General features: G+C 34.5%; 1 protein-coding gene across 1 annotated transcript; it reads left to right on the top strand.

The window, feature by feature from the left end:
- Positions 1 to 48381: 48381 nt before the first annotated feature.
- Positions 48382 to 286907, top strand: LOC149568697 (immune-associated nucleotide-binding protein 1-like). The gene is made up of 6 exons (XM_089817604.1): positions 48382 to 48413; positions 48495 to 48704; positions 102776 to 103050; positions 286091 to 286258; positions 286358 to 286435; positions 286508 to 286907. The coding sequence occupies exons 2-6, from the start codon at positions 48515 to 48517 to the stop codon at positions 286835 to 286837; spliced, it is 1041 nt and encodes a 346-aa protein (XP_089673730.1). The 5' UTR covers positions 48382 to 48413; positions 48495 to 48514; the 3' UTR covers positions 286838 to 286907.
- Positions 286908 to 288358: the final 1451 nt, after the last annotated feature.

Genomic DNA, 288358 nt, shown 5'->3' with positions numbered 1-288358 from the left:
TACTTACAATTAAATGTTGATAAGATCCTTTATGCACTAATCACCTTATGTGATAGATATGAGTTTTCTACTTTTGTATTAACCTCGCTACATTCCTTAAACTACTGCTGATAATTCTTCACATGCACTTCTCAAAATTATATAATAATACTTCAATACAATATGATATCTTACAATACATCTTACATATATACCTTTCCAATTTACAAAATTACAAGGTCAACCAAAACACAAGTGAACAACGCATTACAAAGTTGGCCCAATAGTAAATAACTCAAATTCACTAAATTGACACAGTGACCTTTCGATACTCGACATCCACTGCATTACATGGTATCATCATGCACTCGGTAGAAGTCAAGGGTCAGTCCATACTAATCACTCAATGTAGTTCTAAACTTAGTGACCACTGGTGACTCAGTAGATGTAGTGTCACTTGGTAGATATTGCATGTTGAGTTTACCTTGCTTCACTCCGTAAACACTACTTCTTCCAATGCTTGATTTACACTAAATCTCCATGACACAAAATTACTACTTGGTAGACACTATGAGGCTTGGTAGACATTATTGATCTTCATATTGTCTGTATTCACTTAGTAGCCACTATTTTGCTCGGTGTAAACTATTGAATACTTCAAATCTTGGTTAACACTAGAATGCTTGGTGAGCATAGGAAACTAAGTGTTGAGCTCGGTAGAAATACTGATATAGATAAGTGTTGTCACTAATGGAAATACTAACTTAATGCCAACAATCTCCCCCTCTGGCATTAGTGACAAAACACTTATAAGCCAAAATATATGTACATAATCTATCTCACTGAATTTTGATTTTTAAAAATTGATCTTTGTAAAGTTGTTGCATATATATTTTTACATATATCTCCTTGATGACACATAATTTATATACAAAGATACTTATGTATATATCTATACACATATACATACTGACTCTATTGAGTGCTATCTCCCCCTTTCACTTATATTGATATCTTTCCTTATATACAAAGTTTCTCCCTTTTTCTTTATACTAATATCTCTCCCCCTTTTTGATAGTAATGCCAAAGGGCTACATATACTATCTATATAGTTACACCAAAATGAGATAGAAATTCTTGATGTACCTTTAGGATGAGGGTGAATGAGTTATCCCAATTCTCTTACAAAATTTGGCAGGTGGAGAGAGCAATCTAAACTTTTGCTGATAATTTGATCATGTGATCAGCCACTGAGAAATTTTGATCCTAGACCAATGTCTTGCAATGACCAATATGTTTCGACATTGTATCCATTATTGGCAAGGCCATGTTTTAAATATCAATAAAGTTTTATCTTATTCTTGCTTCTTCTCTTAGGAGTTTTGCTTGAATGTCTGCCAAATATTTCACCTTGGTGTGATGAGAGGAGCTGGAGGAGGGTTGGTCTGCCACTTTGATGCACTTGATTGCATGTCAACATCAATCTTATTTAGCTTCTCATTTATTCTTTTGGTAAAACTAGAGGCATCACAAAGTTTGGAAAAAAGTGATGCTGCATTATTAAAATAATTTTCAAAATTACCCAAATATGTGGACAACTCAATTGTTTGATTGCAATCTGCTGAGCAACATGCTCTAGCACCATGTGATAAAACTTCCTTTTAGCCTTTTGAATTATTTTCTCTTGTCAAGAAGAGTCCTCATTAAATTTCTATACAACCTCTTCTAATTGAACCAAAATGAGTTGAGTGGAATCCACTTCAATACCTATAGCATCTATAATTATATTCTTGGCATTCTCAATTATTCTATGATCCTTGTCCTTTTCAGACCTTAACTACTTCTGTGTAGCTTTCTTCTCTATAAGTTGACTTGCTAATCTCATCTCTTCAATGGCAGCATTTTCAAAGTCAATCTTAGGTATTACTATCTCTATGTCTAAGTCAATGTCTTCTTCAATTTCCTTTCCAATCATCAAAAGTTTCAATGATTGCCTTTGTTCTACTTATATGATTACTAGTTTAACCTTTGGAACAGACACAATAGTGGAGATAGAAGGGCTAGCAATGAAAAATGAGATAGGGATTAATGAGATAGGGCTTAAGGATTGAATGCCAGTAGGAGTACTAACTAAACTGAAAACTGAAACACTTCCCAAAAATGGTGCCACACTTGGTAGAATACCCATAGAAATATCTGAGATAACTAGGATCGAAGTGGATGCAGACGATGCTGATGAAAACAAAAATATAGATCTAACTGTAATTAATGAAGAAAAAATTATAGAACTAATTGTTGTACGTACTAATGATACAAGAGCAAAGGGAGCTAACTCAATAGCTGAAGAAGTAATAGGTAGCTCGGTGGATGAAGTGCTTGACACTTCCATTGCAAATACATGGAGCTGGGAGGTGTGTAGTGAAGATTGAGCAACTTCAAAGTATTCAATAGTTTACAATGAGTAGAATAGTAGCTACTGAGTGAATATAGACAATATGAAGATTGGGGGTATCTATCGAGCTTCTCAGTGTCTACTGAGCCTCACAATGTCTGTTGAGCAATAAGTTTGTGTCATGGAAATTTAGTGTAAATCGAGCATTGGAAGAAGTAGTGTTTACCAAGTGAAGTAAGGTAAACTCAACATGCAGTATCGACCGAGTGACACTACATCTACCAAGTCACCAATGGTCACCAAGTTTAGAACTACATTGAGTGATTAGTATGGATTGAGCCTTCACTTCTATCAAGTGCATGATGATGCCATGTAATGTAGTGGACATTGAGTATCAAATGGTCATCGAGTCAGTTTAGTGAACTCAAGTTATTTACTATTGGGCTACCTTTGTAATGTGATGTTCACTTGTGGAAATACTAACTTAATGCCAATACAAGGATCAAAACCTCAGCCTCAAGATGTTGATTATACACAATGAGATTGGAATGGTAGTGAGTGAAGCTTGTAGAAATAAGAAATGAGTCTATTTTCTCATACCAAGCCCAAGGGGCTTGTTTGAGACCATGCACCAAAGTCCAAAAACCAAGGAGGAATTCTACAAAAATGCCTAAGGTTGCTCCATGTAAATCTCCTTAGTAAGATCACCATGGAAGAAGGAACTCTTCACATCCATCTAAAAAATGGGCTATCCCTATGAAGCTGCAAGGGATAAGACAAGGTGAATAGAGTTCATCTTGGTGATAGGGGAAAATGTCTTAGTGTAGTCAGTACCCTCAACCTACAAAAAATCATTTTCAACAAGATGAGCCTTATACTTATCAATCAAACCATCAATAACATACTTAGTACGATATAACCATTTGCATCACACTAACTTTCTTCCCTTAGGAAAAGTATAAAAATCCCAAGTATGATTCTTCATCAAAGTAGAATACTCCTCCTCCATAGCATTGTCCCACTTAGAGTGTCCTATCATAGCTACAAATGTTCGAGGATCATTGTAAATAGCATGACTCTGAAGATTGGAACCCACAATATGAGATCGAGTGCGACATGAAGTGGAAGGTTCACCAGCTAGAGATTTGACAACTTCAACTATAAAATGGGCCTATTTAGGCATCTTTGGGGGATCCTATGGTAAAGTTAAATGAGGATCACCAAGATAATCATCCAGAAAAGAAATTGCAAGAGATGAGGGAGTAGTGGTAAGGGAAGTGGACTTTGGAGGTACGGTATCTATTGCAGGAAGGCTCTCATCAAACTAAAGGTCCCATCAAAATAGGACTTCTCTAGAGTTAAGATCAAACAACCTATAAGCCTTATCATCCTTGTAGTAGCCAAGAAAAATAAGGTGTCTATTCTTCCACTCCATTTATCTCCTCTAAGCATTAGGTAAAAATGCCCATGTTGCACTACCAAAAACTCAAAATGAAGATATATTAGGCTTGACATGAGACCAAGCCTCCTTAGTAATCATATGTCAAACTTCCTTGTGAGGCGTCTAATTCTAAATATAATTGGTAAAAATTGACTACCTCTATCAAAAAAGATGAATCCATGGACCTAGATTGAATCATACAATTAGCCATCTCCCCAAGTGTTCTATTTTATCTCTTGGCCACTCCATTCTACTGAGGGGTGTAGGGCACTAAAAAATGATGTTGAAGACCATGTTTAGAGAAAATTTTCCTAAAAGCTTGGATCACATAGTCCCCCCATTATCTATGTGTATTTGTCGAATAGAAAGACAAGACTACTTCTCCATAAATGTCTTCGAGACTTTAAATGAATTAGACATCTAACTTGTACTTTAAAATGTATACCCATGTGCATCTCAAGAAATCATCATTGAAACTAAGCACATATTTGGCACTGAAAAAAGGAGTGGAAAATTACATGAAGTCACTATGAATCAACTACAAGGGTGCTAAAGCACGATTAGCTCTCGCATGTAGAACACGATCACTATGTTGTTGGCCAAGAGCACAACCTTGACAAACACCATCTAGGCAAGAAATCTAGGGAAGCCCAAGAACAAGTGCCTATGTGCTCATCTACTAAAGATCTCTATAATTGACATGGCCCAAATGCTTAGGCCAAAGTCTTCTTACTGAATCTACATGTGCTACAAGATAGGAACTTGTGTCATTAGAACATTCAAATCCATCAAATCTATAGAGGTGAGATGTAGAATCAACACTCCCAATAGCAACAATCATCTCATAATCATGTAAGTCCCAAATAACCACATAATTTTGTGAGAAATCAACTATCCTACCAGAGCTAAAGTGAAAAATGTAATAAATAGACTATGGAATCATCAAGATGTTAATGACAAAAAGAACATCTTGAAGAGAACCCCTAGCTAATGGAACAAAACCAGAACCTAGGATGGAAAGATGTGATAAGTTCTCAATAGAAATCTATGAAGTAGCCCAAGGAGCAAGTGAGGTGACTAAATTCTTAGTGTTTTTCATATGGTGAGAGGCATTAGAATCAAGAATCCAGGTAGGTCCAAAAGTCATTGCTTATTTAGTAAGAGTTTTCCTATCCATGCAAGGAGGATGATGGCTTAGGAGATGAAATGTGATGCTCCTGTGTGGCTTCCTTGAAAGCCTCCAAATGTTTCTAGCACCTAGAAATGGGATGTCCATCCTTTCCACAAAAATTGCAGGTCTCAACTAATTTCTTCTTAGTCTTAGAGGTACACTCAGTAGACTTCGAAGAAGATTTATCCTTGAAAGGGTTAGCCAAAGGTTCAGAATCAGTTTTTAGTGTATCTTTCTTCAATTTGACTTTCTATTTTGGTTCCCCTTGAGAAGATTGAGCAATCAATGCTCAGCTGGAAGAGCTAGAGGCATCCATCTATTCGAGATTTTCCTATTCCTATGTTTACCAATCACAAAATGTCTCAAAAGAAGGCATCTAATGTTTGTTACCCAAGGCATCCATAGTGGAATCGAAAGTGGAAGAAAAGATCTAATACTATCCTCACAACTTATAGAGTATCAAAAAAATACACTCATCATTTGTTTTATATTTCCCACATCCCTGCAAAATAGTACACAAAGACATGAACTTCGTCAAGAAGTCCTCAATGGTGGGGATGCTAGTAGGAGTCAAAGAAGTGAACTCTACATCAAGTTGATGTTCTTGGAACTCATTCACTATGGAAAAAAAGTAGTACAACTTGTTCCAAATAGCTCAAGTAGTGGTCAAACCATCCAATGAAATAGGCGACTATCTAAAATATTGAGTGCAATCAAGCCAATGGCTTCACCCATTTTGTTCTAATGTTGAAGAACCTCAAAATGGCACTATAGGATAGGTTGATTCTCATTCAAACATGACCATAAGCCATGTGACATAATAAGCTAAGTCATGTGTTCTTTCCAATTATGGTGGTTGTGTGGCATTATCTAGGGCATAGAGGAGTCCGACATTGATAAAAGAAGACATAAGTAGAAGGGTTGATTCTAAAGTAAATTATAGAAAAGAAAACCCTCCGCCCACAATGTATAAATGTATCCCTCAAAAACAAAAGAAACAACTATTGGAAGCACAAAAATTGAAAAAAAAGCCTTGGCACTAGATGTAGAGAGGGAGGAAATTGAAGCCTCTACTTCAATGCCAAAATAGGACAACAAAAATACTTGGAATAGAATGAAACTTATCTTACTATCTTTGTCTCAGAGCCATCTTTTCAATGCATCTTTCAAATAAAATAAAGACCTTTGTATGCTCAAGTTATGGGCATGAAATGAATTGCTCCTCCAAAATTGAGCTCACTGGAGAAATATAGACATGAGGAGAAATTTGACCATTGTATGGCCATCAACATCCCAACACCAAAAAGAGAATTTGATAGCTCATTAGAAAATGATGTTAGTAGGAGAGAAAAATGATAGTTACAATGATGATGTCAGCTACCTAAATGCTGATGTTAGCAATCAAAATGATAACATCACATGGCAAAAACCTACATCAGAAAAACATGGCAGCCAGTACTGGTAGTGGTAGTCATAGGGTAGTGTTACATTGATGGAGGTGGCCAGAGGGAAGCCCGCTAGTGGTGGCACGATGCAAGCCATGCCACTGGCATTGCACCTACCGCGACTGAGCACTAGTTAGGCGTAGGTGACGCTTGGGTAGTGGTGGGGTGGCACCTAGCTGGCCACTTGGTGGAACAACCAAAAAGGTCATATTTTTTATTTTCTTTTATTATTTTTTTAAAAATCATGTCTGTACAACCTTCAGTGAGGCCAATTTTTTTTGCTAGCAGCTATAGTGTCCAAAAATAGAAAAAATTATATGGTTTTTAACTGTACTAGGCCTTTTGAGTGTGATGGAAATGTCTATTTTTGCCCAAAGTGAACCAAAAAAATGCAACTCCTCCTAATTGAAGAAAAAAAGTTTTGAAAGTGGGGGTTTCTATCTCCAAATAGGGGCTTCAAAATCTTCAAACCAAGAAGTAGAAGGGAAGCTTTAATATGATGTCGAAGTTGAGAAATCCAACTTCATACATTGCGAAGAACACTTACATGCAAATAACTTGTGCTAAAGAGAAGCCAGAGAAGGAGAACGAAGAGCTTGGAAAATCTCAATGGTGTGAGAGAAATTTTTTATTCCAAGTTATAAAAACAAAAAGTACAAAAGTTCAACCTTAAAGTTGAATAAAACCCTAAATGGAAATAAAACTAGTTTGCACATTATAATTAGTATAAAATATTAATTATATGTACCTAAGAGAAATCTTAAGAAACTATAGTAATAAATCACTTAATTAACTAAATCAACATGATTTAACTAATAATCATAACAAATAATTACTCTAATAGCTAGGACCCAAAAATATTACCTAAAGGAAGTATGTTCCTATGGGTAGCTTCACAAAATTGAATCAGAGCTACAGATAGATTTGACAAAATGGAATTTGAAGGCCCATCTAGATGCACTCTATGTAAAGAAAATTTTGAAACTATAGAGAATCTCTTATATCAATGTAACTATACCAAGAAGTGTTGTGAGTGGCTTAAAGTGAAACTTAACTAGACTACCCCAATCTAGGGGCTTGGCAAGACCACTTGACAAGGTATCCTAAAAAACCTAAGTACAAAGTGTTGTGTAAACTATGGAATATCAGTCCTAATATTCTAGTATGAGAGATCTAGAAAGAAAGAAATAGAAAACTTTTAATAACATAGAACTTAATAATTCATTTTTTCTCAACAAAATTGAAGCAAGTGTTATGGAAGCTATGAACTATTATCTTAGAAAGAATGTAAAAGAAGAAAGTTCATTCTTAGAATGGGATGCAAAAATTAAAAGAAACTAGCAACTTTTAGTCAATCCACCTCTCACTTATAAAAAAAGAACAACACGGCCATAAGTGAATGTAAGCGGAAATCTACACACAAAGTATGGAAGAAATTTGATTTTGATGGAGCCTCAAGGGGTAAGGATTACAAGAATGAGATGTATAGTTAGGGAAGATTGCAAAAACTAGATTATGAAGAGTTATAAACCCCTAGGCATAGCTACTAACAACATCACAGAATTAGAAACCTTACATGAAGGGTAAAAAAATAGTATTAAATTAAAAATCAATAAGATCATTTATAGAAGGAGACTCTAAAATTATATTTTATGCACTAAGGAAAAGGAAAACTCTGAATTAGGTCTTGCATTCTAAACTAGAGAATATCCTCAAACTAATGGATGAATTTCAAGAAGTAAGATTTAACCATATTTATAGAGAAGGAAACTCAAAAGTTGACAAATTGGCTAACAAAGGAATGGATGGAGAGAATATTTTTCTATTAGCCAATGACTTAGATTATTTAGTTTCTCATCAATCCTATCTCTCCTTTTACCTCCTCCCCCTTTGGCATTTGAACATTTGTTTTACACATTTTATGAAATTTTAATAATATTTTGTACTGATCACTTTGAGTACCTATTACAAATAGACAACACATTGTAATCATAAAACTTATACATTTATTTTTTCTTCACCCATAATAATTTTTAGATGTCATCATTGCTCACTTCACTCTAGATCTTTCTTGAGCATCGAGATAGTATTTATAACTCAACTTTGTATCATTTTATCTATGTGCATATTTTGGGTAGTTAAGACATTGGTTAGGTTATGAGTGAGTATGGATACAAACATTAGCTTATGCCATGCTCTAGAGGTTCATACTTTTCCCTTTTAGAGGTGATGTGAAGCTTAAGAGATGGAATGAGTTACTCAATCCTATGGATGAAATGTCTAGGTGAGACATTAGTTAGATGTTAGGTGAAAGAGTCTTTAATTATGAATTCTCCTAGAGAAAAAATAGTGATATTCTAGGATCTTTTGTTCGGTGCTTAGCTTTTGTTGGGCGCTTAGCTAGGGCTAAAATTAGGAAATGGGAGATCATCTGGCTCTGTTACGACATGTCCGACCTAGTATGGATAGAAGGCTTAGAGAAAGTCATTTTAAGTATAGATGACAATCTCAAGATCTCTCTACCAAAATGTACATGTCTCATCCACATGGGAGATTTGAATTAGTGATTGTGCCAAGATGTCCATCCCTAGTCATCTGGGAAAGTATCCTATCTTTCCAAGAGTTTCCAAAAATGAAGTATGGAATTCAATTACTTCTTTGGTAGAGAGGAATCATGGAGGACCCTTCCAAGGATGGGAAATTCCATTTCCTCCTAGTCTTCAACCCATAAATTGAGTCAAGGGTTTAATTTGTAGACATCGAAGCCCTAGAGTTTTTCCTTCTAAATTTAGAAAAATCTAGCAAGGCAAGGAACACTTTTGGGTTCCCTCTAAGCTCCAAGCCCAAAGATTTGAAGAAAGCTAAAGAATTTATTATGGTATATTTGAAGAATGAAGGATACAACTAGTTTTGGAGAGGTCTAGTAGTGATGGATATTTTGGGATACATGGTTTAGCCTCTGTCTCTATGCTCTCAAGTCAAATTGGATTTGTTGTTTGATATCTACTTTCTAGTTATTCATGCTTTTTCTTGGTTTAGATTTTTTAATCTCAGGGCTTTCTTTCCTTATGTTGTTTGCCATTTTTATACTTTTTGATTGAGTCTCTATTCAGTGGAAATTCTAGGCTTTTGTTCCTCATACTAAGTTTAAGCTTTAAACACTAATGAAAAGAAAAATTGTTAATAAGTTTCAACTTATGTGTCAGACACTTCAAGAGTGGAGGAAAATGGTAGCATTTGGATTTTCATTTCAAGCATGATTTTGTTTTGTTGCAATTTTCCTTTCTTCCAGTATTATTAGCCCACCTTAGCATTAAGGCTAGGGTGTTAACAAGGAATGACTAGAATTAGACTAAGTTTTAACCATTAAATCTACTAGTCACAAAAAAAATATTAAGACAAGGTGAATCATATAGAAAATTATATTGATTATATTGATACTAACAACTTTCAATATGTCTATAAAATGGAAACATAAAGCTACATGTATTAGTTGTTAGGAAATCCAATCAGGAAAATGAGTTCCACTAATTAGATATTATTATTATTTTGGAACTAACATTATATTTGAGTTTCATTATTTATCAAAAGGTAAGGAAGTTGGTACCCAATTGTTCAAAACTATAATTTATCAAGTCTACAAGAAAATGAAGATTAGATCATTTTTGGCATCCTCACTGGTGTTCCTATATTACAAGGTATCCTTCATAAAGATTAAGATTCAACAATATTGAGATGTAAATTGTATCTATTCACTTGTAAATAAAAATTAACATAGTGATAAATTTTTTGAGACTACGGTATGCCCCTTTTAATCATGTAATAATAAAGGACCATAATTCTAGGCAAGACTAGAGATTTTCTTGTATGTTCTTTCCTACCAATGCCCATTTAAATGGAGATAATGTATTATACCCTTTTTTAATTAATATAATATAAAAGTCTTAGTTTGTTTACTGATAAAAAAAATATATACTAAAATATATTGAATATAATGGTAATTAAATAATGTATATTTTAATAAAAATGGCTAATTATTACAAAACACTCATGTGATTGTTAACAATTATATTTCAAAATTATAAAATACTTTTTTAATAATTAATCTTTTTGATATGTAGGAATAGAGTTGGAATTTTTTTTTGAGTGCATGGAGGGTTTTAAATTTCTTTAGGATTTCATAGATATATTTGAGGAGTTTGAGTGCAGATTGGGGTGATTTTAAGTTTGTTTCATGTTCAATATGAGTTGAGGGGACATTCAAGGAAGTTAACTTATAATGATGTATTTATAGGACAAAAACTCAGTTACTAAGTAATAAAATCTAACATGATAAAAAATTCATTGCTCATTCATTTAGTCATTTGTTTGGGTGAATAACTATTAGTGAGCAATTGTTTAGTCACTAATTTGATCAATTATTTAGTCATTTATATTTGTCTAACCTAGTAATTCTAATTGATGACCAAATTAGTCATTTATTTAGTTACTTATACCTTAAAATTGCAAAATTTTATTATAATGCTATCACTTTTAAGTCATGTGACAATAAAAATAGTCTTGTGACTAAACATTCTAATCACATAATTGGTTGCCAAAATTTTCCTAGTGGACTAGCATCCTAGTCTGCTTGAACACCTTATTAAAATATGTCAATTCTAACATATGTTGTTCTGTAACTTTTTGTTTCAACAGATTAAAACTCTTATATTCTCCTAGACTCAACGCAATGTTTTCCTATCCACTCTCAATGTTTTAGTCAAAGGCTCAAAACTATTTCTAAAATGTCTTACAAACCTTCTAATAAAACTAACTAGTCTATGGAATGAACTTACCTTAATCACGTTCCTTTGATTAGGCCATTCAAGGAGAGCCTTCACTTTCTTAGGGTTCATTACTAGACCTTCTACTGATACTAAAAATCACAAGTACAACAACTCCTTTTTGACAAAACTACTTCTTTAGGTTTATCAACAATTTTTCTTCACTTAACTTATCAAGCACTTTACAAGTGTGCACCAATATCTCCTCCAATGTCTTACTAAAGAATAATATATCATCTAGGTGAATAATTAGAAACATACCCATAAATTCCTTCAATATCTCATCTATAAGCCTCATTAAAGTGCTTGGTACATTTGCCAGCCCAAAAGGGATGACTAACCAACTATGAAATCCTTCCCTTGTCTTGAACATAGTCTTCCACTTGTCTCCTTCTCTAATCTGAATTCTATGGTACCCACTATTTAGATCTATGTTTTTGAAATATACAACTCCACTCAACTAGTCCATAATATCATCCACCCTTGGCAATGGAAGTATGTTCTTGATTGTGATCTTGTTGATAGCTTATGAATCTATGCATATCTTCCATTCTCCATTTATCTTTGGTGATAATACTACTAGTATAGTACATGGACTAAAACTTTACTAAATCAATCCCTTCTATAATAATTCATGCACTTGTCTATTCAAATCCTCACTTTTTGTGGATTCATTCTATGTTCTTCCTTATTTTAAAAGTAGCTTCTAGAATCAATTCCATCTAGTTATTGATCTTCCTCACTAGGGGTAATCCATTAGGTACATTAATTGATATAGTATCAAGAAGCTCTCCCACAAAATCTGAAACTTTTTTCATTACCTCCTCTACTTCTTCTTTACCATCCTTTGTGATTACAAAGAAATACATATGCTGATTATTAATACCTTTGGGAAACTTGTTTCCATCAATAAAAAATATTCTACTAGCACTACATACCTTTTATTATTTCTTCTTCAATGACATCAACTTATGTTTCCTTCCATCCTTTTTTAGAGTGTAGGTATTTTCTCACCCATCATGTATAACATACTTCTCAAACTGCTATGGTCTTCCTAGAAATATATGACATATGTCAATAGGTATTATACCACAAAGAACCTCATCTTGGTAATTTACTATCTTGAGTTTTACTAGAAACTACTCATTCACCATGTCCTTGTGGTCATCATGTACCCAAGAAATACGATATAAACATAGGTATTTCTGCCTCTTGAGACTTAATTTTGTGACCATCTTTTACATCACCATATTTTCAATGCTTTCACCATCAATGATCACATCACAACACTTATCCTCATATTTACACCTTTTGCAAAAAAAAACTCCTCATTTTATCAAGTTTATTCTCACCACTCATAACAGGTCTTTGATTGCCTAAGACTTCTCCTCTTTCAACATCATCAAGATGTGATGATTTGGAATCTTCATCAATGGAAAAAAATATTTCCTAGCCTTTAGTTCTTCTATCTATCATTTCTTGGCACTAGAAAAATTCAAATTCTTTATGCCCTTCTTCTCCATAGTGAAGAAAATTTCCACGAAAGCCTCCTCTTCTAGATCCTTTACCTCCACTTTATCTTTGATCTCTATTGTTTTTATCATGGAAAAAATTTAAATTATTTTCCCTCTACTTCTCATTTCTACTACCAACCTCATCCTTATTCTTTTGATCATCATTTCAGCCTTGATAATAAAACTTCTAGATCTTCCATCATGACCTCTTCTACTCCTCTTGTTATAAAACCTCTTCTTTAGTTTTTCCTTCATGTTTTGGAAAAATTATTATGCCTCTTTAATTATGTGGGTAAAAGTACAAAGTTGTGTTACCTTTTCGGCTAAGTTATCAGAACGACTAAATTTGAGTATTTATATCTAAAAATATTTTTGTTCAAATAGATGACCTTTGATAAAATTATTCTAGGTAAGTTGTATATGGTCTAACACGTTTCTAATTGGAAATGTCTATTAAATGCATGTTTTATACTAGTTAGTATACAATTATTAAGAAAATATAGTTATTTTAGAAAACTAGTATTTCAGTAACTCTTACTATCTATTATGATATTATTTTTTATAACATATAAGCACCATTGTATAGAGCTCAAAGTCAAGAACATTCTCATATAGAGTTCACAATGTTTTAATTAGATATATTATATTGTAATTAAAAATTCTACAAATATGTATTCTAACACTCGTGAAGATGTTGATTTTGAGAAAGAAAAATAATATTAAATAATATCAAAAAATAAATAAAATTATATAACATTCTAGAGGAGAGTCATTTTCTAAAATCTTTAATTTTTCTTTTAGTTGGAATAGATTTATTTTGAAAAATGTGGTGGGAGATAAAAACTATTGATTTGAATAAGTTGAAATTTGAATCATTATAAGAGAGAAAATATAGGTCCAAAGCCCATTTTTTATTTTTTATTTTCCTAACTACATATATTATTGATAGCATAATCTATGATCAAAGGGAAATAAGTTTATGCCCATATAGTTTTGTGGTGGGAAGTAGAACCCAATTTCTAGCATTTTTCAACAGCTAAAATTTTTCATTAAAAAATAAGAGAATATATAATTTATTATTCTAAATAATTATTAAAACTTATAATCCTAAAATTCATCCATTTCTACAAATTTCATTAGTTTACTTCATTTTAAAATTTTAAATAATAATAGCAATTTTATGTCATGGAATGTGAACAGCTACACTTTTGTTAGCCTTTTACTTTGTAAAATGGTGACATAGGTATGTGCTTTTACCCATGTTCATTCAGACCAGACTTGACTCCTCATAAATTCTCTACCTCAACCCATTAAGGTAACATGCATCTTTCTCCTTATCATATTCTACATTGTCATTTTGGATGAGAACTCAATAGAATTTCTTTGTATACTCCTGGACAAATATTTTTGCTTGCTTATTGCATTTTCTTTAGTAGGTCAAGTTCCTAATCCATAGGAATTAATTCTTGCTTCAATTAATATATTTTTTAATACCATCTGGGTTTTTTTTCATTCATGTTTCTATTTTAATCCAATTAAATCTCTCACCACAAGATCTTCACATGTTCCATTAGTTTTTCTTTTTCAAACTTGACCCTATAATAATCCTCAATATCTTCATACTCAAAGTAGTTGTCCAATTTATTGGTCTAATCAATTAACTCCTCTAGGTTAATATTTCCTAAACTATGGGAACCTCAAGCTTGGGTCATTTTCCAATTTTGGTGATGGCCTTGAAAATTCTTTCTTCTTCAAGATTTAAAATTACATCTACTTCAATGTTTTCTTCTTCTTCACCTTCATCATTGATTTCATCTCTTACAAACATTTATTCCTCTACAAGTTTATTCATCCAATACTTAAATCTATCTTTAGAGGGCTCAAAAACCCTCAAGTGCAACACCTACAACTCTTCCTTTATAGTCTCTTTGTGGAAACATTTTTTGGACCTCTGCTAAAACCCTTGTACAAACTTTTTGGTCCTAGTGCAACTATCACACAATTGGAAACCTATTTATACAATCATGAACTTGTGTACTAATACCATGTTATAAAGGGTTCTCCCCTCAACACCAAAAATAGATAATATAAACAAAGAAATAATAGAAATTTGGTGAACAAAATATTGGCATCTTATTATTGTGGAAAATGTAGAACTTCAAAATTTTGATACAATATGAAAACCCATATGTGTGCCTTCCTTACAATAATTTTCAACATAGACTTGTGAACTATCACCTAGAGTTGTCCTAAACAATATATGGGTATTCCTTAAATAGACATTTTTACACCACCCTAGAATTTTCTAGACATTAAAACCTAACCCTTAACACCAAGTAACTCTAAAATTATATACAGAGTTCATTTGATATAATTTCTCATCCCAACTTCAAAAGGTCATAACTTTTGAACCATTTCTCTATTTGGATAATATTACCACTACTAGGAATCCTCATCCTCTCACCTATAGGGTCTTATTGGCCAACCTCTAGTCAACACCATTTTAGAGCCAATCTAGAGCATTGAAGGTCTTCATCTGTGAGCTTAACTTTTTTATACCAAATTTACACACCAACAATCCATAATAAATCCATGAATACTCATGATATGACATTAAGCCTCAATTAGAAGTTTGATTTGAGCAAGATAAACATCTACCTTTAAATTAGGACAATCAAAGCTCGTGTGAATTACTTACCAACTATAAATCCTCCAAAAACAACAACTCTACATTTAGAGAACCCTTATTAAGGAAACAATAAAGGTAATACTACCTTTTGTGATGCAAGATTACTCTTCCACCTAGGATGCTCATGTATTAATCTTATATGGTAACATCAGTTCATGATATTTGTAAGTCCTTTAGAGAAGGCCACTCTTTAGAAAAAATCACGGAGTGATAAGGTCTAGAAGATACTTCGGTTAAATCATCATTCAAGGTCACATCAACAATGTGCAAGTAACCAATGACAAGGTTGTCTCTTTGTTGAAATCACTTAAAATTAGTCAAAATTTTGGGTTGTTAGTTAAAATTGGTTTATCCCTTCATAGGTTTTCACATTAAAAATCCTGGTGTTAGTTATATGTGAATGTTGATATGTTGCCTAGTTAATTTTCATGTTATTTTAATTTTACCACAACTTAGTAAAAAGTAAGTGAATGGTTTTTAATAACTAAGTTTTATTATTTTCATCTAATTAAAGTAGAATAATGAATGAATAATATGGAGATAGGTGTTAATTGGTACACTGAGTGATTCCCAATGAAACTTTTGAAGTATCTTATATATTAAAATAGTTTGAATGGAGGCTAGGACAACCTAACCCAATTTATTCATGATGTTCTCTCAATTATTGAACATATAGATCCACATATAGACACACATAAACACAAATATCAATAAAATGTAGTTTTGTGGATTGTTTAGCACTTATCCTAGTCCATCATATATAGTAGGACCTTATCTAAGATGTAGAGGACACCTAAATTGACATATAGATCTTGTATCATTTCTAGCAGATTTAAAATCCAGATATGTTATTGTTTAAATAAAATGCACCTCTATATTTGTCATAGTGAGGTAGGAAAATTAAGCACTATAAGCTCAACTTAAGCTTACAAAAAATCATGCTCAAAGTTACAAAGGGAATAAAAATACAAAGAAATTTACATAAGACACAATTCTAGACTTTTAGTTGAGTGTAATTAATAAGAAACATAGTTGAAAATAAGGCTCGATAATTGGTAGTCACACTGATATAATATTTAAAAGAAGTTTGCCAATATGCCCAAATGAGGGGCCTTCTCGGTTTTGGCCATATATAATGAAATTATAAAATTAGAATTCAAATTTTCATCTTATCCTTGTTCTCAACATCTCATATAATTTGGTATGTTTTCACTACCCCTAACCACCTCTAACTAAGCTTCTTATATAGCCAACTAAGCCACCAATTACCTAGTCAAGCATTTAACTACACTATAGGTCCAACCTTGGAAGAGTAAACTAAAAAGAATTTGAATTAAACACAAGGTATTACACACTGAAAGGTGGATATACACATTTCCTAGAAGCTAGATTCTCACTTCGCAACATGTCACATTAACATACAAAAATACACCAAGATATTCAACATGCCTCACTAGAAGAAAACATGCCAAAATAGAGACCACAAAGAATAGATCAAAACTCAAGAAATAAAAATGATGAAAACTCTTAAGTGTACACAACATGACATCAAAAACATAAATGACTATTTCACAAACAATATACTATTATAGAAAACATGATATATGCTTGGTTGATTCAAGATTTCTTAAAGACCCAAGATGATCCTACATTAGTAACGTGGGGTTAATAAAGAACTGATGTGCAAATGATTCTCTACTCATGTTCTAACCTGAATCATAACTATCTGAGTCAACTTTTTTAACTTGTGAACTATCTTCAACTTGTTTGTCTTTCCACTCAATGAGGTATCCCATGTAATCCTTTTCTTGGTTGCTCTTCCTTACACTACTATTGAGAATCTTTTCAATGTTTTATTTCTTCTTTCTAGCATAATCTAGGTTAATGTCATTCTCATGTTCCAATTTGTAATACTCAAATTCATTTGCAATTTTGAACATAGGTGATATCCAAGTCTTTCAACAATTCAACTTTATAGGTATTTCCACGATCAAACTTCTTCAAAATCTTACAAGGTCCAACCTTCCTCATTTTCAACTTATTGTAGGTACCAATTAGAAATCTATTCTTCTTCAAATTAATAATAACCTCATCATGAAATTCAAAATATTTGTTTCTATTTATTTTATCATCTCTCTATTTATACTTATGATTCCTGCCTTCCAAAGTTATTTTAACTTCCTCATGTAAAGTCTTCATGAAAGTTGTGAAGTCCTAAACTTCAACACTCTTTGTTTACATAGAAAATCCCTCACTTCTATGGTTATTTTAGGATGAAATATAATAAGGTGTCCTTTTATTGTTTCTATTCATAGAATTATTCTATGCAAACTCTGCTTGTGCCAAAACTAAATCCTAATTAGGAGGCTTATCTCCAACCATCTTATCAAGTTACTAAATCTATTTGAGGGTGAAATGTATTAATCTCATATTGGTTTTGATATTTGAGTGACAATAAACTTTAGTCATTTTCTTAGCTCATGCCAAGCATAAGTTGTCATATCGTATATGTGGAGCAAGATAGATATAGTATGTGTCAAGTAACTAGTAACTACCAAGTCACTCAAGTTATGAGCAGATAGTAAGTGTCGAGTTATTTAGAAGCCGAGTCATTTAGAGGCTGAGTTACAACATTGAAGTTGTATTTTATTTCGATCCTCAAGGACTTCAAGTGTCAAGTAATACATTTTTAACAAGGTTGTTTGTAATGGCACAAACTACTATGTAAATTGTTATGGAGATGACTCTAAGGGTTTTTTTGTGACCTTAGATGATAAAGATGAATCTTTATTGAGAATCCCTATGTAGTACATTAAGCTAATTAAAAAAAAAGGAAGGAATAAGTGGCAATAGGCTGAATCACAATTGTTGATTCATACCTAACCCTAAGTCAGTTGGCTCTTCTTAAGGAGGACAAATCATAAAAAATTTATGTGTGTTGATGGATAAAAGAGAGAAGTGTGCATGCACAAATAGATTATTCATGGTGACCAAGGAATTGTGAATTGAGATACATTGCAAAATCAATTAGAGGAGAATATAGGAAAGGAATTAGAACACAAAAAAGATACATTTGATTAGTAAGGATACACTACACATTAGGAAAGTGGTGATCTATTATCTAGTAGTAGAGTGCTAACCACATGATCATTGCTAAGACATTCTAATGGGTGAATTAGTTAAATCTCTAAATAGAGTAGTTTTAATGTGCTATTGTAAATCCTTTAACATGGTGCTTACTTCACTGCAAGTTAAAGTCCTTTTACCAAGCATACTTCTAATAGGGTGTTGAAATCATTTAACAAGGTAAGATCTAACAATCTTGTAAGCCTTTAGCAGGTACACATTTCATAGGATAGAACATGTTTCATGATCAAACATCACAACCTCCATTAGATACACTTTGTTACTACGGTAGTGGAGATTTGTGGCTTTTATCCCCACCCCAATTTTACCTTCTCCTTGGAGAGTCTCTAGGTAACCAAATATCTTGTGTCATATTTGTGTTGAATGTTTATTTAATTTCATACTATGGATGTAAACACTTAATTTTTAATTTTAGCTTACATGCATAAATTGTGAGATGGATGTGTGGTGAATGATTTTAAGGTTGAAGTTTTAAGTGCTAATTCACACTCCCCCCTCCCCCCCTCCTTGCTCTAAGTGTTTATTTTTCCCATTCTATTTCAAAAAAAATTTATCAGATACTTGTTCTCTAGAAAAGGAAAGCTTTCCAACTTTGAGGAAACATCTTGAAGATGGAAGTCTACAAGTTGGGAGAGACTATTAAGAAACAGATGATAGGAATACAACTTTTCATACATCAACTGAATGAAGTAAGAGATGTGTTAAAGAGATAATGAACATAAGAAAAGAGATAGATATTGAAGAAAATAACACATATTATTTAGAGATTGACACTATTACATTATTTGAAGATGGAAACATAGGTAAATTTAATGCAGCACTTGTAGATATGATGGAAAAGAATGAAGCTCTAACTAAAGAGGTTAGAAATCTCAAGATAGAATAAGAAGTCAAATCAGTATTGTTATGTGAGGTGACCAATAAAAAGAAGAAATACAAAGAAGAGAAAGTCATGATTGAAGATGAAAAAACAATACTAACCAACAAACTTGAAGAGAAAATATCAAAGTTGAATAGAACTGCTCACATGCAATTGCAAACATTGAATCAAATGATGATTTCAAATTATGAATTGAATGGTAGAGATATTTAAAGCACAACACTAAATTTGTACAATGAACAACTAAGAAATGATTTGAAAAGAGAAAAAGAATTTGCAAAAAGTTTCAACAAAGCTAGTAAAGCCATCAAGTATTTTGAGTAATTAATGAGATCTCCTAGATCTAATAGTGATACTATTGGATTGGGTTATACTAGTACAAAATAAGGAGAATCATCTAAAAGTGGCAAACAAAGGAATGCTAATGGTAAGAACTCAAAACCTACTTGTTATAATTACATGTTAAGATAGGTCATACTGCTAATGTTTGTAGGAGCAAGACTACAAATTAAAATCATAAGAAGAAGTTCATGGGTCACTACTTCAAATGCAACAAATATGGACATCAGGCACAAGAATATAGAACCAAGATCATAAGCACACAAAAATTTGAAGGTTACTACTATAACTGTCAGAATTATGGATATAGAGCATATGAATGTAGATCCAAGCTCAAATGGTCATCAAATAAGTAGATAAAGGTAAAGTACAATGGAAAGTATTATAATTGCAATTTTAATACTAGGTATAGTTGTTACTATTGTTAAGAGTATGGACATGTAGCTGAAAATTGCATAAGAACACATTTCAGAAGTGAATACAAAAGATGGTTGAGCCAAACTACATGTTATAGTTGTTTGAAGATTGGTCACATAAGTAGGAATTGTCCAATAAGGTCGACAACACCTAGTAGTGAGTTCAACAAAGGGAAATGAAAGGTAGATGCTGAGAATGTTAGAGATGAGATGAAAATGACATGGAAGAGAAAGGAAGATTGCAACACATCAAGTTCGGATGGGATCACTTTACCCAATGGGTCAAGTGATGACACCACCTCCAATTAAGAAATCAAAACATATGTGTGGGACTAATATTTAAAAGATATACTATACATCAATTTTAAGGATTTAGTTCTAAAAATATTATATTTGATGAAGAAAGATGCAAAGTTTTGTTTAGAATTTGGAAGAAATCTTTAAATTTTGTCAGTTTTCATGTTACTGACGAGCATGAAAAGTTTCTTTATGGTTTTCAAGTGAAATATAGTTAATGTCAAGCTAGCGTAAGTGATAATGGTGACCAAGGTTGTAGTAGTTGTTGAACATAAAATAAACTACAGGGAAGATGAGTGAGTTAATTTTTTTATTAAAGCCAAGCTTACAACTGTGTAAGCACTGACCATTAAATGTGAAGTTTTAAGGTCTATATGATCAATTTTTGACACATTTGACATCATCTGAGACTTGAGAGGGAAAAAAAAAGTAAAGGTGAATTGAAGAGATCATTCCAAGCATTCATAGAGTAACTATAAACACCATTCAACACCATTGATTAGATTTAATAAGGTATTTATTATGTGTCGAGTTATGCTATTTTCAATCTGTAAAAATCCTAGGTATTAAATATGATGTCTAGTTCTTCTACTACTAAGGTCAAATAGGGAAATAAAGTTTTAAATTTTCAATTAATCAACAATGAAATTAAACAACCAAATTTCAAGGAAATTCTCAACATTTCTTATAAACAAGACCCTTCTAGTACATTATCCATGATACCACCACAGGTCTTAACGATTCTAGATGTGAGATGTTGTTAAACATGCAAGGTGGGTAGCATAGGAGACATGGAAATCAAAAACCCATATGGAAATTTGCATAAGAATGGTGTACTAAAAGAGGAATACAATATTGTAGAAAGAAAAGGGTTAACTCGTTCCCTAGATTTTCCAAACATTTTTAAGATAGCATGGATTAAGATTGTTTTGAGTAGAATTCACAAAAATTTTGTATGGTTAGAAAATGGACCAATCAAGGTTACTATGAAAATTGAGTAGAGGGTAACAGGGTATCCAACCCCAAAAAACCCAAAACCATGAGAAGTGAAGCAAAAAAAGTCATTGAGAAAAACACATGGGCATTGTGGGATAAGAGATGAATGAAAATTGATACCATCATGTATCCCCTAACTTATTTTATAGTAAGGATTATCTCACACAAATTATTTCAATCAATTAGGCTGAATAGTGTACCTTGTATTGATGTTGATGTAGGATACAAGATAGAAAAGAAGGATCATACTTGTGACCTTGTTAAGCTAAAGTTGCAACAATCATCAAAAAACTTGGGAGCCATAAGGAAAATCATGAGTGCATAGTGCAATTTTGGATCAATACTTGTATGTATGTTTTTCTATGTGCAGAACACATTTCCTTCCTTTGAAGAAATAGCTTGAAAGAAAAACAAGTCTATTGTAGTACGAATAGGTGAATTCATTGAGCAAATGGGAGATAATTTTGAGTATATTATGACTAGTTACTTTGAGTACTTTAAGAAGTCAATGAAACAAAGACACAAGATTCTAGTGTCACTAGTTGAGAAATATTTTAAGGATGTTTGCTTTCTAGTTGATACTAATTTTACATATACATAGAGGCTTCAACTCCAAGGGTAAGATGGTTAAGACCTCTAGGATATGAGATTAATGTGGATGAGGAATCTACATCAATTGTAGTTGTACTTGTCAAAGAAGTAGATAATAAGGCTACTGGCTTTGGAAATTATGATGTTGCAAAGTCAAAGATAACTATGGACTAAAAGACAAAAATAGTATTAAGAAAAAAGAAAAAAATGGTTAAGAAACTTAAAGAAAAATTTGGTGAAGGAGCAGAGGAAGATGAAGAAGAGGAAGACAATGAAGATGATGAAGAAGAAGATATTCTTGCTCAAACACCACTGACCCTAACCCAAGAATAATGGGAAGATCAAGCTGAAGAGGAAGTCAAGCTTGAAGAGGGGACCAAGGGAGAAGAAGCCAGTAATTACCTATAGCCATAGAGAAGAAGAAGAGGAAATCTAAAGCTCTAGCAATCAACAAACCAAAGAAGGTTGCAAAACCTAATCCTACAGTTCCAACTACAAGAACCAATACAAGAGCTACTATTAAGAAATCTCAAGAAGTGACAAAGCCAAAATATATAAAGTCTCAAAAATCTATACAAGCTAATGATCCTAAGAAGAGACAATGGAAAAAGTACACTACTCTAGCCAAATCAAATTAGGAAAAGATAGAATCTAATGATAATAGATAATTTATAGTGGTAAGTCATAATCCTTCTTCTAATTTGTATAATCTATCTAAAAATATAGTGAATAATGCAGATTTGAGTAGATTTTCACATATTGAATTTGATAATCTTGGAAAGTTATGTATGGATAAGGTAGAAGAGTCGGTATATGCCATGATGGCCACATTTGAGATGACTCCAACTGATATTCCCAACTCTCTACCAAAAGAATTATATTATAGAATTGAGAAAAGGTGGAAATACAATCTCATAATAGAGAGAAATATAAGAGAAACTATAATTGCAAGAGTGATGCTAGATTTAGATAAACCTGAGATGAAGAAGGCCATTAAAAAGTACATGGGAAAATTTTATCCATGATATCAAGCTTTTAATATTTTGTAGAATAAAAGTGAAGATATTGTTCAATAGAGTACTCAATTATGGAAGGTAATTTATGGGCTGATAAAACCAAAGGAAATTGAGCTAACATCTATTGAGGTAGGTGATGAAAAAGGTGAACAAGAAGTAACTAAGGTTACTAAAGTTAACATTGAGAAATATGCTCATGTGGAAGGCACTAACAAAAATGCAGATACCCTAACAATAGCTAAAGATGAGTAGTAAATAGAATGGATTATACAAAATATAGAGATGCCAAGTGTTAGTTAGCAACATGTGGCACAAGAAGACATTGAAATTATATATATTGAGTATGTTTCTGATAATGTGCCTCAGAACATCAACCCCCTAACAAAGGAGGACATGAAGAAGGTATTGCTAGACACCACCACCAAGGAACAACTATGTAGTTATCCTAGATTGGTCAGTGTAGATGAACATAAGAAGGTAGAGAAGACATCTATAGATGTGGAAACAAAAAACATATCAAACACCCCTCAATTTACTATGATAGACCTATATTACCCATTATAGTATATCAAAAAAAAAGAAGTCATCCATGACCAACATCGACAAATTGCTGCACACCATGTTAGTGCTAGAATTTTCCACAAATGCATAGATTCAAACACAAGTTCAAGGTGAAATTGAAGTTGAAAGGGAAAAAGAAAGGAGAGGATAGAAGAGTTAGACTTGACCATAAATCATGAGGAGGAATTAGCAATAAAAACACTAGTTACTTTTCTAGGAACTGCTACTCGTCTAAGTCAAGCACTTTATAGGCCAAGTATAGAACCTACACCATTACAATCATCATGATGTAGTCCTAGTACATCCAAGGTAGATGAGGTTACAAAACTTGGTGATGTAAACTTAGATGAAGTGAGTGTTTTACCAAAGTTTGACCTTGCAACAATCACCATTGAACAAATGAGCATACTACAGGATGCAATTGCAAAGAAAAAGAACTAAGAATTGTTGGGATTATAGATGGGGTAAATGAGAGGGGGGGTAAATCAATTACCACCAAAAAAAATCCATAGATCTCTTAGATGTCTTAAATAACTAGTTACTATTGATACTCAATAATCACTATAAAAATGTAGTAACTCAGTAGATTAACTTGTTATTGATCTTCAAGCATTCATAATTATTAACATGCATGCAAAAGTAAATAACATGAGCACAAGAGACGCTAGATTTAATGTGGAAACCCAATATGGGAAAAACCACCAAGTAACTAGCTACCAATTTTCACTCTTCTGAAGTGAGCCCTGTTAGGAGCCAACCCTATTAAAGGTTACAATACACACTATTATATGTGACTCTATTAGAGGATTTAATCACTCTTTTAAGAGTGGCCTTACTAGAGGTCTTTAGAACAATTCAACTAAACTATCACCTTGTTAGAGGATTTACAAAATGGCTATTAAACCAGCTCTATTAAGAGGTTTTGAAATCACTACTACAATGGTTAGAAAGTAATAATGAATTGACTTGAATAAAATGCAACTGAATTTGCTGATTACAAATCTCTATTCTACACTATTAGATCCTTCTTGATCAAATATATCTTTGATGCTCCTCAATGATCTCTGATCATCCTTCAAAATTCACTTTCACAATAATCAATCATCCTTCTCATTCACATTACATCAAATACATCAATTGCACGTAGAATTCACAACTTGACCTCTTATATATACCATTCAAATTATCAAGTTAGCTCAGTCACAAGTTACATTTACCAATAAACCATACATCAGTCGGCTACAAATATTATTTTAAACCAATAAAATTTATTTCACAAAACAATGAAATCCTTCACTAGTTGACCCTACTCGGTAAATATTGCTTCCAGAAATAATTTCTTGAGTTAACCATCTTAACTTGGTTAACACTACAAACTCTACAAAATACTATGGCTACCAAGTTAGCTCGATAAGAACTAAATTTCCTTCATTTTTCATGAAAGCTTGGTTAGAACAGTTTCCTACACTATTTTCTCTTGATGACCGAGTGAGCTCCGTAACAACTAAATTTCCTTTGCTAACCTTGAAAGCTCAGTAACAATTGAATACATAAGGTAAAGCCTGAGAACACTTGGTAGACACTATAAACCTTCTTTTCTAATCTTCTGAGCTTGGTAGACTCTATCTGATGACTAATATGACATTTGTGTAACATTAAAGACAAATCACATTTAAACAATTGTATCCAATAATCTCCCTCTTTTGCATTGATGGCAACACAACATGTCATAGAGAAAAAAAAATTGAAAACAAGTCTTTAATGACAGAATGCTTTACCTTTTTACATTTCATACAGTAATCTCCCTCTTTCATAGCAATCTCTCCCTCTTACATAAATTCTCTTTTTCTTGTAAATTACAGAAAGATATGATAGTATACTCTCCCTCTTTGACAACACATGTCAAAGATAACTTAAACCTAATGTATAGTAGTGTACCATATGTACTGATTCATATGCAATGTCTTCATTACTTTGCTACATCAACTGACAGATCTTCAATTCTATTCCTATTGATGCATCACTAAAACTATATTTCAGTGAGCTTCAAATAGGGGAATGACCCCTAACTTACCTCTTAGATACAAGAATGCATCCTTAGGTAAAGGCTTTGTGAATATGTTAGCAATTTGTTCCTTTGTATGGACATATTCCAATCTAATTTCCTTTTCCTATACCAATTCTCTAACAAAGTGATACTTTATAGCAATATGCTTGGTTTTTTAATGCATCACTAGATTCTTGGATATGTTAATTGCACTTGTGTTGTCACAAAACATAACATTAGGCTCCCTGATTTCTTGCTTCATACCTTCCAATAACTATTTAAACCACACAATGTTTGAGTTTTTTACTATTTTTGCAACATATTAAGCCTCTACTATGGACTAGGATGTACAATTCTATTTTTCACTTGTCCAAGAAACTAACCTCTTTCCAAGAAATAAAGCTCCTCCACTTGTACTCCTTCTATCATCAACATTCCCTTCCCAATCTGCATTAGTGAACACTTTTAAATCCAAATTTCTTCCAAGTTTATACCATAATCCATAATCTTCAGTTCCTTTTAAATATCTCATGATCCTTTTGATTGCCATCATGTGATTTTCTTTTGATTTTGCTGAGAATCTTGCTACAATTCCTAATGCAAGGGCAATGTCTACTCTTGTGTGCACTACATACTACTACTTTCCAATCATAGATCTATACAATGTCTAATCCACTTCCTTTGATTCATCATCCTTGATAAGTTTCAATCTAGTACGCATAGGAGTTCCAACTAGTTTGCAGTCTTCCATACCAAACTTTTTTAGTATCTCCTTGATGTATTTAGATTGAGTGATATAGATGTTATTATTACTCTCATGAATTTGAAGACCAACAAACAATTTGATTTCTCTAAACATTGACATTTCAAATTCCTTGTTCATTTGTTCTAAAAATTCTTTGCAAAGATCATCATTTCTAGTGAACGAAGTATCATCTACAAATATCTCTGCCAAAACAATCTTATTATCTGGTCCTTCCTTTATGTACAAGCTACTATTATCATTAGTTCTTTGAAAATTGGTCTAAATAAGATAGTTATTTAGTCTTTCATACTATGCTCTAGGGGCTTGTTTTAGACCATATAATTCTTTATGTAATCTACAGACAATATCCTTTTTGTCTAGATCAATAAAACCTTCAGGTTGTTCAATGTAAACCTCTTCATCCAGTATGCCATTAAGAAATGCTAACTTAACATCTATCTGATAAACTTTGAATCCTTTGTATGTACCATATGCAAGTAAGGTTCTGACACCTTCTAATCTTGCAACAAGAGAAAAAGTCTCTCGATAGTCTATACCCTCTTCTTGAGAGTATCCTTGGAATACTAGTCTAGCTTTGTTCCTTGACACCTTATCATCTTCATTTAACTTGTTTCTAAATACCCACTTATTTCCAATCACATTTTAGTCTTTAGGTCTAGGTACAAGAGTTCATGTTTTGTTTTCCTCTATCTATTCTATCTCTTCATTCATAGCTTCAATCCAACTTTCATTTTCTAATGCATCTTTGAAATTTCTAGGCTCAAAATTAGCAAGTAAACAAGTGCCTTTCAACGTACTTCTTCTCATTGTTCCTTCTCATTTAACTCCAATGATCTAGTTTGGTGCATGATGCTTCCTGACATACTTGGCTAACATAGGCTCCTTGCCTTTTGAATGACTTGCATTGTTATTCTTCTGTGCTTCAACTTTTGGTTCTGGTTCTAGTTGCTCGAGCTTAGCAGCTATTGATTCAGTAGCTTTTGTTTGTAACTCAAGTTCTTGCAACTCAGTAGGTATTAGCTTGGTTTGAACTTCTTGCGACTCGATTACTGAAGACTTAGGAGTTGAAGATTCCTTATTAACAAGTGTATTTGGCACTATATCAAGTTCAATGTAAACAAATCTCCTATAATCTTCAGGTTTCCTTTTTCTTTCTTCTTCAATTCTTTCTACAAACTCATCAACTTTCACATGTGCACTTTCTATGACTTTGTCAGTAGACAAATTCAAACATCTATATGCTTTACATTTGCAAGAATATCCCAAAAATATTCCTTAATCAACCTTTACATCAAATTTACCTTTTTTAGATTCTTTCATAATGTAACATTTTCTTCCAAATAGTTTTAGGTAACTTACATTGGGTTTGTAGCCATGCCATAACTCATAGGGGGTTTTGAATGAGTCCTTTTTCAACTATACTTAGTTCAAGGTATGAACTATAGTGCTAATAGCTTCCTTCTAGTATTTGATAGCAATGCTCTTCTCAATCATTAAGGTTCTTGCATAGTCCACGATAGATCTATTCCTTCTTTTAGCTATTCCATTTTGTTCAAGAGTTCCAGGTGCTAAAACCTGTCTTTTGATTCCCTTTTCAATGCAAAAGTTATTGAACTCATGTGAAATGAATTCACCACCTCTGTCTAACCTTAAACATTTCAGTCTTTTTCTTGTTTCCTTTTCTACTCTAGCCAAATACCATTTGAACTTTTTAAATGCTTATAGATGGAGTAAGTAAGAGGGGGCTGAATCAGTTACCACAAAAACAAATCCACAGATCCCTTAAATGTCTTAAATAACTAGTTACTACTAATACTCGGTAATCACTATAAAAATGATGTAACTTGGTAGATTAACTTGTTACTTATCTTCAAGTATTCATACTTATTAACATGCATGCTAAATAAAATAACATGAGATCAAAAGACACTACATTTAACGTGGAAACCCAATATTGGAAAAACCACCAAGTAACTAGCTACCAATTTTCACTCTTTTAAAGTGAGCCCTATTAGGAGCCAACCCTATTAAAATTTACAATACACACTATTAGGTGTGACCCTGTTAGAGGATTTAATTACCCTATTAAGAGTGGCCTTGATATATGATGCAGGAGCATCCAGAGGTATAAGGGCAATCTTGTGTCACCCAAAAAAATGTATTTAGACTTAGTTTTTGTTTCATGTGTTTTCATTTTTGGATACCCATTTGGGTCAAATAAAGGTTCTAATTCTCACAGTTCCACTATTAGTGATCTGGGTTAAAGCTTTTAATTACCTTGGGATACGTGTAAATGCCAAAAAAATAAGAGTATGTAATTGAGCCATCATTTTGGTGAACTAGAAGGTGTAAATTGGTTGGATGATTTTCATTGTAATTTAGAGCATTCTAGAAAAAGAATCAGGTTGAAAGGCCCCATGGTTTGAAAGTTATCATAGTTTTTCAATTTCTGGAGACCTCCTAAGAATGCTTCAAAGTCAGGTTTGGGGCATTAAATGACCTCAAATAGGGAAAAAAAAATAATGGATGAACAAAGCTAGTCTATAGGGCTATAGAGCACTTTGAGAGCTTTCCAAAAATATAAATAGTTCATCAATCAGAGCTACGGTTCAAAAGTTATGCCTCCCGGAAGTTTAGTTACCATTTCTAGATTCTTCTAATTTTTTGCCAACTTCTAATGTGACTTCTGGAGCCTTCTATTTGGTTAGTGGATGCCAATTAGCACTTTCTAGAATGTATTCCTAATCTTTAACCCTTTGGGGTCTATTTAAGAACATTTCTGGCATTATAAAAGGCAGTTTAGAGTGGAGTTTGAGAGAAGGTACTGGGAGAAGAATTTATCTCCAAATTTATGCTATTATGAGCCCATAGGGCATTTTTTGGAGTCTATTTCTCTGCACTAAGTGTACTAGCATATTTTCAAAGTTAATAAAATTTTTTCTTTGTTGTTGTGTCCATTCTATGCTTGGGTTGTGTCCCCATCACTATAGGTCTTTAGAACAATTCAACTGAACTATCATCTTGTTAGAGGATTTACAAAATGGCTATCAAACTAACTCAATTAAGAGATTTTTAAATCATTGCTACAATGGTTAGAAAGTAACAATGAATTGACTTGAATAAGATGCAACTGAATTTGCTGATTATAGATCTCTATTTTGCACTATTAGATCCTTTTCAATCAAATATAGCTTCGCTAATCCTCAATGATCTCTGATCATCCTTCAAAATTCACTTTCACAATAATCAATCCTCCTCATCATTCACATTACATCAAATCCATCACTTGCACTTAGAATTTGCAACTTGACCTCTTATATATACCATTTAGATTATCAAGTCAGCTCATTCACAAGTTACATTTACCAATAAACCATACATTAGTCGGCTACAAATATTACTTTAAACAAAGAAAATTTATTTCACAAAATAATGAAATCCTTTAGTGGCTGACCCTGCTTGGTAAATACTGCTTCCAAAAATAATTTCTTGAGTTAACCATCTTAACTCAGTTAACACTACAAAATTTGCAAAATCATTTGGCTGCCGAGTTAACTTGGTAAGAACTAAATTTTCTTCATTTTTTATGAAAAATCGGTTAGAACTTTTTCCTGTACTATTTACTCTTGATGATCAAGTGAGCTCGGTAACAACTAAATTTCCTTTGCTAACCTTGAAATCTTAGTAACAACTGAATACACAAAGTAAAGCCTAAGAACACTCAGTATAAAGTTCTGTAAACTTTGTTTGTTAACCTTCTGAGCTTGGTAGACTCTATCTTTTGCCTTGCTGACCAACTGAGCTCGATCGACTCTATCTAATGACTAATATGACATTTGTGTAACATCAAAGACAACACACAATTGAACATTTGTATCCAACAAGAACTTCTTAGAAGGGAGCATAGGTAGAATAAAGCATTGTAATAGATGAACGATATATTTCTTCATACATTCATCTTGCCAACACTTGAAGAAGACATGCCTATAATGGAGCATTTGGTAAACATTGTAGAATAGATTAATGATGCAAGTTACCTAGATTACAATGTAAAATTACTTGAATGGTCTAAGGAGATTTCATACTAAAGTGCTATTGCACTTAGTTAGGTTGAGAAAGCAACAAAGTTTGATAGTGTAAAGATAGTCCTAGAGAATATTTTCTCACTTTCCACCAAGTTTTGTGATACAGATCTATTCACACATGTTGTGCAACACCGTATTGCAAATCTAGAGGGAGATATGAATAAAATAGATACTTCTCTACCTCATTTTTTGGCTTAGAGTTAGAAGCACTTCAGATAATTTGATGAATTACCAATGTTGGTTGGCAGTTCTACATGCTCCAGCTGCAAACAATAAAGATTCACTGGTCAACATCCAATCCAATCTGAACCCTTATATAGATATACTTCACAAGGAGATAGCTTTTGTAGAGACATTAATACAAAAAGATCTCCATCTTTCTACATTTGAAGGCTTAGTTTATCGTGCTACCGAGTTAGCCATCCAAATCAAATTATTGGAAGTAGCTTGTGATAACTGGGATGCAGCTCTAAAATTAATACTTGAGGTCCATAAAATTTTTTTAGATAGACACACTATACATGTCTAGCCCATGAAATAAGTGTCAAAAGTTGGAGAATGAATGATAAGGAGGAATGCATGATACAAATAGATAAGTTTGGAGATCAAATAAAGATAGAGTCAATATATGCAAAATCTAATTAGAAGGAGTATTTAGTTTTTAGTTTAGAATGGAATAATCAACTGAATGAGTGTTGTGAAATTTTGAGGTATAGTGTTGCAAAATTCTGAACATTTGAAATTTTGCATGTAAGTAGATATTATCTTTAAAGTTATGCTTGAAAAGCTAAGGTTATTCATGCATGAGCATTTTCCACTCATGTCAAAGGGGTAGATTGTTAATTTCATATTGGTTTTCACATATGAGTGACAATATACGTAACTTATTTAGTTTTTTCAAGACAAACAAGTATTACATGTTGAGCATAAGTTGTCAGATACAATATGCCAAGTGATGGATATAACATATGTATCGAGTAACTAATAAGTGTTGAGTCACTCAAGTGCCAAGTAGATAGTAGGTGCTGACTTATTTAGATATCAAGTGATCAATGGATGTTGAGTCATTAAGAGGTCAAGTTACAATGTTGAAGTTGTTGTTTATGTCGAGCATCGGGGACTTCAAATACCAAGTAATACAGTTTTTACATGGTTGTTTGTAATGGCATAAACTACTATGTAAACCATTTTGGAGCTGACTTAAGCACAACTTTTTATTGATAATCCCTATGCAGTACATGTAGCCAATCAGAAAAAGGGAAGGATTAAGCGGCAATATAGATGAATCACATAATTTATTCATATCTAAACCTAAGTGACCTAGGTCATCTTAAGGAGGAAAACCCTAAACTTTTTATGTGTGTAGAAGTAGAAAAGAGAGAAGTTTTCATGTACAAAAAAATCATTCATGGTGACTTAGGAGTTGTGAATTGAGATACATTGCAGAATTAGTTAGACGAGAACAGAGGAAAGGAATTAGAAGACAATAGAGATGTAACTGATCAACAATGATCAAGAACACATCAGGAAAGAGTTGATCTATTATTTAGTAGTAGAGTGCTAACAATAGGATCATTACTGAGACATTCTAATATGTGAATTGCTTAAATCTCTTAACAGTATAGTCTTAATAGGCTATTGTAAATCCTTTAACATAATAGTTACTTTAGTGTTACTTAAATACCTTTTACTGGGCACACTTCTAACACGGTGTTGAAATCCTTTAATAGGCTAAGATCTAACAATATTGTAAGCCTTTAATAGGGAAGACCTTGCACATGATAGATCATGTTTCTTGATCAAACATTGTAACCTTTATTGGGTAAACTTTATTACTATAGTAGTGGATATTTGTGGGTATCATCCCCACCGCAATTTTACCTTCTCCTTCACAAGTTTCTAGGTGACCAAATATCTTGTGTCATACATGTGATGAATTTTTATTTACTTTCATACTATGGATGTATATTCTTAATTTGGCATTTCAATTTACATGCATATATTGTGAGATGGATGTGGGGTGAATGAATTTAAGGTTGAATTTTTATGTGCTAATTTACTCCCCCACCCCCACGCCCCCTCTCATAGTTTACTTTTCCCATTGTATTTTCAATAGAAATGTATGATTAAACTTCAACTCTACATTCATCTTCTTCCAAAGTGTTCTCCAGAAATAACTAGCAAACTTACTATCTCTATATGAAACAATAGAATTAGGAAAACAATACAATGTCACTATTTCCTTGAAAAATAAATTAGCTACATGAAATGCATCGGAGGTCTTATTTCAGTATAGAAAATGTATCATCTATGAAAATATGTGAACCTTTACCATAATAGAATTGAATGTTACCTCTTTGAATTATAAGCAAACCAAGAACAAAATTGATGTACAACCTCACCTTGGAAAACTTAGGAGGAAATGAATCACTCAACCATGTTTCATCAAGGGGCACTTACACCTTTAGGTTCGATGTTCAACTTACTTCTAATTGTTATTCGACTAACTCACTTAATACCATTTTTAAAACTACATAAGATAGGGACTTTCTTGACCCCCTGTAGCAACATTTATTTTCTGCACTAACATAACATATATCAAACAAACCCTTCCATATTTGAATTGAGATACATGAATAGGTTTGATCACTTTTGAAAATAAAAATTGAATACTGAAATTAGATAGAACTGCCTACCTAATGACATAAATTTATACCACCTTTTGACATATATAGATTCATAAATTGAATACAAGGCAACTATAGGACATAGGATACTTGACCATTAACCAAATCTAAGGTTTCATGATTTGGATTGGTTCTTTACATTTATCACATATCAGTTAAGTGATTCTAATCCTTTCATGAATACATGAAGATATTCACTATATTCAATAGTTTTATCTCGCATGGTTACAATAAAATCCAAAAAGAAGAGTAAAAACTAATATAAGAAAAAGCATATGCTACATTAATCCTCTACTACTATAGAAATAGATTGCTGGGAGTTTACAAAACTCCCATCAACTGATGCGACTCTAAAAGAAATGCTTATATTGATGGTTCAGAAAATCAAATATTTTGTAATGAATTTCAAAGTTGAAACTATGAATTTGAATTTAGAAACAAAAGGATGTCTTTTTATTCAATAACTAAATCATCAACATGCTTTTAGGTTTCAAAATATTGATCTGGAAAAGAAAGGAAGGAAACAAACATATATTCAAATTGAAGAGTCCCCAAAAATTAAAAAAGCTCCAAAACTTTATATTCCTTCTACTCAATCCAATTATTTCAAATTATATCAAATCTACCTTTTTAATCCTTTCCTTTCTCTCCTATTAGTATTTTTGACCAACTTCTTCTAGTAATTGATTACATAGCTGGCCTAATTACTAAACACACACAAAACAAACTTAAAGAAAATTTACTTTTCATAAAATGAGAACTCACTTTTTCCTAAGTGGATATACTTAGAGATTTTATTGACTCACTACTCCATTTATGCCACCACATCATAGGACATTATTACAAACATTAAAATTTAAAATATTGTGTTAACTTTCTTCATTACTATTAGTTCCTGTAGCAAAATCAGTCTATTGTGCTCCTAAGAAAAAAGCCATTCTCACATCTTGCCACGGTCTATCACGTAGATGTAAAGGTGAATAAAGTCCCACATTCTAACTAGATCCTTTTGTTACTTAACAAATTATGCAACTTATAACCATTCCCTATACATCCCTATAAATATGTGGCTAATAGTATCTCTCAAAAATAAGATTAACCATCTTACCATTCCCAAAATGTCCATCAAGTTGACCAATATGTTTCTCCTTTATATGTTCTCTCTGATAGATTCTCTAATTCTCTTTAATGAAATAATCAATCCACTTATCACGTATTTTGTGTTCCTTAAAAACTTACCAAAGTTCTATAAAATCTCGATCAATCTCATACAAATACTTCAAGTCATCAAAGACAAGTACCTATACTCTTTTCTCTATCAGTAAATTTCATATGAAAAGGAAAAAGAAAAATCATAATCAGACCACTCTTGTATTTAGATGAAAAGGAAATTTTTTACAAGAAATCAACCCATTTCATATGTCTCTAATTTTCTTATTCTAAATTCTTGGATACTACAAATCTTCATGCCCACTATATAATAAAAAATCCTTGGGCTTCATATAATGTCTCGATTTCTTCAAAGCTTGAACAATAGCATAGAATTCATGATCATAAACTAAATATTTTCTATAAGAATTATTCAACTTCTCACTAATGAAATCTATAGTCCTTCCCTCTTGACTCAAAACATCTCCAATTGCACTTCCACTAGCATCACATTCAACTTGAAAACACCAATTGAAATTAAGCAAAGAAAGTGTATAAAATTTTGCAATCTTTTGCTTCAATGTTTCAAAACTATTTTGTGCTCCATTTGTCCATTTGAAATCCTTTCTATCTCCTCTCAAAGTCTCTGTCATGGCATTACAAATATAACTAAAATTTCTAATAAACTTCCTATATAAAATTTTTAATCCACAAAATGATCTTACCTCGCCAATATTCTCAAGTGTAGGCTAATCAAGAATTAATCTCACCTTTTTAGGGTTCATCTTCAAACCATCAGCTGAAATAAAAAAACCAAGGTACACAATCTCTTCTTTCATAAATTAACATTTCTTCAAGTTAATAAAAAAAAATTCCTCTTTCAATCTATTCAATACTTGTATAATATGTTCAAAGTGCTCTTTCTCACTTATAAGGAATATCAAAATGTCATTGAGGTATACAGTTACAAATTTTCCCAACAAACTTTTCAAAACTTCATTCATCAGTCTCATGAAAGTACTAGGTGCATTATCTATACCAAAGGGAATAACCAACCATTCATACAAACCATCAATACTCTTAAAAGTAGACTTACATTCATCTCATTGCCTTATTATAATATGATGATATCAACTTTTCAAATTAATCTTTGTAAAATATTTTTCTCCACTCAAACCATCCATTATGTCATCTATTCTAGGAAAAGGAAATCAATGTTTCACTTTTATCTTGTTTATAAGTCTAGCTACAATGCACATTCTCCATTCCCCATTCTTCTAAGGTGTCAATGCTATAGGTACAACACAAGGACTCAAACTTTCTATAATCAATCATTTCTCTAGCAATTCATGTACTTGTCTATTTAGCTTAGACTTCTCATCAGGTTATAACATATATGGTGTGTTACTAAGAAAGTTATCTCGAGACATCAAATCAATACAATGACTTATACTTCTGATAGGATGCAAACCATTAGGTACAATGTCTGAAATTATGTCATGAAATTATGTCAGCAAAGGTTCAATCTCAGTTGCATGTTATAATTCATCTTGTTTCTCAATTTTCCTTTGAATCAAATCATAGAATAAATAAATAAATCTCATCTCCCTTACAAAATTATTACCCTCAACTAAACATAATCTAATTGTAGTACAAAGATTTTCACTAAATGTTTCCACCAAATGTAACAATATGTTTCTTTCTATTGACACAAATAGTTTATTGATTCAATCTACCACTACGCAAATATTTCATATCATATTGCCAAGGTCATCACAAAATAATATGAAAATAATCCATAGGCATAATATCACACATGTAATTTATTTTCCTTATGGATCCAAGAATCATGGTAAGGCTTGGGATGTCTTAAGCTTTGAAACTACAATTTGTTAACCAGATCTTTAGATGCCAAATTATCAAAACTCCCACTTTCAATGATATGTTGCAACATTTTTTAGCTATTTTACATTAGTTCTTGAATAAAATTATTCTTAGGATAGATTCTTCATCAGTTTCTTCATCCTACAAGACTCTTCTCAACATCAAGTTCTCACACTGCTTAGGTTCATTAGATGTTTCATCAAATTATTCACAAGCTAAAGTATTTCTGCTACTACCTCCAACTTTCTTTCCAAAATTAGTACATTTAAAAGCCATGTGACCTTCTTCTCCACATTTGTAAAAAGTACCCTTAAACCAAGATCTTTTTCCCTTTTTCCCATTATTGCTATAAATACAGTAATCAATATAGTTTCCTCTAAATTATTTACCTATTTTACCAATAGGTTTATCATTACATCCATTATCTTGCATAGTATTTTCAGATCTACTACTATCTCCATAAGTTCTACCTCTACTTCTCTAAAATTTACCACCTCTTCCTCTTTGTCTTTGATCATGTTTCTTTTTCAATATTTATACTAAATTTGATGAATGATCAAACCCATAGCTCCAAAGAATAACCTACATGCAAACACCTCTCACAAAAGATAGAAGCAAAAAGCTATGGAGCCAGGAATTCCTAGATCCATAGATGAGGCATTCATAATGAGGGAAAAAAGAAATTTCTATAATCAAAAGTGAATTAATAAATTACAAAGAGTCTAACATAAGGTTGTATCATAATAATCCTAAAAAGGTCTAACATAGGTTGTATCATAATAATTAATAAAAGAATTAATTATTAAAAGCCTAAAGATTAGCTTAAGTAAACTAGAAATAATAAGTGACTTAATAATTAAATCAATATAATTTAATTAATATGAAAATACTTAATTACTCTAACACACCACTCTACCCCCCATCCCACCAACTTAAGATAAACTTAGGGAGTAGCTAGAAACATAGAAATTACTACTAAAAGTAAATTTAGATCCAAGCAACAAGACCTGATGAGGTACCAAGCACAACAAAATCTTAATGAAATGAAGAAACAAAAAAAAACCCAGTGGGAAGAAGCCCACCCCAAAAAGAGATAGAAAAGGATCCACAAATGAAACTTCTCTTGAGAATCTCTCATGACCATAAGTATAATGAAATCCCCCATTATAGAAGCTTGAGACTCCATTGCCCCATTAGAATGGTATAACTCTTATATCATTGAATATACCAATGTTGCTCCAATATAATAGAATTAAATGTAGTGGACAAGGCTGATAAAACCCATATATGTAAGGCACAACTAAAAATCCTAGATTATGCTCAAAGGAGATATCATGAAAATCCTGAAATAGAATCTCCAATGGAGGTGAGATAATAGGTGAGATGAATCTATCATCTAAGAGGAGATGAATTTCCTCTAATATATGTTATAGATGGCTCAATGATTGGAGCTACAATAGTAGGAAATTGTAAAGAGTTATCTTGTGTAAGAGATGGAATCTAAACAGGAAGTATCAACACTAGTATTAGGAAAAATACATAAGTTCAAGCAACCTAACTTCATCTTAGTAGTCTCTCATGAAGAAGGGTAGTGAGTCTCTGATAGTGGAGATGGTGGACCAAAATATGTGAAGGAATATAGGTGGGAAGAGTGATCAAAAATCCTTGTAGCAACAATACTTCATCTCTCTCTATCTCTGATGTGCACTAACTCTTGTGCAAAAACATTTGTCTTCCCTATCCTAATATGTGTAATCTAATAGATAGAGGGAATGTTAGAGGATAGAGATGGAACACAATGTACATCATGAAATTTACCATCATTGATGTCAATAGAGCCTTTCCCACATACAATCATAACATTTTTGTTCCCCATTAAAATGTGTGCAGTAGGAGAAGCCTCAAAAAAGGAGAACAAATCTTGAGAAGATGCCATAAGGTGTGAAGAACCTGAATCTAGTAACCATATAGAAGAGGTGGGATAGAAGTTTCACATAATGCATGACCCTTTTCTATATCTTTACCATCTGACTGAAATGATGAAGATGAAGATGATCTATCAGAGGTGGAAGGAATATCAATATTGCTCATTTGAAGGATAGAAGTCAAACCTGGAGCTTGTTTGGTATAGGAGTCTAACTTCTTCTCATATCAATGTGACTTATCATGATTAGGCTTATTACAATAAGTACACTATTCTTTCTAGCTTTGGTTTACCCCCCTTAGGAGGAGGTGGCCTTGATGAATTGTGACTACAAGAATCAGTCTGAGAATCTATAGAATGATATTTTTGTTTCTTCTCCTTTGTTCTTGAAGATGGTTGAGCTACCAATGCATAAGTCTGTAAGCCTATGTGAGAATCCAATTAAGAGAGCTTATCCCACTCTCAAGTCAAATGATCACAAAAGAATTTAAATGATGGAAGGGTAAATCTATTAGCCAAAGTACCTTTGCTTGAGTAGAAGGTAAAAGAAAAAATATAGAAGTTTCCAGAAAGCATAGAATGAATCAGATAGATGCACTCAATGGCAGTCTTGGTTTTCCCATAGCCCTACAATAAAGATCTATGTTGATTGAACATCATCAAGAAGTCTTAAATGGAAGAAAAATAATCATGTATGCGAGAGATAAACTCTACCTTAATCTGAAGTTCCTTGAACTCATTCATTGTACCAAATAAGCCTTCAAGGTTGGTCCACATAGCTAGAGGGGTATTGCCCCCATCAAGATGAAACTACAGGTTGTCAGATACCCATAAAGAAATCAACCCCCTTGCCCCATCCATCCTTTTCCTATGCTACAAACTCTAATATTGACTGAAAAATAATGGTTCCATCTTACCTAAACAAGATGACAAGCCTTTTGATTAGAGAAGTTGTGTCATTAAGGACTTCCATGTGTGATAGTTATGAGGGGTCAGAAGTTCTAGATAAGAAGAGGTCTCGACTATTGTTTTGGAAGTTGTTAGATTTTTTTTTGAATATTTTCTAGTTCACTAATGTAAATAATAAAAACAATAATAAAAAATACACCCCAGAATACAAAAAATGAACCCTGATTGCTAAAAGGAATGCCTAAACAAGAAGAGAGAAAAAAGAATTTAGTTTGAGAATCCTATGTACCTTTTAGAAATGCTAATTAAAATAGTAGAGGATCTTGATAGTGCTTGAGAAGTAGTTTCCAACACTTTTTTTGGATCAAAAAATGGAGCTATAACAAGCAAGTAATGCCCCTTGGAAGATAAAAAGCATCATTTGAATTTGAGCAAGAAAATAGGCTCCAAATTGAAAAAAATAAATCTTAAAAATACCTTCATCATCATCTCTCTCTTTGAATCTTATTTTTGGCACTTCTTTTGGATTCAAAAAATGCCTCTATATCCTCAAGATATCACCAAAAAACCAGTAGAGACTCCATAAGACAAAGAAAACCAAATGCTTGACGATTGAATGGTTGTCAAATTTTAGCTTGTAAAAGTGTGATATCAACATTGCACATCACAGGCCTATGTCAATACTTTTTGTTAGACATGTCAGGCTAAGATGATCATGTTGTCCTTTACCATGCATTTAAAAAAACTATCCCTTGAAACCAAATGTTTATATAAAGAAAACTTTATTAGATTTTTTTTTAAGAAGGCAACGTTTTAAACCTTTTTAATTTTTTTTTTTTTGCAAATTTTTTTCTTTGTAAAGCATGTAGAGGTCATACAACCTAGTATGTCAAAGATAAGGCCAATAATTTTTGTTTGCAAAATTGAAGTTCCTTATATGGGTTTAGGGGTTTTTGGATGTTTTGAGCACAATAGTGAGGTTTGTTTTTGTTCAAAGTGATCCAAAAATCAAAGACACCCCTATATTCACACAAAAAACTAAAAAATCTAAGATTTCTTCTCTCAAACCATTGTTCATCTTTTTCTTCAAACAAGAACATGCATCGATAGGTAATGCTTTGATACCAAGTTGAAGTTGGTGAAAGATTAACACTACAGCTCCTAAGAATCACCTGCATACAAATACTTGTCACAGAAGAGAGAAGAAAAAAGCTACGAATGCTTGAATTCCCAATTCCATAGATGAGATATTCTTGATGAGAAAAAAGAGAAATTTCTATATTCCAAAGTGAATTAATAAATTACATATAGAGATCATCCTTATAAAGGAGATAGGAACCCTAAAAAGCTCTAACCTAGGTTGCATCATAAGATGCCTAAAGCTTAGGTTAAGTAAACTACAAATAATAAGTGACTTAATAATTAAATCAATATGATTTAATTAATAGGAAAATACTTTATTACTTTAACAATTCCATCAACCTTTAAAGAAAATTGATATTCTTCTTCTACACTACCCATCTTAAAATAGTTGATCTCATCTTGAATTGATGCTCTCAGGTCATTCAAGTATTTTCCACCACTTCCACTTCATCATCCACATGTCTAGATTTGATATTTAGTTTGTAGAATTCCTTAGTATATTCCTTCACACTCATGTCTTTTCGCCTCATATTTTGTTTCTTTTTCAGAAAACTAACCTAGTAATCTACATGGAGAAACTATGTATTCATATTTCCAAGCATTTTCATCCATCTCTTGATCTTTTCTTTCCCTCTCTTCTAACTACTAGCCTACAAATGATCCCACCATGGAGATGCATGACCTTTTATCTTTGTAATAGCTATGTTGACCTTCCTTTTATAAGGATTTTCTTCATTACTCAAAATACTTTTCCATTTTAGAGATCCAATCCAATACAACATTAGTCTCAATTTTTCCATCAAATCAAGAAAATTCAACAACAAGTCTAGCATTCTCTCTACAAAAAACTCTTAGAAGCCTTTCTTCATCTTTTTTAACTTCAAGTTCAAGATTAGGGTTAGGCATTATTACTTCTTCATCACTAACATCTTCAACATGTAATCATCTTCTCTATACTACCTCCATAGCTTCAAGTTTGGCTGCAATTTTCCTCATATAATATCCATTATAGCATTATCAATATTTACTCTACCATGAACTATCTCAAGACAATAGTTCTTGCAAGATCATAACCTTCTGTAAGTTATAGTTCAGATATTAGATCTTCCACCCTACAACCAATCCAAAAGGTTCCCCACATTACAATTCCCAAAAAAGAAGGGCTTGGATACCACTTGATGTAGGGAGGTAGGAAATTTAAGAAGAATTAGCTTAACATAAGCTTACAAAAAGACTTGTTTATAGTTACACATAGAAGTAACATACAAAGAAATGTACATAAGGTACGGTTCAGGACTTTTACTCATGTCTAATTAATAAGAAACAAATTTGAATAAACAAAGTAATTGGTAGCCACATTGGTGTAATAATTTAAAAAAGTTTTTCAACATGCCCATCTATGAGGTCTTTTGAGTTTTTTCCATCTACAATAAAATTATGAAGTTAGAATCCTAGTTTTCAATATCTCTTATCATCATGTATCTTTTAACTTCCTATGACTACGTCTAATTGACCTTCTTACATATCCAACTAAGCCACAAGTTGGATAGTTGAGCATTTAATTACATTATAGGTCCAACCTTGGAAGAGTAAAATAAAACTAATACTAAATGAAACATAAGCTATTGCACAAATGAAGACATATCGACATGTTTCCTTGCAGTCATCTTCTAATTTTGTAATATTTTATGTAACATAAGAAATTGCACCAAGAGAATCAATAGGGCTCGCTACAAGATAACATGCCAAAATAGAAACCGCAAAGAATAGTTCACAAGTCAAAAAATAAAAATGGTCAAATCCTATATTCTTAGGAAGAGAATAATGGATAGGTCCTCATCAAAATGATAACAATACACAACATGACATCAACAAAAAAAATCTATATTTTACGAACAACAAACTGTTATAGAAAATAAGATATATTTTTGGTTGATACAAGATTTCTTAATGTTCTAAATTGCTCCTACATCAATATTTCATCTTATCCAATACTTCCTTTCATCATAGAAGGCCTATAGTACCATTTGTGGCCTTTGGAATTTATCTTGACCTTTTTTTTTTTTGGAATATTGTAGGCACAATTTTTTTGGAACCCATGGTCCATACTTTCACTCTTACTAGGGTGAATATAAATTCTCTAATGCTATGTTCCTAGGTACACCATGTCAAAAATGAACTAGGTTTCCAAAAGGGTTCAGCTCAAATTTAAATTAGAACACTATCTATCCATTTTAGTCTACGATAAGGATTTTTAGCCACCATACTTGAGTACGTAACCTTTATGTTTTGTTAAATGAATGTGAACAACCTAATTCTTATTTTAGTATCTATTAAATTATCCATTATTATATATCAATGATTTTAAGGCATGCATTCAAGGTAATATATTAGCAAGTAATCAGGCAACAAAGTCCAAGTATATAGGATAAGAAAGTCTTCTCGAGAATTCAAGGTGTTCTCCATCAATCTACCTTCTTTCTCTCATTGAAGGCATAATAAAGAATTTTTTTATCAAGTGAAGAAGAGTTTACTTCTTCAATAAATTCTTATTTTTTCTTTCAAAATAATTATATTGAAGTGCAACATCCATTACATGATTTTGTTCCATTAATGATATTATATTTTATTATTTTATCAAGTGAGATCTATTTCATCAACATACATTGTCTAACTCAAAAGGAAGTTAAATATTTAAATATTTAAGGAATTTAAATATTCTATATTTCTTTGTCATTTCATTTCAAGGTTGATTCTTGAATAGAGCTTTTTGTAAGGAAAACTTATCTATGCCACCTTCTTCTTCATTTTACTATGGCTATAAATATGTCATATAGATATCTTACCATTTGTGTAGAGGTTTAGGTTTGATAGAAAAACCTTGAAATTTTCAAAGAAACATTAAAAAACATAAAATCTAAGACATCCTATTCCAAGGAAAAAAATGTTTCTAATGATATGTATCTCAAATAATAAACTCAAATTCATTATATTTAAAAAATTTAGAATTCAAAGGTTACAAATTAGCAATTGTACGTAATTTTATGTTTCTATCTCTTGCAAAATTTAAATGTGAATCACTACAGTCCCTATCATTATTTTAGGTACAAAAGTCTTTCTAATATCTATGTATAGAATTCATTTATTGTGAATGATCATTTACCCATTTACTTCTTAGGACCAACCTCAACCTATTGAGACGTGTTAGTTTAATTTGTACAATTAGAAATAGAGGAATCTACCGCTTATGTATTGCTTTCTATTTTTTATTGTACACTTAAAATGATTAGGATTTCATATAACAATTATTGAGGCATGAAACTTTTATGAAAGAAGACATGTCAACCAAGATTCACTCAAAATAGAATTAAGATAATTGCTAAGGCCAACAACTTTGTCCCATTAAGAGAATTAGAGCATGGATAACAAGGAATTACTATAACAAAAAAATTCAATATAATGTCAACATTATTTATAACTACAAAGATCATTCCATCTAGATACACTTAGAAAGATTGAGCATTCTTCAAGAACCTACCCTTATCTTCAACTTGAAATATTTATCCATAATAAGTAGTTTTACAAAAGCATCTATATTTAAAAGAACACAAAAATATCTTCTACATCAAAACTAAACTAGTTACACACATGATACAATCATCCTTTGTTTTACAAGAAAGGATCTGCAAAGAATATGCCTAAACACATTTCAGAATACAAAATATCAGCAATACACACCTCATACATTCATTATTAGTTTTCTTACTAAGCATCTTCTTATAAAATATATCTAAAAGTTGTCACAGTAAAAATCATTAGTCATACTTAGCTCATAGAGTCTTGTATGCACATTTTATTATGTCCTGTATGGACCACCAAGACAGATGACTACTATTCTAAATATTGATATCTATCTAGAAACCATGTTTAACATAAATCACTACCAAACATATAAGTTCAATACCTACATGTTAGTGTAATAATTCATGTTAATTATGTTAGGAAAACTATAGCCTAAACACTTTCCATATGTCGATTTACTAGGGAAATTATATAAAGATCAAATCTACTAAGATGCATAGGAAAAATAAGAATAGAGAAAATAAAGGCACACACAAGATAAAAGACATGAGACAAGATTTATGTGGGAAACCCTTTCAGGAAAAACCCTCTAGCCATGAACCAGAGTGTCACCCTGTGTATTATAGTAACAAATACATTACATACAAATAATAGACTCAGGCTCATATTGCATTTACAATCAACTCCACTTCTACCTCTACAAAACTATTCTTTAGGCTCATAGCCTCAGCCCTCATAATCTCTATAGCAATACAATCATCACTATCAACTGCAAACTTAGCACCCTTTATCAATGAATCTCACATACATTTATACACTATGCAATTTTCTATGGAGTTTGGTATGTCAACCATCACATAACATAATCAGTCAACCAACTTTGTTTCACACTGTAACTGTCATTGTACTAGAAATATCCATGTACCCATGCCCATTGTATTTATGTTTGTTCTATAGATTTGTGCTTTTAGGCTCATAGCCTCAGCCCTCATAATCTCTATAGTGATACAATCATCACTGTCAACTTCAGACTTAGCACCCTCTATCAATGAATCTCGCATACATTTATACACTATGCAATTCGTTATGGATTTCGGTATGTCAACCATCACATAACATAACTAGTCAACCAAATTTACTGTACACCATAACTGTCACCATACTAGAAACATCCATGTACACATGCCCATTGTACTTGTGTTTTTCATATAGATTCATGCTCATACTCTGTACCCTATAGAACCATCCTTGTACTTTGTACCCTATAGCACCATGCTCATACTTGACACTATTCTCTTGTTCTCTCATACTTGGCATCCACTCCAGCTATACGACATCACTCCACTTACTTCTAGTCTTCCCCTTATGCAACATCACCATACCGTTCTTGCATCGTATTGCAACATACTCCACTCCATATGGTATGAGTGAGTTCATTTTATGAGAGAGTTCACCGTATGAAAGGCACCATACTTCGTCAACTCAACAATTTCTCACTTGACAAAGTACAAAGTTACTCAACATGGCTAACATGAAAGTAGAATATGCACCTTTATGAAGGACCCCATTAAGTCCTTAAGATGTCAACGTCTTCAATCACATGAAGATAACATCTCCAAATAGTACTTCAAAAAATGTTAAAAGAACCTTCTGCAACATCAAAATCTTAGACCTTCAAAATTGTAATACCAATGAAGATCATTCACTGCGTCATTGCCAACAACTCCCACTAAATTGTGCTATTGAGTTACACATGGCATCATGAAAAACATCTTTCACACAAAGATTGAATCACTCTAACCAATCATCATCAAATGATCAATTAGTCAAAGCAACACTACTTGCATCTTCATCATCACTCTAAAAAGACTTAGAATTAGAAGAACTCTCCATTTTCTTCTTCTTATTCTTCTTCACTCTACCTTGGGCAATGAGAGCCTCCTTAGCCACCTCAGAGGATTTCCTCCACATCTCCTCTGACAAAAGTGCAACAACCACCTCATCTATTTTTAATTGGGTGGTAGTACTTCCAATGGCCATCACAAGATGATCCCATGAATTAGGCAATGAGCACAATAATAGCATGGAATGCTCTTGTTCACTAACGAACACACCAACGGATGTTAGTTGTGCAATCACCATATTGAACACATTTAAATGATCCTCCACAATTGTTCCTTCATCCATCTCCAAGGAGTACAACTTCTTTCTCAGGATGAGCTTGTTTACCAAGGATTTTTCCTAATAAATATTTTCCAACTTCTTCCACAAAGAATCTACAATTTTATCCTCATGAACATTCAATAGAACAGAATCTACAAGACGTAGCCTTATCAGCCTTTTTCCATTTCGATCTATCAAAACCCAATCTTCTTGCTTCATGCTTGAAGGCTTGTTTTCACACACAGTAGTCCATAGATCTTTGTCTACCAACATATCCTCCACTTAAAGTTTCTATAACTCAACGCTTGTGCCATCAATTTTTTCAATCTCTATTCTCCCCAATGTACTCACCATCTCAATTTCTAGATGAACACTTTATAAACTCCCACTGGAACCAAATTGACACCAAACAATCAACCCTATCCAATACAACCAACTCTACCAAAAACATAATGGTAATGGGTAATGGCTCTGATACGACTTGTTAGAAAAACTACTAATGGAAATAGCTTCCAAATGTCAATTTACCAGGGAAATTATATAAAGATCAAATCTACTAAGATGCATAGGAAAAATAAGAATAGAGAAAATAAAGGCACACAAGATAAAACTTATGAGATAGAAATTTACATGGGAAACCCTTTTAGGAAAAATCCACCAGCCATGAACCAAAGTGTCACCCTGTGTATTACAATAAACATTACATTACATACAAATAATAGACTTAGGCTTAGATTGCCTTTACAATCAACCCCACTTCTACCTCTACAGCACCGTTCTTTAGGCTCACAGCCTCAGCCCTCATAATCTCTATAGCAATACAATCATCATTGTCAACTACAAACTTAGCACCCTGTATCAAATAATCTTGCATACATTTATACACTATCCAATTCGTTATGGAGTTTGGTATGTCAACCATCACATAACATAAGTGATCAACCAACTTTGCTTCACACCATAACTGTCACCGTATTGGAAACATCCATGTACCCATCCCCACTATACTTGTGCCTTTCGTATAGATCCAAGCTCGTACTTGGCACCCTACAGCACTATCCTAGTACGCCACACCCTACAACCCCATGCTCATACTCAACACAGTTCTCTCGTGCTCCCATACTCAACATTCACTCTGGCCATATGACATCACTCCACTTACCTCCAATCTTCCCCATACGTAACATCACCATACTATGCTTGCATTGTACTGCACCATACTCCACTCCATATGGTATGGGAGAGTTCACCGCATGGGAGAGTTCACCATATGGGAGGCACTATACGGAGTACTCCATCAACTCAACAAACTTGATTTCCCTTTGTTGGCTCGAATAATGTGTGAGAGACTAAGAGTTTTGTAGGCTAATCTAGGAGGGGAGATTTCTATAAATTTTTTAGTGGTTGTGCCTCTATGATGCTTTTTTCTCACCCATCAATCTCAAGACATATCTACCTCTATTTATGCATCGAGCCCTCCATCACTCTACCCTTCTCCATCCTTTTATATTTATATTTACTTTCCCCGTTGTTTGTATGTATCACTTTTTGCTTCACTTTCTCTATTCCACCACCCATCACCCCCCCTCTCTCTATGTGTGTGTATATATAATCACCCACTTACACTCATTCCCCCGCCTCTATCACACACTTGTCTTATTTTAAACATAGTATGAGCTTTCTCTAAAACTGGAATATAATTTATTTCAAGCTATCACTCGTTGCATATCAGGCCTATCAAGTAACCTATATAATACACAAATTAATGTAGAGATACACCAAATAATTCCCTAATTGACCTTACTCACCTTTCCTCTCCTTTTTCTTTTTAAAGTTTTTCCGTATCCATCATGTCAACTTTCACGCTACCAGTTCTAAGTTTAATTTTTTTCTGGAACATTTGCGAGTGTGATCGTTCACTTTGGAATATAGATATTTCATTTATAAATAGTTAAATAGTTGAGAGTATATGTTCTTCTCCATCTTCTTGCAGCCAGGTGTCCAACCATGGGAACCGAAGTAGAGATAAGAATAAGAAACTAACGGAGTTTATTCTCTTTGTTTTCGAATGAAATATACTGATTTGTGGGAGGGCATTTAAAACTTATTTTAAAAATTTGATTCAATTGCCTCACCCATTTTTTTATGCTTATTAACCTTATCTTGATTCCTATATTTTCTCTTGCCTACATCATCCGAGAACAATTATTTCGGTGTTTTCATCACAGAATACATTCTCCATCCGAATATTCAAAGCAAACAATTTACATCCACTCAAATTTGGCCAATTCATTCGTTTCAGGCAACTCTCCCTTATTTCTAACGCACACCAACTTGGCTTTCAAGCGTGGCACGATTTAGGGATTTACCCAATTCGGTATGCTTAAAATAGTTTTCCTTTTTAACTCTGATTTGAATACTTGAGGCAGCTGCTGAGCATTTTGTGTTTGACTGGCAGTCCGCTTCGGCAGACTAAGAATGGCAGCGAAACCGACGACTTTAGTTTTGATGGGGCGAACCGGCAATGGCAAGAGTGCAACTGGCAATTCCATCCTTGGCCGTGTTGCCTTTAAGGAGTCTGCGAGTTTAGTGTCGGTCACAAAAGAGTGTAGGATGGAACACACCACAGGGAAAGATGGCCGAATAATAAATGTAATTGACACTCCTGGTACGGAGTTTATAACCTCTTCCTCCATATATTATTTTTTCAATTTGGAACTTTGAAGTTTTTCCAAATAACATTATCTTATTTCAACTGTTAAAATTATATTAGTGTACTAGAATGGTATTAATATAGATTATGTTCCTTGAAAAATATTAATGCCTCATGTAAAACTTTGAAATTTACAAAGAAAAGAAAAGATAAATTTAAAACTTTTTGTTGTTGATAAATTTTATATTGATTTGTTTTGTTATATTACTAATATATATATATATATATAGTTTTTCTGTTTTATTAATATTAATATGTGTTTGTGTATATCAGTAGTAATTGATAATATATAAAATATATGAATTTTAAAAAGTTGTATAATTAATTTGGTATTTATATGAGTTTATAAATTTTGTTATATAGAAAAACTTCTATGTTATTAAAATTTAGTATTGATTTAAAAACATCCATGCTTTTTTAATATAGAACTAATTTGTATTGATTTTTAATTATTATTTTTCAAATTATTTGAAAAAAAATTAAAATTTAAAAAATTGTTGTAAATATGATTTTTTTCATTTATTATTAATTTAGACTTATTTTAGTTTGTATCTATATAAAATAATCATATAGAGATAAAGATGATGTTGTTGTCACCCTTGCCAATGGTTGGGTTCCCTCTTAGTCATCTACCAACTCTAAGGACTTTTGGGGTTCTAATGATAAAGACCCTCCCTCAGCTAACACTATACTTGCAGCCTAACAATTTTCTTTTTCTTCTTTAATTTTCATTTTTACAAATATTATTTTTATCTACTTGTAAAATTTAACAGTTGTTAGTAAATTTTATATTGATTTGTTTTGTTATATTATTATTTTTTATTAATTAATTAATTAATATATTTAAATGCTACTAGTAAACTATATGTTTGAATATATATATATATATATATATATATATATATATATATATATATATATATATATATATATATATACATATATATGGGTATATATGTACATATATATGTGCACACACACACACACACACACACACACACACACACACACATATATATATATAGACAGTTTTCTTTCTTCTTCTTTAATGTATTTTTTTGTGAATAGTATTTTTATCCGGTTGCAAAATTTAGAATTTTTTTGTTGTTGGTAAATTTTATATTGATTTGTTTTGTTACATTATTATTTTTTATTTATTTATTAAATAATATATTTAAATGCTACTAGTAAACTATATGTTTGAATACACACACACACATGTATATATGTATATGTATGTATATATGTACATATGTATGTATACATATATACATATATAAGTATATATGTATATCTACACTCATATATATATATATATATATATACACACACACACACATATATACATATGTATATATGTGTATATATATATATACAATATGTATATATGTATATATATAGACACACATATACGTGTGTGTGTGTGTGTGTGTGTAGTTTTTTCTATTTTATTAATATTAATATGTGTTTGTGTATATCAGTACTAATTTATAATATATAAAATATATGAATTTTAGAAAGTTGTATAACAAATTTGGTATTTAATGAGTTTATAATTTTTTTAATATAGAAAAACTTATATGTTATTAAAATTTTCTTATAGTATTGATTTAAAAATATCTATATTTTCTTAATATAGAACTAATTTGTACTTATTTATTATTATTATTTTTAGAATTATTTTCAAAAAAAATTAAAAAATTAAAAATTGATGTAAATATGATTTTTTTCACTTATTATTAATTTAGACTTATTTCAATTTGTACCTATATAAAATAATCATATCACCAAAAGAATTCTTGTCAAACAACTGCTTATATATATGATTTTATATTATAAATTATTTAAATTATTTTTTAAAAATCTTAAATTATTCATTTATAAAAATAATAATTGATAATCAATATTTTCCTTTAGATGTAAAATGAAATGCACAAAAATAACCCAAGCATATTAAAAAAGTGATTTGACAGGCAGGGTGATCGTCAAATTTGAGGCTACACATTTCTTTTATTAATAGACCTTTTCTTTTAATTTAAATTTTAAAGATACATATCCACAAAAAAGGTGTAGGGGGATACAAGATCATGCCGCAAGTTCACTTTGTTAGAGTAAATAATTAATTATTTATTCTATTTACTTAAGCTTACTTAGGTAAATGCATTTATTTAATATTTTGTATTTAATGCATGTAGTGGTTAGTTGTTGACAACATGGGAGTCTATTCCCTTCTAGCATGTTCCACCTTTTGTGGCTATGTGTTGAGTTGTCATCCTTATCTTCTACCACCTTCCAACTTGTTCTACAAGCTTCCATGAGCTCTTTATAAGCGAGCTCCCTCATTGTATTTTCACATCACAATAAGACATTTTGCATATTGTAAATACATTTTCTCTTGTCTTTGCATACTTGTGGTCTCTCATGTCCGTTTAGGGTTTTTCCCTTGCTCCATGCTCTTCCTCTTCTTGGCTTCTCTTTGACAGGTTCTCACATGCAGGTGATCTTGGGCATCTTTGGAGTTGGCTTTCATCAACTCCAACATAGTATCAGAGCCTTCTTGCTACTGCTTCGTTGAAGAATTTTGAAGCCGTGATTTAGAGTCACAAACTCTAGTTTGTTTGTGCATTTTTTTTTCAAATTAGGGGATCAGTGATTTTTCAGAGCACATTGAGTCCAAATGGACATCACCATTGGATCCGAAAAGTCATTTACAGTTAGGATTCATATAAAGATTTTCATTTTTGGAGATAGAGCTCTGGGAGGTGAAATTTTTTTAGCCCTACACGCTGCCGTACAGATGTATGAACGATCGACATTTAAAAAAATTTAAAAAAATTAAACAAGGGGGGTCGCAGGCTGTGCCACTGCGGCACCGCCCAACAGCCACCGAAGGGCCACCCAACCGCAACCTGCGCTCCACCAATCGCCAGTTCCTCAGCCCCTCGACCTCCACCACAGCCCGTGAGCCACTCGGCCGCCTTCCCAGCACCTCAGCTAGCGAAACCCTCCTATGCCACCCCACCAATTTCTACACTCAGCGCCATCTGGTTCGAAGTCAGTGCTCTATCAGCAACCCAGTCAGAGTTTTTTGCACTGTCAGCTTGGTAACTCAGTCGGACTGCAACTAATTTGTGTGTGACGTGTGGCACGGGTGCCACGTGGCAATTTGCCACATGGCATCCATGTGGCACTGCCATGTGTCTGCCACGTGGCCTTTTTTTACTGCGATGGCCTTGAAATTGTCAAATTTAATCGCATGACTTGCTGATGTCAGTGCTTGTGTCATCAACCTTGCTTGCACATCTCCTTCAGGGTCATTTTTGACCTACCTTCATTTTTTTGGCCATAACTTGAGCATACGGATGTATTTTTCTGATCTGAAAGAAGTTTCGGAAAGCTGGTTCTGAGATGGAGACTTTGGTATAGGTATTTTTAGGTTTTGACACAATTTTATTACTTTTATTTTCAGTCAAAGTCCAAAGTTCTTTTTTTGACTCCGGCAAGCATATCTTTTGTGTCTCATGCCTATTTTTTGAAAACTTTATATTTTTGGAAAGTTGCTTCTGTCACCATTTCAAAAATGTGGTCCTTTTTCTTAGTTTTTGACCCATTCTCTTTCTATCATAGTTTTGGCATTTTTTCTATATGGTGGATATCTTGAGTGTTTTAGGCTCGAGGATCATTTTTCTGGCATGGTTTCCTTTGTTTTTAGCTTTACTTTGTTTTGTATCAGGTTGTTTTAAGTTTTGTTCATTGTAGCTATCATTTTGAAGCACTTTTATGTATCGCACTCAGATAAAGTGCCACTTTTTCATTCGGGGGGTCATGAACATTGTTTTGAGTTAGTTGTAGATGCACTATTTTAATAAAGCACCATGGGGAGATAGTTGTTTGTTGTTTTAGGCATTCTCCCTTTGTCAAGTGAGTGTCCCTTCCACAACATTAGCCCCATGCAGAGTCAGTTTGACCGTGTCTTTACATGTGTCTGTAGCTCTTTCCCTCTCTCGTCGTACTTTGGACCACCTTCTCTATTGCTTGTCATCTCACCCCATCTACATTAAGGAGGGCTTATGCTATTGTTCTAATACATCCATGGTTCGATGGTTTGATAGTGTGAACTATGTATTTAGTGGTTGATCCTATATACAAGGCAATTGCAGTGGCTGGCTACCTATGCATTTCGGTGAGATGGATCACCTACCATATAGACATGCTCAATTCGTGCCTTCTTCTTCCATGGAAGTTCTTTAGATCAGCAGTTTGATAGATTTGGGACTTCTACATGCTTCAATGATGCTTCTTCATGATCACTCTCTATTCCCATTTTAGGGGACTTTTCCCTAGTTGGAGGCTTCTTCAGTTCTTCACTAGGTTCTTACCTCTTTTTGGTGGAAGGTTTTTCCAACGTGGTTTTCTCTCTTTCCCCATTTTTGAGAGGTTGCATTTTTCTTGCATTGTACTTGGGTACCTAACATGGCCTCGTTGCTAGGACACATTCTACATTCATCTTAGTTTTGTGAGATTAAGGCATTTCCCTAAGTTTCACTTAAGGGGGCGTGTTAGAGTAAATAATTAATTATTTAATATTTATTCTATTTACTTAAGCTTACTTAGGTAAATGCATTTATTTAATATTTTTTATTTAATGTATGTAATAGTTAGTTGTTGACAACACGGGAGTCTGTTCCCTTCTAGCATGTTCCACCTTTTGTGGATATGTGCTAAGTTGTCATCCTTATCTTCTACCACCTTCTAGCTTTTTCTACAAGCTTCCATGAGCTCTTTATAAGCGGGCTCCCTCATTGTATTTTCACATCACAATAAGGCATTGTGCATATTGTAAATACATTTTCTATTGTGTTTGCATACTTGTGGTCTCTCATGTCCATTTAAGATTTTTCCCTTGCTCCATGCTCTTCCTCTTCTTGGCTTCTCTTTGATAGGTTCTTACATGTAGGTGATCTCGGGCGCCTTCGTAGTTGGCTTTCATCAACTCCAACACACTTGACATGCAACCAAATAAAATTACTATTCATAAAAAAATAGAAAAAACATTAAGGAAGAAGAAAGAAAATTGTCAGATCGCTAGCTGAGGTGAAGAAAAAGGTGAGAGGTGCGATGGAGTCTCTGAGAAGCGTTGGCTACCGACTGGGCTAGGGTTTTTCCCCTAGCCTGTTCTTGGTGTTTGATCTTTACTATTTTTTTGTTCTATTTGGATTGTTAGCTACTGGACATAATTTGTGTCGGTGTTTTTGGAGATCTTCTGCAGTGAATTTTGGATTGGGGGTTTTATTGTTTGCATGGCAGGGCCTGGGATTTCTTTTCCATTGGTGAGAATAGATGGTTCTTCTCCAACTATGCATGCAATGTGATCTGAATCGTTTTATTCTTGGGAGAGCTCCAAGCTAAAAAAAGTTAATGGTTTTCTTCCGTGTAGCCATGATCGCCCTGTTCTGGTTATTCCTCCAACGGCTATAATGGAGGACATTGATTATTGGACCAAGCATGCTTTGATATGCAAATTTCTTGGAATCCGGATTTCCCTATCCGCTCTTGAGGCATGGATTCGCCGCTCTTGGCAGGTGGAAGGTGATATGAAGATTATGTTGGCAGGGAATAGTTATTTTTTTGTTGTATTCTCTTGCATGTCTGATCGTGATCGTGTTTTTGAAGGAGGCCCTTATTTCTACAACAATGTGGGGTTATTTGTCAAACCTTGGCATTCAAGTTTTAATTCTGCTGAGGATCTCCTTTCAACAGTGCCAGTTTGGGTTCGCTTGCCTCGTCTTCCCTTGGAATTTTGGCGTGAAGACATCCTTCGACAAATTGCTGCTTTGGTGGGAAAGCCAACTGCGATCGCACATCAAACCCTCGATAAAAAGGTTATTTCTTTTGCTAGAATTTGTGTTGAAATTAATTTGATTAACCCATTACCAGATTCTTTGGAAATTTGTCTGGGGGATTCTTCTTGGGTGCAGCAGTTAGATTATGAATCCCTGCCTTTTCGTTGCCGAATTTGTCATGAGTATGGTCATTTACTGTGGCAGTGCCCCCGTAACTCGAGTTTCAAAGGAGTGGATCAGTCTACAGCTAGAAATGCTGGTGGTTTGGCAGATACTACAAGGAAAGGACAATCTCAAATGGTTAATACTACCAAGGGGATGAATCCACAAGATGCTACAGGTAAGGGTAAGGCTTCAATGCAGGATAAGGATGGATTTACCCCTGTTCGTCCTCGAGCTGAGGGACGTGGTCAAAAGAGGCCTTTGTAAGAAAGATTATCTGATTTAGGTTTTAACCATTTTGAGGTGCTGGATAGTATGGTTCTAGAGGAGGGTATTCCTCCTCCTATCTCTTCTGATCCAGCTTGCCCAGATGAGAGATCTGTTCCTAATGATGCTTGTGGGGCATCTCAAGTTGTAGTATATCAAAATTGTGAGGTTCCTGTAGCTCCTGTGACAGCGACTCTGGTGACTCCTGCAGTGTTGGAAGATGATGATGTTGTTTTGGCTGACTTGGTTAAGGATGTACTACCATCAGGTAAGGGCAAGGGATCTCCTCTCCCCTTGGGGTTACTGCCTCGACCCTTTAAGCGGGCTTCTTCTTCTCCCCCTCTAAGGAGTGGGCGCAAAATAGACCAAGAGAAGATTAAACTCACAGGAGATATATTGATTGAGTCTGGTTCAGTGAAACCTTTGGATTCTCATTTTCCCAAATCTACCCAATGATGATTATTCTCTCATGGAATGTAAGGGGATTGAATAGCATCCCTAGACAAAAGGCTATTCATAACTTGGTGGTTGATCATAGTCCTGATGTTTTTTGTATCCAAGAGACTAAGCTCTCTGTGGAGTCTATGGTCCAACATGCCTCTAGTATTTGGTCTCGTGGCCAATGTCAGTGTGTTGGGGCAACAGGTAGTGCTAGTGGTTTAGCTATATTTTGGGATCCTCAAAAAATTTCTCCTCTTGCCTGGATGTCTTCTCGCTCAGCTCTCTCTATGGTAGCTTCTACTCTAGACTCAGGAGAGGTAATCATGGTTACTAATGTGTATGCACCTATTGATCTTGTGGGAAAGGAGGAACTTTGGGAACATATTCAATATGTTAGAAATTGTCATCCTTATCATCCTTGGGTGTTAGCAGGGGACTTCAATTCAGTTTTAAGTCTGGAAGAGAAGCATGGTGGTTTGGCTAGATTGGGGCCTTCTTCTGGTCTTCTTCGGCAACACATATCTCTTTTGCATCTCTCTGATGTTAAGCCTTCTAATGGCCTCTATACCTGAAATAATCGCAGGACTGGTGCTGCTGCTATCTCAGAACGCCTGGATAGATTTCTTGTTTCTTGCTTCTGGCTTAGTGGCACCCTTACTATCTCTTCAGAAATCCTTGATTGGAGGGGTTCAGATCACTGGCCAATCAAATTTTCCACTATAGGGGCTTATGTTCTGAAGCATCCTCCTTTTAAGTTCCAGTTGATGTGGCTTCGTGACTCCTCTCTTCATGATTTTGTTTTTTGTTGGTGGAAAGATGGTGACCCTGCATATGGTACTACAATGTTCTCATTTTCTAAAAGGCTTCAATATGTTAAAAGGTAGCTCAAGATATGGAATAGGGAATGCTTTGGGAATCTTCACTTTTTGAAGAGGCTTGCTCAAGAAAATCTTGATGTCATCACAAGGGAGATTAGAGATTGAGGTTTCTCGGAGGATCTTGGCCAGGCTGAATCCCTTGCTTCTAGAGCTCTAGAAGAATGGGAACTTCGAGAGGAAATTTTTTGGAAGCAAAAGGCTCGAGTTGATTGGCTCTAGGAAGGTGATTGAAACACTGCCTTTTTCCATAAAACAGTGCAATCTCGCCGAAATCATAGCACTATCTCTTCTTTGGTTAATTCTCAAGGTATCTAACTGAATTCCTTGCTAGCTTTGTTCTAGGAGGCTATTTCGTACTTCTCTACCCTCTTATCTAAGGACTCTAATGAAGAAAATATTATTTTGTCCTGTATTCCTTCCCTTATCACTCAGGAAATGAACGATTATCTCATGCGTCCCATCTCTTTGGAAAAGCTGGAGGTGGTGGTCTTTGGCATGCCTAAGGGGAAGGCTCCTGGTCCTGATGGTTTTCTAGTTGAATTCTTTCAGGAATTTTGGGACATCATTAATCATGATTTGTTGGAAGTGGTTAAAGAATCCTATGCTAGCAAGCAGATGCTTTGAGCTTTGAACTCTACATTCTTGACTCTTATTCCTAAGATAGAGGGTGCTAATCAATTGGAGTTTTTTAGACCAATTGCCTTATGTAATGTGGTCTACAAAGTTATTACTAAGCTGATTGCTGAGAGACTGAAAAGGTGGCTTCCCATTATTATCTCAGAAGAAGAAGGTGGTTTTGTTGCTGGAAGACAAATTTTGGATGGGGTGGTTATTGCTACTGAGGCTATTCACTCTATGGCTACTTCAAGGGAGAGAGCCATGTTTTTTAAGCTGGATATGGCTAAGGCCTATGATAGAGTTAAATGGAGCTTCCTAAGGAGTATTCTTCTTTCTTTTGGATTTAGCTCTGACTGGGTGAGTTGGATTATGAGTTGCGTTACTTCTGCCTCTTTTTCTATTCTTATTAATGGTCAACCTTCACAACTATTTGGTGATTCTAGAGGCCTCCCCCAGGGTGACCCTCTCTCCCCATATCTATTCATCATCATGGCTGAAGGCTTGGGCAGATTCATTAAGCATCAGGTGTCCCAGAATTCTATTCAAGGCTGGCAGTGGGGTAATGGCTTACCTTCTCTTTCCCATCTTCAATTTGTTGATGATTCTGCTCTTGCTGGTCTTGCTAGGATCAAGGAAGCTGAAGCCTTTCAACATGCTTTGGACGTTTATTTGGCAGCTTCAGGCCAGAAAGTTAATGAGCACAAATCTTTCATTTACTTTTTTAACACTCCTGATTCTATTCAGCACAGGATTGTTGGTATCCTACGGTTTCAGATAGGTTCACTTCCTCTGACTTATACTGGCATTCCTATTGCTGTTTCTAGGCAGTCACGTCTCTTCTGGCAAAATTTGATTACCAAGCTTCAAGATAAGGTAAATCATTGGACTCATAGATGGCTTTGTACTGCTGCCCGGGTTACTCTTCTTCAAGCTGTTATCCAAGCTCTTCCTACTTATAGAAGCATGGTTCATGCTGCACCTATTTACTTTCTCAAGGAGTTTGATGCTCTTTCTCGACAATTCCTTTGGAGTGGTAATTTGCGTAGTACTAAATGGAGCTTGGTTAATTGGGCAACTATTTGTAGGCCTAAAAAGGAGGGTGGTATTGGTCTTCGTTCTGCTCTATTGAGTAGACAAGCTTTGGCTGCTAAACTTTATTGGTGATGGTGCTTTGGACAGCATCAACTTTGGGCTCGTATTATCACTCATAAATATTTTCATGGTGCTGATCCTTGCTCTGTTTCTGCACTTCCTCTTGAAGGTCGTGGCTCAATGATTTGGCATACTTTGAAGACAGGTGCGATGTTGGTGAAGAGGGGTCTGTTCTGGATATGTAAAGGAGGTTCTCAGGCTTTGTTTTGGTCTGATGCTTGGGATGGATTCCCTTCCATTTTATCCATATACCGTCATCTTCAGCCTCTTTGTGATTCTTTTCTTGCCATTGGATGGGATAAAGTCGCTCATTACAAGACTCCTTATCAATTGGGACCTGTTGTTGGTTATAGATGGAAGCATTCCTCTGATTGGCTTCCTGGAGGTATAGACATGGATCGTCAGGAGCTTTCTCAAATTCTGGCCTCTAGAGAGTGTTCCTCTTTGCTTGGTCTAGATGTATTGGCTTGGGGCGGTACCTTGTCTAGTAAATATCATGTCTCTGCTGGGTATCAGGAGATAACTAGACAATTATTTGGGGATGCTGAGGTCCCTTGGTGGAAGCAAGTCTGGAATAAAGTTTCTTGGTCCAAGTGCAATTTTTTCATGTGGCTAGTGGCTCACAACCATTGTCTTACCTGGGATAATCTTTGTAAACGTGGATTTCAGGGCCCCTCTTATTGTGTTTTGTGTGGTAATGGAGAGGAGTTTGTCTCCCATCTTTTCTTCCATTTCTCCTATTCTACTCAGATATGGCACCTTTGGTGGTGCACTTGGGATTGCTCTTGTCGGCATGCTTCCTCTTTGCCTGAGTTCTGGGCTCGCTTGGGTAGTGCTCCCTCCAAGTCTTCTTCTCTCCATGCTGCTTGGATTGCTAGCCCATCTTTCATGCTTTGGCATATCTGGTTGGAGAGGAATCGTCACATATTCCAAGATGTCTGGCTTGGTGTTTTGCATCTTTGGTGGAAAATATCACATTCTCTCTAGGAAAATATTCTTGTGAAGTGTGAGCTTGATGGGGGTATGGATCCGATTGATCTTGCTATCTGTAATCGCCTCAATTTTCATCTGCAGGATGGGGTTGCGGCTCATAGGTTTCCTTCTATGTCCAGGCAGCTTCACCATTAGAAGAAGGGTTGGGTTAACCGAGATGGGCACTGGACTCCTCCTCCCTGTGGAGTTCTGAAAATTAACACTGATGTTTCTTCTCATGGGAATCCTGGTCCGGCTGGTATTGGCAGAGTGGCTCATTGTAGTTATGGGAATGTTAAATTTTTCTTCTCAATTCATAAGGGTGATTATACTAACAATCTCATGGAAGCTCTGGCTATTTTATATGCTGTGGAACAGTGTTGCTTGTGGGGTTGGAGTAAGCTTATTTGTGAGTCTGATTCCCAGGTGGTGGTGAACATGCTTTCTTCGCAAAAGCTTGAGGATGTTAGTTGGCAGCTGGCCACTGTTGTTAAGCAGATTCTTTTCTTCTCTTCCTCTTTTCAGTTCATTAGGTTCAAGTATATTCTGCGAGAATGGAATAGACCTGCTGATTTTTTAGCCAAATGGGCTTCTAGTCATGATCCGGGTTGGAATGTTAGGGATAGGGGGCAACTGTCCTTTGAGATGGTGCAAGAATTTGATGATCTTGTTGCTCAGGATCAAGCTCCTTGTTGAGCTCTCCTTGTTGTATTCCTTTATGTCTTAATAAATTTTTACCCCTCTTTTTGCAAAAAAGAAAGAAAGAAAATTGTCAGGCTACAAGTATAGTGTCAGCTAAGGGAGGGTGTTTATCGTCAAAACCCCAAAAGTGCTTAAGGTTGGTAGATGGCTCAGGTGGAGCCCAACCATTGACAAGGGTGACAACAACATCATCTTTATCTTTTTCTCCCTTTAGCCTAGGCAAAGAGATGGCTAAGTCCAACCAAGGGAGTGCCCATTTAGGTTCTCTATGCACAAAGGGCTAGCCTGCATCTGAAGTAGGAAAAGGAGAAAAGAGCGACCAACATGAGCTTGTCCTCAATGCAAGGTTGGCCAAGCAAAATTGACCACCAAAACTATCACTAGAAGAGTGGAAAGAGGGTTGTGTCCTAGGATTATATGAGTAGTGCGTTGAACTACTCTAGCCTTTTTAATGACCACAAGGAGTATGATCATCGAAAAGAGTATCCAGTGACACATAAGGGACTATACAAGGGACACTACCCCAATGAGCTAAAATCTCCTATAGGTTTGAGACCTCCAATTCCACCTTACATGTTTGCACTTGAATCTACATTATGACATTATTACCAATACATGCCTTAACATACATAGCGACATGTATATCAGGAAGAAGTGAGAGAATAACACAACATTGTTGTCGTTTTGTATAGTAAACAAAATATCCAATAAGAAACTATTACATATTTGGGAATACTTAAAAGGAAGCCTAGTTGCATCTCCTATCACAACCATATGCCAGGAAAAAGCCTCTTGATGGTAAGGCATAAACAAAAAATGAATCTAATACCAGTAATTTTGAGCTCACCTACAAAACCAAAAAATATGTAGGAATTTTTTTGATTGGCCACAAAAAAGACATCTAGGGTCTGGGACATCCATATGTCAAAGTAGAGGTCCCAATAATGTTCCATGGAAGAGGAGACATCGTGAAAAGTGAGTTATCTTTAGGTCTATGATATCTTGCCAAACAATGGCAAATTTGGGACTCCAAGTCATGTGAGAGGATTGCAAATGCTAATGCTAGTTGAGAGCGTCAACCATTGGAAGGTGGGGAATATCCCAATGATAGAATAACTTGGGTTTATAACTAGTAAAAGGAGTGGAAGTTACCACTTCCACTCCTTCCACCATGGGTGAGATGACTAAATATCAAGCTTGTAAAACATATGGGTGACACCGCAAAAACTAGTAAATCTATTAGAGTAAAAGGTTAATTTAATTTCATATATTAAATAACCTTTACTCCCTTCTTAAGATTTTACTTTATGCACCTTGCATTTCCATTTAATAATTAATTAGTAATTATTAAATGTCATTTACTATTTAGGGTTTCAATCTCTAAATTTATTCATTCTATTTTGCATAGTAAAATATAATTTTCTTGTTTGTTTATAAAACCTCTCTCTCTCTCTCTCTCACACACACACACACACACACACACATTTTCTTTCTTCCTTGTTTAGGGCACTTTAGATTGAGGCAGAGCTTACCTCTCTTGTACTAAATTCTATTCCTTTCATTAAGGACTTCTTGATGAAGTTTAAATAATAGAGGTCTTTATTACAAGGTTTCGGGAAAACTAAGACTAATAGTGAGTGCATCTACTTGATTCTTCCTAACCTTTGTGGAAAATTTCAGATTTTTGCTTCTATCTTCTATTCCATCAAAGATTCTTTGGGTAATTGATTTTTAATGCAATTCTTTGAGGTTTTCTGTGATCATTTGACTCTAGAGAAAGCTAAGATTTGTTAGTTGGATTCTCTGATAAGATCATAAACTTTTCTTTGGTAATTCAACCATCTTCTAAGATGAAGGAGAAGACATAAAAATCACATTCTACCAAGTCTCAGATTGATCCTATCCCTCATAGTTCATCAAAGCCACCTCCTCCTAAGGGGGTTAAACCAAAGCTAGAAAGATCGAAGTGGACTTATTATAATAAGCCTAATCATGATGAGGCACACTGCTATGAGAAGAAGTTAGATGGCTATTCTAGACATGTTTCACATTTGACAGTTCTCCTTTAAAAGAGAAATATTTATATTCCTTCACTATTCATAGATCTTCTTCACCATCATTATTTCAGTTAGATGGTAAAGATATAGGAAAGGGTATGTGCAATATGTGCAACTATTACTCCTCCATCTTCTAGATGGTTACTAGATTTAGGTGCTCCACACCATATGAAATCTTCTTAGGATTTATTCTCATCATTTGATGCTTCTCCTACTCCACACATTTTTATGGGGAACGACATTGTTATGACTATATGTGGGAAATATTATATTGACAATGATTATAGTAAATTTCATGATGTACTTTGTGTTCCATCTTTGTCCTCTAACCTTCTCTCTATCTATCAGATTACAAAAAGTTGGATAGGGAAGACATTTGAGTTTACATAAGATTTAGTGTACATTGCAGATAGTAAGATAGGTAGTATGATTACTATGGGGACTATTGATCATGCTTCCCCCTTACATTCCTTCTCACATTTTGGTCCACCATATCAACTATCAAAGACTCACTGACCTTCTTCATGAGAGACTATTGAGGTGAAGTTAGTTTGCTTGAACTTATGTGTTGTTCCTAAGATCACTGATGTGACTTCTATACCTACACCTCCTATTCAAACTCTATTTCTTGCATAAGATTACTCTTCAATATTGCCCACTATTATAGCTACAATCAATGATCTACCTACTGTAGTTGTTGAGGATATATTAGAGGGCACACATCTCCTCTTAGATGATAGATTCAACACACCTATTATCCCACCTCCATTATAGATTCCATTTAAAGATTCTCATGCTTTCTCCTTAGAGCATCAACTAGGACTTCCAAATGTACCTTATATACATGTGTATTATCATCCTTGTCCACTAACTTTGTTTCCTTCCGATTGGAGCCACATTGATATGTTCATCGAAACAAGATTTCTTCCATGTTTGTGGGACTATGGAGTCTAAAGGTTCTAGGGATCTTTCATTGTACTAATGGTCTTGAGAGGGTCTCTTCAGATATTTCATTTACGCATCATTTTCTATCTCTTTTTGGAGTAGGTTTTTTCCCTCAGGTTTTCTATATTTTTCTATTTCATGGAGATTTGATTGTGATTGGGTACCTCATTAGGCCTTGTTGCCAGGACCCAAGTCTACTTTCAACATTTTAGTTTCCATGCATTATTTTTTTCTACACTGTTGCTCATCTTAAGGGGGGATCTTGGAGTAAGAGATTAATTTGGTTTTAATTATGATCATGATTTCTTAAATAACCTTTACTCCCTTCTTAAGGTTTCACTTTATGCACCTTGCATTTCTATTTAACAAGTAATTAGTAATTATTAAATGTTATTTACCATTTAGGGTTTCGTTTTGAGGGTTTTGACCTCCTCTCCTTCATAAGGATTGATAAATTCTAAATAATGAATACTATTTTTCACAAGAAAATACAATTTTCTTGTTTATTGAGAAAACACTTCTCTCTTTTCTTTTCTTTCTTCCTTATAATAGGTTATTTGCATGCAAGATATCCAAGTTCTATGGATTTGTTCATCATCAAATCCTATAATATCAACTGTTTACCTATCTTGCTATAAAAATTTGAACTTAACCTACATGTCCACCCATGAGGGAAACACCCTAGAAACTCAGGAAAAATATCTTTAGGGGTCTTGATTCCCCTTCTAAATAAGTGCAATGTGCTAGGTCCATAAATTTTACCTAGAGGAACACATTGAATAGAAAATAGAGAAGACCATTATAAGTTTTGATGATTCACTAAGAGACCATCTCTTAACTCATTTCTTGCCCATCAAAGCCAAGGTTTGATGTCTTCTATGGATTTCAAAAACCTTTTGCAACAAGGGTGCCCTAAATTTTTACAAGTTCAGTTGTCACAATAAGAGTTGCAAAGCCAATCCCCTTCTAGGCGAGCTAAATAACTAGAAAGCATGAAGAAATGCAATACCCAAACAAAATTTTCTAGGCCTCATCGCTAGTGAAAGCTTGAATGGCCCATTTGATGCAAAGGGAAATTCCCTTGTTGTGAGTAGGGCATAGTATAAGACTAGTAGAAATCCTTTAAGAGTTGTTCAATCTTGAGATATGCAGCTTTAGAAGGGTACCAACATGAGTACTAGACATGCATGGAAGCCAAGACTTTAGTGCAAATCTGAAATTTTCTTGCAAGGTTGAGAGGTTTGGTAACCCAATATTCCATCTTCTTCTCAACCCTAGCTAGGACAACTTTCCAAAGATCCACTAAGAAAGCTTGGAAGGCAAAGGGAATGCTTGATAAATGAACATTTTTACCATGTTGTACCCATTTCCACTCTTAGTGCTACAACCATTTAGGGCTTGACAAAAATGATTTTCTATAGTAGAGGGTCTTGTGCCATTGAACAAAAGACCCAAAAGAAAGGTAGAAAGCATCAAAGTATTGTAGGAAATCAGCAATATTTCCCTCATCTTCTTGAATGGTGGGAAAGGAGTTATTGGAACAATGTCCGTTGACAAGCTACACAATTGAATTAAGGAGAGCTATGTCCCACATAAGGCCTTGAGAGATCACTTCAACAAGTAGATAACCAAATTCTTCAGTAGCCAAAACATAAAGGGAAAGCACTAAAGGACAACCTTGCTGAATAGATCTATAGAGCCCAAAGGTTGCATATTGTCAACCATTTCTAGTAATACAAGCTGAGGCATCTCAAAAAAACATCTGAACTAATTGTAGAAAAGTAGGGCCAACCCCCAAGGCTTGAAACATGGCCAAAATAAAAGGCCATTCAATACAGTCATATGCTTTAGCAAAGTAAATCTTAAGAAAGAATACCTATTGTTTGGATTGATGAGACCACTCCACACCTTCCCACACAACAATAATATTATCTAGAATACATCTAGATTTAATGAAATTAGTTTTTTCAGGATGAACAATCTAAGGGAGAAAATGTTGGAGTTTAAGGGAGAGAAACTTGTTAGTTATCTTGCTCAAAATATTCAATAAAGTGATGGTCCTCTAATTACATATGCCTTCAAGATCATTAGCTTTAGGTATGAGTTTGATATTACCATTATTAATTTTGTTGCGTAAGGAATGAGAAGAACAATCAAATGCAAATCAAAGCCAATGTCTTCCCAAAGGGCTTTGTAAAATTCACAAGGGAAGCCATTAAAGCTAGGGGCTTTCTCATTAACCATGAAGAAGAAAACTTCCTTGATATTAAAAAGTGTAAGCTTCTACTCACGAAATGCATATTTCTTTAGAACAAGCCTATTGGTAGTGATAGCGTTGAAGGACTGTAGGGCATTGTCATGCACAACAATGGCTCCCTATGTAGTGAAAACCTTCTCATAATCACACCCAAAACTGTGGAGGATGCTAGGAACATTAGAAAGGATGTACTATTCCTCCCTAATATGGTTGACACCCACTATAGAATGGTGGGTTTGTACAACATTGAAAAATTACTTAGAAGCTTGATCACCAACCTCAAGCTAGTGGATATGGGCTTTCATCTAAGCTCCCCTAGTAGCATAATTCTCTGTAACTTGTTTCTAGCATGGAAGGTTGACAAGATAAACTTGCAATTTGGTGTCAAATAGATTCATGGAAACAGCCTCTGAGGTCATACAAAGATCTTTAGTGGTGGTTTCATAAGATCTATGACCAACTATCTCCTAAGTCCTATAGATGCAATGAAATTGTGTAGTACAAAGGATGGCATAAATTCCACCATTAAATCCACCTAGTAGAGGTGTGGGGCTTAGGCTTAAGGTTCCAGACATAAAGAATGTGGGAAACAGTGGTTATGTAGGATAGAAAGGAAGTATCAAGAAAGAACTAGGTTTTACAAGGATGAGGTTGTGCTACATGCCAACTGATGAAAAAGAGGATTGGGTAATGATCTGACAAGGTCACATGTGGAAAATGGGTGACAAGGAAAGCATGCTTGTATAAAAAGGAAAAAAAGGACTAAACCAAAAGCATGAACTTGTGTTATTGCTTTAGGATTCTGTCAGACCCAACTCAAAAATTGGACCAAGTATACCAAAACACACCAGATCAGTGGTTATTAGGAATGGGATAAAAAAGTACCAACTTGTTCTGCATGTAAATATAGGCTTCTATTTCACCAACTATCAATTAAAAAACAAAAATCCCTTCCTATTTAGAATACAACTCAACCATATTGATGTCCCCACAAATGACCCAAGTAGTAGGTAGCAAATGATCCTCCAACTAGTGCCACATGTGTGAGTTCTCAACAAGATCATTAGGGCCATAGATGTTGACAATACCAAAAGAATGACTCTGAAAAAAAAGAATCCAAATAACCCTCTACATTGGGTCAGAATCATGCAAAATAACTGAAGAAAGTAAGACTAAACCAAATTTTCTAGCCTCGTGTTGAGAAAAAAAAAAGGCACTATCCAACCAAATAACATGGTAGAATGAGTTGAGAAGAAACCCAACAACTTTAACATCTTGAAGACATAAAACATCAAGATTACTAAGTTGACACTTGGTATCATGAACATAATACTTTTTAGGAAGGTCTATTGGTGCCTACACATTCCATGAGAGACATTCATGATAACATATCTTGCATATCTTCATTGTCCCCAAGAGAGGACAATTTGCTATGTAGAGATGTAGAGGCATCAAAGGAAGGGTCCCTAAGAGAGATTACCCACTCTATCTTCTCCCCATTATTAGAAACCTTGTCATGATCTTCTAGGCTATGAGAATGATGAAGGAATTGAGACAAAAATATATAATGATAATTTGAAATTAAATTGTTTTTTTTTTTTTAATAATGAATTTCAATTTTTATTTTACCAAGAGATTTTATTTTATTTTAAAAAGTTAAATAATAGAAAAGTGACTAAAAAATTGTTGCCTTAAAATGAAATATAATGGACCACCATGACAAAAGAATTGAAATTATCATTAAGATATATTTAGGTAGTATAAAGTAGGATACAGATTGTTTCATTTAGATTTAAATAATAAATAATTATTAGTTTTGTCCCTATATAAAACATAGCCACCATGTGTATTATTTCAAAGACTTTATATTTTATTCTATTATAAATATTATTAATTTTATGTCAATATTATTAATATTATTTAATTTAATATTTTTCTTTATTTAAATGAATGATTAAGCATATTACAAACAATAAAGTTTTTGTTATCTTTTTTTAAAAATATTTGAGTTTTTATGTTTACATGGGATTTTATATTTTATTGTATTATTAATATTTATTATTTGTATTAAATTATTTAAAAGATTATTTCTTAAAGTTTTAATTGATAAAGTTTACCAATCGTTTTTAAATATCTATGTAATATTATAAAATAGTAGAGAGGGCAATATTCATGAAAACTATGCAATTGTTAATGTTGAAAAAATAATTTTAGTGATTTTAAGTAATTAATATTGTATTTTAAATGTCGATAGGCATTCTACAATGACAGAATGGGGGAGTGAGATTGTGTAACTATGTTAATGTTAACTTTTATTCTTCTAGGTTGAATTTGACAACCATCTACATGTCAAGAGTTTAAATTTTATTATAAATAAAATATACTTTTAAAAATAATTTAATAATTACCACATAAAATATCTATATAAATTATTATAATTGAAAATATAAAACATCCATTTTTAAAGAAATAAAAATAAAAATCTTAAGTTAGCAAAAATATAAATAAATGGAGATAAAAGAAATATAAATAACTTTAGATGTAGTAGATTAAATTATAATTATTTTGTAGTGGATATCTATCGACATTTATTTAGATGGATTTATTTAAGATATCTATATTAGTAATTAAATAATATTATTAAAGTAGTATATAATTTCTTTTTATTGAATAAACTGCAAATAAAGTTAAGTTATTTATTTTGTATCATTAAAAACCCTAATAAATATAGTAGATATTGGAACTAAATTGGTCCCTCCTCTACCACAACCCATGCAAATTGTCTCCTTTCCCTAATTTGTCATCCCTTTTCCCTCAAAAAATTTATTAAATTTTATCCTAAGAAACATGTTGATTTTATTTTATGAATATTTTTTATTTATCATGTCTAAAAAATACTGCCATAGGATATATTTAACTAATATAAAGTAGGATATAATTTTTTTATTAAATATAATAGTTATTTGATTTGTATGTCTACTTTAAATATACATAAACTATACTTATTATTTTAAGCATATTATAATTTATTCTATTATTAATTTAATATTATCTATTACTTCTATTAATTAATTTAAACAAATATTTTAGAATACTTATTTGATAATATTTTCTTTATATACTTGAAGTGATCTCATATTCCATATTTTCTTCATTAAATAGTTATTTAATACTATAAATTAATGGAAAGGGCTCGGTTCATTTTTTAAAAATTGTAAATGTTAACGAATAAGGCTATGTGCTTTAATTAAAAGAAAAAACAATTCAATCTTACTTACTATCAAAATTTAGTGACACTAAGTAATTTATAGTGTATTTTGATTAACTAAATTTTTCTATTTCTATATTTATTAAATTATAGTTGTTACATAAGATAATGTGCTTTGTTATTTATTCTTGTATTATTAAAAAGTAAATTAAATATAATAGATATTCTAACTAAATTGGATACTCCTAAAACAAAAACTTGTGAAAATTTTTGCCTTTTTTTTTCATTTTTTATTCACTTTTCTCTCAAAGGATTATTAACCCTTTTTTACAAGAAAACAGTTAGGATAATGTATCTTTTAAAGTTCTTGGCACAAATTAAGCCTCTATTAAGATATAAAGTCTCTAGATGGACAAAACCATTCTTGGCTTCTTGCTTCCACACCATCTTGGCTCCCAAACCTTAGAGAATAGGGTAAACCAAGGAAATCACGACCATTATCCATGTGTCAATACAAAAAACCTTCCTATAAAATTTCACTTCATAGTTTCATTCAAACTTACCCTTCACAACGGAACATAAAAGTGTTCCAATACTTATGTTTTTACATAATCAATCTTTTCAAACAATGTACTCATTCCCTAGTAATGCCTAAGTAATATTAGGAAATAAATGATTGACTAGTAAAAAGGCAGACTTTCCTCTATCAAAATCTCTTTATATTAAATATTTTATTTTATGGCATGAAAGGAAAAAATCACTTTTATATATCACCTACTCACTCACCAATCTTATTTCACCACTACTAAATTTTTCACCATCGTATACATTGCAAAAGTTGTCTTTCATCATCCTCCAAGATGTTTTCCAACTTGAAAACATCACATCACTTTATATCAAACTAGTTTTTATCACGTCATTCATATCTATTGTTATGTCATTGCAATACTAATTTCAAAATTGGATAAGGATCCCATTAGTGCATTTCTCTCTTGAGAAATAAGGTTAATTTATTTTTACTTTTCTAAGAATTACAAGATTTTCTTGATATTTGACTATCATTTCTCTTCACCATGTAAATTAGATTCATATCAAAATGGTATACATAATTGTTTGGGATTCACCCTCCAAGTGTATGTTGATGACTTGTAGTTTGTGTGCCATTTCTACCCCTCAAAAATCTTCCTTTTCCTAAACATCATTACATGTTTTGACTTCAAAGTTACTATGTTCAACAAAAATTGTATAGATGTTAGAGTCCTTGCCCACACACCTTATATTTGAGCCAATGAACTCTTAAATTATTTCTCTATATTATATAAAAATAAATACTACACATATACTGATTCAACTATTTAAAAAAATAGAACATTTATTAATAGTTTCAATTTTATTTTTCTAAGACCTCATCAATATTTCAATATTTGTTATTTTAATATCTACCCATATAAATTAATATATAAATATAAAATTAGCTCTTGAGATTAGAGTTCAGAAATATGTATGTTTTTTGAAAGACATTACTAGATAAGGAGTTCAAAATAATTATAGAGCTTGTTTTTCTCTAATTTCTTGATGTGTTTAGACTTTAGAAAATATTTGTCACATCCTTTGAGTTCATATTTATTATTTAGGTATCATAACTTGTTTTTCATGCATAGATCTTGAGACATGATACATTTTTTTTTATAGTTCGTTGACATGAGAAAATGTTTATTTCTTATATTGACTTTTCAATATTATAAATGCACTAAATATTATTATGTTACATTTAATCATCTGCAAAATTATAAATTTAAATTATTAAAAAAAAATCATTTTGCAATGATGGTGTTATATATATTTTTGATGGTAAATTTATATGTAAGTTGCATTTCTTTATATCAAAAATTCATTTCCTACAAAAGTCATTGAGATTTACTTTCGTTTGAATTAAATTGAATTTATGATCCTTCAAATATAGATTAAAATTTATGATGAATTTTTTGGACTTGTTGGATCCACAAGAATTTGTAATGAGCATTGACTTACTTTTGATTTAATTCATTTAGTAAGGTTTGAATATTTTCTTTTAGAGGTGATAAATTATTGCTTGTACAATTCACTATCATGGGAGTATGACTCTAATTGCTAATCTTTTTTTGAGATGGAAAACTCATGAAATACACATATTCATAATTTTTTCATTATTTTCATAGGATTTGGTAAACATGATTTTAAAGAATCAAAATATTAGATAATATATCAAATTATAGCTTTGGAGAAATTATTTTATGTGAATTCCAAGTTTATAAATAAAAATTACTCAATTACTTAATCCCCTCCACTATGAGGCTTGCGGTGGTAATTTCTCATCCATAGTGACTACCTTCAAAATACTGAGAAATATATTATATTTTCTTGGAACATTTATTGATGCATATAAGTAGGTTGGGAAGTGTGAGAAGTGTAAACTATTTCCTAGAAAGCCCGTATTGGCCACACTTCATCTGAAGCACATGGTTATCAAAGAACCATTTAAATAGTGGGCATTAGACTTTATATGACTTCTAAACCTAGCCTCAAGTGCAAGGCATGCCCATATTTTGATGACCAATAATTACTTCACCAAGTAGGCTAAAGAAATAACCATAAAAAAATCTACCTCTTAAGTGGTGAGTAAATTCTTAATGGAGAATATTCTAGTTAGATTTGGTGTCTCTAAGAAACTAGTGATTAATAATGCCCAACACTTCTCTCGAGAGAACTATAGTTTGTCTAGTATGATAATGGAGTCCACTTGTCTAATTCCTTTGATTAGTTTCTATGGGGTAATGGTCAACTAGAATCTTCAAACAAGAATTTGATTTCAATTATGTGGAAACTGATGAGTGATAATACAAAATATTTAGACAAAAGGTTGTTTGAAGCACTATGAGCTGATCAAACTACTCTAAAGGAAGCAATTAGGATGACAACATTTGAATTGCTATATTGGGTCGAAGCACCACTATATCTACTATTGGAATTGGCCATAGTCAACATACAAAAAGTAATTGAGGATGATGTGTTTTAGAATTTATTAGAGACAGGGATCTATTATCTTGTGAAGATTGAAGAAGAGAGGGAAAAAGAAGTGGACCATATAACTATTCAGCTAGCATGAGCTAAGAATATTTTTGATAGAAAATCCAAGCTCAGGAATTTCATGGAAAATGATAAGGTATTTCTTTGGGATAAAAGAAGAGAACCAAGGATTGCACACAAAAAATTTGAATCACTTTGGAAGGGACCTGTTAGTGTAAATAATTAATTATTATTACACTTTACTTAAGTTTACTTAGGAATATGCATAGACGTATGAGTTTTACTATTTACAACACAAGAGTTAGTAACTTATTAGAGCACATGGTATCTAAAACATCTCTATATGAGATACACCTATGTAAACTTATCCTCACATTGCACAAACTCATGTGCTCGATGGAGGATAATCTACCTTTTGTGGACATGTGTTGAGTTGTAATCCTTATCTCTTGTGTGACTTCTAGATATATAGGTTTCCCTTATATATAGGCACCCTCTATGATGTATTTATCAAATTATCTAGTTATCCAATTATCTAATATCCATTATCATTTGATCATCATTAGTGTCTCTTGTGCTATCTCTTGAGCTTCTTGATCTTGGCATCATTTTTCCCCATGGAAAATTCTTACATGGTATTAGAGTTATACAAAATTTATAAGTGGTATCAGAGATATACCAAATTCTTACATGGTATTAGAGCCATAGGAGTTTCATTGTATAACTATTGGAGAGATTTTATTTCCAGGAGAAGATTAGAGCTTGTTTGTGTAAATCAGATCTTGGCATCACATTTAGAAGGTCAAAAAAACCCAGAATTGACTTTTATTTCATGAAAATCAGATATCTGATGTGAAATCTAGAGTCATTTGATTTTTGGAGGTTTGACATTAGCAATTTAGGAAAAAAATTATAGAGGTGATTTTCAAACAACGATATCTCCCTCATATAGACTCCTTTTCGAGCAAGTTTTTTTTTTAAGGTAGAATTTCATGATCTACACATTGGCTCAAGATGTTTGAGATCTCTATTCCTAAATTTTTTGCAAATTTCAAATAACAATTTTTGCAAATTCAAAGGCTTAGTTCGGGCTCATCTCGACACATATTCAGATGCTATTTTTTTGACAGTGCATGATTTTTTGTCTACTTTCTAGATCTAGTATAAGTTTGGAGTAATTTTGAGTAGACATAGTACTTTAGAATTTTGGTCTCATTTTGGCATATTAGCACTTGTCATTAATGAGATCCTTGAGAGATCTTGTGTCTTATCTTTTTGAGTCCAATATAGCTTCATATTTGTTTTTGTAACCATCAAAATCAAAAGTCCACTTATGCCCTAAATTGACAACTGGCCATTGTAATCACACTAAATATAAAGTGCCAAATCATGCATTAGTGGTGGTTTCTTTGATTTATTTTTTTGCATTTTAGGGGTTTATACATTATTTGATCTCATGGATTCATGTCACAAGTGTCAGTTTGGTTTAAGATTCAAGTTGACAAAAAGGAACTATCTGAAATGGACTGCTTCAATGATTGATCATCTAAGAGAACATAAGGATGTATTTCCTTATCTATGTTCCAAAGAACTATCTTCTTCTACTGAAAAGATGGTTCTTAGAATGATTTTTCAAGCTATTTTTCTAAATATCAGTATGGATTGGTTTTATATCCTTAGAAAGGCAAGTAATCCTTATGAACTTTGGAGATCCAAAAGTCCCTCCATTCCCAAAGGACATTCTCCCTCCAGTCACTCTAGTTATGGTACCTATAACTCGATTTAAGATCATACCTCTTGATGCTCCTATTACTTATACTAATCTAGTAGAGATGCTTGTGATTTAGTATAGCTAGAAATACCGTGTCTTTCTATTTCAGCTTCATGGGATGACTTCCTTCTAGACATTGCAGTGTTGTTTGTGAAGTGTTACATTCAAGATGTGGGAGACATTATTGATGAAATTAATCTTCTCTTTGTTGAGGAGAATTATTCTTCACTTGTTGTGAGTGAACACTCTGACCCTCAACCACTTTATTTTTCTTTTGAGACTGACATGACTGTGGACGCTTATTTTTAGCAATTGGAGGAGGACTCTTTTACTTCAAAGGAGACATATCAGTCTTTGGATATTGTATTCTAGTTTCCTCATACATCATATCTTTTGAGAATTATTCCTACTAGTTGGGGGTCATTCTCTACTACACTTATGGAACCACTTCTTCCTACAAGGAGGAACATCATTTAGTTTTCAAGGTGCAGATTCTTCAGTCATCAAGGAGCTTCTTTCATGGGTGTGCATTCATCACCGAGGGGAGGCTACATTGTTTCTCTTCCCATATCTTCCTATAACAATGATTCTTTGTCTTTGGAGGTTGATTCAATTTCATACATGGACAAGTTACCTTGTTTGCCACCTTATTTTTGGCATCCACTAGATTGCCTTGTGGCATCTACATTCATCAAGGACTTGTCAGCATATGAGTAGACTTCAAAGCAAGCACCCATAGTATACTACCTATGGATTCCTCATCCATCTTCCTATCCACAATGGGAGGTATACTTGCACCTATTCTTGGTGTATCTTCTTCGCAAAAGGGACAAATGTTATTTGTAAGTATTGGACACTTTTTTGTCATCATGACATCTCTGCAAGAGATTATTCAATATGGGGGGATACCATCATGTATTTTCTTATGGGGGATATATGCTTGTAAATCTATGGTGTACGCCATACTAGGGGGTCTTGATTACTTCATCCATTCATGCATCATATATTTCTTCATCTCTCTTTTTGGAGGAGGTTTTTCCCATTAGGTTTTCCCTCTTTCTCCATTTTCAAAGAGATTGCATTGCATTGCATAGCATTGTATGTAGAGTATTGAATTTGTACATGGGTTCCTAACATGACCTAGTAGTTGAGACCCACATTGCATCTTGCATTTAGCTTTGTGAGCTTAAGTTGATTCGCCTAAGTTGTACTTAAAAGGGGTGTTAACATAATTAATTTATTATTATTACACTTTACTTAAGTTTACTTAGGAATATGCATAGACATATGACTTGTTGACAACAAACAAGTTAACTAGTTATTAGAGCACATGGTTTCTACAACATCATGTTATGAGATACACCTATGTAAATTAATCCTCTCATCATCACAGAAACTCATGTGCTCAATGGACAATGGTGGACATGTGCTAAGTTGTAAGAGTTATCTCTTGTCTAACTTCTAGACATATTGTTTTCCCTTATATATAGGCACCCTCTATAATGTATTTATCAAATTATCCAATTATCCAACTATTTGATATCCATTATCATTTGATAATCATTAGTATCTCTTGTGCTATCTCTTGAGCTTCTTGATCTTGGCATCATTTTTCCCCAACAAAAGTTCTTACATGGTATCTAAGTTATACAAAATTTTTACATGGTATTAGAGCTATACCAAATTCTTATAGGGTCATTCAAAATTAGGAAAGTTCTTGGGCCAAATTCATTCAGGCTTAGGTAATTAGATGGCACGAATTTACCTTTGTCCTATAATGGAGAAGACTTAAAACTTTTTTAGCTTTTCTTTTTCTATTTGTCAATTTTGTTGTGTCTTAGTTTAGGTTCCTTTCTATTTTTCTTGTTTCTTAGTTTAGGTTCCTTTCTATTTTATTTTTGTCTTAGCTTAGCTTATGTTCCTTATAGTTAACCTTAGTGTAAAACTAGATATGTTTGAATTTGGTTTCTATCCCTAATAGTATGAATCCCTAGTCAAAGCTAGTTGTTACCCATAAATGGTCAACATGTATTTTTGTACATAAATATTGTAACACTTAACCTTTTGTAAAGAAATAGGGTCCCCTTTTGAAGTCTCATTGTGAATCTTAACCTTTTCAATATTTTTATCTCCTGGTTGAAAAAATTGTGAACTTGAACATGGAACACTCATTAATTATTCAAGGTACATCAGTTCATCAAACCATTTGCATGAGTCAAAAAATAGTTAACCGCTTTCTAGATATTGTCTCTCATTGTTGATGTTGAACTTGAACATTGAACACTTTGTTCAAGGTTCAAGTTTATGGATTCACCTTTGTGTCTAGTCTCTTGTTATGAGTGTAGAACTTCCAATATACCATGACTATTGTACTTGAACATTGAATTGTTTTGTAGTATAGCTCTTCATATTCACTTGGTCATACAGATGAATTCTTTTGGTGCCATGTGTGTAGGTTGATAGATCAACAGAAGCCCAATATTACTAAATCTACATAAAATATTTGTCTTAATGAAGAGTTAAGGGTAAAAGTGGTAAGGAATGTCGCGATAGGTACAAAACTCAGGTGAATTTTTAATTATCATTAATCTTATCATCAGTCTTGTCATCCATCCATAAACTTTGGGTCTAGGTCTTATGTCTTAAATGGAGGCTAACTTGTTTTCATTCTCTTGCTATTTTTTCTTTTGGCAAAGATTGTTTTTTCTAGTTTGAATGTACATGGTGATAGACTAAGATTTCTATTCTAAAAGTCTACATGAGCTTAGCTCTATGTGTCTCTAGCCTATATTTTTTTCAAGTATCATTTCCTTCTACATTTCTTTAGAGTTTTGGGTTCTTCAAAATCACTTTTCTTTGGTTAAGTTTTCATCATGACCACTCATTTCCACCAAAATCAACCTAACAAGGTTAGATAGTTTTTTGTTAGTGGTATCTTTCTTGACATGGAAGACACCTTCCTTGCTAAGGAAGACATGTGAAAATGGCTAGCTAGATTCATGAATCAAAAACATAGTTACATATCCTAGAAACTCTCATATAGTGGTATTATTCTAGAGTACGCCTTCCCAAAAGCCTTTCCCTACACTGAGTTAGTCTTAAAATTCAAAGATAGGCATGATATAGCTGAGAAATGCATTTTTGCTTTCAATGACAAAGTCTTGTTATATATGCACCTAGTTGCTGTCATGGATGCTCTAAGAATTCCCCTACATGAAATATATGAATACTAGACTATGAGTTTCTCGTATAGCTAATTTTCCATAGATGTCACAACATTGAACAACATCATTGCTAAAAGATGTCTTTTCAAGTCTAAGAGAGTCAGTTTTATCCTTGCACACCCATTAACTAGACAACACACAATCCCTTAAATTAAGGATGTCATTACACTACTGCATAGGGTAAAGGTTAACTCACATGTCTTTCATTGGGATAACTAGATGTAAGTTTTCATTTAGACTAGTCCAAGGGAAGATAAATTTATTGATTGGGCAGACATAATATCTACTAGGGTGTAGGAAGAGCTCTCTAAAGCTTTTGGGACATCTAGTTTCTATATGACTTCCTACATGTTTTACATTCTAGTTTACGACAAGGAATGGGAAGGATTACCAAACATAGAATGCAATGCAAGTATTTCCATCGATTACCCTCTCTAGTAGAGCAGTAAAAACCTTGAAGGTTTTTAAATAGTCCAAGACACCTTCCTATCCAAAATGGTATTTAAATTTCAAGGAAAAGAGAGTATGGGATTGATAGGGGAAGCCATCTAGTCAATTGATATTTATGGTAGTTTCTTTACCCAATTTCCAAAATTCACTTATCTTAGGATTGGGGAATACGAAGGCAAGCCAATATAGATACATCACCATTTCCTTGACTATTTTGTATTGATGGAAATATATAAATAGTTGGTAGAGGTTGAAAAGAGTTGTAAGACAAGGAATGGTTTAGCTTGCACATTCCCTATTGAGCTTGGACATTAAAAATGAAAAACCATTCAAGATGCCTCTCAAACTCAAAGTTGAGATCAAATCCATGAGTTTAGTGACTTACTCTACTAGACCCAATTTTGGCAACTAAGAATTCACCCTAAAGTACACTAGAGTAGGTTCCTCTGCTCTGCATGTTCCCCACTTAGAAGACTTCTTGATCAATTGTTAGGATGGTTTCAAATTTAGAAAAAGGCTATGTCCTAGACTAACATTAACACAAATTAAAGAGTTTAGTGCTACTTTTGAAGCCACTAATATGAAGATATGGAAGGTAGGGAACATCAAAATTTCCCAGCAGATATGCAAAGATTAGAGAGATAAAAAATAATTAAAATAATAAATGCAAAAAGTGGTTGAGTACATTCATGAGCTTCAGAGTCCATGTGCATAAGCCTTGCCAAATGCCACTATAGTTATTGATGTCAAGTCTCCCTTGAACAAGAGCTTCATCAAGTCAAAAGAGATCAATGCATTGTTGAATATTATGGTGAGTGGTTGAAGCTTGTGCATGCTTAGGCAACTATTTGTTTTTCCCATTTTACCAATACTAGTGCAAGAGCTTATATCTTAATGGTGGCTTTAGAATTATAAATTACTGCCTATGATTCTAAGAAAATGAAATGGGATGAATACATCAATGAAATATTTTGAAGTTCAAGTAAATGGAGTAGAAACAATTATGAATGAAGTCCCTCTAGCTAAGATCAATGTCAATTTTTTGTTCATCACCCAAATTAATTTGGATAGGAGGAATATAGTGATGGAGCAGGGGTTAGAAAAGTGCTATGAATTTCTTAAGGAGGTAGGATGCTTGAAGGAGATCCTGATTGTTGATATAAAGTTTAATGGTGTTAAGAACATGGGAAATAGGGATCAAAGTGAAAAATCCCCATAAGAAGGTGCAAATGACCATTTTCTACAAAATTAAGTTACTGAAAGAAACAAGAGAAGTATTAGTTCATGATCTAACCATCACCAATAGGGAATACTCTATGACGATTAATTGTACTGGTTACCTAGGTGTACAAGACAAAAATTGGATCATATCTGCCAAATCATGAAAATTTGGAAGCTCTGATTGGAACAACTAGGTGTCCCATAGTGAAAGGAGCTAGTTGGTTTTCTTGTAGCACATAAGGTTTGTAAAGAAAGTTGCGGCAATTGTTCTAATGCCTAGGAATCTCATACCAATATTGATAGTATAGTTGGAGCTTAAAGTAGAAGTGAAGGGTCACATGTATCATTCTTTTTTTGTTATTTATGTTTTAACAACTCTGTTGGTGGAAACATTTGAAATTCTAGAAGGGAGTTACTTTTTGAAGGAATTTAGAAAGGCCTTTGTGGCTATATATATAATATTTTAAGTGATCTTAAGGGTCACTCTCTAGACTTTGTAATGTTTTTTATTTTGCTAGTCGATTTTAGTTGTTTCTTTTAGTTTTTATTGGATGGTGAAGTTAATGATAATAGAAGTGATCGTTTGGTTATTTCTAGAGTATCTATTTGATAATCATGTGCTTATCTTGTTGGTGTTGAAATTCCTATTAAATTCATTTCCATATGGATTTTGTCTCATTAATGTTGTTGTAGCTATTTTCCTTTGTTGGTTTGGTGAGCTTAATCATAGTTCTAAATTTCTAAAGATTGTATGTCATGTGGCATATGGGCATATGCACCGAGTTGTGGTGCCAAAAAGGTGACAAGCCTTTTTTTTTTTTCATTTTTCAATAGCGCACACATGCTATTGTGCATACGCAATATAGCGCATATGCACTATGGTTCGGGTTACCCAAACCATAGTGCGTACACGCTATTAAAAAGAAAATGTTTTTAATAAATGATGGGCTGCACACCCGCGGCCCATCATATTAACAGTGATTTTTATTGTTTATAAGGGCAGCGTGCACGCGAGTTGGAAAACAATTCATTTTCAACATCCCTTGCCAATATGCCTCCTAGCCGACAAAATCCAAGATCACCAGCACGCCGACGCCGACGCCGTATGTAATCTAAACTTGACTTTGCATTATTTTATATGTTTTTCATATTGTTTTATAGGGTTTTTACAATTTTTATTTAGATTTGTTTATTCATTTGGATTTCAATTGATTCTTTATCTGGAAATGTCCATAATCAACTGGCAAATCCACAAAACCCTGAAGAACCTCAAAACCAAAATCCACAAAGCCCTCCTGAAGAACAATGAATTCCACAACCCAAACCAATTCCAAGACTTCCACTAGGCACACAAGAAAATATATTAAATGAAATTGAGATAGGCAAAATTGAATTAGAAGGACTCATTGGTCGTTGGAAACAAGCTGGACAAACCAATCCAATGAGGGCTCAATTGGCATCATCCCTCGAATCCATTAAGACCTAGATAGCCTCAGTTACTAGTCAGTTAGATGTTTGGCGGGTTAAGAGGGAAGAACCATTTGCAAATAAATTGTCATATGAAGATGTTAAAAAAAAAGAAATACCAAAAGGTTCAATATGTGCATTATTTAGAAAACCCGGTGAGCAAAATACTGTTAGAGAGGGTACTAAATGGTTCCCCATCCGTTGGTGTATACATGATGCTATGAGAAATCATTTTTGGAATAGATGGTGGATGGTTTTTGATGCCCCTCCTTGCAACAATCATGAGGTCCCAATGTATTTTTTGAAGAAATTGTATTGTGAGTTTGTCCTCGGGGAGATCCCCAATTATTTTGATCTATTAGACTCCTAGGGTAGAGGTGGCGGGTCATCATTCGACAGGCCAGGAGCATGTCATGACCCTAAAGTAGTTAGGGCACCTGTGGTCAAGCCACAGCGTGAGCATGTGACTATTCCTTCAGTTGTGAAGGAACATGTAGAGGCCAGCACTCTAGGGACCATTAATGCTTTGACGCAGACCCTCATCCATTCCACGGGCCCATTAGTTGAGGGGGAGCCTTCTGTGCGTCGTGGTCACATGTGCACTTCATACGGATCCCTATGCACATTTTGCACTCATGCTGGAGATGCTGCAGATGATGGGCTCGTCACTAATCAGTTCTTGAACGAAACATTTGGCATTGACACACAGGTAAATTACAATTATAATTTACTAATTTGATCACATTTCATATGTATAGTGAATGATTAATTAATTAGCATCTATTGACATTGTTCAAAATTCAAGGTCAGAGTGTTGCCGAGCCTAGCAGCGATGCTCCGGCCCCATTTTTTGTCCCCTCCACGAGTCCAGAGGTATGTATCAATTTAATCATTTAAATTAATACATATATTTATTAAGTTATCGTATTAAGGATTGACAAAAAAAATTATGCATGTGCATCAGTTCTCCACAGGACCCTCAACCTTTAGTATGGACTCAGAGCATAGACATCGTATGAGCTTCGTACAGGTACAGTTGTTTCATGTTAATTTAATTCATTTGATTATATTTTTTTCATGTTTCATGTTACATGTAACATGTATTGTATGACATGCAGCTCATGACATTGGACACACCTCCTCATCTCCGACAGTCTGTTGATCATGGAGTGGCCACAGCTATGGCTAGCTCACAGCCATTGACTGAGGTATGAAAGAATTTTCTCTGTTTTAGTTTTTGTTTATAATAGCTAGTCTCAAAATTTCTAATGTTATTTATAAGTGATTATATTTATTGAATTTTTGTAGGGTCTCGTCACGCTTGATCGTCCACGAGCCTTCGAGGTGGATGTACATAGTGACTATTTGATGGCGGTAAGAAAATAATTGATTTTTTGTGTACATATATTTGATTTCAACGTATAATAAATATTGATTCATATCTACTTTGTTTGTATCAGCTCGAGTTGGAGAAGAGCCTCAACAAGAGGACGAGCGAGCGTGTCAGGAGGACCCTATCATCTCCACCATCTCCCTCGACACGACGACAAAAGACGTCGAGAGATTTGTTTCCTTCCCCTCATGGGAAGGAAAAGATATAGTTGATCTAGACATATATATATATATAGGCATCAATGGACATATTCGATACACATTTGATGTATATGACATTTTATATTTGATGTATGACATTTATTTGATGTATGACATTATTCGACTTATGACATTATTGGTTAATATATGATATGTTTGTTCATATGCGATATTATTGGTTATCATAATATATTATGTGTTTGTTAATGTACATGACATTATTGGTTATCATTTTATATTATATGTTTGTTCATGTATGACATTAAATAAGATATGTTCGTGTATGACATTAAATTAGATATGTGCATGTATGACATTAAATTAGATATGTTTATGTATGATATTAAATTCAATACCTAATATGTTCGAAACTTTGATAGAATATTGAGTAACAATAAAATTTATCACTGTTTAAGCATAAGTTAATCATTTGCAATATGTCATCATCATATGATTTATGATCTTGTTCATGCTTAAAGTCTTCCTTCTCTATCAATTGTTTATCAAGTTTAATTCAATACCTAATTAGTTTGAATTTTTGATACAATATTGCAATAAAATTTATCAGTCAAGATCGATTAGGACCTCCTGGCAATAAACTTTATCAGGCAATATTCGTGGACCTCCAGGCAATTGGTCACCTAAATGAGAACCTTGAGATTTATTAGGAACTCCATGAAAGAAATCAGTAGCTTGAGAAGCTCTCCATTTGTTAAGCTTCAATACATAACCACCATTCTTTATCATCAATTAAAAAATGTCAGAGATAGTAGAGAAAAGATGGATTATTTGCAAAAAAAGGCATTTTAAATATCATAAATGTAACATAATCACTGATAGTTTTCTATGTTTTCATACATTAATGATTGTAACATAATCACTAGTTGATTGGAATGCGTTGTTATTATTCTATAGTAACTAGATTAAGGTAAAAATAAAAGTTTAATAAACAGTTTTTATTATTCTTACATTGTTGGAAACAGGGGCAGCGTGAAGGATCTCTGATATTTTCCAAAATGGTGTTCCCAAATGCACACAATGCCACCAAAGACTCCAAACTTGGATTTACCTTCACCAATTGTTTCCTCCACCTCTACACACCTTAAACAACTTCAACCAATATGTTTCTAAGGTTTCCAAACCCACAAATCTTCAGTAGATAGAAAAAAAGAGGAAGAGGGATTCTTTTTTTAGTTTTGTAATAATGGTAGAGGGAAAATTATAAACATTTTTTTCATTTTTAGATTGGGCTTTCTGCGTGAATAAGAATGATAGTTTGTGAATTGTTATCTTTTATCAGAGAGGAGATGCAATATATTTCAAATCTTTGTATTTAAATATATTCATTTGAGATGTGTTGTTCTTTCTACCAGTTTGGTTATCTCTGATAAACTTTATAGAGTAAATTGTGTTTGTGCATATAAGGAAAACTTTGAGTTTCGCGTATCACACAATCTAAAATAAATCATTTTGATCTTTCCCCTTGATTTGCTGATTGTGAATATTTAATTTAGAATCTTTGAGTTCTTAGTTTTTATTTTCTTATTTGTAAATTCTCTCATCTACCTCATGTCTATGGATAGATGATAGCTTGCCTTCTGTGCCTTCCGATTAAAGGCATACCATCAATGTTATTCATTGAAACTCCTTTGAGGGAGCTGTAAATTTATATGCAAGATATATCATTATTGGAAATCATAAGAAAAGACTCAATAACAACACATTGCTTAAGTTTCTTAAAAAATATACCAAGCCCAAAGAGCCATTTTGCATTATAAACTTATGGTTGCAACATTTTGGCATCATTTGGAATGAGCTAGTTCGTATTGCCAACACCAAGATCCACCATCTCAAAAAAATTAGTTACGCCTTTGACAAGAGAATGGTTGGGGAAAGACGTGTTTAGAGTGTTATCTTTGTAGTCTAAATATAGGCTCACTAAAATTTCATCTACAATGAATACACTTCCAAGTTCTTCTTCAAAGATAAATATCTCCAACACCAAATAAGTACTAAGCACTTCATCCTCGTATTCCACTTGGAATAATTCCATTAATCCTGTTATGGGATGGCATAAAAATGTATAAACCTTCTTCATATTTCTTTTGAATGTCTTCATGATCCTCCAATGCTTCTAGTAGCAACCTTTCTTCTTGATGTGGTGTATAATCAAATGAGAAAGCCTCATATTCTATCTGTCTGTTAGGGTGAGGAATATCTTTTATCTTCTCTCCATCAATCCCTTCTTGCTTGTGTTGATCTATCAAGTATCTTGGATTAACATCAATGGTTGGAATGATATTAGAAGCTTCAAATATAAAAGAATCAAATTATAGAAAAGGGGCATCCATTGAAAAACTTTCATTAATTTTATTATCAACAAGTTCATTCTCAATAGGAGGAACAGCTAAGAAAGTCACCAAATTAGTTGGCTAAGAGATGTGTTCATTGTCATATTCAACATGCAAATGATAAGCTCATGCACTGTTAGAAAATCTCCCTTCAACAACATGAGGTGTTTGAAAGTCTCTTTGATTGAAAATCATTAAATTTTTATAATGAAAAAGAAAGGGGGATGAAGGTTTTTCTTCTTTCTTTTCAACCTTATTCTGTAAAGGCATCTTTTTGGGATAAAGATTATGATAATTTTCAGATTGTGTTGCCTTCACATAGCTTGAATTTTTATATTTCATTCTACTAATCAGCATAGCATCATCTATCTTTGCAACTTCTTTTTTAGCATCTTCCAAATTATGCATTTCTTGGAGCTTTAACTAGAATTTAATTTCAATTTCTAAAGATACACAATTGCTTATCTTCAGTTGGTTAATAGGATGGAGGAATTTTTCTAGTACATCTATTGAATCTATATACAAAATCTCTCATAATTTCACTCTTCCTCATTTGAATTTGAAAGAAATCTATTAATAACTTGCCAAAATCAGCTGTAGGCTTAAATATCTAAATAAATCTTACCTTGAGATCATTCGAACAAGTGACACAACCATCCTAAAAAATTCTAAAACCATTTAGCAACACTCTCAATAAAGCCACGAGAAAATAATCTGATGAAGACATCCTCTTCTTGCGCGCCAAGAATTCCACAAGCAATTGTAACCTCTTTGATGTGGTCATCTAGATCTTGTCTTTTTCCTCCATCAAGTGTTGGGATGATTTCTCTTGACCCTTGGGTAAAGATGAATACTAGACAAAGCAAAGGGCCTAATATGAGCTTCCCATGGTTCTCTCGCAACCAAATCCATTGTATATAATGAAACCCTCTATTCAAATATTATACAAGATAAAATATAGAGTCACTAATTTCGCATGAATAAAGGATAGCTAAGGATATCTAATCCTACACCGATCTTTGTTTTTGAATCCCCAAAAAAGCTGCCAAAAATTTCTTACTGAACATATTTGTCTCCTTCACAAATGCTCACGAGCTTAACTCCATTAACCTCTCATGGATACAAATAAGCCACAACATTTGGATAAGTGTAAGATGGTCACTTCCCTCTGAATTGGCATGCCTGAGATATGCCCCGTCAAAGATTGCAACCCTATGGCATTTAGTGACCCTTAGGGACATTTTGGATTGGCGTGCCTGAGAAGATTCAAGCATTGAAGGGGATAGGATGATGTTGGGGATAGGGTTTACCCTACCACTCGGAGCTAACGGAGTAGACAATTCGATCCCATGATGAAAGGTGAGAGAGATTTGGCAGTTGGCAACTTTGTACTGGCCGACACTGCAAGTTTCAGCATCACCCGAGATGGCATTGTAAAACAAAAATGGAGTGTGATCTCCAAAAAGTGAGAGATGTTATTGTAGGTCTCCACAACACGGTCCTGTAGGAACTAGAATTGCATCCATACCTCGCAAGAGCTCCGAGATATGCCCCGTCAAAGATCGTAGTCCTATGGCATTTAGTGACCCTTAGGGACATTCCAGATTGGCGTGCCTGAGAATGTTCTAGCACTGAAGGGGATAGGGTTTACCCAGCCACCCAGAGCTAATGGAGCAGACAATTCAATCCCACGATGAAAGGTGAGAGAGATTTGGCAGTTGGCAACTTTGTACCAGCTGACACTGCAAGTTTCAACATCACCCGAGATGGTGTTGTAAAACAAAAATGGAGTGTGATATCCAAAAAGTGATAGAGGTTATTGTAGGTCTCCACATCATGGTCATGTAGGAACTAGAATTGCATCCATACCTCACACGAGCTCTGAGATATGCCTCGTCAAAGATCGCAGCCCTATGGCATTTACTAACCCTTAGGGACATTCTGGATTGGTGTGCTTGAGAACATTCAAGCACTGAAGGGGATAGGAAAAGGTTGGGGATAGGGTTTACTCGGCTACCTGGAGCTAACGGAGTAGATAGTTTGATCCCATGATGAAAGGTGAGAGAGATTTGGCAGTTGGCAACTTTGTACTAGCTGACACTGCAAGTTTCAGCATCACCCGAGATGGCGTTGTAAAACAAAAATGGAGTGTGATCTCAAAAAAGTGAGAGAGGTTATTTTAGGTCTCCACAACATGGTCCTATAGGAACTAGAATCGCATCCATACCTTGCATGAGCTCCGAGATATGCCCTGTCAAAGATCACAGCCCTATGGCATTTAGTGACCCTTACGGACATTCCGGATTGGCGTGCCTAAGAATGTTCGAGCACTGAAGGGGATAGGATGAGGTTGGGGATAAGGTTTACCTGGCCACCTGGACCTAACGGAGAAGAAAGTTCGATCCCATGACGAAAGGTGAGAGAGATTTGGCAGTTGGCAACTTTGTACTAGCCGACATTGCAAGTTTCAGCATCACCCGAGATGGCATCGTAAAATGAAAACGGAGTGTGATCTCCAAAAAGTGAGAGAGGTTATTGTAGGTCTCCAAAAAGAGTGTTTAAAAATGCAAAAACAGTGGGGGGTCCTTTGTATGGTTTGGGAGTTTGACCATTAAAACGAGAAATTGTCCTAGTAGTAAGTGCTGGTAACAGTTTTGAAATTTGATTGTTGAGTGTTGAGAAACCTCAAGTTTGGGATTTTTCTTGTTGGTTTGAGTCTATAATAACCATTTCCATCTGAAAATTTGAGTGTTGAAACCATTTAAGAAGTGTTTGCATAGTTTTCCCTAAAATTTGAGTGCATAAAAAGGGGTATGTGATTGCTCCCAAGGTGGATTTAGTGTTTTCTCCAAACAAGAGTTGCATTTTATGTTTGAAGTCATCTAATATAACCAAAGTGAAGGTGTTTGAACCATTTTGGGGTTCTAGAGATGTTGCAAAGTAAGAGTTCGAGAAAACCCTAGGGTAAAGGGGCTAGAAAGGAGGGTTTTGTAAAAACCATTGTAAAGTTGATCATGAGACCAAAAAAATAGAAGAATCCTTGCATTTGAGTCATTTCTTAAGACTTTTTTGGGTCATGGGAGTTCCAAAAGTCAAGGGATTGTGAGTTGCTTTGTAAATGGCCTCAAACTAGGCCTAGTTGGCAGACTGAAATAGCCAGTTTTGAGTGATATTTTACAAAACAAGTGTAGTTGGTTTTGGAGTATATTTTAGAGTGAGGAAAAGGGTATTTTAATCACCCATTAGTTTAGGAAGTTCTGTGGAAATGTTTGGAGAAAACAGAAAATTAGTGACTGGATGTTAGGAACCTGTGTGTTCCTTCTGTTTATTTTGTTAGAGTAGTGTTGTTGGACGCATATGCTTTGTAAGTCATCCCGTGAGTGTATTTTATTATCCCACATGCATAGGTAGTATTACTTTTCTAGATCGTACCCAGTATATGAGAATAGGTTGAGGCCCTTGATGGGCACGGACGAATTTATTGTATTGAGCTTGCTCAAAGGAGGTTACCCCCTCGAAGTGGCCTGTGATCAGTAGATTCATTCTGAGTTCTGCTATCACTTTGTATTCTGTTATTTCGAGCATTCTCACGATATTGCTATAAGGAGGTTCTTCACATCTGGTATCAGAGCACTCTCTTGGGCTCGCTGGGTGGAAATTACATCAATTTTTTTTTTCTGTCGTGGCCTTCAGATTCCTCTCACTTCTAATATCTCTTGTTATTGTAATAACTCTTTTCAGTTGTTCTGTCTGTGAGTAAATTTTTCTAAGTCGACTGTTCAAAAAAAAAAAAAAAAAAAAAGAGTAAAAATTTTTCTGTTTTTTAGTCATAGCTTCCTTGTTTGCTTTCTGTTTCTGCTCATACTTCCGCAGAACGTCTGCAATATCATTTCGCCTACTTCCTTCCTTGGCGACCCAACCCCAAATTTTACATATCAAAGCCCTAAATCCCTCATTTATCTAATTTTAGGGTTTGCCCTATCTTTTTCACCTCTCATCCAATCGCCACCAAACTGAGCCACAAGATTCAATTCCTCATTTTGCTCCCTTATCCCTCTTGGACTGTTCGCCTCATTTCGCCTCCCTACCCTTGAAACCCTCATTTTTCTTTTTCCCTTGTCCCCAGATAGTCTCCCACCACCCGTCGAACACCCATTTCCTATATGAGTTTTACCCAAATCCAAGTTTGCCGTAACAAAAAAAGTTTTTGTTTCTCATCTTCTACCCATTCCAAAAAAAAAAAAAAAAAAAAAAAAAAAAAAAAAACCCTTGTTTTATGGTTGTTACGCGTACAGGAGCAAAAATCATGGAAGAGGAACTTGCATCCCTCAAAACCAAACTTCAAGATCTGGATGACAAAATTCTGGGTCTTAACTTTCAGCAGTCAGCCATGAGCCGAAACCATTCAGGAGATACTGGGTCCTCTTCTGGCAATTTTTGTGGACCAAAGCTTGATTTTCCACGATTCGATGGTTCTGATCCGACTGGATGGATCTATAGGGCAGAGCAGTATTTCAGCTTGCATAATACTTTGGATAACCACAAAGTCCCCCTTGCCTCTTTTCATTTGGAACATGAAGCTCTTCAATGGTTCCGTTGGTACATCAAGGCTAATGTAGGCCCAACGTGGAGAGAATTGTGCACCCTCATTTTGGAGCGCTTTGGCCCTAGTTCCTTTGATGATTTCACAGGAGCACTAACTAAACTGCGTCAAACAGGCACTGTAAGAGAATACCAGACAGAGTTTGAAAAATTAGCTAATTACACAGAGGGCTTGTCTGATGAATTCTTCCGTAGTTGTTTTGTCAGTGGTCTGAAGGATGCACTTCGCTCAGAAGTCAAAATGTTTCGACCTACTACAATGATGGAAGCCCTTGGGTTGGCTAAGTTAGCGGAAGACAAGATTAGTGCTCTACAATGCTCCAGATCTAATTTTGTTCCATTCAGAAATACAGGTTCTCACAACCCTCCAGTCATACCAGCTCCCAGAACTACTCCGATCAAGCACTTGTCTGAAACAGAGATGCGAGTCAGGCGAGACAAAGGGCTTTGTTATAATTGTGATGAGAAATGGTCTCGGGGCCATAGATGTGTTCAGCAAAAGCTCTATCTCTTGGATGTGGATTCTCCATCGGAACTGGAAGAATATGTAGATGCTCAGGAAACAGTGGATGATGAGGTTGAGCCTCACCAACCTGAACCTCCTTCACCAGAAGCTCCACCAGAGATATCTGTCCATGCTTTGGCAGGAGTCACTACTCCACAAACCATGCGGGTCCAGGGTTTCTTCAAGAAGATCCCTCTTACTATACTCATTGATTCTGGTAGCACTCATAACTTCATTGATCCACGAATAGCCAAACAGGCTGATTGCTTTATCCATCCCTGCTCTAGCTTTGAAGTTATGATTGCCAATGGGGGCACTTTACCTTGTAAAGGGAAATGTCGCAATGTGCGTCTCTCTATTGGAGATTATAACATGCGCTCTGACATGTTTGCCTTACCCTTAGGTGGCTGTGATGTGGTTTTGGGTGCCCAATGGTTACGCACTCTTGGCCCCATTCTCTGGGATTTTGCTGAACTTTGGATGCAGTTTTCAGCCGAGGGGCACCAACACACTTTGAAAGGCTTACAACCAGGGTCTCTCAGCATCATCAGTTCACACCGTATGGAAAAACTTCTTAAGAAGAATTCACATGGTGTCATCGCTCAGCTCCATTCCATTCAGATGCAGCCATCATCAGTCTCTAGCACTCCTGCCGATCTCCAACACATTTTGGACAAGTATTCTGGTATATTTGCTGAACCTGTGGGATTACCTCCTTCTCGTCTAGAGGACCACCGTATTCAGCTCCTTCCTGGCAGTGTTCCGCCCAACATCAGGCCCTACCGCTACCCATTTCATCAGAAGACCAAAATCGAGATACTTGTCCGTGACTTACTGAAGCAAGGTATTATTCGCCCTAGTACCAGTTCCTTTTCTTCTCCAGTTCTGCTTGTTCGCAAAAAAGATGGGTCATGGCGACTCTGCATTGATTTTCGAGCACTTAATCATCTCACTATAAAGGACAAGTTTCCCATTCCAGTTGTTGATGAACTTCTTGATGAACTTCATGGGGCTCATTTTTTCTCCAAGTTAGATCTTTGTTCTGGGTATCATCAAATTCGGGTTAATGAGGAGGATATACCTAAAACTGCCTTCCACACACATGATGGTCACTATGAATTTTTAGTCATGCCCTTTGGCCTCACGAATGCTCCTTCAACATTTCAGGTAGTGATGAATAACATATTTCGACCATACCTCCGTAAATTCATTCTGGTCTTCTTTGATGATATCCTCATATATAGCAAAACTTGGGCTGAGCATCTCCATCATCTGGAGCTTGTCTTGCAACTTCTCTCTGATCATCAACTCTGTGCAAAACTCTCTAAATGTGTGTTTGGCCAGGAGGAAGTGGAGTATCTCGGGCATATTGTTGCACACCATGGAGTGCGGGTGGATCCTACAAAAATAGATGCCATGAAAACTCGGCCGCATCCTAAAACTCTCAAGAGCCTTCGAGGTTTTTTGGGGTTGACTGGCTACTATCGCAAGTTTGTCAAAGATTACGGGAAAATTGTAGCACCATTGACAGCTCTGTTAAAAAAGGATGCCTTCTCCTGGACCCCTGTTGCTGAGACTGCATTTGAACAACTAAAACAGGCTATGTGCAGTACACCTGTTCTCGCGATGCCAGATTTTTCCAAACCCTTCACTATTGAGAGTGATGCTTGCGGCAATGGATTGGGTGCTGTTCTCCTGCAAGATGACCATCCTATTGCGTTCACTAGCAAAGCCCTCTCTGGTAAGAATCTAGCCCTCTCTACTTATGAAAAAGAAATGATGGCTATTTTGCATGCTGTACAGAAGTGGCGGCCATACCTCTTAGGGAGTCATTTTTGCATCAGAATCGATCACCAAAGTCTGAAATACTTCCTGGAACAACGGGTATCCTCTCCTACACAACAGAAATGGGTCAGCAAACTCATGGGGTATGATTATGAGATCACCTACAAGAAGGGTAAGGAGAATATTGTGGCAGATGCTCTTTCTCGCACATTTGATAATCAAGCTTCCCTTTCCGCTCTTTCTATGCCCATTCCCAATTGGTTAGCGTCTGTTCAGCAGGGCTATGATAGTGACTCTTCTTTATCTCAAATCATTCACCAGCTAGCCAATAATCCTTCTGCTATACCACATTACTCTTGGGATGGTGCTTCTCTTCGATACAAGGGTCGGCTAGTGCTTCCTCAGAACCCAGCTCTACATCAGGCTATTTTTTATGAACTCCATGCTTCTCCTTCAGCAGGGCACTCAGGCTTCCTCAAAACTTATGAGCGAGCAAGGAGAAACTTCTTTTGGAAAGGGATGAAACAGACGATTCAACAGATGGTGGCTGAATGTGATACTTGCCAACGCCACAAGGGTGAAACGACCCTCCTTCCTGGCTTGCTCGAACCATTGCCCATCCCTACACGGATTTGGACTGATATTTCTATGGATTTCATTGAAGGGCTTCCTACATCCGGTGGCAAGACAGTGATCTTGGTTGTGGTTGATTGTCTCTCGAAATATAGTCATTTTTGTGCCCTCAGCCACCCCTATACTGCCTCCTCTGTTGCACAAATCTTCATGGACCAGATATTTCGTCTTCATGGACTCCCTTCTTCCATTGTCTCTGATTGTGATGCAACTTTTACCAGTCATTTTTGGACTAAACTGTTTCAGAAAACTGGCACCAAACTGACGATGAGTCCGGGCTATCACCCACAAACTGATGGTCAAACTGAAATTGTCAATAAATTCTTGGAAACTTATCTTCGTTGCTTCACTTCCGAACAGCAATATCAGTGGGCCAAGTGGCTCCCTTTAGCTGAATGGTGGTACAATACCTCTTACCACACTGCCTCTAAAATGACTCCATATGAAGCAGTCTATGGTCAGGCACCTCCAGTGCTCCTTCCCTACACTCCCAACAGCTCACCAGTCCAGGCAGTTGACATAGTTCTCCGCAGCAGGGATCAGATTCTTCGTACCTTACAGGATAATCTTCACATGGCCCGTAATCGGATGAAACAGCAAGCAGATCAACACCGTTCTGAGCGCTCATTTCAAGTTGGGGATATGGTTTTTCTTCGTCTACAGCCATACAAACAATCCTCCCTAAAGCTGAAAGGGCGTCATAAGCTGGCCCCAAAATTTTATGGGCCTTATAAGGTTCTGCAGAAGATTGGTTCAGTTGCTTATAAACTGGAACTTCCTCCTTCCCGCATTCATCCAGTCTTTCATGTTTCTTGTCTAAAGAAAGTTCTGGGTACCACTGTCAGAGCACAAACTAATCTCCCTGAAATGGATACGGAAGGATCCATTATCCTGGAGCCGGTGGCAATCATTGACCAGCGCACTCACCAGCTTCGCTCTCGCTCCATCTCTGAGGTCTTGATTCAGTGGCATGGCATGCAACCAGAGGATGCTACCTGGGAACCCCTTCTTCAGATTCAACAACAATTTCCACACCTTAAGCTTTGAGGACAAAGCTTTTTTCTAAGGGAGAGGGGATGTTAGGAACCTGTGTGTTCCTTCTGTTTATTTTGTTAGAGTAGTGTTGTTGGACGCATATGCTTTGTAAGTCGTCCCGTGAGTATATTTTATTATCCCACATGCATAGGTAGTATTACTTTTCTAGATCGTACCCAGTATATGAGAATAGGTTGAGGCCCTTGATGGGCACGGACGAATTTATTGTATTGAGCTTGCTCAAAGGAGGTTACCCCCTCGAAGTGGCCTGCAATCAGTAGATTCATTCTGAGTTCTACTATCACTTTGTATTCTGTTATTTCGAGCATTCTCATGATATTGCTATAAGGAGGTTCTTCACATCGGCAAGGGCTAGTTGGAACAAGCCTAGAAGAGGCAAAATTGAGAAAGTGTAAGAGATGAGTTGCTGAGAGTGTGCAAGGAGTTGGAACATGTTAGATGAGATGTTTTGAGATGATCCAAGGTGTTGAGGCCATGGTATGATGCGAAGGATGAGTTTTGGTACTTGCATAGGGTGTTCCAACCAAGCTACAAATGCATAGGATAGGACCTTGTAAGGTACTTGCAAATTATGGTTCTAATGCCGACAAAATAGAACTCCCACCAAACTTGGAAATTTACCTTATCTTTAATGTCAAGGACCAAGTTCAATATAAAGGGCCTACATTCATAGAAGGACAAACAAAATCAAAGGTTGAAGAAGTCACTATCCCATTATAATCTCAGCCAAAAGCTGAAAAGGTTACGGATTCAAGAATCAAGAAGAAGACTTGTCATGGCACCTATATGGAGCATCTTATCAAATGGAAGGATCAACCAGAATCTAAAGTAACATGGATAGATGAGAGTGATTTTGGAAAGAAAGGTATTCCTACGAAATTCCTTCAGATTTATCCACCATGAGTTCTTTGTCACATGGGGAGAATGGTGCAAGAGCACCTAGTGAGTTTGAAAATGATGATGCAACTACTGTAGATGATGCAAATATTGATGAGTCGTAAAGTGAGGGGGAGGAAATCACTATTGAATCCTTCCTAAAAATCAATGGCTTATTAGATGAACCAATTAACACTTTGTTGAGGAGTTATGGACAAAATATGTTCAATGCTCTAATCCCTAGATTAGGAAATATTCTTACTTAATAAGTGTAACCCCAAGCATTGTCACCATAGTTGGCAACAAATGGTGAGAGTCCCAATCAACTAGTGAAAAAAATGACTAAGTTGATGGAGCTGAATCCTACATTACACACATCTCCTAGTAGTGGACAGGAGGATGTTGGGATTGGGAGCATAACACCTATTCCCTTTCCCAGTTTTATGGACAATTGATGGGAACTCAAGTAGATGGGAGAAATTCCAATTTTTTTGAAGCGATAAAGTTTTGTGATGTATTTAGAATATCTAAGATAGACTTATTTTTTATGTGAACTAAACCATTCTTACATTACTATTTAAATGTATGTGTATTGTTTTTGTGATGTATTTGTGAACTAAACCTTGAATCGAAGATGATGCGCCTTGGAAATAAGATGCAAAAGATGGAATATCACCTACTTGATGTGTTGATGTTGTGCCTTCAACATGACATGATGGAGTGTGTATATCGTCGGATCTACAAATCGGTGTCTCTTCAACATGAGAGGACGATATGACTTCAACATTGGAAGATGGTGTAGCGGACGATATGACTCCAACATTAGAAGATGGTGTAGCTTCACAATTCAATTGTCTTCTTGAGCGTAACAGTCTCATTCGTTCTCTTTGTCTTTCCAATTCTTCCTCTTTGTTTCTTGGTACCGGTGGTTCTTGATCCTCTTCGAAAGTCAATTCTTCATTATTGCTTTGCAATTTTCTTTGCTCACGTAGTAATTTCATTTTATCTCTTTTAATAGCCAAATCTCTCTCCCTATCTTCATTTGTTTGATTTTTTGATTTCTCTTTGGCATGATGATGATTTCTACATGTCAAATTATTCAAACATTTGAATTACTTAAAATGTGTAAATTACAAATTATTCAAATACATATAAAAATTATAATTATTTGAATGAATACACAATATATATATTAAACGACTTGTCAAATTTCTAACCATTTCAAAATAACATTTCATTGAAACATACAAATTTCAATGAATTCACTATATATTAAACAACATGTCAAATTATAATCAAATTTGTATCTATATATCAACAAACAATATTTAAAATAGATTGCACTAACCTTTTCTATACAAGGAATATTCAAAAGGTCTTCAAATCGTGTATCCAATGATTGAATTTGGTTTTTGCTAGCTTCCAAAAGTGTTTGCCACCTTTAAATAGTGTTTGTTAGCTTGAAATAGTGTTTGCCACCTTGAAAGACTGTTTGCTGTGTTGAAACCCGTGATTTCTATCGAGATAACAGAGTGCAGAACAGACCAAAAGTAGAGAATGAATGAAATGGGCCCCAAAGTTTCTTTTTGACCATTTTTAGGTGATTTCACATAGTGTGTATGCGCTATAGTGCATACGCACTATAGTGTGTATGCGCTATAGTGCATACGCACTATAGTGCGTATGCACTATAGTGCGTACGCACTATGTGAGAACACATCACTCTCCACCCACCCTACTCTCTCTCTCTCCCTACTCTCTCTCTCTTCCTACTCTCTCTCCCCTCTCCCATCCCCTACACTCTCTCTCTCCCCTCTCCCATCCTTTACTCTCTCTTGCTCTCCCTCTCCCACCGTCTACTCTCTCTATCTCTCTCACCCTCTCTCCTCTCCCATCCCCTACTCTTTAGATCTCTCACACACACTCCCATCCTCCCTCTCCCACTTCTTACTCTCTCTCTCTCTCTCCCCCATCCCCCTACTCTCTCTCACACTCTCACATCTGCTACTCTCTCTCTCCCATCCCCTAAACTCTCTCTTTTACAGATACACACTCCCATCCCTCTCTCTCTCTCCTCTCCCATCCCCTACTCTCTACTCTCTCTCTCTCTCTCCCATCCCCTACTCTCACACACTCTCTCCCATCCCCTACTCTCACTCTCTCTCTCCCATCCCATTCTCTCTCTGCCACCTCCTACTCTCTCTTACACTCTCTCCCATCCCCTACTCTTTGTTACACACACTCCCATCCGCCCCTCTCTCCCATTCGCTACTCTCTCTCTCTCTCCCCTCTCCCACCACCTACTATCTCTCTCTCTCTCTCTCAATTTCTCTCTCTCCCTCTCTACTCTCTCTCTCCCATCCCCTACTCTTACTCTCTCTCTCCAATCCCCAACTCTCTCTCACACTCTCTCCCATCCCCAACTCTCTCTCACACTCTCTCTCATCCTTTCACTCTGTCTCTCTCATCTCGTACTCTCTCTCTCTCTCTGCCACCTCCTACTCTCTCTCACACTCTTTCCCATCCTTTCACTCTGTCTCTCCCATCTCGTACTCTCTCTTTGCCACCCCCTACCCTCTCTCACACTCTCACACTCTCTCCCATCCCCTACTCTCTCTCTTTCATAGACACACACACACACACACACACACACACACACTCCCATCCCCCCCCTCTCTTCTCTCCCATCCACTACTCTCTAGATTTGTCACACGCACTCCTATCCCCCTCTCTCTATCTCCCTCTCCCTACTCTCTCACACTCTCTCCCATCCCATACTCTCTCTCTCACACTCTCTCCCATCCCCTACTCTCACTCTCTCTCTCTCCCCCATCCCATTCTCTCTCTCTACCACCTCCTACTCTCTCTCACACTCTCTCCCATCCCCTACTCTCTGTTACACACACTCCCATCCGCCCCTCTCTCCCATCCGTTACTCTCTCTCTCTCTCGGGCTACTCTCTATCTCCCCTCTCCCATCCCCTAAACTCTCTCTTTTGCAGATACACACTCCCATCCCCCTCTCTCTCTCCCCTTTCCCATCCCTTACTCTCTAGATCACTCACACACACTCCCATCCCTCTCTCTCCTCCTCTCCCACTCCCTCTCCCACCACCTACTATCTCTCTGTCAAGTTCTCTCTCTCCCTCTCTACTCTCTCTCTCTCTCCCATCCCCTACTCTTACTCTCTCTCTCTCTCTCTCTCTCTCTCTCCAATCCCCAACTCTCTCTCACACTCTCTCCCATCCCCTACTCTCTCTGACACTCTCTCTCATCCTTTCACTCTGTCTTTCTCATCCCCTACTCTCTCTCTCCGCCACCTCCTACTCTCTCTCACACTCTTTCCCATCCTTTCACTCTGTCTCTCCCATCTCATACTCTCTCTTAACCACCCCCTACTCTCTCTCACACTCTCTCCTATCCCCTACTCTCTCTCTTTCACAGACACACACACACACTCCCATCCCCCCTCTCTCTTCTCTCCCATCCCCTACTCTCTAGATTTGTCACACGCACTCCCATCCCCCTCTCTCTATCTCCCTCTCCCTACTCTCTCACACTCTCTCCTATCCCCTACTCTCTCTCTCTCACTCTCTCCCATCCCCTACTCTCTCTCTCTCTCTCTCTCTCTCTCTCTCTCTCTCTCTCTCTCTTTCTCCCATCCCATTCTCTCTCTCTGCCACCTCCTACTCTCTCTAACACTCTCTCCCATCCCCTACTCTCTCTTACACACACTCCCATCCACCCCTCTCTCCCATCTGCTACTCTCTCTCTCTCTTGGGCTACTCTCTCTCTCTCCCCTCTCCCATCCCCTAAACTCTCTCTTTTGTAGATACACACTCCCACCCCTCTTTCTCTCTCCCCTCTCCCATCCCTTACTCTCTAGATCTCTCACACACACTCTCATCCCTCTCCCAGGTCACCTACTATCTCTCTCTCTCAAGTTCTCTCTCTCCCTCTCTACTCTCTCTCTCCCATCCCCTACTCTTACTCTCTCTCCCATTCCCAACTCTCTCTCACACTCTCTCCCATCCCCTACTCTCTCACACACTCTCTCCCATCCTTTCACTCTGTCTCTCCCATCCCGCACTCTCTCTCTCTGCCACCCCCTACTCTCTCTCACACTCTCATACTCTCTCCCGTCCCCTACTCTCTCTCTTTCACAGACACACACACTCTTATCCCCCCACTCTCTTCTCTGCCATCCCCTACTCTCTACATCTGTCATGCACACTCCCATCCCCCTATCTCTCTCCCTCTCCCTCTCCTACTGCCTACTAGATCTCTCTCTCTCTCAAGTTCTCTCTCTCCCTCTCTACTCTCTCTCTCTCTCTCCCATCCCATCCCTTACTCTCACTCTCTCTCTCTCCCATCCCCTACTCTCTCTCACACTCCCATCCTCTAATCTCACACTCTCTCTCTCCCATCCCGTATGAGCACTCTCCGCCACCACCTACTCTCTCTCACACTCTCACATTCTCTCCCATCCCCTACTCTGTCTCTCTTACACACATTCCCATTCCCCCTCTCTCCCTCTCCCTCTCCCACTCCCTCTCCCACTGCCTACTTTCTCTCCCCCATCCCCTATTCTCTCTCTCCCCTCTCCCATCCCCTACTCTCTCTCTTTCATAGACACACACTCCCATCCCCCCTCTCTCTCTCTCCTCTCCCATCCCCTACTCTCTAGATTTGTCACACACACTCCCATCCCCCCTCTCTCTCCCTCTCCCACTCCCTCTTGCACCACCTACTATCTCTCTCTCTCAAGTACTCTCTTTCCCTCTTTACTTTCTCTCTCCCATCCCCTACTCTCACTCTCTCTCTTCCATCCCCTACGCTCTCTCACACTCTCTCCCATCCCCTACTCTCTCTCTCTCTCTCTCACCTCCATCCTGTACAAGCTCTCTCTACCACCCCCTACTCTCTCTCAAACTCTCACACTCTCTCCCATCCCCTACTCTATCTCTCTTATACACATTCCCATTCCCCCCCCCCTCTCTCTCTCTCTCTCACACTCCCTCTCCCATTGCCTACTCTCTCCCATCCCCAACTCTATCTCTCTTACACACTTCCATTCCCCCCCTCTCTCTCTCCCTCCCACTCCCTCTCCTATCGCCTACTATCTCTCTCTCTCTCTCTCCCTCTCTCTCCCATCCCCTACTCTCACCCTCTCTCTCTACCACCCCTACTCTCTCTCACACTCTCTCCCATCCCCTACTTTCTCTCTTACACACACTTCAATCCCCCCTCTCTCTCCATCTCCCACTCCCTCTGCCATTGCCTAATCTCTTTCTCTTCCATCCACCCTCTCTCTCCCTCTCCCACTCCCTCTGCCATTTCCTACTCTCTTTCTATCCCATCCCCTACTCTCTCTATCTCTCTCTCCCCTCTCTCATTCCCTACTCTCTCTCTTTCACACACACCCATCCCCCCTCTCTCCTCTCCCATCCTCTACTTTTTCTCTCACTCGCTCTCCCTGTCCCACTGCCTACTCTCACTCTCTCTCTCTCTCACTCTCACTCTCTCCCTCTCTACTCTCTCTCTGCTACCCCCTACCCTCTCTCACTTTTCACACTCTCTCTCTTTCTCTATTACACACATTTCCATCCCCCCTCTCTCTCTCCCTCTCCCAGTCCCTCTCCCATTGCCTACTCTCTCTTCCATCCCCTACTCTCTCTCAACCTACTCTATCTTCCCCCTCTCCCATTCCCTACTCTCTCTCTTTCACACACATGCACTCCCATCCTCCTCTCTCTCGCTCTTCCTCTCCCACTCCGTCTCCCACCACCTACTCTCTCTCTCCCCCATCCCCTACTCTCAATCTCTCTCTCCCAACTTGTACTCTCTCTCACACTTCCTCTCTCTCCCATCCCCTACTTTCAATCTCTCTCCCCCATCCCATACTCTCTCTCACACTTCCTCTCTCTTGCATCCTGTATTCTCTTTGCCACCCCTACTCTCTCACATTTCCTCTATCTCCCATCCTATACTCTCTTTGCCACCCCTACTCTTTCTCACTTCCTCTCTCCCCTCTCCCATCCCCTACTTTCTCTCTATCTCACACACACACACACAAATATCCATTTCCTCGCCCCACCCCCCTACCTCTCTCTTGGTTTTGGTTTGCAATTTAGGTCTCAATAGTGCATGCGCACTATAGCGCGTGCGCACTACTTTGAATTCAAAAGCATTTTAATAGCGCGTGCGCGCTATAGGGCGCACACGCTATTCAAAGCTTTGCATTAAAACCAAGCCTAAGGCTTGGTTTTGCCTTGGAGATCCAACCCAAAGGTTTGGAGTTTATAAATAGGTCTGAGACGTGTTTTCCAGCAAACATACAAAAAATGATTGATTTTTCTTGTGTGCTCCCCTTCAAGATTCCTCGTGGTTGGGTATTGATAAGATCAGGTTACATAACATTATAGGTCTTTGTGTTAGCTATCCAACCATATAATTTATTTTTAATTTGAACTATTTTAAGTCTTTCATCTATAATTTCTTTTGAATGTATGCTCTTTTTTTGTCAAAAACCACCATGTACTAATTGGGCTATAGATTTTAGCTCATTCATCAAATTTTGTAACAAATTAGTTTTTTAGAAACTAGACTCCATTCTACACACTTTGAGAAAAAGAAGTTTTGATTTTAGATTAGTTTTCAATCATTTCTAGGGGGAGCACACAGATATTTCACGTTTTTGGGATGGGTCTAATTAAAAAATTCATTAAAAAAAAAATACACATTATAAAATTACTCGAAAAATCTGGGATAAACTTCATAGTGTTAGGTAAATTTTGACTGGAGCGATTAAAGAATTTCAAAAAAAAAGTTAAAATTTTAGGGGGGCCACACTTTGTACTATGTTATGTTTTTTCGGAATAAACAGTACCACTTTTTTGTGGCCCCCTTTTTTGAGGACCTAAAACTAAACCATTTTGAAAATAAATTAGTAGTTTAGAAACTAGATTCAAAGGACTACGACTTTTGTTTTTGTCATATCTTAAAATTTTGAGCGTAACTATCTTCAAATTATTGTTGAAGTCCAGAATTTGCTGATTTCAGGAAAAAGGTGTCCACTTATACCCACCTTTTGGCACCACAACTTGGTGCACTTACCCATATATCTAATAGTGTGATTAATTAAATCTACAACATTCTTTTATGGTTATGAAGAGATGTTTACATCTTTTCTTAAGTTCTTTTGGGTCAAAAGAATGACAATTATAATTCATTTATAATAAGAGTTGTATTGCAAATTATTATAAAAGGGAGTTTTTCCTTTGAAACATCGAGAGTCTTTATAGTTCATCAAGGCTCATTTGTGGTTAAAGTATGGTTTTCTTGTTAACATAAACTTGAGCAACTGGAGGAAAAACCATTCTTTAAAAAAGTACAATCATTGCATTGAATGATGAACCTTTAGATTGAATAATAATGGGAGCATATTTTGTCCAAAATACTTCTGAATATAACTCAACCATGGTTCAATGAAAGGGTACAAAGGATTCAAGTTTTGAAGCTCTGAACTTAACCATCAAAAATTGAGAAGAATTTTTTTTCATTCTTATTTTTACAATGAATCTCTATAGGTTAATATACATCTTATAGATCCTATAGTCAGGCTTTGCACCTTCTGCATATAGGTACATTGTCTATAGGATAGGAAAGAATAAAAAATCAACATAGGAAAGAGTGCATCCAATATCACAACATGCACAAGCTAAAGGAAGAAGGGGAAGAAGACAAAGAAAAGGAACATGCTATCAAGGCTATTAATGACTTGTAAGGAGAGCTATCCTAGCTCATCAAAGACTAGAATGACTTTTGAAAAATCTCAGAGTTCCTTTGCTTACCTTGATTAGAGGTGTTAAATTTTTTTTTTAAACTTCAATGTTTAGCATTATTACAAATTCTCCAAACTTATGTTACTTTCAGTTTAGAAACTTTTTGATTGATGAGAACTTAAGTTTCCTTATGTTTATAAATTATTATAGCTATGTTTATGGAAACAAATTTTATTGATTCCTATTATATGGATTGATCTCTGTGTTTGGATGTTGTTTAGTGTATTTACTTTGATGCCTTCTCTGATTAGTTGTATCTCTTCTTTTAGGATGAGTGATCATAGTTCAATTAGGATTAAGAATAGTCTTTTAGATAATTTTGTTGGAGTTTGTTAGATTTTTCTTCAGCTTCGCGATAAAACACTTGCTCACTCGATTCTGATAAACACTTCATCAAATTCTTTTTGCTTTCTCCGAAATACTCAGAGATTTACTTGATGTTGCTCAATAAAAAATAACCTGTAATGAAAACAAGTGGTTTTGGCTTACCACAAACCCTTCAAACTTTATAAAAATATTGTTCAAATAACGGAGAAGCCAAGTCTAAACTTTTCTCATGAACAATAATATTTCTGAAAAATATGTTAAACATTTCTCACATGATACAAAACTAGTGAGTTCAGTCTTCATTTCCTTTGGTGAAAGCTTTTCTATCTTAAACTGGCTTCTCTCAACACTAGAAGCTTAGATTGTATCTTCATTAGGTTGTCTTCATTCTAGACATTGACTTCAATGATTACCCTTTCTTTTCATTTTGCAGCAGCATATCTTCTATGTCACATAATAGAAAATAGTTGGGAGATAGTATGTTAAAGTTTTATTTTCTATCACATAATGAAGATTGTCTAAAATGTATTTCTGATGTGGGATGAAGACTCTAGAGTGTACATGTCGATGGTGTAATGTGACAGCACTAACACTTAACAACCCTGCCATGCCATGTGTTTGAAGACATATTCAATCATGCGCACACATGGTAGAGTTAACTATAGTTTCAGTTACAATAGGAAAAAGGCATGGACTTGGTCTATTCCAACAGAATTGCTATTACTTTGGTCATTCATGTTCTTGTGGCAAGCCACTTTGTTGTAATGGCCCAGAACTTTGCGTTCTTCTTGTATGTGTAACCTCAAATTCAGAACCTCTCCCTATCTCCTTTATCAAATAGCAAGTCATTAGAAAACGAAAACGCTAAATCCCTAACCTGATCTTGTGATAGATTCAGCAAATAGACCATTGCTTCAAATACAAAAAATATCTGATTACGAAGTAGTCGCTCCATCTTACACCTTGCAGTTGTAATCCCTTCCAAGAAGTCTCCTTTTGCCACCGCACACAACCAACATAGAATTCCTGCGTCAAATAGTCGTGAGTGACCATTTTTTGTTTTTGCTTGGAAGGAAGTACAACATTTGACTGGTCGATCATTTTATCAAAGTGTCGCAAACCCTATGACTCAAATCCTTTGAATCCTTCGAAGCACCAATTCAAATCCTTCAAATCACAAATATGATACGATCACATTACTTCCCTAACATATGATAATAATTATTCGTTATACGGAACGCTTCAATAACATGAAGCATTTGTAAGAGAATCTTAAACGCGCCCTTAAAGCCACTCCCTAAATTAATGGACAGAATTTAAATTCGAACTTAAAAGTTTCAACAAAAATTCAAAATTTGCAATGCAAGAAATAGATTTATTTGTTTTGAGAGAAAATGAATTGTGAGATATTGAATAGTCGTGATTGAATTAACTTGGACTTTCTTTCTGAAATTGTTTTGTTTTGAAACGGACAAGAGATATCTTTGTTGCAAGTATTTAATCTAAAATGTCTTAAAATAGACTGATCCAAAAATTCTTTCTCACATATTACACAATTTGATCAGTTGTAGTTAAGTGCATCTTGCATAAAATTATTTAAATTCAGATCTATTCTTTTAAACAATAGATAAATTTCAAATAGTATTTATTATTATTCAAATTAAGTAACTCAAAAAAAAAAAATTCTAATTGCAAATAGAATTTTATTATTGTTCAATATCTTCTGTAATTCCTTTTGAAAACAATTCATGCAGGACTATTTGATACGAATGTACCAAAAGAGCTTGTTGAGAGGGAAATTGTCAAGTGTATAGAACTTGCCAAGGATGGGATGCATGCAGTTCTTTTCGTATTTTCTATTAAAAATCGATTTACTGACGAAGAAGCAGAAGCTATGGATGAATTGGAAATGCTGTTTGGGCCAACAATTGTAAACTATACTGTGATAGTTTTCACCGGCGGGGACGAGCTGGTTGCAATGGGTAAGACATTAGAACAGTACTTGGAATACTGTCCAACAAAACTCAAGGTTAGTTTTCCCTTGGTAAAATATGTAAATATTTTATGTATCCGTCATCAATTTTTATGCTTCGTTGATATGCACAAAACTCGAAATGAAAAGTTTGTTTTATATCTGTTATCAATTTATATGTTTTCGTTGGTATGCACAAATCTCAAACTCAAATGTTTTTTTATTTCCCTGATTAGCAGCTATAATACTTTACAATATTTGTTGTCAAATGTGTATCTTTATTTGTTATTTAGAGATCCAATTTCCTCCCTCACCTCCATAGAGATATAAATACAAACTGTATCTTATTGTGAGTTACTTTATGGAATGAAATCTAATTTTTATGGATTCTGGATATATATATATATATATTTCACAATCTATAACATTAATTATTAATTAAATATATATGAATTATTTAATAGAATTAATGTTATGGATTATGGAAATACGGGTGCGTGCACACACACACACACACACACATGAATATTGATTTAAAATATTGTTAGTTTAAAATGTTTACCTGAAATATAATATGACAAACTATAGATTATATTTAAAATTGAGAACATCCTTCAATGCAATTATGATAATATTTTAAATCTTATTTTATGATCTATTAATATTTTAAAAATAATTCAATATAAATTTAGCTTTGTATCAATACTTTATATTACATAAACAAAAAGATGACAATGTTAATATGATCAAATAAGGAAATGACAACAATGAACAACTATGATCAGATTATATTTTAGTAGTTATCTATGGACAACAAACTGAAAGAGAACACAAAACACCGAAGTTATTTGAAAAAACAATCAACCATCAAAGACAAACCTTACAAAAAGAGTTAAAATACTTTGTATATGGGAGAAAAAACTAATTCTTCACAAAAACTTTTGATTGCTTAAATATGTCCTTGCATAAAATCTATTACTAGAAGGTAAAATTACAACAAAATGAGGCACATGACAAAGAAAATATGATTTCCTTAATGGGTTGAAAATAGGTTTACACTGAGACTACCAATGTTCAACTTATTACAACCATCCATTATGCCTTATATTGTTTTGAGACCTAGCATATAATGAATAAACATAGAATCAATTTGAAAGAGATAGAGTTGAAGATGAAGAAATATCCTTAAGAGAACACCGCTTAAGCATTATACACCTCATATATTTATGAGAAGAAAATACTTAGATAATTTTCCACTATAGACTATGTTAACTTTTATTTTTCAAAAAATTGTAATATGATTCTTACATCTAATTTATCATAGTGCCAAGGGTCTTCATAAGATAAATACTATATACATGCCATTATAAATGTATAATTGAACATGACATCTTCTAAAAATGTCTACATAATTAAAAGTAATAAGAAATCAAAAAATAAGTTACATTTTGTTGAATTGGTTTTTAAATATAGGAGAATTGGTTTTATAGGGATCCAAAAACCCAAGTTATATAGACAAACATAAGTTTTTTCTATATCAAAACTAACAACCAAGCGTCAACAAAATAGTACTAAAAAAGTAAAAGATAGGGAAATACAATGTTAGGGTTTGACAGATCTAGAACAATATAAGAATAAATAGTTATATGTAGAAACAAAAGAATAATTTTCAAAGAACATAGATTTAACGTGGTTCACCCAAAACATGGGCTACACCCACTTACACAACCTTCAACCTTTCTATTATTCAACAAAAATGTACACCAACATTACAATGCATTATGCATCTTAGCCACTTATAGCATCATTTTAGGACAACCTCTAAAACTGAAATATTTAGGAATACTAGAGAAGTCGCCACAACATCAACACCAACAACATAATTAGTCACCACAATATTAACAATCTCCCACTTGGAGATTTTGACTAGATGACAATGTAATATGTGCAACTTCTAGTAGATAAAAGAATTTGTTATGTATTACCTCCCTGATCATCAATCAAGAAGCCCAATAGAAGCTAAGCAAGAAACTGACTTCTCCTTGGGGACTGACTTCATGAACATGTCTATAGGATTTTCATTTGTGTGAATCTTTCAAGCCGCATTTGGTCATCCTCCAAAACACACCTTATAAAATGATATCTAAGTTGTATGTGTTTTATCCTTGAATGAAAAGTGTAAGTTGTCACAAGATGTATGGCACTCTGGCTTTTACTATATAATGTGCAATCTTCATGTTTCTAACTCAATTCATCTAGAAAATAGTGTAACCAAATTATCTCCTTGGTAGCTTCCATAGCAACTACACACTCAACTTCAGTTGTTGAAAGTGCATTAACCTTCTATAATCTAGAATCCAACTGACAGTAATGCCTCCTACAATGAAAACATAACCTATAGTACTCCTTGTATCAATATCTCTTGCTAGATCAGAGTCAAAAAATCCATTCAAAGAAGAACTAGATCCTATGAAACATAATGCCTATCTAGTAGTACCGTTCAGATATTGAAGAATTCATTTGACAACATTCCAATGTTTCATACCTAGATTTCTCATATACTTGCTGGCAACTCTCACTGCATCAACAATATCTAGTCATGTGTATACCATTGCATACATTAGACTAGTAGTAACTGATGAATACAAGATGTTAGACATTTTATCTACTTCCTTATATGAATTGGGCATATTTCATTACTCAATTTGAAATGACTAGCCAAAGGTGTATTGACTTCTCTTGCATCGTGCATATTAAATCTCTTCAACACCTTCTTTATATAATCACTTTTGAAAAAATTCAAGGTTCTATTTTTCCTGTACCATGTAATCCTCATACTAAAGATTTTCTTTGTAGCACCCAAATCCATCATAGAAAATGACCTTGCCAATTTATGTTTAAGTTCATTTATTTTTTGCATATTAGACCAAGCAACAATCATGTCATCAACATAGAGTAACAAGATAATGTAACTCCCATTATCCAATCTCTTAAAATATACATAGTGATTAGAATGATATGTATAGTACACTTGTTCATCCATAAAACTATCAAATTCTAAATACCATTGTCAAGGTTCCTACTTTAGGCCACACAAAATCTTCCTTAACTTCCACAAAAAATTCTCCTTACTCTTTACCTCCTATCCCTCTAGTTTTTGTATGTAAATTTCTTCCTCCAAATCTCCATGGAGAAAATCTATCTTGACATCTAGTTATTCAAGATGGAAGTGATCTGTAACCAAAAGTCTTAGTATAGTCCTAACGAAAGTAACTTTTATAATAGGGGAGAATATTTTATCAAAATCTATACCCTTTTTTTGTGCAAAACCCTTTATCGCATGTCTGGCCTTATACCTTTTCTTTCCTCCATCTTCCTCCCTTATCGTATAAACCTATTTGCTAGGAAAGGCTCTTTTTCCTTCTGGTAGAAAAACTAAGTCCCATGTCTAAATTTTCAACAAGAAGACCATCTCCTCTTTCATGGCCCACTTCCATTGTTGTTCGACATCCACCTACATTACTTCTCCATACTCTTTTGGTTAACCAAAAATCAATCAATAAAATGTAAGACAAAAAAGGAGAAAACCTTTCAAGAGGTGTAGTTGACCTTGTATAACATCTAACACTTACATGAGTTTGTGGGATAACCTATTCTTAGTGAACATTAGTAACCAGTGGCTTTTCATTTTTAGGAGTCTCATCCAAAACCACATATTCTTGTTTGACCTGTTCATGATTCTTTTCATACAACTAATCTTTGTAACATGACCTTCTCATTGAATAAAATACCTCTACTTTTGATAATTTTAAGAATTTAAAAATCCCATAAGGGATAGTCATAGTCATATACTACAAATCAAATGAAGGTGCATTTTAAATATTTAGCATCAAGCTTGGTTTTGTGTTCTTTATCAACATGGTCAAAAGCTTCACAATCAAAAGTTTCCAAAAATGAATAATTTACCTTTTTTCTAGTCCATGCCTTCTCTAGGATACTACCATCCAAAGTGGTTGGAGTTCCTCTATTTATCAAATAGACAACAATGTTTACAACATCTTCCGAGAAATGAAGGGGCAAACCAACATGCAATCTCATGTTCCTTCCATGTTTTATGATAGTCCTATTGATTCTTTTTGACACTCCATTTTGTTGTGGCATTCCTAGAATTGTCTTATGCCTTTGAATTCCATTAATAGAAAAATAATACTCAAACACTTCAACTTATTTTCTATCTCATTCTCAACCAAAGCTTTCCATTTCTTAAATGTTTCAAAAACATCAAATTTTTATTTTAGGAAATACACTAATATTTTTCTAGTTGAATCATCTATAAAAATAACATAATAATGAGAGCCACCAAGAGATTATACCTAAGCAGGTCCCCATACATCTAAATGCAATAGCTCTAACTTCTCACTCTTCTTTTCTTTCCCAACTTTGAGAAATCTAACGCTTTTCTATTTTCCATAGACATAACTTTCACAAAACTCTAAATCAATATATTTTAGGCCTTGCAATAGTTTTTTAGATTGAGGGATTTTCATCCCTTTCTCACTCATGTACCCAAGCCTATGGTGTCACGTTTCTGAATCTCTTCTTGCAATATCTATATTAGCTTTCCTTGCATTAACATTATTCGTAGAAGCTAAGCTAGATAAGTGTTACTAGTACAAAAATTTAATGTTCCTATCTTTGCACCTTTAGCCACTACTAATGAACCTTTAGTGACCTTCTAGATATTAAGTGGAAACATGAGTATGTAGCCTTCACTGTCCAGTTGTCCAACATAAATTTAATTTCTTCTTAAACTAGGGACATCCCTTACCTCCTGTAGTATCCATTAACTTATGTTTGGCAAATAGATCTTTATTTTTTATTTTCCAACAATGAGATAGGTCTCATCATCACCCAAATATACCCATTCAAGGTCACATTGAACATAACCTGAAAATATTTTCTATGGGGTATAGCATGGAATGAAGCTCGATAACCTATTATCAAAGAATCATTAACATTATTGACACATGAGATTAAAGCATATTGTAAAGTATTAATTGCAACATTAGCTTCCTTATTGTCATCGTCATTTTCATCTCCTTGTTTATTTTTTTGAGACCAACACTCTTTCTTCATGTGGCCAAGCTTTCCACAATACCATTAATCTTTCTTTTCTTTAGATTGATAACATCCTTTTTTTGACTTCCCTCATGACTTGTCATGCAAAAGCCCTTTTCCTTTTTCCTTGTTCTTCCAAGTATTTGAACCAAAGAGAGAGTTACTTACAACCATAACCAAGTTATTCTAGCGTTCTAGCAAAGAACATAAGATTAAGAGAGCACTAACCTCTTCATCAAATGAAATTTGTATAGATGACAATTAATTGGTAGCTATGTTAAATTCATTTAACTTATTCTCTATAGATCCTCCCTCAACTATTTTCATATTAAACAAACACTTCATAAGAAATACCTTATTCAGAGCTGATGGTTTCTCATTTTACATAGCCAATGTCTCCATTAGATCTACTATCATTTTTTCCTTTGATATGTTGAATGTTACAAATGGTGCAAGGCATAGTCAAATATATTCTAGTGTTGGGTGATGCGACGTGCTCCCCTGCCCATAGGTGGTTAATTATGTGGTGTTCCATGTTCACTAACAGTCATGGCTTTTGGTGTAACGAAAAATTGGCCCTACAATTGGTATCAGAGCCTGGTTTTGGCCTGGTCATGGGTTCAAATCTCCCTGGTGCCTTCCTGACCCGCATAAGCACCTGGTATGCGCATCGAGGGGGAGATTGTTGGGTGATGCGACGCGCTCCCCTGCCCACAGGTGGTTAATTATGTGGTGTTCCATGTTCACTAACAGTCATGGCTTTTGGTGTAACGGAAAATGGGCCCTACATCTAGTGTCTTCCTATCCAAGATCTACTAATCTTCATATATGATGGTTACTTTTTTCTTGGCTTTTCCTTCCAATGGCATCTACACATTCTTTTGATACAAATAATCTTCCATTTGCATTTTCCACAACTGGAAATTCTAACCAATGAATTTTTTAATTTGGAATCTGGAATCCTTTATTTCTCCCAATCAAATATGAAAGTCTTGTCAATCTACAGAAAAAAAAACTTTTCTCTGATACCACTTGTTAGGGTTTGGAAGATCTAGAATAATATAAGAATAAACAGTTATATGCAGAAATAAAACAAGAACACTCAAAGAACACTAATAACACATAGATTTAATGTGGTTCAACCAAAACCTAGGATACAATGCATTATAAAAATAAACCTATTTTAGGGAAACCTCTAAAATAATTTTTTTTAGGATTTTACAATGTTGTTAGTTTTCTTTTCTAGAAAATTGATGACAATTTCAATGCTCACTACATGATCAGTCACCACAATATCAACAATCTCTCATTTCGAGACTAATCAGGCTCCACATCAAACACAACACTCATAAATAATTTACAAGCTTTCAAGACTAGAAATACATTTATCCTAATATACTCTAGAATTATAATCTCAACTTTCTTCACAATGATGACAATAAGGGTGGTTTTTTTATCTTTTCTCCTTAGTCTTTTATTAAGCCTAGGCATCATATCCATCATTGCACTATCTATGGAAATTTTGGTGTAATAGGCATTACCAATGGTTCAACAATTAACATTCTTCATAAAACGAAGAATAATAGAAGAAGAGTTAGATTTATCCTTTGATGGTCATTTAAATTCCTCAAAAGTAGTTGAATGGAGTTGTATGTGGCTATTTTTCTAGCGCCAAAAATGATCCTCAATTTATTGTAGATTTTTTTTGAGTTTTTCTCAAAATGGTTCTCTTTTTTTCAACATAATATTTTAGTTTATTAATATCATTCACATGAGTTTGGTTTTGCACTATAATTTAATGCACTATGTTATTAGAAAGTGAATCATTTTCCTTTAAACCATTGATGCATAAACCATCATACGAAAAAAATGAACTTTGATAATCCATAACAATTTAAACCTCAATGTTTATTGTAGGGATTTTGAAAATCATCAACTCATTTCTCTAGCTCTATCCTTTCTCATCTGAATTGAGCTCTCAAATTGAATACCCAAGCCCTCTTTTTTTAACCTTTTTGGAGGAGAAATAAGAGGAAATAGGGAAATAAATAGTATTGTTCTTAGAAAAAATATTTTTTTAACCAATAATATTTTATTATCCTTTGAGTATGTCAACATATTAATTTTTTTAATAAGTGTAAGTAGATGTAGAAACTATTATTTTTCCTACTACTTTTTGTGGGAACTTGCTTCTAGATAACTATAGACAATTATGGATTTGACATGTCATTATTAGATAATAAAATTTTTATGATATGAGGAAGAAGCCCCAACTTTTTTTTTGAGCAACATTAAAGTACTGATCTCATTTTAATTTCACATCATACCATTTATATGGTGTTTCCCACTAATGGAGCCTATTGTTCCTTTTAAATGATTAAACAAATTTTTTTTTGAAATTTTTCATATCTAAAAAGGCTACTAAATTATTTCATCTCTCTCTCAAAAAAAAAAAATATTAGAAAAAAAAGGGAAGCAGTATCAAGATGGTAGTGATCGATGCAAAATGAAAGATTCATAATTTTTGGTTATGTTTCCTTTTTTATTTGTGTTTATTAATCTCCTTAGCACAAAGAAATATAGGAAAAAGGAATTGTTCATTAATTTTAGATAATGATGGAATTTTTTTTGACAAATATTGAGATTATAAATTTATTTCACCTGTTATAAATTGTGACAAAAAATCACAACTTTTTTATTATAAAACAACTCATTCCCCTCATTACTGATGCGCATTTGAATTCATTGTTATTTAACAACATATATTCATAGTAAGTATATATTTTTCAAATAAATGATAAGAACGATAATAAGTAGGATAATAGCATGAAGCCATATAAGAAGGAGACAATTGAGCTTCCTTATTCATTGTGTTACAACAAGGAGATTGGATGGACTCATCATAACTAGAGGACAAAATAAAGTTATTTGATAGAGGAGATATTTTAGATTTCATAAATGAAAGACAAAGAGATCTATATTCTTAAAAAAAAGTTGGTATGAAATATAATGATCTGTTAGAAATAGGGAATACTAAGAAGGGGAAGCATGGTGAATCAATATTCTACAACATTTTCCCCTAATATGGATTTTAGATACAAACCTTAAACTTGTACAAATCATTAAATCCAAAATAAATAATAAGCATGGCACAAAAATACTCATTACACAATACTTTGTTAACTATGAAAACCTCATTGAATGGAAAATCCCAATGGGGATGTTATCCAAAAAACCATTCAAAAATACCTTGTTAAACGTATCGACCTTGTTAGAATTTTATTACATATATATAGTTTGTCTACTCCTATTAGAATACATGACCTTGTTAGAGGTCTCAAACCTATTAGGAGGTGGATTACAAAAATGGGTGAGCTCACTACTATATACAATCATATACAATGCTAAAAGAAGTATAAGTAAATACCAAAACTTGGTTGTGTTGATATCTTAAATATCAAATTAGTCATTTACAATTCATTTCATATAATCATACATAATACCTTCTTCTCTACTCTCACTATAAAATTTGCATCTAACCAATCATAAATAAAGTGCACACAATAAAATCACATCATTATAATACAATTGTCACTTTTCTAAAATAAGATTTCTTTCTTTATACTTTTTTTTATCGATAAATGGCTGAAGCCTTTTATTATGTAAATGAAAATTAAAAAATAATTCAATGTTTTTCCATTCAAAGGGCGATAGTAGGAAAGAACAAAGAAGAAAACCTTCAATCTTTCCTAGGACTTTTGTCCTATATAGTTACATATTAAAAGGGGCATACCCCCAAGTTTCTTTTAACCATAATTAATACATATACATGACTATCACTTCTCATTGCAAATGTTCTGAATGTGTTCATAAGCATATTCCTTTGTTCATTGATGTTCTTTTCTTGTAGTTACCATTGAGGTGTTACTTTATGTCTTCCTTTAGCTTCTATTGTAATGCTGAAACTAAAATGAAAAATTTGTAACATTAGGAAAACGAATATTTTCTTTGTGTTATCCCATAATTCTCTAATCTACTGTACTAGTTATTAAAGTTTCTATGTCCTTCTTTTGAAAATGTATTATTCTTATACTCATAAACTGATTAATTTCATGAATTTTAGATTTAAGCTTTCTTATACTACAAATGTTGAATTAATCTATCTAAATTTGAATGCACAAATAAGGGTATAGAAAAGAAGATGAAAGCATAGTTGGTGATTGAAAGTGAATGATCAATAGGAAGAATGCATTGATAAAGATAGAAAACATTAAAGGTCAGAACTTGTCGGGAAAACGTGGCTAGAAAAGGGCAAGTAAAAATTTCACTATCAAAAATAATTAGTGGGGTTCTTACCTAGGTCTCTAGACGATGAAAACTTCAATTGATGAAGAGGAAGTTACAAAGATAAGGAAATAAGAAGACCCATCAAGAGATCTATGGTTCCATTTAGAGATCTTATCCTTTGAATTCTACTATTATTTTAATCCTTATATTAATGTTGGATTAGATGTGATAGTCACTATAGAGTTTCTATTTATTCCAGTCCAGGAAAGGACTTTACCTCAATTACTATCTAATAAATATATATACAACAAACAATTCTTAAAAAAGGATTAAAAAGACATGAAAACCACTTAATGTTGGATATGAAGATTCCATTATTTAATGCTCTTTTTATAGATAAAAACTCATCTTAGCATAACACAAGGGGAACAAGGAGATGCATCGACTAAAAATAATTCAAACTATTTTTCCTCTTCAAGACACAAGACAAATTATACTTTTTAGTATTCTGTTATATAACATCAGATATTTACAAACTAAGTGAAACACTGATGTAGGGTGCTCCCCTTAATACCATAAACCCTTAACAAAAAAGAAAAAAATATAAACAAATGTAAGAATAAAATATGGACTTCTCATTATCCCCACAAATATTAAATTGCAGAATTCACAAATACAATATGCTAAACTTACAATAATCTACAAGACAATGTTACAAACTATCACCTAGAGCTTTCCTAGCTAGTGTTCGGGTCTTTCTTAAATAGACAATTTTATACCACCTAAGAAGCTTCTAGACATTCAAACTTAAAACCTAGGGCCAATAGACCGTAAAAATACATATAGAGTAAGCCAAATACATCTTTGACAATTCTTTTAGAAATTTGGAGTAGCCCAACTTTGGAAGGCTATATCTCTCAAATTGTTGCTCAGATTGGCTATTATAACTACTTTTTGTAAACATCAGCTCCTAATCTACAGGCTTGAAATGGTGCAAGTGCCTTTTGATCGAGTTTTCAGACCTCATCTGAAGCCTTTAAGGCCTTCAAAACTAAGTCCAAATTTTTTTTCCAAAATTTTCTATCAAAAATCTGTAATAACTTCTCTAATACTTAAGCTAGAGCAATGAGATTTTTATGGTAGGATTCTAATTCTAAAATGAACCTTCATGTGGAAAATGAGAATATTCCAAGCTCGTATGAAAAATTTACTAAAAATAGCAAGTTTCCAAAGATAGTAACCCTCCTATCTACTAGTCCTTTTTAAAATAGAAAATGTTGAAAACAAAAAAAATTGGGTGATGCAAGATTGCATTTCCACCTAGGATGCTCCTACATCAGACACTCAGGGTAATTTGAGAAGTGACTCCATCACATCTCAATTGTTCAGAGGAAAACCAAGAGGGTTAACCTCCTCGCTTACTAGCCATAATGAACCCTTTACTGGCCTCCATTTCCATTTGACAAGGTATTATTCATAAGTTATTTTCCTTGTAATTTTTTCAATAGGGATGTCTAGTATCTCCTCAATCCCTTTTGTAGCCAAACTAGCTATTGGAATACTCCATTGCACTTCTACAACTCCACCATCATCACCTCCTTCATAGCACTTTGTCAAATCTGAAATATTAAATACTAGTGAAATATTCAATTCAGCAGGAAACTCCACTTCATAAGAATTTCTAGAATCATGCCTTTTCAATATCTTGTATGGTATGAACTTTTTTATTTATAGCTTATTATATATACCAATTGGGAAATGCTCCTTTCTCAAATGAACCATGACTTCATATCCAATCTAAAATTCCTTATACCTCTTTTTCACATCTTCCTTAGACTTGCACCATGTATTAATTTTCATGATGAGCTTCCTCACCTCCTCATGGATGTTCATAAAATGTTTAGCAAACTCTTCTTCTTTAGCAATACTTATCTCTCCTTTATCCAACTACCACAACTCAAAAGAATTTTGAGGACTATTCCCATATGCTGTTTGGAATGTTGATTTACCATTATACCTATTGAAAAAAATATTATATGCAAATTCTACCTATGGTAAAATCAAATCCCATCATTTTGGCTTGTCTCCAACAAAACATCTCACTAAATTTTCAAAAATCCTATTCACCACTTTTGTTTTTCCATTAGTTTGTGGATGATACGATGAACTAAACCTCAAATCTATCTTTAATTTCTTCCATAATGTATGCTAGAAATACCCAACAAATTTTGTATCTCGATCTGAAACTATATTGTTTAGCAGACCATGTAGTCTCACCACTTCACTAAAAACAACTATGCCACATGAACAACATCACTAGTCTTCTTGCAAGGAATAAAATGTGTCATCTTTGAAAACTTTTCAACCACCAAAAAAATAGAATCATGCCCTCACTGAGTCCTTTATAAGCTACAAACAATATCCATGCTGACATCCTCCCATGACTTCTCTTATAGAGGTAATGGCTATTACAAACTTGTATTCTTCTTCACTCCTTTTTCCATTTGACATACTCTACAACTTTGTATAAACTTCTTCACATCTTGTTGCAGCTTTGGCCAATAGTAATTCTTAGCAACCAAAGCTATGGTTTTATCTCTACCTAAATGTCTAGTCAATCCTCTACTATGCTTCTCCTTGATGATATTCTATCTCATTAAACTTCTTGGAATGCACAACTAGCTTCCTTTGAACAATATGCTATCATAGATCATGAAATCCATTCCACCTTGTCCTTTCAAGTGTAATAGGTTCTATAGAAGCCTCCACATGTCACCAAAATCAAGATCATCTTGATAAAAAGTACTCAGTTCCTTGAACCCAAACACCTCTATTTATATTTTTGTCAGCAAAATTTGTCTCCTACTAAGAGCATCTACAACTCTGTTAGAATTCCCACTCCTGTCTTTCAAAATAAATGTATAACTCTTCAAAAGCTCGACTCACTTCAAATGCCTTTGGTTTAATTTTCCTTGACTACTCAAATATTTCAAAACTTAATGATCAATATACAAAACAAACAAATTAGGAAGAAGATAGTGTTTCCATGTCTTCAATGCTTGAACTATAGCATAAAATTCTCGACCATTAAAAATAATAATTTCTTTTTGCATCATTCAAGTTCTCACTCAAATAAGAAATGATTCTACCTTCTTGGCTCAAAATAGCTCTTATTATAGTACCACTAGCATCACAATCTACTTGAAATACCTTGTTAACATCCAGAAGTGCTAAAATAGGTTGCTTTGTAACTTTTTATTTCAATAGATCAAAAAAATTATCTACTCCTATAGTCCAATTAAATTCTTTCCTATCCCCTATTATTGTTTTAGTTATGAGTCCACAAATACTGCTAAAACCTCTTATGAAATTTATATAAAAATTAGCAAGTCCATGAAAAGATCTTATCTATGTTACACTCTTTGAAGTAGGCCGTTAAAGAACAACCTTCACTTTCTTTGGGTCCATTTTTAGACCCTTTCCTAAGACTACAAATCCAAAGTATACCAACCTTTTCTTTACAAAATTGCACTTTTTCGGGTTTATTAGCAACTTTTCTTTCCTCAACTTCTCAAATGCCTTGTGAATATGGATCAAATGCTCTTTCAATGTCTTACTACAAATCAAAATATCATCTAGGTAAATGATGAAAAAATTACCCAAAAACTCATTCAGTACCTCATTCATGAAAGTGCTTGGTGCATTGGTTGGCCCAAAAGGTGTGACTAATGACTCATATAGTCCTTTTTGTTAGGATAAACCACAGACATAAACAAAAACTACATGAAAATATAACCAATAACAGAAAATAATAGATCACACAGAAATGAACACAAGGCACCAAGATTTAACATGGTTCAACCAATCCCTAGGCTACGTCCACCAAACAACAGTTCTATCTTATTACAATCCAATGATTACAACCTGATTACAATCCATAATCCCTTACAGCTCAATTCCATTGCAAGAACCAATTTTGCATCACAATATAATGAAAAATACCCAACCCTAAACCCTTTTATACAAGTATTAAACTACTTTAGGGTTATAAAATGTTGGCCATAATTAGCCATACCTTTAGTGGCAAATCTATGAATGGTGAATAGTACCAAAACGATTGGCCAATAGCACCAAATTTTTTTTTTGAAGTATGTACAATACTTTTCTAATCAATCACCACAATCTAACAATCTCCCACTTGGAGACTGATCTTGTAGCAATACCACTACCACATGGGGCTCCCACTAGATCAAACCACCCTAGACTCTACTGTTCTTTTATTCATGTTCAGTCTAAAAGACCAACTGAAGCTGAAGAGGAGTTTAGCTTCTCCCTTGTTACAACCTTTGTCAACATATCTGCTGGATTGTCATTGGTATGTATCTTCTCTAGCTTTAACTGTCCATCCTCCAAAACTAACTGAACGAAATGGTACCACAACTATATGTGTTTGCTCTTAGAATGCAGAGCTGAATTCTTAGCAAGATGAACAACACTCTGATTATCTGTGAACAAATAATTATCCTTCTGAGGATGTCCCAATTCTTCCAAGAAGAACTGAAGCCATATCATCTCCTTGGCTGCCTCTGTAGTAGCAACATACTCTACCTCTATATTGGATTGAGCAATAATCTTTTGTAACCTAGAAATCCAGCTCACACCTGCCCCACTAATAGTAAAGACATAACCTGTAGTACTCTGCCTGGTATCAATATCCCCTGCCAAATCCGAGTCAACATAGCCTTGTAAATCAGTAGTAGAGCCCCCAAAATGTAAACACTTATTGGATGTTCCTCTCAAATAATGGAGAATCCACTTGATAGCATTCCAATTCTCAAATCTTGGATGACTCATATACTTGCTAACGACTCCCACTGCATGTGCAATATCTAGCCTAGTGCATACCATAGCATACATAAAGCTTCCTATAGCTGAAGCATAGGGTACCTTGGACATCTTATCCTCCTCTTCATGTGTCTTGGGACACATCTCCTTAGTCAATTTCAAATGACCAGGTAAAGGTGTGCTGACAGCTTTAGAATTCTCCATAGAGAAAAATTGCAACACCTTCTCAACATAATCAGCTTGAGATAGCGTTAATGTTCTATTCTTCCTATCTCTGCAAATCTTCATACCAAGGATTTATTTTGTTGTCCCCAAATCCTTCATAGCAAATGCATGTGCTAATTGGCATTTTAGCCCCTTAATATGATCCATGTTAGACCTAGCTACAAGCATATCTTTAACATATAGACATAAAATAATGTAGCTATCATCATCCAACCTCTTAAAATAAACACAATAATCTAAATGACACTTGTTATAGCCATGCTCATGCATAAACTTGTCAAATTTCAGATACCATTGCCGAGGTGCTTGCTTCAAGCCATATAAACTTTTCTTCAATTTGCACACTAAGTTCTCCTTACCGTTGACCTCAAATCCCCGTGGCTGGGCCATATATATTTCTTCATCCAAATCACCATGAAGAAGGGCTATTTTAACATCCAATTGGTCTAAATGCAAATCTTCAGTAGCCACAAGACTTAAAATAGTACAGATAGAAGTCATTTTAACAACAAGAAAAAATATCTCATCAAAATCAATTCCCTTTTTCTATCCAAATCCTTTTACAACTAACTTGGCCTTAAATCTTTTCTTACCTCCTTCCTCTTCTTTCAACCTGTAAACCACTTACTCTATAAAGCCTTTTTACCTGTAGGAAACTTGCATAGATCCCATGTCTTATTCTGTAGGAAAGAGTCCATTTCATCTTTCATTGCAGACTCCCACTGAATCTTAGTATCCACCTGTACAACTTCATCAGAGCTTTTAGGTTCACTAGCATTAGTAAGTAAAATAGAATAGAAAGAGGGAGAAAATCTTTGTGGAGGTCTAATTTGCCTCGTTGACTGTCTAACATTCACTGGTGTGTGTGGTATTTGTTGTTGCAGTTGTTGCACATCATGAGGAATGGCTGGAACATCAGCTTTTGGAGTATCATCTAGCACTACATAATCATCTTCTTTCTTCTCATGTTGCTGCAACAGATCTTTGTACAACACTTTCTCATTGAATATGACATCCTGACTTCTAACAATTTTAAGATTTTCAAAATCCCAAATCCTATAACCAAATTCACTAATGCCATATCCAACATAGACACATTTCTTTGATTTAGCTTCTAGCTTGGTTCTATTTTCAGAGCCTATATGAGCAAAAGCTTCACAACTGAAGGTCTTCAGAAAAGAATAACTCACCTTCTTACCAGTCCATGCTTCCTCTGGAATACCATAGCCCAAAGGAGTAGAGGGACCTCTATTAACAAAATATACTATAGTATTGATAGCCTCCACCCACATGTTTAAGGGCAACCTAGCATGCAACCTCATGCTCCTTGCGCACTCCATTATAGTCCTATTCATGCATTCAGCCACTCCATTTTCCCGTGAAGCCCTTGGAATAGTTTTCTATTGACGAATACCATTAGTGAAACAATAATCTTCATATTCATGACTGCAATACTTACCACCATTATCAGATCTGAGACATTTTAATTTCTTACCAGTCTCATTTTCAACCAAGCATTTCCATTTTTTAAAAGTTTGAAATACATCAAATTTTTGTCTAAGGAAATAAACCCACACTTTTCTAGTTGCATCATCAATAAATGTAACATAATAATGAGAGCTACCACGGGAAGATACTTGAGCTAGTCCCCATACATCTGTATGCACAAGCTCTAATTTCTCTTTTTTTTTTTCCTTCCCAGTCCTTACAAAACTCACTCTCTTTTGTTTTCTATACACACAACTTTCACAGAAATCCATATTAACACATTTCAGACCTAGTAAATTTTTTTTTGAATGAAGTACTTTCATACCTTTCTCACTCATGTGCCCAAGTCTATTGTGCCACAACGCTGTATCAAAATCTACAATAGCTATTTGTTCTCCCTACTCAACTGCAAAAATTGTTCCTAAACATTCATTTTTCTTTGAAACAATCAAAGTACTAGGAACAATATGACTTGTACAAAGATATAAAGTGCCTAATTTCACAACTTTTGCTACTACAAGGGAACCTTTTGAAACCTTCCAATTTTTATCATTAAAAGTAACTACACAACCCTCATCACCGAGTTGCCTAGTTGAAATTAAATTTCTACTCAACCTTGGAACATGTCTTATCTCATGTAGTGACCAATGATTCCCATTCTGTAACTTAATCTTAATTTTTCCCTTTCCAACAATCTGATAGGGTTCATTATCCCCCAAATAAACAAGCCCAAAATCCCCTTGGAAATAATCAATGAAATAACCTCTATGAGGTGTAGCATGAAATGAAGCACCAGAATCTAAAACCCATGAATCATCAACACTCTCTAAAGATAGAAGCAAATCATCCTCTTCAAATTTGTTACTTACCACATTTTCCTCCTTGTCTCCATCTAATTTATCTCCTTCATTTTTTTTTTGATTCCAACAATCTTTCTTTTTGTGCCCTGGTTTTCCACAGTACCAACAATCATTTGGTCATCTCAATTGAGACCTCCTCCCCTTTGACTTTCCTCTTGATTTCCCACAATTTCCAGAGTTACTTCCTCTTTCAGTCATTCTACCCCTACTTTGTGCATTCAAAGCACTTCCTGATGTAGATCCACCTAAGGATTTCCTATGAGTTTCTCCACTCAAAACAACACCAATCACATCATCATATTTTAGGGTACTAGATCCAAGAATAGAATTACTCACTACCATTACCAAGCCATTCTAGCTTTCAGGAAAAGAACAAAAAATCAAGAGAGCCCTAATTTCTTCATCAAAATTGATACCCACAAAAGATAACTGCCTAGTAATAGTATTAAAATCATTTAAATGATCTACATTAGATCCACCTTCTGCCATTTTCATATTAAATAAACGCTTCATGAGAAATACCTTGTTTGAAGCAGAGGGCTTTTCATACAGTGTCGCTAGGGTTTTCATAAAATCCTCTGTCATCTTTTCTTTTGTAATATTAAATTCCATTGATGGTGCCAAGCATAAATGAATGCTTCCAAGTGCCTTTCTATCCAAAAGATCCCATTCAACCTCTGACATAGTTCCCTGATTCTTGGCTTTGCCTTCCAACGGCTTCCATAAATCCTTCTGATATAGATAGTCTTCCATATGCATCTTCCATAACTTGAAGTTCTACCCATTAAACCTGTCAATCCTCAGCTTACCCTCATCTTCCATCATTCCCACTCAACCGTGAGACTCCCACTTAACTGTGAGACTTTCTTGCAGGGGATAACTGAAAGACGACATTGCTCTGATACCACTTGTTAGGATAAACCATGGATAGAAATAAAAACTACATGCAAATATAACCAATAACAAAAAATAATAGATCACACAGAAATGAACACAAGGCACCATGATTTAATGTGGTTCACCCAATCACTGGGCTACGTCCACCAGACAACAATTTCGATCTTATTACAATCTAGTGATTACAACCTAATTACAATCTGTAATCCCTTACAACTCAATACGACTGCAAGAACCAATTTTACATCACAACATAATGAAAAATACCCAACCCTAAACCCTTTTATACAAGTATTAAACCATTTTAGGGTTATAACATGTCGGCCATAATTAGCCACAACTTTAGTGGCGAATCTACAAATGACAAATAGTACCAAAACAATTGGCAAATAGTACCAAATTTTTTGTTTTTAGGCCAATGCCCTGAACCTCGCTAATTATGAAGTATGTACAGTAATTTTTAGATCATTCACCACAATCTAACACTTTTGTCTTGAAAATAGTCTTCCACTCATCACCTTCTCTGATACAAATTTGATGGTACCCACTCTTCAGATCTATCTTTGTGAAATACTCAGCCCCACTCAAATAGTCCATAATATCATCCATCCTTGGAAATGGAAATTTATACTTTTGTGATCTAGTTGATAATAGAGGAATATATGCACATCCTCCATTCTCCATTCTTCTTTGTTGCTAATATAATTGGTCCAACACATGGACTTAGACTCTCTCGAATCAACATTTTCTAGAACAACACATGAACTTATGTATTCAACTCTTCACATTATGTTTGTGTCATTCTATACACTACATGGTTTGAAAAAGTGGCTCCTAGAACCAAATCCATCTAATGACTGATCTTCCTCATTGGGGGAAATCTATTAGTTACATTATCTAACACAATATTAGAAAACTCTCAAAATATATCTACAACTTCTACAGGTACCTTCTCTACTTCTTCTTTACTATCTTTTGGAATTATAGCAAAAAAATATGCTCTCACTTCATGTACATTTGAGAAGCTCTTTTCCATAAAAAAAAAGTATTATGGCAGCACTACATACCTTTTCTTCTTTATGTTTCAATGACTTCACCTTGTGCTTCACTCCATCCTTGGTCAAAGTGTAAGTATTTACTCACTCATCATGTACAACATGCCTTTCAATCTACCATGACCTATCTAACAACATATGACATATGTCCATAGGTATGATATCATATAGTACCTCATCCTACTAGCTTCCAAGCTTGGACTTCACTGAGCACTGCTCATTGACCATTACCTTATGTTCATCTTGCACCCAAGAAATATGATATGGACACAATTGTTTTTTTCTCTTTAGCTTCTACTTTGTGACCATCATTTCTAATAGTAGATTGTCAATACTTCCACCATCATTGATCACATCACAACACTTACCTTTACATCTTCACCTTATGCAAAACAAGCTTGATCTTTGATCATGTTCATTCTCACCAGTCAAGAGGACTCTCCTATTAACTAGGACTTCTCCTCCTTCAAAATCTTCAGAATGTGATGATCTATCATCTTCATCAATATTTGTAACTCTTGCCTACCCTTTTGTTCTTTAATATTTCTTTCCTTGGAATTCTAAACATTCAAATTCTCTACACCCTTCTTCTTTGCAGTGGAAACATTTCCCATAGAAACCTCCTCTTCCAAACCCTTGTCCTCTGCCTCTTCCTCTTTCATCTCTATTTTTTTGATCATGGAAATGATTGGAATTTTTTACCCACTAGTTTTGATTTATACTTCTAGCCTCATCCTTGTTCTTCTAATCATCATTATGGCCTCCATAAGATCATTTTCTAGTATTCCATTGTGGCCTGTTTCACTACTCTACTTTTCAAACTTCTTGCCCAGTTTCTCATCAAATCTTATGGAAAACTAGTATGCATCCTAGTATTGTTCATTCGAGACAAACCCATCTCATCCTAAATATTTGGCCTTAACCCATTCAGATAAATGGTCGCTTTCTCCTTATTAGCTTTTGCATGGCTAGTTCTAATGATAAATCAGTAGAATTCTTTAATATAATCTTGAACAAATTTTTCTAATTGCTTCAATCCTTGCATTTTATTCAACAAATTAGGCTCATAATCCATGGGATTGAATTATCACTTTAGTTTAGCTATCATTCATTGCCATCTGGTAATTTTTTCCTTTCCCTTTCTATTTCATTCCAACTAAACCATATGCCATTAGAACTTTGCATGTCACTTCAGTTTCACTGTCACAAACTTGACCCTATTAGGATCTTTAGTATATTCATACTCAAAGTACTCTCCATTTCATTGATCCAATTGATCATCTCCTCTGAGTTAAGATTTTTCAAAAATGTGGGAACCTCAAACTTAGGTCTTTTTCAGTCTAGGAGATGGCCTTAAAAATCCCTTTTTCCTATAGATTTAGAACAACCTCTACTTTAGCATTTTCTTCTTGTTTGTCCACATCCTCACTTTCATCTCTTATAACAAGATTTATTCCTCTGCACATTTGTTCTTCCAATTCTTTCATTTATCTTTGGAGGGCTCTAAAAGTCTCAGGTGTAACACCTACAATTCATCTTCCACACTCTATTTGTGGAGGCATTTTCATGCTTTTCCTAAAACCCTAGTGTAAACTACCACACAATCAGTGCTCTATCTATACATTCAATGCAAACCATAGTCCTGGTACAAATAGTCTCATAGTCACTAATTTGTCCACATGCTCAAGAACACTAGCTCTAATACCACTTGATGTAGGGTGCTCCCCTTAACACCATGAACCCATAACAAAAAGAAAGAAACAAAAAAAAATATGAGAACAAAATATGCACCTCATAGTATCATTGCAAATGCAAAATTACAAAATTCACTAGTACAATATGCTAACCCACATGGGTGTCTTTGTTATAGTAATCTACAAGATAATGCTACGAACTATCACCTAGAGCTTTCCTAGACAATGTTCAAGCATTTCTTAAATAGGCAATTTTATGCCATCTGGGAAGGTTCTAGACATTTAAACTTAATACATATGGTTGAAATACCCTAATAGTACATATCCAGTTAGAAAAACACATCTTTCACAATTATTTTTGAAATTTTAGGGAGCCTAATTTTGGAAGTCCACAACTCTTCAACTATTGCTCCAATTGCCTACTATAACCACTTTCCAGAATTGCCAACTCCTAATCTATAGGCTTGAAAGAGAGGAAGTGCCTATCTATTTTATTTTCAAACATCATCTAGGACATCTAAGGCCTTCAAAACTAAGTTCAAAGATTTTTCTCCAATGTTTTCCACTAAAATTCAGCAATAACTTGTCTTATACGTAAGTTGGAGTAATGTGATTTTTATGGTAGGTTTATAATTCTAAAATGAACCCACATGTAGAAGATGAGAACATTTTGAGTTAGTATGAAAACCTTACTAAAAATAGAAAGTTCTCAGAAATAGTAACCCCCTTGTCTACTAGCCCTTACTAAAATAGAAAAGACTAAAAATAATTTTTTTTCTAGCTGATGCAAGATTGCTCTTACACCTAGGATGCTCTTGCATCAAACATTAGAAAGAAGCTTAAAGGAGCATCACATTTCTTTTCTATCACTAACTTAGAACTCAAACAAAAAGAGACATGAGAAAATGCTTAAATATTCTTTGGTCTTCTTAAAACTCAAAGATAATTAAAATCTGACATAGCTTTACACAAAAATAAGAGATTCGTAGATATATAAAAAGGGGATCTATCAAAACATTATCAAAATCGATAGAGATCATCCAAAACATTAAAAAGTAAGTAGGTCGTAGCAAATACATATGAAAACTACCTAAGCACTTGGATTAACATTATTACCTATAAAATTGCTATATATGTCAAACCTACTACTATCTAACAAATAAACCTAATTCTCCTCCTTCGTCACATATACCATTATGATTTTTGTTGCTTCCCTTACATTTGTCACCAAACACCATAGACAAAACACATATGTGTTCTTTTCTTTGCTAGACTTGTATGGATTTGGGACATTGAATTCTACATCATCTAGATTGTCCAAATCCACCCCTAGTTCACTATATGCAAAATACATATTTATGTAGTTCTAAACCCATTCTATGTTATCTCCCTCCATGATCCCTATTCCGTGCAATAGGAAGTTTATATTGGCTTCAATCTTTGGGCATTCATGGTAAAACAAAATGTTGTCCCTAATTGATAGGATTGGACTCTAATGAATAATATCTTTCCCTAGAGTTCTTGGAGTGTAGCACCGCTAGAAGGGGAATCCTTAATTGATAGGCAATACAAAGTACTACATTCTCCAATCCCTCTAGCCACATAGGGTCAAAGATGTTATGATACAGGCTAATAATATCTATTTGATTAATATTTTTCCTGGCTATTGGTATGCCAAGTGAGGTCATAATTTAAATTTTTCTCATCTACGACCCTACTAATAACTAGCTCTTGGATTGGAGATTCTATTCCACTTTTCAAGGTTTGCATTGCCCCTAAATGTCACAGTTTGAGTTTCTAGGATATGAAAGAAAACTACAATCATCTCCATTTTAACATAGAGACTAATAATAGTTAACATGAGACAAAAATGATTGATAGTGAGTGATTGAAAAGGATGCCTCTTTTATAAAGGATGCCAGAGTCGAAGGATCTAGATAGTTCTAGGAATTTTGATGTGTAAACTATATTTTTTTTTGTAATTTGTCACAACCATGATTATCATTTTTTCATACTCTTTACATATATTTAATAATAGTTAAAATCCTAAAGGTTGATTTTTTTAAAGGGTATAGAATATGAGATAGGTATACTTAGAATAAATAATCTGTAATACCATATCATTTATTTATTTATTTTGATATACTAATATATCCTTTACATCTATTATTTTATTTGTAAGATAATGTACCTTTCTATTACCTTCTTGGAATATATGTTGAATTTAGGTTTCTTCTAAAAGGTCTAATAATTTTAATACTTCTCCTATTTGTGAATCCCCTTCTATTATTAGCTTCTTAATTCCTAATTTTAAACTCAGTTGAAGTCCCTCTTAGAGGGCTTCTAATTCTAATAAATTGTTCATGATGATACCCATAGGATTGGCTCTTTTAATGAGCCATTTTGTACAATCTAAATTAATCATACATCCTATTCCTTCTATTCTATGGTTTCCCCTAGATGCTCCATTGAAATTCAATTTTGACCATCCTTTTGGAAAAGGTTCCCATTTGCATTTGATTGTAGCTTTCTGATTGTTCTCATTATATAATAGTGATGGATTAATGAGTTCATTAAATTTTTTCTTCATTTCTTCATTCCATTTTGTGAAGGATCCTTCCTCTTTTATTATTCTCCTTAAATAATTATGCATGACTTCTACTATGCAAGCTCCCATTTTGTTAAGTAATGATGGTATATTGAGTTCCAAGTCACAAAAGATCCACCTATTACTTTCTTTCCAGATCTCCCACATAAGTGTGGATGAGCTTATGGTCCATACTTTTTTGTAAATTTTAAAAGAATAGCCATTTGGCCATCTTGTCAAGATACTCTCAAGATTATCATGTAGAGGTCTAATTATGCTTTTGTCAAAGCCATTCCCAACATTCTTTTGCATATGAATATTGGATTAATATGTGTTCTATTGCCTCATTTTCTTTCTTACATAAATCACACCTTAATTGTCCCTCAATTTATATCTTCCTTAGTCTATCTACTATTAGAATCCTCTTTTGAATTTTTTCAAAAATTACTACCTTTTGTATGCATGGTGAGTCATAACATAGTTTGAGAGGCATATTAATAGCTTACCATCTTTCTGATTATATTATTAGGTTGTATCCTCTTTTAACATTGTAACTTCCATCTTTGGAAGCTTACCAAATGAGTTTTTACCTTCTTTCTTTATGAGTGACTTTCTCTATTTAAGAATTTCCTTGAAAGTTTTCTTTTACTCAAGTTCTGGATCTATATTTTCCAAGGATTTCCATTCTCATATAATTTTCCCATTTTCCTTCCAAACTTCTTTATAATTTCTTAGCTTAGTACCCCATATATTTAGTAAAGTATTTTTTACATTGTTAGGGATGCTTAAGCTATTTAGTTGTAGAAGTCCATTTCACAAATCTTCCCATAAGAGTGCTTCTTCCCCTTTACCTATATCTCAAGTTACATATTTACTAATAATGGATCAACATTTTACTATAAAGTTCCAACTTTCTAATCCTTTTGGTAGATTTTTGATTCTTAAAAGGGACGTAGGATCTGCTTAATTTGCTAATTGAGGTTTTTTTATACCTCTTTGGGTTTGCAAATATTGCCACATTTTATCAAGGCCATTTCCTTTTGTTCATCTGTGTCATTCTAGAAGAAACTTCTAAGTTTTCCTTCGAGGATTTTATTCATTTTTTTGGATAGTGGGAGGCATGACATTTGATATTTGGGAATTGCTAATAGAATTACTTTAATTTTTGAAGCTTTGCCTGCCTTTGTTATCCATTTTCTCTTCCAACTTTCTATTTCCTTATCAATTCTTTCTAAAACATTATTCCATCTCTTATGATGTCCTATTACTTTTACGAATTCTATACCAAGGTATTTGCATGGAAATGATCCTTTTTATATCCCATAAGGATAAATATCTAGTTTTCTAGATCAAGTTTTGTGTTTATGAAGAATATATCACACTTTTCTACATTACATTTTTGTCTTGATGCTTCCATTTATCAATGTATCATGTCTCTAAAGTTTTGGGCTTCTACCAAAGAGACTTCTCCTGGCAATATTGTGTGATTAGAAAATTGTTGGTGTGTGATATCGAAGATATTTTCTACAACAGTTATGCCTTTAATTTTACCTTTTTTTTGAGCATTTTCTATAGATCTCATGAAAGCCTCTACTAGAATGATGAAATAGAATGGTGATAAATGATCTCCTTAACTAATACCTCTTGAGATATTGAAATAGCCTTCCATGGTGCCATTAATAAGGAGGGACATTTTTTGGGTTGATATACATTTTAAGATGATGTTGATCCATTGGTGTGAAAACCCAAAAGTTTCTAATATTTTACATAAGAATATCCAATCCAACATATCATATGCTTCATTTTATTCCTGGTTACTAAATGTATTATTTCTCAAATAATGATTATACCACCTAAAATGGATCTTTCTAGTACAAAGCTTGTTTTTTCCTCTCATATGATTTTAGGAAGTACCATTTTGATGCATTGAGCTAAAGCTTTTGAGATGATTTTCTATATAGCATTGCATAGTTCTAGAGGTCTAAAATCCCCAAGTACTTCTGTCAAATTTTTTTTGAGGATAAGAGTTAAATTTCTTGACATTTTTTATTAAAGAAAGAGTGGAAGCCATCTAGCCCTAGTGATTTGTTAGGATTTAAGCTGAAGAGAGAATATTTGACCTCTTCTAAGGATAGAGGTTTGTTAAGTAATTCATAATGTTTTAGTGAAACTAGTTTCGGGATTGTTTCTAACATATTTTTTTGTGCTTTCTTATTAGAGTAGTCAAAGTTGTTTAAGAGGTTTTTAAAATAATCCACAAATACTTAGGCAATATTTGTAGGGTTTTCAGTGATGTTTCCTTCTCTATCCTTGATCTTTGGGATTTTGTTTATAGTTTTGTTGAATATTCTACTATTGTGGGAATTTTTTGTGTTGTGGTCCCTTCTACTAATCATGTCTCTATTGATTTTTGTCTCCAGAATATCACTTCTTTTGCTAGTATTTCCTCCTATTTTACCAATAATTCCTTTTCTTTTAGGTATTTCTGAGTGTCCATTCAATTTTTTATAACACCACCATTTACTCCTTTATACTATTTTATTTAACCTAATAGCCTTATAATTTAAACCATGTTACCAAAAATAAATATCTCATTCTAGTAGTTCAAGGTTAACTTATAGGATGCCATACCTAATTTATCAAGTTCTTGATTTGACAAGTCAATTAAATTTCTTGACCAAAAATAATAAAACTATGCCATGCGATTTATTTCTATAATCTCAAACTAAATTTAGTATTTTCATTAAAAACTCAAGCAAATATTAATACTAAGCTCAACATCTTCATCTATAGCATATACATAGTCAAAAATATCAATCCTGCAATTTAAATGCTAATATCTTCTCCTAGTGAAGCTAGCCCAAATCAACTATCCTTCTATGCACTATTTCTCTATTTACAACTTAGAAAATTTTATTGAATATCAAATATGCAACTTAGTTTCTATTTTTCTTACATTTAAAAAATGTAACACATTCATTGATAGCTCCTATCAAATTACCTCTTCAAAATTTCAAACAAAATCCACCTTTTATATTGATGCCAAATTGTTGAAAATTGGCCAAGTGATCTCTCTCTCTCTCTCTCTCTCTCTCTCTCTCTCTCTCTCTCTCTCTCTCTCTCTCTCTCTCTCTGTGTGTGTGTGTGTGTGTGTGTGTGTGTGTGTGTGTGTGTGTGTGTACGTGTGTGCGCACGCGTGTGTGTGTGCACCTTCTATTTTTTTTTATCCTCGATAGAAAAACCTTAGGTCTATTGTTATGTCTCCCCTTAGACATTGTTAATACTATTATTATGTACATGTCAAAAAAATTTTCTTAAATTGTGTTTTTAGTTAAGAGTTGCATACACTCTACAATGTTCCTCTTTTGAGTTATAAATTCCTCATCCTATTTTTTCTCACTAATTCTCCAAAATGAATGACTACACATACCCCATATGTAGAGACTTTTGCTCCATTAATGTATATGGGGATAACCTTTTGATGATTGTTTTGCATCTTATAAAATAACTAATTTCTTTTGAGGAAAGTCTTTCTTTCGAGTCAAGAAATTTTTGAACAAGTTGAATCACTCCAATATTCTATTTCTATCCTTTTTTATTACATCTAAAGTTGCAAAGATGTTGATCATTCTCTCATCTACTTTAATAATTTTCAACTCATATTGCTCCAGTTCTTTAACTATCTGAATTATCTTGGTTTCATTGTTTATTATAATTTTTGTGAAATTTTTAGTAAAATAATGTGTCACTATGCAGTTTGTATAATTTTTCTTATACTCATCCATCCATTTTCTAATATTGTTAATGAATTTATCAATAACTTGGATGTTTTTTATGATATTATCCCATACCTCATGAAACTAATTTTCTTCATGATCTTCTTGAAGTTTTACCTTTATTTACTCTTCAAGTAAGGTAGAATGGATAAAAAATTCATCAATACCATTTTCTAAATTATATTACAAATAAGTCCTTTCAAGTTGAACATGTGTGGTAGGGTTTTCAGTAGTCTTTGCAATGAACTCTAAAGTAAAGTTTTGTATGGCTTATTTTACTTCCCTATTTTTTTAATTTCATTACAAAATGAAATTATTGATAGTTTCATTAGACTATTTTCATGTAATTATTTCCTCAATAGTTTGGTGTGTTTCTATTAAGGTCAATTTTTCTATTAGTGACTTAACTCCTAGTCATTTGGTTTTAGTTACTAATGAGCTAATCAATCATACTATAGTTCATGTCAAGCTTCATAGTATCTACTAAGCATCTAAGATAGTTTATAGTATTGCCTGAGAGCAGAGTCTATTGAGATTTCCATTGTAAGTGATGAAGATATTAGTGTTAATTAGGCTTTGTATTGTTAACCATGTATATCAGTGTCTATTGAGGTTGCAATGTTATCATAGTGAATTCAATGTTGACTGAGCCATGGAGTGTCAACCAAGTGTTTCAATATCTTTTGAGTTTCTTAGTGTTCACCAGGTCATACAGTGCTAACCAAGTTCTTGTTACTCAAAGTAATCAGTAACGACCAAGCTTCAACTTCAACTGAGTGCTAGATTATGTCAAGTGTTGAAAATGTCTTCTTTATGTCAGAACATCACCCAATTGTCATCAAAATCTAAGTTACAATAGTAGGCCAACTTTTTGAATTATGGTGAATTCGATAGTGTAGCCAACTCTAGGAGGTAATTATAAGGATTGTTATATATGTAATGCATTCTATCATATCCAAATGTAACAAGTATGTGAAAAAGTAAGAAATAGATGAGTACAAACTAAAGAGGCTACAAGTGGTATAAGGAAAAGAAGAGACTTATTTATCACATTCAAGTCATTGTTGTAATTAAAGGAATCTCGTTTAGCAAATCAAAGTTGCACATCATAGATCAGTCACTTGTTCATTCTAATATGTGTATCAATCAAATCCTTTAACATGGTGGACTTAGTAGTCTCATTAAAAATCTCCTAATAGAGTGCATACTTCATTGTCTATTTCTTAATCCTTTACCAAGGTGGACCTAATAGTCCTTATTGCTCCTAATAGCATAGGTCATTAGAAATGACCTTTTGCAATCCTTAGTAGGCAAACTTTATATTATAGTCATAAAGCTTGTGGATATCATCCCCAATGTAGTTTTAATTTCTATTTTAAAAGGTTTCTAGGTTACCAATTTTGTGTCAAAGTGTTACAAATGTTTGATTACTTTCATGCTTTCATGCATTAATTAGATCAGATTATGTTGTGATAGTTTCATTGGTGAATTAAGTTTAAAGTTTTATTGTTTTATAATTCACCCTTCCCCTCTTAGTAACCTAGTGTATATTACCTTTCCAACAATTAGTATTAGAGCATTTGGTTCTCATAATAGAATTTTAGTAGCTTGACAAAAGATCAGAGGTAATGGAAGTCTATAGACTAGAGAAAGCTATTCAAAATGAAGATTAATGACAATCTCTACAATGAAGAAATAATTGAAAACATTTGTCAAGAAAGAAATTTAGATGAAGCTGATGTAGCAATCATAGATCTACTTGAGAAGAATCTTACCCTTCATGAAGAAGACAAAAATGTGAAAAGAGAACAAGAAATTCAATCGGCCAGATTATGTGAAGTCATTGAACAAAAGGAAAAAGAAAATGAAGAAATAGAATAAAAGGACAATGAAATTAATCAACTATCTCTTCAGCAAATAGATCTGGTTGATCAACTCAATGATGCAAATTAAGAGGTTATTAGCTTGAGGACAAACAATGAAATATTGAAGAATGATCCCACTATAAAGAGGCAACTGAATGAAAGGGTAATGAATTCACAAGAAAGAATGAATCAACTACATAAGAAAACATTATTTAGATACAAAGTTAAAGTTGGTTTAGTATACATAGAAAAAGGTGAATCATCTTAGCGAGGAGCTCAAAATAAGAAAAGGCCTACATGTATTCATTCTAGAAAAATAGGTCATACATCAAATAAGTGTTGGAGAAATGGTAAATTGATATTCAGTTGAAAGTGTTACAGTTGCAATAAACCAGGACATAGTGAATGTAAACACACATGAAAACCTAAGTTTGATGGAAAGTTTGACAATTACAACAAACAAGGACACAAATCTTTAGAGTGGAAGACCAAGAAATGGAACCCTGTAGAAAAAATTATCAAAGCTATATTTGGTTGGGATTATGATGCATGGTGTAGATGTCACTATAGTTTTGGCACATTGTAGAAAATTGCATAAAACATCACACAAGGAAGAGAGACACTACAAAGAGATGTCTTGTATGTACAAAACTTGGACATCTTGCCAAGAACTATATAAATAAAGGGATAATTAAAGATGAAAAGAAATCTAAGGTTGACAATATCATAAAAGAAATGAAGCAATAATGCGTGCAGAAATCTAGAGAATGCAAGCCAAAGTCATGAAATTGTTAACACCCAAGTCAATGAGAATGGTGAATCAACCATTTAAACTTAGACATCCATGAAGATTACTTGAACATAGATTCAAAAGAAGACATCTCATACCAATTCCAATAAGAAAGCAGAAGATCCATATCAACATTTAATATGCAGAAGGATCTCCAAGCGATGATGATAGCTGAAGACCTTACTAGGCAAGGTCAGGTTGTAAGACCTTACTGAGAATGTTCACAATGCATAACCTTATCAAGTTTGAATTTCTATATGAGTTTGTAGCTCTAGTTGGGACTCAAACTCGCATTCCCAATTTGAGCACCATTCCAAGTATCAAGCCATATATGAGATTTTAATGCATATGTACCCAATTGTTCTTTTGAGGCCTAAGAGTTGTTTAATTTTACTAAAACCTTGCATTTGGTACATCTATGTGTCCCATAAATATAAATTTCCATTCCCAGTCATTTTGTGAATTTCAATTTTGAGCAATGTCCAAATCTGCATTTTTGCCTAAGTGTCGAATAGCGACAGGGGGCCATGTCTGCATCTAAATATCTCACACCTAGTAACATTTCATGAATCACTACTTTGAGAGTATTTAGTGTCCATACCAAAGAACATATGTTTTATGTTTTGAGTTGTATCAATATCTTTTGACTAGGTTTTGAATCCCTCAAAGTCAGTTGTTTAGTATTGTCATGTTGATGCAAATTGTTTAGAATTCTGGGAGGCCCTATTTGACTTGTTATAAATTTGACCAAATTGACTGAAACGAGAAAAATCTTTTTGCACTACATTCTAGAGATCAAAGAATTTCTATGTTTCAATTTTTAGCTTATGAAAAATCCATTTTATTAGATTTCTAATGTGATTCCAAATGCATTTTGTTATGTTTTACTGGTGTTGGCAAATGCAAATTAGTCAATACCCTTGTTCCTGATGTCATAACTTGAAATACTTGATAGGTGAGATTGAATGGATTATACCACTGTGTTCTACATTGAAAATATTTTAAGTTTTCCAATTTTCAAATCTTCACAAATTCGTTTGCACACTTTTTGAGGTCCATTCTATTTGCAAAAACCACTTTTCTGCCATTGTTTCTAGTTTTGCAAATCTAAGCAGCCCAGTTTGACTACTCACCAAATTTTCCTAGTTATTTACCATGAGCCCTAATTGTAGAGTTATAATATCTTTATGGTAGTGAAGCAATTCCCTAGTTTTTTTTTCCCTCAAGTGTTAGTTTGCCCAGTTTTCAAAGAAAAAATAGAATGTCTTTTATGGTCTTCTAACATGTTTTCTTCTAGACAATTCTGAGAGGAAAACTTTGACAGTCAATATATTTTGACTGAGAATTCATCATGAGATGAGATTCAATAGTGTGCAAGTATGCAAAAAAAAGAATTAGTATGTCCAATTTTAAAGCTTGGTCAGGTGTTTTTGTTAGTTTTTAAGCCGATCAAAGGAACCTCCTGGCACAAAGTTGACAAGTTGTAGAAAGAGGTGGATTGAGTTTTAAAAATTAAATCAATATTTCAAACTGATTGATTTTTGATCAATTAGTATTAGATGTTGAGTGGATTAGTATGAAATGTCAATTGTTCAAAAACAAAAAAATACAGCCAAACTGATAGGATTTTTTGAAGAATGAAGTATTGAAAGGAATTGCTGATAGTATCCAATGAAATGGTTTAAATTTGATTTTTTCAAACAACATAAGTTGCTAAAATTATTTGGAATGCTCACCAAGTGTTCACAATGCTTGACAAGATTTCAAGTTGGTTCAGAAGTAAAAGAAAATAAAATATCTATCTAAATTGGGACAATGGGAAGATTTATCATATATATTGAGTGATGCAACTTTTCTTTTAAGAGTTCCAAGTGAAAGCAATATTGCATCCTAAAAGAAATATTGCAAATAGTTTTCTTACTCAATAAAAATTAGCAGGTGAAGCTAATTGATTCATGAAGAAAAGTGATATTACTTCTTTGTATAAGACTAACCATGTACAAAAGGCACTATTCAGCATTCCATGTTTTTGATATGAGGATGTAACCCAGCCATCATTATCTCATAGAAGTAGTTTGGGTTTTGCATTGTTGAGTGACACAATAGGAATAGTTTTGTTTGGGCACTTCTGACTATGGCACCCAATTTAGTCACTATCGGCAATGTGAAGCATAATTTTTTGGACTATTTTAGAATAATTGATAATAAAAAATTTAGAAGAAAAATGTAGAAATTGTGCTACACGTACTATGAATTCCTTGTTCATAGAGAGGAGAATTTCCTTAATATGTTCATCAATAATAGTCTAGAGGGAAAGTTCATTAGTGATTTCAAATTTAAATTTGTAATCTCTCCAAAGGTACTCATGGTTTTCAAAGCAATGAAAGATTTTTCTAAGTTGTCAAACTTTAAAAACATGGAAAATATTTTCACAGGACTTATGATATTTTGTAATTTTTTCTTGTAGGGAAAATGGGCTACTAAAACACAAGAGTATTTAGGTCTAAATGCATAAGTGTGTGGTCACATGAAAGGTGTAACCACCACTAAAATAAAACAAATGGCTTTTTCAGTAGTGGTAGAGGGTAGAACAAGGAAGAAAAGGATCTAAAATAGATCATTGAAAATGGATGAAAGAGATATTCCTAGAAGCCAAAATTTTCTTCAAATTCAATGATAATAGTAGGACCTTTTTGTTTAGTGGAATTTTTTTTAAGGTTTTACTAGATAATAAACCTTTATAGATTTGGTGCAAGTTTGGTTGCATTGGCTAAATTTAGCATCTGGTTCAAAGAAGCTTTGGAATGGAAGTTCAAGGTCATGCAACAAAAAAATTGGTAATGTAGAATGGGGAAATTTGAGAGGTTGTAGAGTCATGCCAAGTTTCTTATAGTGAATGAAGGAGAAGCAGAGAAAACCCACAAATTGGTTATCCCACATTACTTGTGCAGATGAACCTTTAGTTGTTTACATACAAAATCACTCATATCATTGACATGTCTTGAGGAAACTGGTGTTTTAAAAGGTGGAGCTCATGTGGTGGGCTTTTGACTCACCTAACATGGCCTAGTAGTTGGGACCCATTAAGTATTTCATCCTAGTTTGTGTGCACTTAAATCAGGAGAAATTTTGAGCAAACATACTCCAAAGATCAATGATGTCAACATGACCTACACCCACAAAAAAAACATGCTAGATTCTGGTGGTCGCCATGTTGCCACTTGAAAATGTGAGGGTTTCACTAGTAGAGACATGGTAACCTCCCAAAAAGTTAAGAAAGTGACGAGGAGTTGTAGGCCTACTTAGATGTGGTGATGAATCTTAGATTAACACATGAAGCTAGGTGGATTGAGTTCAATTTCAATGATGCACTCGATTGTGCCACATGGCATATCTAATGGTGGTCACTATGTCAACAAGTAAAAGTTGCAAGGTAGTTAACAATTCAACATGCCAATCAACCAGTTGATAGTGAGGTGGACTAATGACATGGCAACAAGGGTGAGGTGGCAGAAATCTAGCCAATCAAATGATGACACACGGTAGGTCCAATCAATCAAGTTTGACATTAAATGAAAAATAGAGGAATGAAACTAAAAGTCATAAAAATTAATTTTTTTATATTTCCTATCAGAAATCATGTGCAGGGTCAAAATTTTAAATAAATTTTTGAGTTTATTATATGGTTCAAATGTTGGTAAAAACAATTTTTTGCATTAATGTTGTGCAAGTTCTAAAATAAGGACTCCAATATACCCTTGGAACTAGGAGGAGATAAGTTTTCTAAACATGGGGTTAGAATTTGAATAGATATTCAATGGTTTAGTCTATAAGCATATTTGTATTTTCTAGGGCATTCTTAGTAGAATGGGCATAATTCATCATTAAGCATGAAGATTAGTTGGAGGGTAGATATGAAAGTTTTTTGAAGCTTGAGTGTGAAGAAAAATGACTCTAAAATGTTTATCTTACTTCTAGAGGTCTTTTGATTGATTTTTTGTCTTTTCCTTGATCTTAGATCTAGCATCAAAATTAGTTATGTTTTCCATCAAATATTTGAGATATATTATGCTTTTGGGAAGAAAAATGATTGATGATTTGATTCACCAATTATTAGGAGAGAATAGAGAGATGTTTGTAACTTCTAGGAGGAATTTTCCAAATGCACACATGTTAGATACACATCAAATCCAGGACTTCATTTTCTTCTATATCATTCTCTTTCTTTCTCCTATATAAGGTTGTTGGTAGTTTTCTCTATGACACCAGCAGGGTTCCAATTTTTACTATTAGGCTAGGATGTTTTTGGCTTTAATTCCTATATAATTGAGTAGAGCTCTATATATGAAGGCCACACATCCACTTTTGTGCAAGTTTCATTTTTATTTCATGTATTTTTTCTCTGAGATAATGGAAGTTGATGATAGATCATGTGACATATCTGGAGTTTCATTTAGTGTTACTAGTTAATGTATATAGTCTTTACAAGGATAAATACAAAAGGGGATTTATAGTGAATTATCTACGTTATCTTATTCTATCTCCTAATTCTTTATATGCTATTAACTTTGTGATTGAATGAATAAGGTTCATTCAATTTAAGACAACTTGGATGAGTTATATATCAGATCTATTTTTGCTTTTAATTCAAGGAGTTAAGTAAATTCTTCAATGATTTGATAAGACTTTTGGTTATATGGAGGGGATGCTAGTAAGAATGGAGTTTGGTGATTTTAGTTGATAAACTTAATTGTAAGGCAATCAAGTTAGGTCGTCCTTCTGGTGGTGACTCTATGCTGCAATGGATAAGGCACTGATCACTAAATTAGATGCAAGAATATATGATGGTCATTTGCACAAGTCCTTTTAATCAAGATTAGTTTAGTTTTCCATATTTTTTTTTGTGCTGAAAGGAATTAACCTTCATGCTTATGGGTTCATAGGTTATTCTTTTGTAGCTATTTCATTCCTATGTTATTGCATAAGTATCATAAGACACAAGGGTCTCATCTATTGTGAATAGGTTCATATTTTATGTTTTAGCACTGCTAGCATATATTAGAACCTCAATGTTAACATGTATAGGTTTTTTAGAGCTTGAAGTGAAGGAGTTATGCCTTATAGTTGACCAAAGATTGCAATTGAGTGCATCCATCATAGGAATTTTCGACCCTTAGATGTATTGGTCTAGTTTCTTGGTTAAATTAAAAAAAATTAAATTAGGAGCCAATAAGATGGCGACACTACTGGGGAACTATTAAATCTAAAAGAGAGATTCAATACGACTGAAAGAAAGGCATGTTCAAAGTTTTCTATAGTGACAAGGTCATGAAGTGTTTTCCATTTCATTGCAAAATATTCATCTCTCCTAGTGCAGTTTTATCCATTTGCAATAGTGACTTAGAGGTTGAGTATAAATTACATTGCTAAGAGGTTTTATCTTCAATCAATTCAGCCAGTTTTGGTTTTCAAAGTACTATTGTAAATTCATAGTTAAAATTGTTTAAAAGTGATTTCTCTTTTCTAAATGTTTAATGATTTGCAAAGTTCTACAAGTTGAAAATTCAGTTCAAATTTGTCATGTTGTTAATCATGTTTTAAATGTTTCTCACAACTATGAATGGTGACTCCCTAAAATATCTTTGTACTAGTGCAAATTGGTTCTATATAAATAATTTCAAGGGCTTTTAGCTTAGTTTTTTAGATCTAAAAGTTATGTTAATGTGTTAGGAATAGGAGAGAATATATGGGTTGTTAATTGATAAGTTTTGATGTCTTGTATGCAATTTTCTATCATAAGAAATTTGAATGTTAAAAATGAATCATAGTAGTGATTTCATTTTGTTCTCCTCAAGGAGATGAACTCTCTATGAGGATTCAATCAATGGTGTGAATAATTCAAGTTTGCACCTATGCCAATCAACAGATTAAGTTTGCAACCATCAACACTCAAGGCATTTCTTCCCACTTTCATGAGACTTCATTTACATGAAAGTAAGCTCCATAAAAGTTTCTCCATCAAGTGTTATTTTCAAAACTACGAGGAGGAGAATAGTGTGATAAATTTTATGCACTTCATTGTAATAATCTTTAGCTTGTTCTATAAAGCTCTGTGAAGTGTTTGAAGAGATTCATTTGGTAGAAGGTTATTTAAGGCCACTATAAATTACAAATCAGAATTATTGTTGATGAGTGTTAAGGTTATGAGGAATGGCAAGTCTCCTTTCATCAAGTATGTAGTCGGTTAGTGATGTTTGTAGATATTTTTCTACCAAGAGATACTTGCCATTATGCTTTGATGGTATCTATGGTTTCCAAAATGTCATTCCTAATGATATTAGAAAAAAATTTCCTAAATTTAATGGGAACCATATTGTTTCAGCTAGTCATCATATTCATGTTTTCAATGACTTGATGGGTGACTATAAGATTTCTAATGAGGATGTGCACATGAAATTATTTGTTCAAACTTTAGAAGGTGATCCTACAGACTAGTTTTCCTTTTTATCAGCATGTTCTATTTCATCTTAGAGTGAGTTGCATTTAGCCTTTATGGAGCAGTTTGGAGAAAGGGTGAGCATATCCTATTCATATAGTAAAATTTTAAGGATTCATATTGAGAATGGTGAACTTTTTCCTCAATTCAATATCAGATTTGCAAGAGTTTTGAATGAGATCCCTTAGAGTTATAGACCCGGTGATCAAATGTGTTTAGTTATTTACTTTGATGCATTTAACAAGAATATGAACTATCTACCAAGGGATAAAGAACCTCAAACATTATATCAAGATCTTATGACTGCTATGGATATTGAAAACAATTTAAAGTATGGATTGATTAGAGGTCATTTTTCTATGAATGATTGCCAGTATAATGGTTGTGAAAGAAAAGTTGAACATAATGTTGACACTTGAATTCCAAATCAGAATATCAACACTCTTGTTATAATGTATAATCAAATTGAAATTTCAAATTAGAATGTGTTTGTAGAGAATAATGATTCTATTGCAAATGAACATGCATATGTTCATGATATTACAATAGTAAGATGTATTTTAGACTTTGACAGAAATGAGCAATGTGATGATATTATAGATCAAGGATTAGCTACAAAAACAAGTTCTTGGAGTGCTAGTTGTGTACATGATGATGTTTCTAATGTTTCCAGACATGAATTTGTTACATCTAGATTTCAATCTTGTGCAAGTGAGGAGGCTGAGACTTATGTCTTTGACGATGAATTTAATGTTGTTGATCTGACATACCATGGAGAGGTAACAGAAGATGATGAATGTGAATCACATTTATCTCAATCACAATTAGAAGAACAAAATGCTGAAAGTGAACATTCATATGAAAGTGGAGTGACAAATTCCTTTTTTGAATCTAAAAGTGAAAATGCATCTCAGTTTTTTCATTATACAAATCAGTTAGTTGATGAACAATTTGAGAGTGATTTTTCCTCAAGGTATGAAGATAAAGAAATGGTGAATCTAATTGATGCTAATGAATTTGAATATGAATATTTCAAGGAAGGGTTGTCAAATGATTTTACATCAGACAATAGTTGCAGTGTGTAGTGAGTGGTTTAGGAATGAATCATGGTTTATCTATAAGGGTTATCCTAAATGCGATAATGAAGAGAATGTATTTATGGATACTATATGCTTGGTAGAAGAAATAGAAAGTGAGTCTTCATCTAGTTCTAATTTTTCTTCATATGCTGGGAGTCTCTATGAAGATGAAATGGGTAGTGAGTTTAAAGTATATAGTAATGCTTTATATTATGAATATTTTGATGATGATCAAGCCATCTTTTGTCAAAATTTTCACAAAGGAGCTTTGCATAGAATTATCAACCTGCTTTTTGAAGAGCACATGGAATGTTTAGATTTAGTTGAGGATGAGTTTAATGATGATACATTATCCTACTATTGTAAGAGATCGGATTGTTCTTCAAGATGTGATAGTGATCATGATGATGATGTTGCATCTTATAATGTTGATAACAAGCTTTTTGACAAATTTTTTATTGAAAATTAGCATGCACCTTGTAATGAGTTTTATAATGAATACTCAAATATTATGACTATTCTATTTGCTGATTTCAAAGAGCCAGTGGAGGACCTCGAATTAGTTTCAAATTCTAACATTGATGAAATTTGTGAGTATAAGTCTGATTGCTCATCCAAATACCATCTAGTCATACATAAAGAAATACATTTTCAAGGTATGTGTGATCTTATTCCCCAAGTTGAGTATGATGCTTCCATATTCAAGATTGATAGCATGCATGATTCATTAAATAAAGTGGAGTTTTAGTTTGAGTTTGATATTTTTGAGCATTTTGATCAGTACTTTCATAATGAGCAAGTGGTTGAAAATGAATATAGTTTTTATATGTGTTATGAAAGTGAAGATGTAGATTCAGTTTGGCCAAGTGAGTTGATATAGAATGTTAATTTGATTGGTGAAACTACTAGAGATGATGTTTCCAATTTACCTCATGAATATGCAAATGAAAATAAGATATATAATAGGGATAAAAGCTTTTTTTGAAGTTCGATGGGCTAGGGCCATCATTTGTACACTTTAGGAGTAGTTATTTTTTCTTTCAATAAAGTTGTGTGAGAGAATTTTTTGTTCTTAGGTGTGTGGTCTACCTCTTCCAGAGATCTAAATCATTTCCGTTCCTACAAGGGACATGCATCCCTAGAGAGAGCCACTATTGGGACTCAAATTCACCTTCACAATTTGAAAACCATTCCAAGTATCAAGCCCTATAAGTGCTTTTAATGCATGTGTACCAAGCTACACTTTTTGAGGCCTAAGAGGTGTTTAATATTTCTAACACCTTGCATTTGGTACGTCTATGCATCTCATTAAGATTAATTGTCATTCTGAGTCATTTCATGAATTTATGTTTTGAGCAATGTCCAAATTTGCATTTTTCCCTAAGTGTCAAACAACAATAGGGGTCATGTTTGCATCTGAATATCTCACACCCAACAATGTTTCACGACTCACTACTCTGAGAGTGTTTAATGTTCATAATAGAAAACCTATGTTTTATGTTTTGAGTCATATCAATATGTTTTGACTAGGTTTTTAATCCCTCAAAATCAATTGTTTAGTATTGTCATGCTAATGCAAATTGTTCAAAATTTTTGGAGGCCCTATTTGACTTGTTATAAATCTGATCCAGTTGACCAAAATTATAAAAATCCTTTTTTATTGCATTATATAGGTCAATGAAATTTTATGTTTCAATTTTGAGATTATGATGAATCCATTTGATTAGTTTTCAAATGCGATTACAAATGCAATTTGTGATGTTTTACTGGTGTCAACAAATTTAGATTAGTTAGTACCCTTATTCCTGATGTCATAACTTGAAATCTATGATAGGTGAAATCAAATGGACTATACAACTATGTTCTTCTCTAAAAATACTTTAAGTGTGCCAATTTTAAAATCTTGACAAATTTGTGTGTACAGTTTCCCAAGTCCATTATGTTTGCGAACACTACTTTTTTGCCATTGTTTCCAGTCCTACAAATTTGAGTAGCCCACTTTGAACACTTGCCAAATTTTCCCTATTACTCATCATGAGCCCTAATAGCATAGTTATACTCTCTTCATGGTGAACCAATTCCCTAGTTTTCATTTCCCCAAGTGTCAGTTTGTCTAGTTTTCAAAGCCAAAATAGAACACATTTTATTGTTTTCTAAGATGTCTTCTTGCGAGTAATTATGAGAGAAAAACTTTGATAGTCAATATTTTTTGACTGAGAATTCTTCATGAGACAAGATTTGAAAGGATGGAAGTACACAGAGCAGAGAATTAGTATGTTTAATTTCAGAGTTTAGTCATGTGTATTTGTCAATTTTTAAAGTTGGTCAAAGGACCTCCTGGCACAAAGTTGATAAGTTGTAGAAAGAGGTGGATTGAGTCTTAAAAATTAAAATAATTGATGCAAAATAATTAATTTTTTATCAATCAATATTAGATGTTTAGTGGAACAGTTTGGAATGTCAATTGTTCAAAAATGAAATTTTTTTAGCTAGACCCACTTTGGGGCTTGACTCTTTTTGCCAGACTGATAAGATGTTTTGAAGAATGAAGTATTAAAAGGGATTCCTAAAATTATCCATGAAAATTATTTAAATTTAATTTTTTTAAATAACATAAGTTGCTAAAATTATTTAGAATGTTGAATAGGTGTTCAAAATACTACAAGGGATTTTGAGTTGGTTCAAAAGTAAAAGAAAATAAAATGTTTGTTTGAATTGGGACAATGGGAAGTTGTATCCTACATATTGAGTGAAGAAGCTTTTCTTTTAAGTGGTTTGAGTGAAAGTAATCCTGGCATCTTGAAAGCAATGCTACAAATAGTTTTCCTCCTCAAGAAAAATTGACAGGTAAAGCTAATTGATTCACAAAGAAAAGTGATATTACTTCTCTGTACAAGACTAACCATGTATGAAAGACATTATTCAGCATTCCATGTTTTCTATAAGTAGATGTAAGCCAACCATCACAATCTCATAGAAGTAGTTTGGGTTCCACATTGTTGTGTGGCACAACGGGACTAGTTTTGTTTGGTCACTTTTGACTATGTCACCTAATTTAGTCACTATTGGTAATGTGGAGCATAATTTTTTGGACTTTTTTAGAATAATTGATAAATTTTTACTTAGTACAAAAATGTAGAAATTGTGCTACATGCACTATGAACTCCTTGTTTTTAGATTGGAGAACTTCCTTAATATGCCCATCAATGATAGTCTAGAGGGAAAGTTCATTAGTGATTTTGAATTTAAAGTTATAATCTCTCCAAAGGTCCACATGGTTTTCAAAGCAAGGAAAGATTTTTCTAAATGGTTAGACATTAAAAACACAACAAATATTTTCATAGGACATCAATTCTTGCTTGCAGGTATAATGGGCTACTAAAAGACAGGAGTATTTAGGTTAGAATATGTAAGTACATGGTCACATGAAAGGTGGAACTACCATTTAACTTATGAAAATGGTTTTTTCAATAGTAATAGAGGGTTGAATAGAGCAGAAAATGATCTAAAATATATTGTTGAAAATGGCCAAAAGTGATATTCCCAAAATCCTAAAATTTCTTCAAATTCAATGATAATGGTGGGGCCTTTCTATTTAGTGGACAAAATTTTTCAAGTTTCACTACAGAATAAATCTGTATAGATTTGGGGTAGATTTGGTTCCATTGGCTAAATTTAATATGTGGTTCAAAGGAGCTCTGGAATGGGAAGTTCAAGATCGTGCAACAAACAATTTGGTAATGTAGAACATGCCAATTTGAGAGGTTATAGAGTCATTCTAAGTTTTCTCACAATGAATGAAGGAGAAGTAGAGAAAACCTAGAAACCATTATCCCACATTACTTGTGATGATGAACCTTTAGATGTTTATATACAAAATCACTCATATCATTTAAATGTCTTATGGACACTAGCCTCTTGAGAGGCAGAGCTCATGTGGTGGGCCTATGACTATCTAGATCCAATGAGGAGAAATTTTTACAAAACATATGCAAGAGATTGATGAGGTCAGCATGACCTACACCTACTAGAAAAGCATACTAGATTTTGGTGGTTGCCATGTCACCACTAGAAAATAGGAGGGTTTTGCTAGTAGAGACGTGGAAACTTCCTAGAAAGTTGAGAAAATAGTGAGGAGTTTTTGGCATGCTTGGATGTGATGATGAATCTTAGAATGACATGTGGAGCTAGGTGGATTGGGTTGGATTTAACCGATGCACCAAATTGTGCCATGTGGACCATCAGATGGTTGTTGCTATGTCACCAAGGCAAAGTTGTATGATATTTAACAGTGTGACATGGTGATCATCCAATTGGTAGTGAGGTGGAATGATGATGTGGTAATTAGGGTGAGTGGCCAATCAAATGATGACATGTGACAGGGCTAGTCAACTAGGTTTGACCTAGAATAAAAAACTGAGGGAAAAATTAAAAGTCATAAAAATTAATTTTCTATATTTCCTCGCAAACATCACGTGTAGGGTAAAAATTTAAAATAAATTATTGAATTTATTATATGGTTCAAACTTTGGAAAAATCAAATATTTGCAATAATGTTGTGCAAGGCCATAATTGGTGTCTGAAACAATGAACAACTACCAAGGGCATTTTTTGCCTAAAATATGGACGTCAATATACTATTGGAACTAGGAGGAGATGGATTTTTTGAATATGGGGTTTAAATTTGTATAGATGTTTAGCATTTCAGTCTATAAGTAGATTTGTATTTTTCAGGGCAATATCAATAAAATTGGCAGAATTCATCATTGAGCATCAAAATTAGTTGGAGGGTAGATATGAAAGTTTGTTGAAGCTTGAATGTGAAGAGAAATGATTCTAAAAAGTTTATCTTGCCTCTAGAGGTCTTGTCACTAATTTTTTTCCTTTCCCATGATCTTAGATTTGGCATCAAAATCATTTACATTTTTCATTAAATATCTTAGATATTTTATGCTTTTGGGAGACAAAATGATTGATGATTTGACTCACCAATTTCTAGGAGAGATTAGAGAGATTTTTGTAACTTCTTGAAGAAGTTTTCCAAGTGGACACATGTCAAATACACAACAACTATGGGAATTCATTCTCTTTTATATCATTCTCTTTCTTTCTCATTTTTAAGGTTGTTGGCAGTTTTCTCTATGAAACCAATAGGGTTCCAATTTTCACTATGAGACCAAGTTTTTGTTGGTTTTACTTCTTATCTAATTGAGTAGAGCTCTAACTGTGAAGGCCACACATCCACTCTTGTGCAAGTTTCATTTTCATTTCATGTATTGTCTCTCTAAGACAAAAAAAATTTATTATAGATCATGTGACATATCTAGAGTTTCATTCAGTGTTATGAGTTAATATATTTAGTCTTTCCAAGGGTAAATACAAAAGGTTATTTACAATGAATTATTTGTGTTCTCTTATTTTGTCTCCTAATTCTTCATATGCTATTAACTTTGTGATTGAATGAATAAGGTTCATTCAATTTAAGACAGCTTGGATGAGTTGTATGTCAAATCTTTTGTTGCTTTTAATTTAAGGATTTAAGTAAATACTTCAATAAATTGATAATGTTTCTAGGTGTATGGAGGGGATGCTAGTAAGAATTGAGTTTTGGGATTTCAATTTATAAACTTAATTGTAACGTAATCAAGTTAGGTCATCTTGTTGGTATTGACTCTATGTTGCAACAGATAAGGCAATGATCACTAAATTAGATGCAATCTGATATGAAGGTCATTGGAACAAATATTTTTAATCAAAGGGTAACTGCAAGAAGTTGGGTCTCACTTTTGGGCAAAAGTGGAAGTGTTTTTCCTAGTTTTAAATTTTTTTGTCAATTAATGTCAAAATTTGAGGCATTTAGATATTGAATATTAAAAAACTTTAGAAAAAAAAAATTTAGTGTTTGGAATCTAGTTTTTGAATATGTAATTATTTGTGTACCCATGTGATAGATTTTGTTTTGAATATAGATCTTTAAATACCACTTTTTTAAATGCCTATTTTATGACCATACCACACTCATGTACGGACACCATAATTTGACACAAATAAACGAATTTTCATAAATCCTTTTAAAGTGGGTTACCTAATACATCTAAGATTGATGACAAAAATTTTTCTTAAATTTTTATTGAATAACTATTTTTTTATTAAATGTTAATTGGCTATAAAGGTAAATTTTATAACCTCTCATGTATGGACACCATAATTTGATCAAAATTTAACATTCTTCAAAAATTCTTTTTTTTAACCTTATTAGAATTATATGTAGATTGATGATATATAAATTAATTTAAAAAGAATTATAAAATAAAAATGTTATTAAAGTTTTAGTGAACTTCACTATTTTACATTTAGGTACTACCTTTCATTAAAAAATAATACAAAATAAGTAAATAAAATCATACCACTATAAAATTTATATTTATGAAATCAAGACAGTTAGAGCTATAATGGGTTTTTGTTTCATAAAAAATTATGATGGGGAAGACCCTCTTAAAATTATGGCAAGGCATGAATTCTATAGTTCAATGCCTTAGCCCAATCTTGAGAGGTTAAGGCATAGGCTTGGTCTCACCAAGCCTATCCCAAACCAAAATTTCATGTGGGAGAAAAAAATACCGAATATTGTAAGAAATGGGTAGCCGTTATTTGAAATTCAAAAAATGGGTACACGTTTTCAAAATGTCAAATCGTCACACAAAATGCCCCCAAAAAAAAAAAATTTAAATTTTTAGAAATGAGTACCCATTTTTTAAAAGTAAAAAATGAGTACCCATTTCCAAAAAGTTCAAATTTTTTATGTTTTAAAAAATAGGTACCCATTTTTTGAAAATAAAAAATATGTACCCAATTTTTTAAATCTTGGATTTGGTGCCCAGGCCTAAAATGGGTACCCATTTTTAAAAAATGGGTGCCTTTTTGTAAAGGATTATAATCTCAATTGGTTGACTTCCATGGAATTGAGACCCAACTGCTTACTTCTACCCCAAAATCTGTTCTGTTCTCGATATTTTGTAGTGGGGTGAAAGGAATTAACCCTCACTTAGCTTATGGGTTCATAGGTTATTATTTGTAGCTATTTCATTCCCATGTTATTACTGTAGACACCTAAATTTGATTACATCGCTTTAGTAATCCTATTTAGTTATCTAAAAAGGCATTATTAATTAAATTTCTATTTAATTAATCCTTTGTCATCCCCTAGTTGATTAATTTAATTAATCATCTATAGTCCTAATTGATAAATCAAATAATCTATTATTTATCAATTAAATCCTATTCTTCTATCTAATTCCAAAAATCCCCATTTATTAAATAAATCTATTTGATAAATGAAATCCTCAAATTCAAAAACCCCTAACCTATCTCTAATCCTCCATTTAGCCTAATCCACCCCATCCACCCATGCTAACCAAGCTTAGCCACTAACTCACCCACCCTCATTAATGCCATCCACTTGCACATCTCTAACATCCCTAATCTAATCCTAAACCCAAGCCTAATCCACCCCCTAATGTTGTCACATTCCTTAAACAAGTTTAAAACTTTCCTAAACCAAACCAAAGTCTTCCCTCAAAAAACCCAACCACTAAGTCATGAGTGCTCTTACAAAACATAAAGACTCTTACAAGCCCACTCATGACTCTTACACCCATCTTCCACACTCTCCCCTCTTCCACACTCATTCCTCTTACATCCCTCTTACATACTCAACCCCACTCATCATGACTTTAACCAACCCTTAACCCTAGCCTCTCACACTCATCCTCCTTGTGACAAGTGTCACCTTTCCATTGGTGCTAAAAAAGCACAATCCATGTGCTCCCCTTTGAGTGCATCTTAGCCCTCCTTAAGCCTTCATCCATCCTTGCATCTAAGCCCTCCATCCCTCTACCCCTTAGCCTATAAATTGAATCCCATCCCAAGCCATTTCATCAACAATCTTTGAGCTAAAGTTACCATGCTATTTTGAGAACCAAAGCCATCAACCATACCCTTATAATGCCAAATTGAGAGCTCACAAAGCTACCAATTTGCCATTACCCATCTCCATTGAAGTAGCTTTTGAGCATCTTGAGCATACATCCACAGCAAAAGGACACATCTACAGAATCAAGAAAGCATGGAGTGTTTTCTCTCGTGAGGTTTGCACTTCTTATTTTCTTTCTTAGTCTAAGCATATATGTGAATTTAGTTTTTGGTTTGTGAATGTTTACTTTATTTGTTAATGTTCTTTGCATACTGATTCTGGTTCTACATTTTGGCACGCCCGGTGCGACCCCACTATGGGTCATTTAATCATCTATTTTCATCTATATGTCATTTTTCTAACCATCTAATGTTTGCTGTTGTTTGAGTGTGTTGTGAGGGTGTTTTGCTTGTTTTTGCAGGTTAAAGAACGCACTTAGGAAGAAGAAATACCATCTAAAAAAAAAAAAAAAAATTTGCATTTTTTAGCTTTTTTTGGCGCGGTTTTGGCGTCTGCAACCTGTTCTGTCTGCAAAAATCCGTGTCTGCGCAAATCAACATCTGCGAAAATCTGAGTCTGCAAAAATTGACGTCTGCAAAAATCTGCGTCTACAAAAATCGACATCTCTGCTTGTCACTTGGGTTCTGCGCTGCAAATCTATTTTGTCCTCTTCATATTTTGGCGCCTCTGTAGTTCAGCATCTTCGTATTTTGGCAGACTGTGTTCTCTGCTTGCTTATGTTCTGTAGGATTTAGACCATTTTAAGCATTTTTATGCGTAGAAAAAACAACAAAAAAAGTTAAAATTTTTTTTCTCATAGTTAAGCTCTCATTTTTGAAGATTTTGGCTAACTAACTAAATTGCTTTTTTTTGTCTCATTGCAGGTTGGAGCACATATGGAACCACTAACCATGCTTCTTGCAGGTTTTCATGTTGCTAAAAAATGAACTTGAATGTTTAACCATTTGTCTTTGAATGCATGTTGCTAAAAAAAAAAATGAACTTGAATGGTTAAACACATTTTTCATTGAATGAATGTTGCTCAAAAACACACTCTTGAATGTCATGGGTTAAAATCAACTTTCTTTGGAATGCATGCTTAAAACAAAAAAAATCCAATCTTGAATGCCAAGGATCAATTAACCATTACACATGCAATCTAGGTAAAGTTGGATTTTTGGACATTTAAGAAACTTTGTTAAGTTAAAATACAAATTTACAAAAATCAATTTGAGTAGTTCCTTGGACTCACCTCTTTTCTAATCACCCATCAAATATTAACCATTGGTTGCAATCTCAGCGCCATTTATGGGGATGGGTCTACTTGAAAAAGGTGTTAAATGTTCCACAATCTAACTCACTCACTTGGTCTTTGAACGTTTGCTTTAACTTTATCAAAATTCTTAAATGGTCAAAACTCTAGATTAAATCGATCACACTTCAAGTTTGGGCACTAAAATTGAACAAAAACTGATGTGGAGAGCCTCCGGGCACGCGCTTGAAATTGAATCTCACACACTTTTGTTTTGGGCTTAAAACAAACTCACACTCAATCTTGAATGCCTTAAAAAAAATTAGTCGATACTTGACGTGGAGGGCCTCCGGGCGCGCGAGTTTGCTTTTGTTGACCCTAACTCTTCTTATTGTGTGCATTCTTCGATCGATTTACTTTTGTTGGCGCTTCAAGTTGGAATTGAACATTGTCTCTTAAACATGAGTGCTTGTAAAGTCTAGATTAGCACACATAAGAGTCAGTTGGTAAAAGAACAAGCGTGTTTTTTAGCCCAAGGTCATCCTAGTCTTCTCTCCCCTTGTCGTCTTTCAAGGCCATCTTGGGTGCATAAGATTAGGATCCAAAACCTTGTTTCTTTTTTAGGAGGCCTGCTTGGGGATTTCATCACCCCTTGGACGACCTCAACTCCAGCGTTCCGACAGAGTATAAGAATCAGGAGGTGAATCGAAAGAAACCTCTCTTGGGATCAAGATTTTGTCATTCGGGCTAAGCCTCAAGGAACTTTATACCCTTGAGAAGTGAAAGAGGAGAAGTGGGTTACCGCTCCTCTCGGCTGTGTGACATCCTTTTGGTCTCATCTACGGATTTGGGCCTCACGTACCTTGTGTATATCGAGGACTCCCTAGCTAAACCAATTGTCTGCCTTGCAGAAAACCATCTAGGATGTTAATGTGTTTGGAGTGACTAATCAAAACATTTGTAGAACATACACACTCCTTGGCGCAAGTACCACATTCTGAGAACCACAAACTTCTATCTGGGTGTTCCTATCTATTGCTTGTTTTTATTTTACTTGTTGAATGAATGTTTGCCAAACTTGGTCAATCCTAGCTTAGGGCACACTTAGCGTAGTCACTGCCTATTTTGGAAGTTGAACAAGTTGAAGCAAAACAACTGAGATTTTTCCCAAAGCCAAGCAGATTCAGGAATTTATGTCGGAACAACCCAAACCCAAACAGAAGTTTCACAAGGTCAAACTCAAGCCATCTCTAGCATACCAAGAACTTTCAGCCAAGAGAAAAGCAATAACACCAAGCCCACAAATTTCCAAACTCCACAAAGTAGAGGACAAAGCTACCGACGAAGCACTTCAAGAGGCCTGGTTAGAGCGCGCCATCAAATTTAGCCAACATCCAGGAGTTAATCTTGCTTATGCCTTACCAACTAGGCATGATTTCTATGATTAGACACCCTTGTTTCTCCACATCTTCTTGGATAAGCTTCACTTTAGAGTCATCTTTGTAGAAAAGCCAGCCATCTTAGCTTATCCCCTTAAGCATTATTAGCTCATCCATCTCATTTAGAATCATACCATCTAGCTAGTAATCGAAAATCTGCACATCTAAACTTTCAAAATTGTTGTCACCTTGCTAAAAGTTTGCCATTCCTAAAATCTTCCAAATCCACCAATCTCACCAAGGTTATCCCTTTGACAGAGCTTTGTCTAGGGTAATCTAGCTTTGTCACTTGTTATCCCTCATCACCTTGAGCTAAAGGTTGGGATTCGCAAGTGGTCAATCTTGTGTTCTTCCTAAAGGATCATCAGTCTATCCTTAAGTTGACACAATCACCACCAAGCTTGCACATAGGAAAGAAGACCTTTTGTACTTTGACAACATATCTTTGAAGTTAGAATCACCAACCCAATCCTCTTTAGGTTTTGTCATATAGCTTTGCCTCAACCTAGGAAATCATTTTCATAGAAAAGCCTTCCCCCTTTTGCATCCATCAGCATTATTGCATCTCATCCCTAGGAGCATTTTTTCATGCCACCCGTCACTCGCTTAGCCAAGAAGAAAGAAACAATGGAGCCCTATCATTTAGATCGAACAGCCTCACCCCCCTTGAGCACTCAGCCATCCTTCAGCCAAGAGCCAGCTATGCCATCACCTACTGACATTGAAGCTTTCATGAACCAACCAGGAAATGCAGTATTGGTAAATGCCATTATAGACAAAAACAAAGAGACAATCATGGCTAATTTTCAAAGGGACAATGTAGGAACCTTTGACTTTGGAAGACCCCCTCCATTATCAGATCCATCTCACCCATTGTTTGGGCAGCTGCCACCACCCATAGGCTCTTATGATCCAAATTATCCTCAATTTATTCCAAAAGAAGAGCCTCCAGCCAATCCATATGACCCAACAGACCCAAACATACCATCATCCACCCAAGTTGAAATCTCCATGCCGCAAGCCAACCCAGCCACCACCACTCCATCCTTGGTTCATACCTCTCCGCTCCAAACCCCCTTTACCCAAAACATCTCACCATTCACCCCCTTCACTATTGCTGCTGCTCCCACACCTAGCCTTCCAAATCCACCCATATCCCAAATTAGTGCTAGCATCTTTGGCCAACCTCAGCAATATACAACAGGGATGCCACCCATGGGGCCAAGTAATCAACCTTTCATCGCCCCCAGCTTGTTCACCATAGCCCAAAGCACAATCCCATCATTTCCATTAGGTCTTGGGAGCTCAATACCACCAGCCACAAATCCACAAGCTACTACCTTCACTCCACAAAGCTATCAAATCCCACAAGCTACTGCCAATCTTCTACCAAGCTCCCAAGTGACCCCAACTCCCGCCACCACTATACCAAGCTTCCAAATCCAGCCACCAAGCTATCAAACCCCATCAATTCCATTCCCAAGCTTTCAATTCCCACCACCTCCACCACCAACTAATCCATTACCTCCACTTACCAACTACTTTTCAATGCCACTTCTAGGAGGTAATCCACCACCCCAGCCAACCACCAATTATTTGCAGATGCCATCCCAAATGGGGGCACAACCCACATATATTGGTCAAACCCCACAAGCCCTCCGATCCTTTCCCCAAGCCTCACAACCATCTTATACCTTACCTCCACAAAGCAATCCATTTAACCCACAGCCAGCTTATGTTCCTCAATCCCAACCTCAAATCCCATATCAACAGCAAGCCTCGCAGCACATGCAACAATATGCGCCACCTCCCCCTCAACAACCCGTCATCCAGCATGCAGCTGCCCAAACAATGTACAATCCCTATCAGAAAATCCCTCATAACCATCCATATTCAATGGCCCCATCCAGCACATACATACCTCAAGGCACTCCTACATTGGGGGCACCCCAACCATCACCTATCAATTCAGAGTGGGAGCAAATGAAGACGTCCCTGAAAGCCATCCAAGAAGGGAATGATCCAAAGACATTCAAGTTTGAGAATGTGTGTCCTTACCCATTTGACAGAGCCATTACCACAACACCATTTCCCAAACACTTTGAGGTACCTAAATTTGACAAATTCAGAGGAAAAGGAGACCCTGTCACACATATCAAAGAATTTTACATGCATTGCCAGGACGTGGCATACAATGATGTCTTCCTCTTGCGCCTTTTTCCCAAAAGCTTGGCTGGACCAGCTCTTGAATGGTTTTATAGAATCCCCTATGGCACAATTAAGAACTTTGCTGAATTATCTGAGGCATTTGTAGCCCAATATGCCCATCTTGTTGAAACAGAGCTATCAATAGTTGATCTTGTCCACACCAAGCAAAAAGGTGGAGAAAGCCTTGCCGAATACCTGCAAAGATGGCAAACCCTTACCACCCGCATATCCTACACCTTGCCAGAACGCCATGTGGTGAAAATGTTTATTGATAATGCACATCCCAGCTTGGCTCACCACATGACCATGAACTGTTTGCAGACCTATAAGGATATCAAAGAGAAAGGAATGATCCTTGAGCAAGGACTCATCAAAGATGGTGTGGTAAAGATTTACAAAGAGGCCAACCAAAATCAATCACATTCCAATGACAAGTCTAGGTATTGGAACAAAAACAAGCATGTTGTAACATATGGGGTTACTGACACCAGACATGTGAATATCATTGGTCCTTCTCGAAACCAGTCTAACCCACCATATCAAACAAACAACCAACAAGCTACCAATTACCAACAACGAAATAACCAAAGCTATCAAAACCACAATACAAGACCCAACTTTCAAGGGTCTAACAATCAAGCTAATGCCATCAATGTAGCTACAGGGCAAAAGCCCAGATTCCAACCTGCACCTAGAAACTATACACCCCTTGGTGAGCCATTGGATGTTATTTTTGAGAAATTGGCTAAGGAAAACCTTATCAAATTTCCTCCTACCCAGCAAATTGATCCAAGCCAATCCAAAGCTGCATGGTACAAGGACAATGAGTATTGCAAGTTCCATAGGGTAAATGGTCACACCACCCTCAGATGCATGAAACTAAAAGACTATGTGCAAGACCTCATTGATCAGAAGGAAATCACTGTTGGTGCCCAAAACTCTCCCAATGCAGGCTTACAAATTTATCAAAATGCTTTTCCTCCACACAACAACCAAAATCTTGGAAAAGCACCTATCCAAAACAACACCAACAACCGCCAGCCAAACCAACAGCATGGGAAGAACAATGACCACACTTCATCCTATATAGACTATGGTAGCCTTATAGGTTGTATATCTGAGAAAGAGCCTTCAGTCAATGTTATCAATATCCGAGGACCAGACAATGAGTGTGCGATCACCACTCGAAGAGCACGATTTAACATCGCAGGGCCACCAGTTTCATCAACACCATCAGCTCCATCAAAAAGCCGGTACAATATCTTGGAACACCTTGGGAACATGCCAGCCCAAATATCCATTTTAGACCTTCTCCGCACTAGTCCTGTGTACAAAGACATCCTTGACAGTGCTCTCATAGAATCTCGTGTCCCTTCTGATATCAATGCTACTGATTTTCGTAATCTTGTTGGAAACCTTTCATCCTCATGTGCCCTATCTTTCAAACCCACCGACATACCCGCGGTTGAGCCAGATCACACCCTTCCACTTCGCATAGCCATCATGGTATCCAATTTTTCCGTGAAAAGAGTAATGATAGATAATGGATCAGCCTTGAACATTTGCACCCTAAAATTCATAAAACAAGCTGGGTATACTGAGGCAGATATGATCAGTGAGGTTATCACTATCAAAGCTTATGACAACTTGGAAAGTACCACAGAAGGGACTATTTTGCTACCAATCAAGGTTGGGCCAGTCATTCAAGAGATAGTTTGCCATGTTGTTGATCTAAACCTACCATTTAACATCCTCCTCGGTTGCCCATGGATTCATGCTATGAAGGCCGTTCCATCCATGTACCATCAGTGCATCAAATTTTTGCATCAAGGCACTGAGGTAACCATCCATGCCGATCCAGAACCCTTTGCTTACTGCAATGCAGTTGAAGCTTCATATACAAACCATTTCCCTGGAATAGACATCGGCACAGCCATCGCCAGCTCATCCCACACTTGTAATGATGCAGAAACTATCCTTGCCTCTACCCTATCTATTGTAAAGATCAACAACAAAGGATGTGGAGAATATAGTCTATCAGATGCATTTGCTGTCGGAGCAATCCCACTTGATCCACATACCCATGGACGGCCAACATATCACAAAGCTAAGGAGATTCCACCTCCTCGATACAAATAGTTTGGCCCAACCACCTTTGTGTCCTCAAAAACCCCTCTTCATGAGGAGCTCACTCCAGATATCAACAATTGGCTACATAAGGATGCACCTCCAAGAAATCAAGCACGCCTTGATCACTTCAGCCAAAAGTATCCCCAACAACATAAGCTCGTCACTGAAAAATGGAACTATCAAGGAAGTGGACTAGGACCATAAGAAAGGGGCATGCAATGTCCCATCGAAGCACATGATTGGGAAATAAAGTCAGGTCTTGGCTTTGGCATACCCACAACTGGGGGCACCAACGAGAATGGTCACACTTTTTCGAACATCCACCGCGACCTTGTTGAAATTGAAGACATTCCTGAGGAAGTTGAAAAGAGAGCCTACGACGATATCCTAGACCAAATCTTCCTAGGAGACTCTGTTCTCCGAGAACTATCCATCCATCTCATTGACCTACCACTTGCTCATCCACAACTCATAGATTGGGACCAACCAAGTGTCATACATATTGATGAGTTCGCATCAGAGGAAGCGCTTCTAAGATTCATGGGAGCTGAAACTCCACATAAGAAGACAAAGCCAGATTCTGCCTACATCTACAAGCTAGATCCCAAGGGGTATTTTGGAGAAAATCCCCAACCTAGTTTTGATACACCCAAAACTGGAACTAAGGTAAATCTGGGACTAGCTAAGGCAGCGAAGAGAACCCCTCAGCAAGAAAATCCAGAGCCACAAGAAAAACATGAGGATTTAGTATTGCCTCCTCAAGATAATCGACCAGAGGTGTCTTCTATTCTAATAGAGGATACTAGAGAAGTTAACATTGGTTCTTCAGAGATCCCTAGAATTGTTCACATTGCTGCATCCCTATCACAAGACCAAGCTAACCTCCTCTTTGAGGTTTTACGAGAGAACATTGGCCGATTTGCATGGTCATATCAGGACATGCCAAGACTCGATCCAAAGCTTGTAGTTCATCATCTTGCAGTCGATCCAAAGATCAAGCCCGTCAGACAAAAGCTTAGGAAAATGCACCCCAAGGTGGCATTACTAGTCAAAGCTGAACTAGAAAGAATGTTAGCTGCTAAGGTTATCCGACCTATCAACTACTCAGAATGGATCTCCAACATGGTCCCTATCACTAAGCCTTCCGATGACATCAGAATCTGTACTGATTTTAGAGATCTTAACAAAGCTTGTCCAAAGGATGATTTTCCCTTGCCCAACATAGATATGATTGTAGATCTTATAGCTGGACATGAAATCCTATCCCTTATGGATGGATTTTCTGGGTATAATCAGATCAAGATTGCAGAAGAGGACCAGCATAAGACAGCATTCACTACCCCTTGGGGAACCTTTTGCTACACCATGATGCCTTTTGGCCTAAAGAATGCTGGGGCTACCTATCAAAGAGCTATGACAGCCATTTTCCATGATCTTATCCATAGCATTTTGGAGGATTATGTGGACGATATCCTAGTCAAATCTCACACCTTCATGGATCATCTTGCTGACCTGGAGAAAGTCTTTGATAGGTTGGCCCAATATCATCTCATGCTAAATCCCAAGAAGTGTGTCTTTGGGGTCACATCTAGCAAGCTTCTAGGCTTCATAGTTTCTAAACGAGGTATAGAGATCAACCCCAAAAAGGTCAAGGCTATCTTAAACATGCCTCCTCCCCAGACACTGCGACAGCTTCGCTCTCTTCAGGGAAAACTTCAATCTGTCCGGCGCTTCATCTCCCAACTTGCAGATAAGTGTACACCATTTTCACACTTGCTAAAGAAGAATGAGAAATTCAAGTGGGATCTTTTATGTCAGCGCAGCTTCAATCAGCTCAAGCAGTATCTCACCAATCCTCCTATCTTGGTTCCACCAGTTCCTGGTCCTCCCTTGATCTTGTATATATCAGCAACACCTACTACTCTAGGGGCACTTCTAGCACAACATGATGATTATAGCAGAGAGAGAGCCATCTACTATATCAGTAGAACCCTAGTTGGTTATGAAATCAATTACACTCCTATGGAAAAAGCTTGTTTGGTAGTTGTTTTCTCAACTCAAAAGCTTCGCCACTACATGCTAAGTCATACCATCCAACTAGTCTCCAAAATTGACCCTCTCAAGTATATGCTCTCCAGAACAGCACTTACAGGCCATTTGGCCAAATGGGTTATGCTACTAAGTGAGTTTGACATCCAGTATGCGGACAGAAAGGCAATCAAAGGGCAAGCTATAGCAGATCACCTAGTTGATGCACCTCTAGTAGATGCATATCCTTTGCTCACAGAATTTCCAGATGAGCATATTTGCCTAATTGAAGAACAGCCCCCATGGAAGCTTTATTTTGATGGCTCATACACCTCTCATGGATCAGGGGCAGGAATATTATTAGTCACACCTCAAGGAGATTACATTCCAAAAGCCTTCAAGCTACAATTCCCTAGCACCAACAATATAGTAGAATATGAAGCTCTTGTAGCAGGATTAAAGATAGCTGCAGAATGGAATATCACCGAGTTACAAGTCTTTGGTGATTCCCAACTCATCATCAAACAAGTCTTAAATGAATATCAAACCAAAGATGAAAAGCTATTACCCTACAAAGAGCTAGTTGATCAGCTGACCCAGCATTTTACAAAGCTTCAGTTTACACAAGTGCCTCGAATGCAGAACAAGGCAGCAGATGCCATGGCCACTATCGGCTCGCTCTTGGAAATTCCCCAAGAAGCTACACAGTATGAGTTTTTAGTTGAGCAGCTCCTCACACCTGCCTATGCGAATGAGGATTCAAACCATGTTTGTATCTTGGTTGGTCCCCAATCCCCTTGGTACCATGAAATTCACGCTTACCTTAACGATGGTATCATATCCCCTCACCTCACACGTACCCAATGCCAGAACCTCATCCGAAAATCATCCCGCTATGTTATCATAGCCAATACCCTATATCGTCGGGGTTACCACGATACTCTCTCTCGATGTTTAGATGAAAATGAGGCCGTGATGGAATTAAAAGAAGTACATTCCGGACTTTGCAGTGCCCACACGAGTGGTATTGTTGTAGCATGACAAATCCTTAGAGAAGGCTACTATTGGCCTACCATTGAAGAAGACTCTTGTGACTTTGTCAGAAAGTGTCTCCCATGTCAGCAGCATGCAAATCTTGTGCACGCTCCAGCACAGGATCTACAGCCTATTGCACCACCTTGGCCTTTCGCTTGTTGGGGCCTTGATCTAGTTGGAACTATCACCCCTCTCTCATCTGATGGACATAAATGGATAATAACAGCTATAGACTATTTCACTAAGTGGGTGGAAGCAGTCCCCCTAGTCTCAGCTACAGGAGTTCAAGTCTCCAAGTTCATCTTGTACCACATTGTTTGCCGCTTCGGCATCCCATCCACCATCTTCACTGACCATGGAGGTAATTTTGAAAATCTCAACATGGAAGAATTATGCACTTCCCTCCGCATCCATCACCACTTTTCTAGCCCATATTTCCCACAAGGTAACGGCCAGGCAGAGGCAACTAATAAAACCCTCCTCAAAATCCTAAAGAAAGTTGTCAATGATTCCGGCCGTGATTGGCACCTTCAATTAAATCTGGCTCTATGGGCCTGTCGAACTTCCTTCCGTACATCCATAGGCACAACTCCATACTCCCTAGTCTATGGTGCCGAAGCGGTATTACCTATAGAATTTGAACTTCCCTCACTACGCATATCTTTGCGAGGGAAAATCTCAGATGAAGAATACAGAGTAGCTCGACTCACCCAGCTAGATATCTTAGACGAGAAGAGACAACAAGCCTATGACCATCTCACAGTCTATCAAACTCGTCTCAAAAGGAATTTCAACAAGAAGGTGCTCCCATGACACTTTCTGCCAGGTGACATGGTCCTCAAAGAAAATATGAAAGTCCAAGCAGATCGAGAAAAGAAAGGCAAGTTTGAACCTACATGGCTTGGTCCCTATGTGGTTACTGCCTCCTTTGGCTTCGGAGCCTATCAATTATCTACACCAGAAGGAGAACTCTTGAATGATCCCACTAACATCATTCACCTCAAGAAGTTCTATGCTTGAAGATCCTTGGTATACCCAGCTTTTGAAAAAATACAGAAAAAAAATAGTAAAGAGAAATAAGCGTCCGAAGGTGAAAACTTGGCAATTCAAGCGCCTTGGATAGGTACCTTGGTAAAAACCTGGTAATTCAGGCACCTTGTGTGCTAAAGACTAATCCATTATCTATCACTATCCTATCCCTCATCCATCCACCCACCATCCCATAAAACACCTACTTGTTCCCTTGGTGTTCCAATCAAATATCCAAAATCTGATGGAGCTTGTCAATACCTCCTGTACAGCTTGTAAATCTTGTACCAAAACTTGTATTATACCTTGTAAATCTTGTACCATACCTTGTATATATCCAAATCTTGTCCAAAGCTTGTACCATATTCCAGCTTGTAAATAATCTTGTACCCTAGCCCGTATCCTATCACATGCACACACAGAATCCCATTTTCCTTAAGCTTTTCACAAACCATCTACCTGTCCACCTATCAACTATTATAGACATCCCATCCTTCACAAAAATTTCCATCTCACAAAAAACCAAAACATGAACAAACTTGTACATTTGTAACATATCTTGGTCTGTCAGCTTATACATCCTCTTTAGCTTAGTATCATTGTATCTATCCGGCTTTCATGTTAGTTCATCCTTGGTCAACATCTTGCACACATTGCACACCTTGGTTAGATATTCCAATGCATCCTTTAGCTAGATCTCCTATCACCAAAGTGTTATCCTTCTTAGTTCAGCTTGCCAGACACATCACTCATCCAGATCCATCAGCTTAGGTGCTCTCTGATAGATTTTTGCAGGATATAGCTTTCCTCATGTCTGATCTTGGTCCGTTAGTACCTCGTCTTACCCATCTCGTTGGCAAATAGTTCTCTTTTGGATTTTCACTTTCTTTTGATTTGGGATCTTCCCTTTTGGGTCTTGAAATATCTTTTCCAAGCAATCTCCTTGTTCCCTCCTCAAGGTTGCCATGATCTTCCATATCATGGTATGCTGCGAATGGGGCAATTAGAGTGTAAGGTCTTGATCAGGTCTTTTGCTTGTTTTCTTTTTCTGCTTGTGGGTTACCTAGTGTCATTTCCACGCTGCCTCCTCTGGGATTCATGTGTGATACTGGGGCAATCCTTGTGTGTTTGTTTTGAGTCAGTTCGTCAGTCCTCTGGACGGTTGGTGAAAAGGCCTTGATGTTCTTGGTAACCTTGGAAATTAACCAACAGTCCTATAGCAAATCTAGTGCTCAACTACATGGTGGTACTTCTCTTTGAAGTATCCCCCCGCTCAAAAAGCTTCAATGGATTCCTTTTATAGCGCTCCGCTCCTCCATCTCCCCCCCCCAATCTTGGAAAGTCTTAAGCTTGCTTTACTATTATGCCTCTGATTTCCCTTTATCATTCTCCCGTAGTGAGAGTTTGAGCTAATTCAGCCCCTTCTCTTCGCCAACCAGCGTCTCAGCTCGTCTCAATTTCTTGTACTTTTCAAGAAGTCATCGAGCCTCATTTCTCTCCTCGCCGCCTTCTTGAGGGGGCATCATCTAAGTCTAGTCTCTCCTCTTCTTATCCGAGACTGGGGCAACCTTGTTGCTAAAACATTTTCTTCGTGTCGTCTTCATTCGAACTTCTTTGAAATAGTGTTGTCTCAACACTATGTCAAAGAGGGGCAAAATGTAGACACCTAAATTTGATTACATCGCTTTAGTAATCCTATTTAGTTATCTAAAAAGGCATTATTAATTAAATTTCTATTTAATTAATCCTTTGTCATCCCCTAGTTGATTAATTTAATTAATCATCTATAGTCCTAATTGATAAATCAAATAATCTATTATTTATCAATTAAATCCTATTCTTCTATCTAATTCCAAAAATCCCCATTTATTAAATAAATCTATTTGATAAATGAAATCCTCAAATTCAAAAACCCCTAACCTATCTCTAATCCTCCATTTAGCCTAATCCACCCCATCCACCCATGCTAACCAAGCTTAGCCACTAACTCACCCACCCTCATTAATGCCATCCACTTGCACATCTCTAACATCCCTAATCTAATCCTAAACCCAAGCCTAATCCACCCCCTAATGTTGTCACATTCCTTAAACAAGTTTAAAACTTTCCTAAACCAAACCAAAGTCTTCCCTCAGAAAACCCAACCACTAAGTCATGAGTGCTCTTACAGAACATAAAGACTCTTACAAGCCCACTCATGACTCTTACACCCATCTTCCACACTCTTCCCTCTTCCACACTCATTCCTCTTAGATCCCTCTTACATACTCAACCCCACTCATCATGACTTTAACCAACCCTTAACCCTACCCTCTCACACTCATCCTCCTTGTGACAAGTGTCACCTTCCCATTGTTGCTAAACAAGCACAATCCATGTGCTCCCCTTTGAGTGCATCTTAGCCCTCCTTAAGCCTTCATCCATCCTTGCATCTAAGCCCTCCATCCCTCTACCCCTTAGCCTATAAATTGAATCCCATCCCAAGCCATTTCATCAACAATCTTTGAGCTAAAGTTACCATGCTATTTTGAGAACCAAAGCCATCAACCATAGCCTTATAATGCCAAATTGAGAGCTCACAAAGCTACCAATTTGCCATTACCCATCTGCATTGAAGCAGCTTTTGAGCATCTTGAGCATACATCCACAGCAAAAGGACACATCTACAGAATCAAGAAAGCATGGAGTGTTTTCTCTCGTGAGGTTTGCACTTCTTATTTTCTTTCTTAGTCTAAGCATATATGTGAATTTATTTTTTGGTTTGTGAATGTTTACTTTATTTGTTAATGTTCTTTGCATACTGATTTTGGTTCTACAATTACATAATTATTAGAAGACATGAGGGTTTCATCTACTATTAATAGGTTTAGATTTTATGTTTTAGCACTGGTAACATATATCATAACCTCAAGGTTAACCTGCCTAGGTTTTGTAGAGCCTGAAGTGAAGAAGTAGTTATGCATTTTGGTTGGCCCAAGATTGTAGTCGATTGTATCCATCATAGGAATTTTTTAGCCTTAGATGTATTGGTCTAGTTTTGGTTAATTTTAAAACTATTAAATTAGGATCCAACACTTCCTACCAAGTCAAGAGACTTTACCAAGTTGAAGATTCTTCTGAGCAATAAAGACCAAACTATTAAATTAGGAGCCAACACTTCCTACCAAGTCAAGAGACTTTACTAAGTTGAAGATTCTTCTAAGCAATAAAGACCAAACTGAGTGGAGCACATGTTGTCACTAAGAAAACATTTGTACAAAGAATTAATGGTAATGGTAAAGATTGAATTTTGTTAAAAGAATAAAATTGAATCTATTATTTCACCCCAAATTTTTAAATTTTTCCTATGTTTGAAAGTTTAATTAAGTAGAATGGTGTCTTCTAGCAACAAGGTGGAAAAGGGTTCAGAGATGTTGGTTCATGGAGTTGATTATAAGGCTCCCACATTCATGTTGATTCCAATAGTTATATAGGCACTTAACCATGTTATAACACAATATCGAATTCCACCAAGGGTTCTTCTTATTCATGACATTACTTTATTACAACTCAATTCAAGACTTGGGAACCTTAGAGATGAACCAAGCATAAAATGAGATATGTGTGGATGGTGTTTTGAAACCTGAGCATAATCACCTAGAGATGAAGGGTTTAACACATATTCTTCATATGTTAAGGGTTTTCCAAGGAAAATGGATTAGGTTCATTCTTGGTCAAGTTGAAAAAATACATTTATGGTTGGATCGCCCTATCTAGATTACAAAGAAGATGATCTACACGATAACTAGGTTATCAATGTTAAACAAGGAAAAGACCATGAAAAATGATGCAAAACAAGGCAAGAGAATCCCCAGAGGATATGTCCTAGCCCCTAGCAATATAACCATGTAGTGGAAATGCAATAACAAAAAATAATAATGCAAGATCTGATACCAAATTATAATAATATATTCATAAAATATAACTAATTACATGCAATGTGCCTAGGTGTAAGCCCTTCTAGGTTAGGGCCATAGATAGACACCAACTACAAAATTAGGTCTACAAGATCCCTCAACATCTAACCCAAACACTATCTTAGCTAGCCCAGATTTGTAACATAACAACAATCTGGAAGAAACCACCAAGAAAATCTAAACTTGTGCTGAGAAGCCCTCCAAGAAATCTCCTTTTTTTCCAAGCTACAATTGCTAGCTCTTCTAAAACCCATTCCATGATCCAAGTGTAAACTACCTCACATTTGGTGCTCTGTCCACACATTCACAACCCCATCATAATCTTATTGTAAACTGTGTCACATTCGGTGCTCTGTCCACAAACTTAGGAAAATTTTGATCTTCAGCTTCTCCCCACACTCACCTAAATGACTAAAATACATCCATAAGACCCCTCGTTATACCAATCTAATCCACAATTTGTCCATGAATAGAAATTATATATAAATGCATAAATTAAATGCGACAAGTCACCTTGCAACAACAATTAAATGTCTAGAAATTGATATCTAAGAAATTTTTTGATATCTCAAAGATCTCATTGAATAAAAAATTTATCTTAGAACCTAGGATATTAATTTAGTTCCATTACAAATCCTTAAATGCACAAAGGTTGATTCCTTAAGAAAAAGTCTGTATCTATTCTAAAAGTCAAGCATAGCAAACTATCATGCAGTCTGTCAGGAATTGATATTGTAAGAGAATTTTCATATCTCACAACCTATAATGAATTAGAACTTGTAATCTAACCATCAAGAATTAATACAGGTCATCTTTGATACCTAAAGTATGTAGCTTCTCATTCATTAAGGATAATTAGTTAAATGCTCTACACCATGCACCCAGAAACAATAAAACACGGTTCGAGAAAACAAGGTAAGAACTGCTCAAACTTCAACTCAATCAATCCAATCTCTATGAAATCATGAGGAAATTTTCCCCAATGTGTCTCCAACACATCTCTAACCATAAAAATCATAACTCCATCAAAATCCAATCTTAATTCTCCTACATCAGACTCCCCAAGTAAATAGAAAGGTGTGTCCCATACTTTGATGGCCAAAGAAAGATTTGCAACCAACTTCATGTTTACTGAAGGCTTCCACTTCATCAAAGTCAATAGGAAAAATTTGAAAATAAACCATCTATGCTCCATCCACTAAAATATCTGAATAAAATACATATCAACAACCTAATCAGCATGATCACACCCAAGAAAAAACTAAACATATTGCTTCACCAAGAGTCTCTACAATTGATCACAACCAGCAACAACAATATCCTCAAACATGTACTCCATGTTAGAAACATCATGTAACTCAAAAAAAAATTCAACAAAAAAATCCGTATGAATAGCAATATTTAGATCTCCACATGCCAAACTCATAACACCAACAATCTCATTACTCACAACAAGATGCTCTGCAACATACAAGTCCCCACCAACAACAACCAGAATATCCATGACCAAGTGCTATGTAATTTCCATTTTAGATCCAACTGACTGATCATGAAAACCAATGTCTATCCTAACATCAGCAAGGTTAGGAATATCTTTAGCAATAACCTCTAGCTACTTTATAGGTTTTATATTAGACTCCACAAACTAATCAACAAAACCAACCTCTTCTACCTTGACCTTGCTATACCATCTTTCTCAAACTCATCTTCTAATCAGCCAGATAACTCTCTTTTTGATCGATAGACTCCAACTCCAATAGAATACAAAATCTTTCTTTGGTTTCTCAACTCTTTTAGAAAAAGTATTGTCCACAGTAACATCCAACTAAGCTATTGTCTTATTAATCCTCCTTTCCATTATATCATGGATATTCGCAATCATTCGAGGGTCCAATCCTCTTGGAGCCATCTCCCAAGATCTTTATAAACCCTTTGCAACAAATCCTTTCCACACTCCTTGTGACAACCTCAAATTTTTTGCAAGTCAGATCACAACCTACCACCTTGCATGGACAATCAAGAACCACATCACAAGTCTAGGACCACAGATCTGCAATCCATAAAATCTCTATGATCATGCCTCAACAAGCTCAATCTTGCATGTTGACATCCATATATCCATCTAAAAGACCTCTAAAATTACAAGTTAGAACCATAATTTTCCACCTCACAACCAAGAGATCTAGGACTCTAGAAATATAATCCACCATCAGATCAAGATTAATTCAGATATGCTTCTCCAACCCATGTCCTAGTACAAACTGCCTCAAATTTGGCAATCTATCTACACACTCAGGAAGAACTATGCTCTAATACCATCTGACATAGTGCAAGGCAAGATAATCCCTAGAGGAGATGTCCTAGCCCCTGGTAATATAACTACATAGTAGAAACACAACAACACAAAACAATAATGCAAGATTTGAGACCAAATTACAATAATATATCCATAAAATATAACTAATTACATCCAATGTGCCTAGCTATAAGGCCTTTTGGGTTAGGGCCAAATACAAATCAAAATTACAAAACCAATTCTGCAAGATCCCTTAAGATCCAACCCAAACACTATCCCAGCTAGCCTAGATCTGTAACCTAACAACAATTTGGAAGAAACCACCAAGGAAATCTAAACTTGTACTTGCAAGCCCTCCAATCAATCTCTTTTTTGCTAAGCTATAGCTACTAGCTCTTCTCAAACATGATCCAATATCCACATGTAAACTACCTCACATTCAACACTCTATCCACAAATTCACAACTCCATCATAATCTTGTTGTAAACTACCTCACACTTGACACTCTATCTATAGACTCAGGAAAAATTTTCTCTTCAACTACTCCCCACACTCAAATAAATGACTAAAAGACTTCCATAAGACCCCTATTTATACCAATCTAAGCCACAAGTTGGCCTAAACAACAATTAAATGTCTAGAAACTGATATCTAAGAAATATCATGATATCTCCTAGCTCTAATTGAATTGAAACTCACACTTTGAACTGTGGGTAGAAATTTAGGTCCTCTAAAAACCCTTAAAGGCACAAAGGTTGATTTTGTAACAAAAAGTGCACATCTACTCTGAAATTAAATCACAGAAAAATATCAAGCAGTCTGGTAGAAATTGATACTGTAGGAGAATTACCATATCTACCAACCTATAATTAATTATAACTTGTGCTCTAGATTTAAGGAATTAATCTAGGTCATTGTTAATCCTTGAAGTGCACAACTTCTCATTCATTAAGAATAATTAGTTATACACTCTATATGAGGCACCTAGAAACTAGAAAAACATAGTTCCAATAGCAAGGTAAAAATTGCTCAAACTTCAACTCAATCCATCCAATCTCTATGCAATCATGAGGAAAGGTTCCCCAATGTGTCTCTAAGACATCCCTAATGATGAAAATTATAGCTCCACCAAATAACATCTTGATGCTCCTACATCAAAAATGTTAGGTGGGTTTGAACTAGGTAATGAACTCTTGCCAAATGGGATGGCAGAGGAATGAAGTTCAATAGTGTCACATATATGGAGCTGAAATTTGGAATACATGTGATAGAACACATGATATATAGTTGGAGCTATCTACATAATGTGTTATGTGAATTTTTTGACTTTGTGCTAAAGGTGTTAAAGAATAACCTATCTTTTGACCTTAGCTAGCTAATATTGAATCAGTTTAGCAAGAAAATGTGGTGCAAGAGTACTTCCAATACCTATCATTGAAAGAAAATTAGAGTGATCAATGAAAAATGGTTAGGGTAGTAATTTTATCGATAATCTAATGCTATAAATATTGTCAAAGTTGTTAGGCAAGGAGACATTAAGTGTGTTATAAACCTTATTGTCTACCTTACTCATTTTATGGGAAATTTATAGATAGAATGGGGATAAAATAGTATAGAAGATTAATTAAGGATTATTTTATGATCTAGCCCTTCCTAAGTAACTAGTTACATTCTTGGATTAAATTTTAGTATAGTTTAGAAGATATTTGACAACTTTTGCAAAAAGTTGTCAAAGTTATCAATGTTGCATAATGTAACTTTTGAATACGAACATTCACAACCATGTTTATTAGTTGGAACTATTTGGGAATGGCATAAATAAGCTTCAGAAACCTTTCTCAAAACAAGAAAGAAGAATCTAATGTAATATTTTGATCAAATCAATAAAAATCTATTCTTTTCCTATCAAAATAGCCTAAGAAATTACTTGTACATAATTGTATGTATTCACATGAAAATCTAAAGGATTGGAAAAGTTGAAGAATTTTATTATGAACTCTTTACAATTGGTTTTAGTTCTTCAATTCATTCTTGTTAGGGTAAAATTAATTTTGATTGCTTACTAGTCACCGGGAGGCCTTAACTAAGGTTTGAGAGAAAAAAAATCTTTCCTAGAGATTCCACCATGGAAAAAATACAAGCCTTAATTGAAACAAGGGGGACAGGATATAATTTAAGAATATTTTGGTCATAGGAAGCAAGGAAAGATGTTGGGAGGAATCACTAAACCCTCTGAACAAGCATCTAAATGTGACTATCTAGTTTTGGGTTTTTTGAGGCACAACTTAGCCCAGGGGTGGAATAGAACCATAGGAACTTGGACTTAGATGTTTTGGTATATCCCTAAAGTGTTCCAATAGGTTTGGTTGTATGATGTGTTGAATTTATTATACTTTCTTTGGAAAAGGGACATAATTAGCCTTATTAGGCCTAGGAGAGTTTTACAAACAACTTGAGTTGGGAGATTGGTCAAGTGTCCTTACTTGGCAGAGGTTGTTGAATAATATATTGGAGTATATGAAGGTTCTTAAGAATTTATATGGTGGATTAGCAAGAAGGTTACCTTCAAAAATCCTCATTTTCTCCTTGTAGCCTTATTCAAAGTTTTGGGTGTGTAGTTTGATTTCTTGAGCAAATATTGGGGAATTTGTGTAAGAAAACCATTGGGGAAGTGCATCTAAGGTTGAAGGAAACCTTATTTCATCCCTAAAACCTTTTCCTTATGTTTGTTTTTTATTAGACCCCAAGGAGCTATCGTAGACTTTGAATTTGATCTAGTCTAGGGAAAGTGGGTTTTGGGAATCACATAGTAGATTCCTAGGTTGTATGGTTGGTGAATAGCTTGTATACCCAAATGTAACACATATTGAATAGACATAGGGGGACTCTTCTCCAAGTGGTATTAGAGAAACATAGTAGATCTTTTGAGAAAGATAAGTTGCAATTATGTCATATGGTGAAGAAGAAAATGAAGATAAACTTTCTAACAGAATGACAAATATTGTACTACTAAGGGTGATGAAAGAGTATGATGCTGAGATGAAAAAAATGAAAAGAGGGATGGAAAAATTACAAAAACAAGTCAAAAAAGGATTCAATGGTAAATCTAAGAATGAGGAGGGAAGTCATGAGGAAACCCCTTGGTAGGAGGAAGAAGAAGATATGCCTATAGAATATAGGTTCTTTTTAAGGACTTTAAAATCTATGGAGAGAAGAAAAATGGACACTAAACTTCATCCTCTTTTCGACGATGGGAAGATGGATTGAGAAGAAGTGATGGATTAGATTGATGCACTCACTAGATTGTTTGACTATGAGAAGACACTAAAGCATCATAAGGTGAAAAATATTAAAATTCAATTCGAAGGGATATACCTTAACTTGGTGGAATTTCACTCAAGAGGAGTGGGTGAAGATGAAAAAAAAGAAGATTAGCACATGGAAGAAGATTGTGACCTTGGTAAAGAAAGCATATGCCCCTAAGGAGTATGAGATTATACTTCATAAAGAGAGGAAAATTCTGAGGAAAAAGGAGATGGATGTCTCTAGTTACACTAAGAAGTTCCACAAGCTCACTATGAATTGATGGAACTAAAATGTGTAAAACTTGCTAGGTATATGCAATGGTTGATGATGAATATACAAGATGAACTAGGTTTGTGTTCTCCTAAAACAATCTATAAATATTTTCAATTTTCATTGAAGGTGGTAGATAATCTTATAAGGAAACAAGCGAAAGGAGGGAAAGGAAGAAGCAAGAAAGATTTTGGAAATAAAGTAAGAGGAACAAGGTGGTAGAGGACAAACTCCTATAGACTATGAGGAGACAGCTCAGGACAATTCCTTTAGTGAGAACAATGCTAGAGGATACTTAAGGGGGTGATTTCGAGGGAGGACGTCACAACCTCCAAGATGTTGTAGATGTAACCAACTAGGGCACTTGGCATCTAAGTGTCCTTAAAAGGAAAAGAATTAGACTGATAGGAGAGCAAACCTTGTTAGGGAAGAGGATACTAAAAAAGAGGAAGTGCAAGGATCTTATGTAGCACCTAAGAATGGAGAATCCTTTATGATGAGGAGGACATTGTTGAATGCACCAAGAACCCATGGACCACCTCAAAGGAAATTTTTTTTCATAACCACATACAAGTGTGGAGACAAAGTTTGAAGGATGCTAACTAAAAATGGATCTACTAGTAATTTAGCATTTGAGGAAGCTATAATGAAGGTAATATTATGGAGGGTAGCACATCCAAACCATTATATGGTGTCTTGTCTCACAAAGAAGCAACATACCATCATAGAGGAGCAATCTTGGGTAGAATTCAAGATTGGAAAGTACAAGGACAAAGTTCTATATGATATTGTACCAATGGATGCATGTCATTCACTATAAGGAAGACCATAGAAATATAATGTGAAGGAACACTAAGATGGAAAATTGAATACATATAACATCAATTGTAGAGGTGAAAAGGTAACTATCTTAACCTTACTAGATTTTGCAGAAGAGAAAAATCATGCAAAATTTTTGTTTTTAGACGAAAAAGAATTTCTAAAAGTTTTGAAGTAGGAAAAGGCTCCATGCTATGCCCTAGTCATTTTTTCTAAGGATGATAGAGCTAAGAAGGTTGTGAAGGAAGTGAAACCCTTGAGATATGTAGGTCCTAAGGATGTTGCAGTCTTATTGGACTAGTATAAAGACATTTTCACCAAATAATTGCCAAGTGAGTTGCCCACAACTAGAGATATAAGCTATAGCATAGATCTGATCCTAGGAGACAAATTACCTATTAAAGAAGCATATAAAATAAACCCACAAAAAAATCATAATATGACAAGGAAAATAAAAGAACTCTTAGATAAAGGATTGATCTCAAAAATCCTTTGTTCTTGTGTAGTACCTGCCCTGGTGGCACTAAGAAAGAAGGCACATGGAGATTGTGGATTGATTCTAGGGAACTAAATAGAATCATTGCTAGGTATATGTTCCCTATTCCTAGGATACAAGGCCTATTGGACCAACTAGGGGGAGCAAGGCACTATTCCATGATGGATTTAAAAAGTGGCTATCATCCAATAAGGATTAGGGATGGTGATGAGTGGAAAAATTGACTTAAAACAAATGAGGCCTTGTATGAATGGAGGGTATTGCATATTGGCTTGTCAAATGCCACAAGAACATTCATAAGACTCTTAGTTTTTAGTAGGAGTAAGGAGGAACATTCAGAACATCTTAACTTAGTGTTGAAGAGATTGCATGAAGAAAAGATTTTTATAAACTTGGACAAGTGTGTTTTCATGTAGATAGAACTTGTCTATTTGGGATTTGTAATCTATGAAGGTAACACAAAAATATATCTTGAGAAGGTGGAACCCATCTTAAGTTGGCATTCTCCTAAGACCATGAACTCAAGAGATTTCATGGGCTTTCTTCTTTCTATAGAAGGCTCATCAATAGCTTTGGTCAATTGGGTGATCCTATCCTTCAGACCATCAAGGGAGGGAGGAATTGTAAATTTGTGTAGAACAAGGATGCAGAGGAAGCCTTCCAAATGTTGGAGAATAAGGTAGTGGAGAAACCTATCCTACTATTCAATGATTTTCAAATAAAATTTACTATTGAATGTGATGCTTCTAACTTGGCTATAGGGGTTGTCTTGAGTCAAGAAGGAAGGAAAATACAATTTTTTAATGAGAATTTAAATGAAGCTGAGAGGAAATAATCCTCTTATGACTTGGAATAATTGCTTTAGTCTAGTCACTAAAGCAATGGAGGCACTGCCTCCTTCCAAAAGAGTTTTTTGTTTTCACAGACAACCAAGCCTTAGGAGAAACTAAGCCACAAACACATGAAATGGGTAGAATCAATTCAAGTCTACACCTTTCCAATAAAACACATGATGGGAGTTGACAATAAAGTGGTAGATGCACTAAGTAGGAGGAACTTAGTTGTGCAAGAATTTCAACTCCAAAGTGTAGGAATGAATTCATTGAAACACATACATATAAAGATGATAATGATTTCAAGGACATTTATTGTTAGAAATGCTTTAGGGTAACTGAGGGAGGTGGGGGGGTGGTGGTGGGGTGAATCAGTTATTCAAGATCCAAATGTCCTATTCAAACTTTTTCACTAAGTGTTGTGAGCCCATTCATTCATCCAAGCATTAACTTTCCTAATTAGCAAGTTACTATAAATCAACATGCAAGCACAACACATAAAAGATCAACGCATAACACAATGATTTATGTGGAAACCCAATTTGGGAAAAACCACTAGTAACATGCTATTCAAGTCTCACTCTTTTGAAGTGATGCCCTATTAAAGGCTTACACCACAACATTAAATGTGACCTGGTTAAAAGATTTAATCACCCTTTTAGAAGTGGGCTTAGTTAGAGGACTTTAGAACATTCACTTGGAATGCCACCCTGTTAAAGGATTTACAAATGGATATTAGGAAAACCTAAGTCCATAGGATTTCAATATCTAATACAATTGCTAGAGAGTATTAGAAAGTCTTTGACCTGATTACAACATATAACTTAACTTGCAGATCTCAGATCACTCTTTAGCTCATACCATTGCCTAGGTTTTAGTCTCTGTAACTCTTGATAGCTTTCCCTCCTTTCAATCTTAGTTTCCTTGAGTCTCTATGTTCAATGTACTAGTGTAATCATCTGTTCTTGACTACTTGTTGATGTAGACCCTCTATACTCTTCCTTCTCCTAGATGCCTTCTCCTTGACACCCTTCTAAGCACTTCACAATTTGGCACTTTAGCAGCATTAGCATCAACAACATTTGCTTCTTGGTATATGACTCCTTAAATAGAAGTCTGAAACTCCTTTTCCTACTCAATTCTTCCATCTTTTAATTTCAATTCATATGGATTATGTAGGATTCATTTTATCTAACCCATATTTTGTTTCCTCTAGAAACTTCTTTAATAATCCTTTGAATTAGCCCAAAAATAGTTTACATAGAATTTTGTACCGCCAGCTCATCATCCTTATCTTCCAACTTGTTCACAAAATTCAAGGGAACAACTATGTCAGCTTAGATTTAGTGATTCTTTGTCATTTAAAATAATGCAGCAACTCAACATTATTGAAATACTGATACTCAGCACATACTATGTTACTCAACATTGATTACATTTTTACTAGTGCTCGACACCTGAAGTTCACTCGGCACCAAGTAAGATTTTTTGATGCTCGACACCTATTACTTTTCTCAGGACTTGAGCTTCACTCAACACACACTACATTTTTCTTTTACTTGGCTCAAACTGAGAAATTTATCAGCTTCAATTAGCTTACTTGGCACCCACTGATGAACTTTGTTTAAGCTTTGTAGTCAACCTTATTACAACTTATACTTCTTATGTTTCTAAGTGTAACCAACCTCTATATCTTTGAGTATGTTATCAATACATCATTTAACCATTGTGTTAACTGATCTTTGCACTTCATTACAAAATCATAACTCAACCTTTCCCTTCAATGCTCTTGTTACGTCTTGTTGATCAAATCCTCTTCATCAATCAACTAAGTGATAGTGCTTGGATCTTATAAGAAAATTTCATTCTTACAAATAGAAGGTTTGACATTAATGACAAAACAATGATTGAAAAAAAATTGTTAACAATAGTCTCCCTCTTTGATCTTGAACATTCTTTTCACAATAATCTTTTCAATTAGATTTTCAACAATCTCCCTCTTTGGCATTGATGGCAAACCAAACTTATCAACCATCAGTCTAAACTATTCCATCAAATATAAACTAGGTTAGAATAGTAAGTCATATGCCAAAAAGTAATTTTGTTACCATTAATTCTCACATCTCCCTCTTAGCTATTGTATCATTTTCTTTCCTTTTTGCCCTTCTTATATTTTCTCCTTTTGTATGCATTGCTCTACTTTTTCTATTCTCCATTATGATCAGCTTCTTCATCTATCTATTTCTCCCTCTATCTTCATTTAATCAGTTTCTACTCTTTCTCCCTCATGTTGTTGATCAGTTTCTCAATACTTCTCCCTCTTTGACAAAAATGCCAAAGACATACTATTTCGGCATCTTATCATGCAAGTGTAGCATTTGTGAACTCTTTCAATTTTTCCCTCTGTCACCTTACTTGTGACTAATTTGGGACCACAACACTTCAATTACTTTAGGCATGAATCCTAAAGTTGGTATCCTCTGCATCAATGTGTAAAATCTTTAACAATCATCTTATTTGATGCAAGGGAGTCTTGCCTTTTCTTAATTACCCTTGGCTAGGGGTATCACCCCTAACTTACCTCTAAGATACTCAAAAGCATCTTTAGGTAGTGCTTTCATGAAGATGTTAGCAATTTTCTCCTTTGTGCTTACATGTTCTATCTTCACTTCTTTGTCTTCCACCAACTCTATTACATAGTGATGCTTGATTGCAATGTTCTTTGTTTTAGCATGCATTATAAGGTTCTTTGATATGTTGATAGCACTTGTATTATCATAATAAAGTATTTCTGTATCATTTACCTCTTCCTTCATACCTTGCTGCAAATGTTTGATCCATACAATATTGGTGCAATTGATAGTAGCTACAACATATTCAGCTTCTGTTGGTACACCTTTTCTTTTTGTTGGTCCATGTAATGAATCTTATTCCAAATAAAAGTGCTCATACACTGGTGCTTTTTCTGTCATCAATATTACCTCCCCAATCTGCATCAATGTAGGCTCTCAGTTAAAAATTTTCACTTCTCTTGTAATACAAACCAAAGTCATCAGTTCTTTTCAGATTCCTTAGTATTCTTTTTACTACCATTAGGTGATTTTCTTTTGGATTTGCAAAAAATCTTGCCACTATTCCAATAGCTAATGCAATGTCTAGTCTACTATGTACAATATATTGCAACTTTTCAATTATTGATCTATACAATGTCTAATTCACTTCAGTTGATTCATCATTCTTAGATAGCTTATGTCATGTTGTCATTGGTGTGCTAACTAGTTTTGATTCTTCTAATCCAAATGTCTTGAGTGTCTCCTTGATGTATTTGGAATGAGTCACAAATATGCCATTCTTCAATTGATGTACTTATAATCCAACAAAGAATTTGATTTCTCCAAACATTGACATCTCAAACCCATGTTTCATTTGATAAACAAAATCTTTGCATAGAACATCTTTTCCTCCAAATATTATATCATGAACAAATATTTTAGATATCAAAATATCTTTACCTTTTTATACCTTGATATACCAGTTTTTGTTGTCATCTATTCTCTCAAATCCTATCTTTACAAGATATTTGTGTAGTCTCTCATATCATTCTCTAGGTGCTTGCTTCAAACAATAAAGTTCTTTGTGTAGTTTGTAGACCATATCCTTGTTTTTTTCATCAACAAATCCCTCTAGTTGCTCTATGTAGGCTTCCTCTTCTAGTATACCATTTAGAAAAATAGACTTCACATCCATCTGGTAGACTTTGAAACCTTTGTATGTAGCATATGCAAGTAGTATTCTTACTCCTTCCATTCTTTCAATAGGGGGAAATATTTCTCCATAATATAGTTCTTCTTCTTGTGCATAGCCTTTGCAAACTAATCTAGCTTTGTTTCTTGTTATCTTACTATTCTCATCAAGTTTTTTCCTAAACACCCATTTGGTACCAAACACATTCTTGTCAACTGGTCTAGGAACTAGGGTCAAGGTTTTGTTCTTCTCAATCTAATCTATCATTTCTTCCATATCTTTATACCAGTCATCATCTTGTAGTGCATCCTTCACTATTTTAGGCCCAACCTTGCTTAGTAGACATGATTTATTCCTTATTCTATTCCTTGTCATTGGTCTTGCATCCTTGTTACCAATGATTTGATCTATAGGGTGATGTCTTCTCACATACTTGGCTAATCTAGGTTCTGTCCTTCCTTCCATGTTTGAACCTTTAGCTTTAGAGTCATTTTTTTCTTTTTCATCTAGTACTTCATCATTTCTTTCATGTATACTATTTTCAAAATCAGAATGTGCATTTCCTACATTCTATAGCTCAGCTTCTAAATGTAGGTTGACATTCACTGTTGTGACTCAGCTGATACTAAAGTTTGTTGTTGATTTCCAACTTGATTTGCAACATTGTCTTCAAAAGTTATTCCTTCATAGAAGTGTAAAAAAGATCTATAATCCTCTAATTTCTTAGTTCCATCAACATGAATTTTTGGATGCTCATCCAAATTTACGTTTGCACTCTCCACAATCTTGTTAGTGTTAGTATTCAAACACTTATATGCTTTCCTTCTAGTGGAGTATCCAAGGAATATTCCTTTATCACTTTTTGCATCAAACTTGCCATTTCTAGTATCTTTAAGAATATAACATTTACAAAAAAAGACTTTGAATTTTTTTACATTAGGTGAGTGACCATACCATAGTTCAAAAGGTGTTGCATTTGTACCTTTCTTGACTTGGACTCTAATCAATGTGTAGACTGTAGTGCTTATAGCTTCTCTCCAATACTTTAGAGCAACATTTTTCTCCATCATCAAAGTTCTTGCACAGTCTATCATTGATCTATTCCTTCTTTTAGCAATGTCATGCTAAGGTGGAGTCATTGGTGCTAATGTTTTCCTTTTAATACCTTTATCATTACATAATACTTCAAATTCTTTTGATGTAAACTCACCTCCTTTGTCTGATCTTAGGCACTTTAGACTCTTACCTATTTCTTTCTCAACTCTGGTCAAATACCACTTGAACATTTGAAATGCATTAGATTTTTTCTTAAAGAACATAAGAGTCATCATCTTGGAATAGTCATCTACAAATAGCATTATGTATCTATCTCCTAGGTAGCTTTGCGCTTCGATTGGACCACATAAGTCTATATGGACTAACTCTAGTACTTCTTTAGAAGTGTATGCTTTTCTTTTAAAACTAGACTTAGTCATCTTCCCTAGTTGACATTGTTTGCACATTGTATTTTTAGGTTTCTTCAATTTGGGAAAACCTCTAACTTCTTCTTGTTGATGCTAATCAGATTGTCAAAGTTCACATGACATAATCTTTTATGCGATAACCACACATCATCAAGTCTAACAACAAGACAAGTTACATCTTTCATATCTAGCTAAAATAGATTACTCCTAGTTTGCTCTCCTTTTCTTATCAGATTTCCATCAGTGTCATAGATCTTGGAAGTTTTGTTTCCAAATTCTACTTTAAAACCTAGATTGCATAACTATGATACACTCAACAAGTTGTAGTTCAATCCTTCAACATAGTATGCATTATCACATGAAATTTTCTCTGTAAGTTTAATAGAGCCTTTTCCTTTGATTTGACTAGGAACATCATTACCAAATCTAACACTATTTCCATCATATTGAGTAAAGGTAATGAACTTACTTTTATCTCCTACCATGTGACGTGAGTATCCGCTATCTATGATCCACTTTTCATTCTTGTTCACACAGGTAACCAATGCTATTGGTTCATCTTCATCTTTATCTAATTCATCATTCATGGCCACATAGACTACTTCATCATCATTCGCATCATAATCTTCTTCAATAATGTAGCATTTTTTTCCTTTTTCCTTATAGTCTTTGCTATCATCTTCTCTCTTGTTTTTCTACTTGTTTCCTTCTTTCTAATTCTTCTTCCATGTACATCTTGTAGCAATATGACCTACTTCATTGCAATTAAAACAATTGATAGGGAGCTTACCTTCGAATTTTTATTTTTCCCTATTAAATTTCCTAGCTAGTAGTGCTTCTAACTATTCCACATCTTCCTCATCTATGCTACTATCACTAGATGCATGTTTTCCTTCTCTTCTTGTTTGATGTCTCCTCCTCAGTGTCTTTTATTGTCAACTTGGCCCTAAAAATAGATTCAAGGTTTTTAGGTCTATAGTTGTCAAAATTGGGTAACTCAAATGTAGTAAGTCTTCCCACTATTCCTTCAAAGGTTAGTGTGTTTCCTTGTACACACCTTAGCTCTTAGATGGCTGAAACTCTAATAACATAGATAGGGAGCAGAGTTCTCAAGTATTTTCTATTAACAATTTCTTCTTTCAATAGACCACCTAGACTTCTTATTGCACATACCACTTCTTTCATTCTAGTGGCCTATTGAGTAGTATTCTCACCTTCCTCTATTTTCATGTCATCAAACTTTCCTCTTAGGATTTCTCTCTTAGCTCTTTGGACATTTTGATCTCCTCCATAGATATCTATTAGGTATTTCAACATCCTAAATGTAGTATCACAATCTTTGATTTCATTATATTCTACAGAGCTAAGTGCAAAGGCAATCTCTAGCATTGCTTGATTGTGCTCCTTCCCTTTGCTCAAATCATCTGTAGTAAGAGGTCTAGCCAGATTTATATGTTCTGTTCCAATTAAGGTTTGTGCATATTCACCTATTGATACAAGGGGAAATTTCATTAGACTCTACCATGTTGCAAAGTTGTCTTTTTTGAGCTTGGGAAATTCTCTCTTAGACATCTTGATCTTCCTGCTTCTAGTACCTTGAAGCCAAATCAACAAACAACTCTGATATCAATTGTTAGAAATAGTTTAGAATAACTGAGGGAGGGAGGGTGAATTAGTTATTCAAGGTCAAAATGTCCTATTCAAACTTTTTCACTAAGTGTTGTGAGCCCATTCATTCATCCAAGCATTAACTTTCCTAATTAGCAAGTTACTATAAATCAACATGCAAGCATAGCACATAAAAGATCAACACATAACATAGTGATTTACATGGAAACCCAATTTGGGAAAAACCACTAGTAATATGCCACTTAATTCTCACTCTTTTGAAGTGATACCCTATGAAAGGCCTACCCTATTAAAGTGTTACAACACACTATTAAATGTGACCTAGTTAAAGGATTTAATCACCCTGTTAGAAGTGGGCCTGGTTAGATGACTTTAGATCATTCACTTGGAATGCCACCCTATTAAAAGACTTTAAAATGGATACTAGGCCAACCTAAGTCCATAAGATTTCCATATCTAATACAATTTCTAGAGATTATTAGAAAGTCATTGGCCTTATTACAACATACAACTTAACTTACAAATCTCAGATCACTCTTTAGCTCATACCATTACCTGCCTTTCAATATTTAACTTTTGACAGATTGAGTCTCCATGCTCAATGTACCAGTGCAATCATATCTTCTTGACCACTTGCTGAAGCACAGCCTCTATGCTCTTCCCTCTCCTAGATAACTTCTCCTTGACATCCTTCTAACCACTTCACAATTTGGCACTTGAGTAGTAGCAACATCAGCAGCATTTGCTTCTTGTTCTGTGACTCCTTAAATAGTAGTCTAGAACTCCATTTCCCACTAGATTCTTCCATCCTTTGATTTCAATACATATGGATTAGGTAGGATTCATTGTATCTAACCTATATTTTTTTTCCTCTAGAAACTTCTTGAATAATCCTTTGAATTCACCAAAAAGTGGTTCACATAGAATTATGTGCCACTAGGTCATCATCCTTATCTTCCAACTATTCACAAAATTCAAGGTAACAACTATTTTGGCTAAAATTAGAAATTATTCATCATTTAAAATAATGTAGTAGCTTGACACTACTGAAATAATGATGCTCAACACATACTATGTTACTTGGCATCAACTACATTTTTACTGATGCTCATCACCTATTACTTTTCTCTGCACTTGAACTTCACTTAGCACACACTAGATTTTTCTTTTGCTCAACTCCAACTGAGAATTTTCTTGGCTTCAACTAGCTTAGATGACACCCACTGATGAACTTAGTTTAAGCTTTTTAGTCAACCTATTAAAACTTATACTTCTAATGTTTCTAATTATGACCAACCTCTATATCTTTAAGTATGTTGTCAATACATCATTTAACCATTTTCTTAACTGATCTTTGCACTTCATTACAACATCATAACTCAACCTTTTCCTAAGGTGCTCTTGCTATATCTTATTGATCAAATCTTCTTCATCAATAAAGTAAGTGATAGTGCTTGGATCTTATAAGCAAATGTCATTCCTACAAATATCAGATTTGACATCAATGAAAAATAATGATTGAAAACATTCTATTTACAACAATCTCCCTCTTTTATCTTCACTAGTCTTCTCAAAATGATATTTTGAATCAGATTTCCAACACTTATAAGGTGTCCTCTAACTTTGCTAGAACATATCACACTAAATATGCTAACTACTTGATTCAAAATGGGATACTATTCAATGGGCATCAATATTGCATTCCACAATGTTCAATGAGGGAGAAAATCATTAGAGAAGAGAGTACAAGAAACATGGGAGGACATTTTGCATTGGAAAAGACCTTGAAGCAAGTGAGAAGGTTCTACTATTGGCCAAAAAATTAGACTAGAGTAAGGAAGATTGTGGAAATATGTACAATCTGTCAAAGGGGCAAGGGTGCATCTACTAATGTAAGACTATACCAACCTTTTACTATTCCTACAAAGCCTTGGGAGAGTTGTAGCATGGACTTTTTGATAGGATTTCCTAGATCACAGAACGGAAATGATAACATATATGTTGTAGTTGACAAATTTAGTAAAATGGCCACTTCATCCCTTGTAAAAGCACCAATGATGCATCAACAATTGCAAGTTTAATTTTCAAGGAGATTGTTAGGATTCGTGGTTTACCTTATATGATACTATTAGACATACATGTGAAGTTTATTGGTCACTTTTGGAGGATCTTGTGGAGGAAATTAGGAATTAATATGAGTTTTAGCTCCGCCTACCATCCACAAAGAGATGGGCACACAAAATTGGTCAACAAGTTTCTTGAAACCTACTTCGATGCTTAACAAACTAGTATGGAGACAAGTGGGAGTAGTCCTACCACAAAGAGAGATTAAATTTAATCAATAAATCAATAGGAGCATAGGGAAGAGCCTTTCCAAATAGTATATGGGTAGAATCCAAGAGGTATCCTAGAAATTTAGAAGCTATCTTCCAACTGTCCAATCAATGTTCATGGAGAAGAGTTTGTAGAAAGCATGAAGGAGATCTAGGACTTGGTAAAGTTGGAACTTGAGAATAGTACAAGAAGGTATAAGTAGGCTAAATAAAAACACAAGAGTGATTTTTAGTTGTAGGTTGGAGACATGGTCTAGGCATACATGAAGAAGGAGAGGTTACCAAAGGCAAAACATACCAAACTACTTATTGAAGAAGTGAGGAATGAATGCTTATAAGATAGAGTTTCACTCACACCTTGGTATCTCTCTCATATTTAATATTTGTAATCTAACCCTATATAAAGGTGATGTGAGTGTTGATTTAGACATATAGATAGAAGAAATGGAAGAAGTTGTTGTAGGCTTACCAATCCATGAGCCAAGAAAACTTGATTGAATCTTGGACACCAAGGTCATCAAATAAACTAGGAAGAATGCATACAAGAAGTATTTTTTTCAATGGTAGGGATGTCTTGAGGAACAATCTATTTGGATGGATGAACAAGAGATCTAGAAACATTGCCTAAGTTTGCAAGAGCTTATCTCAAGAGGAATTTAGATCAATGCACCTAAGGAGTATGGTGTAGGAGTACTTCCAATACCAACCATTGTAAGCCTGTCAAAAGAATCAAAGACAAAGGATTGGGGTAGTAATATCTCCCACTTATTGTATACATTTCATAGGGTAAATCTATAGCCACATAAATGAGCAATGGAACAATCCCTCCTATCACATCCACCATCATAGATCAAAGTAAGCCATGTGCTCCATCTTAGTACCCACAACAAAATCAAAGTATCCAACATCTCAAACATGAATGATCTCACCTCCTATTAGGCTACTACCACTAGACATAAATAGAAGCCATCCAAAGAGAAAGTCACCCCACCTATTACACTAGGAGATCATAAAATCCTATACCAATTGAAATTCTAGTCACAAAAACTTGATCCAAAGGTAATCACATGTATGTGTAGTTGTCAAAATATCCATACCTGAAATAGCACCCAAAAAAAGTGCCAAACCCATCCAACTATTGATACCTCAAAAGGTATACCAAGTGAATCTCACATCATCAACTTATCAAATCTATAACTTGCAATACCAAGCCTCAAGAGCAATACCTACCACGTATATATCAAGAAGCTCCCACTACAAAAGATAATGTCAAATCTATAACCAATCCATTCACAACACATAAACTAATAACCTACAAGAATAAATCTCATAAAAAATCTCCCAACTCTCCCAAGTTCTCTGTAGCCAATAGAGGAAAGAGATAAAAGAATAACCATGTCATCTCCTCACATGACATACGTGAGTACAAAATAGTGATCACAATCTCTAACCAATCTAAAATCCTATGTAAAGAAAACCAAACATCCATGAAGATAAGCAAGACCAAAGAGAAACCATGTAAATCATAACCTGTATCATGTCCTTCTACACACACCTCTAGATGTAAACTATGCAAGTATGATCTCCTCCATAAAATTTCAAACAAGAAGCCTTAACAACACCCAAACCATACCATATAACTAGTTATGGATGTAAGCCTCTCACAAGAAGATCAAACTCATAAATTATTCCTAATACAATGAATATGCCCACTATAAAACCATCTCCCAAACTCAATGAGCATAACAACATATGCAAATAGAGATAACCAATGCTAATCCATCTCTCAAATGAACCCTCCATAAATAACTCATGTACTATTGCGCATGATCCATATCTATGAAAGACAAGCATAAACATAATTTACCTGAGAGGAACAATGGGCTATACCACTCAAGTAATAAACCACCAAGTAGACCAATAGTGGGGAATGAGAATGCTCATCAAGATATCCAAGTCTCCAACAAAGACTCATCTAAGAAAAATATCCTCTCAAGTCCATATCAAATGAATGCCCCTTAGACTTCATGCTAAAACTAAATAATTATTCCAACAAATAATTCCATAATCCAAAAGAAATCAACATCACTACCATCTCTAAGTATCCGTGAGTACTCGTAACCAATCAATCCATGCCAAATCCAAATTCAACATAAAAATATCATGAAATATCCAACTTATGATCAATGTACTCAATACCAAGAAACTAAACCAAGATCATTGTTAAAGTTCCAACCATGGCCTCAAGAACATAAACATGACAACGCGATCATACCATCTCAACCAAAGAGATAGCATGCTCCATATGAACATACCATAACATGTCAAAACTTTAAAAACATATCAAGAGTCCATGACATAAAAAATGAAACCATCCTAACACCAAGGATAACATGTCAAATGAAAGCATAAACCACACCTTTACCAAGAACCCCATTAGTCCTCAAAATGCAACCATCTCCACACACCATGAAGAAAAAACATCTCCATATACCATAAAGAATCATCTCTGCACACTATAAAGATAACCAAAAACCCAATGAGTCCTCAAGATCTAACCATCTCCACACACCATGAAGATAATCAAGTGCACCATGCAAATGTTAAAGATGCTTCTAGAGCAATAGGATCTAAGACAAACCATCAACATCTGCAAACACTCAATAAATATATCAATGCTAATAACTATAACTCAACTATGGTATGAAGTCACCTATGGTAGTATAAACTCCATCTGCTACATGAAGATCCTCCAGATCTAAACACATACAACCAAAGTGTGAGTGCCAAATGAAACCAAGATCGCCAAACCAAGAAGATACAAACCAAACCAAGAACTAATCATGCACTATCACCCTATCACTACCACAAGCTCCCAATAAACTATCTATCAAAGTTATCCATAACATCATGATGAAAAAACTATCCTTTGTATATCCAATCGTGTCATGGAAAAATCTATGAGACCATGATAACATCCATGAACTAAGAAACTAACTCTCAATGTGTCCAACCTATTAGAATAAAATAGTCAACCATAATCCAACACCATGACTATACTTAAGAAATAATAACTCATCCCTTCTACATGAAGAAAAATTAGTAAATCATGTCAAATCCAAGCCACCAATCTAAATATGCATTAATAATGAAAGATCAATAAGAAAAGACAAGCCATAACCACACCATAAATACAATGTGTAAGTATATACCACTTACAACACTGCACAACTTATAGACCAAACAAGTCATCATACATATACAAACCAATCAAAAATATGAACTGGGTATATAATGACATCAAATCATAAATCTCCAAATCTTCAATGTCATAAAATCACAATGCTACCATATTCAGTATATATCATAAACTATTTAGATTAATATATCACCAAATAGATCATGTCAAACTTTTGCCAAATATGAACCACTATGTAGTGCTTTCCAAGAGCTTTTTGTTGACTACTCAAAGTCTAAAATTTGACTCTATATGCACATGTTATGCCATAATTTGTGCTCAAAATAAAAAACATCTAACATTGGGGCTCTTAAGACTTGATAAAATCTCAAAATCACTAAAACAACCCTACACTAAGTAGTGGTGCTCTAAATTATGTTTCCAATGCCTGTAAGAAGTCTAAAATACGATATTTTGAGAGAAAGTTATGGTTGTTTTACTAAAGAAATATTTTTATCATTTTCAATAGGATATATTATTATTATTTTTTGATGAAAATTATGATGAGATTAAATTTGATGGCAATCATAGGATGAAACTAAAAAAAACTTTCATTTCCTCTAAACATGGCCAAACTAGGGCATATTATATATCAAAATTTATGGAAACATCAATGTAGTTCCAATGTTTAGGTTTTTTTTTGCCTAGGAGGTCATTTCAACAAGCTACCTCCTGAAACCCTCATTTAAATGAAACATCTAAAAAAACACTTTTGTCCAACAATTTTACATGCCCAAAATCTACCAATATCTTATCATAATAGAAAACCCAAAGCTCTCAAATCTATAATAAAAGAATCATATATCTTGTCCTTTCTTTTATACCCTTATACATTCCCATGGATTCAATCTAGTGTTACAATATCAAAATGATAGCTCTAATAACACTTGTAACGAAACTTGCAAAAAAGAATATAAAACCATTTCCACATAACCCATAATAAATCTGAAATAAATATATAATTGAAATCCACATGTAACAAAATAGACAACATACCCACAAAATGTGACACAAGATATACCTTGGAAAACCCTCATTTAGGGAAAAAATCGTAGCCTCCAAAAGCATCCATCACCATGCATTATTCAACAAAACACCATTGCAATACAATAATTGAAACCTTCAAAACCATATCCATAACCAAGAAATCCATGTCAACAGGCATGAATCCAGACATCCTATGCCATGCTTCTAAACCTTACAAATGCTCCCTTGTCTAACCTATCAAGCCTTGTCTTGCTCCACTCTTGCCTCTTTGCCTTTTGTCTTTTCAAACAACAACTACCTTTGTAGCTGCTTGTATAGTAGCAAGTCTCACAAAACCACTAAGTGGTATTACATAAACTATGTGCTATCAAACCCATTGACCCCACATTTAATATTTAAAATTTAATTCTTTTCCCTAAAATTAAATAATTACATGAAATACTATCATAATGTTACAATACAACTGAAGTATGTCCCATAGGAATCTTTACATGTTGCATGTTCATCTAGGTGCAACATTACATAATAAAAATAAAATAGTATAATATAACAAAGTTATACAATGTGTGCAACACCCATTATCTCAACAATGGAACCAAGCTAGAAGCTAAGTTAAAGAAATGTGTATTTGTTGGATATGGCATTGATCAATTTGGTTATAGGCTTTCATATTTTGAAAGTCATAAAATTGTAAGAAGTAGTGATATCATATTCAATAAAAAAGTGTTGTACAAAGATTTTTTGGAGCAACATGAGAAGAAATAAGATGATTATATAGTGTTGGACAAGACTCTAAAAGATGGTATTCTGGAAATTCATCGTGATGTGCAATGACTGCAACAATAAATACCACACACACTAGTGAATGTTAGACAATAAATAAGGATAAGTGGACCTCCAAAAATATTGTCTCCTTTATACTCTATTTTACTAAAAGATTCTTGTGAACCTAAATGTTATGAGGAAGTTGTGTAGGTGGATAGTATGCAATGAAAGACAAAATGGTCTCTTTGCTGAAAAATAAGACTTAGGATTTATGCAAGTTGCCTGCAAGTAAAAGGGATTTTCAAAATAAGAAAGTTTATAGGTTGAAAGAAGAGGATGGAGGTAAGAAATGATTTAAAGCCAAGTTAGCTGTAAAAGGATTTACACAGAAAAAAGGCATTGATTTTGATGAGATATTCTCTGTTGTTGTTAAGATGACTTCTATTTGCACTATTTCATGTATTATGGCTACTGAAGATTTGTGTTTGGAGTTTCTTGATGTTAAAAAAACCTTCCTTCATGGTGATTTGGGTGAAGAGATATATATGTCTCAGCCATAGGGATTTGAGGGAAAAGGTAAGGAGAACTTATTGTGTAGATTGAAAGAAAATTTTATATGGGTTGTAGCAAGCACCTCAGCAATGGTATCTAAAATTTGATAGTTTTATGCATGAGCATGGATATAGTGGGTGTCATTCATATCATTATGTTTACTTTAAGAGGTTGGATGATGAGAATTTTATTATTTTATATTTATATGTTGATGATATGCTTGTAGTTGGGTCTAACATGGATCATATTAAGGGGCTAAAGTGGTAGTTAGCACATGCATTTGATATGAAGGATTTGGGTGTAGCAAAAAAAATCTTTGGTATGATTATTTATAGAGATATGAAGAAAATGAAACTAACATTTTCCAAGATTGATTATATTGCAAATATGTTGCAATGTTTCTCTATGGGGAATGCTATAGTTGTTAGCACACCTTTTCTTGGTGATTTGAAGTTGACTAAGGAGATGTGTCCCAAGACACAAGAAGAGGAGGGTAAGGTGTCCAAGGTACCTTATGCTTCAGTTGTAAGAAGCTTGATATATGTTATGGTATGGGATAAAAGTACAAAGTTGTGTTACCTTTTAGGGCGACTTATTAGAACAAATGAATTTGAGTATTTCTAAGAATCATTTTTTTCCAAACATTTGACCTAGATATATTTATTCTAACTTATATGTTGTGTCACGCTTTTCTAATTGGAAATGTCTCTTAAATCCATGTTTTATACTAGTTTGTATCCAATTACTAAACAAATAAAATTATTTCAGAAAAGTGGTATTTCAATAAATCTCACTTTTTTTATGATATTTTCTTAAAACATATAAACACTATTTTATAGAGTTCAGTGTCAAGAATATTCTTTTATAGAGATTATAGTGCTTTAATTAGGTATAGTATATTGTAATTAAAAAATTTTACAAGCACATATTTTAACACTCAAAAAGATGTCAGTTTTGAGAAAGAAACAAATATTAATTCATATAAAAGAATAAAAATTTATATGACATTCTAGAGGAGAGAGTCCTCTTTTAAAATGTATGAATTTCATCTTGTTTACAATAGATTTTTTTTCAAAAAATGTGGTGGGAGATTAAAACTATTAATTTCAAGTCAGTTGAAACTCGAATCATTATAAAAGAGAAAATATAGGTCTAAAGCCAAATTTTATTTTTGATCATTCTAGATATATATGTTATCTATAACATAGTCTGATATCAAAGGAAAATAAGTTTGTTTCCATATAGTTTTGTCATGGGAACTAGACCCCTAATTTTTATTGTTTTTCAACACTTAAAAATTATCTATAAAAATTAGGAGATTATATAAATTCTTATTCCAAAAAATTATTATAAATTATAATCCTAAACTTCATCCATTTCTACATATTTCATTAGTTTACTTAATTTTCAATTTCAAAATAACAATACCAATTTTATGTTATTGAAGGGTGAATCAAGTTTTTGCTTTTACCCTATGTACTAGGCTAGATATTGGACATGCAATGGGAGTAGTTAGTAGGGATTATGATTCATCCAAGATTTGAGTATTCGAATGTAGTAAAATTGATTCTTATATATCTGAGATGAACATCCAATAAGTGTTTACACTTTGGGGGCTCTAGTATTGATTTATATAGATATGTTGACTCATATTTGGCAAGGGATATTGATACCAAATAAATTACTATAGGTTATGTATTTACTATTGGTGGGGTAGCCATGAGCTAAGTTTCTAGGTTATAGAAGGTTAATGTTTTATCCACTATAGAGGTAGAGTATGTTGCTACTAGAGAGGAAGCCAAGGAGATGATATGGCTCTAGTTATTTTTGGAATTATTGGGACACCCTCAGAAGGATAATTATTTGTTTATAGATAGTCAGAGTGTCATTCATTTTGGAAAGAATTTAGCTCTGCATTCAAAGACAACACATTCAGTTGCAATACCATTTTATTTAGTTAGTTTTGGATGATGGACAGTTAAAACTAGACAAGATACATACAAATGACAATCTAATGGATTTTTTTACAAAGGAAGTTAAAAGGGAGAAGTTAAATTCCTCTTCAACTTTGGTTGGTCTTCTAGACTAAATAAGAATAAAAGAACAACAAAGTCTAGGGTGGTTTGATCTAGTGGAAGCCCCGTGCAATAGTAGTATTACTATAGGATCAGTCTCTAAGTGAGAGATTGTTGTCTAATGTGGAGTTTGAGTAGTCCTCAAGTGGGAGATTGTTGATGTTTTGAATGTAGCCCAAGGTCTGGGTGAACTATGTTAAATCTTAGTGTCTTGTGTTCTCTTTTGTGCAATATATATTTTTTCTATATTGTTTATATTTTCATGTAATTGTTATTTCTATCTATGGTATAATCCTAAAAATTGGATCTAGAATCTAATGCTATAAATAATTTCCAAGTTTTAAGGCAAGTATACATTAGGTGAGTTATACACCTAATTGTCTACCTTAGTCATTTATAAGAAATTTCTAGGTAGAATGGGGATAAAATATTATAGAAGCTTAAATAATGATTTTTTTTTATCAAAGCCTTCCTAAGTACCTAGTTAGAGGCTACGATTATATTTTATTAGAGTTTAGAAAACATTTGACAAATTTTGCATAAATTTTTCAAAGTTGTCAATGTTGCATAATGCAACTCTTGTGCAAAAATGCAACTTTTGAATGTCAACATTAACAACCACCTTTACTAATTGGAACTTTTTGGAATGGCATAAATTAGGTTGAGGAACCTTTCTCAACATAAAAGAGAAGAATCTAATATAATCTTTGCATCAAATCAAAAAACATCTGATATTTTCCTATCAAAACTGCCCAAGAAACTACTTGTAGGAAATTGTACAGATCAATATGAAACTCTAAATGATTGGAAAAGTTGAAGAATTTTTAATGAAGATTTTAAAAGTGTTTTGAGATCTTTAGGTCATTTTGGTTAGGAGAAAATGAATTTTCATTACTTGTTGGTCATAGGGAGGCCCTAACTAGGGTTTGAGAGAAAATTTATCTTTCCTAGGGATTCCACCATGAGAAAAAGATAAACCATTTTGGAAAGAAGGGTGAGAGGATTTAATTTAAGAATATTTAGGTAAATAGGAAAGGAAGAAGGACACATTGGGAGAAATTACTAAACCCTTTGGATAGGCATATAAATGTGACTATCCAATTTTGGGTTTTTGAGGCACACCTTAGCCCAGTGATGGAATAGAACCATAGAAACTTGGACTTAGATTTTTTGGCATATCCCTAAATTTTTTTAATACATTGGTTAGGAGATGTGTTTAATTTATTATACTTTCTTTGAAAAGGAGACCTAATTAACCCTATTAGGCCCAGGGGAGTTTTGCAAACAACTTGAGTTGGGAGATTGGTCAAGGGTCCTTACTTTCAATGGTGGAGTTCTAAGAAGGTTTCATTCACAAATCCTCCTTTTCTCCTTGTAGACCTATTCAGATTTTTGGGTGTGTAGTTTGATTTCCTGAGAAAATATTGTATAATTTATGTACGAGAAAAAATTATGGAACTACATCTAATGTTGAAGGAATCCCTATTTCATTGCTAAAACCTAGCTTTTTTTGTGTCTTATTAGACCTCAAGGAGGTGTCCTAGACTTTGAATTTGATCTAGTCTAGAGAAAGTGGGTATTGAAAATCCCATAGTAGGGTCCTTGGTTGTATTGTTGGTGAATAGTGTGTGCACCCATAAGTTACACATTGTGGATATACATAGGGAGACTCTACTCCAACATGGAGAACATCCGAGTCTTGAAGAACAACCTGGATGTAAGTTTGGTTCTTTGTTGAAATTTGTATTCTTAAATGTAAAAAAAAAATTCCCTTCAAAAGGAACTGTGGTGTGGAAAAAGGATGCACCAGGTTTATATCAAATAAATGAGTTTATAGAAGAGATGGGTGAATTTTTATTTTTATATAATGTATAGTTACTTTGAGAACCTCAAAGAGAAAAGGAAAAAAAAATTAGGATAGTAAGGAAGTTGGTAGAAGACTATGAGCAGGACATCTATTTTCTGGTTGATTGTGACAATGTCAATATCCACAAAATAAGCCCAAGAGTGGCATAGATTAAACCTCTCAGACATGAGGTTAACTTAGATTATAATAAGGACATCATCAACGCTCTCCTAAGTGATCCAGTAGACTCCAAGATGCCTTATTTTGGTACTTACAAGCAAGCTAGGGCAAGAATTGAACATGAAATCAGGTAACCTCAGGAAGTGGAGAGAGGAAGGAAGTGTTCACAATTGGCTGATGAAGATATGTACTTTTTGTCATTTATGGAAACAAATGGTGTAAATAATTGTAGAAAACCTCAAAAATAGAGATATGTAGCTTTTGATACGCAAAAATTTGTCTAACTGTGAAATTGGTTTGCAATAGTGTATTGTTTTGTATGTAATTTGTTACTGACATCATATTATGATTATCAAAGTTAGAAGGAATTATTATACATGTTGATGATGATGTGTATATCCTCAAAAATTAGTATGGATTGTATGGAAAAGAGATATTCATGTTTTACCAATAAAACAAAACAACAAAATTAAAGGTATAGAGATTATTTTGTTTGCAAAATAATTACTTGACCAATTAGGGCCAACATCCTAGATGTTTACTCTAAGTTGGAAAAGTATATTATGGTCTTAGATGACCTGGAAATTTTTTCTAAAAAGGCATGGTATTTGTGCAAAGGACATCATGCAAATTAAAAAGTGGTGAAGTAGCGTATATTTTGTATTGTATGTAAACTTTTGTGAAAGTAATATATGCAATTTTTTGAGAAGTTATTTTTGCAATCTAAGATTGAGCTAAAGATCAAAGATTAGTCAAGAAAGAAGTTACAATACATATTTACTAGAAGTATTATTACTTGTTTGGGCAGTGAGCTCTTATTGTAATTGGTAGTTCATGTTTGGGTAGTGGGCTCATCCTGCATCTACTATAATACAACTCGTAACAAGGCTAGAATACCATAATAGGGTCTCTCTATACTAAATATTCTCATTGACTCTTGATAGGGTCCATCCTCAAACAAGGAAAATATATCAGTATATTATATAGTGGGTATCATCCCCACCAGGGCTTTCCCTAGTTAACAAAATATGGTGTTATGAGTTATCTTTGTGCATGGTTATTATTATTTTCTTGCATTACTTATGTATGGTTCAAAGCAATAAATAATATTTAGTTGGTGACTAAAATTTGTAAATTACTGATTCAGCCCCCCCAATGATTCATATTTCTAATGGGAAGAAGGTAGAAAAAATATTAAAGAAAACCAAATCATGAAGTTCCCCTCTCATGCTAACTGAAGAAAAAGGTGATGACCTTGATGAAGAAATGGAGAGGAAGAAGATGCAGAGGAAGAGGACTCTACAAAGAAAGAGCCTCACAAGAACAGAGGGAAGTTAATTATAAAAAAACCTACAAAATCATCCCTACCAATGTTCGCTAAAAGAGAAAAAAAATTGAGAAGTAAACATAAGCTTGGAGAGGATGAAGATGAAGCTAAATAAGTAATATTTTAGAAGGTTGCCCCTACATTTGTAGAGATATTGAAAATATTAGAAGAAGGAGGTGGTATGGAATACTTGAAGTCTCTTAGGTATAACACCAATAGTGTAGAAACAATATGTAATTCCCTAGTGGAAAAAATAGAAAAATTGAAATACTCTTTTGATGAGTTGAAAGCTAAAGCACTTAATGTAATTTTCAAGGTAGAGGCACTAGTATGGGAAAATATAGTAAATATTACAAGATACACTAGAGAATAGACCTTGAGACAACTCATGTTGAGTATCAATGATAAAGAGCTAAAGAAATCACTAAAGGAGAATGAAATAAAGATGACTCCAAAATTCAATGCATTATTTACCTTGTAAAAGGATATTGAGTCTGATGTGATGTCCAACACCATATCATGGAAGAACATCTATGGGCTACACAAAACTAATTATCAAGTTGTGTAGATTAATGACAAGGATGATGAAGAAGATGTGGTAAAAGCTAATGAACATGTAGAAATATAAGACAAGGAAATATAAAATGTAGAAGGAGATGATGTTAAATACCAAGAATATCAAGAAGCTATAGGATGGGATCTTCCTTAGATTCAAAGTATCCAGTACTTTGATGTGGTGAAGTTATTAGTTGAGGTTATGGCCTTCTTTCCTAATTCTTTGAGAAAATCCTTAGGGAAACGTAGCTCTAATAAGGCTTATAACAGGTTATTTGAGGTAAAAAATGCATTACCAAGTGACAAAAAAATCTCTAGAGAAACATTATTGAGCATTGTGATGAGTGAAGTTACTCTCACTTCATCGACCGAGCAGTAGACCTCATTCTTTCTAGCATCAGGCATTACCAAGAAACAACAAGGTATTCCTACTATTAGTGCCATCTACAGTTGTTTTTTTTTCTATTGATTCTAGTACTCTTTCTTTACCAAGTGAGTCTATAGTAAGTGCAATCATAGTTGAGGTCAACCCTTAATGGAGATTGTGATATAAGATTGGGATCATTCCAATTTGACTCCTAATCCCAACATGGATGTACTACAGAAGCATATCGCACATGCAAAGACATTGATCCATGATAATAATTTCTCCATAGCTGACCACATGATGAAACTTTCAAAAAAATTAAAAATAGCCTTGCATGCATCTAAGGTATTTCAAGAGAAGTGCCACAAGATCATGGAAATCATTTTGAAGGTACATAGTGAGTTCTTGTTACATTTTGGTATTAACTTGTAGATATTTTGCACCTTTGGCATTTATGTCAAAAAGGAGGAGAAGATTATTGGTATATTATCATACTCTAGATATATGTATGGAGGAGAAATATATGTATGAGGGAGTATTAGTATGAAAGGAAACACATGTACATATAGTAGAAAATAGGTTTACAAAAAAAAATTGTGAAAAAAAAAGTAAAAATAGAGTAAGAGGTTACCGAGCTACAGTAGTAGACAACAGTCAAAATCAAGTTGAAGATTCAAATTTTTAATAAGGGGAGTTTTGACTTGTAATTTTGAGAATTTACACTTTTGATATGATAAGTATTTTTTTCACTAATGCCAAAAGTTGAGATTGTTGACATTAAGCTCGATATGTCTATTTATGACATAACACTTAGTGAATTGGTTTCACTTGCTACCGAGCTACTCAATCAAACTACAATTCATTATAAGCTTCATAGTATCTATTGATCATTTGTGATAGTTTACAATATTTCCCAATCGTAGAAGATTCTATTGATATTTCTAGTGTAAGTGATGAAGATCTTAGTTTTAACTAAGCTCTATAGCATTAACCAAGTATATTAGTGAATTTAGTGTTGATCGAGCCATCCAGTGTCAAACTGAACCATTCAATATCTACCAAGTTTCACAATGTTCACAAATTCATATAATACTAATTGAGTTCCTACTAGTCAATGTAATTATTAAGGACCAAGCTTCAACATCAACTAAGTGCCAGAGCATGTCAAGTGTTGACATTGTTTGTCGAGTGACAAAGAATAATCAAGTTGTCTTAAAAAATTGAGTTACAACGATGGATCGGCTTTGTGAATTATGATAAATTTGGTATTGTAGCCAATTCAGTAAGGTAATTAAGTGAATTGGTATATATGTAATACATTATATCATATTCAAATGTAACAATTAAGTGAACAAGTAAGAAGTAGATGAGTGCAAACTGAACAAAAATACAAGCGGTATAAAAAAAAATTAGAGACTAATCTATCACAATTAGGTGATCATTGTAATTCAAGGAATCTCACTCTATGAATCAAAGTTCTAGATCAAAGACAAGTAATGGATTTATCCTAATAGGTGCATTACTAAAATCCTTTAACAAGGTGGAAACTATAGTCTCATTCTAAATAGTCTAATAGAGTGCATGCTTCATTGTATGTTTGTAAATCTTTTAACAAGATGGACCTAATAGTCCTTATTTCTCCCAATAGGGTGGGTCATTAGAAGTGACCATTTGTAAGCCTTAATAGGCCAAATCTTTAATCCGATCATAAAGCATGTGGGTAACATCCCCACCCCAATTTTACTTTCTATTTTGGAAGGTTTATGGGTTACTAATATTGTATCAAAGTGTTATGAATGTTTTATTTCTTTCACTCTTTCATGCATGCAATTAGATTAGATTATTTAGTGATGGTCTAATTGATGAATTAAGTTTAAAATTTTATTGGTTCTTGATTCACCCCTCCCCTCTCAATAACCTAGTCTATATTACATTTCCCACATGGTTAGGTCCTTATATTCTAGGACTTACTATCACTTCATGTATAAAAAAATTATGTATAGTAGCAATGTTTTCTCCCTTATCAATTGATCTTAGAGATGATTTTATAAAAGTTTTTATTTTTCTTTATTTTAACTATTCTTCTCTATAATCTAGTATAACTCCTTGAGTAAATTTATTACCTATGGAAAATTAAGATCCTTCTACCTTTTCCACATATGGTATTATGTCCTTATCTCTGTCCTCATATTTCTTAATAGGTTACTTATGCTTCTCATCCATCCTTTGATCCTCTTGTCCTATTGTATCTATTTAATGTGTCTCCTCTTGTACCTCTCTATCTTTATCCTCTACTTTTTACCTATGATCACTTCTAACATTTTTGATATCTTCTTTAATATATATTGATTGAGGCATAATGTTCTCAATTTCTTCAAAATTTGCAACATCATCATTATTAATTTGGTCTTAAAATAGGTTTTCTTCTCTAGGTATTGCATAAAGAGTGAAAGAGGTTCCTCAAATATAACCATTTGATTGTCTTACAATGCTAACAAACTATTTAGTTTTCTTATTAACAGACTCTAATATATTTTGTTTGCTAATAGCAATCCAAACCAATTTCCTCTTTTTCTATAGTAAATTAGGATCTTTTTGAACTTCTCATAATGAATTTGTAGTTTTAATTAAGGATTCATCATTATGTCTTGCAATCAATTCAATTGTCCTTTTCTTTCTTCTAAAAAGTAGCTTCACATTTTCAAGTACATTATTTGTGTGCTCATAACTACATAAAATATTTTATTTCCATATCCTCTCTTATTTTCTTCTCATATTCTTTTCCTCTCAATATTCTCTAGTCTAATTTTATAGAAAGATACCCTGCTATACTCCCATTGAGTTTATCAACATTCCTTTTAAACTTTGTTAGATATTTCACAAATGCATTTTCAAGTTATTTTTGTTAATTTTTATTGTACATACTACAAGTACTCTTTGTAGTATGGCTAATTTGGAAGTTTCTAACATTGTATTTTATGAAACATATTACCTATCTTAAGATGGGAGTACTTAAGGATAAGTTTGAAGTTATCATACTAGAAAATTGTCTAACTATAATGCTAGTAAATAGGAAATAGTCACATGGATTTACTCGGTGAGATATACTCAAGGCATATTATATTATGTAGACATATGGAAATGTAATATAAATAACTTAGAGCATATGTTCTATATTTCTAAAAAAAAATTTAAAGCTTTGGAAGATTTTTGGAAAGATTTTCCAAGGGAGGCATCACAACATATGACAAATTAACTAGCAATATTTTGAGTTTTTTGTTAAGGAATTATTTTGGCTTGATAAAATAACTACTTAAAAAGTTAGGGGTGACATCCTAGATGTTTATTTTCGAATGAAAAGAATTAATTTGAATATTTTGTAATGTCCAAGGCAGCACAAAGCTAAAAGATTAATATTTTTGTTCAAAAGTAAAGTCCACCAAAATAAACGAGGGGGAGGGGGTTTGTCAATTATTAGATACATATTACTTTTATCAACCTTATTAAACTTTAAAAATGTGATCAATATAAAAAGAAACCATAAGAAGATGCACATTCACAATCACACTAGCTATGCTAACTAGGGAAACCCTTCATCAGAGGGAAAACTCTGATTGTGATGGTACCCACAAAATAATGTAGTAATATATAAGTTTCTTGTAAGATGATGGACTTTTTTGGGAGCCAATGAAATACATTTTCTATTTATAAAACCTTTTTAGGAGACTTTAAATCTCTTTAAGGACATTCTAACCCTGTTAGGAGTTGTGCCAACCTTGCTAAGAGTTATAGAAGGAAAATGGACCTAGTGTCTAAATAGAGTTAAGAGAAGGACCATTGAACTCAGTATCCAACTGGCCTTTGTATTTTTTCTTTTAGAATAATATAAATGCAACTAATATAAGCTACTAAAAGTCTTATTATGTCCTCTTACCATGCCCCTTCTACACCAAAACATTTCTTATATCTCAATACTAGATCTGTAAACTTTTATTACAATAATCCCTTTGATCTCTTACAAGAATTTACTGATCTTAATTATTTATTAAAAACACTTGATAGTTACATACCAAGTTCTCAAAATAAATTATTGAGTCATCCTTGAGGATTTCTCATTTGTAATTCCAATAGGTCCTCATTAACATAACATTATACATGAAATATTTATATTATATTATTACATAATATTGTCATCTCAAAGTCCTTACAACTTCTCACACATGCTAATTAATACATTCCACTCTTACTAACATCATCATCAAGATGTCTTCTATATTTTTTTAACTATAATATCTTGCCTAGAGATTCTTGAAACACAAGGATAAAATATAAATTAAATAAATTTTTTAATAGATAAGTTACTTAACAACAAAATCGAGTAACCAAGTGCAAGAATGAAATCTCTAAACAAGATGATAAGAATAGGGAACATGGAAAAACTCACATGTATGCCTACATCAATAGAAGTCTTACAAGAACTTCTAAAGATCTCAAGGAACTAAACCATAAATTACAAACCAAAGATCACATGAATCATGAGAATATACCAAGGGGATGTTCTTTTCAAAACCTAAAGTAAAAGTTGCTAGCATGGTTAGGCATACAAGTCCATTCCACTAATCATATCATAATCAAGAATCACAAGGAGAGACCAAAAATGAACATGCACAAGATGAGGGCTCAAAGTTATAGGCATTCTCTAATTCAAACCATGGTGAAAGATAAATGATGAATCCTAAAATTCTAAAGCTTTGAAATTTGGCTAGGTCTCAATTTCTAAAGCCATGAAATTTCCTAGAATCTTTATCTTAACTTGGAGAGGTCTAGAACCTATCTGAAATGAATCATTACATATATTAGGCTATATATCTTAAGTATGAGGAATTTCTTATACCCGACATATTTTGATATAAGAAGATGAAGGACCCAAAAGGGTGTCCAAAACTAACTTCCAAACATTCCTTGGCCAAGCAAAAATGTCCATTATTTTTTACACAAGGAAACTCTACATTATAGTCTCGTATAAGACTTTTATTTTCCATATGAGACGTTGCATTACTTTGTGTGAGGATTTGCATCACTATGCATAAGGCTTCACATTGTCACATGCAATATTTTCCATCATTGTTTGTGAGATATTGTTTCTCCATGTGGGGAAGAATGTATGTTGCACAAGATGATACATTCTCACACGAGAAACTATCCTTCCATTGTGAAAATGATACCAGTGCATCAATAGGACAAGATGGAAATCCATAAAAAAATGAAACCATGACACTAGCGAGTATGGGATGCATTTAAACTAAGGAATGATTACTCAAGAATATAAAGGAGATCAAATTAAACAACCTCTAATCCATAGAATCAAATTTAATAATGTAGAAAAAAACAACAAAATGAACATACATGTGCAAAAATCAAGCATCAGGAGAAGGTTAACACAAGAAATGTAGCCACCAAACTCAAAAATAGTCCTGCTTATTTCCTTCCAACCATAATCAAATTATGAGATGGCAAAGGCCCTAACCATTTCCCCAACATCAATATCAAATTGCTGAAAATATAGTTAGAGTTGTGTCATGAGATGATTCTTACCAAAAGCATCAAATATCATCATAAGAACAAGCATATCCATCAAGTTAATCTACTAATAGCCTCACTAATCCAAGGTAATGGTAAGAAACATCATGTAGAAATATGATACAACATCATGACACATGAATGCATCAAGTAACATACTAATAACTGTATGCGTGAATATGTGGCCTCTGTTAACACACACACTTCAACACGGTCATTGCATGCGGATTCATCTCAGAATGAACATTGGATTATCCATCCAAAAATCAACCTGCAAAGCGATCTGTTGCCTTCTATCTAAAGGGATTTTGCCTTTTAATATCCTCAGAATCAAGGTGTAGGCAACCAGACCCTCTAAGAATGAAGGATTTGATAATGAAATTAAGCTAAGAATGAGTATGCAGATTAATCTAGAATGAAAGATGCAATGTAATCTAAGAACAAATAAAGCAAACTAGATTAAGCATATGCATGATTAAACTAAAATGAGATTAAACTAAGAATGAGAATGTATGTAAGAAATGTAAGTAAATGTGAGCATGAATTTCAACAGCAATTCGATAGAAAATCAATTAATCCTCTCCAAAATGAAGTGATGAGGGTCTCTTAAATAGACTTTCCTGGAATCCATCAATGGTTGAGATCGATTTGGATCAACGGTCAGGATTGAAGATGAGGTTCAGTCATAAAGGGAGATTCCCAAATTAAAGGGAGTTAATAGATTTAATTTGAGTAAAATAAGGAGTTAACTATTTTAATTTCAGTAGAAAAAGGAGTTAACTAATTTAACTCATTTTTGATCAATACTGAACTGGAAATTTCCCTTGTTGAACTGAAGAGAGATTTTGTTAAGATATTTAATTTAATAAAATGAGATATGCTCTCATAATTACTTTTTCTATTTAATTAAATAATCTTTAATTAATTAGAGACACTTTTCTTATTTAATTAAATAACTTGATTTAATTAATTAGGAATGTCTTCCTATTTAATTAAATAACTTTGTTTAATTAATTAGAAGTAAGTACTCCATTTAATTAATTAATTTTGTTTAATTAATTAGACATACCTTTCCCATTTAATTAAATACTTAAATTTAATTAATCAAGATAGGCGTATTTAATAAATTAAATAAATTTAATTCCATAATACATTAGCCTTAGGATAAAATTTAATTTAATTAACGTATAAATACTTAATAATTAAATTATAATTAAATCAAGTAGGTTTAATGTGACTAATATAAGTACGTATTATAAGAATTAAATGAGAAATGTAATGAATTCAAATTTGGGTTTTCTGCATCTGACAATTAAGTCAAGTAGCAAATAGCAGAATGAAAATTGCCTATTAGAATAGGAATTAGAAATTATCAAAAATAGACCAAAATTGGTATAATGGCAATGAGGCAATTTTGGGGTATTACATTTTGCCCCTCTTTGAATGAATGTGCGAGCAACACGTTCAATTCAAAGATAATTAGAAAGCATGATGCGAACATGAGATTGGTTCCGAAGGTGATAACATGGAGACCAATTGATAAGATTTTTAAGGACCATCTCTAGAACAGAGCTTAATCCTAAGGAATCCAAGCAGAGCACTTAGATACCTAAGATCGATAGAATTTAAAAGACTACCTCCAGAACGAAGCATAATCTTTAAGGATATGGAAAGAATGTCTAGATACCTAAAATTTATAATTATTTAAAACGTTTCTTCAGAATGAAGTTTAACCTTTAAGGATCCAAATAGAACACTTGGATACTCGAGAGTGATAAAGTATTTAGAAGACTATCTCCAAAACAGAGCTTAATCTTCAAGGATCCAGATAGAACACCTAGATACCTAGTATTGAAAGCATTTAGAAGATTATCTCCAGCACAAAGCTTAACCTTTAAGGATCTAGATAGAACACCTAGATACCTAAGATTGATAAAAGATAACAAGGTCCAATCATAAGTCATAGAATCATCCCCAGAACAAGGCTTGATCCTCATGAGTCGGGGTTTAGACTATCCTAATACTTGTCCATCGAACTCTAAGAAGAGTTGTTATAAGATTGGTCAGTTGATGGAATGATAGGATAGATAACAAAGATGCCAAATAGAAAGGAACAAGATGCCCCGAGTGATTAGATGCCCCAAGTGATAGATGGCAAAGATGCCAGATAAAAGGGAACAAGATGCCCCAAGCATTAAGTATTCAATGATGTAGCCATCCTGCTCCCTCAGGAGTGAAATTGAAAGATGACACACCAAAAATATGATTTGAAGTAGTATATCATGTCAACAGAATCTAGAAAAGATTAGAACGATCTAAAGATTGGGTTAATTTGAAATGATTGCGAAGTCACAAACACCAAGTTTGACCAAAAGTTGACCAGATTCAGCCATAGTTGACTTAAGTTGACTATTTTCAAAATGAATTTGGAAAATATGGAGAATGTAAAGTTGAAAGGATTCCAAGAATCATAAAGTATCAACAAGTGTTCAATCTCGTCAGTCCCCAAAATTTTAAAATGCATTTTAAGGCTCATAAGTGTGTCAGATTTCAAATTTGATCTCAAAAATGGATCCAAAATTGTCCAATTAGCCAGTGGTACAATTTTTGCGCAAATCTGAGCACTTTGAAAATTTTGGTCAACACCTCTATAAGGGCTCGAAGGGTCATTTTCTATTCATTTGTGCTTTTGTCTTGTAGTGATTTTGAGCTCTGATAGAGACATGGTAGTGAATGTGAGATATCATTATTTTGAGTGCTCCAGATGACACAGTCAGCCAGCAGACTACGGACCACCAGTAAGTTGTCGATTTCCCATCTTTGTACTTTTGTTTTCACGCATTTCTAGGTCATTTATTGCATGTTTTTAGCATGTTTTAGGCTTGTCAATTCTTTCTTTGTGTGAAACCAATCTCTTCTCATGCGAAGATCTTCTTTCTTCACATGAATAAATAGGATGTGATGTTTCTTCGTGCACGGCCTGAGGATCTTCGTGCAGGATAATTTTGGTTTTGCGTGAAGATGGGGATTCTTCGCACAAGGCGATTCATGTTTTGCACGATAATCTCATTTCTCACGCAGGAAGTTCTATTTTCGTGTGAGAATATCTTTGGTCAGGAAAAGGTGAGATTTTTCACATGAAGAAAGAACTATTTCGCGTGAAACTGAACATCTTCATGCGAGATTTTACGAATCTTGCACAAAATTCTACAACAATTTTGTGATTTTGCACTTAGAAATTGCATTTTATTCTTTTTGACACTTCATTTTGACTTGATACTGATCATTTGTTTGTCATTTTTTTGTTGTGACTGCAGGAGGTCTTTGGAGATGTTTCATTTAGATTTCATTATCTACCATATGGAGAGTTATTGCAAAGTTTGCATGATGTAGATCGGGCACACATTGCCCGATTGGGTTTGTCTTCACTATGCCAGATTCTAGCCGTGATGGTGAATCATGACTTACTGACTGCTTTGGTAGAGCATTTCCATTCAGAGACGAACATATTTCATTTGCTGATGGATGAGATGACGATTACCCTGGAGGATATATGGAGGATACTGAGGATCCCATTTCATGGCACCCGGGTCGTCTATGATATAGTGCCTCGATTAGGGATAGAGGCACTTTCCATTATATTTAGGAGAGAGCTACCTAGAGGCAAGGCCATCAGCTGGGATGAGTTGATGCATACTTATGGACCCACACACAAGCTGGCATCCATGCTGGGTATATTTTTGAGCTACTTCCTATGTCCTGACAGGAGACATCATGGGTTGGAATGCGGATGGGGTGTCATGCTTCACAAGATGCTCGAGGCACTAGAGATATTTGGATGGGGTTAGTGCATGTTGGCTCACCTTTTCCATGAGATGCACGAGGTCGTCTTCCATGAGAAGAAGACCATGGCAACAACAATTTATGTTCTATAGATCTGGGTATGGGAGCATCTCCCTATATGTAGGTCAATTTTTGAAGATGCCTGGGAGCATATAGAGCCCTACATCTATAGATATTGAGGGCATATTACCCAAGCCCACCTGGGTAAGACTGAGAACTAGCGGACACATGTCGATGACCTAGTGTCTGTTATATGGCAACCCTAGAGAGAGATAGAGGACTGGGATGATGCCTCAAGAGAGCTGCCCTGGATGTTTAGTTCTCGACCGCTGGCAGGCAGGACGACATCAATCATAGAGATATTCATGATCTCACGAGTGTGGTGGTAGTATGGAAGACCATAGTGCATTTCAGCTGAGTATTGTGCCTATGCCAAGGTGCAGAGGGATATTGAGCAGGGATGGCCTCCACGGATGGATCCAGGATGATCCATGATTGACATCCATAGCCTAGCTACAGTTTAGTGGGACTACCTGCCGGCGATAGAAGATGTTAGGATGACACCTGCATATCAGGCATTTTTGATCAATCATCCATACCCACATTCTACAGATCTAGTGGGGATGGCAGGGCAGGTACAGGGATAGGGATAGGGATAGGTGCCCTAGCAGCAGCAGGCATAGCCATAGTTGCCACCACAGGTCTAGCACTAGGTATAGAAGATGCCTATTCCCCCACGTCAAATGGGATCAGACCCAGGTGCTGGGGGCAGTGGGGTAGGACACAGCTAGCGGAGGAGGTAGAGGATAGAAAAGCAGGCCCCTCAACAGGAGGTCCCACAACAGTAGGTGCCTCAGCCACAGGTACCTCCACCGCAGCAAGCACCTGAGATGGTCGATGAGGATACGCCAGATCAGCTAGCAGGTGGGGTACAAGATGCAGTACAGTGGTATCGAGAGTGGGTTTATGCGGCCTCCTGATAGTTGGGAGAGTTGTAGATTGCATTAGTAGTCAAGGATGCGCAGCTGGTAGAGCAACAGTGAGAGACAGATTTTCAAAGAGAGCACACGGAGACTACAGAGTGGAGATTGGAACTAGCACAGGATGAGATCCACTTCTAGTCAGCTCAGGTAGCATATTATTATGCGACATATACTACTGTAGTACTTGATGAGACATTGCAAGTTCAACGATTCTCTTAGTATGCGTGAGAGTCTGGAGGTGCACGACCTCCTATCAGGCTACATATGCCACCACCACCTTCGCCACCTGCTACCCCTGCACCTCCTGCTCCTCCTAGAGGTGAGGGTTTGGGACAGAGTTAGATGATTTGCGTGTGAGTTTTGATTTTGATCTCTGGCTATGTATCGATTGGTGTGCCAGCACCGCATGTATCATTTTTGATCAATTGCGCTCGAATAGCACCCATTTTTGTACTGACCCATTCTTTGATATATATATAAATATACGATATTTTGAGCTGAGTATTCCTGTGTACATGTCATTGTTTGTTTTGTTTTGATTTGATGTACATGAGATGTATTTTATACTTAGATAGAACACATATGTATGAACTGACATCTTACGTAGTGTTGCATTTTTTTGTTTGATAGTCACAGGTATTTCATTGAGGAGCGACAATCGACGAATCAAATTCTTGTGCAACCGTGGAGGAATCTGATGCATGTGGAGTATGAACAGAATTACCATCGAATTGCGTGCTAATGTAAATGAAGTATGTAATGCAAGACTATGTTAAATGCACCCCTAGGTCTGGTTACCAAGCCTTGATGATTTATCATCACTAGATATAAAATAAAGCTCGTATATTATACAACTCCCACTGACATTGCAATAGTGAAAATATGAATATAACATATGTTATTGGGATGTTGAGATTAAATGTAAGCATTTGAGGCACAAGAAGTCAGAATGACAAGAACATTTGTCCCTTTTAATGTAGCAAGTAAACATAAGCATCAAAGCATAAATGCTAGGATGACTTGAATGTTGCTTGCATGATAGGCACACCAAACACATGGAAGATTCCTCTTATGCTAAGTATTTAGTATTCATTGTGTTCGCAATGACCCTTGTGTTCATAACCTGAGACAGAAGTGTGCTAGATATACTTGCAGTGACCCATACATTCACTTAATAGGACAAGTATCAGTATGTACTATAGCATGAAGAGTTCACTCTAAAAAACAAGGAGAAGAACCAATGTCATTGACGTATCTATATAAAAGGAGTCAAGGTACACATGACCATCCAATATGAAATGGAGGCTCTTATAGTGGACACCCCTCTTATAGGAATAGATCAACTTATTGGAACTAAACTGCAAACAGAAAGTAAAGAAAAAGATCATGCCCCTAGTCATTACTTCTCTAGTCAAAGATGACATCATCGAGTTGCTCGAGAAGATATGATAAAGCAAAACAAAGCAAACAAAGAAAATGCTCAGCATATCCAAACAAGTATATCATTTTTTTTTTGAGTTCAATGTTTTTGGGATTGATGTCAAGTGCTAATGTCCAGAATATGTAAGAAAGAAATCTCTTTAGTAGGGTGACAATAGTAGGCAGACATAGTCAGAATGACTGGTGACTAAGGTCAAAGAGGAATCTTTACGATGAAGAACCTAAGAAGGACTAAGCAATAGTAGATAGACACAGCCAGGATGACTGGTGACTAATGCAAGAGAATTTCCATAAAGGAATCTGGAGACATCACTTAAGAACAGTAGACAAACATAGCTAAAACAACTGGTGACCATTGTGAAAGAGATTCTATGAGGAGAGTCTCAAAAAGAGTGACACTAGCGACAGTAGGCAGACACAGTCAGAACGACTAGTGACTATTGCGAAAGAGATTCTATGAGGAGAATCTCAAAAAGAGTGACACTTGTGACAGTAGGTAGATGCAGTGAGAACCACTAGTGACTATCACGAAGGAGATTCTATGAGGAGAATCTTGAAAAAGTGACACTAAGGGGGGAATGCCCCCGAGCTATGACAAGACTCAATCCATGGATACATGAGTAGGAAAAGAAGGAAAGTGAAAGCATGAAAGTGACTATACAGAATAGCCAGAAGATGTGCTGCAAGATGGAGCATTGGGAACAAGAGGCACCTATTTACCAGGTTTTCACCTTCTTGGCCAGTTTTCTCTTCCTTTTTTTTCTTTTTTTCTTTTTTTTTTTTCAGGACTTTTTTTTATTTTTAGATTTTTTTTAGGACATTTAGATATGTATAGAGAGCTTGCTAAGATTGAATCAACTATAAATCTGCTTTAGTTGGAGAGTGTTCATAGGCTCTTTAAGCACTTCTCCTTCGGTTTTGGAAAGCTGATAAGCGCCAGATCCATATACTATAGTAATGATGTAAGGACCTAGCCAGTTTGGTTCAAACTTTCCCTTTTGCATTCGTTGTTGTTGATTCTTAGGGTTCTCTCTCAGGATGAGATCACCTAGCTAGAAGTCATGTGGCCTAATTCTCCTGTTGTAGCTTCATGCCATTCTTTGTTGATATGCTCGTAGATGATCACAGGCTACTTCTTGTCGTTCATCTAGTAACACAAGCTCTTGAAGCCGAGCTATCCTATAGTCATCATCAGTGATAAGGCCTTTCATGGAGATTCTCAATGTAGGAATCTCAACCTCTATTGGAAGCATAACATCCACCCCATACACCAACGCAAAAGGAGTCGTGCCCGTTGGAGTTCTAATGCTTGTCCTATATGCCCAGAGGGCTAGATTGATCTGGAGATGCCGGTCTCTCCCTGACTTATTGACTGTGCGATGAAGAATTTTGAGGATCGCCTTATTGGATGCCTCAGCTTGGCCACAACCATGAGGGTAATAAATGGAAGAACAATGTTGTGTAATCTTGAATTTCTTGCACAGTTCCTTGAGGTCTTTATTTTTGAACTATCCTCCATTGTTAGTAATGATTGAGGACGGTATACCTTATCTACAGATCATGTAGTTTGTGATAGAAAGTGCTACAGTTTTTCCATCAACAATTGTGTGAGGGACTGCCTCTACCCATTTCGTGAAATAATCTGTAGTGGTGATAATGAAGTTATGTCCATTAGAAGAGGTTGGGTGAATTTTCCTCACAAAGTCAAAGGCCCATTATTGAAATGACCATGTTGTAGTAGAGGGAATCAGCTCTCTGGCTAGAGCATGAATGAGATTCCCATGTAGCTTACACTACTTGTAGGACCTAGCATATTTAATAGCTTCTTGCTCTGTTTTAGGCCAGTAGTAACCAACACGAAGGAGTTTGCGAGCTAGTGTTAGGCCATTGGAATGAGATTTTCAAATGCCTTCGTGAATGTCAACTAGTGCTCATTTGGACTCATCGAGTTCTAAACACCTAAGGAGTGTTCTGTTGAGACCTCTCCTATACAGATCATCAGCAATAATAACATAATGTGAAGTGTTACAGATTAGGTAACATTTCTTATTCCAAGTCAGACCTTTTAGAATGGTTTGATTATGAAGGTAGGAATAGATGTGATGGTAGCAGGATGATTCTTGTCCTATAATAGAATAGATCATCTTGGAATTAGGTGTGTCATAGGCTGGGTAGTGTAACGCTTCCACCAAGGACTTGTGTCGTAGATCATTTTTTGGCATTTGTAGAAGGGAAGCCAGAGTGGCCATGGTATCAACCACTTTATTATCTACACGTGGAACTCATTAGAAGGTGATGTGTGCAAAATATTTTGTCAAGTCATCAACCATGCATTTGTAAGGAATTATTTTTTCATTCTTTGTTTGATACACATCATTTACTTCGTTGATGACAAGTTGAGAGTCACCGAAGATATCCAACTGATCTACTCTCCATTTAGCTGCAATTTTCATACCATTGATCAAAGCTTCATATTCAGCAATGTTATTTGTACAAGGAAACAGAATCTTGTATGCTTTGGGTAATGAGTATCTCTATGGTGTGATGAAAAGTAATCTAGCACCTGATCCTTGTTGTGTGAAGGATCCATCGAAGAACATAACCCATGTATGGTGAGTGAGTGTTAGAATTGACTCATCTAGAAAATCAATGTTTATTAGTAGTGTGAGTGTGAGTGTAGAGTTGGCTTGCAATTGCCTATCCCTTTATAGCTTTGCATTCAACATATTGGATGTCGAACTCACTTAGTATCATGACCCATTTAGTCAATCTTCCTGTGAGAGCTACCTTACTGAGCAAGTACTTTAATGGATCTATTTTAGCCACAAGCCGTGTAGTGTGGGCAAGCATGTAGTGTCTCAACTTTTGGGAAGCAAAGACAATTTCCAAGCAAGCTTTCTTAATAATGTTGTAGTTTTTCTCATAATAGACCACTATTTAGCTCAAGTAATAAATAGCTCTTTCTTTGTTATCATTGTCTTCCTGAGCCAACAGGATTCCCAAAGATGTTTCTGTGGCTAAAATGTATAAAAGAAAAGGCTTTCCATGCATAGGAGGCATTAGGATTGGTGGATTGACAAGATATTTTTTAATTTGTGTTAAGCTTTGCTCACAATCCTGGCTCCAATTGAATTTCACACCCTTATGTAAGGTCTTTGTGAAGGGTTGTGATTTATCTACCAATTGTGAAATGAACCTGCGAATAGATTGAAGCCTTCCCTATAGTCCTCTCATCTTATTGATGTTCTAAGGTGGTGGCATGTCCATTATTGCTTGTACTTTTTTTTCATCTACTTCAATTCCCTTTGCAGAAAAAATATATCCTAACAATTTTCCTGATGTAACACCAAATGCACATTTCTTAGGATTGAGCTGAAGACTAAATTTTTCCATACGATCTAAGATGGGACCCAAATTGTGCAAATGAGTATTGCATTTAGCGCTTTTGACCAAGGTATCATCAACATAGTCTTCCATGGTTCTATGCATCATGTCATGGAAAATTGTAGTAACAGCCTGCTGATATGTAGCTCCAACATTCTTTAAACCAAATGGCATCACATTCCAACAAAAGGTTCCCCATGCACATGTGAAAGTTATTTTCTCTTGATCTTCTTGCACAATTTTTATCTGATTGTATCCAGAAAAACCATCCATAAGTGAGTACATCTCATAGCCAGCCCTCATGTCCATGATCATATCAATATTAGGGAGTGGAAAGTCATCTTTAGGACATGCCAAGTTAAGATCACAGAAGTTTGTACAAACTCTAATAGATTTATTGTACTTGGACACAAGGACAATATTGGATATCCATTCAGCATAATCAATTGCACGAATTAAACCAGCCTTCAAAAGTTTCTCTAATTCGGCTTTGGCTAGCAATGCAACATGAGGATGCATTTTTCAAAGCTTCTGTTTAACTAGTTTGATGCCTAGTGCTATGGACAAGTGATGCATGATAAGATCAGGATCCAATCCTGGCATGTCAGAATATGTCCAGGAAATATTTATTTTCTTCCCCTTGAAAAAGGCAATGAATCATTCCTTTTCTTCAGTTAACAATGACTGAGCCAGATGTATCACATGAGGATGTTCTTCTGTACTCAAGTTAATTAGTTATGTTGGCTCTATTAACACTGATGACCTCTCCTTAAAGTGACTGGGAAGGACATTAGATATCTCATCCGTGGGTGCCTCAGAGAGGTTTTCACCCTTGCATATGTCTTTTGTTTTTACTTTTTTGGGATCTGATACCTACCACAATGTGGTTTTCACCATCGAACCTCTTGCATTTTTTCCTTTTAATTATGTGACTAAGATATTTGATGTCGGCCTTAGTCATGTTGATGCTTTCCTCATTGGTGGAAGATGTTATAGGTTCAATAGCGTTTAGGTAACAGGCAAGAGCATAGTCATTCTAGAATATGGGGACTTTGTTAGATGCATTGGGGTTCCAGTCTATAAGCTTAGGATGTGCGAGTGAGAGAGTAGTGACTGGTTTAATTGTGTTCACAATATAGTCATTAAATGCGTGGACCAGCAATTTGAGACCTACGGCGACCTCACCCACAGGTGTATTCAAACTCCTCAGAGTATGAATGTTAGTAATTGATGACTCTAGGACACTAGTTGGATCAAACCCCCATGACCTATCCCTAGACATTTCACTCACTTCGATTTGATTTTCATAGACATGCACTTGGTCAATGTCTTTATCAGTAGTCGCTTTTGAAAGATTGTCAAATTCATATTCATTAGAATAAATGCTACATGATGAGAGACTATAGAACTCCCCAATAGTGATAGGGACATACTCCCCTTCAGCCTCTGGATTCTTACAAAAATACTCAATATGGAATGACTGACTAGATTCTCCCTTTTCTAAATGATATTTGAGTTGCTCAGCATTGTCCTCAAAAGAATCACTAGTATCATCCACAGTGCTAACACGTGGCACAAAGTCATCTGGCTCAACAAAGAATTTAGCAAGATCATAAGGAATAGGATGAGGGTAAGAATCCTCATCATTAGATTCTTCCTCTTGAGTACCTGACTTAGATTGTGACACATTTTCAGAGGAACTCTCAGTTATGGGTATGAATTTATTGGATCCCAAATGGAAAGGGACCTTCTTAAGCCCTAGGCCAATTGTGTCACTATTTCTTCGAGCTGTTGCTTTGATAGGATCTATTAAACCATTGTTATTGCAACCAATAGGGTTGGTTCCCTTGTAACCAAAATGCTTCATAAGCTTAAGACCAGTCCCATACTTCTTTGGAGTGATTCCTCGAGCTTGTTCTATTAGGTCTACTAGAGCCTCTTCTTTGTAAAGCCATGCAACAATGGCTCTATTTTTTCTTTCATCTTCCAAGGGAACTATAGCTTTGACAAAAGAGCCATTAAACTTGGTCTGGGGTGTCAACATGAATGGCTTCTTTGCTTCTGAGGGTCTCCCAAAATGTTGAGGGGACTCTAGAATAGATGTTAATGACAACATTGGTTCCATGTGGTAGTCTCCTATACCAATTTCTTTCAATTTAAATGACTGCTCAATTTTTTTTAGCTTATTGTTGTGACAATCGGTAGACTCATGGTTAGCAGGGACGAAAGAATCAGCAGCTTTGAGCATATTGCAAGTGTAGCTAGTAGTGGCAAGAATAGTAACTTCGGAGCCATAAAATGGGAATTTAATGCAGTGGTGGTATGTGGATGGCACAGCACACATCTCATGTATCCATGGCTGTCCCAACAGAATGTTGTAGGCTAAGGGAATGTCAAGCACTTGACAGGTGACATCCCTTTTGACAGGACCGACATGAATTGGTAAAGTCACAAGACCTAGTGACTTTCATTCTACTTCATCGTATGCTTTAATAGTGATCTTTCATTGAGGATCAACAAAGTCCTCAGAATAATCCTATTGTCTAAGTAGAGTAGCAAAAACAATATCTAGGCCAGCGCCATTATCAATGAGTACTCGACGAACACGTGTCTGGTGGATCATAACCTCAATGTGTAGAGGCTAATTGTGTGGGTGATTTAGTGAGTTATCATCCTCCTTGGAGAAGGTCATAAGATGAGGTGAGGTTAGGTGACCTACCATGGATTAAAATTGCTCAAGATCAAGATCTCGAGGAATGTTTGCTTCAGTGAGGCCTTTGTCCAAAATTTGCCTGTGACTAGGCGAGATCTTAAGCAACTCAAATATGGAAATGTGAGCATTAGTTTGTTTCAATTGATCTAGAACACTATAACTAGTTGCAGTCAAGTTGGTTGTGTGTTTTGCACCTTTACCGGATGGACCAAGAAGGGTTTTGTCCTTGTGTTGTTCAAGATTTGAAATAGGAGGTGTAGGGCCTTTGAGCACCAACTTTGCATGAGAGCGAGTAACATCGTTAGCACAATGTTGCGAAGATGCATTATCCATGTTATTGGAAATAGGGCCTCTTAAGAAAAATGGTGTCTTGGGTCAGTCATCATCTTGCTTCCCCTTTATGGTAATAATGTTGGAGTATTCTAAATCTACAGGTTCAACCATGTGAATGACATTGTCATCATTGGAATATGTATAGTTGACCTTATTGTAGGGTTCTGGTTTTGAAGTCTCTCCTTTTTCATAAGCTAGGAAAGGCTCTTTGAATGCCTTGTGGTCTGAGTTTTTGTTATGTCCATCTACCACAAGTTCACTAGCATCAATCATGTCTTGGATTTTATGATGCAAGTTTATACAGTTGTTGGTTTTGTGTCCCTTGTTTTGGTGATACTCACAAAATGAGGTCTCATTCCACCATGGTGGACGTGGTTGTGGATCATAGGGATGAGGGTTATCTATTGGTGAGATAAGCTTGTGTTGTAGTAATGTTTTGTAAACCACATCCAAAGGTTCTCCTAAAGGCGTATACTCTCACTTGGGTTGTGTTGTCCATGAGTTTCTCAGTTTTTTTCCAAATGCCTTATTGTCAGGAGGAGGCTTCTCAGCATTTTTAGCCGCTTTGAGGAAATTTGTAAGATTAAATGCTACTTTCGCAGGTTTTGGTGTGACATTATCAACAACCCCATCATGTACAATTTCTTGGTTCTTGTTGACATGTTTGGTTTTATCCCTATTGGAAGTGGAAGCTTGTTTTGAGTCTGTCTGAAGAGTGAGCTCACCTTTCTTGACCATAAATTCTTCAATACAAATAGCCAGTGTAATCATGTCCTCAAAGGTACGTGGACCTTGTAGTTAGACTCTATACCCAAAATTAGGTAAGAGGTTATCAGTGAAAATGTTGAGCTTCTCCGTTTCTGGGATTTTACAGGAATACTTAGTGTAAAGTTGTCTCCATCATTGGAGGAAAGTGAGAAAAGACTCACCAACCTTCTTTTAAGGTTGCATAGATCTCAAATATTTACAAGATGTTGAATGTTATGAGAATATTTCTGAACAAATGAATTAGTAATTTCGTCAAATGTCTTGACACCAGGAGGTAAATGTAAGAACCACTCCAAAGTCTGACCACCTAGGCTTCTAGGGAATAAATGCATGAGGTACGTCTGATTGTGTATAAACTCCATAGATAAAGCACCAAATTCCTACAAGTCATATTTGGGATTAGTAGTACCAAAGTACTTGTCATATCTAGGTATTTCTACACCTCGTGGGAAAGGTGACATGTTTATACTTTTGTCAAATGGGAATGAACAAAGAGCGTCTAATGTGTATGTCTTTTTGGGTTTCTCTTTCTGATGCATCATCTGAGCCAATTGGTCTTGCATAATTTTTAGTTGTTTTTGGAGTTTAGCGGTCTCAGTTTCTTCTTCATGTGTGATAATGGTCTCCACATTGAAATGTGTGGGTATTTTAGCTCCCTCTTGGGCAAGTTTGAGAAAGTACTTTTCTTTCTCTTCGTTGAGTAGGATTCCCATGACCTTCTGAAAGTTTTTGTCTCTTTGACATTTTTCTATGTGTTCAGGAAGGATTTCCACCTCTTCTTGTTCTTCATCAGTGTCATCTTCTTTCTTTTTCTCCTTGTCATCCCTAGGTTGTTCTTGATATCGACTATGACTACCCCGTTCAGGTTCACGATTAGTCATTATAGGAACTTGATCAGTTTCTGTATGTTGTGTTTCAAAAGGGTTTGTGGAGAAAGGATCATACATTGTGTTTGAGAATGTAGGACTTCTACCTGTCTTAGTATCCTCTTGGTAAAAAGGATTCCTAATTTGTTACAAATTAGAAAATGTTCATTGAACTTGAGATGACCTCGCAGGTGAGGAAGATCGTGAAGACACCTCACTAGCCAAACTGGATGCAGATTGTGTAGCAAAAGGTAAGCTACCTCTACCATGATTATGACCCCTAGCATGACCACGTCTAATGTTATCAGGGTAAAATACGTTGCCACTTCTGGTTGTGAGAGTCATTGGCAAGGACAAGAGGCTAGAACCTTGACAAGGACTACACTAAGACTGAGTCTCAAAAAGGACAAGATAATAGAAAGAATGTTGTTCACTAAGGCACAAATGATCTGATTTAAAGGCTAGAATAACTAGAGATTATGACCACTGCGACACAAAGTATGACAAGCACTAAGACAAAGAGCAAAATTACTTACGAGACAAGACTAGTCAAGGTATAAGACACAAGTCTTCAGCTAAGAGAAGTGTCGTTGTTTCAGGACTGTTTGCAAACAAAGAGTGATAAACAGACATAGAAAAGGACACCGTGCAGGCTGTAGATAGCTAGAAAAGACCCAGATTGTTAATGCTGATACAAAGTCTCATATGAAAAACCTTTATGGGTTGCGCGAAGAATTTTTACAAGCTGTGCGAAGATGTTTCTATCTCGTACGAAGGTCAGTAATAGTTTTTAATTTTGTGCTAGAATGTTTACCAGATCGCGCAAAGATGCACAACAAAATGGCTTCATGCGAGAGCCAGATGATTTTGCATGGGACCCAAATGATTTCGCACAAACGGACAAAACAATTTCATAATAGCGACTGATTTTGACAAAAAAATTGATCGTTCCAAGAACCAGGCAGATAAATAGGCATGTAGAATAGAAAGCAAGTGATTTCAAGCACGTTTGAAAACAATGAGCAAGGGAAAAAGCAACCTTGTGCATGAACAATCAAGTGACTTAGTTTGTGCTAATCCCTAAGAGAGCTATTTGTGTACATTTTCAAAGAGTTTTGCAATCACGCATACATCCCTAGAAAATAAAATTTGGCCTCTCTAAGGTATTTAGTAATGATTTGACTCTGCAACTTTTATGACTCATAGGGGTGACCTCCAATCCTGGTGCACCGAGGTTTTGACACAGTCCAAGAACTTAATCTTCAAGAGCTGCTAGGGAGATTTGACAACCCACAATGAACCACACCCATGGAGATTTCTTCCACAAGGACATTTATATAGCAGTTGTCACTACCATGGCAAAAATGGCTATTACCGCTTGAGGTTCTATCAATGCAATTTTCCCTGTAGAGGGATTGTCTACTATGGTTAACCCTCTCTAAAGGTGACAGACTCACAATAGTATACCATGAGGGGACTTACGTTCTAGATTCAAGGTTTTGACACCTTTTCACCTTTAGCCCAATCAAAACAAATAGATTAATCTGACATGCTAAACTAAGATTCTCTTAAAGATCTATGATATCATCTCCCCGTGATCTATCAACCTCTCCGAAGAAAGGATGCCTTAATCAACAAGTTGAAGATTCATCTATCTATGAGATGAGAAAAGTATCCTCCCCACCTATAAGGAATTTGTATTAGAGAGGAGTTTCACTAGGAACCCACTCCCTCAAGACCCACGAATAGTGTTCATGGGGGCTTAATTACTATGTGTGTATAGATGTTAATTCTTGAAAATAAATCTATCCAAAAGCAATAAAAAAGAACAAGGTGGTACACTTAACGCTTTAACAAATGTGAGGTGAGTGCAAAGATGTGGAACATTTAACCTCTCACACAAGCCAAAACGAGTCCACAACTCAGAAAATAGTGAGTTCTAGAAAGCACAAAAGGGTTGCCTTGTGGAGTCTTTAATGCTTATGTCCTGTAGACCCCTCCCCTATTTAATGTGGTGCTGAGCTTGCAACCATAGGGTGGAACGAGGGGCCGATGGATTAAAGAGTCTAATAACCCAAGATAGCTAATTAGATCTATCACTAAAGACTAAGCCTGCTAGATGAAACTAATAGAGATCACAACCTAGTATCAAATTATGCATGTGTTGTAAAATGAGAACATGAAAGAAAATACACGCATAAGCTTGACAGAAGAGATGTTTGTTTTAGCTCCAAATGAAGTGTTATCAGCTGAGGAAGGTTACCTGGCGATCCTCACAATGTGCTTAGTAGGTTTTAACTATTTTTAGTGACTTTATCACGCTTTTCCCATTTTCTTGTAAACCGCTACTATGTTGTTCCAAAAAAATCAGAAAACACAGAAACACTAGAAACCACGAACAGTCAGTAGAAAAATCAAAAAACACGAGAATCAATGCAAAAAAAAATGCCTTTGTCAGCAAAGTTTTGCGCGAAATTCTTCACAGCCCACGTGAAGAAGTTTTATGGTTCGCACAAAATTATATTCGGCTCGTGCGAAGAAATAGGTTTTGCGCAAAGTTTTACGTGCCAAAGAACTTTCTCGCATGATGAGGAAAGAATCTTTGCGCGAAGATTTTGGATCCTCGCATGAAAATGAATATTCTCACACGAAGATTCCTGAATCTGTATGGAATAGTATGGATAGAGAACAAAAAAAGATTTAAAAAAATATAGAAAGAGGCCCAAAAAATTGATTTTCGGGCCCCACAACGGGCGCCTAAAATGTATGTGTGAATATGTGGCCTCTATTAACACACACACTTCAACACGGTCATTGCATGCGGATTCATCTCGGAATGAACATTGGATTATCCATCTGAAAATCAACCTGCAAAGTGACCTGTTGCCTTCTATCTAAAGGGATTTTGCCTTTTAATATCCTCAGAATCAAGGTGTAGGCAACCAAACCCTCTAAGAATGAAGGATTTGACAATGAAATTAAGCTAAGAATGAATATACAGATTAATCTAGAATAAAAGATGCAATGTAATCTAAGAACAAATAAAGAAAACTAGATTAAGCATATGCATGATTAAACTAAAATGAGATTAAACTAAGAACGAGAATGTATGCAAGAAATGTAAGTAAATGTGAGCATGAATTTCAATAGCAATTTGATAGCAAATCAATTTATCCTCTCCAAAATGAAGAGATTAGGGTCTCTTAAATAGACTTTCTTGGAATCCATCAACGCTTGAGATCGATTCAGATCAACGGTTGAGATTGAAGATGAGGTTCAGTCATAAAGGGAGATTCCCAAATTAAAGGGAATTAACAGATTTAATTTGAGTAAAATAAGGAGTTAACTATTTTAATTTGAGTAGAAAAAGGAGTTAACTGATTTAACTCATTTTTTATCAATAGTGAACTTGAAATTTCCCTTTTTGAACTGAAGAGAGATTTTGTTGAGATATTTAATTTAATAAAATGAGATATGCTCTCATAATTACTTTTTCTATTTAATTAAATAATCTTTAATTAATTAGAGACACTTTTCTTATTTAATTAAATAACTTCATTTAATTAATTAGGAACGTCTTCCTATTTAATTAAATAACTTTGTTTAATTAATTAGAAGTAAGTACTCCATTTAATTAATTAATTTTGTTTAATTAATTTTAAATACCTTTCCCATTTAATTAAATAATTAAATTTAGTTAATCAAGATAGGCGTATTTATTAAATTAAATAAATTTAATTCCATAATACATTAGCCTTAGGATAAAATTTAATTTAATTAAAGTATAAATACTTAATAATTAAATTATAATTAAATCGAGTAGGTTTAATGCGACTAATATAAGTATGTATTATAGGAATTAAATAAGAAATATGATGAATGCAGATTAGGGTTTTCTGAATCTGACAATTAAGTCAAGTAGCGAATAGCAGAATGAGAATTGCCTATTAGAATAGGACTTAGAAAGTATAAGAAATAGACCAAAATTGGTATAATGGCAATGAGCCAATTCTTGGGTATTACAATAACCATCTAAACATGATATCAAATGCATTTAGAGTAAAACATAAATCGTAAGAGAACAAACTCCAAATACACTGAAGTAACATGTGAATATCTAGCACCGATCTCAAGCTAGAAATAGACCATCTCTATACACCAGTCTCAGTAGTGGTATAGGTAGCTACACCTCCGAATGATATGGTACCCATAGGCCCACTCTTGTTGTACCATGGAGATAATGATCTGACCACAAATAGACAACATAATCATTTATGGCTAACACTCATGCCAAATAGTAAAGAGCATTGGAACCAAGATCATGCAAGAATACAATACAACACATCCTAGTCAAATGTTTTATAGTTCTACTATGCATGGAATATAGTGTAAAGTAGATTGCTTGAAATCATGGAGCCTAGGTGAAATATCATGCTGAAACTATCCTTGAAGAGGCCATCACACTATGTCCTTGGATGAAGCATACAAACACTTTCCCTCAGATTGACCATATAGGCATATACCATCAAATGAATCATACAAGCATTTCATGCATTTTATTATCTTAATTTTACCACCCATTTTTTCATTTAGTTATCACTTATCTAAAAACTTCTTCACATCAACCTTGTTGAGAACACGAACATGACCTAGTATTATCAGAGAAGCCCCTCCACTTGTCTACCCTATATACCCATGCTCATCACATGATGAGTTCCCATAGTCAATATAGTTTCCCAACCTAATCCCAATGAACATAACTCAACCAATAAAAACTAGTTAGGGTCTTGCATGAACCTGACAAGTGCATTCTCATGTTCTCTTGTGTGGGCACACCAACTACATGAAGATTATAAAAAAATAGGGTTGGGTGAGAAAAATAAATAAATAAAAAAGTATAAAATGATCACTCAACAAGCCTATATCTAGGAGTATGGATTATACATGAATCCCAATGATGCAAGAAAACCATATGTCATGAACTCACTTAATTGACCCAAATCTAGAAGTACAATTTTTACATGAATCCTAGTGTCTATGACATAATAACATAACATGCAAGGAAACATGGAATACAATCCATTTCCAACATCCTACTCACTTCTTATTTGAAAAAATTTACAAAATCTTTCATAATGTTAGAAAACCTAGGAATTACCTAAAAGCTATTATGGGTATTCTGAGAAGCAAAATTAAAGGACCAACCAACAAGACGTTGATGTCCTCTCCACTTTGAATTATGCAAAATTTAGTCAATTTTACCAAGGAATTCATTGTCATTTAGTTAACATTCAGACTCTCAACATGAACTCCATAAATAATAGATGGTTTATCATTCTTTCTTCTATTTCAATAGTAACATAGAGATGATAACTAGCTATTTTACCAAACCCTAAACTCTATGAATCAAATATAAGATGAAATTTTAATCTTCAACAACAAAATATTGAATCCCAAATAGATCAACTTATAAGGATGGTCAATGCCTTATCTTCTAGGTTACAATTCATGGGGATTACACACCTATTTTTGGATCTTATATTGACACTTTTTGAAAAGATCATTAGTATTCATTTATAGATCTCATACTTATCATATCTCCTCCTCTATCATTGGAAAATCAATTATATAGTGTGAGTTTCTATTGGAAACAATTTTCCAATTGTGTGTTGTCTTTGACGTTACACAAATGTCATATAAGTTATCAGTCAACGACTACCAAGCTCAATTGCTTAGCAAAGTGATTCTCAGTCTCTATTGAGCTTAGTTTGTCAGCTAAGAAAAATTCAAAGTCTACTGAGCATTCCTAGAAATTACTCTATGGAAATAGAGTCTACCAATCTCACTCAGGCATCAAAGGATTTTGTGATAGAAGTTAGTGTTCACCAAGCTCACATCGTTAATGAAGGCAAGCCAGTGTTTACTGAGTTCACTCAGTCTCCGAAGGATTTTTTAGAGTTCGCAGTGTTAACCAATCTTTTGTTCATTAACATGAGAAATCAATTTAGAAACAATGTTTATCAAGCAAGGTTTTCCAATGAAGGATTTTGTTAATTTTGGGAAATAAAGTTTAAATGTTTTATGTAATGATTCTGGCCAACTAATGTAATGATTATTGATAATTGTAAGTTGTAATTGGGCCAACTTAATAATCTTAAAGGTATATATGAGAGGTCAAGCTGAGAATTCTAAAGTGTAATGAGGGGTATGTGCAAGATCATTGTCAACCAAACTATGCTCTTAAGTGGCAACAAAAAATTAGAAAATCATGGTTATGTCAACTTGACGTGCAATTTTCTACTTGTTATTAACTTTATATCAAAAATTTGAGAGAAAAGAATCTCTAGAAAATTGAATATAGTTTCTAAATTACTAGGACTTATCTCAAAAAAATAAAAAATGATTGGTCAAAATTTTAAATTTTAATACAATATTACAAAAATTTTAGAACAAAAATAAGAAGTAGACGTATGTCTGACCACCTTAATAAAAATCAAATGATAATATGTTTTAATAATATTCTACATATAAGTAGTAGATTCATGCTTGAATGTGACACATATTTTTGGGTATTTTTATTCTAAATAAATAATTGATAATTAATTTTTGACTTTAGTACTTTTGGAATAAAAAATCTCTCATGTCTAACCACCTTAACTAATTCAAAACTCTACAAATTTCAATTTTTTATTTTTTTCCTTATAGTAGAAGTAATATATAATGTGATGCATCTTCTAGATTCAAAAAATGTTGTACCATTTGAAAGTTATAGTTGTTTTTCAGTCAACATTTTATATGTAAATCCATTAGAAAATATGTAATAATTACTTACTAAACACATGATTTAATAAACCTTACATTTATGAAAAGATAAGAACATTCTTAAGAAACCCTTTTCATTTCATCAAAGTTTGGTGGAAAAAAAGTCGTTAGCTACATGTTTGAAGTAAAAATAACATAAAAATAGGCCAAAAATACATTTTTAGGATGTTTTAAAAGTTGACCATATAGGTTTGTTATCAAAAGATATAGTAGACCTTATGAGGATATTAATTGTTTTCATTTAGTATTAGGGTGGGTAGGAAAAAAGTTGGAATAGATTTTGAAATGGTTTGAGATATTTCAGAACTACAACTTTTTCAGATTGCCACTTTTTGGCACACCCTGATCCTGCGCATATCCTGAGGGAGAATGCAAGTGTATTGATTAAACAAGAAAGTGTGAGAAAAATTTAGAGGATGATCAAATATCATTAAGGAGTAGCAAAGTTTTATTTGATCAGGAAGGATCTACTAAAGAGAAAAATTATCTATATCAACAATTTAGTTACATCTCATTCACATCATTTCATTTTTACTTTCTCACCATTGTAGTAGGGATTCTTAAATCTCTTTGCAAAGTTGGTCTAACAACCATTTGTAAATCCTCTAACAAGGTGACAGTTCCATTGAATTTTTTTAAAGACCTCTAGAAAGGCCACTCCTTATAGGGTGATTAAATCCTTTAACAAGCTCATAGCTAATAGTGTGTTTTGTAACCTTTAACTAGGTTGGCTCCTAACAGGGCTCAAGTTAGAAGAGTGAAAATTAGTAGCTAGTTACTTGGTGGTTTTTCCCATATTGAGTTTCCACATTAAATCTGGTGTCTCATGTGTTCATGTTATTTCTTTTATGTTTTCTTGTTAATCAATGTGAATGTTTAAAGATCAATAATAAGTTAAGATGTACTGCATCGACTGAGTGACAACATTGTTTTGTATGTTTACCGAGTGATAGTAGTAACTAGTTTATCAAAAATCTAAAGAATCTATTGTTTTTTTTATGTGGTAACTAATTCACCCTCCCTCTTAGTTACTCTATCTATATTTCCAACAATTGGTATCAAAGCTTTTGGTGCTTGCAGGAAAGGTTTCAAGGACCTAAGCTAAAGATCGGGATGTCTTACAAGAGGGAAATTCCAAGGCTTAATAGGGATAAAATTTCAACATGGAAAGGACTAATGAGACTTCAGCTAGCTTCCATTGGATATACAGGATTGAAATACCTTGACAAAGAATACACAACTCCTTCTGGTACAATATCTATTAATGACATTGCTAAGAAGAAGAGTCATAACACCATGATGATAGACATTACATTTTCTCTAAGCTATGAAGAATTTGATGATATCAAGGACTGTAAAACTAGCTTTGAAATGTGGAACAAGCTGAAAGATATCTATGGTGGTGATGACAATGTAAGGAGAGCCAAAGAAAAAAGTCTAAGAGGACAATTTGATCAGATGAGAATGAGAGAGAATGAAAACATTGCCAACTATGTTGAGAGGATCAAAGCAAGTGTCAGTGCAATCAAAGCTTCTGGAGGAGACATCAAATAAGAAACAATTGTAAGTAAATTTCTTAGAAAATTACTTCCCATTTATGCAATTAGAGTATCTACAATTCAAAAAGAAGATGTGAAGCAAATCATAAGATAGATTTGGATGCCATAGTAGGAAGGTTGACTCATTTGAGCTAGATAACTATGAAAATTATGTTCTAGCTTCCAAGTACATTGAATCTATATTTGTAGCCAAGCTTTCACTCAAAGAAAAGGGAAAAAAGATAAAGGACTCTTAGTCACAAAGTGAAGAAGAATTAGATGAAAGTTTTGATAGTGATCTTGAAGTTTTTGACGCTCTACTAGCAAGGAAATATTCTATAGGCAAAGGAAAATACAAAGGTAAGGTTCCCCTAATCTATTTTTCATGTGAGGAAATTGGTCATATTGCAACTAGGTGTCCAAACCAGAAAAGAAAGGATGAGAAGAAAGGTCATAAGTGCAATGACAAGAAATATTTCAAATTGTTCAAAGACAAAGGTAAGAAAACATGTTTTATGGATAAGGATACTAAATATTTTGATAATAGTGAAGATGAAATTGTTTACATTTTTGTGAAAGATGAATCTGATAATGATGAGGAAGATAAGATGACACTAATCTCTCATGTGTGTAAAAATGATACATGGATCATAGACAGTGGTTATTCTCATCATATGACTGGTGACAAAACTAAGTTTGAATAGTTTGAAGACTATGATGGTGGTAGTGTAAGGTTTGGAAATAATGAACCTTGTTGCATAAAATGAAGAGGCCAAATCTCATTAACCAAAGAACTCATATGTGATAATGCCTATTGTGTTGAAGGACTAAAACATAATCTATTAAGTGTAGCACAACTAATCAATATTGTATTCAAGGTGGAATTCACGCATGGAAAGGAAAGACTATTGGATGACAAAGGAAAGTTGATAGGATTAGGCATACAAACAAAAGCTAACTTGTTTTATCTTGATCTTGGTGAGTGCTCATGTTTTATTGCTTAAGTTGAAAAAATTTGGTTATGGCACAGAAGGTTATGTCAGGCGAACTTTGATAACATGATAAAGGTAAGAAAATTAAGTAAAGTAAGAGGCATTCATAATATAAAGAAACCTATTGCTGGTCTATGCAAGAATTATTAGATTGGTAAAATGGGAAAGACTAGTTTCAAAAGTAAAAACTATTAGTTTATATATATTTTGGAAATTGTGCATACTAATTTATGTGGACCTTTTGGATTTGAGAGCTATACTAGAGAAAAGTTCTTCATTATTTTTGTTGATGAATACTCTAGAATGATGACTATTATGTATCTGAGAGAGAAGTCAAAAGCATTTGAGAAATTCAAATGGTATTTGGCCAAAGTAGAAAAGGAAATAGGGAAAAGATTGAAATGTTTTAGATTAGATAGAGGTGGTGAATTCATCTCCCATGAATTCAATAACTTTTGCATTGAAAGAGGGAACAAAACATAGGTATCAACTCTTGGAACTCCCGTGTAGAATGGAATAGCTGAAAGGAGGAATAGATCTATCATGGATTGTGCAAGGACTCTAATGATTCAAAAGAAAATTGATATCAAATTAGTGGAAGGAAGCTATCAGCACTGTAATTCATACCTTGAACTAAGTACAGTTGAGGAAGGACTCATTCAAAACCCCCTATGAGTTATGGTATGGCTATAAACCTAATGTAAGTTACCTAAAAGTATTTGGAAGTAAATGTTAGATGTTGAAAGAATTTAGAAAAGGAAAATTTGATGTGAAGGGTGATAAAGATATATTTTTGTGATATTCTTGCAAGAGTAGGGCATATAGATGTTTGAATTTTGTCTAGTCACAAAATCATAAAAAGTGCACAAGTGAAAGTTGATGAGTTTGCAGAAAGGACTAAAGAAGAAAGAAAAAAGGAACCAAAAGATTATAGGAGAATTGTTTTCATTGAGCTTGATATAGTGCCAAAAACATCTATCAATCAAGAGACTTCTACTCTCGAATCTTTAGTCACCATGTTGCAAGATGTTTAAACCAAGTTACAGGAATCCGAGTCACATTTTGAAGCTACTAAGCCAAAACCTACCAAGTTAGAGAAGCCAGAACCTAAGGTTGAAGTGCAAGAGGATGAAAATGCAATTCATTCAAGAGGAAAGGAACCTGTATTGGCCAAGTATGTCAAGAGAGATCATGCACCAGATCAAATTATTGGAGACAAATCAGAAGGTACTATGACAAGAAGCAAGCTAAAAGGTACTTGTTTACTTGTTGATTTTGAACCTAGAAATGTCAAAGATGCATTGGAGAATGAAAGTTGGATTGAATCCATGAATGAAGAGATAGAAAAATAGAGAATAACAAAATTGGACTCTTATATCTAGGCCTAAAGATAAAAATGTGATTGGAACAAAATGGGTATTCAGGATTAAGTTGAATGAAGATGGTAAGGTATCAAGAAACAAAGCTAGATGTGTAAAGGCTACTCTCAAGAAGAAGGAATTGGTTATGGAGAGACTTTTTCTCATGTTGCAAGATTGGAAGGTGTGAGGGAGAGATTGCATAACTACCTTATTTAGATTGGTTTTTAGAGAACTAATGAAAATTGTAGCTTGTATATCAATAAAGGACCAGATAATTAGATTGTTTTAGCAGAAATATTTGTGGATGATACTTTGTTTATAGGGAATGATGATCTATGTAAAGTTTTTTCAAAGAAAATAAAAAAATAATTTGAAATGTCTATGTTTGGTGAGATTAAGTTCTTTGTTGGTCTTCAGATTCAACAGAGAAAGAATGGTATCAACATTACTTAGCCTAAATACATCGAGGAGACACTCAAGAAGTTTGGTATGGAAAATTGTAAACTAGTTGGAACTCCCATACTGCACTAAAGCTTACCAAAGATACTGGACTAAAGCTTACCAAAGATTATGAATCAAAAGAGGTGGATCAAACCTTCTAAAAATCAATGATTGGAAAGTTATAGTATGTGGTCCATACAATACCTGATATTGCTCTTGTAGTTTGTATAGTAGCAAGATTTTTAGCAAAACTAAGAGAAAAACATATGATGGCAGTCAAAATGATCTTAAGATACATGAAAGGAATTGAAGATTATGGTCTATGGAATAAATTTGGAGGAAATATGGACCTAAAAGTGTTCACTGATGTTGATTGGGTTGGTAATCTAGATGACAAAAAGAGTACAAGTGGAGGAACATTCTTTCTTGTCAAAAGATTGGTATCTTGGACAAGCAAAATGCAAGATTTCACATCCCAATCTATAGCAAAGGTAGAGTACGTTGCAGTAGTAAATTTTTCTAATATTGTTTGGTTTAAATAGTTGTTGGAAGGCATTAAGGTTGAGATCAAGGAACCAGTTGTCATGTTTTGTGTAAATACAAGTGCAATTAACATATCCAAGAATCTAGTGATGCATTCCAAAACCAAGCATATTGCTATAAAATATCATTTTATCAGAGAATTGGTGTAGGATAAAGAGATTAGACTTGAATATATCCATACAAAAGAACATATTGTAGAAATATTCACCAAGCCATTACCTAAGGATGCATTCTTGTATCTAAGAGGTAAGTTAGGGGTAATTCCCCTATCTGAAGCTCACTAAAATAAAGTTTAAGTAATGCATCAAAAGGAACCAAGCTTAAGATCTATTAGTTAATGTAGCATAGTCATGGGAATGTTGCATATAATTCAGTACTGAAGGTACATTGATACTCATTTGGTATGTGTTTTCTTTGGCATGTGTTGTCAAAGAGGGTGAATTTATTTTCATAACTTTCTAAAATTTGAATTTTTTCGAGGGAGAGTTTGTTGTTTGAAGAAGAAGCTATGTATTTCCTTCATAGAGGGAGATTTATGCATTAGTGAAGTTTGTGGCATAAAATTTAAAAGGGAGAAATTTTTTTGTCAGAGAAAGACTTGTTTGCAAATTTCATTCTGCTATGACATGTTGTGTTGCCATCAATGCCAAAGAGCAAGATTATTGGAAACAATTTTCCAATTGTTAGTTGTCTTTTATGTTACACAAATGTCATATCAGCTATTAGTCAGTGTCTACCAAGCTTAGTGGTTCAGCGAAACAATTCTTAGTGTCTATCAAGCTCATTTGATCAGCTAACCAAATTTTAGTGTCTACCAAAGAAATTACTCTATCGAAATAGCATCTACTGATCTCACTCAGGTGTGAAAGGATTTTATGGTACAAGTTAGTGTTAACTGAGCTCACATGGTTAATGAAGGCAAGTCACTATTTACTAAGTTCACTCTGTCTCCAAAGGATTTTGTAGTGTTCAGAGTGCTAACTTAGCCTTTGTTGGTTAACACAAGAAATTAGTTCAGAAATAATGTTTACCAATGAGGACCAGCCAATGAAGGATTTTGTTAATTTTGGGAAATAAAGTTTAAATTTTTCATGTAATGATTGTAGCCAACTGATGTAATGATTATTGATAATTGTAAGTTGTAATTACGCTGACTTATAATTTGAAATGTATATATGAAAGGTCAAGTTGAGAATTCTAAAGTGTAATGAGTGAGAATGCAAGTGTACTGATTAAAGAATAAAGTGTGAGTGAACTTTGAGGGATGGTCAGATATCCTTAAGGAGAAAGAAAGGTTTATTTGATCAGGAAGGATATAGTGAAGCAGAATAGTGATCTATATCAAAAATTTAGTTGCATCTCATTTAGGTCATTTCATTTTTACTTTCTCACCATTGTAGTAGTGATTCTTGAATCTCTTTGCAGAGTTTGTAACAACCATTTGTAAATCCTCTAATATGGTGAAAATTCCATTGAATTGTTCTAAAGACCTCTTCCAAGGCCACTCCTTACAGGGTGATTAAATCCTTTAACAAGGTCACACCTAATAGTGTGTTTTGTAACCTTTAACTAGGTTGTCTCCTAAAAAAGTTCACTTCATCAGAGTGAAAATTAGTACCTAGTTACTTGGTGGTTTTTCCCATATTGGATTTCCATGTTAAATCTAGTGTCTCATGTATTCATGTTATTTCTTTTATGTTTGAATTCTAATCACTATGAATGTTTAAAGATTAGTAATAAGTTAACTTACACTATATCTACAGAGTTACAATATTTTTCTATATGTTTACTAAGTGACAACAATAACTAGTTTATCAGATATGTAAGGGATCTGTGGATTTGTTTTAGTGGTAATTAATTCACCCCCCCTCTTAGTTACTCCATCTATATTTCCAATATTTGGAAAAAGCTTTAAGTATAGATAGAAAATGATATCTATCCTTAGAACAAAAAAATTACACATAAAACAAAAATGCTATACAAGAAAAACCAAAATACTTGTGATCTTTTGCTTGATAAAAAATAAATGAGTGAAAGCACAAACCTATGTCATCCTCTTTTGAAGGAAAAGGCTAGCAAAAGTATAAATATTAACCTTCAATGACATAAAATTGGTATTATTATTTTTAATTTGAAAATTAAGTAAACTAATGAAATATGTAGAAATGGATAAAGTTTAAGATTATAATGTTTAATAATTATTTTGAACAATATAGATATATTTCCCTTTGATCTCAAACTATGTTATTGATATAGCTAGGAAAATAAAAAATAAAAATCTGTTTTAGACCTATATTGATTCAAATTTCAACTCACCTAAAATCAATAGTTTTCATCTCCCACCACTTTTTTAAAAAAATCTATTCAAACTAGAAGAAAATTTATACATTCTAAAAGAGGGCTCTCTCATCTAGAATGCCATATAATTTTTAAATTGTTTTGAAATGATTTCATATTTTTTCTTTCTCAAAATTGCAATATTTTTGAGTGTTAAGATACCTTCTTGTAGAATTTTTTATTTATAGTATACTATATCTAATTAAAGTGCTATAAACTCTCAATGAGAATATTCTTGACGTTGATCTCTATAAAATGGTGGTTAAATTTTATTTTTAAAAAATGTCATAAGAAATAGTAACAATTATTTAAAAGCCACTTTTCCAAAATAATTGTTTATCTTTAGTAATTGGATACAAATTGGTATAAAACATGCCTCTAATAGTCATTTCCAATTGGAAAAGTGTGAGACTGTATATCACTTAGCTAGAATGAATTTATCTAAATCATATGTTCAGAAAATTTTGACTTTTAGATAGAAATACTCAAATTTAGTCATTCTAATAAGTCAGCCTAAAAAGTGACACAAATTTATACTTTTACCCTAATTGCTTCATTGGTTTCTTTGTGGTGGGGCCAATTCTATTTTGGCAGTTTCCTCTCTTGTACTTGATGATTGATATTTTTCTTCTTCTGCTCATTAAGTTGTGGGACCCTTTCATCCTTGTCTATTGTGCTTGGATCTTACACTTGGATGTCTATTTCAATTAGTTGATCTTCTTCTCTATCATCTATTTGGGTAACTTTGTCAGCTAACTATAGCTCCTCTATGGTTGTTGCCTTATCTGTGAGTCTTTCCTTAGATACAACCTAGAGAAATTGTGAGGTTGAAGAATAATGTGCCATCCACTTATTGAAAATTGTATCATCTGGATAGTTGAAGTTTAGGGTCTATTTTTCTCTCCTCCAAACATTTTTTCCCAACTTCTTTATTTCAAAAAAATCCTTTTTGAAAGAATCAACGATTAATTATACATTAATTGGGTATGTGTAGTATCATGGTCAACCAAACTATACCCTTAAGTGGCAATGAAAAATTAGTTAATGAAATGTCCCTTTTTTGATTTTATATGATATTCCCAACCTCTAATCAGATTTTCAAAATCAAACAACTGATATCACAAAGATCCACCAAATTTCTGAAGAAACCCCAAATCGGGTATGCCAGAAATTGTGCCAAAAGCTTCACAGCTTCACCTATTATTAATAAATCTGAAAGTGGAAATTTTTACAAAAAATTTAGCAGCATAACAGAATAAAAAATGAAATTTCCAGATCTATATATCCTTTACACAATAGTTCTCAAATGTAGGACAAAAACTATGCTCATAGGGCTCCTAAAATTAACACAAAAATGCCCGAAAACACCACAAAAACACTAATAATCTATCTCTGAAGTTTAATCATGTCCCAATACATATATTCAGCTCTATTTTAACACCTTGAAGTCTGAAATACAGCAGCAACCCAAACTGATATGAAATACTCAACTGAAAACACCAAACTCATACAAAAAACACACCCGAAAACCCACAAATCTGCATTGTTCAGCACAAAGGCAAACTTTGTATGAGCATGCACATGGAATGGCTTCAAACTCCCATCCTTAGCCTTCTTGAAAACCTGCAAACTCCCATTCTTGGGTCTCCCTGGAAACCTACAAACTCCCGTTCTTGGGTCTCCTTCTCCACAAGTTTGGCAGCCTCTGAAGAATAACAAAGAATGAGCAAAAATCAAGTTCTGGAATCCATCCAAAATGCCTCCAAACCCCTTAAAAGAGGGAATAACCATAACTCACATCCAAGAGAGGTTAATGAAACATATTTTAATAATAATTTTCATTTATTAGTCCAACAGTTTCCAAAGATTAACCCCCTTTTTATGAAACTTCACTTTCTTGGGCTTGCCTGCCTTAGCAAAGATTATTATTTTTTAATTATTTGAAAAGGGGACATGACAAGTCCTCCCCTCCCAAAAATTTCTTTTCCTCAAGCAATGGCTGAACAATAAACCAATCAATCCACCTGGATCCCAAATGTAGTTATGAACTATACTACTACCAAATAACATAGGCTCCTACAATATCCTTTGCAATATGACCAAGAGGAAACCATAATCAAACTGACAATTACAGCTCAACCAAACTCCAAAATCACCACTACCACAATCAGAAACCCACGAGACACAAACTCTTAGAACATTAGAACCCAAGTAAAGTGGACAAATCAAATTGCCAACACAATAAATACCATCAACGCATCCCACTGGCATATAGGGAATGTACAATCCAACTCTGCAATAATGGTGAATGCTCTATAATGAAACTATACCAAGTATGGAGAATCCACATACTGTACAACTCCTATAGTCAACACAACTCTGTAGATCATCGACCACTGTCTCATAACCATAACTCCCATGCACCCCTGATGGTGAAAAGCCATCACAAGATAAACAACAAGAAATGTAACCCAAACCAAATTTTCCTGCCATCAACTCCTCAACACAAGGATCATTTGCTAATTGATGTACATACCCTACAATATAATGTTGATTAAATAAACAAACCTCAATCAACAGCTCACCATGAACAAGTGATACAACCCACTGTGACTGATCACTAGCTAAGTTAGGAGATGTCATCACCAAAGGAGTAGAATCAATAACAACACCTGCTGAAGCATCACTCCAAAACTCCTGCTCTAAGTCATGTATTATCAAGCTATCAACTGTAGAACCTATCACCATGTTATGCCCATCACAACCCTCATCCCGAGGTGTCAAACTATCCCATAACTGATGACAAGCACTAGGAACCAAAGTAAATCTTTGTATCATCATCTCATCAACATGGTCATCAAAGCTAAATTGATGAGTGTACCTCATAGTGTAATTTCGATAGATTGCGCCAATCTCAGTCAGTGGCTCAGGTTGTAATCTAGATGAAACTAACTGCAATTGATCATTAACCATGTTGGAACTAACTACTACCTCTGAAGATATCACCAAGGGAGTAGTATAACATGATCTTTGATACATCTCTAGTCTCCATGCCTTTAGTACTAGAGGCCACCACCCTGTCAGGCATACAACAATCTGCTACAACACCCAACTCAACTAATCCTGACTCTAGTGGGAATGAACCTGGTATGCCAATGTTAGTATCAAGGATGGATGCATCCCCATCTCTACTGTCTTTGACAATCTCGGCCATGGACATCCTCGGATCACCAAACACCATAGCTTGTGACTGTATAGAATCAGGTAAAGACTGTAGTCGCTTTAACTCCATGGTCACCTTAGCCAAATGAAATTGTGACTCCTTGAAAGCCAACTGTGTACTCTCAAGAATCTCAGAAGTCACCTCAAGCTGCTTAATAAGCTCACTCACCTCATCTTCCTTGGCCAACAATGCATCATATGTTGTACTGCCCCACTCCATCAGATAATCTCTATCGGCTACCGACTGCATATAATTCTGTCTCAAAATTTGAATAGCCTCCCATAAAGAGTGGATCTCTATCAAGGAAAGATAACTTCCTTCCAGCTCATCACTAGTAGGAGAACCCCAACCATAAACTGCTAACAACTGACGAGCAGCATCAAAATGTTGGCAAGTGATAGCAATGTCTCAGTCACTAACTTTTAATTGGTTAGACACATGATGGCACTGGCTTGACTATCTCCTACAAACCTCCTTTGATGCACTATCTAAATGAGTATAATCAAAGTCACTAGTCTCTAGAGTATTACAATCCATATCCTGTGAATCAAATCTAAAGTTCATATCAACATATGGAGTATCAAAAACATTAGCACTGCTGTCCAACTCATCTGTACCCAAGGAAACTAAGTTTTCAAAACTTCCCACTACATCCTCTTGGATTTCATCAATGCCAATATGATCTTGGGACTCATCTGTACACACTGCCAAATACGAAAGATCATCAACACATTCCAGCAAGTATGGTCGACTGGATATATGAGCAAAGCCCAACATCGGTGTATAAAAACTAATACCAACATCAGACAAGATACTGGCACAAGAAAAGGCAACACCATGTAATATGCTAATCAAATCCATGATAGCACCCAAACAAATACTACTATCAAAAAGTGTTAAAGATCTCCAATCAACTGAATCCCAAATGCCAATATAACAATCTCGAGTCCATATCCGTAAACTAGAATCAACTGGTAACTCAAGCAAACTCCTCACCTGAGTAATATGACCAATACCAACTAACTCCACATACCTGTCATGATGAGATAATGAAGTCATAATACTATCTTTGTTCACCTTCAGCTGGCTGGAAAAATCATGTGAAGTACTACCAGCCTCAACCTCATGTGGTGAAGCATCTAACTGTGCCTGGTACTCTTTCTCAAAAAAATCATGAATGCTCAATGTCTACTCATCTCTACTAGGTATCTCACCATCCTACACAACAACATCCTCATAATCATCATCTGAACCCACTACACTGTAGTCACTGCCTGTTGTAACTATACCATCCTGAATACCTGTGGCATCGCCCTTTGATGACCTGTAAACAATTATTTCAATTTGAGTATCAAGTTGACCATTACTATCAATCTGTGTAATATCCTTTCCCACCACCTCCTGTGGCAGAGTAGAATCTGAGACCTCTACCTAGCTATTAGCTAGTTTCTCAAACTCTTCATGCAAGTTCTTGGTAATTGTGTCATCTGCCCTGTGAGAAAATCTGCCAAATAGAAATCCAATCAACTTATCCACCTTAGCTGGGTCGGACAACATGTCATTCATTATATGGTGGTGCTCAATCAACTATTTAGACATGTCATGGCTTATTTTCATAAGTTTATCTCGAATGTCTAAATAGCCATCCTTTCTACTGTTTTGACTCTGGATATCAATTGTCCAAGATCGTGTCCTCTGAGACTCTGTACTATACCTGTCCATTCTGGATAAAGTAGAGTATAACCCCAATAGGATATAACTTCTTCAAACACCAAGAACTAACATGAAAATGATTAAAAGTAGCATGCAACCATAGATTTTGACATGCAACTGATTAGAAGCAACATGCAACCACCAAATTCACCAAGAACTAACATGAAAATGATTAGAAGTAGCATGCAACCATAATTTTTTTCATGCAGCTGATTAGAAGCAACATGCAATCATCAATTATGACATGCAAGATCTGGGTAGTTGTCAAAACTGACATGCAAACTTCTACAACCACCAAATTCACCAAGAACTAACATGAAAATGATTAGAAGTAGCATGAAACCATAAATTTTGACATACAACTGATTAGAAGCAACATGCAACCATAAATTATGACATGCAAGATTTGGGTAGTTCTAAAAATTGAAATGCAAGATCTGGGTAGTTGTCAAAACTGGCATGCAACTTCTACAAACCCTCAGGCTGGAAAGATCATGGCTCTGATACCATTGAAATGTCACTTTTCTGATTTTGTATGATATTCCCAACCTCTAATCAGATTTTCAAGATCAAACAACTAATATCACAAAGATCCACCAAATTTCAGAAGAAACCCCAAATCGAGTATGCCAGAAATTGTGCCAAAAGCTTCACAGCTTCACCTATTATTAATAAATCTGAAAGTGGAAATTTTTACAGAAATTTCAGCAGCATAATAGCATACAAAATGACATTTCCAGATCTCTATATCCTTTACACAATAGTTCTCAAATGTAGGACAAAAACTATGCTCATCGGGCTCCCGAAATTAACACAAAAATGCCCGGAAACACCACAAAAACACTAATAATCTATCTCAAAAGTTTAATCACATCCCAATACATATATTCAACTCTATTTTAACACCTTGAAGTCTGAAATACAGTAGCAACCCAAACTAATATGAAATACTCAACTGAAAACACCAAACTCATACAAAAAACACACCCAAAAACCCACAAATCTGCATTGTTCAGCACAAAGGCAAACCCTGTATGAGCATACACATGGAATAGCTTAAAAATCCCGTTCTTATCCTTCTTGGAAACCTACAAACTCCTATTCTTGGGTTTCCCTGGAAACCTACAAACTCTCATTCTTGGGTCTCCTTCTCCACAGGTTTGGCAGCCTCTGAAGAATAACAAAGAATGAGCAAAAATCAAGTTCTGGAATCCACCCAAAATGCCTCCAAAACCCTTAAAAGAGGGCATAACCATAACTCACGTCCAAGAGAGATTAATGAAACATATTTTAATAATAATTTTCATTTATTAGTCCAACAGTTTCCAAAGATTAACCCCCTTTTTCTGAAACTTCACTTTCTTGGGCCTGCCTGCCTTAGCAAAGATTATTATTTTTTAATTATTTGAAAAGGGGACATGACAGTTAATCAGGGTTATGTCAACTTGCCATGAAATTTTCAACTTGTTATGAACTTTCTATCAAAATGTTGAGAGAAAAGAATCTTCAAGAAATTGAATTTAGTTTCTAAACCACTGGGCAATATTTGAAAAAATAAATTTAAAAAAACCTAAAAATTTAATGGTCAAATTTTCTAATTTTAATGCAATAGTACATAAATTTTAGGACAAAAATAAGAAGTAGATGTATGTCTGATCACATTAATCAAAATCAAATGATAATTTTTTTAATAATAGTTCATATATATAAATTAGACTCATCCCTAGATGTGACACATAATTTGGGTATTTTTATTCTAAATAAATAATTAATTACAAACTCTCTACTATAGTATTTTTGCAATAAAAAAACTCTCATTTCTTATCACCTTAACTAATTTAAAAATTTGCAAAATTTATTTTTCCCATTGTTTTCCTTATAGTAGAAGAAGCATAGAATGTCATTCATCTTTTGGATTTTAAAAATGTCATATCGTTCAAAAGTTATAGTTTTTTTTCGATTAGTGTGTCAATCAATACTTTATACATAAGTGAGTTAGAAAATAAGTAATAATTACTTACTGAACTTTTAATTTGATAGACATTACATTCATGGAAAGCTAATACCATTCTTAAAAAACCCTTTTTGTTTCATCAAATTTGGGTGGAAAAAGAGACGTCAAGTACATGTTTCAATTTAAAAATACACAAGGACTAGTCAAAAAGACATTTTTGGACATTTTTTAAGTTAACCATGTAGGGTTAGTATCCAAAGATATAGTAGGCCTTATAAAAGAATTAATTTTTTGGTTTGGGATTAGGATGGGGGTTGGGGGGAGAATTGGAATATATTTTGAAATGCTTTAGTGCATTTTAGAGCTACATATTTTTTAGATTACCACTTTTTGGCACAACATGATCATGCACATACCCAACTATTTCTTCAATTGTCCTAGCAAACCATATGTAGTTTTCCTTATTTACTACATCATTTGTCTTAATACTCATTAATTATCTTAGCTTATTTCTCCAATGCTCCTTATCTTTTATGTTGCTTAAGCCTTTTAATACACAGGGAAAGAGATCAAATATTTTACTGAGATGTCTTGACAAACACATTCTCATCTTTCTTTGCAACATATCTCTTTTCTCATCATATTTTTTCTCAATTTGATCATCAAATTAGTGAATAATAGAGAAACACAAAGCAATGATGTTATCCTTTCTACTGATCCATTTATTCAAAAATTCCCTTAGGGAAGCCTCATTGTTTTCTAATTATTTCCACATATTTATAAGCCTTAAAAAATATAAATAGAAGAGAGACTAACTGATCTTATCCACTAGAAAGAAAATTTGTGTCTCTTATGATATCCTCATGCTGGATACCCAATTCGACATGCAATGCTAGGAGTTTTGTATTTGCTTCATCATCAATTTCATCTACAATAAAACCTCCTTGATATTGAGGAGTGTCTGGAATATCAATTATTTGGCTACTTGATTGTGGAGGAGCTAGTGAATAGGAAAGTAGTCTCTAGGATGAACCCCAAAATTTTGATATTTTGACTTGTTGTCCTCTATATCTAGCAATTTCATTTTCAAGTCTTAGCCTATTTTGAACCTTCTCATTATAGGTGACTGAGACTTGTCCATACTTCATCCATAAATCCTACACAAATTTATTTTCCCTGCTTATAGTAGCCAATGTGAGGGTTCTTGTTCCAACATTCATTTCTACTACCTCCTCTTTGTGGGTGTCCACTATTTTCACAATCAAGTTGCCCATTAAATTAGAGTCATTGGGCTCAGAGGAATGAGTCCTAGATTCTCTTTGTAGAGATCAAATTACCAAAAAAAAATGGTCTTTAGTATACCTTACACCTCTTAATGCTTTACATTTTTCTCCTCGGTATTCATTTCCTTTTTCACAACATCAAAAACGATTGCATCTGCAATATTCCAATTAGGGGGAACTGGCATCCTAACTTCTTTAATCATTATTATTCTTTAGGATTTATCTTGTTGAACTCCTTTATTATGTCCACAAATATACTACAAATATACTCATTGTATTAGGACTTAAAAGTTCAATCTTTTGGTGCAATGGAAATGTTATCATGTAACCTAATAAATAATGAGATACATCTAAATAAGCCAAAGGTGAATGAAGCAATGACCGATATATATATAGATGCCAACAGATATAGGAAAACAAAGGAACTAGGTATAAGAAGAGGATAAAAATATAGATGATAAGGAAGATAGGAATAATGAAAAGGGCATGAAAAATGAAAAAAAAAAAAGATAAATGGAAAGACAAATACAAAGAAATGGATAAGAATGAGTAGAAATATATAAAATACACAAAAGGAAAGAGGAAAAGTTGCTGGTCTCTAAGCCTAAGTTTCCTATTAGTCATTTCCAAGGTGGTATTGGATGGTGATCACTATTATCGAGCCATCTGGAGAAGGTCAAGCTACAAATAGACTTATTTATTTGTTAACACATGCCAAGAAAATCAAAGGTTTCTATGAACCCTAGTTGAGATTGAGAAGACATAGAAATCAATTAATTCAATTGAGATCAAGAAATTAGAAAGTAAATTATTTCTAAGTGAACAAAATATGTGGAGATCGAGTAACAGCATGAATGTTAGTTATGATGAAGCACTAGAACATTCAAATGTCAAGTAAACTAATATTGACATTTGAGTTTGTAATTGGAAAAATACTAATGTATATCATTCTAGTTGACCTCTACATGACATTTAAGGATAAAATTACATGTTTTATGAGATGATATTAATCCCTACAAAAATATATTAACCAATCAGACCATTAGAATAGTAAATGACACATGGGATGAAATATGTTTCATTGATCTTAATCTGGAACCTCGAGGATGATTTATTTAAGGGTAGGATCAAGGATTAGTGTGAGTGTGAGTGTGAAAGATATATAGAAATGTGTCTGTGAAGAGAAACAATGTGAAGGTGTGAACATGATAAGTACAAAGAGAAAAACTTTAGATAGTAGAACCAGAGAAGTAAAGTATATAAAGTTTACATCAAATAGGGAGATTATATTTTTAAAGAGAGGATATATGTAATAATATTTAGGAGAAAACCAAAGGGTTAATTACTAAATTCAATTTTAATAGATTTAGACAAGGTGAATATCTTAAGAGAGTAGTTCTAAAAGACGCAAAGTCCTTACTTTATTGTAACTATAAAATCCTTTCACGGGGTAAGACCTAATTATCTTCATAGAATTTAATAGGGAATACCACTCATAGGGTAGATCATCTTATGTAATAAACTACTAACCTCAATATGTTAACTTTATTGTTACAACAATACATATTTGTGGGTTTCATCTCCACCCTAGTTTTACCTTCATAGTGAAATGTTTCTTAGTAACCAAAGTCATTGTGTTATGTTTTCATGATTTTTCATGGATTTTATGCATATATAGAATTTATTTAAGCATTAAATGGTATAAGATTTGAGATATAAGATGGACTAGGTGTCAATTATTTTATTAGTAGAAAAATATTTTTAATTCTGATTCACCCACTCCCCTCCCCCCCTCCATTTAAAGATTTCAAACAATTCATATTATAGAACTGTTCTCTTGAACAAAGCCTGATAGGTTGAGAGGACTTGATCTTGAAAATAAAGTAATACAAGATGGGAAAAGTAATTGACAATAAGATGACTAAAATCCAAGTCATATTGAAACAACTTGAAGGAGAAAAAGAAGAGTTGAGGAAATCACTAACAAAAATGAAAGAAATGACCATTCAACAAAAAGATACATAATAAAAGGAAGTTGATAGACAAGGAATACTTAACAAAGAAAATTATGATCAACATGATCATGTTGATGTAGCAATAGTAGATTTATTGGAGAAGAAGAAAATTTTGAATAAAGAAGTTAAAGAACTCAACAAAGAATAAGAAATTCAATCAATAAGATTATGTGAAGTGACTAGACAAAAGAAGAGAGTAGAAGAAGATATAAACATGACTGGGGAAGAAAAAATACAAATGGCTACCACAGTTGAACAAAGATCATTTGAGATGTAGAAGCTCACAAAACACCAGTTAGACATGATGAACTAGTTGCTAGTTGCAAATCAATAATTAAACAAGATGGACATAGAGATCAAAAATCAAAAATTAAAAAGTAATCAACTAAGAAATGGGTTGAGACCTGGGCAAGAAATATTGCAAAGAATTAACAAACCAAGTGAAGCTATAAAATAGTTTTAAGAACTAATCAGATCACCAATGTAATATAGTGATACTTCTAGTCTAGTACATGAGAAGTCATCATCTATTGAGTTAGAAGGGTCATCAAAGAATGGGGAGAAAACAAATAAAAAATACATAGGCAAATATACTTTTCATCATTGTGGTAAATTTGGACACACAACCAACATATGAAAGAGAAAAAATGGTATGAAAGAGCCTAAGCCTAAGTTTACTAGTTATTTTTCTAATTTCAAGAAGCTAGGTAATTAAGGACATGAGTGTAGATCAAAGAAAAGTGATGCATTCACTAAACCCATATTTGAATAACATTATTTAGGGTGTCATAAATGTGGATATAGAACTCATGAATGTAGATCCAAGGAAAAATACAAATGGACTTGTGAGAAGAAAAATACATTACAATTTGGATTGTAGCATTTGGTATAATTGTCTTTATTATGGAGAGTATGGGAACATTCTAGAGAATTTAATAAAGACACATCTTAGAGGTAATTATAAGAAATGGTTGAATGGAAACCTAGGTTATTTTAGATGTTTTAAAGTTTGATATGTTAGAAAGAACTATAGGACCCAAGAACCAACACCAAACAATGGAAACAATAAAGGGACAAGAAAATTTTAGGTAAAGAAAACAGGGAAAGAGATAGTAGACACTGAAAGTAGTGGCAAGAAAAGTTGAGATCAAAAAATCCAAAGGATCAGGTGATCACACCTCATCTAACTAAGAAAAGGAAAGTATGTAGGGATCCTATACATAATGAAATATCATACCTGAGTTCCTAATGAATAAATGGTCAAAATTCCACATCAGGATGAATCAAGATACATTCAGTACAAATATTAAAGAAGCATTGAGCAGTGGAAAATATTTTAATATCAAATGTTGAACATTGATAATATAATCTATATTGGCCAAGCATTGCAATATAGATTGAGCTCTTACAATGACTGGGATGATGCATTAGCTAAGAAAATTAGTATTGGCTAACAAAGGTAATGGTGAATGATTATTTGAAAATAGGCACAAAACAACCAAGATAATTCTTGTCAACCTACCAGAGTACAAGTGCAACATTCATTTTCACTTTACCAAGTGAATTTAAGTACACAAGTTATTTGAAGGTGATTAAAAGAAAACTTCACTAAAAAAGGAGCAAATCATTATGGTCCATTAGTGATTTGACATAATTTAGGAAGTGAAACCTTTATTTTCAAGATAACAATTTTTATAGGTTATTAAAGAAAAGCTATTTTTTTCAAAAACTCTAGTTTTAATTATATCATCTACAACTACAAATGCATTGTTGAAGGAGAAAAATGCATAAATTGTGAGGAATGAACATTGTGCACTAACCAATTTCAAGGATTGTTTGAATTTTGAAGCAATAGAAGAAAAAATGGCACCCTATCATCAATTCCACCAAAGGTGCTAACAATTCAAGATGTATGAACCTATTACATGTACAAAATAAGAGAGGTTAGAGACTTTGAGGTAAGAGTAGATTATGAGAAGTTTTTTGATAATGGAGTACTATAGAATGAGTGTAAGATTATTCATGAGAAAGGGCTTACTCATTCCCTAGGTTTTTGAAAAAAAATCAAAGAAAAATGGATAAAGATTGTGTTAAGTCATGCTCATGACATGAAGTTATGGTTAGAAGGAGTGCTTAGAAGGAGGGAAAACCAAGATAAAAAAGGCCATCACATGCAGAATATGTAGATACCATACTGTAGACATACCAAAGTCAATAAAATGTGTACTGAGAAATGAAGTTGAGAAATCAATGAAAGCGAATGGTTTAGGTATGTCAATCAATGGGATTGAAGACAACATTATTGAATTCATAGTGAGAGTGATTGCACATAGGTTTTGTTAGTTGAGTCACCTAAATTGAGTGCAATGTATTATAGTTGATCTAGGCTATAACATTGTTTAAAAGTGTAGACACCTAAAAACCTTTAGAAAATAAAATATTTTTATTTTCTGAAAAATTCCTAATGAGATCATCATTTATTAATTAATTAATTATTTAATTAATTAATTTATTTTTATGCCATTAAATCCCTTTATCTTAATTAAAAATATTTAAATAAGGAATCCCTCCCAAAAATGTTTAAATCTTATTTAAACATTATTTCCTTATTTATTAATTATTTAATTAATAAATTGACCAAAAAACCCAAAATAAATAAAAAATTTATTTTTTTCCCAAAGCTTGGCCAATTTCCTTAAGACCACTAACCTCTTCAAAAATCTTCTAATCCTTCTTTAATTTTGATTAAAGGCTAATCCCGTCATTTCCTACCCCTAATCCCAACTCAAAATATTTAATTAAGATTAAATATTAATCCTCATGTTTAGTAAAAAAGTTTTAATAAATATCTCCTCAACCCAGACATTTGAAATAAATAAAACTTTATTTATTTCCTAAAAAATTAATTTATCCTCATCCTAATAAGTTCTAGACTCTTTTAAAAAGTCTTCATCCTCATCCTAGGAAGTTTTAGACTATTCTAGAAAGTGTTTATCCTCATCCAAAGTCTAGACTCTTCTAGAAGATGTCTTTAAACCTAATCCTAACCCCCTCCTAAACTTGTCACATTCCCTAAACATGGGATAAAACTTACTAACCCAAGCCAAAGTTAACAAATATCTCCTCCTTCACCCACCCTCATTAAATGCCATCCACTTGCCTATCCTTAAGCTAATCCTAAAAAATCCTAATCCATCATCTAATCATTTGCACAATCCTAAGCAAGTTTAAAACCCTCCTAATCAAGCCCAAGTCAAAATTCCTCTCATCTCCTTCAAAATATCCCAACCATAAAACTTTATGAAGCCCACTAGGCCATAAATAACTCTTCCAAGCCCTTTTATTGCTCTTACAAGTCATTATGAGGGTCTTTAAGAAGAATTTATCCGTTGAGCCTCCTTTGTTGACTCATCTGTCCCCTTTCCTCCATCCTCTCACCTTGTGACATGTGTCACTCTCTGATTGGTTGTAAGGAAGCACAATCCATGTGCTCTCCTCTCATGCAATCTGAGCCTTCCATAAGCTTTTTCCCATCCTTGCATCCTAGCCCTTGATCCCTCAAACCCTTGGCCTATTTAAGGAATCCTCTCCTAAGCCATTTTAACACAATCCATGAAGTAAAGTCATAATGTCATTTTAAGAAGCCATTTTACATCAAAACCTTACACTCACACCCAAATTCCAACTCCATTTGAAGCCCTTTTTGAAGCATAAAGCTTGAGCATACAACCTATCTATTAAGACAAAGCTACTCAACAAGAGAGCTTCTTATTGAGAGAGTCCATTAATGGCTCATATTCTCAATTGAGAGCTCATCTTAGTCTATCTTGAAGTTTATGAATTTTGTTTAGTTTGTAGAATCTTTATTTAAATTTGGTTTCTATTAGGATACTAACATTGCTCATATACATTTTGGCATGCCCGGTGGGACTCCGCATGGGTCATCTTCATTAGCTTTTTTAGTCAAGTTTTGTATGTCATTTGCTAATTTTGGCTAATTTTGCTTGTTTTTGTGATTGGTAGGATTGTATAAATTGGTTTTGTAGGTCCACATGAGCATGAAGAAGACAAAGGAACTCATATTCTATCTCATAGTGTTAGCAGATTTTTCAAACTTATAGGTGGACAAAGCACTTGGAATTCTTCTTCCTCTTCTTGTCTATATTCTTCTTATTCTATCTACTTCTTCTTCTTCTTCTTGTGCGAGATCATGGCCATTTTCTTTTTTGGGGAAGCAAAATCATACACACTTTTTTTTAGTGCTTAAAATGAACTCCTAAATCATACTTAAATCCATTAAAAACTAAAAATTTGCAAAAAAAAACAAGCCTTTTAACAAGTGAAACTAAACCAGTCCAATCATTTGCATCCTTGCAACATCAACATTTTAGATGCATTCATGCAAAGTTAGGAACACTTCATTTTTAGAAATTTAAAAACAACTTCAAGTTTCCATTTCAAAAGGTTCAAAATCAACACTAAGTGCACACTAAAATATAAATCAAACTCAAAGCATCAATCAAGGATAAAATGAACCTCATTTGCAAATATTTTAAAGTTCTTTTAAAAATCTCATGAAAACTAAGAGTCCTAAATGGTTGCCAAAATTATCCTAAAAGCTTTGTTATTTGTTCCAAACAAATGTCTTGTTGCAAAATCTTGAATGTTTCTTAGGTTTTTCATGCATCAAAATAATCTAGGAATATCATTTTTGGGCTTAAAATATGCAAAATAGAACACAAAATCTTGAATGAAAACCAAAGTCCAAAGAGTCATTTTCAATTTTGAGTCCAAAACAATCTTGAATGATCAAAGGTTAAAACAAAGCACTTCAAAGTTCTTAAAACAACACACAAAATCTCAATCTTGAATGCTCAAAGGAAAAAACTTGAATGTTTAATCACTTATCTTTGAATGCATGTTGCTAAAATCACTCTTGAGTGCCATGGATTAAAATCAAGTTTGTTTTTTTTATGAATGCATGATTAAAACAACAAATCCAATCTTGAATGCCATAGATCAAATAATCATCTTTTGGGGCATAAAAAGAATCCACAATTTTGAAATCTTCTAAGCTATAAAAACTAATAAAGATGCTTTGAGTAAGTTTTTAGTTGGACTCACCCTCTTTAATCACCCATAAATTTAACCATTGGTTGCAATCTCAGTGCCATCTATGGGGATGGGTCTACCTAAGAGGGTTTTAAGTGCTCCACAGAGATCAAACTCCACTCACTTGGGTCTTTAGTGGTTTTTCTAAGTTAGAAAATTCTTTGAATGCGCATTAATCTCACTCACACTTCATTTGGGCATAAAAATTGGACAAATTTTGATGTGGAGGGCCTCCAGGTGCGTGCTTGGCAATCAAGTTTCATACATCTTTGTTTTGGGCTTAAAAAAAACTCAAACTCAATCTTGAATGCCTAACAATCAATAAATATTTCATGGTTTGGACGCATTTTCAATGACGCTGACATTTCTTATGTTGATGATCTCTCGACTTTCATTATGCTGATGATGTTGTCAAATTGGAATGAACATTGTATGCCATAATCACAAGTGTCTTCAATCATAGCTTACAAAATCTAAATCATCAATTGGAATAAACGTGTGTCTTTTAAAGACCAAGATCATGTATATGGTCTTATTTTACTCTTCTTAGGAGGCTTGCTTGGGGATTTCATCACCCCTTGGGACGACCTCAACTCCAGCATTCTGGCAGAGTATAAAAATTGGGAGGTGAATCAAAAGACACCTCTCTTGGAATCAAGATTTTGTCACTTGGGCTAAGCCTCAAGGAACTTTATGCCCTTGAGAAGTGAAAGAGGAGAAGTGGGTTACCGCTCCTCTCGTTTGTGTGACATCTTTTTGGTTTCATCTACAGATTTGGGCCTCACGTACCTTGTGTATATTGAGGACTCCCTAGCTATAAAAAATTTCATCCTTGTAGAAAGCTTCCTAGGATGTTGGTGTGTTTGACGTGCTTGCTCCAAAATTTTGTCTGCTTGTTTGTTCATAGCTTTTGAATGAATGTTTTCCAACTTTGGTCAAAATCCCAAAAAAGCAGAAATCTCCCAGCTCAAGGCATACTTAGCATAGTCACTGCCTCATCAGAAAATGATCCAAGCTCCCCTGCTGCAACCGAATCTATCTAGTTCCTTGCTTTAGAACAATCCCAAATCCAAAGTCTCTCCAAATCATCCCCCCCAACCAGCTAGCAACCCAATTGAAAATCACACCCAAGCCTTTAGAGAGTTTTTGTCATTTTGCTAGAATTTGCTATCCAATCAATCTGACCAATCAAACAGCCTCACCAAGGTTATCCCTTTGGCAGAGCTTTGTCTAGGCTAATCTAGCTTCGTCACTTGTTATCCCTCATCACCTTGAGCTAAAGGTTGGGATCCACAAGTGGTCAATCTTGTGTCATGTGCATAGGATCATTAGTCTATTGTTAAGTTGGAACAATCTCCACCAATCCAACACATAGGAAAGCAAAAATCTCACTTTTTGATAGCATTCCCTTGAAGTCTTTCATCCATAGGAAAGCCAAAAATCTCTAGCCAATCCTCCTTAGGTCTGTTGTACAGCTTTGACTCTCCCTAGGAAATCCTTCATCAGCTAATCCAAAATCTGAGCTTAATCCAAATCTAACCATGAGCTTTCGTGTTCATCCATATGCAAGACCCCATCCCCATCCGACTCACATCAAAACATGAAATCCCAAACCTATCATGATGTGTTCGATCATATTGTCCTTGCTCCTGCCACCTCCTATTCCAATGATGATGAAAATCTTGTTGACTATGACGGGTATATTGAAAGCCTTAGAAACATTCCCCCAAGCATCCCATAAAATCCATGCATTCTTCCAAACTATCTAGTCATGCCATCTGATATCCCAGCTTCTCCTCCATCACCCAATCAACCAAGCTTCCAATCTTCCACCCCCATCACACTAGCTATTCTTTTCAATCCACCTCCACTTCTGACACATGAGTCTCCAACACATGAGTCTCCAAGGAATCTCCTAGAGGAAATACAAGAAAAGTTGCCTCCAGCAGTCGATAAGCCATGTCATCTAATCCAACCATGTGAAGTAGTCAGTAATGAAGCTTCCCCATCTATAATATTACCTCCATCTTCCATAGCTATCATCCCCATACCATCCATCAAATTGCTTAAAATCCTTCCACTTCCCGCAAGCATCAAAATCTCACCATCTCTCAAAACCCTCCAATCCCTATTCACATCACCTCCAAGCATTTCCCAAATCTCCCATAATGACCCTTATGCATCCATCTTCTACTCACCCATCTCTACTACTGAATCACCCATCTATCCATCCGCTGCCTTCGAAGAGTCCATCCCTTCACCTCCTATCGCACCATCCACTCCAAACCAATCCTGTCAAGATCATGCCCAAAAGCATGTTGACATCCCCCAAAGCATAAACAAAGATATCATCATACCATGTCTTCCATCCATAGTGCAGTCACTATCCCCTCCATCTCCAAAGCCTCAAACCATACCTCCTCTACTACAGGATATCTTTTCATCCCATCAGCTAAATCAAGATCCTATCCTACCATCTCCTCCACTCCATGCTTCCATCTTATCACCTATCCAAGCTATTTCACCATCTATAATATACCCTCTTGGTTCAGTTACCTTCATCCATAGTGGCCTCCTCTTAGTAGAAGAATTAACAATAGTATCTCCCTATTGCAGTACATCTGATAAAGCTCTTCCACCATTTTCTGCAAGCAAAAAGTATCCTCAGCTAGTTCAAATGCTCAATCGATGGCATTATCAAGGTCAAGGTCTAGAAAGCCACAAGAGCAAGGAATCAGAAAGCCTATTATTGCACAAAAATATCTAGGATTTCATGGTCTTGGATATGTATCCAAAGGCTCACCATGTAAAGGTGTTGGTACACCACACCCCCAAACCAAGCCTATCTCCAAACCCCCCATGCCAGCCTCCCATCACTCCTTCAAGAAATCTTATGTCATCCCCCCTCCACCATCTTTGCAACCTAAAACAACCTACCATATCCCTCCTTCATCTGTTAAATCCATTTTGGGTCCCTATGTCCCAAAATCTACCATCCTCCATCCTCCTATTAGCCATCATTCAAATCCTTTTCCCTCCATTCCTATGCAAGATCAGAAAAGGCACATATCGAGGCACATCATCCATCATCATCCCCCTACACGCTCTCCCATATCCTCTCCATCTCACAAAGCTTCTCCTAACCATCTTCCCAAAGCTTGCCACAGCAATGTAAATGCCAACTTCAAAATGCATAAAGCTAAAAATCCACATCCTAGGAAATCATATGTCTATTCTAAAAGACATACTCCAAAAAGGAAAAATCCAATCAAAGAATGCCAAATAATGCAAAAGCATATGAAAAGAAAATCCAAAACCATGTGGATCCCAAAGAAAAAATTTGAAACCCAATGCATAATGGCATCCACCATTGCTAATCCTCCATCTAGTGACACATTTTCCCCATTTCCTAACTCCATCTTGGGTGCCTATATCCCCAAGCACACTTCCACAAATCCTCCATCATGCCCGCATCTACCATCTATCCCCCATATGCTCTTTTCACACCCATCCCAACATGTGCCAATGTTGCTCTTGCAAGCATCCCCATCTCATGCTCCTTTCTGACCTTTTCATCCCTCCATCTCCTACCATCAATCCCATCTAATCCAATCTATTGCATAAATCACACATCCGGTGTACCAATAGCTAGCAACAAAATTGAACATTCCAACAGCCAGTGAAAAATCCCAAAATAGCCAAAATAGCTGAAGAAAGCCAAAATCATTCCAGCTAAGTCCAAAGTCAAAAAGTCAAAAAAGAAAAAAAGAAAAAAAAAGCATCCACTGGTGAAAACTTGGCAATTCAAGCGCCTTGGATAAGTACCATGATGAAAACTTGGAAAACAAGCATCATGCGTAATCCCGCCATCCCTGGCTTAGCCTATCACCCTCATTCTTTTGGTCATCTCTTGAAATCCAACTCCTTCTTCCAATATATCCACCTATCCTCCGCCCTTCATCCTCCATCTCACACCATCCACTTATCTCCTGCAGCTGCAGCCAACCATCCCAGCTATCATCCATCTCCCTAGCCCCTTCAGCTTTTTCCATCCTAGCTTCAATCCTATCACATCCAACATAAGACCTCCTTCCACATGTTATCTTCTAATTGGGGGAACTATATTCCTTGGAGATCTTGTCTTGTCCATCCTCCCTTTTCATTGGTATCTAGCTCTATGCTATCCTCATGCAAACCCAATGTCATCTCTCTATATCCATCATAATCCTAGCTATCTACCATCCTATCTAGCCATCTCATCCTACTCCTCTAGCTATCCTTGATCACAAAATCTCTCATCATCATTGGATGCATCCTACCAAATCCATATCTTTCACTATCACCCCACCATTAGCTTTCACATCTTGCACAACATCAAACCATCCCGCTATCCTATCATCCTAAACTTTTGACTCCTTGTAACTATCTTGGTCAGCTTCATCTTGTAAATATCTTGGTCCGTTAGCTTGTACATCCTCTTTAGCTTAGTACCATTGTATCTATCTATATTTTGTGTCAATTCCTCCTTGATCAGCATCTTGAACACATCGCACAACCCTTGGTTAGCTATCCCAATGCATCCTTTTGCTAGATCTCCTATCACCAAAGTGTTATCCTTCTTAGTTCAACTTGCTAGATGCATCACTCATTCAGATCCACTAGCTTAGGTGCTCTTTGATAGATCCTTGTAGGATATAGCTTTCCTCATGTCTGATCTTGGTTTGTTAGTACCTCGTCCTACCCATCTCATTGGCAAATGTTTCTCTTTTGGATTTTTCACTTTCTTTTGATTTGGAATCTTCCCTTTTGGGTCTTAAAGTATCTTTTCGAAAAAATCTTTTTGTTCCCTCCTCAAAGTTGCCACGATCTTTCATATCATGGTATACTGCGAATGGGGCAATCTGGGCATAAGGCCTTGATCAAGTCTTTTGTTTTCTACTTGTGGGTTACCCAATGTCGGTTCCACTCTGATTCTTTTGAGATTCATGTGTGATGCCGGGAAAATCCTTGCGTGTTTGTTTTGAGTCAGTTCGTCAATCCTCTAGACAGTTGGTGAAAAGGCCTTGATGTTCTTGGTAACCTTGGCAATTAACCAACAGTCCTATAGAAAATCTAGTGCTCAACTACCTAGTGGTACTTCTCTTTGAAGTATCCCCTTGCTGAAAAAAAAGCTTCAATGGTTTCCCTTCATCTCCATTATCCCCCATCCATATCCAGCATTTGTCTTTCCTACCCAAGCTTATGCATCAGTATCTCTTTGAATCACTCCTCACCTTTAGCTTTAAGGATTCACAATCCTAGTCTTAGGGATCCACCAATCCAAATCAATCCACCAAGCCTCATCTTTCAAGATTCAGAATCCTAGTTCTAGGGATCTCCAAAACCCATCTTCCGCCAATCTGACTCTTTGAAATCCTATTTTATCAGCTTTATAATCCCCTCATCCATCCCCCTATCCTGGATTCCTTTTTATAGTGCTCTACTCCTTCATCCTCCACCTTCCCTAAAGTCTTAAGCTTGCTTCCTCTTGTGCATCTGATTCTTCTTTATCATTCTCCCATAGTGAGAGTTTGAGCTAATTCAGCCCTTTCCCTTTGCCAATCTGAGTTTCCTTGCTCATCCAAGATTCTTGTACTTTTCAAGAAGCCATCGAGCCTCATTTTCTCTCCCCATTGCCTTCTTGAGGGGGCATCTCATAGTCCATTCTCTCCTCTTCTGCTCTAGCCTTGGGCATCTTATTTTCTTATCTTTGATGTCATGCCACTTGTGGCATCACATCAAAGAGGGGCAAAATGTAGACACCTAAAAACCTTTAAAAAATAAAGTATTTTTATTTTTTGAAAAATTCTTGATGACATCATCATTTATTAATTAATTTATTTATTTTTATGCCATTAAATCCCTTTATCTTAATTAAAAATGTTTAAATAAGGAATCCCTCCCAAAAATGTTTAAATCTTATTTAAACATTATTTCCTTATTTAATAATTATTTAATTAATAAATTGACCAAAAAACCCAAAATAAATAAAAAAATTATTTTTTGCCCAAAGCTTGGCCAATTTCCTTAAGACCACTAACCTCTTCCAAAATCTTCTAATCCTTCTTTAATTTTGATTAAAGGCTAATCCCATCATTTCCTACCCCTAATCCCAACTCAAAATATTTAATTAAGATTAAATAATAATCCTCATGTTTATCAATTTTTTTTTAATAAATATCTCCTCAACCCAAACCCTTGAAATAAATAAAACTTTATTTATTTCCTAAAAACCTAATTTATCCTCATCCTGAGAAGTTCTAGACTCTTCTAGAAAGTCTTCATCCTCATCCTAGGAAGTTCTAGACTATTCTAGAAAGTCTTTATCCTCATCCAAAGTCTAGACTCTTCTAGAAGATGTCTTTAAACCTAATCCTAATCCCCTCCTAACCTTGTCACATTCCCTAAACATGGGTTAAAACTTACTAACCCAAGCCAAAGTTAACAAATATCTCCTCCTTCACCCACCCTCATTAAATGCCATCCACTTGCCTATCCCTAAGCTAATCCTAAACCATCCTAATCCATCCTCTAATCATTTGCACAATCCTAAGCAAGCCTAAAACCCTCCTAAGCAAGCCCAAGTCAAAATTCCTCTCATCTCCTTCAAAATATCCCAACCATAAAACTTTATGAAGCCCACTAGGCCATAAATGACTCTTCCAAGCCCTTTTATTGCTCTTACAAGCCATTATGAGGGTCTTTATGAAGATTTTATCCCTTGAGCCTCCTTTGTTGACTCATCCTTCCCCTTTCCTCCATCCTCTCACCTTGTGATATGTGTCCCTCCCTGGTTGGCAGTAAGGAAGCACAATCCATGTGCTCTCCTCTCATGCAATCTGAGCCTTCCATAAGCTTTTTCCCATCCTTGCATCCTAGCCATTGATCCCCCAAACCCTTTGCCTATTTAAGGAATCCTCTCCCAAGCTATTTTAACACAATCCATGAAGTAAAGTCATAATGCCATTTTAAGAAGCCATTTTAAATCAAAAAGATACACTCACACCCAAATTCCAACTCCATTTGAAGCCCTTTTTGAAGCATAAAGCTTGAGCATACATCCTATCTATTTAGACAAAGCTAGTCAACAAGAGAGCTTCTTATTGAGAGAGTCCATTTATGGCTCATATTCTCAATTAAGAGCTCATCTTAGTCTATCTTGAAGTTTATGAATTTTGTTTAGTTTGTAGAAGCTTTATTTAAATTTGGTTTCTATTAGCATACTAACATTACTCATATACAAAAAGGATCATAGTTATGATCTTGCCAAGATTGAATTGCAATAACTAACAAAGAATCTTGGAGCTATAAGGAAAGAAAAGAACACATCATGTAAGTTTGGATCTTTGTTAGTTTGTATATTTTTCTATATATAAAATTATTTTCTTCCTATTTGTATAGTAGCATGTCATAGGAGTAGGCTCACTATGAAGAAAATAAATGACTTTTTTTAAAGCATTAGATATCAGCCAAAAAAATGTGGGGCTAGCCGTAGAGTACAAAATAGGTCGTAGGTCAACCCAAGGTTACCTTCTAGTTAGATAATCAATACCAACTTTAAACTTCAAAAAAAACATAATGTCCATAAATGAATTAATAGTACCATGAGTCCTTGAAGAAAAATGTAGAAAAGACTAATAAAGAAACCATCACCATTTTAAAACATTGTTGCTATTAGTCACAATAACTAAAAAAAGTGTAAAGAGTAAAACCCAATAGGATACCTAGTTCATAGTAATGAGCAGCATAAAAGTAGAAATAAACACTAGACCTAGAGCTAATTATCCCCCTTTCCATGATCATCTTCCTTATTTTCCTTAGGCACATCCTTATTCATGTCCTCCTCATCCATCTTGACTAGTTTGTCGAAGATGTTCTTCATCCATTCTTCTGCTAGGAACCCATAAATAGAGCAGGTTGTCTCACATTCCTTTCCCAAGTCCTTCTCCTCTTTATTGACCTACAATAAGTAAAGTTTGGTGGCTATAGAATCGATGACATTAGTGGAAAATTCCACCAAAGTATCAAATCTATGGCATATACCAATTAGATTATCTACGAGGTCCCTCATATACTACTCAAGCCTATCCATTCCACCCTTACTATGGATCTATTTGTGGCTATACTTTCCTTTCTTCACCCCATCTTTAGGAGTTTCTTTCCTAGGGGATGTGATGTCTTCCCCATAGCTTCTAGCTAGTATAGTGTTGAGGGTGTCAAATATATAAGAAGGGCTAATAGGGCTAGGGACAGGCTTGGTATTTTGGGGCAGTCTCTTCTTTCTTGCAAGTTTGGCATCATTTTCAAAAAATTCAGAGCTTGAATCATGCTTAGAGGGGGGGAATGACTTAATTTTTTTCATTTGGATGCATTTACTAGATCACTTGGCACTTTTTCTACCCTTCCTATCTGTAAATTAGATTCAATGAAGCTAATTTTAACCTTAGGGCCTAAGGTTTTCTTGATTTTCTTGTGGCTAGGGGTAGGGCTAGGGTCCAGAGAGAGAGAATCAACCAATAGTGGTAGATTTTAGGTGATATTTTTGGAAAATAGATTTTTGATGAGCCCTTGATGGATAAGGTAGAAGGTTTTACCCTCCTTATATTTCCTCCTAGCCTTATAAATTTTTAGTCTTCCAATGAACACAAGAAAAGAAATAGGAAGGAATGTGATCCAAGTTTCTAAAGTGATTAATAATGGGGAAGTGGTAAGAATAGAGTACTTAGAAGTGATCCTCAAGGGTGATATACCACATAATCACATAGAAGATTACATCCCAAGGTTTAGGAAGGGCTTCCCTTGAAAAACCACTACACATTTGCATCAACTCCTCCTTGAATATGAAAACTTGGAGACTCGTTTCCTCAATAACCTTGGCATTCCTCCATCAATTATTTCCTTCCATGGTAAAATATCCAACCCTCACAAAAAGTTTTATTTGAAATTTCAAATCCCATCCCATTGACAATCACATTCCTGTCCTTCCAAGGATGAAAGAACTACATAGAAACATTATCTTCATGCTTTGTCATTATTTCTATATATGGTAAGAGTCCACCATTATACAAGTATACCATCGCCACTTTTTATGGATACAATCCTCTATACCCACTAGTTTAATGTTATCACTAGTGCCCATGTTGTCACCCTAATCAACCACCTACTCTTCATATTTTTTTGACATAGCCTTGTTGGAGATTTGGCAGTTATCGAATATAAAATGAAAAGAGTGAAACATTAAAATGAAAAGATAATGCATAACCATCATAAGTCCATAATATTTTTGACCCTTAGCAACATGTTTTACTGGTCCTTTTCTGTTTGTAAATGGTCATCACCAACTGTAGTTGGTGCAGAAATTTAAGAACTTTTCTTTTTTTAGTATTAACTAATAGTTTTTTACATTTGGGAAAATCCACACTCTGTGTCCTTTTCCAAAAATACTTAAGACTCACCAAAATCAAATCATTAATGTGGATCATCATACAATATTTACAAATGATCCCTTTTTTAATAGCCATGTCCTTACATCCACATAGATAAATGGAAGCTTTCCACCTATTACAATGATTCATATGGTATTATTGCAAGTATGCTCCTTTTTCATCATAGATTGAGTTGATGATGCCAATAATCTAACATCCACCTATTCCATTGAATGCATGATACTATGGCCAAATTTGGTGAACTCATCTACCATGCCATCCCCTTTATGATATATGTGAGCCACATAGATCTCATGGTATTCTTCCATCAAATTTTGAATTTCATCGATTGTAACTCTAATAAACTAGTTTCTCTATCTCTCTCCCTCAGTATCTCTAATCATTAACATTGAGTCCCCCTCTATGTAAAGCTTATTGAATCCATGATTTTTCATAAATATCAATCCCCATAGATGAACCAAGGCTTCTACTTCATTATATGAGCCTCATAAATAGTTTCTAGTATAGGTGACCACCATATTTCCCATACTATTGTGAAGGACACCTCCTACTACAATGCTTCCCATCTCAGATGAGCCATAAAAATTTAGCTTGATTCATGACTCAAGGGGGTTGCCATACCATCTTCTTTCTAGCTATGACTTTGGAATTGTCAAATACTACAACTACTAAGCCAACATTCCAAGTCAATGCCCATTTCATATCAAATCTTCTCAGGGTGTTCAATTATGGGAGGGGCTTCCAATGCTAGATCCCACTACAATTATTTAGTAGCTGGATAATCTCTTAGGCCAACCCTAACCTAGTATTGGCATGTTCCTCAAAAATCCTAATTTTCCTCTCCTTCTAGATTTTCAATGAAACATATGAAGGGAGAATTGACCATAAGTTTTTAAGATATAGGTGAGTAGATAGTTAGCCCTAGTGAACAAATTTCTTTAAATTGCTATGCATACGCCACTAGGCTTCACATAAAGTAAGGAATTCCTTTCGAACATCTATAGAAAAGGAACAGTAAATAAGTAGGTGTGCAATAGATTCAACATCTTGGAGGAATAAAATACAACAATTAGCAAGTTGAAACCCTCTTCTCTAGAGATTTTAAATGGTGAGGATGTATCCATACAAACCCTCTACCAATTTTTTTAAAAATATTTGGTAGAATCCGAGGGTGTCAAGCCTTTTTTCCAATCATCCTAGGCCACCTCCCCCTCAAGAAAACTAAGATAAAAAGAGTTAATTATAAACTCACTTGAGAGTGCGAGTCTCCATACTAAGGAGTCCTCGACTAGGGTCAGGAGAATCCTATAGTTCTGAAGAAGGTCCTACAACTCTGATACAAGTTCCAACTCCATAGGCTCCAGCTTGTAGAATTTGATCCATTTTCTATCAGGGGTGATGAAGTTTTGAGCCTGAGGGGCATACAATCTAGTGTACATGTTGTGCAAAGGTAAGAGCTTGTATGTATCAAGTGGTTGTCATGAATCTATTGATTTTCCCATAAGTGAATAGACTTATCATTCTCCATGATCTAGTGACACCCCATTTTCAAGATCTTTTAGGTTTTAACCACATTGTTCTGGATCTTGGAACCCTAGGGGAGAGCATGTGTCAAAAGGGATTGATGGAAAGAAGAAATTGAAAGGTATTAGCCATCACAATATTACACCAACTACCTAGAGATTTCACCAATTTATAGAAAATTTTGTTTAGGATGGCCATATTCAATTTTCATATTCTTCTAATATTGAATCCTTGAAGAGCTTTCAGATGATAGATTTTCTCCTAGCTAACCAAACTCATTCTAGAATTCTCTTCAATACCAAACCATAAAAACTTACCCTAGATTTTCTCAAGAATATCTTTGAATATGCCTATAATTTTTAAAATTAGAGAGGAAGTACATTAGGATAACCTACAAGGATATCTCTTCTAGACACTAAGAAATAACTAGTTTTAGAGCCATACCTAGGTTCTTACACCATTTCATTGAGTAAATCACCTCATGGGTTGTTATAACTACATCAAGAATATGCCTCTCTAGCATAAAACCATTGCGATAGGGGCAAAGAAATGTGTACACAAGGGGCATTATATGATTCACGATAACCTTAGCAAGAATCTTATAAATAGTATTACACAAGCTAATGGGTCTAAAATCTTCTATCCTTGTAGTGTCCTCAGTCTTAGGTTTAAGAAAAATGGATGTTTGGAAGAGTTTGTTTAGTACTTTAACCATTTTGATAAAGTCATGAGCAGCATGGATCATGTTATACTTTACAATGTCCTTGAATTCCTAAAAGAAACCAGGAGTAAACCCATCGAGACTGGGAGATTTCTATTGATTCATGCTAAAAAAAAACCATTCTAACATCCTCCTCTTTGACCTTGCTTCTCATGTCATCATTCATCTAGCAATTGATCATCAATTGAAATGACATTAGGATATCACTTTGTAGGCTATTGCTATCTTGGGAAACTACGGGCTTATAAATTTCCTGGAAATAGTATTTGGCTCTATCATTTATCTGTTCCACTTCAGTAACTTCTTGTTCATTATCACCTAGAAATAGGTTAATAGTGTTTCTCTTCTTTATTTTTGAGGTTGATCTATGGAGGGTGAAAGAAATAACCTGTGTCACCCTTTTGTAAAGGAAAAGGCTAACAAAAGTATAACTATTCACCTTCAATGGCATAAAATTGGTATTAATATTTTGAATTTGAAAATGAACTAAACTAATGAAATGTGTAGAAATGGAAAAAATTTAGGATTAGAGTTTTTAATAATCATTTGGAATAAGAATTGATACACTTTCCTAATTTTTATAGATAATTTTTTAGCTAGTGAAAATAGCCAAAAATTAGGGGTCTAGTTCTAACCACAAAACTAGATTTAAATAACCTTATTTCTCTTTGATCTTAGACTATGTTATAGATAACATATATAGCTAGAATAATAAAAAATGAAAATCTACTTTAGACTTATATTTTCTCTTTTATAATTATTCAAATTTCAACTTACCTAAAATTGATAGTTTTCATCTCCCACCACTTTTTTCAAAACAAATCTATTCTAACCGAGAGAAAAAATTTACATTTTAAAAGAGGACTATCTCCTCTAGAACACAATATAATGTTTATTTATTTATTTAATATGAATTAATATTTTTTTCCTTTCTCAAAATTGATATCTTTTCAAGTGTCAACATATGTGCTTGTAGAATTTTTGAACTACAATGGACTATATCTAATTAAAACAGTATAAAATCTATATGAGAATATTCTTGACTCTGAGATCTATGAAATGGTGTTTATATGTTATTAAAATTTTATCATAAAGAATAGTAAGAGTTATTCAAACTCCACTTTTTTGAAATATTTGTATTTCTTTAGTAATTGGATACAAACTAGTATAAAACATGTATTTAATAGGCACTTCTAATTGGAAAAGTGTGAGACCATATATAACTTAGCTAGATTGAATTTATCTAGATCATATGTTTGGACAAAATTGACTTTTATGTAGAAATACTCAAATTTAGTCATTCTGATAAGTCAACCTAAAAGGTGACATAGATTTTTACTTTTACACATGAAGGAGGTCATTTTTCTATCACCCTCATCCAATCATTGAACCCTAGATCTCTATTAAGTCAGCTCGGAGAAATTTTTTGATGCATAAATAGATAACTATTTTGATGAGCTTAAACATGAAATGAGAAATGATATGAGTATTCCTAAATCCACTATAGATATATATTACATGATATATGTTTCATGGTAGACACAAATTTTTTAATCCCTAAGTTTTACTACCTAGAATTGTGTGCTTAAGGCCAATGCCTTATGAGGTTACTGTTAAGATAAAGTCACAACAGTAGTGACTACACTTTTGTCAAAAGATGTTGATGTGAATGTCAAACCATTTGGCACATATGGTGTAATAAAAGATCAAATAAATATAGAGAGAAGTGAACCAAGAGAGATAAGAAAATAAAAAGGACAATCAAAGGCCTTGAGGGAAAATATGATGAAGGGGAAGGATCAAAACATACAACTCAAGCTAAGGAATCAAAAGGAAAAGAGCTAACTATTTACAAGCCCAAGGAAAAAAAAAGAAAAAAGTAATAATTTTTTATCCAAAGGTAAAAGAAGATCTTTAGAAGGGTGTGTAGAAGGTTTTACATAGCAAGAGCCAAAAAGAAGAAGAATAGTGAGATCAAAGACAACTTAGCCCATGACTACAAAGCTAAAAGTAACTCAACCAAACTAGAAACTAACTAGTTCACCCAAGAAAAATATTTTGTAGAGGTTGAAAAGAAGATTAGTTGTAGTAGAGGAGGACGAATATGATGAAGAAACTAGGTTTGATGATCTCATAAAATTTTGATAATGTTGAGACCGCCTCCATCAATTGTAGATAAGATATGTCAAGAAATTTTTGAATTAGTATGTTGGAAAGGGTTTAAAGATAATAACTTTTTATTCTTTGTTTAAAAAAGATCAAGAGAAGATTGAAAAATCTATGATATACATGGTGATACAATTCAAATATACACCCATAGTGTTAGGATAAGTTATTCTAGAAATTTTGTATAATAGGATTAATGCTAAGTGGAAGTGGGCATTATCCACTGACAGATAGACTAGGGAGACCACTTTAGCACAAAAAATACCTAATGGAAGGAAGACACATATGCCTATTTCCCTAAAACATTTTATGAAGAAATGTATGACCAATGAGAGGGCTTATAGAATTTTGATGAATAAAGCTCATGAAGTTGAGAAGGAGAGCATAAGTATATGGAAGGAAGCATTTTGGTTGCTTGTTCTATTGGCTCATAAAGAAACTAAGGAAGGAGAGGAAAGAAATGGATAGTTAAAGAAGAAGAGTGTGATGCAATAAAAGTTACAAAGATTGCAGAAGAAATCAAGTAATCAGTAGAAGGTTGTGTACAAAAAGAAATTGTCACCATTGAGGATATTATTGATTCATCACTACACGTTCAAAAGTTACTGAAAAAACAAGAGCTAAAAAATTTTGAGTCAGACACATCTCTGCCTAGAATCAATCTAATACTAATAGAAATAAAGGATTATCTAAGAATTTGAAGTGCCAAAACTTATAATGTTAATGTTGCATTAGTCACTATTGATACAAGCATCGAGAAACAAGGCAAGGCTCTAATTATGTTTTCACAAGTAACTTGTATCCCAATGGGTCAAACAATTGAAAATGTTGAGAAAATAAAGAAATAGAATGGAAGAGGAAGGAGAGAATCTCATAGAAAAAGAGGCTACCAAATCTCTTATTCAAACATCAAGTGCCAAGCGTGATGAGATTCTAACTATTACACTTGAACAAAAGGTTATATCTACTCAATATGAGCATGATCAGGTATCTAGATTGATTGAAAAGGGTAAATAATTATAGCTATCACTACCAAGTGACACAACCAATCTATCTCAAATAGTAACACAATCAAAAGAAATGTTAGAAGAGTCAATATGTCTAGATGAGGTAATCAGTCTACCCATGTATGACTTAAACAATCTAACATTGGAAAAAATGAAGGAGTTGCAATTTTTTTTAAGTCATAAGGAAAAACTAGAACTAGTAAGAAGAGAGCATAAAAAGGAGTGGGTATTTTGTAATATTAGAGAAATTTGTGTGGATGGATCTAGAATCATGGATATTAATAGCCAACATCTAATTTTTGATGAGTTAGTGTATATAATTGATAAAATTCCAATGAATGATCTATTGAGACTAATGATAAATTATTCCAATGGTCTAAGAGAAAATTTAAGCACAAAGTTTTCGAGAAAGTGTATAGGGAACTTGTACATAGAAAAGTAGAGATTTCTAATAAAGTCAAAAAGATGAAAGAAATTTTGAAGACTATTCATTCATTATATGTGAAGTTTTCTGAAGTTGAGTTCTTCACATTAGAGAACTAATGATCAATTGATATAATTTGGGTAGATATGAAGGCATTTTCACATTCATTGGGAAAGAACACAACCTGAACCTCACCTTCATATAATTAGTGGGTTGAAGCAAGAATGTGGGTCTCAATTGCATGGAAGTCTGTTGATTGATATGTATCTCTTTTAGAAATGGGCATCCATTTTTTTAAAATGGGTATGTATATTAGGCTCGAGTGCCCAATCCAAAATTGAAAAAATGGGCACCTATTTTTTTCAAAAATTCGGTAACCGGTTTATATTTCCAAGAAACTAGTACCCATATTTAAAAATAATTTTTTTAAATTTTTTAAGAAATGGGTAACCATTTATAAAAACTCAAAAAAAATGGGGGATTTCAAATGTCTTTTAAATGGAAATTTTACATTTTCGAAATGGACACCCATTTTTTAAATTTCAAATAACTACTACTCATTCATTTGGTTCAATATAGGCTTAGTCAGACCAATCCTATGCTTGAACATCTAAATATTTGGCTAATGCATTAAACTAAAAAATTCATGCCTTGTCATAATTTCTATTTGGTCTTCCTGATCAATTATTTTTATGAAACAAAATCCCATTAGAATTCTTACTGTCCTAATTTTAGAAATATAAATTTTATAGTGTCATGGTTTTGTTTACTATTTTTGGATTTTTTAAAAATCAAATGTGGTACCTAAATATAAAATAGAAAGGTTCACTAAAACTCTAATAACTTTTTTATTTTATGTTTTTTCTAAAATTAATTTATCTATCACCAATTTGCATACAACTCTTTTAAAGTAAAAGGGAAAATTGGAAAAGGAAAATTTTGATCAAATTATGGTGTCCATACAAAAGAGGTTTTAAAATTTATCTTTATAACCAATTAACGATTAACAATAAAATAATTACTCAAAAAAAAAGTAAGAAAAAATATTATCATCAATATTAGGTGTATTAGGTACTCTCTTTTCAAGGATTTAAAAAAAATCATTTATTTGTGGCAAACTATGGTGTCCATACATGAGTGTGGTATGGTCCTGAAATCGGCATTTCAAAAAAATGGTTTTTAAAGATCCATACAAAAGAAAATTATCTATCATATGGGTACACAAATAAATTATGTTTCCAAAAGGTACATTCCAAACACTACAATATTTCTTTCTGAAGATTTTTTATATTCAATCTCTAAATGCCTCAAATTTTGACATCAATTGAGAAGAAATTTCAAAAATAGGAAAAACACTTCCACTTTTTGCCCAAAAGTGAGACTGAACTTCTTGCACTTACCCTAGTTTTAATTTTGTCAACACAGTTTGTTGAGAATATATTGAAGAAGCTAATCAAAGAGAGAGATTATAAAGGAAGATTTTTGATAACATATAAGTATGGAAAATATGCTTCAATCATTGTTTTGTCACTAATGTCAAAACTGTTATTTGTTGGTAAGACAATTACTTATAAGATTCAAGTACTATAACTTACTTGATTGATGAAGAGGATTTGATGAAAAGATGTAACAATATCAAATAGAGGAAAGCTTGAGTTATCATTCTATAATGAAATACAAGAATTAATTAAGACAGTGATAGCATGATGTATTGATAATCTACTTAAGGTTACAAAGGTTGGTTACACTAAGAAAGTTTAGAAGAACAAGTTAAAGTTTTTCTACCAAGCTTGATTGAGTGGATATTAGGTTCCAAGGAAACATAATGGAAGCCAAGTAGAAAATTAGTTGGATCCAAGTAAAATTTTACTCTAGTGTATGCTAAGAAGAAGAGTGGATGTTGAGTAAAGTTTAGTTAATGCAAAGTAGCAATAAACTTTAGTTCATGCAGAGTAATTTCATAGTGGACGCTGAGCAATGAAGTATGTGCCAAGAATTAGAAGCTAGATAATGTCAAGCTACTAAATTATTTAAAAGATGATAAAATTTTATGGATCTAAGCTAACAAGTCTTTTTTCTTCGATTGTTTGAACTAGGTGGAAGATAAGGTTGCTGAGCTGGTGGCATAGAATTCAAGGTGAAATATTTTTAGGCAAATTCAAAGAGGATTCTAGAAGAATTTTTTAGAAGAAATATGGAATGTGAGATAGATTCATTGTATCCTATGTAATCCATTCTAACACTAAATTGGATGATGGAGAATGAGCGAGAAAATATCTTAATTTTCTATTTATGAGAATGATTGGTCATGAAGCAAGGTTGTCATGTGCAAGAACTTAAGGAAGACAAGGGGTCAAGGGTTTTGCTTCATCAAGTGACTTAAGAGAATATTTTTCAATGACATGTTAAGCAAGAAGGCTTAAGTTTATGAATGCTTGAAGGGTGAACAAGCTATCAAAGCTACAATTAGTGAAATCCAAGAAGAATGGAGCATTGAACAATGAGCTATAACATGCAAATGAATTTGTAATTTGTATTAGATCAAAGCCTTAATATTACTCTCTAACAATTGTACAACTCTAGGGTAAATCCTTTGGAGTAAGGTTGGCGTAACAGTCATTTTTAGTTCCTTTAATTGGGTGACATTCCAAGTGAATGGTCTAAAGTCCTCTAACAAGGCTCACTCCTAATAGGGTGATTAAAATCCTCTAACAGGGTCACATTTAACACTGTTTATTGTAACCTTTAACAAGGTTGGCCATTCATAGGGCATCACTTCAGGAAGAGTGAAAAGAGTAGCATGTTATTGGTGGTTTTCCAAAATTGGATTTACACATAAATCATTGTGTCAGGTGTGTTGACAAATCTATTATGTTTCATGTTTACACTTTTGCAAGTTGATTTGACAGCAACCTACAAGTTTTAAGTGATTGCATAATCTTATGGATGCATGCATGTGTATAAATGTTTCATGGGATCATTAAGCTAAGAAAAGTTTTATTTATACATCTAGACCTTGGATAACTAATTCACCTCCCCCTTAGTTATTCTAAAATATTTTAAAAATTAGTATCAAAGCCATCTTCTTAAGAGGACTAGATTGAAAGTGCTAGAAGTGCAAAGATCAAGATGTCTAAAAGATAAGTACCCAATCTTAATAGAGATAACTTTCCTACATGAAAAAGTTTGAGGAATCTACACCTTCGAAAACTTGGAGATCATGCACAATCCACCATTTATGTTGAGCATGTTGATCCTACTAGTGCCCCAACTACTGAGGATATGAAGAAAAAGAAAGAACACAACTAGGCAATGCTTGAGATTTCCTCTTCCTTAAGTTATGCCGAATTTGATGATAGTAAATGTCTTGAAAGTGCAAAGAAAATATGAGATGCCCTAGCCACTATCTATGGAGGAGTTGAAAATGTTCTAAGAGCCAAAGCTGAAAGTCTCAGAGGTATGTTTGATGATATGAGAGTAGAAGAAGGTGAAAATATTCCTCAATATGTTGAAAGGATAAAAGATTTTTTGCAATTCAAGAATTGAGATGTATACCAGGGAATAAAGTGTCACTTGTAGGTTTGGTAGGTAGACTCACTACTTCTAAGCTATCTAACTTTGACAATTACAAACCTGAAAAGATTCAATCTACTTTCAAAGCTAAGGTGTCATTGAAGGAACCTAATGAGGAGGAGGAGAAGGAGGAGAAGGAGGAGGAGAAGAAGAAGAAGAATGTGTCCAGTGATAGTGATACAGATGAGGATGATGTTGAACAACTTGAAGCACTATTGGCAAGAAGATTCCACAAAGGTAAATGCAAGTTTAAAAGTTAGTTACCAATCATTTGTTTCAATTGCAATGAGGTTGGTCATATTGCTGCTAGATGTCTAGAGAAGAAGAGATGAACACAACATGGACTACCAAGACAGAGCCAAGAAGTCTTGGTATATTATTGAAGAGGAAACAAAGGATGATTCAAATGAACATGATGATGAAGTGGTGTATGTTGCAATGAAGGATGAATCTAATGAAGATGAGGCAATTGCACTTGTGACTTGTGTGAACAAGAATGATAGATGGATCATTGATAGTGGGTGTTCATGTCACATGACTGGTGACAAAAGTAAATTCATTACATTGAATTTTTATGATGGAAATACTATAAGATTTGGAAATGATGCACCATGTTTGATGAAAGGAAAAGGTTCTACCAAACCTATAGGTAATATTTTATGTGAAAATGCTTACTATGTTGAAGGACTTACATATAATTTTTGAAGTGCATCAAAAATGAATAATTTATGATGTAAGGTTGAGTTTGAGAACAAGATTTCTAAAATATATGACACTGTTGGGAAACTGGTTGGAAAGGGCGATCAAAATAGAAGTAATCTATTCTATCTTGACATGGAGGATGTTACTTGTCTTTTTGTAAAATTTGATAATATATGGCTATGGCACAAGATGTTATGTCATATCAATTTTGATAACCTAATTAGTATTAGTAACATGAGAAAAGTCAGAGATTTTCCTAAGTTAAAGAATCCTAATAATACAATGTGCAAATAATGTCATTTCGGCAAACTGATAAAGTCAAGTTTTAAGAGTAAAGCTCATACCTCTAAAGAAATACTAGAGATTGTTCATACGGACATGTGTGGTCCAATTTAAGTGCAAAGCTACAAAGGAGATAAGTACATTATGGTACTTGTTGATGATTATGTTAGATTGTGGTGACTGATCAGGAAAGTACTGTACATACTTCATAAATTTTTTTTGGAAGTAGCCGACATCGACATGGTAGCCGACATATTATGGCCAACATATGGCCGACATGTTATAACCCTAAAGCGGTTTAATACTTGTATAAAAAGGGCTTAGGGTTGGGTATTTTTGATATGTGGTGATACGAAATTGGTTCTTGCGGCGGTATTGAGCTGTAAGGGATTACGGATTGTAATCAGGTTGTAATCACTGGATTGTAATAAGATCGGACTTGCTGTTTGGTGGACGTAGCCCAGGGATTGGGTGAACCACGTTAAATCTTGGTGCCTTGTGTTCATTTCTGTGTGTTCTATTATTTTTGTTATTGGTTATATTTGCATGTAGTTTTTATTTCTGTCCGTGGTTTATCCTAATAGTTCCCTATAAGATCATCTTCGATAGAGACTCATTTTTCACTTCTTCATTTTGGAGAGAGTTGCAGGCAGCTTTTGGCACTAGGCTCAATTTTAGTACAGCGTACCATCCTCAAACCGATGGTCAAAATGAGTGAGTGAATCAAGTTTTGGAGGACATGCTATGTATGTATGTGATGGACCATCAAGTAAAATGGGAGGAATACCTACATCTTGTCGAGTTTTCCTATAACAATGGGCACCATTCCTCCATTAGTATGTTGCCTTATGAGGCCTTGTATGGAAGATCATGTAGGATGCCCTTGAGTTGGGATAGGATTAAGGATCAAGTGTCTATTGGTCCTCAGTTAGTCAAGGAGATGGAGCAGTAGGTAACCCTGATTAGACAACACCTAAGAGAGGCACAGGATAGGCAGAAGAAGTATGCTGATGCGAAGAGGATAGATCGAGAGTATCAAGTTGCTAATAGAGTGTTCTTGAGGGTGTGACTGCACAAGAGTCCAATTCGATTTGGAAAGGGTTCTAAGTTGGCATCTCAATTTTTTGGACCGTTCGAGATCCTAGAGAGGATAGGACATATTGCATACCATTTAGCTTTGCCACCTAGCCTATCACGCATCCATGATGTGTTTCACATTTCAGTACTTCGAGGATACATTTATGATGAGTCTCATATTATGGATTAGGATGCTTTATAGGTGGAGTTGGATGGACAGCTAGCACTAGAGCCTATCTGTATTATTGCCTGACAAACCCTAGCACTTTGAAGCTGAGAACTAGACCAAGTTAGGGTCTAGTGGGATTGTTACGATGAGGTCATGACTTCATGGGAGGATGCAGTGCAGATGCAATCTCAGTACCCTTATATTTTTTATGAACTCCAGAAGGAAGTTCATGCCTAGTGGAGGAGGATGTGAGGCCTCGCTCTGACCCATCATAGCATAGTGATACATTACTATTATTTTGATACTCATGACTCGAGATGTCGAGACATTATCTAATGCCTTGAACATATTATATTATTTCATGTTGTGTGATGTTATTTTCAAATATTTGATGTTCGTCATTTAATGTTTTATGTATATGTATGTTGATGAAATAAGTAAATGTAGGATTAACACTTTGATTAAGGGATTTTAATGGTTAAGAATTGAATAGGATGAGAGAAACCTTGATTGTTTTATAGATGTATGTTTTAATTTATGTGTTTCCTGATACGTATATACATATGTACATGTGATTTTATGGGACTACTGATGTGTGCAATGAGTGTGCAGGATATTTTAGCTGAGAAACCCGACGGGGGAATAGAACTAATCCCTATGTGCTAATTGTGGAAACCTTGTTGTTTGTAACTAAATTAATTGTGAGATGTATGTATGTATCTTTTCATGATCAATAAATTTTAATGTTCGTAACTATGTTCTTTAAGTGTCACTTCACACTTGTGAATTGTTTATGCTGTTCAACGTGCTAGCTAGGGTTAGCTGTGTAACCTTTGGGCCTAAGTCGGATTAAGTTAGTGTTTTTTTGCTAATTTTGTTCTCAATCAATTTTAGTCACCCCTAATTTGGATTAGTGCTTAATTTGCATTTTTAGAGTTGTTAGATGGTCCTGAATATTTCCTAGCTTTTGTTTGGTTCCAAATCTATTCCTAAGGTTTTAAAACATGAAATATTTATACCCAAGGGGTATGGGTATGGGTTGGGGGCATTTTCCAACCCCTAAGACCCTTTTTATTGACTTTTGAGGTCACTCAAAAAGTCTATTTTTGCCTTTGTGCGAAAATTGCAAGTGGTAACCTTGAGGTGCATCCTCTCAACTCCACTTAGTAGTTAACCTTAGTATGGGTTGAGTTAGAAACTTATAGATTTGTAGGTGGGTGGAAGAAGTTATTGCCTTTTTGGTGGTTGAGTTTGAGTCTTATTTAGAGGCCCTTCTTGGAGTAGTTTTGGTTGTTACCCAATCTCTACTTTTAGAGAGGAGTCTTCGAAGATTGAAGGCAAGGAAGGGAAAAGCTCTACTCAATTGTTCATTTACCATTAACTCTTTGTGAAGGTCTGAGTTCTTCATCCCCCTTATTCAGATTTTTATGCTTGTTTCATGCTTAAATGCTATGGTGTTGTTATTTGGATGCTTGTATGTATGTTGGGTATGCTAGGAAGGATTGCAACCATGTTTCTTGAATATTTTCCTTTCATGTTTATGTTTGAATTTTGAAGTTTTCTTGTATGGGTGTTTTGGTATTACTCACCCTTGGATAGGGCAGAAGTGAGCAATTTTGGGAAAGATTTTTTTTAGTTGGACTCCAACAAGTGTAGAGTCTCTTCTCAGGATGAGAGGAGGGAGAGAGGGTAGGGTGTAATTGGCCCCTACCTGTCAGTACAAACATCCTATGAGTTTGGCATGTTAAAATAGAAGAACGGAAGTTCTTGGTTTATAGCCCCGATTGGGCATCTATTTTGGTATTGTGTTTGACTTCTCCTATTTGAAGAATCCACCTTTCCCTACTTTTGATTCATTGTGAATCCTATTGTGAAAATCTAGTATGAATATGCATGATTATTTTGTCATTTGGTCATGCTTGTTGACACTTGATTAGATTTTTTTCTCTCCACGGTTCTTAGAAATGTGTTGCAAAAATTGATATAGAACCCTTGATGAGGGTCATGAAGGAAATTCAATTAAGTTTTTGTAATTTTGGGATTGAAATCCTATGAAATTTGTACTTCAAAACTTTTTTTTAATGGTAACGAAGTTGGGTTTTCTTCCTGGTTCTTTCTTAGTTGAGCCCTTGAATCAGGTTTGCCAATAAAATGGTGATTGAGTAATATTGTTTATCATGAGATTTAATCATAATTTTTCAGTTATATGAATGCACATCAAAAATAGGATGGAAATGATGTTGATTTAATTAGAAAAAATTTCAAGTTTCCTTATATGTTGAAAACAAAAAAATTATGTTATGAATGAAGGTTCAGTTTTCGTGATTATTGGAATTAAATCAATTCTTGCATTGTGGTTTAAATGGATAATTAAATCTCTTGATTTACTAATTTGCAAGTAGTCCTATTGGATTTACTTTAAAAAAAATAATCCCCTCTTGGTTATTAAATCAACTGGAAAATTTACACTTAGAAAAATAAAGATTAAAAAAAATGTTCCAAGAGATTAGAAACTCTCTGGTTTTTGTATGGGAAAAAGAATTATTACCTCTTTGGTGATAGAGAATCTAAAAGATTCTGTTAATATCCTTTTAGCTTTATTGAATATTATATTTAAAATGAAAAATAATAATCAAATAAATATCAAAAAGGAAAAGAAATTATAACTAAACTAAATATCCTTTCTCACCTATTTTGTTTTTGTATTAATTCCTCCTTGGTGGGTGCCAGTTTTGGGTCATGCTCTAAATAAATTCTTTTTACATCTAAGTCCAAAATAGTTGCTCAAGGGTGACATCACCTTGTCCCCTCCATGGAAATTCGCAAACCCTAAGATCTGACTTGCATTGTAAAAAAGAAAGGGATTAATATTGCTTAAGTCCTTTCCCCCTTGCTTACTTGGGTCACCACCTCACTTGGCAAGTTGTGTCAGTACTTGTTTATACTTGGGTAGCGAGTTTCTTTCTTGGAATGCGTTGGCCTTGCCTTGCCATGGCTAAATTTTCTTTTGGTAAAACTTGTTTAAGTTTTTGTCCATCATAACTTTGGTCACCACTTTTATTTGAGGGAGGGTCTACGCTTAATTTCCTTTGGCAGAGCGCTATTCCATGAATCAACGCTTGGAAATGCGCAGGTGTTTGAAGGGTGTGGGATGTGATGTTGGTTTGGGAGGTCAATATGACATGTGCGGAGAGTAGAGTAGGATTAAGCGGATAGGATAGGTGTGTAGGATTAAGGGTAGTTAGTAGGTGGTTAGTACAGGTTAGTAATGATGTTAGTTTAGTTTAGTTTAGTAATAGTTTTAAATTAAAGTTTTTAGTATGTTATTTTCTTTTTAAATTTTATAAGTTTTTAATTAAAGTTAGTTAATTTAATAAATGGTTTAGCAATAGATTTGGTTATGTTAATATATTTGTTTATTAAGGTTTTTTTTAAGATAGTGAAATTACATTATTTAGTGTAGTTAGTATATGTTAAAGTTAGTTAGCCTTAAATTTAAGTTAATCTTAGATTTAAATCTAGATTGTTAGTTACTAATTTATGTTAGATTGTTAGATTTTAGTTAGTTGTAATTTATGACTAGTTTAGATTTACATTAATAACATTTAATTTAATTTAGGTATTAGTGTTTTGTTTTAATTATTATAATTGTTTTAGTATGTCCTAAATTAAATCAAGTATGGAAAAGTAAATTAAATTGTGTTGTTAGCGCTTGGATTATAAGATGATGTTAGAGATTAGTTCTATTTTAGTACAATTCTTTTTTATCAATTTATTTAGATAATGTTAGTTAGTTTTGTTTAGTTAAAATCTAAGTTCAAGTTGTGTTTTAAATCAATTAATCTCAATATATTGTGATAATCTTAATATAATAACTATTGTCGATATCAATTTAATAATGAGCGTATTAATTTAAAAAAATTATTCCCCCTCAAGATATTTAATTTAAGATGTAATGTAGAGAACCTTTACTTTAACTGTGATCATAACCATATCGGAATTAGAGCATTTTAATTATTAATTAAAAAAAATTGTGTGTTTTTGCCCTCATATTTTCGGCATGACAGAGTATTTGGTGAAATGGAAGGACTTGCCAGTTGAGGATACAACATGGGAGAATGAGGAGTTTTTTTTCAGCATCCAGACTTAAAGTTGCTTGAGGACAAGCAATTTCAGGGAGGGTGAACTGTAATGTCCCCATAATTTTAGCATATCAGTAGAGTTCTTAGCCTTTACATTCTTCGAAGGATAAGTGGAGAAGTAAGGAGAAATTGATTAAATTAATTTCTTATAAAGTCAAAATTCAAAAAGAAAAAAGAAAAAAAAAGTGACTTTATATTTAATTAATTTAATTTATTGGAGAATGCATTGATTATTAGAAGGGGGAAGCATCTAGTAATGTATTTTTCTAGAAGCACAATTAATTATTGTATTGCAAGGGAGAAGCTTCTAGCAAGTGCATTAATTATTGGGAGGGGGAAACTTCTAGAGAATGCAATTATTAAATATTTAATTTAATTATTGTATTACAAGAGAGAAGCTTTTAACAAGTGCATTAATTATTAGAAGGGGGAAACTTCTAGAGAATGCATTTATTAAATATGTTATTTTCTTCTTTGAGGGTCAAGGAAAAGTATAAAAAAGAGTTGAGAGATTCATTGTTTATCACCTGATTTTGTTTATTGCATTTGATATCAAGTTGGGAGAAGAAACTAAGGTTTCCAATTTTAGCCAACCATTGGAGAACGTCAACTCTTCAGTGTTGCAACCATTTGAGGTGGTGAAATATCCATTGAATTTAGTACTTGGGAGAGATTCAATTTAGGTGTTCTATTTTGTGCTTAATTTGGAGAATAAATTTTGATTGGTATAGTATGCATGCAAGATTCTGTACTATAGTGTCTATACTTGATTCATTCCCATTCTCGGACATCACTATTATCATTGTACTTCATCAGCATTTTCTATGATAATTTAGAATAAAAAATTATGGCATCATTGTTACGTCTCGTTTCAATGTATTTGCACTAATAATACCAAAAGAATTGCACTTGAATATTAGTTCCTTGAGGGAATATTACATAATGATGAAAGTCTTAGACTCAATTTTTCATTGATATCAAATTAGTATGCACCAAGGTTAAGTTAGTCTAATAGATGATTAAGGGTACATTAGAAGAAAGTAGTTATATCTTATCATATAATAGAATTATCTTATTGAAAACAAGAAGAGTTATTACATGCAAGGAAAAAAGAGAGACCATTACTAGATAACTAGATAGTTATTGCTACAAATGACATATTCAAAAATTAATGGGTACATGGGATACATGCAATACTATTAGGCAAAAGGAGAAGTAGGTTATTGATATAATATAGGTTATTGGAAAGAAATGTTGTGAATAGATAAAGAGTTTTGAGTGAATGACAAAGATGATTCAACCTATTGTGTTAGACACATATTCAATGAATCTAGTCAAAGGTAAAATAGATTACATAGGAATATTAGAGAATTAAAATAATGTATGGCTGTCGATAATGTAGATTTGAGTACTCATCATGACGGGAGTTTTATGAACAATGTTATACCTTATAAATGATAAGGAATTATATTATAGATCAAGGAAAATAGTTTATGGATATATTCATCATTATACTATAATAAACCTTAAATATGTATCAAACTTAAAGAAGGTCAAGAAGGATGAGTATGTTTAAGAATCAATTTAAGGAATAAAGACAATATTGTAAACATAGAGATGGTATAGAAGACATTTAAGAGGAGTGAACTAATCATTATACACTCTAAAGAAAGAAGGAATGCATAGGTTATTTGGAAGGAAAGAAATTGCATGCCATTTACTATCTTGTATGAATACTAAAAAGTTTCTACAAATTATTATAAAATCCCTTAACTAGGTAGTCTATAATTTGACATAGAATTTCAAGATTTAGTTTGTTGTAAATCAGTTCATGAGGTGATCATTATAGAAATGTGATTAAATATATTGACAATGTATTTCTTACATTTAATTTAACATTCATATAAAAATGTATCAATAAATTTTAACCAGGAAAGCCCCTTAGAAGGTAACACATTGTTCTTAACTTCCAATTAGATTCTAGTATAGTGTGAAGTTTTGGCTACAATTCTTGTCCTAGTTTCTTCCTATAAGAATGAGTTTCTATGAGACCAAAAAATATTTTTCTATGTTTGATTAAATTTCTCTAATGGTTTTCTATTACTTTTTTATTAATCATATGGTTACTAAATATTGATAAACTAGGTAAATTGTAGTACTATAATACGATAGGATTTACACAAATAAAGTTTATGGTCAAAATTTTGTATATGTAGAAGTTTTTATGTATTGATTCACCCATCCTCCCTCTAGAAACCTAACTCTAGAGAAAAGTCATGAATCCTATGTATTTTTTATAAGTTACTCTTATGTAGTGTTTGATTTAGGACCATACATATGTAGATGAAAATCATGCATTGACCAAAAATATTTCCTTTATGTTTCTTCTTGTGTTTGCTAATTTTTCTTGTTTTGTGTGGTAATTATCCTAATTGTCTTGTTATTCTATGGTAGCTTTATGGCATGTTCTAGATATAATGTAATATCTATGAAAACCTTCACATCTTATTTGGTTCATTCCCAATGAATTTCTTTTGAGAATGTTTTTGTCATATTTTTTCTTTCAATTCATACGGAAAAAAAATAGATTTTATTAAATTTTTTATGTCATTAAATAAACTTAATGAAATATATATAAATTTTCATATTTATCTTGGGTGTACTTATTTCTTGAATCATAGAGATTTACACACTTTATGTAATGAGATTTATATGATTTGGCTCATTACCTATATGTTGTACTACATTTGGTACAATATTATTGAATCCAATTGAACTATCTAACTTCTAACTTATAAGTTGTATATTTTCTTTCTTTCTTTTCATAGTTTAGGCAATCTCCAAGTAAAGTCTTAGTAGTAGGAATCAACGAATCTAAATTTCTACCATTTCATTGTAATAGGACATGTGTGTTGAAGTAATGTAACGTACATATTGTAGGTATATAAATGACATAAATTCTTGGATCTAAAATAATAGGAAGATGGATTTGTTGGCATTAAGTTATTATTTCCATTAGTGACAACACTTCTCTACATCAGTATAGCCATCGAGCATTCCAGTGTTAATGAGCTTCGCAGTTTACATCAAGCTTTGTAGTGATTACCTTGTAGGTTCATCACTTAAGTAGTTCATACTAAGCATTCATGAAGCTACCAAGTGAATGTGCAATCCAGAAATATCTATCAACTTCACAGTGTTCACTGAGCTTCACAGTGTCTACCAAGTTTACAGTGTTCACTAAGCTTCACAGTGTCTACCAAGTGATGGAAGTACAGTGTTTACCAAGTGAAATCAAGGTAAACAAAGGATCTAATTTTTATTGAGTGACACTATATCTACCGAGTCTCTAATGGTTACCCAATTCCAAGCTATGTTGTGTGGTTAGTATGGACTGAGCTTCTATTTCTACTAAGTGCATGATGATACTGAGTAATGTAGTGGATGCCAAGTATCAGAAGGTCACCAAGTTAGCTTGAAGAACCTGAGTTTTCTACTATTTAGCTAACTCAGTAATGTTTTTTTCACTTGTGTTTTAGCTGACCTTGCAATTGTAATTATTGGAATGGTATATGTATAATGCATTATATCATTTGCAAAGGTAAGATGTATGTGAAGGATGGATATGTAAAGCTTTGAGAAGAATGAAAGTGAATCAACAACAGAGTAGAGTATTCAGCAAGGTCTACAAGGAGCAGTAAAGATTCATTAGTCACGAGAGGTGATCTTTACTTCAAGGATCTAGTTAGCAATCAAGTTGTAAGTAGATCCACTATTTCATCCTAATAGGTGAATCAGTTTTACAATTCCTTTAATAGGGTAGACTTAATAGTTTTTGTATAAATCCCATGACAGAGTGCATACTTCAATGTATGTTTGTAAATCCTCTAATAAGGTGGACCTAGTAGTCCTTTGTGCTCCTAACAGGGTAGATCACTAGAAGTGGTCAATGTAAGCCTTAATAGGCCAACTTCATACTATAGTAACAAATTTTTGTGGGTATCATCCCCACCCAAGGTTTACTTTTTATTTGGAATGCTTCTGGGTTACCAAATCACTATGTACATGTGTTATGAATGTTTGATCTCTCATACATGTAGTAGATTAGATGAATGTATGGTGAATACTATATATGATTAAAGTGCTGAATTTATTTAATGTTTTTTAAGTTACCGATTCACCCCTCCCCTCTCAGTAACCTATCATATCTTGAATATTTCCAACAATTGGTATCAAAGCATTTTTGGTTCTCAGGATAAAGTTTAACAGCTTGAGCAAAGATCAAGGACAATGGAGATATTTAGACTTGACAAAGCTATTGAAAATGAAAAGCTAGATCTACAAATGGCCATGGCTCAACTCAAAGAAGCAAAGGAGCATCTTTCTCAATCCCTAAAGAGAAGGAAAGAACTTGCAAGACAAATGAATGACCATCAGTATTTTGAAAAAAATATTGAAGACCTTTTACCATCAAGTAGTTCAGATGAAGCAAATGAGGCAATCAAGGAACTCCTAGCAAAGAATGGCACTCTGTATGAAGAAGTAAGAAAGCTTAAAAGAGAACAAGAAATCTAATCAATTAGGCTATGTGAAGTTTTGGAACAGAAAAACAAGGCAAATGAAGACTTAGAGGCAAGAAATAATCAATCCCTTCAGCATGAAGATCTTGTAGATCAACTATCTAATGCAAATGAAGAAATTATGAATCTGATTTCTAAAAATAAAAGCTCGAGGAATGATTTAATCACTAAAAGACAAATCAATGAAAACTTACAAAGCGACTTGAGATCTAAAAGACAAATCAATGAAATTTTGGAAAATGACTTAATCACTAAAAAGCAAGTGAATGAAAGGATAATGAAATCTCAAGCACACATGACTCAACTAAATCAACAAAGTGAGTAGAATCTTTATAGACAAAAGGGTAAAGAAGGCCTTGGTTATAAGGAAGAAGGTGAAACCTCCAAACAAGGTGCCCAAAGGAATCAAAGAGCTACTTGCAATCACTATGGTAAGTTAGGTCCTACATCAAACAAGTGTTGGAGCAATGCAAAGGGTAAATTCAAAGGTAAATGCTACAATTGTAATCAACATGGTCATAAAGCTAATGAATGTAAAGAGAAATAAAAATTTGAAGGAAATTGTCACAAATGCAAGAAGCATGGTCACAAGGCATTCCAATGTAGATCCAAATCATTCAATCTAGCTGAACAACTTGTTAAAGCAATATTTGGATGGGACTACAATACTTGGTGTAGATGTCATTATTGTGGAATATATGGACATATTGGTATAAAATGTGCAAGACATCACCTAAGTAAGAAGGACACTACTATAAGGTGTTATACATGCACATAACTCAGTCATAAAGCTAAAAACTACATGAAGATAGGAAGAGTTGAAGATAAAAAAAAAACTAAAGCTGATAACATTCGGAAGCAGATGAGGCAACAATGGATTCCTAAATCTACCGAGCAAGATAGTTCAAATGATGGCAATGTCACTCAAGAAGTGGGTGACTCCACCATTTCCAATTAGATTCATAAAGGATGATATGGAACTACATCTTCTAGTGATATCTCATGCAGTTTCAAAATAATAGAAAGAAAAATAATCAAATCAGTATTCTAGATAGACAAGAATCAAAGAAAGCGTATCTTTCATCGAGTTGCATCTATCGAGGAAAGTCGATTGAAAACCTTGCCAAGCGAGGTTGGGAGCAACAAAAGTTTTATTCAATCCTCGAGTTGCATGGGTTAAATCTCTTCCTTATGAGATTAATATTGACAAATCTAGGGACATTATTGAAGCACTAGTAAATGAGCTTGTAGATCCTAAGCTTCCTTCTTTGGTAGTTATGATGAAGCCAAGACTAGAATTGAGCTTGAAATCAAGCTACCCCAGGCTATAAACAAAGGAAAGAGGAAGATAGCCAAATTGAAAACTACGACTGGCCCTCTTATGCTTACTGAAGGAAAAGGTGAGGATGAAGAAGAGGAGGAGGAACTGGAAGATATAGAAGAAGAATCAGAAAAGGAGGTAGAGCCAGTCAAAAAGAAGGGCAAGGTAATCATTACCAAGCCACCCAAAGCCTCGACAACTATTTTCACTAGGCGAGAAAAAGGTAAGAACAAAGGTGAAGTAGTGTTCAAAAAGCCCCAACTAACCATCCAAGAAAGATTGAAACAATTGGAAGAAGGAGCTAGCATCTCAAATTTCAAGGCATTGAAATTTGAAACAAGGACTGATGCAGAGAAAATGCAGATTGAGGAACTGGTACTTAACTATTGGTAATGATTGAAAAGATCATGAATGCACTGGTAAAGGATGTTTTCAATCATTGTTTTTTCATTGATGTCAAACTTGCTACTTGTAGGAATGACAATTACTTTAGTAATCCAAATACTATCAATTGATTGATTGACAAGGAGGCAATCAATAAGATGTAACTAGAGCACCTAGAGAAAGGTTGAAGTTATGATGTTATAATGAACTATAAGGATCAACTAAGCCATTGATGAAATAGTGTATTGATGTCATACTCTAAGACATAGAGAATGGGTACACTAAAACACATCAAAGATGTAAGGTTTAGCTAAGTCATTTGTAAAGCCTAAGTAAGTTCATTAGAGAGAGTTGAGCAAGCTAGTTAGTGCCGAATAGATTCTCAATTGAAGCCGAGAAAAGTTTAACTTTATTAAGTACCGAGTGAAGATCAAGTATCGAGTAACCTCTAAGTGTCGAGTGAAGATTAGGTGCTGAGCATGATACAAGTACCGAGTAACACAGAAGAAGCGGAGCATTAGTAAATCAATAATGCTGAGTTGCTACATTATTTTGAAGATCGAAGATTCACCAAATCTGAGCCAACATGGTAGTTATCTAGAATTTTGTGAATCAAATAGAAGATAAGAATGATGATCTGGTGGCACAGAACACTATGTAAAATGTTTTTGGCGAATACAACTAGATTCTAGACAAAGTTTCTAGATAAGAGAAAGATATGGGACAGATACATTGTATCCTACCTAATCTATATAAACCCTAAACTTGGAGAGGGAGAATCGAGTGGGAAAGGTATTCTAGATTTTTGTTTAAGGAGACATAAGGTCAGGAAGTAGATAAGGAGGTCAAGCATGAAATCATGAAGTGCTGAAGTAGGTGCTAAGGAGAAAGAGAGCACATATACTCGATTTTGATAGATGACCATAGAGATGATTGCATTGGTATAATGAGAAAGAAGACTCAAGGAGACAAAGCTTGAGAAAAATAAAAGTTGTCAAAGTCATAGTGATTAAAGCCAAGAAAAGGATTGAACTGAAGTGTGATCTGTAATCTGCAAGATATGTTGTAAGTTGTATCAGATCAAAAGCCATTAATGTTACTCTCTAGAAATTGTAACAGTTAGTATAAATCCTATGGACTTAGGTTGGTTTTATAGCCATGTTGTAAATCCTTTAACAGGGTGACATTCCAATGGAATGTTCCAAAGTCCTTTGACCAGGCCCATTCCTAATAGTATGGTGAAATCCTCTAACAAGGTCACATTTAACAATGTGTTGTAAGCCTTTAACAGAGTAGGCCTTTAACAGGGCATGACTTTAAAAGAGTGAGAATTGAGTAGCATGTTACTAGTGGTTTTTCCCAAATTGGGTTTCCATGTAAATCATTGTGTCATGTGTTGATCTTGCATGTCTTATTCTTGCATGTTGATTTGTTGTAACTTGCTAAGATCGTTAATTTAAGGTTGGATGGATGAATAATTTAATGGGCTCACTATAATTGGTATCAGTGCATTGCTGCTAATTTAGTTTAAAGGGACTAGAAGTAGAAAAGATCAAAATGCCTAAGAGAGAAGTTCCCAAGCTCAAAAAAGACAACTTTGTTGCATGGAAAAGTTTGATGAAGCTACATCTTGGATTCATAGGAGATTATGCCAAAAATTCAATTGTTACTAAACATGTTGATCCAACTAGTACTCTTACTGCAAAAGATTTGAAAAACAAACAGGAACACAATCGGACAATTCTGGAGATTGCTTTTGCACTCAACTATGTTGAATTTAATGATATCAAAGGATGTGACATTGCATTCAAGATGTGGAAAGCCCTATCAGGCAGTTATGGAGGAGATCTGAATGTCCAAAGAGCAAAAAGAGAAAGCCTCAGAGGAAAGTTTGATGATATAAAGATGGAGGAAAGTGAGAATGCTACTTAGTATGCCTCTAGAATAAAGGAAGTGGTAAGTGCAATAAGATTTTTGAGTGGTCAATTAGATGATGATACTATTAATAGTAAGTTCTTAAGAACCTTGCTCCCTGTCTATGCTATTAGAGTATCATCTATACAGGAGCTAAGATGTGTGCTAGGAAACAATCTAAGTTTTAAAGGTATAGTGGGTAGACTCACTATATTTGAGTTATCTAACTTTGACAACTAAAGACTTGAGAATGTTGAATCTGCTTTCAAGGTCAAGCTATCACTAAAAGATTTTGAATAGGTGAAATCAAAGAAGCCAAGAGAGATAAAATATTTATCCAGTGATAGTAGCACTAATGAGGAAGATGTGAAACAATCGAAAGCATTACTAGCTAGAATATTTCACAAAGGCAAAAGAAAATTCAAGGGTAAATTGCCTATCATTTGCTTCAATTGCAATGAAGTAGGACATATTGCTGCAAGGTGTACATAGAAAAAGGAATCCAAGGAAGGAAACAAATACAAATATAGAAGAGAAGATGATAAAAGAGATTGCAAAGACAAAGGCAAGAAGTGCTATATTGCTAAAGAGGATTCTGATGATAATGATGATGAAGTTGTTTATGTGGCCATAAAGGACCAGTTTGATGAAGAAGAACCTATAGCACTTGTAACATGTATGAACAAGAATGATAGATGGATCATATACAGTGGATGTTCACATCACATGACAGGAGACAAAATTAAGTTTTTTGACTTTACTTAGTATAATGGAAATAGTGTTAGATTTAGTAATGATGTTCCATGTCAAATAAAAGGAAAAGGCTCCATTAAGCTTATTGAGAAAATTTCATGTGATAATGCATACTATGTTGAAGGACTAAACTACAATTTGCTAAGTGTCTCACAGTTAGGCAATTTAGGGTGCAAAGTAGAATTTGGAAACAAAACTACAAAAATCTATGATACTAATGGCAAATTGATAGGAAAAAGAGATCAAACAAGAAGTAATCTTTTTTATCTTGATATGAAAAATGCTTCTTGTCTTGTTGTGAAATTTGATGATTAATGGTTATGGCATAGAAGGCTATGTCATGTCAATTTTGATAATTTGGTCAATACTAGTAAAATGAAGAAAGTCAGAAGTTTACCTAAACTGAAGAAGCCTAAAAACATCATGTGCAAACAATGTCAACTAGGAAAGATGACAAAGTCAAGTTTCAAGAGTAAAAACTATACATCTAAAGAAATACTTGAGTTAATCCATACTGATTTATGTGGTCCAATAGAAGTACAAAGCTACAAAGGAGATAAATATATAATGTATTTTGTTGATGACTATTCTAGGATGATGACTATTATGCTCTTAAAGAAAAAATCTAATGCTTTTCAAATGTTTAAGTGATATGTAGCTAGAGTTGAAAAGGAAATAAAAAAGAGTTTGAAATGCCTAAGATCAAACAGAGGTGGTGAATTCACATCAAATGAATTTGAGATATTTTGCAATGACAAAGGGATCAACAGACAAACATCAGCTCCTAGAACTCCACCATAGAATGGAATTAATTAGAGAAGAAATAGATTTGTGATTGACTCTGCTAGAACATTAATGATGGAAAAGACTGTTGCTCTAAAATATTGGAGAGAAGCTATAAGTGTGGCTATTCATACACTGAATCGAGTACAAGTCAAGAAAGGTACAAGTACAACACCTTTTGAATTATAGTATGGTCACTCACCCAATATAAATCATTTCAAAGTCTTTTCTTGCAAATGGTTTATCCTTAAAGATGCTAGAAATGGAAAATTTGATGCAAAAATTGATGAAGGCATATTCCTTGGTTATTCCACTAGAAGTAAAGCATACAAGTGTTTGAATACTAACACTAACAAAATTTTGGAAATTGCAAATGTAAACTTTGATGAGCATACAAAAATCCAAGTTGAAGAATCAAAGAGAATGGATGAATACAGAACCTTTGTCTATTCTTATGAAGAAATGCCTATTGACAAGGATGTTATCAATCAAATTGGGATTCAACAGCAAGTTTCAGTTTTAGCTAAGTCACAACCAGTGAATGCCAAGCTACATTTAGAAGCTAAGTTGCAGAATGAAGGAAATGCACATTCTGGTTTTGAAGTCAGTACACATGAAAGAGATGAAGAACTACCTGAAAATGAAGTGCATAGTGACTCTGAATCTGAAAGATCAAACATGGAAACAAGGACAGAACCAAGACTATCCAAATATATGAAGAGACATCACCCTACTGAACAGATAATTGGTGACAAAGATCCAAGACCAATGACAAGGAATAGACTAATAAATTAATCATGTCTATTAAGAAAAATTGAACCTAAAACAGTGTATGATGCATTACAAGATGGTGACTGGTATAAGGCTATGGAAAAAGAGATTGATCAAATAAAGAAGAACAAAACCTGGATTTTGGTTCCTAGACTAGTTGAAAAAAATGTGATTGGCACCAAGTGGGTATTCAGAAACAAGCTAGATGAGAATGGTAAGATTACTAGAAACAAAGCTAGACTAGTATGTAAGGGTTATGCTCAAGAAGACAGATTAGACTATGGGAAAACGTTTGCCCCTGTTGCTAGAATGGAAGGAGTAAGAACTTTACTTGCATATGTTGCATATAAAGGTTTTAAAGTCTATCAAATGGATGTAAAGTTTACTTTTCTGAATGGTATATTGGAAGAGGAAGTCTATATTGAACAACCAGAGGGGATTTTTGATGAGAACAATAGGGATATCGTTTGTAAACTACATAAAGCACTCTTTGGTATGAAATAAGCACCTAGAGCATGGTATGAGAGACTTCACAAGTATCTAGTGAAAATAGGATTTGAAAGAACTGATGATAACATCAACATGTACATCAAATCAGAAGAAGGTAAGGATATTATTGTATCTAAAATCTATGTGGATGACATAGTTTTTGGAGGAAAGGAAGTGCTTTGCAAAAGTTTTGCTGACAAAATGAAACATGAGATTGAGATGTCTATGTTTGGAGAGACCAATTTTTTTGTTGGATTGCAAGTACATCAACTAAAATATGGTATATTTGTGACACAATAAAAGTACATCAAAGAGATACTTAAAATGTTTGGATTGGAGGACTCCAAACTAGTTAGCACACCAATGGCAATAAGACATAAGCTATCCAAAAATGATGTATCAGCTGAAGTCAATCAAACAATGTATAGATCCATGATTGAAAAACTACAATATGTTGTACATAGCAGACCAGACATAGCATTAGCAGTTGGAATAGTAGCTAGATTCTCTGCTAATCCTAAAGAAAATCTTCTCATAGCAATACAAGAATAATGAGGTATCTCAAAGGAACTGATGATTTTTCCCTATATTACAAAAAGAATGAGAAGTTTGAGCTCAATGAATACACAGATGCAGATTGGGGAGGCAACATTGATGATAGGAAAAGCACAAGTGGAGGTGCATTATTTTTAGGTAAAAGACTAGTTACTTGGACTAGCAAGAAACAAACATGCACATCTCAGTTCATTGCAAAATTAAAATATGTGGTAGTAGTAGTCAATTGCACAAACATTGTGTGGCTCACACATCTATTGAAAGGAATGAAAAAAGAGGTAATTAAACCTGCGATACTGTATTGTGATAATACAAGTGCTATAAACATATCCAAGAATCCAGTAATGCATGCAAAAACCAAGCATATTGAAATCAAGTATCGCTATGTCAAAGAATTGGTAGAAGGAAAACAAGTGAAGATGGAATATATCAATACAAAAGAACAAACTACTAATATCTTCACCAAAACATTGCCTAAAGATGCTTTTGAATATCTTAGAGGCAAGTTGGGGGTAATGCCCCTAACTCAAGCAGTTTAAAAGCAACAAAGAAGTGGCCTTGCATCAACAAAAAAAATTATTGAAATATCAAAAGAATGATGCAGAGGATGACAATAGGAGTAGAAACTCCAAATTAGTCACAAGCATGGTGATAGAGGGAGAAAACATGAGATGCAAAGCTTATATTTCACATATTAAAGATGCTACATCTTTGGCATTTATGTCAAAGAGGGAGATATATGTAGAAAACTAATCAAAACAAAGTAAGACAGAGATATATATGAAAGAGGGAGATTTATGAGAAGCTGAAAGGTAGAGATATGGAGATATATGAGATCAGTAGTAAGGATGCAGTAGTCAAGAGAGAGAACCAGATAGTAGCTGCAAATGTATATAATTTTGCTGGTAACTAAGTTGATCAATTGATCAGTTTTGTTTGCCATCAATGCCAAAGAGGGAGATTGTAGGTAATGATTGAAAATATCATGAATGCACTAGTAGAGAATTTTTTCAATCATTGTTTTGTCATTGATGTCAAACTTGCTACATGTAGAAATGACAATTATTGCTCTAGTAATCCAAATACTATCAATTGGTTGATTGACAAGGAGGAGGCAATCAATAAGATTTAACTAGAGCACCTAGAGAAAGGTTGAAGTTATGATGTTATAATGAAGTATAAGGATCAACTCAGCCATTGATGAAATAGTGTATTGATGTCATACTCTAAGACATAGAGAATGGGCACACTAAAACACATCAAAGATGTAAGGTTTAGCTAAGTCATTTGTAAAGCCTAACTAAGTTCATTAGAGAGAGTCAAGAAAACTAGTTAGTGCCGAATAGATTCTTAGTTGAAGCCGAGAAAAGTTTAACTTTAGTAAGTGTCGAGTGAAGATCAAGTGTCGAGTGATCTTTAGGTGTTGAGTGAAGATCAAGTGCCGAGTGATCTTCAGGCGCCGAGTGAAGATCAAGTGCCCAATGAACTTCAGGTGCCAAGTGAAGATCAGGTGCCGAGTATGATACAAGTGTCAATTAACACAGAAGAACCCGAGTATCAGTAAATCAATAATGCCAAGTTGGTGCATTATTTTGAAGATCAAAGATTCACCAGATCTGAGCTGACATGGTAGTTATCTAAAATTTTGCGAATCAAATAGAAGATAAGAATGATGAGCTGGTGACACAAAATACTGTGTAAAACATTTTTGGTGAATACAACTGGATTCTAGACAAAGTTTCTAGATAAGAGCAAGATATGGGATAGATACATTGTATCCAACCTAATCTATTGAAACCCTAAAGTTGGAGAGGAAGAATTGAGGGGGAAAGGTATTCCAAACTTCTATTTAAGGAGTCATAAGGTGACAAAGAAGATAAGGAGGTCAAGCATGAAAGCATGAAGTGCTGAAGCAAGTGTTAAGGAGAAAGAGAGAATAGATACTCTGTTTCGATAGATGACCATAGAGATGATTGCATTGGTATGATGAGCAATGAGACTCAAGGAGATAAAGCTTGAGAAAAAGATAAGCTATCAGAGCCACAGTGATTAAAGCCAAGTAAAGGATTGAACTAAAGTGTGATCTATAATCTGCAAGATATGTTGTCAGTTGTATCAGATCAAAAGTCATTAATGTTACTCTCTAGCAATTGTAACAGTTACAATAAATTCTATGGACTTAGGTTGGTTTAATAACCATATTGTAAATCCTTTAACAAGGTGACATTCCAAGTGAATGTTCCAAAGTCCTTTGACTAGGCCTATTCCTAATAGTATGGTGAAATCTTCTAACAAGGTCAAATTTAATAGTGTGTTCTAATCCTTTAACAGGGCAGGCCTTTAATAGACCATCACTTTAGAAGAGTGAGAATTGAGTAGCACGTTACTAGTGGTTTTTCCCAAATTGGGTTTCCACGTAAATCACTATGTCATGTGTTGATCTCGCATGTTTTATTCCTGCATGTTGAGTTCATGTAACTTGCTAAGATGCTTAATTTAAGCTTGGATGGATGAATAGTTTAATGGGCTCACTATAATTAGTGAAAAAGTATTATTAGGGCATTTAGACCTTGGATAACTGATTCACGGCCCCCTCTCCTCCCACCCCTACCCTCTCAGTTATTCTAAAGAATTATAACATTAACAAGATGGAAAAATAGAAATAATCCCCAAACCAGCTTGCCCCTCAAATCTCCAAAGAACTATTGAAGAGATTGCAACCAAGGTGGGAGTCAGCCACCCAAATGGCCAAAGACATATATGAGCAATCCTTGAAGAATCTTCTACTAAATCTTACTGAAGCAGAAATAAAGGAAGCAATGAAGAACCACAAAGGTAAAATGATGATTAGATTTCACATATGTTTGATTTTAATCAAGGACATTGAACATGTTGTAAGAGATGCAAAAAATATGTGGAAGAACATCTATCATTTGCAAAAGCCCAGTAATGATCCTGTTGAAATCAAGCATGATGACAACAGTGACAGTGATGATTTTGATAGCACTCCATCCATCACAATTACTCCAAGAGAGTTGCATGCACTTATGGAAGAAAAAGAGGAATAAGACAAGGAGGAAGAAGCACTTGAGGAAGAAAAAGATGAAGAAGATCTAGTAAAAAATTACAGCATCAGTTACTGCATCCCTTCCTCACTCTCCACCAAAGACTGTTACATCTACTATGGAGATAGCTTCTACAAGTGTGACTGTGAGCACAATTGCCAAATCAATAGCTCAATCTTCACCAGCCACCTCCCAGCTCTAGGTATCTAAAATAGATGTGCCAAGCACTTCATCTACCAACCTGACTATCACCTCTTCAGCCACCGAGTCAGCCTTATTAGCTCCTTCATCATCAATGAGTGTACCAGTAAGTTCCACAATTTTGTTTCCGTCAATTCTAGTAAGTTCTATAGTTTTGTTCTCATCAGCATTATCTGTATCCACTTCAACTCCAATTAGTTTAGATATTTCTATCGGTACTCTACCTAGTGTGATACCATTTTTGGGAAGTATTTCAGTTTTTGATCCAGTTAGTACTTTTGTTGGTACTCAATCCTTGAGTCCTGTCCCATTTTTCACTACTAGCCCTTCTATCTCCACTATTGTGTTTATCCCTAAGGTCAATCTAGTCACCATAGAAGTCAAACACAAGCATCCATTAAAACTTCTAATTACTGGAAAGAAAATTGGAGAAGACATTGACTTAGACATAGAAATAGTGATTCCAAAGATTGACTATGACACTACTACCATTGAAGAGATGAGGTTAGCCAGTCAACTCATAGAGATAAAAGCTATGCAAAAATAGTTAAGATAATAAAGGGATAAGGAATATAGAATAATTGAAAATGCCAAGGATATAATTATAGATGCTATATGTGTTGAAGTACATTCTACTCAACACATTTTGATTCAATTAAAAGAGGAAGTACAAAAAATTTAATGAAGATTCTTCTGAACAAGAGAAACTAAATCAAAAAGCTGAAAGGAAATTTGATAATAAGCTGCTAGAGCATATTTCTTAAAAGATAGCAATCAAGCAAGTTGAATTGTCAACATTTTTGGGAAATTTTGAAAATTATTTTAATAATGCAACATCACTTTTTGCCAAACTTTGTGATGTTTCTAGTTTTACTAAAGAAATAAAGGATAGGCTAAATAAGATTGACATTGATATGCAATCAAGTGCATCCAAGTTGAAGGTGGACTCCTCCTCCATAATCTCCCATCACACCAAGATCTGATATCTGGCAGATGTACAAGTAGAACTATTGAGAGAGGAAGCAAGGATCCGATCTACACTCATAGACATCCAGCACATGATTCTTCCTATCATGGACACAATGCAGAAACATATTACTCATTACAAAACATTTGTCCAAGATCAGAACTTCTCAGTGGCTGATCACATGATCCAATTATCAACAGAAGTTCAAATTGCTCTCTCCACCTGTCAAATTTTGTAGCAGACTTGGGATAACACTTTTGCCAGCATACTTAAGGTACATCAAGATTTTCTATCTCACTTTGGTGTAACCATATAAATTGTATATATGTAGTCATTTGGCATTATTGTCAAAAACGGGGAGAGATTCAGTATAAGTGATAGGGGGAGTTGGAACTCAATAGAGTTAGCATGTGTACATAAGCATCTTTGTATATACATCATTAAGAAGATATATGTACAAATGTATATGTAGTAGTCTTACAAAGATGTACATATTTTTTGGCTTATAACTGTTTTGTCACTAATGCCAAAGGGGGAAATTGTTGGCATTAAGATATTATTGCCATTAGTGACAACACTTATCTACATCAGTACAACCATCAAGCATTACAGTGTTAACTAAGCTTCGCAGTTTACACCGAGCTTCATAGTGATTACCTTGTAGGTTCATCACTTACGTAGTTCATACCAAGCATTCATGAAGCTACCGAGTGAATGTGCAATCCAACAATATCTACTGAGTTCACAGTGTTCACCGAGCTTCATAGTGTCTACTGAGTTTACAGTATTCACCTAGCTTCATAGTGTCTACCGAGTGATGGAAGTATAGTGTTTATCGAGTGAATCAAGGTAAACAAAGGATCCAATTTTTACCAAGTGACACTATATCTACTGAGTCTCCAGTGGTTACCGAGTTCCAAGCTACGTTGTGTGGTTAGTATGGACCGAGCTTCTACTTCTATCGAGTGCATGACGATGTTGATTAATGTAGTGGATGTCGAGTATCAGAAGGTCACCAAGTCAGCTTGAAGAACCCAAGTTTTCTACTATTTGGCTGACTCAATAATGTTTTGTTCACTTGTGTTTTAGCCAACCTTGCAATTGTAATTATTGGAATGGTATATATGTAATGTATTATATCATTTGCAAAGATAAGATGTATGTGAAGGAATGGATATGTAAAGCTTTGAGAAGAATGAAAGTGAATTAGAAGCAAAGCAAAGTATTCAGCAAGGTCAACAAGAAGCAGTAAAGATTCATCAGTCACAACAAGTGATTTGTACTTCAAGGATCTAGTTAGCAATCAGGTTGTAAGTAGATCCATTGTTTCATACTAATAGGTGAATTAATTTTCTAAATCCTTTAACAGGGTAGGCTTAACATTCTTTCTATAAATCTCCTAATAGAGTGCATACTTCAATGTATGTTTGTAAATCCTCTAACAAGGTGGACCTAGCAGTCCTTTGTGCTCCTAATAGGGCAGATCACCAGAAGTGGTCAATCTAAGCCTTAATGGGCCAACTTCATATTGCAATAATGAAGTTTTGTGGGTATCATGCGCACCCTAGTTTTACTTTCTATTTGGAAGGTTTTTGGGTCACCAAATCACTGTGTACATGTGTTATGAATGTTTGATCTCTCATACATGCAGTAGATTAGATGAGTGTATGGTGAATAGTATATATGATTAAAGAAGTTTTTTAAGTTACTGATTCACCCCTCCCCTCTTAGTAACCTATCATATCTTGAATATTTCCAACAAGATTTAGCCTTTTTATTTTATTTTTTCATTTTTGAGATTGTTAGCTCCATAGTGACACTAGTTGTGTGTATTTTTGAGATTGTTCGTTCCATAGTGACACAAATGAATTACATATTGAAAAAGAACATTCCAAACACTACAACTTTTATTTCTAAAGTTCTTTATATTCAATCTCTAAATGCCTCAAAAATTTTCATCAATTGACAAGAAATTTCAAAAAAGGAAAAACACTTCTACTTTTTGTCCGAAAGTTAGAAAGTTAGACCAAACTTCTTGCACTTACCCAATGATAAAACATAAAGTTTAAAAATTAAAATTTATTTAAATGAGCTATAATTCATTAACTAAAGAATAAAGGGAATTTTTTTCATATTTTATAGTTGCTACACTAGGATTTTATAAGAAATAAAAGCCCGAGAAGGTATCCCTTACCAATACAAGACAACAACTGATATATGAATACTCTAGAGGATTTCATGCATTAAAGACATTTAGATGAAATTTGGAATGTTTACCATCAAAATAGATATTTCTTTATTTGGATATATGTTATGAGCATAAAAGCGAATCAAAATCTTTAATATTCATAAGTTATTCTCTTTATTCATTTCATTGAACTGGCTAGGATATCTTAGATATTGAAAATTATATCCCTTCCACAACTAACAAAAAATTTTGTGGGACTACTTCTTGATACCTAATAACTGAAACCTTAAACCATAATTTAGTAAAAATAAATTATTCTAGAAAAAATATACCTAAACTCAATGAATGTTGCAAACCATGCAAAATAAATAAAAGTTGCAAAAAAGTAGCGAAAATACTTTATAAATGACAAATATATTAAAAGGTGGCTAATTTGTTGGACAAAACTAATTTATACCAATCCATGTGTCTTCTTTTCTTAAATTTTCTTCTCCATACAACAAGTTTTAATAAAACTCTAATTAGGTTTATAATTATCAATTATATTACCTATATCGGAGTTGTTAGTTAAATCCATTTCTCATATGTGTTGGCAAGAGTGAATGTTCTATACTACATGTTGTCATCATTTTCGTCTAGTGTGTTGTATTATTTGATTCACATTTGGTCATTAAGTCATTAGAACCTTTATAAATTAGAATATTGTAATCTATTTTATATATCAATAAACAAAATCTCGACTCTCCAATATTGCAATTGTTTATATGAATTTTATTTTTTCTTATAAAGTTTGATCAATAACTTCATTTTAGAAAGATTAACAATTGATCAAATTCTATAACCACTTCATTTTATAATTTATGATCATGTTAACTCATATATTATAACGTCCATGGTCACCCAAAACAACTTTTAAAAAGATGGCATCACAACATAACATACAAATATCAGACCGCACAGTGAGAACTTCGAAAGAAAACTTACTTAACTCTATAAAGTTTGCAGATTTTAGATACAACTTCAGATAAAAGTTGTGATGACAAAGTTAAATTACATTGACAAAATTTAAGGAGCATTTCTCGAAGAAGATAATTTTTATCAACCATTGGTCATGTTATCTATATCATAGTTGGTAGTCGAATCGATTTCTGAGGTGGTAGCAAGATTGGTTGATCTGTCCTACGTGCTGCCCACATTTCAGTGTCATAAACTGTTGTATTTGATTTGTATTTGTCTCCAAATCTTTGGGACCTTTATAAATAAGAACAATGTAATTTGTTTTATAGATCAATAAATAAAATCTCCTTTTTTCTGCAGCAATTATCCATTTAACAATCTTTTATGTTTCTATTTTAGACATGATGTTTAATTCCCTAAGAGGATAACATTAATGATGTTGCCTATATCCTTGCCGCAGAGAATCATAAGTCGGTGCAATTCTAGAATGGTCGATTTCAACAATTGCAAAAATGAGTCTCATGTAGTCAAGGAAAAGCAATTAAATACATTAATGGAGCATATAGACCGTATAATTGCTCAAAATGGAAATCAACCTTATTCCAACGAGTTATTAGCTAAAGCTCAGGTATGACGGAGTCTTATAATGAAATGAATAAATGAATAAGTTATATGAAATTGCCTGAGGCATATTAACCTATTCTTTTGTTTATTTTTACATATACAGGAAATTGCATCGCAGTTGTACCACATAAGAGACAGGGAAAGAGTATATGAAGAGCAGATCAACCGATTAAACGAGATGGTAAAGAGTGATTTTAACCTTCTCACATGCTACTAAACGCAAATTTAATATTCTGTACCTTTTTGTCTTCAGATGGAAAAGAACATGCGTGCAATGAAAGAGAAGATCCGATGCGAAACCTCAGAATTGTTCAACAAATTGGAGATTGCGCGTATGGCCAGGAGAAGGGCAGAGAAAGAAGCGTCGTCAGTGAAACACGATTTAGATGCACAAGTTTCTGCACTTACGAAGCAATTGAACGAAGAAAAGACAAAGAACGCAGAAGTTTCAAATATACTTAATCAATTAACAGTAGAAATAAAAAAGATCCGAGATTTTCAAGCTACAGAAAAACATTGTTGCCGTTGGTGCTCATTATGTAAGGAAATCCAAAACATATTATCAAGACAATCCTTAAGATAACTACCCCGTCTAATAATCTTAAACAGTTTATATTATTATCCTTTCAGAGAAAATAAACTAGCAAAATAAACCGTACCTCCACAGGTTCCTGCTTACATAAGCCTGAAACAGTCACTTCATTCAAGAGTGATATTATTGTACATTAACAGGACAAATATGTTTTCTCTTGATAGGACAAATGTACTAGATTATATGAAATTAGGTGCCTTATTTTACAATTTATTTTTTAGAATTTTCTTTTTAAAACATATATGCTCTTATTGGCCAAGTATATATATATATATATATAATAGTTCTTTGTTGACTGAATTACTTAATACATTTGTAGATCGGTATGCATAGTTTTATTAGTCCCTGCCATCTAACGTGGGGACTAAAGTTTTCAGGTTTCTTTCTTGCAATAGTTCATGTTTGTGAAAAATCTGAAAAGAATTCCATATCTTATACTTTTGGAATTATTTTCTTTAAAATGAATTTTCTACTATAAAGAGATGATTTTTTATTGGTCCAGCTTTTTTGGGCAATCTTTTTATTTTCCTAATCCAAAAATTCTCCATAATATTAAGCTTGAAGAATTGTGAAATGGTGATGTGTAGCTCCCATATCTATTCCATGTTCATGTTACTAGACAAATTGAAGAGAGGGCATTTGCAAAGATTTTCTTGTGTCGTCTCCTCTTTCCATCTATTTATGGTAGCCACATATACATATAGAATGACTGGAGAAGGCGATTTAACTTTTTTACTTTGGCATCACCAATAAGATATTGAAAGTCGCGGTGGCATTATTCTTAGTATAAGTACACCATACCTCCCCTAAGTAATTTTTTTTTAGAATGCATTGTTAACAATCTAAAAACCTAGGTATGACCCTTAAACTTGATATTTTTTAAGCCTGTGATAAGGTTAGGTGTGACTTCTTGTTTGTCATTCTTGACAAACTTGACTTTGGTGAGAGGGTTCTAAAAAATATTAAGAATGATGTGACTTATGTTACCTTCTCGATGATTGTTAATGGTGCCTTAGGTGACTTCTTCTCTTCCTCTCAAGGTGTTCATCAAGCTGAAACCCTATCTCCTTATCTCTTTATTTTTGTAGCGGAAGTATTAAGTAGAAATTTAGTCTCTTTATAGGGCATCAAGACTACTTCTCGATGCCTCCCCCAAGTCTTATAGTAGTTTGTGAATGATACTTTTATGTTTGGTGTCTCCTCCATCCATGAAGCTAGAGAATGGAAAGACATCTTGAATATGTATGCTCTAGTCTCTAGCCAATGCATAAACTACCAAAAAATAAATGTTTTTCTTTTTAACACTTGTCCCAGTTTGTGGGAAAAGGTTACTAGTATCCTTGGATGCTAGGAGGCAACCCTCCCTAACACATATCTTGGTCTACCACTCACTGTTAAGGAGATCCCCAACCATTTCTAGAATGGTCTTGTGGAACATTCATAAAGAAAGCTAGTTGGTTGCAAAGGGAAAATATTAAGGAATGTTGGGAAACTCCAACTCCTCTCAGCCTC

This window comes from Cupressus sempervirens, chromosome 3 (assembly GCF_028749045.1).
Source record: "Cupressus sempervirens isolate cs-2001-9-10 chromosome 3, ASM2874904v1, whole genome shotgun sequence".
Lineage (NCBI taxonomy): Eukaryota > Viridiplantae > Streptophyta > Pinopsida > Cupressales > Cupressaceae > Cupressus > Cupressus sempervirens.
Note: the sequence above shows the minus strand (reverse complement) of the source record. Positions and strands in the feature narration are given on the sequence as shown.

Excerpts from the sequence above, each read along its gene's own strand:
- LOC149568697 (XM_089817604.1), top strand. The coding sequence starts at position 48,515 with ATGGCAGCGAAACCGACGACTTTAGTTTTGATGGGGCGAACCGGCAAT. Across the intron at positions 103,051-286,090 it reads ACTGTCCAACAAAACTCAAG|AGAATCATAAGTCGGTGCAA; the intron begins GTTAGTTTTCCC and ends TCCTTGCCGCAG. Across the intron at positions 286,259-286,357 it reads AGTTATTAGCTAAAGCTCAG|GAAATTGCATCGCAGTTGTA; the intron begins GTATGACGGAGT and ends TTACATATACAG.